The 242,365-nt window shown below is 39.1% G+C and overlaps 12 protein-coding genes across 29 annotated transcripts; 4 read left to right on the top strand and 8 right to left on the bottom strand.

Moving 5' to 3' along the window:
• Window positions 1-4,424: 4,424 nt before the first annotated feature.
• MFSD14A (major facilitator superfamily domain containing 14A) lies at window positions 4,425-18,578 on the top strand. The gene is made up of 12 exons (XM_036387629.1): window positions 4,425-4,626; window positions 9,949-10,044; window positions 11,061-11,123; window positions 11,675-11,802; window positions 12,853-12,967; window positions 14,076-14,294; window positions 14,587-14,700; window positions 15,098-15,169; window positions 15,632-15,744; window positions 15,899-15,996; window positions 16,515-16,678; window positions 17,254-18,578. Exons 1-12 carry the CDS (start codon window positions 4,540-4,542, stop codon window positions 17,458-17,460), a joined length of 1,476 nt encoding a protein of 491 aa, XP_036243522.1. The 5' UTR covers window positions 4,425-4,539; the 3' UTR covers window positions 17,461-18,578.
• A 542-nt stretch (window positions 18,579-19,120) lies between these two features.
• On the bottom strand, window positions 19,121-31,481 carry SASS6 (SAS-6 centriolar assembly protein). The gene is made up of 17 exons (XM_054515751.1): window positions 31,381-31,481; window positions 30,338-30,398; window positions 28,713-28,792; window positions 27,394-27,498; window positions 26,933-27,104; window positions 25,920-25,997; window positions 24,833-24,952; window positions 24,553-24,744; window positions 24,154-24,348; window positions 23,735-23,824; window positions 23,462-23,641; window positions 22,755-22,836; window positions 22,274-22,383; window positions 21,337-21,459; window positions 20,929-21,017; window positions 20,390-20,481; window positions 19,121-20,300 (listed from the first exon to the last, which is right to left on the bottom strand). The coding sequence occupies exons 1-17, from the start codon at window positions 31,446-31,448 to the stop codon at window positions 20,212-20,214; spliced, it is 1,926 nt and encodes a 641-aa protein (XP_054371726.1). The 5' UTR covers window positions 31,449-31,481; the 3' UTR covers window positions 19,121-20,211.
• A 116-nt stretch (window positions 31,482-31,597) lies between these two features.
• Window positions 31,598-37,309, top strand: TRMT13 (tRNA methyltransferase 13 homolog; the record flags this gene model as incomplete). Its single annotated transcript, XM_054515752.1, has 10 exons — window positions 31,598-31,635; window positions 32,083-32,149; window positions 32,975-33,037; window positions 33,160-33,229; window positions 33,656-33,762; window positions 34,060-34,227; window positions 34,502-34,574; window positions 35,244-35,318; window positions 36,201-36,606; window positions 36,900-37,309. Coding segments are annotated over 10 exons (1,263 nt in total), but the record flags the coding sequence as incomplete, so codon positions are not given.
• On the bottom strand, window positions 37,154-49,245 carry LRRC39 (leucine rich repeat containing 39). Its single transcript, XM_036387631.2, has 9 exons — window positions 47,071-49,245; window positions 44,761-44,953; window positions 43,810-43,915; window positions 42,440-42,596; window positions 41,757-41,893; window positions 40,176-40,321; window positions 39,652-39,804; window positions 38,447-38,586; window positions 37,154-37,431 (listed from the first exon to the last, which is right to left on the bottom strand). The coding sequence occupies exons 2-9, from the start codon at window positions 44,883-44,885 to the stop codon at window positions 37,376-37,378; spliced, it is 1,020 nt and encodes a 339-aa protein (XP_036243524.1). The 5' UTR covers window positions 44,886-44,953; window positions 47,071-49,245; the 3' UTR covers window positions 37,154-37,375.
• A 125-nt stretch (window positions 49,246-49,370) lies between these two features.
• Window positions 49,371-60,488, bottom strand: DBT (dihydrolipoamide branched chain transacylase E2). 2 transcript variants are annotated; one of them, XM_036387628.2, is made up of 11 exons: window positions 60,429-60,488; window positions 56,289-56,412; window positions 56,041-56,116; window positions 54,980-55,161; window positions 54,519-54,646; window positions 53,916-54,159; window positions 52,980-53,146; window positions 52,288-52,365; window positions 51,083-51,274; window positions 50,864-50,935; window positions 49,371-50,009 (listed from the first exon to the last, which is right to left on the bottom strand). In XM_036387628.2, the coding sequence occupies exons 1-11, from the start codon at window positions 60,477-60,479 to the stop codon at window positions 49,842-49,844; spliced, it is 1,482 nt and encodes a 493-aa protein (XP_036243521.1). In that variant the 5' UTR covers window positions 60,480-60,488; the 3' UTR covers window positions 49,371-49,841. The 2 variants fall into 2 exon arrangements, with proteins under 2 accessions (XP_036243521.1, XP_036243520.1); XM_036387627.1 differs by lacking the exon at window positions 60,429-60,488 and adding an exon at window positions 57,359-59,480.
• Window positions 60,489-61,418: 930 nt separating this feature from the next.
• On the top strand, window positions 61,419-69,205 carry RTCA (RNA 3'-terminal phosphate cyclase). The gene is made up of 11 exons (XM_036388213.2): window positions 61,419-61,598; window positions 61,705-61,805; window positions 62,683-62,826; window positions 63,603-63,726; window positions 64,212-64,270; window positions 64,784-64,925; window positions 66,100-66,224; window positions 66,359-66,417; window positions 66,997-67,091; window positions 68,172-68,276; window positions 68,637-69,205. The coding sequence occupies exons 1-11, from the start codon at window positions 61,554-61,556 to the stop codon at window positions 68,739-68,741; spliced, it is 1,104 nt and encodes a 367-aa protein (XP_036244106.1). The 5' UTR covers window positions 61,419-61,553; the 3' UTR covers window positions 68,742-69,205.
• A 19,646-nt stretch (window positions 69,206-88,851) lies between these two features.
• VCAM1 (vascular cell adhesion molecule 1) lies at window positions 88,852-130,226 on the bottom strand. Of its 12 annotated transcripts, none has more exons than XM_054515694.1 (10): window positions 125,762-130,225; window positions 101,606-103,379; window positions 100,603-100,723; window positions 96,425-96,734; window positions 95,427-95,705; window positions 94,416-94,733; window positions 93,919-94,191; window positions 93,026-93,289; window positions 92,346-92,609; window positions 88,852-89,828 (listed from the first exon to the last, which is right to left on the bottom strand). In XM_054515694.1, exons 4-10 carry the CDS (start codon window positions 96,486-96,488, stop codon window positions 89,668-89,670), a joined length of 1,623 nt encoding a protein of 540 aa, XP_054371669.1. In that variant the 5' UTR covers window positions 96,489-96,734; window positions 100,603-100,723; window positions 101,606-103,379; window positions 125,762-130,225; the 3' UTR covers window positions 88,852-89,667. The 12 variants fall into 12 exon arrangements, with proteins under 12 accessions (XP_054371669.1, XP_036243342.1, XP_036243345.1 ...); XM_036387449.2 differs by lacking the exon at window positions 100,603-100,723 and having other exon boundaries at window positions 101,606-101,696; window positions 103,299-103,379; XM_036387452.2 differs by lacking the exon at window positions 100,603-100,723 and having other exon boundaries at window positions 125,762-125,834; window positions 127,101-130,225.
• Window positions 130,227-130,285: 59 nt separating this feature from the next.
• GPR88 (G protein-coupled receptor 88) lies at window positions 130,286-131,753 on the bottom strand. The gene has a single exon (XM_036387896.1). It carries the CDS (start codon window positions 131,354-131,356, stop codon window positions 130,286-130,288), a length of 1,071 nt encoding a protein of 356 aa, XP_036243789.1. The 5' UTR covers window positions 131,357-131,753.
• A 2,702-nt stretch (window positions 131,754-134,455) lies between these two features.
• Window positions 134,456-184,375, bottom strand: CDC14A (cell division cycle 14A). Of its 3 annotated transcripts, XM_036387917.2 has the most exons (16): window positions 183,964-184,375; window positions 183,432-183,522; window positions 174,415-174,490; window positions 167,427-167,519; window positions 165,381-165,460; window positions 159,192-159,258; window positions 157,034-157,096; window positions 153,936-154,023; window positions 152,095-152,325; window positions 149,813-149,951; window positions 148,416-148,575; window positions 147,704-147,816; window positions 147,075-147,122; window positions 145,928-146,056; window positions 144,665-144,983; window positions 134,456-136,255 (listed from the first exon to the last, which is right to left on the bottom strand). In XM_036387917.2, the coding sequence occupies exons 1-16, from the start codon at window positions 184,067-184,069 to the stop codon at window positions 136,226-136,228; spliced, it is 1,833 nt and encodes a 610-aa protein (XP_036243810.1). In that variant the 5' UTR covers window positions 184,070-184,375; the 3' UTR covers window positions 134,456-136,225. The 3 variants fall into 3 exon arrangements, with proteins under 3 accessions (XP_036243810.1, XP_036243812.1, XP_036243811.1); XM_036387919.2 differs by lacking the exon at window positions 144,665-144,983; XM_036387918.2 differs by lacking the exon at window positions 157,034-157,096.
• A 2,654-nt stretch (window positions 184,376-187,029) lies between these two features.
• On the bottom strand, window positions 187,030-195,578 carry EXTL2 (exostosin like glycosyltransferase 2). 3 transcript variants are annotated; one of them, XM_036387872.2, is made up of 5 exons: window positions 195,182-195,569; window positions 193,518-193,589; window positions 191,547-191,974; window positions 190,154-190,224; window positions 187,030-189,574 (listed from the first exon to the last, which is right to left on the bottom strand). In XM_036387872.2, the coding sequence occupies exons 2-5, from the start codon at window positions 193,520-193,522 to the stop codon at window positions 189,083-189,085; spliced, it is 996 nt and encodes a 331-aa protein (XP_036243765.1). In that variant the 5' UTR covers window positions 193,523-193,589; window positions 195,182-195,569; the 3' UTR covers window positions 187,030-189,082. The 3 variants fall into 3 exon arrangements, with proteins under 3 accessions (XP_036243765.1, XP_036243766.1, XP_036243767.1); XM_036387873.2 differs by having other exon boundaries at window positions 193,518-193,586; XM_036387874.2 differs by lacking the exon at window positions 187,030-189,574 and adding an exon at window positions 190,905-191,005 and having other exon boundaries at window positions 190,168-190,224; window positions 195,182-195,578.
• A 129-nt stretch (window positions 195,579-195,707) lies between these two features.
• Window positions 195,708-221,261, top strand: SLC30A7 (solute carrier family 30 member 7). 2 transcript variants are annotated; one of them, XM_036387791.2, is made up of 11 exons: window positions 195,708-195,895; window positions 196,063-196,164; window positions 200,264-200,377; window positions 201,814-201,901; window positions 202,728-202,854; window positions 203,803-203,952; window positions 205,461-205,511; window positions 207,364-207,499; window positions 214,272-214,362; window positions 215,321-215,470; window positions 216,262-221,261. In XM_036387791.2, exons 1-11 carry the CDS (start codon window positions 195,816-195,818, stop codon window positions 216,307-216,309), a joined length of 1,137 nt encoding a protein of 378 aa, XP_036243684.1. In that variant the 5' UTR covers window positions 195,708-195,815; the 3' UTR covers window positions 216,310-221,261. The 2 variants fall into 2 exon arrangements, with proteins under 2 accessions (XP_036243684.1, XP_036243685.1); XM_036387792.1 differs by having other exon boundaries at window positions 195,752-195,895; window positions 200,269-200,377.
• Window positions 221,262-221,999: 738 nt separating this feature from the next.
• DPH5 (diphthamide biosynthesis 5) lies at window positions 222,000-241,670 on the bottom strand. Its single transcript, XM_036387795.2, is given in 9 exon segments — window positions 222,000-222,249; window positions 223,121-223,224; window positions 224,297-224,336; window positions 225,247-225,367; window positions 234,899-235,007; window positions 237,930-238,054; window positions 241,187-241,365; window positions 241,368-241,444; window positions 241,446-241,670. Coding segments are annotated over 9 exon segments (1,191 nt in total). The 5' UTR covers window positions 241,658-241,670; the 3' UTR covers window positions 222,000-222,025.
• Window positions 241,671-242,365: the final 695 nt, after the last annotated feature.

Raw genomic sequence — 242,365 nt, 5'->3', positions numbered from 1 at the left:
TAAAAGCAAATGGTGTAAGAGTCTAACTTCCCAAAAATAAACTTGTCTTTCTGAACTATTTTCTGACTTTTAGACAATGGTTTTGTTAGTTTAGTTGTATATTTAGGAGGCTAACTTATACTTAGCAGAATTTTGTTTAAATATTTATAAGTTATAGAAGTTATAGCTAGCTATTTATTTGCAATAACTTGAATTATGTGATTTTTCTTTCTGGACATATATTGGGTGTACTAGTATTTATTGAATACTTGGATATTTGGTAGTTTTATTTGAGAATCTCTGGGATATATGGTAAATGGTCAAATAACTATAAACTTAGGACTATCTTCAAAGCAAAAGATATCAGTTCAGTGGTGAAAAAATTTGAGTGTAATAAAGTAAGATAAACTTTTCTTTCAACATTGTATTTCTAAGCAATCCATAAGTGCCCAAAAATGTATTCTCAAATAATTCAGATAATTCTCAAAGAGTTCAGGTAATTGTATAGTTTTATTCATTTCATTGTTTTAGACAAACTTTAAAACCTCCCTTTCTATTTGTTTCAGTAAAGGGTAGATTAATGTTCTAGATTAAACTTCTATAGTGTAACACCTTTGGTTTTTTCCTACAATGTTTTAGTAACTATTGTGTTATTTTTCCTCAAAAAGACAAAACAGTCTCATTTTGCTTGTGTTTCATGTGCATACAGGCCTCTCACAGGCTCTTAGTGGTACATAATTCTTTTGTATGTGTTTCTAACTTATTTTTGTGGCTGTAATTCAAAATACAGTAACAGATTTTGTTCATTTTTTTTAATTGATAAATGAAACATTGCACTTTTTCTGGTTTTTTTTGTCAGTAACTTTCATATTTGAATGCATTTCCTGATCAGCCCTGCATGTTCTGTTGTATTTCAGCAATTGTCATTTTCCAAATTTGAATTTGTTGCTCGTTTCCTCCTGGTGACAATGTTTCTTGCTGGATATTGTGTTGAGGAGGATTATGCATTCCTTTCATATCTGAAATCTATGTTTGTGAGAATGAGTTATTAAAAACCAGGAAAAGGGGTTTTTTTTGTGTATTAGAAAGGTAACAGTTATGTATAACATGGTATTATACCATATATGTGTAATGTGTCATTACCTAAGATGGTGCATTACTGTTAGGAAGTCCAAATATTGTTTCCTTGCCTTTGTTTTAATTGTTCTCTTCATTTTTAATGCGGATTAATTTCCAGAGGAAGAGAGTCCTGTTCTTTCCAGGTAAGCTCATTGGATGTTTTAGGTATCTAGAATTAAGACATTTTATAAAGAAAAATTTGGGGCAAAATGCAACAAAATATGTGGAATTGATTAGATCATATCTTCTGCTTCAGTTACTGTCCAAAGTTCTGTTCAGTTGAATTCTTAGCTTTTTATATGTATTTCTCAGCTGAATTTCTAACTCTTTCTAGAAGAAAAAATAGTGTCCTGACTTGCCATTCAGTGCTTGTTCTTGCTCTTGAATGTCTGCTGCACATTTGCATCCAAGAGTAGACATGGCACATGAACTTGTCTGCAATCTCCCATCATCATTCTGACTGTAATTAGAAATATTAATTTCATTAGTGATTTATAGCTCAGTAAGAATTGCTTATATGCTAAGCATATGTTTGTATTTGCTGCCATGATTTTTTTAGATTTTTTTTTATTTTGTCCTTGTTGTCAATATATGAGTCCAAATATATTATTCAAACATTGTAGCAAAATTTTAAAGTTAGTCTTAGTTTTTTATATGTTGATATTTGTGTGTGATTACACCAAATACAGTTCTAATATATGGTGTTTCCAGGCAATTTGGAAAAGGTTATTTTTTTTGGTCTAACACTGCTGAACACTGGAATGCATCTTATGTGACCTAACACAGTCCTTCTTTTAATCCATGTTGAGGTAAAATACTGTATTTTTTTTCTTCTATCTGAGTAGATAATGCCACTATAGTAATAAAGTGGTTGAAATTAAGCATTGGCTTTATTAAGAATATGATTAAAACTTGTTTGAGAGCTTTGTTAAAAGGAGAGGCTTGCCTTATGCACGTGCTTCTTTTTGACCATTGTGTCATGACTTCTTGCAGTGTTCTTGTGATGCTCTTCTGGTCTGAAACCCCAGATATGCCCTGAACCAGGGGTGGTAGGAAGCACCTGAGTATCAGTACCCAGTTATAGTGTGGGGTGTGGCTGTAAAACATGGTAACGCTGTAAGAGCCATGAATAGCTGTAATTTACAATACATCAAAGACCTGAACAGAGTTCACAAGCAGTTTCTATAGATGATGGATAACATGTTTCTCTGCCCATTTTGCAGATTCATATAATAAAACTGGGTCATTTCACCAGCAGCTTTCAGGACACCTCATTTCTATCAGTTTCTTTTGTCAATTTTGCCCTGCTCTGAATGTTAACATGCAACACGATTTAAACTGAAAGTTTTATGCTATTAGGTAACAAATTAATGATTCCTTATCTAGGGACATTGTTCTTCAAGCTTGGTATAAAGGCACTCCCTGAGGAATCTTACCTGAAACTAGTGAAACCATCATCTGCCTGTGCCTTGGAATACCCCTAGCGAGATAAGTACTCTGTCCTTTTTCATCCCTCTCCCAAAATGATGGTAATGACTTCTACAGCTAGCAGGTAGTAGTATTTACTTAGTAGAGAGGGTTGAACACTGTGGGTGTTTAGATGTTACAGACAATTCTTGTTTCTCTTCCTCAGGAGTCCGTGTTAAATAACGTTAAATATGAAGGTTAGTGTTATGTTAATATATAAATTAAATAATGTTAGAGCAGATTATGTTGTGACTTGTGTAGGTGACTGGAGCTTAATATTTGAAAATATGTAGCTGGCTGAATTTCATGACAGCAACAGCAAATTTATTCTACATTCTCATTATTTGAGTTTATTCTACATTCTCATTATTTGAATCATCTGCTCTGTCTACATGAGCAGACTTGATACTTAAATGCATTTGAGATAATGACATCAATAACAGGTGTTGGTCTAATATGAAGGTGTGGATAGAAAACAATATTGTCGGCCTAGTTACCAAATGCCTTTGCTGACATTGTAGTTGTGTTGACTTTTTACATGAATCCCTTACACGTCACCTACATGTCTGTGTGTGACTTTCCCACCAAAATCTAACAGCCCTCTGAGGAATAGACTTGAAACTATGCCAGCATCTTCAGACCCTTCTCCTTTTCAAGTAGAAGTGGGACAGAATTGTCAAATACTTCATGTGACACCCTGGTACTTGTAACAAATGACTGATAATAGCAAACATCCCCGACCTGCTAGATGCACTCTTGGTTTCGTGAGCTGGAGTTGGCTTGTCTTTGTTTAGATCCATTGGTCTGAGTAGGGCTGTGCATCGGCAAGTTCTAAATTCCTTAAAAGGTGCATTATGATGAGATAAGAGGTGCTTGGTCTTAAGGCTAAGAGTTTAAGCTAAGCCCGCACGATCTAAAGTGGTGAGTGATTGACACCCGTTTGGTAACGCGGTGGGAGCTGCGGTGCCGCTCTGTACCTCAGGGATAAGTTCCACTGTTGGTAGGGACAAAAAGCTGTTCCTGTGCAGCTGAGGTTTTGGGGGAAACGGGGATGTCACAGGAGCTGGGCAGATGGAGATAAGCAGCAAGAGAACTGAAAGATGGAGGAGTAAGAACATAGAGAACAGACTGATACATAGATACAGCCATGGAGACTTGTGTCTGTATCATGAATGTAATGGTATAGCATGGACAGTTGTTGCTCCTTAGTGATGCCAGCGGATGAATTTATAAGCCACAGAAAACCCAATAATGCCAGCAACATGTTTCTAAAATATTTTCTCCGTTAATGGGTGTGCTGCTATGGGGAAGCTGATCCCTTTTATCTTGTTACTTGCAGGCGCTGTGGTGAAGCAGAACCTGGGATGACCTGCCCCTTTGAAGGTGTTAGAGCTTTCATAAGCTAAGTTTAAAGCTTGATAGTAAGAAAGAAGAATATCTGTCTCCAAGCTCGATCACTAGAGTGGATTATCTCTGTTTGTGTACTCTGGTTCTAGAAATGTCAGGTATATCCTGTACTAACTGCCTTCCTTTGGTCCTTTTTCTCGGGCGCCTCAGCAGCTCCAGGAGGGAGGAAGCGGGGCCAGGTGTTTCCATTCGGGAGGGACGGGTGGTGCTTGGGGGGACCGGATGAGAACCTGAGGCTCCCGCGGGGCCGCGCTCTCTGCTTTAGCCCGTGGCTTTGCCAGGCTGGGGGTGCCGAGTGGCGGAGGCTGTGGGGGCCGCCCAGCGGCGCCGCTGTCCCGGCTCGGCCCGCACTTCCCAGGGCGGGGGGGGCGCTCCGCACACGTGACCGGCGCGCGGCCAATGGCGCGATCGCGTGATGCGCAGCGCCGGCTGCGCGCGGTGGGGCTGCGCAAGATGGCGGCGGGCGCGTGAGGGGTGGCGGCGGCCGCGCCGGAGGGACGGAGGGAGCCGAGGCCCGAAGGGAGCCGGGAGGGGCCGCTGGTGCCGCCCCCGGGGTGCGATGGTAAAATGACCCAGGCGGGGAAGAAGAAGAAGCGCGCCGTGAACCGCAGCATCATGCTGGCCAAGAAGATCATCATTAAGGACGGCGGGACGGTAAGGCCGGGGGCGCGGGGCGGCCCGGGGGACAGCTGGCGGCGGCGGGCCCCGAGCTGCGTGGCGGTGCGGGGGCCGGCCCCGGACGGGAAGGGCCCGGTCCGGCGGGGGTCGGTGGGCCCGCGGCCCTCGGGCGGCCGCGCCTGTGTCGATCGCGGTGCCCTCACGGCCGCCGCAGCCCCGATGGCCGCGCTCGGCAGCCCGGGCCGGTGTCCGCGGGGCGGCTGCCCCAGAACACCTGTGAGCGCGTCGGGCTGCTTTGCCCCGCCCGTGAGCGCAGTTCGTTCCTCGTATGGCTCGCGTTTTGGGTCGCGGGAGCGAGTGCGGCCTCAGGCGCCGGGCCCGGGGCACGGCGGGTCGTTAGGGCCGGCCGAGGTGAGCGGGGCATGTCCGAGCCCACCCTCGCCGAGCGCGGCTCCTGTGAGCGGCGGCTGCGGGGGCGGATGCGGGGCTGCCGGCGGGGCAGGGAGCGCTGTGCCCGCGGTGCCCGTGGTCAGACAGAACCGGCCCGAGAGGGGGGCAGACACCAGCGCCTGAGCAGTTCCGCAAAGGGCGCCTGAGAGAAAGGATTTGTGGTTCTTCCCACTGTTTTGCTTCCTCGTAAATACATAAATTCGAAAAAGAAAGGAAGTTGTTACGTGTTTTGGCTGCTGGAGCTTGGAGTTGGTTTGGGTGTGTTTTCTGCTAGTTTTGTTTTGTGGGTTTTTTTTTATTGATGGGTGCCATTACTTCCAATGTATCATTGCCCCTGGATTTTTTCCACTTTGTAACACTATGTAGCTTCGATGTGCCCTGTTCTAAATACAGTGGCTTTATTTCAAGTAAAGAGACGTCTTGACAGACTAAATTGCTGATGCCCCTTCAGTTTGTCTTTCTGGAACAATAATGGAGAAGAGACAGGTGTGAGAGTCACTATACTTGTTCATCGAAGTGGCCAACTAGCTGGATTACTGAAGTGTTAGGAAGCAAAATTAATTCTGGTATTGGTTGTTGGTGTTTTCCTGGATGTGTTTCTGCTGTTTTTAAAGATAGAAATGTATGAGATTACCTTGTACAGATGTTAAATGCAAATATTTTAGATCGAGTAGTACAAGCAGAGTAAATGTCACTCAGTGGACATGGTGCTTCATAATTTCTCTGGGAGTATCATTGATTAAGATACACTGTGTTTCCAAGCGTCCCTAACCGCTCAACTTTAACTTCTTTTTGCCAAGAGAGGAGAAAGTATGTTACAATTAACTGCATTCTGTGATACTTTTAGTACATCATTCAGTGCCACCAGTTTCAAAAACTGAGTGCCAACTCCCATGAGTTCTGTATTAATCTAGTTTTTGGAAATCACGTAAAAATGAGCCATAAACATTACATGAAGGTATGTAGATTGTTGTTAAGCAACAAAAACTTCCACTTGTGTTACTTTCTGCCTTCAAATAAATGTTTGGGAAAATATTTGTCTTAAATACATATTTCTAAGTTATGAAGTTTGATATAAGAGTGTTTTTATAGCAACAGCAGAAACTTAGTGCATGGAATTTTTTAATATTTGCTGGGATGTTAAGTTGGCCTTCAGTGTCCTCAGCTGCTTCATTCGTTCCCCAGTGTGGTGTGTGACATTGTGGGAAACAGGTACCTGAATATGGCCCCCGTGTCTTCAATGTTTCCCACTGGCAAACCAGTAATTAATCAAGCATCTTTGTGCAAACTTTCCAGCCTGATTGGTTTATTTTGGAACTGTTTGACATCAGACCAAATTGTGTGAGCCAGAATGGGTAATGTACAGATGGTTAATGAGGCAGTGGCACAGGCAGAAAGAGTTTCTGATTGAAAACCAAGAAAACCCCACAAACAAGCAAAAAGGAAAACCCACCCATTGTTTCTGCAAAGCCTCTCTTCCCACTGCAGTTTCTGCTGGGTCTCCTTGACAAGGCAGTGGGTGGTGCAGGAGCTTGGGTTGGTGCTTGGTGATATTTTTGTGTTTTTCTATTTGCAGCTTTAGTAGCTGTATCACAGAAAGAATGTGTAATGGTGTGTTGTACTCAAGTGTGTGTTGTCAGATTTCACCAAAGGAGAGGCAGTAACACCAGTGATGTGGTTTCATTGACTCACAAATAGTTTGGGTTGGAAGAGACTTTAAAGATCATCCATTTCCAACCCCCTGCCATGGGCAAGGACACCTCCCATAGACCAGATTGCTCAAAATCCCATCTGGCCTGCCACTGAGCACTTCCAGGGGTGGGGCAGCCACAACTTCCGTTTCAACACTTTTCCCCCCCCCCCCAACAATTTTAATTTTTCCTTCTTTTATGTATTCATCTTTTGTACGATGATGCATTTTTGAAGCAGTCATGGAATGAACTAGAGATGAGAACTTTGTTTGGTACTTTTTTCCTTTCCAGCAGAGGAGCAGCAGCTGTGGTCTTACACACGATACCTTTGTTGCTTTTATGGTTATTCTGTTGTTGTCAGCTATGTGTTCTTAGGCTTGCCTGGCATGTACACTTTTTATCACTGGCATGACTGACAGTACAAAGTGTTTGATTAAAGGCATCTTCTCTCTAACCATAGGAAAAGGCATTCTTGGAGCCCTGTTTGTGCAGTGGGTTTAGCCAAGCACAAATACACTCTGCTCTGGCTGCTGGTGCCAGAGGAGGGTTGCTGTTACTGTGATTGGAACATCTCAGTTCCAGCTTGTTCTCACAAGGGCTCTGCATCTTTTCTTTCCAGGTCTGGGGCCTTCTGCTTCAGTTGCACTTGTGCCATTGCACTGGACTGTGTTAGCCCATGAGGAAAGCACAGGGGGCAGGTGGGTGGGGTACAGCAGGGCTGGACACCCAGCGCCTGCACTGCACCTGTGGGCTCTGAGTGCCTCTGGCTGGCACTGAAACCTTGGGGACTGAATGCTTGTAATGTGTCTGAATACACTGCACTGTAACTGCTTATCCTCCCCTTGCTCTCTCACCTCAGAAGCACCCCTGCTGGTTGGTAGTTGCCACCACCTTTAAAAATTACTATGGAGGTGAGGATCTAAATGTGACTGAATTACTTCTTTTTTAATAGATAAGAACAAATAACAGTACCTGTGATAAGTGAGCACTAGCAGCAGGAAAGAAGGGAAGTTGCACCAAGGTGATCTAAGTGTCACTTCTGCTTGTTCTCATCAGCGTGTTGGAAAGCTCCGTGGGTGTTGCTGACAGCTGGTGGCATGGCAGGGGGCAGCAGTGACCCACCTGAGCTGTAAAGGCAGCAGCAGTTCCCCTGTGCAGAGCAGCCACTGCTCTCGTGCTGCCGATTGGCTTTGTGCCGGTGCTCAGGGAGCTGCCCGGAGCGGGACAAAGGTGGCACAGGCACAGATGGAGTCACTCGTGCTTGCTGGGAATGGGGGTGCTCTGACCCCCACGCTGGGAGGGCTGGGATGGGTTGGGACACCTCCCTCACTGTCTGTCAGGCCTGGGGGTCACGGGCCAGCAACATGACAGGAATCTGGGGGCTGTCAGAGTGAACCTGATTTCATGAGACTGAGTCAAACAGCTAACACTGATATTGCAGTTTGTGCAGAGCTGGATAAATTTTTAACCCAAAGCTAAAATAAGGATTGTGGGTGGAAAGGGAAAGGAATTGTGGGAAGAGAGGATAATTATAGCCACTCTCTGTACCTACAAAGACTGTTAATTTACATCCTTGGGAGAGTGGGCAGAAAAAACAGCAGAAATATCGGTATGGTATGTCTGTATTTACTGAAGAGGGCTTGGGAAAGAAAAATAGCACAGTGCTGAGGTGCTTTGTATTTCACCTTTTACAGACTGTTATGGTTACTTTTGAAAATTATCTTTTTGATTAATTAAAAATTATCTTATGATCTTATTTAGCAATAGGAGTAATTAGGCAGTGAGGTTTTCTGTATTTATTTCCTACATTTGTTCAGTAAGATTTTTTTTCCTATGTTGGAAATATTGGAATCTAGATAGAAAAGCTAGGTGTGGCTGCATAAATCTAATAAAAGAATGACTCCAGTATTACCTAACTGCAACTTAAAATTGTGTAGTATTTGAGGCTGGAAGGCACCTCCAACATCACCAATCCAACTGCCCCAGTCTCTTACCCCAGACAGGTCAGCTGGAGCAGTTTGCTCAGGGCTGTGTCTAGTGGGGTTTGGAGGCTGGCAACTCCACACTTCACTGAGCAGCCTTTTTCAGGAGGGGTTGCTTTTCTGAGGTTCAAGTATAATTTCTTGTATTTCAGTCTGTGCCTGCAGTCCTGTCACTGACACTTCTGAGAAGAGTCTGGCTCTTGTATTTACTCCTCCATCAGCTACTTACACACACTGATAAAATCCCAGTGAGCCTTCTTGGGAAGCAGCTGTGGTCCTTAGCCTGTGTGTGTGCTCAGTGTAAACGCCAGGTCTGATCACATCAGGGCCACTCTGTTAGTAACTCACCTTTGCACAAAAGCAGCACAGCAGATGTTAAGGCAGCGCTTCTAAGTTGAAAGAACACGTATGAAATTTCTGAGGAGTTATTCATGCTGCTTTCATATGAGAATAATTAGTGAACCCTATCCTTAATTTGCAAATGTTGAATTGTGGCATGTTGTTTGACAGCATTTACAGAGTCTACAAGATGAGCAGGTTCTCCCACCCATTGTCTTTTTGTTCTCTTCAAAAGCTGCTTCTGATTTGACCAAATCACTGAGAATTTCAAGTTTCTTTTGTCAAATCTTTTATCTGCATCTCTTCCTGCATTTGAAGCACACTGTAACTGATAGGCCTGCACTCAGTATTTGGGAAGTGATCAGTGCTGTTCCTCAGATTTGCTTCTGGTGTTTATGATTTTAGTTTCTTTCCTGGTTTAGAGCTATGTTTAGTATGGAGCAGTGGTGCCTTTTAGTAACAGAAGAGCTGTTGATAGGCTGGGTAGTGAGACTTGGGATAGCTGAGTGTGAGCACTGCATGGAAACTTGATTCCATGTGGCTTTGTGTCCATGTGTACACTTCAGCACTTTTCTCAAGGAAAACTAACTAATTGTCTGAAGAAGAGTCTCTTTTCCCTGTAACATCCTTGTTTCCTGGACTGGCAGTGTAAGTGGTTTATATTTTTGAGATGGCAGTGAAGGATTCTGCAGAGTAAGAGTAGGACACTTCAGGACATTAGCATCAAAGGGTTAAAAAAAGGAGGCTCATTCCATACCAGTTAGTTGGGTAACTATTCCCAAGTTTTGAGTCCTGTTTCATTATTAATTGTTCTGTTTCTAGTGTTCAGGTGCATTTCTCGTGAGTCTTACTAGATGATCAGATGTTTTAATCACCTGTCTTTTCTCCTATTTCAGCCTCAAGGAATAGGTTCACCCAGTGTCTACCATGCTGTTATCGTGATCTTCTTGGAGTTTTTTGCTTGGGGACTCCTGACAGCTCCCACTTTAGTGGTAGGTGATCCTTAGGAGCTTTTTCTCACTGTATGGGAGGTGGGACAATTACTGCAAAGGCACTGAGCATCTTCTAAATTGCATGAAATGAAAATTATATATCACTGAGCTGCTCTGTTGTGCAAGTGAAAAGTTCTATATTTTTAGATAGTATCAGAAATTTCATTTATTTCACTATAGCAGTGTAATGGTGTGGCACAGCTGTTTACATGCAAGTCTGCTAACACTCAAGCTTACATGTAAATAGTTTCTGATTGAAACCAGTAAGGTGGTAATTAAATTATCTTTCCTTTCAAGATACCATAAAATATTGGCATATTACAAATGTAAGGACAAAAATAGACTTGAAATGTGGTAACAGTTACACCAGTCTGTTACACCAGTCAAAGCATCCCCATGATTAGTGAAACAGCCATACCAATGTGTTTGTATCAAGGTACTTTCTCATGTAGTTGGTTGCTTTTAATTTGAATTTAATTTGTGAGTGATACATGATGACAAATTGAAAGGAGTGAAGGCTTAAAAATCTCCCGAGGCAGCTCCACTTTAAAAGCAGTCTTGGTGCTGCTCTGAAAGCTGATGTTACCCATCAGCAGTGTCTGGGGCATGAACTGCACATCATCACTGAATGGAATCCCTCTCATCTAAACACAAATCAGACTGAGACAGCTGCATTTCTGGATTCTGCTCACCAAACTGAGAGCCACTCCAGGATGGTGGCATCTCTCCTCTGTCTCTCCTCAGTCCCCAAACAGATGACACAGTAGCATTTGGACAACCTGGTCAGAGATAATTTTCTAGGTATATTTATGTTTCAGGCACTGAAATCTCAAAATGCCTTCCATGCAAATTAAAGACTTGTCACATTATTTGTGGTTTGCCCTTTTTTCTTTTATTTTTTCCTCTGTATTCTATGAAAAATAAAAAAACTGCTGTGCATCCTAAAGTTGGATGTATCATGAGCAATATTTGTAGTTCATATTGTGTAAATGACTGTATTCATATTTCCTCTCCAGGTTTTGCATGAAACCTTCCCAAAACATACATTTCTAATGAATGGTCTAATTCAAGGAGTAAAGGTAAGTTGACAGAAGTTAATCACAAGCACAATTTAAAGTGAATGGTGGGAGGAATGTAGAAATAACTGCCAACTGAGAGAAACAGTCAAGAGTTTTTTCAACATGGCTTTCACAGCATGAATAAAATGGGAATAAATTACTGCTGAAAGTGCAAATGTGCCTCTTTTTACTTTTAGTAAGGTATTGCTTGGTCTGTATCTACTGTCTGGGTTCAGCAAATAAAAAGGTAGTTCCTTAATCCCAAATGATGCATGTGGTGCTGAAAGGGGATAATTTTTCACTTGGAGTTTGTTGCTCCAGTAGACTATAAAGCACAGTTCATGAAACTGCTTGTATGACTGGATCATCTGCATTTTGAATTTTGTGTAGCTCTGAGATGACAGATCTCAAGTTTTATGGAGTCAGACGTGGGATAGAAGATCAGTGAGGCCACAGTGCCTTTGGTGCATTGCAGGGTAGCCATTGGCTTGAATGGGAGCAGAGCCCAGGCTGCTCTCAGCTCCCCCGAGTCTGACCTCTCCGTTCTGACTTCACATGTTTTGTTTCACTAGGGCTTACTGTCGTTCCTCAGTGCCCCACTCATAGGTGCCCTGTCTGATGTGTGGGGACGAAAGTCCTTCTTGCTGCTAACAGTATTTTTCACCTGTGCACCAATACCACTAATGAAGATCAGCCCATGGTTAGTAAATTGTTTCATGCCAGATTGGCTGTTGTTTTTCAAGGTTGCAATCAATGCTTGTGTGTGTAGCATTGTGATAAAATGTTCTTTTGTGCTTCATGGAAGGTGGAGGCTTTTGTATTATTTCTGTGCAAAGCTGGGGATACAGTCAACCTGTAGCAGCTGCCATAGGCCAAAGGCCTTGGTCAGAATTTCAGTAGCTGCTGATTTTGATCTGTGTGCTGTAAGCCCTACATCCAGCACATCTGCCAGAGCTGGAGAACACTGTCCAGTGAACTGTGTAGGTCTGGATGGTGGCCACAGTTCTCACCCAGCTGCCAGCCAGCGACACTGCAGTCAAAACCTTACCTAATGTGGGTGCATGAGGTAACCATTTGTAAGGTACAGTGTTGCAGCACTTTTACACTTTTGTTTCTCAGATTCTAAAATCGACCAGCTTTCATGCTGTGTGCACTCTGCTGACCTGGTAACTGGCTGGAACACTGCCCAGGTAGGGCAGGAGTCAGAGCCCTGGGCTTGCTCCTGAGCCATGCTGTTGCTGAGGGTGGAGCAGCAGTGGCACAGCCTGCACTGACACAGCCCAGTGCCAGCAGCCCAGGCACCTCCGTCAGCCTTTCCTGTTTCCTCTCCGATCACACAGGCTGCTCATCTCTCTTCAGAAGAAGCTTGTTTTCTAAGTGTACATTAAGGTTTCCAATGCCAAGTGCTAGTGTCTGTAGCATCAGATATGGCTAATGTGGAGGCCTTTCAATGACCAAGTTCTCAAAATACTGAGGTTCCTAATTTGCTTTGGGTCATAGACCAGTTAAGTTTAGTAGTCATTAATCACAGCAGCTTTTTGTAGATGTTACAAAATCGTGCTGCTTGTACTTAGTGCACATCTGTGTTACACAATTCTATCAAGACACAGTGACATTGGCTTTATCCAAGATTAACTCAATAAATTGTCAAGATAGGTTGGACAAGGTGATTTACTGTTTAACTGCACTTGGATTGAATAGACTGTTTGTTTCTGTTTAGTTGTTCTAATTTTTTTTATCATGTTCTTAGGTGGTACTTCGCTGTAATTTCCGTGTCTGGAGTTTTTGCAGTGACATTTTCTGTAGTTTTTGCATATGTAGCAGACATAACCCAAGAACATGAGAGGAGCATGGCCTATGGTTTGGTATGTATTGTTTGGGCTCTTTTCCTGTGCTATTCAGTACTAAGGCCTTCCGTTTGTAATGCTTATCAAAGCTGTGGCTTTGTTTCTTCTGTGGCAAGTTAATTTTAGTTTGGAGTCAGTTTTTTCTGTTTAATTGTTCCTGTCATCCAGTATCTATCTCTTGAAAATTCTGCTTCTAAATGAAACAAAACATGGCCTTGTCAAAAACGGTCATGCCTGTCTTAAGGGCTGTTATCAGCCTTAATAGTGTAATTTGAGGAGGTTTAGTTATTTGTGTATTGTTGCCCTCTCTGGTACTACTCTGTCATTGTTTCACAAGTCTCACCTTTTGTTCTGGAACTGCCATTGTGTGATACTGGGTTACCCCTGCCTGTGTCTCCTCTTCTGAGCTGCAGTTCAGAACAAACATAGCTGACTTACTTGTCTGCTTGAAGTTGTTACAACTCACCTCTGTTTCTCTGTTATCTCCTGACAACCTGCTGGGTCTCAGGAGCCTTGACAGCCTCATGTTATTTTGGATTAGCAAAATCATTTGTTGTGTTTAAGTTACAGAATCCATTACCATTCAGCAGGAAAAGCTGAAAGCAATGGATATAGAACGAAATAGTTCCTTGGTGCCTGTACACATCAGGATTGAGATATATTGAGAAAGTTGTTTCAGTTTTTAAGTTAGTATCTTTCACAAGGCCAGCTGATTAACTGACAACTACTGAGTTGGATTAACCAGCATATTACATTTAATATACCCTTTATACATGTGCTTTTTTTTCTAATAGACGTTGCCTATTTCACTAATACGAAGATTAAATACAGCTCATTGCTTCCCAGAGGCATCAGCAGAATCTACAGTTAATTAAACCTAATGATGTCAGTACATGCAAGAGTGCTGTGAGCCTCACATTGCTGTCCAATTATCAGAAAAAGAAAATCTTTCTTAAAAAATTGTGATTGTCTAAAATGCACAGCTGCTCCCAAATAGGCATAGGGAAAAGGTTACTTTTAATCACTGTGTGATTATAATGGTTAGGCTTCTGAAAAGGAGGAAATGTGCATAATAACACTACTGACTTGTCGCACTGCAAATCTTACCAGCTGTTATTTATTTCAGGTTTCAGCAACTTTTGCAGCAAGTTTGGTCACCAGCCCTGCTATTGGTGCCTACCTTGGCCGAGCGTACGGCGACAGCCTGGTGGTGGTGCTGGCTACAGCAATCGCCTTGCTGGACATTTGCTTTATCCTTGTTGCTGTGCCGGAATCGCTGCCAGAGAAGATGAGGCCAGCGTCCTGGGGAGCGCCCATTTCATGGGAACAGGCTGACCCCTTTGCAGTAAGCTACTTAAATTGGGAAGATTTTGTTATTTGTAGATACTGAGCTTTGGACACAGGCAAGAGACTGAATTTACAATAGTTCAGGCTTGCAAAAGAAAGCCTTCAATTCCTTCAAGCTTGACCTTGCTTCACTGGTGATCCTTTTGCTGACAATCTTGCTAAACATACAGAGAGTTCTTTGGTGGTGCTGCATAACAACTTCATTAATTGTCAGGCTTTTCAGGGCCCAGCTAGGGATGCTTTTTGGAAATAAAGGTGGAATGTTTTTTAATTCTTTTTTCTTGCCGTAGTCCCTGAAGAAAGTCGGCCAGGACTCCATTGTGCTGCTAATCTGCATAACAGTCTTTCTTTCCTACCTCCCAGAGGCAGGCCAATATTCCAGCTTCTTCCTATACCTCAGACAGGTAATGTAACGTTTTGGTATGAATTTGAACAAAAGTAAATTTACAGGACTTAAGAAAGTTTTCAGTATTACTGAACTAATATGGAAAATACAGATAACTGATGTAAGTTCCATTGTTGTTCAGTTTTTCTCTTTTAGATAGGCAAAAAGAGAGTAAAGTGATGAATGAGTTATAAAACAATTTCTTGTATTTTGCAATTATTTGCATTATTCTTGGACTATGAGGTTCAATATGTTAAAATGGTGTTATTTTTTGAGGGAGCAATTTAATTGTTTTTTATTTATGCCCCTTTATTTTTATTTATTTGCTTGATGTAATGGAAAACACAAGGAACTGAATTGTGACATCATGATACATGGTTTATGGTTAATAATCAAATTGCTTTTTTTTAATATAGATAATGGGATTTTCATCTGAAAGTGTTGCAGCATTTATAGCAGTTCTTGGGATTCTTTCCATTATTGCACAGGTGAGTTATTGCTCTGTGTGTCATTGATTTGGCAAGCTGAAAAGAAGGAAGCACTGTGGAGAATGGAGAACACTGTGGTTCCTTCCATAAATGTAACTCACCTTTTCTGTGTCAGTTTTTTTCTAGATCTCTAGAAATTAGTTAAGACTCTAACTTAGATGAAAACACTTGACAACAAGTGTTTGGTTCATTAAGGGAAAACTAAATCCTTTGTGCATCAAAGAAGGGATGATGGTTTAATCATGTAACTTGCTAAATGCTGCCTTTTTTTTTTTTTTGGTAGAGGCAAATACTGCTTTTGAAGAACACTCCTTTAAAATAATATTTCTGCATGTATTTGACTTTAAGAATAAAATGTTTTCAGGTGTTGTTTTTTTTTAATTCATTAACTCATCAGCTTACTTGTGTTAAACCTTTAAGAATGTTATTTTTCTGACATTTTACTTTTGCCCTCTCTGTTAGACAATAGTGTTGAGTTTACTGATGCGCTCCATTGGAAATAAGAACACCATCCTGCTGGGCCTGGGGTTCCAAATACTGCAGCTGGCCTGGTACGGCTTTGGGTCAGAGCCATGGTACGCACATTTCCCTTTGCTTTGACTGATGCAGGGTTGGTGTGCACTGCAGCCCTTCTCCAAGGGTGCGAGTGCAGGAGAGCCAGCCCAGCATCCCTGCACTGCCAGGGCAGAGCTCCAGCCCAGAGCACTGACTGCAGGCTGTGTTTTGCAGGATGATGTGGGCAGCGGGCGCCGTGGCTGCCATGTCCAGCATCACTTTCCCAGCGGTCAGCGCCCTGGTCTCACGAACTGCTGATGCCGACCAGCAGGGTAGGTTTGCTCCTGCTTCTTGGAATTCTAGTTGAGGAATACTGTGCAGACAGACATAATGGGGGCTGGGCTTAGTGCCCGTCAGCCAGGCTGAGTCTTGGCAGGGCAGCCCAGATACCTGAGCTTAGGGCACCACATTAAATCCAGCCTGCTTGCAGGTGCACTGTGTGTGTACCATGTACTTCTGCTGCAGAGGGAAAACTCAACAAAGCCTTACAGTTACAAAACATTCAGCAAACTCAATGCACCGTTCCTCGCTGTAGCACGCAGTGCTCTGTCTCCTGTGTGAGACAGGGTGCATATCCCAGCCTCTGAACTAGCTTAGCATGGCAGGCACTGCCACTCGAATATATGATAATGACAGGCTCTTTGTGACCCTTGTTTACTGCTACCCATAGTGCAACACCATTTAGAGCTTTCCTGCTTGCATTAGTTTCAAGTCAATTAAGGCATTAGAAATAGTTAATTATGTATGTATAACTACAGATAGAGAAGAACATGTATTTTACTTTTCCCAGGTGTTGTTCAAGGGATGATTACAGGAATCCGAGGTCTGTGTAATGGTTTGGGACCAGCGCTTTATGGTTTTATATTCTATATCTTTCACGTTGAATTGAATGAACTGCCCATGCCCGAATCATCGTCAGGAGGTAGTGTGGTTGCACAATACCATTTACAACAGGTATGTTTCTTTTGTACTTACTGCTTCCAAAAGAAGTTAGGAAGGGCTCCTGGGCTCATCAGTTCTCCAGTTCTCTGATGCTGTGGTACATTTTCTTAGGCTGACTGTAAATGGAGGGTGTAGAAAGAGGTTCCTAAGTCCTTCTACGGGAGGGCTGCTTAGCTGATCTGTTTAATTGCATGCACCAGTAGAGTGTAATTTTCAAATAGCTACAGCTGACAGTCAGAGACAACTGTGACCTTTGTGAGGAAAATACGTGGAGGGAAGGATGGACAGATAGCAGTGGTGAATGTTTCTGTTTTGTTGTCCTTCTGCCGAGTTTTTTTTTAAATTGAGTTTTTGGGGAAACTCAGCAGGAAGAACTTGCACTAGAAAAGGAAGCTGGCAAGCATTAATAAGAATCATGTGCTCCCTTGTTCTAAATCTTAGGATGTAATGTTCTTTCACATTCCTTCTCAAAGCCTGTGCTGTATTCACTGCTGTGTCAGGCAACAATGCTTGAAAGTGGGTAATTAGCAATTGTAGGCAGTTAAGGTGTGTTGAAAGGCTCCTTAACACTTTGTTGTTGTTTTCAGAACTCTATAATTCCTGGACCTCCATTCTTATTTGGAGCGTGCTCTGTGCTGTTGGCACTACTTGTTGCCTTGTTTATTCCTGAACATACCAACCTAAATGTAAGATCCAGCAACTGGAAGAAACACTGTGGCAGCCACGGCCATCCCCACAGCCCACAGGCTCCTGGTGAAGCTAAAGAACCATTACTGCAAGATACAAATGTATGACAAAAATCCAGGAAGACCGTTTGGACTCTTCTTTCATCAGCAGTCTGGGATACACATTCCAACTCCATCAAAATGTAATTTCTTAAGGTAATCTTAAGAAGCATCTCTCTGCATGAAATCTGTAGGAATTGAAACAGGAGCTTTCTCCAAAGATGTTGCCATGAACTAAAAACTTACTTGCTTTTATAAACAAACTGTTACATACTTGTCTCTTGCCATGAAATACTGTTACTGCTAAACTTTACATTCTTAGTTCAGAGACAAACAATAGAGTCAAGGCATGAGCATGTGTCCTTCTGTTTCCTTACGGTGGTGAGCTTTAATTCTAGTCATGCTACGTCTCAATGAGACAGACTGGCATCCATGTGGACCCATTCGTTTTAATGTTGTAAAATCTTGGGTCAGCTGATTCAAAGCCTTAATGTAAATGTACTTCAGTAGGGAGGTGAATTGGTATCATTTCTTTTAAAAGTCACATGGCAGGTTTTTTTTAAGTTTGTACTAATATAAAAATCACACGAGCACGCTTGCTGAACAGTAAAAGTTATTTTTATGTAAGTGCATTTACTCTTTCTATTTTTAAGAAACGGTCGTATCAAACACTTGTTGAAATACAAAGTGGGTGTTTTGGGCCTACAGATTTTAATACTGGCTCCAAACCTCTGCTTTCCTCTGTACCGTTTATTGAACCACTCTATTTCTGATGTTTGCGTAATCATCAAGGACCTCAAAACTTGAATACACAGACTGAACTCTATAAGCTGATAGCCTTGAATCTGTCGTGTGCTATATAGTGGCCTTTGAGGACTGTCACAAGAACCCTTTTGCATTACAGAGCTAAAGTTTTAGTCCTAAATTTTCAGGATCCTTAGTACAGAAGAGAGCTTTATACAATTACTGATGTGAATTTCTCTAAAAGTGTATATTTTTGTGTCCAGTTGTATTATTTAAGTGTTCCTTTGTATAAATTTGTGTATAAAGTATTGTATAGGTTTAAAATGTTTTCATCTTGTGGTTATTGCTTAATGCTTTTTTACCTTTGAACATTCACCATGGTTGACCAAGAGCAGGAAAAAAAATGTAAATATACTGTTAATAAAGTTGAATATTTTAATGAATTTTTAAATAATGTGAATGTCTCTTCAAACCTTACGTGAAGTTCAGTAGTTGCATGTGTGTTATACTTCAGCAGGTGGAAAAAGTCACCTGGAGTAGTGATCCAGCCTGGAGCTTTATGTATTAGCTAAAGCAGCCCTGAGCACAGTGGAAGGGTCCCTGCTGAATAACAGCACAGCTGCCTGCAGCTGCTCCTTGTGTCCTGGGGACCCAGTGGAACAGGACCACCACAGATCCAAGGACCCAGTCAGTGACTCAGAGCCAGCCTGGCCAGGGCTCCCTTTGGATTGCAGTGGCCTGGAGGGGCTGCCACTCTCCTGTGCCAGCAGCTGCTGTGCACGGCAGGATGGACACAGGCTCAGGCACCTGAGGACCGCAGGAGAGAGGAGCTCTGCGGGGCTGGGCCTGGGGAGCAATGAGCACACGGAAAACTGCAGGAAAAGGTAAACAAAACAGAGCTGTTCTGGTGCTTACCTCAGCCAGGAATTCCAGTACTGTGGAGATGTTGGTTAGTACTACTCCTGAAACAGTTACTAATCAGAGCTTTTGATAAAAACCATTTAATATTTCCATTAAAATGTACACATGACAAAACCAGACACTATACAATAACACGGTGCTAATTTATAAACAAATGTACACATTTCACACAGCAAAACAAACCACTGAAATGTACAATCCTCTGGGTGCACCTGAGTTAACCAAGGTAAAAGGAATGAAGTATCTTTACCAAAAGTAAGGAATGGTCAGTGTAAGGGTACTTTGCCTGGCATAAGTCCACGCATGCTTGTTCTGCAGGGGACACCAAGTCCCAAGGGTTATCCCAACATTTGAACCCAGACAGTAGAACAAGCTACAGCGATGTAAGAGTATCTAAAATTTCTGTATAGTCTTACAAGTTGTAAAGTATGATTTATAAAAATTAGGTAACTTTAAGATGTTGATACTTGTCAACAGTTAACTATTCAGCTACTTCACCTTTTAATGTTTTATGCATGGTGGCCTGTGGAATGTAATACTGAGAGATTAACAGAAAAGTTAGGGGAACCAAGACTGAGAATTTTTAATTTTTTTACCTTCAGTGAAATAATTTAGCATTTTTAGTATGAGATTATTTGTAAGTCTGTATGCAATTCAAATAAGCTGGTTCCAAAATTAAGCAAGTTTTTAAAACTAAACTGTAAGGGAAGATTAGTGAGGCAGTCGTGCCCCCCCATATGAACTGAAATGGACAGCATAGCACAGTTCTCCTGTGCTCCATTCTCTGAAAGGAGTCAAGAAATAGAAATTCAGGTAATTGTTCTCACTCAGGGAATGTACATTTCACCTGTTTTTTATAAAAAAGAGAACTTTGGTGAGTTTTTAGGATTTACAGGGTCAACAATATACTACAAAAATTCTGCACAGGCTGGTGCTGTCAGGGTTCTTCCCACTAAGGCTCCTTAAGGCTTTATCTTCTTCTCCTCATGCTTAAGCACCCTGAAGCATCATCCAAGTCGGTCAAGATCCCTTCCTCAAAGAAAACTGGCTCATAAAATTATGTCAGTTCACGCTGATACTTTACTAACACACTATTGCAGGACATTTAAAAATCCCCCAATGGTTAAAAGAGGACTCTTACTGTAAGAACCCTGTCTATGATCCAGGAAAATAGGCTGAGGCAGGTGTCGCAGCAGTTTTTGGCGATGGCTGTGCTTTGGCTGGCAAGTAGGGCCTCAGGTACTCTGCAGAACAGCACAGGACACTGCATTGAACCATGGCTCTCACTGCCCTTCAGGTACATTTCAAACAACACCTTCTGTTTCCTACTTACCCGAGTTAAGTGTGTTTTGACTAAGCCCTCGTAAAGGAATGCTGTCATCTTTTTTCTTGAAATACTTTGATTCCAGCCCCAGCTGATCACCACTAGAAATAGAAAGGCAAAGTAAAAATTAAAGCAAATGCAGTTTGTCATCAGTGCATTATAACAAGGGCAGCTGCAGACTTGGTCAGGAAAATCTCCACTAGAAGTGCAACTACTGCATTTCATGACCTTTACCATGTAAAGTTAAACCATCACTGAGTAGCTTAAGAACAGCCTAGAACTAATTTTTTTCAGTGACCCAGCACCTGATGGCTTAGATCTGTCAGCAGGAGCAACACTGAACTGCTGTTCCTTGGGGCCCACTCCTGCAAGCACAGCTCTTCCTTTGGTTTCAACAAACCAACACAAAACTGGTGAGCATGGTATTGAAGAAAGGCAGATCACAGAACCAGGCTAGAACCTTTAGTAAGCTCCAAACACACCAAGCTGACAAAGGGCTTTATAAACTGAAATAACAAAAATACTGAAGAGCAGTAGCTGACACTCACTTCTCCTTGTTTGCTGCATGGCCAGCTGCAGGCACTGTGTGAGCATCCGAACACCGAGTGGGTTTCAAAAGCTGTGAGTTCAACTGAACCTGCAGAGACAAAGAGCTGCAGGTTAAGAGTTACTCCAGATCTGAGTTCCCTCCCCCAAGGGCATTCACAGAGCCAAATTCCCAGAGATTCCTGTTTCTACACCTCACTGGCTCTGCTGTGCAGCAAAGCCTGTGAGAAACAGCCTGAAGACAAGCATTAGCTATGAAAAACAGGCATAATGCTCAAGGCAGAGAGCCTAAGAGTAAATACAGTAAATAGCACTTTGAGAAATAGTCAAGATGTTGTGCTTTGATATTTTATACAATTGAAATAAAATTTTATACATTCTTAAGCAAACAAAAAAGTCACAGTGCCTGCCTTTGATACTGGACATTGGGAATTTCCATTTTTGCTGTGTATCGGTTCCAGAAAGTTCTGGAAGGCATAGAGAGGCGAAATGGGATGACTGAGTCCTGAGCTATGAAAGGATGGTCGGTCAGGCTGTAAAACAAATAGAAACTCATCCATAAATGAGAAACATAATTTTACAAGTAACTAGAGATTAAAAATTCCAAATTTGACAACTAACTGCCATTACAAAGCCAAAACTTATGTGAGTCTTCCTGATGGGAAGAAAACATCATTTTTTCAAGATTCACACACTTAAGGAAAACATAACTTTAAAAAAGTTAGATGAGATGAGCACTCTCAGCTAGTAAAAGGCTACACACCCTGTCATTGATTAAAGCAATTAATGTATCCAGCTACAAATCCAGAGTCCTCTCTGTATGAACAAGCAGCTCATCAATTCCTGTTGTCACTGTGACAGCAGAGCAGAGTACAACACAGGGTGAGAAGCAGCAAGTCACACTATTCAACAATGACTGCAGGCTGCATTCCTTAGCCCCTGACTGTGCTGTTTCTAAAAATCATTAGTTAAGAGTACTGAATTAGTACTCTTTGGGTTTTAACCTTTACAAAGAGAATTAGTAAGTTAACCTCTCAACACAAAAAAGCCTTCTTTTTTTTGCCTTCGCTCTGCACTTCATCTTTTCCAAACTAATTCTGTTATTGCCTTGTGTATTTTATGTAAACAAGAGCTTAGAAGATTCTCACCTACAAGGCCCAGGGCATCAAGAAGCACCCAACAGAGTTTTATATTATTGAAAAACAAACAAACACACAAAGCCAAACCTCACCCACCCAAAACTCTAAGGCCAGAAGATGAAGGCACTTCATTTTTCCTCTTTGAAGGGCCTGCATTTTAGCAACTGATGCCCACCTCACCAGCCTGTTATTTACAGCTCTGCCTTACCATGCTGAGAGGTGAAACAGCAGCCCTCCCACCAGCATGGGCACTGGCAGGGCTGTCCAGCTTCTTTGCCATCTGAACTTCACTCAGCTGTCTGTTCAGCCACGTGATAACTGCAAAGAGGCAGAAAAAGCTCAAGTCCATTTGCTGCCTCTTACAAGCTGCTTGAAGGCCACTAGGCCTTCCTCACACACAGTGACAGCTCCCTGGGTGTTTTTCCTCCCTAGTACCAAGCAAAGCCATTCGTTGAAGGTCCCTCTCCCCTCCAGGCCTCAGAGCACGCACCCCACAGCCCCAGGCACAAGCCCCAAAGGAATCCCTACCTGCAGCTCTTGGCTATTGCACAGCCAGAGGCTTGTTTTCTACACATGACAATAATGGCAGCTCTTCACAAAAACCCCAAAAACTGCTCCTATCAATTTCAGTACCAGTGAGATCACTGGGTCATTTTTACAGAGGGAGAAATCAAGCTTTACAAACCTACCATTTTCATTGGTTTTCAGCAACTGCTTACTTTCTTCGAGTTTTTGTATTGTATTTTCTAGCTGCTCTTGTAGCTTGCAAACCTGTAATTCCCATAATAATTGTAACACTATCAGGAGTGTTATAGTACTAGTGTTATACTACTAGCTACAAACAACAACAAAAAAAGCATTTATGAAGTTATTCTAAAATTAAAGAAGTTTGAACTCAGTTTGTTGCTTTTGTACCATGTCACAAAAGCAACATGGTAATTCTTTTAAAGGAAGCCCTACTTTCAGCTAGGATTTTGACAAGGTGGCAGCCAGAATCCTTTCTGACTTTTATTTTTCTATGAATAAATAGTGCAAGGACTCTAAACAGGGGAATGTCCTGTTTAATGGAAGAAAAAGGTTCACTCTGTCCTTGTTCTTATTCCCTTCACCAACTTACCCATGAATGTGCCTTCTAAAGGGTGCTGATTCATCCATTACATTGCTTTGTTCTCTTCAAACCCTTTTGGTTGCCTTCCATATAAATGGATGGCTTTTACAAATCAGGTTAACATTAAAAATTCTGAAAGTTGCTGACACATTTAAATAAATATGTTAATAAGCAAAAGAGTACATTCTATTGCATGGAAAGATTTAAGATCTTATTTCTGTAACTAAGTCAAACCCCACAAAGTCCATACAATAGCATTTCCAGCACACAAGGTTAACCCAGCAGTACCTCCTGCTCTTTCATGCGAAGGGATTGTCCCATCTCCTGCGATTCCCTCTGCTCTTTCTGAAGTTTCTCTTCTTTTTCTGCCAATAGTTTTTCCTGCTGAATTGTTACTGTATTCTTCAATTTTAATTTACTCATTAGAGTTTTCAAATCTCCTTGTAATTTCTTGATAATTTCATTAGCCTATTAAAAAAAAACCCAAGCCATGTATTACAAAAATAAACACCTAAGAATAAGGGAGATGTTGCACAAGGGAAGTGCCATGTTCAAACAAACCTTAAGGAGCTCAGCTGACAGTGATTTAATTGTTGTCTCGAGTTTTTCAATATGCCTTTGTTTTTCCTCTGTACTCTCTTCCAGTATCACCTTGAAAAGAATGTTACAAAATATAATAAGGCTGTGATCCACATTGTTTATGATTTCAAGTAGATTTAATTGTTCATAATTCTTTGAGTACTGTCCTTACAAGGAACCAGCCAGTGCTTTTCAGTCAAATTTTATAGGATCTGGATTACCCAAAATCCCATAAACTATTACTCTAGTACCACAGGATTAAATTTGAACCCAGTATACTTTTGATGCCATAATTTAGAATCTGAACTACATTTGAAAGCTGACAGGCTGTATTCATAAAAACTGGTCAGCAACTATTCTATGGAAAGCACAATTAGGAAGGTTAAAATTAATGAAGAAACCTTTTGCTCCTGTGTCGCATCTAAGACTTCTTTTGTTCTGGTGACAAGCTGATCTTTGTCTTTGATCTCTTGTTCCAAGACAGCAACTCGTGTCTGCAGCTGATTAATGAGTTTCTCTTTTTCATGACACTCAGCATCCAGAGTTGTGTTCTCCCGGCGCAGGGACAGCACCTCCTGCTTTGCTCTTTGACATTCCTAAATGTAGGGAAGGAAGTGAATTTTATTCTTCAAGAAAACCTGTAACAGTAATTTAAACAGACATATTGAAATAGTAAGCATAATAAGGAATAAAGAGGAAATAAATGAGCTTAATATGCTGTATTTCCTGTGACGTGCCAGGCAGGCACTGTTAATGCTGTAGCAGCAGTAAGTTTAATTTTGGATATTGGGAAGCCGTACATCTTCTAATCCAGAAAGCTTTGCTTTCAGTTCTCTGACTGTGGAGTCTCCTTTGTATCTCCTCTCTGTTAGGTCTTTATTGATGACCTCGAGTTCTGAGAGCCTGTTCTGCAACTGCTGAACACTTTTCTGATGCAAATTTTCCAATTCCTTTTTCTGTTGTTCATGCTGCTGTTGGTACTGTGTTTGTGCCTGTGAGAAGCAAAGAAAAGAAGCAGTTATTCGATGACTCTGACTATTCCCACACAAGAATCTTGTTCATTCCTTCCAACCATTGTACCTGGAGAGCTCTTTCCTTCTCACTTGTCAGCTCCTGGGAGTGTTTGTTGCTCAGAGCTGTAGTGTAGGATGTCCATTCATTTTTCAGTTTCTCAAGTTCCCGGCTCTTCTCTGACAAGCTCTGTTTAAGTTTGACAAAGCACATAAAGTTTAAAAATGTAAGCATTTCAGCCAATACTGACTCTTTACTGTTACTTACTAAAAGGACATGGAATTATTAAAAAAAAAAGTCTAAATTTCAGCACCAGATGCTGAAATATGTTAATTTTGTAACCAGGAAAAGTAAGGCACTGAGAAGCTGAAGAGCACTGTTCTAATGCTGTGGATAAAATAATCTTAATTTCCAATTGCATTTTTTTCCAGCCACTATTCAAGAGTGAAAAAACAGCCTGCTGATGCTCTCTACCCTTGTAACACAGAGCAGTCAGGGGTAAAAACAACTAAGTTCTTCAGTGGCATCTTTTCCTTTTTTTTATTTGTAAATTTGCATTCCAATTTAGCAAATACATTCCAGTAACTCAAACTGAAGTTGCAGACATGAGGCAAACAAATATTCCATTCCAAAAATAATTCTTAACAGTTTTAATGGAATTGTTCTGTTTCATTGTGGTCCAAAAAGTCACCTTGATAATTGCAGAATCTGATGCAAATCATTCTCTTGAAATACAGAATTACTATGCTGACTGCAAAAACCAAAATGGAGTAATTAAAGTCCAAGACTTCCAACTTATTTACTGCAGTTTCATAACTTTCCAAATAAAACAATTTCCAATGACTCATGGAATATATGAAATATATTTATCATTTATCTTCACATGGCCATATATTTAGTATTCAATTTGTGTGTGCACACACAGACCTCTGCACAAAATAAAGTAAAATTCTGCTTGAGCACTGCAAGAGCTCAATTTAATTCTTCAGCTCCTGGCTTTACTCACTCTGCAGAAAAGCTACAGCAGACTATTCTCTTCAGTCAGTCTCAAGTCAATTATCTTGGCTAGGTAGTGGCTAAGCAACCATCTACAAAAAGGGACATTTTCCATAAATCAAAAAAGCTGCAACACACAAAAGTTAAAAATTTATGTTACCTGTTGAGTGTAGCTCAGTTGCCTGGTAAGATCCTCTTCAGTTCTCTTAAGCTTTTCTTCCAACATCAATTTATCCTCCTATGTACAAATTGACATCAAGTCAAATCCTTAGCTCCCAAAGCTGAAGTAGCATTTAGCTCCCATTCAATCAGCACAGCCTGCCTAAGCACCCAGATACTCACTGTATTTGTGAAAAGAGCACCTTGTTAATTAAGTGCCATACTGAATAAGATATCATTAGTAAATTCAAAAGAAAAGGTATTAGCCCACAATGTAAAAACCCCAAATTAAATTCTTAGCAAATTTCTACCAGGAAATAGTATCTTATTTACAAGATATGCTTACAAAGGAGTTACTTAAACAAGAGATCAACTGAAATACTGTCAATCTATGTTATTAAATTGGCTTATTAGGTGTCTGGAAACATGACAGCACAACAGGAGAGACAAATCCCAGGCTTTGAAACTGAAACAGACAACAGTCAAACTTTAGTTTCTCACAAAATCAAACCTAGCATGCTACCAAACTGCATCAACATTCCAATTTTAATTGGCTTTTTATAGCTGTTAGTCCTTTGAAGCCCACCAAGCCTCACAATTACCAGCAGCCTGTGCTCTCCTCCAGCCAAGTGCAGAACAGACTGAAGGTTCCAGTAGGTGCTGCAGCTGCTCTGGCCACCAGCAGCACAGGCTGTGAGCAGGGCAGTGCAGCAGCCAGGGCACTCAGCAGCTGCACAGCACATGCACTGTGTGGAAAACACCTCCCTCCTGCTGCTTCAAATGGCACTGCCTGCCTGGAAATGCATTCTCACTGCAGGGGGATGGCAGTGAAACAATTCAGATTTTACAGCATGCACCCAAGTAGCTGCATGCAATTACATATTTGGGCTAAAAGGAAAAAGAAACCCGAGCATACAGCTTGGTACATACTTCTGAATGACTCAGAATGAAAAAAATGCTTAAGTACATACAGCATTGAGGCTTAGTTGCAGTTACAATAGACTTTCATTTTACCTTAAGGCATTTCAAACAGTTGGCTAAAAACTTCTTTATCTCTGCATCAGTTCCCGGCAGGAATTTTAGAGAGAGATGGGTAAGGTGTTTGAAAGGGTTGGTCTCCACTACATTTAAAGAGACAGGTGTGTGATCTAGAGCAGGTGCTGAAGAAACTAACTGCAGCAAAAACCTAGGGAAAAACCAAGATAATCAAATGTTTAGCATTTTTTTTCCCTGAAACTACCTGTAGATCCTAATCTATTTCCCAATAAAATATATTTGGTATGTGCAGTAAAAGGCTGTCCAGTTTTTGCTCAAGAAAGAATTCTCCTCCAAAGACTAAGGTTTTGCCACATCCACCAACACATTCAGGTCAGATTGTCCTTTTCTACTGACTCTTCTCAGTCTGAGTGACTGAGAGGCATTTTAAGAACTGAACAGGTACACACAGAGTAACGTGGCACACGCTTGTGACCTACCTTGGGATATCTTTGTTCTGCTCCTGAATGCATTGCTGAAGCAGATCTATAAATTTTTGTGGGAAAGCAGAGAAGTCCACCAAGAGACCTTGCTGGGATTTCAAACTATATGAACAGACAGGAAAAAAAATGGTAACGATACAGAGAACTGCAATTTATTTCCTATAACATATTTTGTTTACAACATTATAAAGAACCAGTTCGGGTCATTAAAGTTTACTAGCATGTCTTTTTCAACCAAAAGTGTGTCCACATATCACAAAATCACAGAAGTGCTCAGGCTGGAAGAGACCACAGTGGGTCAGCTGGTCCAAGCTCCCTGCTTGAGCAGGGGCATCCTGGAGCACTTCTTGGATAATAATCCCCAGAGGACACTTCTGATCACAGGAGCTCTTGCAAGGGGGCTGCACTAATTAAAAACCAGAAGTTGCTGTGGTGAACAAACTTGTTCCTTTGAGTAGGCATCACCCTCAGAGCACAGCGTGGAGCAGGGATGGGAAAGGCACAGGACACAAGCACGTGACAAGGAGGGAGCCTCAGCCATTCCCTCAATCCCCCCTCGCCCATCTCTGCCCCCCCCTTCTGCACAGACACAGCAAACCCAGACCAACACCCCACAGTGCACACACAAAGCTGTGCCCCCGAGCAACAAAACACTCCTGCACATCCCTCCTGCAAACACTGCCTTGCTTTTGCCCTTTGATCCTCACGCTGGTCACACCTCCCTCTCTGAAAACAACACCAAAGCCACTCCCCCCGCCACCCCTGCCAAAACCCCTAACAAACAAAAAGAACCACACCAAAAAAACCACAACAAAACAAAGCAAAAATAAAACAAATAAATACCCAAAGAAAGCAGAAAACTGTACTGATCATCTGTTCATGCCTGGAATCCAAATTTGATGATTTGCTCAAATTCTGAGCAAGTAAATGAGACCTATCAGTACAATTATGCAAGAAGCTCCTAAGATACAGGCCCAGGTCTGTAAAACCATGTCCATGCAAACAGACTTTCTTCTCGTAATCATTTCCTGAACTAGTTCACACACATACACACACAGTAGTCTGTACGAAGCAGGTGGGATAAACAGAAGACACCAGCAGAATTCCTCTGTGTAACCCGAGCTGGTCACCCTCCTGAACCTGGCTGTTTGACCCACTGGTCAGAGAACAATATTGGCAAAACACTGACAAAACTCCACAAGTGAAAACTGCCAAAACCTGAACTCTAAATGGACCACTCTAGGCTAAAAACGTTCCCTTTTTCTTTTTTGCCATTTGGAAATATTTCACAAAGAAAACACTGTGATTTCACTTACCTTTGAAAATCTTCCTCTGATATGACAAGGTTATAAAGGAAAAAGGGATCATTATCATCAGTCAATCGAACAGCTAAGTCCTGAAAAGATGTACATTTAAATAAGATTAAGATACTATAAATATTTTAAACCAGCATTGCAAACAGTATTGAATGCTTTCATTGTTTAGTCAAAAATACAAGAGAATTGTGGCAACAGATTCAGAACATGTAAAACATTACCCTTTAACACAACTTCAAATGTTACAGCAGGAAAACAAGGAAAACTCTTTCATAAAACCAAACCAAGTCAAAACCATAAACTTTGAGCAGCTAAGGTTTTGAAATTCAGCGTGTATCCATAATTTTTCAGAGAAAAAGCTATTTGCTCTTTTTTCCCCTCACGAAATAAGTGTAGCACTAACAGTCCACTGTCATGCTTTACTAATACATCCCTCCCATAACTGGAAGCCTTTCAGAGCACACTACTCTGAAGTTTATGAAACCACCAGCTGCTTTTATACTCTGGAATACAGAGCTCTGCAGATTGGATACAGCTGAATCCAGGAATCCCATATGGCAATGCAGGATTATGCTGCTTAGCTTTGATACAGACCCTCTGGAAAACCTGCCCTCTCCATAAGCATTAAGCCTGGAATTCCAGGGATGGGGTTATTCAGTCATTAGGCTCAGGCAGCTGCTCCCTGGAACAAGGCTCACCCCTGTGGCAGGGATATTCCTGAGCAGAGGTACAAAAGTAAAGCAGAAAGGTGTCAGCTGCTCCAACATAATACAATGTGACACAGCACTGTACATACACAGAGCTGAAACTTCTTTCAGTAATTCAGGCGCCAGTAACACCAACAAAACTCTCAACTGGAGATGCATAAACAAACTCAGGGATTTACACACACAGACAGCTAAAATCAACGCCAAGCTGGGGTGCATTGATGGCTGGGATAAAATGCCTGCTTGGGCTGATATCCCATTAGCTGATTAGGCATTGGAAGTTCCCCTTTAGACTGCTCACTCCCTGATGGACTCCACTGCATTTCCAGTTTCCAGGCTCCTCCTGACACAGGCAGCAGCTCAGCACACACCTCTAACTGAACTGCTTCTGCTCAGAGGGAAGCACCACCACCACTGCCACCAGCAGCAGAATCTGACCAAAAACTGCTGTACTCCTATACAAACAAATCTCTACCCAACAACAGCATAACCAATCTTAGCATCATGCTGGGGGGATAACAAAGAAAAGATGACAAAGTCTGCAGCAGTAAGAACTCATTGTGATTTTCCCTGAGAAAGATTACTTTTTACTCCCAATTTAGAACCTTGAACTAAAGGTACTCCTAAGCTCTAACTCATGTTCCCCTGAGCATCTCCAAATACTCTACATATGCAAACTTGCTAAGACTCATCAACAGCCAAACTAAAATAGAGGGCTAAAAAAGGCTGGGGGAATGGGGGGAAAGAATGGAAAACCACAATACCAAACCAACTAAGCTACTCAAAAATTGTATAAAAAATAAACTAAGGTCAAACGGCAAACCCTAAAATCCCACTTTGATTTTCCTTTTTCTACTTCCATAAAATGAAATTCAGATAATACTTAATTAATTACAGAAATATGATTAATTTACAAACCTTTTTATGAACAGGATTAGAAATTGACAGTAGTTCAATATTCACTCGAACATTTAATCTCCTGTGTACAAAAAGATGAAACTCAGTAATAAATCAAGAAAACATTCTCCAAATAAGATGTGTTCATAGCCACATTAAAGGAATCAATGACATCTCAAAAATAAAAATTTAGGCAGAAACATTAAGAAAGTTTCCACTGATGACTACACTTAAAATATAAGAGTTTCAGTCACTGCAGCTCCTCAGTCAGAGCTGGATTTTTGCTGCTTTCTTGTTATCCACCAGACTTTAAATGGCAAGGCAGAAATTTTGAAACTGTCCAGAAACTAGAACTTTTGTAAAAGCCTGTTGAAATTTATTAACGATTACTCAAACTCCTGATAATCATTTATCCAGTACTACCTTGTCTTAAGTGATTTCTTATCCGGTACTAAGTCACTTATATTACCACGCACACCACAGACATCAGTCTTTCCGTGCCTTCTTACACTGCCTAACCCCGACAGGACCCACAGTGCCGAAATTCATCTATTTTGAAGGGACGCTTCACAAACGGAATATCTGGGCTTTCCCAGGCACCACCGCCTCGCACAGGGGGCTCAACCCGCGGTTCCCCGGGCCGCGGGGCGCTGAGGAGGAGCCGCGCCTCAGGAGGCCGCGGAGCGGCGGGTACGGCGGGGGAGAGGCGGGAGCGCCCGCGGGCAGCGCCGAGGCCCGGGAGACGCCAACGGCCCCGGCCCTCGGGTCGCCTCAGCCCCGGGCACAGCGGCGCTTCCGCCGAGCCACGGCGAGCTCGCTCCGCTGCCGGCGCCCCGCCGGCTTCGCTCCCTTGGCGAGGCACCCACGGCGACCGCCCGGCCCTCACCGGCTGCCTCAGGCCTCACCAGACAGGACCCTCCCTCACCGCGCGGGTGCCCGCAGCAACCCCGAGGCGCAGCACCGCAGAGCGCTGCCCAGCGGCGCTGAGAGCAGGCAGGAGGAAAGCGCCTATGGCTCGCAGCCCCTCTGAGGAGCACAAAGAAGCACAGCCGGACCGCACTCACCGCTCCTCGCAGCCACAGCCCCGCACCCGCACCGACACCGCCCGGTCGAAGATCCGCTCCGCCGCCATCTTGCTCCCGCCCGCGGGGAGGGGCCTCAAGATGGCGGCGCGGGGGCCGCCGGGAGCGGCGATGGCGATGGCGGCGCCGCAGCCGCAGCCCGGGCGTTGCGCTCACTTCGTGCTGAGGAAGAAGCGCTTCTGCAGGATGATCCCCGCGCCCGGCAGGCGCTTCTGCGGCGAGCACGGGCACGAGGAGGTGCAGGGACCCCTCGGGCTGGGAGGGCGGGCGGGCTCGGGGTGGCTCCGCTCTCGTGGCACGGCTGGAGAGGCAGCGCCTGTGCTTCCCTTGAGCCTCGGTGTGCCGGGCACTCGCCCCAGCCCAGCAGTAGCCCTCACCTTGCATTAAAAGTTTATTCGTTTAGGATCCAGTCAAGTATTAAGTTCTCGTCTCCGTTTCTCCGTTCCGGTTAACTCACTTATTCTGAATAGATGTTTTATGAAGCTGATGCCCCTCAAGCTTCTTTAAAACACAAAACTGAATGCATGCTGAAGTGTTTTCTAAAACTTTTCTAACTAGGAACAAAATGACAGAAAAAGAATTCCGTGCCCTCTTGATCCAAAACAGTGAGTATATGTAAATGCTTTTCCCGTTCTTTGTCAGTATTCACATGATACTTACTTTTCTCTCCATTTGGCTTTTTAGCACTGTATATGAAGACCAACTACAAAAGCACTTAAAAAAATGTAACTCAAGAGAGAAGCCAAAGCCTGTAAGTGCAGTGCAATTTCAGCACTTCCTCTCGGATTTAAGACCTTAAACATTCCAGCCCTGCAGAGAATTTTCTGTGCTGGCAGCAGCTGTGAGCTGCAGGGCAGCAGGTCTAGCAAAGCCCTGCTGTGAGGCAGGATGGAAGCTCTAGAAGTACTTGCTGAAATGCAACTCACATTCCAGTCCCCTCATATTCTCTGCCCCTTCTCACTGTAATTTGGTACAGTTTTTCAGTTCTTGGTTACAAATAAAAATGTTGAATTCGTTTTTCTCAGAAATATACAGAGGGAAGAGGCTCTCCCAGTGCCATTCATTTCAGAGGCTGGGGCAGAGGCTGTCCTGGGAGAGCAGAACCTGCAGAGAAGCTCTGGGTATCCCAGCCAGCTGCCCACACCAGCCAGGCTGGCAGGGAGCCACGCAGAGCTTGGCTGACAGCTGCTGAGGGAAGCCGCAGCACATGTGTTTAAAATGCTCTTTCAAGAAAGCAGAGGATGGCTTCTTTATTGCCTGCCTTGCTGCCTTTTTAGAATTGCACCTTTAGTATTCCCTGGGAAACCTGAAAATGGTCTCTGGAATCTGTCTAGTAAGCCCTGATTGCTTAACTCTTATGAGCATGTTCAGTCTTGTAAAACTGTGTCAGAATAGTCATTTCTGGCTGGGTGTCAGGATCAGACTATAGGAAGGAAAATTACTTGGAAAATCTTACTTTGCAGTGGATTCCTATTACTACATACCTTACCATAAGAACACTGAAGAATTTAGCCATTTGTTTCCTGGTAATTAACTGAATCAAATTTATTTTCTTCTCTTTTTATATTTTTTTAAGGTCTACTTTGTTCAAGATATTAATGCTGGTTTAAAAGATGTAGCAGAAATACCAGAAAAACAAGTGAGTACATTATTTGGTTTTAGGTTCAGTCCTTACATTACATGTTGCAATTTATGACTACAAAGATACAGAAAATTTCCTAGGTCTGATATTTATTGGTGTCACTTTTTCTCCCTAAAAAGGTTCCTCTATCTTCTCTATCTATCGAAGAGCTGCAGAATTTAATTACCAGGTTGAAAAAAGCAAGTAATGGTGAGTTTAATACTAAATACTAAATATAAGATGTTTTAAATTTAATTGATTAAATATTTCATTGTTATTTTTGTTGTTAGATACCTGTAAAAATATGAGATAGGTGCCATAAAACACATCTGAAATTATTATCAGGCAGACCTCTAATAGCTAAATTTTACTGCAAAAAGTAAACTAGATTAAAAGAATGATAAAACTCTAATCCTGTGTTCCGTTCCTTTTGTTTTTCTTTTTTTTGTCACTCACATACCCCTACAGATAACAATACAGCTCTGTTATGAACATATGATAATAGCTTTACACTCCCAGCAGACTGTTTTGTTAGTGCTACAAACTGAGCTCATGTCACAATTGTAATGGGTGTTACAAACTGGGAACCCTTGGAAACTCAAAAGCTATACCTAAAAGTTTTGCATTTGCCTCCAGGCCTGGAACTCCATCTTGAGGAACAAATACTGTCCCACCAGGCTTTACAAGAAGCCTTAAGTGACCCAAAGAATGGGGAATCTGCTTTCAAACACCTGAAACAACAGGTTTGGTCTGATTTACTAATAACTATAGAGGAGTTTGGACATGGAGTTGTGCTGCTGTAAATTTGAGTGACTGGGTGCATAATTCCAGTTGCTTCCCACAGAGGAAATGCGATACAGTAAAACAGAAGATATAATCCCTTTCCTCTGTACACACATCATCTTTTCCCTAATCCCTCACTGAAAGCAAGGCTTAAAAAGTCTTCTCCAGTTTGGTGAAGGAATAATTTTTCTATAAGGCAGTACAAAACACAGGGTATATATTTTCTTGTTTCACAAATAATCTTTTGATGTTTGTAGGCTTCTATTTTAGGTAACATGGAAAGATTGCATTTACTTGGTCCAGGAAGGTGTTTTGTTGAGTTTGGAGCTGGGAGAGGAAAGCTGTCTCATTGGGTTGATATTGCCTTAGAGAAAGTTGAAAGTGTTCAGTTTTTGCTTGTGGAAAGGGCAACCACAAGATTCAAGGTAAGAGGATATTGTTACATTAATAAAGTATAATTTTTAAACCATTGCCATTGAAGCTGTTAGTATTCATTTTTTTATCCTCAGTACATTTGAATTTTACAAGTTATACATTCCATACTTCACAAATAGCAAATTTATTAGAAAAAAATCCTGATGTTTAGCGTTGGAAATTCAAATGTTGACTTGACAAAAAAAAAGTCTGACATTAATACCTGGAGCAAAATTATAGTTATTAGTGGCCAGCCCTATGCAATCTCTTGTTCTCTTTAAACAGGTGGATGGAAAACACAAAAGGAGAGATTCTATATTTGAGAGGCTTCAAGTAGACATTCAGCACTTATGTTTAAGTGAGTTCCTTCTTGGCCTGTGTCATTCTGAAGTAGAGGCTTATTTTTAAATTTTCAATTGGGGTTCCAGTCAGTTTGTGTGTAACATGCTTAAATATTGGTTTTGAAGATTATTCTCAGTGGTTGCTTGGACATGTTGATGCTGTATCTATGTATACACATATATACACACAGGCATGTGTGAATGAATATACATAAATACACATAGATATATATTTTAAATGGAGTTTAAAAGTTTTCTACTTTTTATACACTCGTAGGACATCATTATAGGTGAGAAAGTACCAAAACAAATACATTTTGAAGGTTTTTTAGCACTTGCAGAATTCAACACGTTTGCCTTGTTTGTTTTATGTGTAGAATTAAGCAAGTGATGCACTATCAATGCTACAGAATTTGTGGGAGCACCTGTCAGCAGGAGATGCATTAAAGTCATATTTACCTTTCATAGGCAGTAGAGAAAGGCTGAAATGGTTAAATGTGCTTCCCAGCCACTGCATCCTACTCTTTTAATTTGTCTTAACAAAATGTGCCAATCAATGTAGTTTAGTACTGGCAAACATTGAGTTCTAAGTGTGCTGAAATTATACTATTCAGAAAAAAGAGAGGTGCTGGGGTAGTTGTGGATTGGATGGGGGTTTGTTGGTTGTTTTTTTTTTTCCCCTCCAGATAAGGTACCTATTTTGGAGAAGAAAAAACTACCAGTGGTAGGAATTGGGAAGCATTTGTGTGGTGCTGCAACAGGTATGAATTACAGATGTGTGAACTGCAGAAAGTCCGGATATAAACCTTACACTCTGACTACACTGATCTTCCAAATTGTCCTTTTAAGCTGTTCTTGCCCTCTAAACCTTTTCTGGTGAACACAGTAATTATTTTCTAAATATCTCTTGACTCCAGCGGAATAGTAAAAGGACAATAGATGTAAGGATACTTTAGGCAGAAGTGCAGTCCTTCTTGCCTTTAATAGATTAGAACAGAGAACAGTGTGTGGTGGCATGGGTCATGTGTTTGAGAGTACTTTTTTTAGCACAGTTGTCTCTTCTTTGAGACAATTTTCTTTCTAAAATTTTATTGGCTGTCTGAATATGTATCCCAAACACAAATGAGATTGTGTTTCTCTCGTGACTACTTTAACCTAATACAGTTTTTCTAATGTTATATGGCTACTGTGTAGAGAAAGACATCTCAAATATGACACCTTTATGGGTAGTGTGACAAAGATGACACAGTTAAGCATTTAAGAAGTACATGTGCATATTTAATAGACTGTGTTCTAGATATCAAACTTTTAGAGCAAATACTCATGTGTTTTACAGGGAGGAGATTCTCCTACAATATGCCAATTTTTTAACCAAACTATTTTAAATTCACTTTTGCAGAACAAATATTTCAGAGGATAAGTTCTTAGAAGCTCCAGAGAAACCACATTTAGGGTTTTCATGTTTTCAAAGCATGTTTGTAATTTTTAGTTATCATTTAACTTGCTTTTTGGCTTAGTTTGTGATGTGTAATTTTATTTTTCTTTGTGGGAAGCACATTCCCAACCATGATACAGCCTGTATAACTAATGGCATGGTAGTTATGGATATTTTTGTTGGGGGGGATGTATTTGTTCATTCCCAGATCTTGCTTTGAGATGCTTGGTTGAAAGTTACACCACTTGCTGTGATGGGAAAGATGAAGAGCCTGCACCAAAACGCTGCAGGGCTGCTCAGACAGAGGTGGCTCCTCACAAATCAGCTGGTAATGAAAGCACCACAGAAGACCATAAGCCTGTAGCTGGAATTGTTATTGCTCTGTGTTGCCATCACAAGTGTGACTGGACACATTATGTAGGCAGAGAGTTCTTTAAATCAGTAGGACTGGGACCAGTAGAATTCCATTATTTTCAGAGAATGAGTAGTTGGGCCACTTGTGGCATGCAAGAAACCACAGGCAAAGCTTCTACAAGTGAAGACCAAACTAATGACACAGAAGAACATGAGCACACACTCAGCACGACAGCAAGTGGTTCTGACACTTTACAAGGGTATGTATGTTTTTTTCCTAGCAAATGGACTCCAGCAGAAAAGCTATGTATAGTGGCACATTAAATTGTTTTGTGTCCTCAAAAGGACTAATTTTGCAGAAACATTTGATTATTAAACTAATAGACATATTTTACTTAAAAAATATTATTTTCATGGACATACATTTCAAAATATTTCAACAGTTACGCTTACCTGACTGAAATGAACTTACAATGATTTCAGTAGTTTTTCTAAGCTTAACTACAAATGCTAATTACCAAAACTCTTTCCTTCCCTCCTTTATGTGGAACAGGATACTGAGTGTTGAGGAGAGGAAGGAGCTGGGCTGCCTCTGCAAACGGCTGATTGATCACGGGCGGATTGAGTATTTACAACAGCAAGGATACAAGGCTGCACTGCAGTATTACACAGAGTCTGCTGTGTCCTTGGAGAATGTCCTGTTGACAGCTGTCCCAAATCCTTCTGTGATACCAGAGCCAACTAAATAACAGGAGATAGATTTGGAATTGGTGGGGAAAAAAACAAACCCTATAAAACTCATCTGGGTTTTTATAAAAACTACTTCATTTCTTACAAAAAAAAACTTTATCATTTTTCCTGTACCCAAGAAAAGGTCTTATATTCTCCAGTTTCACTGGGAATTACAAATATGCAAACCAATTCTCATCAATGGAAAAATAAAATCCCTAAGAATATTTGAAACCTGTTGTAGCCTCTTTGCTGTGAAGAAGTGTATTTGATATTTTCTTCCATTCACAGTTACATTCTTTATTCATTAGGATTCATGACAGGAGGAGAACCAGAAGTAAAACTTTCCACATTTCCTGAAAGACAACAGAATAAAATAAGTTGACATACTTTATTCTCACTTTGAAGTTCCGAATAGCTTTGTATTTCCTCTTAAAATATTTAAGTAGGCCTAAGTACTTTGATCAGCCTGTGCTGCTAGAGAATCTATTCAGAAAGAAAATTTATGTCTAAAGTGTCATCTTGGGATATTTTTGCTAATTTGATAATTTGTTCATGAAATATTGATAAGAAAAAAACTGGCTTAGTGTTCTAAAACAAGAGCATTACATTCATTTTTTTAAGCCTTCACAAAACACAGAATGAAGATCAGAGAGATCATTTTATATCTGCAGTGAAGTGCTTGCTGCAAGTAACAGCTGCCAACTGAGTATCTGTTCCAAAGTGCTTATTTGGGTCTCTTACTGCAGCATTAAAGCTGTTACCCCAGAGACAATGAACAGCAAATTTCTGTCATGTTTTAGAAATGGGATGAAACTGGGGCTGTTTGTTTAAGTGACTGTATTTTGTGTCAGGGAAAGCAAGTTGTGAGAAACGTGTGTTCATCAGGTGTTGATAGTTCATTGCTAAAAGATGTACCTTGGGAACATAGACACTTCTTATCTTCCTCTAGAAGTACCATCTGGACAACATCCAAAACCAGGAAAAGTTGAGCTTCATGAATTAAAGGATGCTAGAAGACCTTCACTATGTAAACTGATTAAATTGCAAATATGAAAGACAGTCATCAGCTTCTCTTTATCCATGGTGCAGGTAACTCAGGCACGTTTATTACAGTGCTCCATGGTTCCAGCACGTTCCTACCAGAATCTGTGCTGTTTGTTGGAGACCTACAGTGCCAACTCCTGTTAAAAGTGCCCCTGTCCTCAGTAAAAGCCTGTTTACAGATTTTTTTTTTGGAAAACATTACTCATTTATTAAGAAGGTTATTCATGTTTCATTTTTATACGTATCCTAGATTTTATTTATCCAGTTTATCCCTCTCTTCCTCACTGTGCTGTGGAGAGATCAGAATTAATAAAAAAGCCATACCTGTATTCTTGAGTGATTCCTGGATATACATGTGCATGAAGTCAATGCCAAACATTTCCTGTTGTTCCTCCTCGTCTGTGTTCTCACACGGAGGGAGTGTTATCTGTAGCTCCAGTGGGTTGTCTCTGAAGTTGACAAATCTAGGAATTCACCAGAAAAGGTTAATCTTGCAGTAAGTTTTGTCCAGAGAAAATAATTCTTTTGAAATTGAATTAAGATTTCTCAAAACACTATTTTAAGCAAAAGGAAATTAAGTTCTTGTTATACTAAACTCACCACTCTATCAGTAGTATTAAGTAAGCTAAGAAGATGCTTCATAACAGTAACTGATTGTGGGAACAGTAACTGATTGTGTGGGAAAAAACACTGTGTTCCTCATCATTTTGTCTTCAGTTTCTGACCCCACTGTCAGATGTATTGAGCTTTCACAAACAGGTGAGTGAATGAGAACAGTGCAAGTGGCTCCTCCCAGCTTTGCAAGGCAGGAGCCAGTCCTGTCTCTCTTTATTCTTGTTCATCTTTGGGTCTATGCTTGTATATTTTTAGTTAAGGATGTTCTTCCAAAAGAGCTGAGGACAGGAATTGTCTTCCTGAGTTAGGCATGATTTATGCAGACCAGCATTCTTTCTCTAAAACAGCCAGCATCCAATAATCCAAATGAAAATGTTAACAACAGGGAGGTTTCTGTCACAGTACACTAAGGAGTAGTTCAAATTCCACCAATTAAGAATTTACATTATTTTTTATGTTTCATATCAAGTACATGACAGTTTCATCCATGTCTTAAACCTAATAAATTTTGTTTAATTCTGAATGCTTGAATTCTCAATGGCAAAATTCTACTTTTTGTCATTTTAATGCCTGCCACATTTTTCTGCAAATTCTTGCTTTTAGAGAGTGGTATCAAAGGGCAGTTATAGTGGGAGGGCTATGAAATGAGAAAATGTTTTATAGTCTACCTTCCATGTGAGACTGTAAGTATCATAATTTACATCTTTAACTAAGTTTCACTACACAAAACTTACTTCACCAGATCCTTAATTGTTATGAATCTGTGTAATTATGCTGATTTATTGTATCCATCTGTACAATTGTAAAATGCCTTTTCCTCTCCCTTAGTATCACTCTGTGATCTACAACTCAAGGAGGACTTTAAAAAGTATTTTCTAGTTATTTTCATGTATATTACTGGTGCTTTTTCTTACCTCAGATTTGTCATGTCCTTCATACAAGCTGGAATATCCTTAAGTTTGTTGTTGCTAAGAACAAGAGTACTAAGGTTTTTCATATTAGCAATGGTTTCTGGCAAAGAGTTTATTTCATTCCTTTGGAGCCATAAGGTGTGGAGGTTTTCCATTCTGAAAAATAGGTATTTGTGCAATAAATCAAGATTCATAGAATTATTCCTCTCAGTCATTACTATAAAATTAATTTTTCAGCCACATAAAGGACTCATAGTGCAACAAGTCTCAAAGGAAACCCCATATCCAAGACAATCACCTCTGTTCAAAAATGTAGTTGACAATACATATTTAACGTTATAGTTGATACTGAATTTATTGTTAATTGAATGGATTATTCCAGCTTATCCAAACATCACATTAGGGCTGATAAAATCTTGACTTTGGAGTGAGGTTAACAAAAAAATTCTCTTTAGAAGTAGTGTTTATTAATTAGAATTTCAATGCAGTGGAATTGAGAACTAAGATGAGCTTTGAGCGGTATTTACCTGTCAATCGCAGCAGGAAGCTCCTGGAGTTTGTTTCCCCCCATATCTAACCATTCCAGATTTGGCATGTTGAGGAGAGCTGAAGGGATGGCAGTAAACTGATTCATGCACAAATCTATGTGTGACAGCTTCTTTAAATCACTGAGCTGAAAAGAAGGGGAGATTTAATGCAGCTTTGGGTAGCTGCTGCAGCAGTACAGCAGTAATCTAAGAAACATTACAAAACATTTTGGAGCCAGTAAACACATAATGGTTTTGAGTTCCAATAGCTGATAATACCTGACAATAACAGTTTTACCTGGAAGGTAGATAGGTTGGGAACTGATAAGGCAGCAGAACTTTATCTCCCACCCAGTAGTGAGTGCCATAACTGCTGACTACAATGTAGATATGCCCCAAGCCTCAAGAAAAAGAATGTTAAAGACAGAACTGTCCTTAGAATTTCATACTCTGTGCAATATGCCATTTTTCATTAGTCAAATATTTAGATTTTTATGTATCAAATTGCATGGACTATATTGTAGAGTGAACTATGACACCTTCCATGCTGTGAAGTCCACTACTCTGGCAAGACATTCTAAAAATGCAACATAGTATCACAGCACCCAAGTCCTTTGGTGAATGACGCCTTCAGGTGCTTTTGCAATGTTCAAGTGGTACAAAGATGTTTTCGAGCAGATCTGCTGCAATTGCCTCAACACTGAATGCCACTCAAGTGTACATAACCAAAGCTTCCCAGTGTTCACATCACTGCAGTCTCCATCAGACAGAACTACGGATTTTCTACATTACACCCTGCAACCTGTATCCACATAGATTTTGTAAATTCTGGATTTTGGTTAATAGTAGATATTTCCATTTGAAGATTCTGTGCTATTGCTATTTGGAGTCACTCAATATTGCAAGGCACTGATTGCTGTCAACTATTGCCATGACTGGTTTTTTTAGATAAATTAAAACAAGTAAATATGATTACATACTTGTCATCTCTATCTAAGAGACTAATAGTTACAGATGCAGGTCTCACATTTTGGTCTGTTCATATTAAAGTTCAATAGTAGGTGAGTAGTTGTTTTCATTCTCTCATACTTGTTTTCAACATTTGAGAACAATTGTTCACCTCTGCACAGGCAGTTGTATAAATCACACAACCCCTTTTCAGATCTAGCTGTTCTGGCAAAAATGCTTACAGCTGTCTCCTGGCATGAGCTATGAATTTGTAGTCTAAACCATAAAAGAGAACTTCTCTGTGCTAAGGCATCAGATTCTTAGTGGGGTGAATAAGTGACAATATCCAGCCTAAACAAATTGATATGGAGTGTGTCACTGCCCTCAGGGCACTGCCAAGTCATTTATCTGGCCAAAATAAAGACTGGCTCCTTCAGCTCCTCAGGTGTGTGTATGTGCTTCTCATGTGGCTTCACTTTGACCAGTCATGGAAATATTGTTCACATCAGTGTGGAGTACTGTGAAATCACAGCTTCACAGCAAGTCTGAAAACAGAAATGCAACATGTAATGATAATTGGCTTTGGATAAATCAAAAATATGCGTGAAACAAAACTAAACAGTCTGTCAAAACCTGAGGAGGAAGATCACAGATACTTCTGTTGACAGCCAGTTCCAATCTTTCCAGACTGATGCAGTTACTTATTTCCTTAGGAACAGATTTTATTCTGTTGTAGCTGAGAAGCAGCTCTTGGAGGCTGGTCAGCTGGCCTGCAGAGAGCACAAATGAGAAATGTTAATCTTTATTCTATTTGCAGCACTATGATTTGTTTTGCCTTATCCTTTTACTGTTATAAAAATTCTCTGTGTTCTCACGAAACCAAACAAAAAAAAATCACCAAACTGCAAATAGCAGCACCTCAGGACTCTTTAGTACAAGACTGCAATGTAGTGGAGTGCTTCAAGGAAAAACCCAAAACCAAAAAATTGTGACTAGGCTACTCCTGCCATGGACTCAGACCATGCAGTCTGTTTTTCAGCATCACTTTGCTGCATTCTGATGTCTAGTCCCTGCTCTGCAAACAGGTCCTTTTTTTTGCCATGGGGAGCTTTCATAGTGATATGTCTCTTCCATCCAGCCCCATTTTTAGTTTATAGGGAATTTATGGTTTGGAGATGTCTATCTCACTGAGATTTAAATAATCTGTTTTCGTACTACCCAATAGGATTATTAGACAAGCAAAGGGCACAAAAATGGTACATTTGTGTGAGACCAATTTTCTTGGAAAAGCAGCTGAAAATAAAAGCACAGCTCACCAATTTCTTTAGGTACACTTTCAATTGAGTTCCGGGATAGATCCAGAACAACAAGGCTGTGAAATCTTCCAATAAACTGAGGAATTTTCTGCAAACTAGTTCTGTGAAGCTGCCATTCCTGGAGATGGATTAGTTTCAATAAGCATGAAGGTAATGTCTACAACAAGAAATACAAACCAGAAGAAATTCAGCTTAGAATACAAGCTTGAGGCAGAAGTTTTATTTGAAACACTAAAAGCCTGTACTTTTTTTTAAGCTATACTGTAATATGTAGGTTACAAAATGAATGGTGAGAACTAAAATATGCTAGAAATAGCAAGCATAACTGATACGAGTTTACTAACATACATATTAGGATAAGGTTTACATTTTATAAAGGTTTACATCAATATATTAGGAAAGGGTTCTTCCTCCAGGGGGTGGTTGGGCACTGGAACAGGCTCTCCAGGGCAGTGGGCACAGCACCAAGCCTGACAGAGTTCAAGAAGGGTTTGGACAATGCTCTCAGGCACAGGGTGTAACTCTTGGAGATGGTGCTGTGCACAGCCAGGAGTTCGACTCCGTGGACTCAGCATATCCCATGATCCCATGCTCCTCAAGTGAACACCAGTGTGGGTTGTCTTCTGATCACAGATGCAACCTGCCCTCTCTTGGCTCCCAGGATTTACATACCTGCACTTCATGGACAAGTTTCAGGCTTGTTTTTGTTTGTTTCTTTTTCTTTTTTAAAATTTTTTTAATTCAATATAACTGAAGATGAAACTGCCCTAAATAGATTTTTGCACAGAGGGCTGGGTCTGGCTGTCATGTTCTCACTGGTCTCAACACAAACTAATTCTCATGACTTTCTGGGAGCTGGTCAGTGCATTTCTGCATGGCTCACAGCACAGATGGCCTTCACTCTGCCAGCATTAACAGCAGATTAGCTCTGCACATGAGAAATACCAGTTATAGTGTTCTGGGAATCTACTGGCTCATTTTCACTCTTAGAAAGAGAAAACAAACAGTGAGAAATATCTTCATGCAGCCAAACACAGTGGGCTTTCATCTTGATACATTTCAGTAGTTCTGGTGTGTGAATGTTAAATGAGAATTTACATAATGAAAATCATACTCTGCAGTGAAAATAATTTCTAATACAGAAAAATCTTTTGGGCTTTGTTTTTGCAGAGTAATGCTTAACATTCAGGACTAAGAACCCCCAGCTTGCTTTTACACTCACAACAGTGAGTCCCAATTCACTGTTAGCAAAGCACAGTGAGCAGTTAATAGAACACAAATAGTACCACTGTAAGTGTAAAGTTGTAAATAGTAGTCTTCTAATGCATGAGTCATTCAACACAAGCAGCATTCATTCCTATCAACCCTACCTTCCATTCTTCCTCCTCTATCCTTAAAATTGCTCTTCCACCTTCATTAATAACTTTTTCTTTGAGCTTTGCTAAAGCAGCTCTCTCCTCCCAGACAAGCAGTAGCCTACAAGGGAAAAAAGATCTGCCAGTGGTGCCACAATGAATACAGCCAATAATTCCTATCCTATCTATTTTCTGGAAAAAAGATACAAGCACCTTATTGTCAAATAGCATTAATTTTATCTGGATGTTAATATACTATCAGTTGGAGGGAAAAAAAGCCCTAAATGTTTGGCTAAGGTAATTTATAGGAAATCTATTTTACAGTTCTTTAAATTTACATTCAGAAGGAGGACATAATTCACTTTCAACACGTTGCAGCAGGGTCACAGAATATAAAGTCATGTGGAATTAAGTTCTAAAGCACATTTTGAAGCAGACTCCTAAATGAAAGCCTTCCAGTCCATCACATATAAGTGCAAGAAAATAGGTCAATCAGTTTCTTTTAGCTTGATTTCCAAAGCGTACCTACACAAGAGTTATGATAAGGTCATTCTCTGTCTTTCTGCTTGTATTCTCCCTGAATAACTTTTGAATTTGTTGTTCCACTTCAAACACATCTGATAAATTAGGAGTACCAAAAATAGTACCCTAAATCTCATAGAATTGCTGGCCAAACAGAAGACCAAGCAACCCTGTTAATACCTCAATGGAGAAGAAAGCATAACAAATCTTCACTGGCTAGAATATTTACAGAGCAGAGGATTTTAGCATCTGAGTTCAGGGGATTTAATCTGTATATTAATATTTTTATCACAGACACTAGATAAATTCTAATCACTGGGAATCCTGCTGGAGTAACAACGAAGGAATTAGAGTCTGCATGAGTTCGAAGAAAGCAATTACAGTCATTGAAATGTAACATAAGGTCTGGCTTTTCACATACTAGAAGAGTTACAATTTACCTACCTTCCCGCAGACCTCTGCCTGAACTCCTTTTCTCTCTGTAATTCTTCATTTATCTTGTGTATTCTCACTTCCCAGAGCGTCTTCACAGCAGAGAATGTTCCCAGGCAAACTGCAGTTTCAGCCATGATCCTTTACATGTTCAAATTTGCTTGCAGGAATCTGACTGAATTTCAGGCTCAATGCACCACTTCAGCTATGGGTTACCAGATGGGGACAGTGACATGAAAACTAAAATACTGCAATACCCACTTCATTATGTTATCAAATGAGTTAATATAAAGAACTGGCAGGATTTTATCAACTGCTTTCTCTGTGTAAAAATAGATAATTGCACCAATTACATTTTATTATAATAAGAAATGGTATTTTTTGCAATCTCTGCATTCTTATTCAGTGAACACTGCTTCTCTCATTCCTTCAATGGAAGGCTAAGTGTTGACCATAATTATTAAATGCAGATTTGAGCATTCATTCCCATGCCAGGAAGACATTAAACTGTTACCTGCAATCTAAGGCAGTTCAATTCTGATAGCTGGATTCTGACATCTACCTGATATAGATACTTGTCACTGAAGGAGTTTTGCTCTTTACAGAAACTGAACTGTTCCTGGAAATTAATTAGTATACTTTATTTCCATTCATTTTCTTCATAGCTTAACTCAGTACAATGCATTTTATAGTTAGTAATGCATCACCTTTAGAAAAATGCATTTAAATCCTTCTGATTTCTCTTTGAATGTTTGTGTATCCCTAAGTGTCAGAATTCCCATTTAAAATGAAACTCAGTCTAAAGTATTGAAATTATGTATCCTTTGTGAGATAATTAATGCATATTGTCCTGAAGAGCAGCAAAATAGGATTCTCACTCATTCTAATCACTGCATCCCTCTAAAAACCATTCTTATTGTCATTACTGGAGCCAAGATACTGATATTCAGATAAGCTTGCAGGGCTAAACTTCATACCAGCAGCAGTGTACTCTGAACACTGATGATCTGAATGCTCCCTTTCTAACTTTTTACTGATACTTGTAGTGGCAAGTAAGAGAAATGTCCTATATATGCTTTAAATTTAAAAAGTAAGGATAAGTTTCTTCCAAACAACCAGGTAGGTAACAACAAAAGAGGAATTTCATGTCTTTTCATACATATATTTCCCTATAATAGCTGCAGGTCTGTCTTTTAGGACCAATCTTTTCTTTCCTATCTATTTCTGTTATAATTTTGTGTAGCCTGGATAAACCACAATTGCTTGGTGACCATTTTTGTGCTCAAACTGGCAATCATTCTATTTTATGTTTACATGTCCTTTGCTAACATACTTATTTGTAAAGTCCAAAATTAAGTTAAAATGTGTAGGCAAATAAAATGTAAAATGTCAGGATTGCTTCCTCTTGTAAAGACAGCACAAAATCAAATTATAAAGCTTGCATAAAGAAGAATCTGGTCTAATACACTAATATTTATGATTCTTATGTGTTCTTTGCTTGTTAAGGAAAAATGGCAGGATTTGACAAGTGACACAAATGGCAACCCCAGTGTGGCAGTGCAGTCTGGCCTTTGGGTTCCTACAGAGGGATTGGATTTTTTCCTGTAAAGAGAGGACTGTATATTTATTCCCTCCCCCATATAAAGGTGATCACATTTACTAGTTTGAAGGATCAGCTTCTCTTTCAGTGGTCAGAGTAACTACCCTTCCCAGTTCCCATCCCAACATGCACAGAAAGGCTATGTATGCATGAGGTTTTTGCTCCAGTCAGTGGTTACAATTCATATTGCCAGATTTTTTTCAAGATTAAATTTCTATTGAGATCAAGTGATTAACTAATCTATCATTTCTTGTTGTTAAGAGATATTTTTTGAACTACAAGCCCTCTTAGGTAGAAAACTAGAAATCTTTTTATATAAATTGTGCAGAAAAGAGACATTTGTTAATAGTTGTACTACCAAACCCAGTATCATACTATACAGTCAAACCAATACTTATTTCTAGTAAAGCTTACCCTGGGCAACTCTCTTTTGCATATCATTCAACAAATACTACCTTAGAACCATGAAATATCAAAGGACCTAAGTATATGACTATTTTCAGGATGATTTCATCGTGTAACTGGATTCCATCAAAAAGATCTTGTTCTTAGATATTATTCATCAAGAAAATAATAACCACAATAATCTTGCCATCACAGCCAACAATTCAGAAGTGAATTCCCAAGAGTGGCTGTAAAACAACTGCAAATTCACTCCCAAGTAATCAGATCTCCCAACAACTTCACCTCCAAGCATCAGAAAGAGTTTAAAAACAACTCACCTTAATTATTTGGTGTTTTCAAGGATTTTCTGAGACTCATTGCTTTCTGGACAAGAGCAGAGACAAATTATGAATCTTGTCTGCATTACCAAAGCCATTTAAAACTCTCACTCAGACTCCAATGCAATGTCAGTCTAGTTCTAATTTTAACCTATGCTGAGAATAGAAGGCATCACATGAGGCATTTTGCAACCCCCCCAAGCATTTACCACTGTTGAAGCCTTCCCAGTTTGTTGAGTGTGACTGGGCTTCCCTAAATTGGACTCCCATTAACAGAAATTGTGAACAAAGAAGAACAAAGGAATATTGTTATGCTACACAATAAGTTGGTTTTGAATTAAAAATTACAATCATAAACAAAAAAGGCTAGTATTGAATTAAAAATGACTGTTTTCTTCAGTAATGTTTCTCTGCAAGGTAACTGAGCTTCAAAGTGCTATTAAACATCCACATTGACTAAACAGACAAGAAAAGGTATTACATCACTAAGTATTTTACTCATTACTTTTGCCAGTGCTGAAGAATTCTCTTGCTGAAGAATTTTACTGCAAATTTTAAAAGTCCAGACAGAAAAGTAATCTTTACCAGGATGTGCAGAGGGGTTATTACTCATCCCTTTTAGGGTTCCAATCATGAAAAATATTTAACATTCTATTTCTTCAAATAGCCCTTGGAGAAGATAAAAGGAGAACAAGTCTGTCATAATCTTTTACTTCAATCAAATGGGAGGAGAGACAATAATAACTACAAGGTCACTATTTGAGGCAGAAGCCATATAACTGGATAGTTCAAACCAATTGAGCTAGAGTATAAAATGTGAAGATGAAATTTTAAAAGTATCATTAATTTGGTTATAACTCTATTACACAGAACTTTATAATAAAAAACCTCAACCCTCTCCAGTCCACAAACAACTAAATACATGAATACCATTACCTACTTAAAAAAACACTAAGTGCTTTAGCTTTCAATCTTCTCCTTGTGTAGGTAAAATTATTCTGTCTTAAGTATTTCAAAGTAATTTTATTGCTTTCTTTCATACATTTCTATCTTCTCAATTTATTTTCTCAGTGATCATCAGATTAAAAAATATCCTAAGCCTTCAGACTAAGTCCTTACCACAACAATATACTTGTAGAAAAGTAGACATTAGGCTGTGTTCTTCTGGTAGCCTTGAGTATAATATGTTCTTTAAGGCAAGAAGAAAGAGTTTGAGTCACCCATACAGGACTGCCTGCATAAAATTCACAAATAAAAACAATATTTTGTGGCTTTACATTTTTTATTAGGAATAAATAAATCTGATAAAAATGAAATGGGTGATAAACATGATATAACAGTCAAACTTTGCAAGAAATTACCTTTATATAAAAGACCCTTATAGCACAATAGAAATATTAATAGCACCTTACATGGATGCGCCACACTCCATACATTACCAGCTTTTCTCTTATTCAGTCTCAGCATCATGGATAGCAGGGATTCTACCTCTGGTAGCCTGTCTCACATCTTCACAGCTAAATGCAATAGATAACTTTGGTCTATAATTTTGAAGAATGCTCCTGTTTTTGATATCTAAAAAAAGGAGAAAACGTCTGTTTTGTGCATTACAAATTCATTTTTAAGGCTACGTAACTATCTTTTCTCGTCTCTGTGTGAAATGTATCTGTTTAGAAGGTATTTATATCCAACAGTTTTCTTCGTATCTCCCATTAAATCAGCAGTGCAATCATCATGATCTGTTTCTTTTACCTTAAAGCCACATAAGTTTTCTGTTCCAAAGTCATTAATTTGAACCTATTCATTATGTGCCTCGTGTCTGAGTTTAAGAAGAAGTCCTTATCTCATAGTATTTTTTAATATCCATTCTTTGTTGAATCTGATTAATCTATCAGATTCTAGTATCTGAATATCAATAACAGAATGCAAGATCATGATCAATTTACTGTCAGGCTTACCTAATGACAGAATAATAAAACAAGATCCTTCTTTTTTTATTTTGTTTTCTCTTTCTTTCTCATTTCATTTTAACAGACAGATATTTTCTATAAGAATCAAAAATAACTGGAAAGCATTAAGGGCTGAAACTACTTTCAGCCTTTAAAAATATAGGACATTCTAGAGAGTATTAAGGCCTTGATAGTTATCAATCAGTGTTGTCAGTAAGCATTTGAATAAATATGGCCTCTTCATTTATAGTTTGATAAAGAGTACCTGTGCAAGTAACTGCCAGGAAAAGTGGACTAGCAAAACACTTAAAAGGTTAACTCAGTTAAACAACAAAAAGCTCTCTGGACATCTTACAGCAGAAGCATTAAAGGCATTTTATTTGTATATGATTTTTGCATAATCCCTTTTAGGAGTTCAGATATTATTTGTTAAAATAAATTTATGTGTCCAAAATAGAAGAACTATGAGTACTCCCCTCCAAAATTTCCCTTCAGATTATAAATGCTGCAGGTGTAGAGCAGTGGCACTCAGTCACACCAGCCTGACAATCATTATTATAAAGGCAAAATAAAGACATTCCACCACCATATTCAGAAGCTGTGACCTACTCAGTTTGACAGTCTGCTGTAGATGAAATTACAGCAATACAAAATGAAAGAAGCAACAACTAATTGAGACTGATATCAGCTGTTGAGAACTTTCAACCACATAACATTATTATATAATGCACGTAGTAAAGGGCACATGTTAGCAGAGACAGCTTGTGTAACTATTCAGTCTAATCCACAGAGTTTAAAGGCATTTTCTAGCCATGGTTTCCTTTATTTAAGGTCCAGCAGCATTGAAGCAGGGTTCTCCAAGTAAGATTTCCACAAGTTAGAAAACCGGGCCATGGTAGCTCCATCAATGATGCGGTGATCAGCTGACCAACTCACATTCATTATTTGTGCTTTGACTACTTCACCTTTGCTATTAAACCGAGGAAGAACCTAAAAATCAGAGGAAGGACAAAACCAGAATTATTAAATTAAATACTTTCATTAGCAAATCTGCTTTTTCTTGTTTTTGCTAATTTGTTGAACTAAATTACAATTAATTTTGCTGAATTAGACAGACAGCAGTAGCACCATGCTAAAAACCAAGACCTTTCCATTACTATTTGTGTTGTGGATTAGAATATATTGCAAGCTTGCATAATGAACAGTCAGAGCCTTTTTCCACCTTCATGGAAATACTGAAGTAGTAAAAGCTTTTCCTGACTCCAAAGTTTTCTTCCTGAATAGTTTATTGCACTGTTAGTTCTCAAAGTGGCAGTTTCCTTAAAGCACCTCGAAAAAAAATGCTCAGAGGAAGAACATAGAGGTAATTTCAGTTAATACTCATTTCATTTCCAGCACTGAGCTCCAATGTCTGTATTTAAGAATTAAACCCTGAGATTCAAAAAATATAAAACTGCCTTCACATCCAAAATTCTGTATGGATTCAGCTACCTGGCTTATGAAATTGAACTGCATTTTCAGAATACTTCTCAAGTTTTCTCCCTCCTGATAGCAAAATTGCTATTGCCATGTTGCAAAACTTGAAAAACTGTATTTATATTTTTTCTTACTGACCCGAAGACTAAACATAGATTTGATAAACAGGATTCTGGAAAATAAATACAAACCTTTGGTGTAAGAAACTTCTAATTAAACATCTGGTATGTGTATAGTCATTTGAAAACACCACAAACTTTTCAGTCATGAGCTATGCATTTTCTCTGCAACAAAGACAGGCTCCATGTTCCATTTTCGTTGAGATGACCTTAGCTAACACTCTCATCACTGAGATAAAGTGAATATACCTGTATCTTTCCAAGTGCTCCAATAGCTACTTCAGGAGGTAGTATCACTGGTTTGGCATAAGTGCCACCAATCTAGAAAAGAAAAAAATGAGGTTATTATTTAAGAACTTTTTTTAAGCAGATTGCCTCTTGAATTAATTGCTACAGATTTTGTTCTTGGCATATGAAACTTCAGTAAAACTACATTTCAGAAGCAGCTCTCATTTTCCCTGTACTTACTGTGCCAATATTTGAAAGGGTGAATGTGCCCCCAGTGAGGTCACTTGTTCCCAGCTGGCCTGCAGAGCCCAAGGACTGGAGGCGATTTAATTCCACAGCAATGTCAAACACACTGCAGACTTGAACATTTTTCACGTTTGGAACAATTAAACCTTGCTCTGTGTCCATTGCAACTCCAATGTTGTGTGAAGCCTGCAGCAAATGCCATTAACCAGACATTAATATAAGCTGTCAACATAAAATGTATTTTAGGTAAAAAGCCACTTCAGTCACATTTTCCTTATTTATCTTTTTAACCTGGAAAGTGCTGTATTTAGTAAGCAACTCCTGCATAGAACTTTGAGGGGAGAAAAGGATATAATTTTTTTAAATTAGCCTCACATCTGCAAACTGTAAATTGATGTTGACAATGCCACCTTCAGAGAATACAAAGTCCTGGAATCAATTTCACACTGAAAACATTGCACTTTAGGATGACCATATGTGTAACAAAACATAAATAACATATTTTAAAGAGAACACTAAAATTAAAAAGAAGAAAAAAAAAAAGAAATTTGGTGTGTTATAGTCATCTAAAAACACCATAAACTTTTCAATCATGAAAAGTGCAGCTTTTCTGCAACAAAGGGAGACTCCATGTTCCATTTCCACTACAGATGACTTTGCTAACTCTCTTTTTATGTTTTGGAAGGAATATTAGGATGCTTAAAGATATTTATAAAACAGCACAAAAAAAGTTTGTACTGCAAGGTGCAATTACGTATCATTTAAGAAAATAGATACTTGCTTCCCAGAAGTATCAATCCAGCAGCTTGTATAAAACTATGTAACTTTGATCAAGACTGTAGGGTTGAGTGTTGGAACAGTTGAACTATCGTGCACAAAATCCCCAAAAATTGTTGTATTATATTTGAAATGTCCTCATTTTAAAAGCTTGGCCCATATTCAGGTGAAAAATAGAAAATTAATATATTAATATGCATTTTTGAGGCAAGTCTGAATAACAAAGCTACTTTTACCTAACAAACGAATGCAATAGGGCCAACAATAAATCAAATCTAGATCTCAGACACTGAATGCACAAATTATTTTCCTGCACAGCACCAAAATTTTGGTTCTTATAATTAGCTCAGACATTCTGAAAGGCCCCTGTTAGACATTACTTTTCACTTTCTGCTCACAACATTTATCCATAGTTTACAAACCTTATATGTGACATTTTGACAGTTCTCATCCAAAGAAGCATTAAGAATGGGATACTGCAGCAATCCCAGAGAGGCTGCCTGTTAAATATAACAAAAGAAAACAAAATAGATTTTTATAGTTTATAAGCAGAGAGCTTCATGGAAAAGAAGTAATGATAGGAGAAAATTTAGATTAAGAACAATATGGAATGAGTGTTTAGGCAGCACTCTGAGTGCTATAGCATAACCAGACTGATCTGTACATTCACTGCACATGAGCAGAACTGCCTGCTTTTCTGAAAAACAGAAGGAACAACAGTCAGACCTAAGGGATTCATTAGCAATACAAAGATTACAATAATAACACCAACAAGAACAATGATGCCTTTCACATGAGGTTAAAAAATACTGACAATTTCAAAAACTTGTTTTGTGTGATTCAAACACCTGGTGATGCTTACCTCCATATTAAATTATGCTGAAGGCACTCTATCCTTCCCCATTACTATTTCAAAAACTTCAATGACACTATATAACTCTAGCAGCAATTCCAACTGTAAATTGGTAAGTGGCTCAATAGACAAAAAAAAAACCAGTTTTCCTGTGATCTGCCATAACTCAGATGATAGAGATACATCTACAACAATCATTGAACAGATTTTGGCAAAACCTGTGTATAAGTACTCCAAAGAGGGCTCTGCTGCAGGCCTCACCTTTATGAAGAAAGGCATAAAGGAAAGCTTAACTCCACGCATTTCAGCTAGAGGTTTCAGCTCTTCTCGCAGCTGAACAAGCTGAGTCAAATCAATCTCATCAGAATAACCAAAGTGGGGGATCTTCAGGGCTGCACTCATAGTCTTTACCATGGCCTTCTGAAAACCTGGAAAATATTCATTGTCTTCTTAAACCAGCAAAATGAGCTTCTGTGAAGTTATGGTGAAATTTCATCTGTTTCCATTAACCAAATTACACAACTTACAAAAACCAAACCAAAACCAAAGCATAACCAAAGAAGAACAGCATAAAGAGCACTTACTGAGTTGTTGAGTTCATAGAACTCAATTGTGATGACTGTAATACTCCCAATTATATTACTGCATCTCTCTCCTATGTATGTATAAATTTGAAATCATAGTATGATAATCTGCATTATGCTTTCCAGCCTCTCCAAATAAACACTGCTTGAAAGGCAAGGAAAAAATTTTAATCGTCCCCTTTTAAAGTGATTTTTTGGTTACCTTAGTGTCTTTTATGGCACTGTTCTCCAGAACAGGTGTGAATGCCACTCACATAATAGTGCAGTATGCTTTTACTAAACACTGATAATAACTTAAATTCACTGCACTTCACCACTAATTGCATAATGACTCCTACCATGACAAATCCATGTTTAGAATTCCTACCTGTTTCAACATACTCTTGAAGAATGAGCAAGTACAATTTGCAACCCAACTCCATCCAACCAAAACATGAACAAATATTTAATAAAATAATTTCAGCAGAAATGCTTCTTACAGAGAATGTTTTCCTAAATGCTCACTTGCATAACAACCACATGAAACACACTCCCATCAAAAGGAATCAGCTACTCACAGAGCAACAGGTACTGGTAGTCTACCATGACCTCAAGACTATTTTTCGTGATTTACCTGTTACAGGTTCAGTTTTATCTTTTCCTGCAAATGCAATGGGTCTGGGAACAGGTACGGGGATTTTGCGTGCTTTGTCCTTTGGAGCAGCTGGCACAGCCTCTGCCCTCCGCTGAGGTGGGACAATTTCAGCCTTCGGGGATGGAGGCAAAATAGCTCCTGTTTGTTTGGCCAAGTAGTTGAGTATATCTTCTTTAAGGATTCTGTTATCCTTTCCTGTCCCAACAACTTCACTCAATTTAATCTGAAAAGTACATAACAAGCAGTGATACTTTAGTTTTACAGCAACATAAAAATATCTTCTATTGTGAGCTATGGTTAAAAATCATTCCCATTTCTGATCCAACATATTTGCAGTTTTCTGTTCCTTTCTGTAGTTTATTAGGTATTCAACATAGTGCAAATCATCCAAAAGTCCCACTAGTCCCACTAGGTATTTGACTGCATACTTCAAGCACAATCCTCTTCATTTCTACAACAATTTTCACACTGTAAAATGTATTTGAAAACAAGTGTTTCCTCTAGATCAGTGCTCTTCTAGTCAGTCAAAATGCCATGTAAAAGCTGGGTAAAATGCAGCAGGACCTTATTCAGCAAACCTACATTGTTCTCCATGGCCAGGCGACGAACTGCAGGGGTTGCTAATGTTTTGTGACCTTTTATCTCTTGGTGAGTGTGCTCTTCATGAGACATAGGAGGTGTTTCAACAACATCTTCTTCTGAGGCAACACCTGCAAACAAAAAGAAAAAAATTAACTTTACTACATCGTAAGCATTTGTTAAATTCCAAACTCAACCATTCTGTGACAGCTGAGTTTTTTACGATTTACTTTGAGTTAATGTGGATGGGAACACAGCTTGCTAAAGCTAAATATTCAAGAGGAAATGGCTAGGAGATTTAAACTTTGATAAATATCACAACTTTCTCTACTCAAATTTCCTGACTTTATAAAGGGAAAAAAATCTTTGAAGATTTTCAGGAGGAAAAAGCAAGCTTCTCTGCCACTGATTGTTTTATGACAACAAACATAAAATATTCATGAGAAAAAAATGGCTTACAATACCTTTTGAAGCATCAATTTCAATGTCCACTAGTGGTTTTCCAACAAAAGCAATATCATCTATGCTGTAATGGAGTTTTCTGATGATGCCATCATAGCGACTGGTGATAGTAACAGAGGCTTTGTCACTCTGCACCTCACAGATGCTGTCAAACTGAGACACACTGTCACCTTCCTTTATGTACCTGGGAGGAAAGACAGGCTACTGGGAAACACAGTCAGTGTAAAAACCTGTTCTGTGTATTCCTTTGGTAAGTTCAATAATATACATCCTACAACATGGAAGTGCATTCCAGATGAGAAAACAAATTCTACATACTTGATATGTTTGCTACATGCATTTTGTCACAGAACTCTTTGCTGGGTGAAATGACAAAATTATTATGAATATCACTACACACATATTACATTTACCTTAGTAGAGTTTTCCTGTCAGATTATAAAGCATCGAAAAAAAGAATGTTTAAGTTTAATCTGAATGCAAGGAAGTTGTTAGTTCCAACTTGTCAATATACAATCAGTTTCAGAAAGGAAATGGATAGTAGAGAGCACTGTCTTCATGCAAAGAGAGGTGTTTGTACAAAGAGCAAGGCCTTTCAACACTGCCTTCCTTCACTGTACACTTTGATTTTGTTTAATCCATTCATCACTGGCTTTTTACAAACAATTCAGAAGTTCAAATCTTTTACTAAAAGCAATAGAGGAGGGGTACAGGATAAAATTATGTTCATTCTTTAGACTAGCTATTTGTTTCTAAAGCTAAGTTTAAGTAAACATAACAAAAGACAGGCCACCTGAACACAAAAAACATCAATCACTAAAGGAAAAGCCTATATACAGTTGCATCCCTTTCCTCCCAATTTTTCCACTCACAAATACACGAGACTGGAAACAAACAAAATAAAAAGCTCTGTATGTATAAGGTTCCAAAATGTGCAAAATGAAACCTGAAAAACTTGACTAGTAACCCAAAAAATATTCTCAGATAATTCATTGATCACACAGCTAAAGCTACTAAACTACCTGCTGATTTCTTAGTGTATTTCCAGGAAAGCAGAGCTTACCATTCTTTTACAGTCACCTCTGTAATTCCTTCACCAATGTCAGAAAGCTTAAACTGGACAATTTGGCCACATGAAACTTGAAACATAGAATAAGAAAATACAGCATCTTTAATATTAAATACAAGTTACCAGACAGAAAAATCTGAATGCATCAGAAATAATCTATATATGAGCCATATGCAAACCTCTAACATAACACTCATAAAATAGCAAAATAAAAGAAATTATTTTATTATGAAAAAGATTACCAGCAGATGTTCTGAATAATCGCTGTTGATGACTAAACTTGAGGGTGGATTTGTCAAACACGCACACATATTTTGATTTTGTAAAGCGAATGCTGCTGCACGATCTAACGCGATGAATGCAAACCTGGGGAGAAAATCTCAAGGGTTAATACACTGCAGGTAGAGCCCATTTAATATCCCCCAACAGTCAGACTAAAATAGTTTCATTCTTGTCTATGTAAGAGAAGTTCTTATGGAACACAATTACACTGAATGCATTCTTGAACATACAGTAACCTTTACATTAGCAAAAGCTTCGCCGGGTTTTAGCTTCTTTCACTAACACAACACATGGGGAGATCAAAGCCACGGGGACATAACCAATTAACAAAAATCATGACAGCATTTGGTGAGTGATTCATTGCTATTGTGTCTCTCAGGAATTAGCTTAATCAGGACAGGCACACAAAAAGCACACACACTATCAACCACATCAGGTATCTGAAATACTCCTATCCAGGATGAATGCTGGAAGGTTTCCCTAGACTGCACAGAAAACCAGCATATTTGTCCCATCAGAGGTTGATCAGAAGTACTAATGAAAGGAAATTCACACCACAGGGCCCAGAGAGTTGCCCTTTCATTTTTGTTCCTATAGAGGAGGCAATCATCTTCAAGTAAACATCACCTTAAATCAGCTTCAATGATATTTTGTAATAACTAGCCATGAGATGGTTTTCTTTTATGGTTATAATTATATTTATCCAGAAATCAATTTTAAAGAGTCTAAAGAATTTTCTGAAAGATTCTTCAGACAAAACTTTATGTTTTAAAGTCTCTTCTAATCAGTCATGATTGTGATCATAAGCAAAGTTGGTAGTGCTTGCATTGACATAAACAGGTATTTTATTAAGCTCAACACAAGTTAGTTCAGACGCGTTCTTATCCAGTAAAAATTATTAAATTTAACGTAATTTTGGTGTTATGTTGTCTTAAAAGTGCTGTATAATTTATAAAAATAACAATTTATCTGTAGATACTATCTCTAACTAATTTAGAGATATGAAAAAAATTCAGGTGCTACAATGTACCTCAAGTAGCTCAAAACTGTAAAATTTAGAAATTATCTTCTTAGAGGAGCCAGAAAACAGCATACCTGCATGGGAAAGTTCATTTTAACTTCTTGTTTAAAAAATCCTTTCAGTAATTACAGAGCATATGAAACTTCTTGTTTCCCTCCCCACACCCCAAACTGTTTAACTATTTGCTATCACTTTTCAGTGTTTAAAAAGTACATTATTCAGCAGGCCATACAATTCTGAACTGACAATGTACTCATTCTCTCTATTATTTAACCCGGCACTGCAAGTTATATTTAATATCCCCTTTCTTTAAAGAACAAACATTTATACAACACAGTCTATCATGATGGACACAACAAAGTTATATCATTTGAGTTACCTTTCAGTTGCCTGCCACTAAGATGGTACCTACTGATCTAGAATGAGTATTTTTCTAATTCCTATAACAAGCAAATAGAAAATATTTTCATTAATCCTCCAAACAACTTTCTATACTCAACAATCAGGTAACATGGCAATTTCAAGCTATGAAAAATCATACTCTAGGAATACATTTAAAGTTCACATTAAATTACAAAATGGGTATACAATGTACATCTTCACAATCCCGTTTTTCTGCTATCTTTAATTCTGGGTTTCTTCCCACTTGAATATTACATGTTTACATAAAAATGTCACCAAAAAAATTTTTCAACTAGATCTTTTTGTCACAAACTTGCAAAAACTCTCTTTTCTCTTTACATGACCCTAAATGAAAAACATTCAGTATTTACCTGTGAAGATGATCACAAGGAGCACATCAAATCTCTGAACTATTTCTAAATGTGAAGTTTCACAATGATTTCCATGTGATTTTTAACCTTTGGTTACCAATGCAGGTAGTGAATTAGTAATGTCACTGCCAAAAAAAGAGACTGGTGTTGTTATTGAAGAGTTACCATGCTGTTTCATACTATATCTGTAGGAAAAATTCAAAACTACAGCATTTTTAAAACTGAAATCTTTCTGGTTTTAAGTTTTGCAGATTCCCTACCAAAAAGTTGCTGTGCTAGTATGTTAAAGTAATAACACAGCACACAATCTCTTCATAAAGCAGTGTTCCTTACAAATAAGGAAAAAATTAAAATCCATAAAACAAAGAGACTGTGTTTGCAATTTCAGCATTTAATCACCATAATACTGGTGTAATGCCAAGCAAGGAAATAAAAATGGCACATAAAAGACAAAATTAGCTCTAATATCCATAGCATACCCATCTATATAGTTTGATGTCTGGAAAAATCTATCAGTTAACTCCAAAGATAACTGGTAGTACTAAGCTTGTTAACGTGGCTACTGTTACACTAAACAGCAACTTAAAGGCAACACTGCCACAGCACGGTAACACCTTCCCTGTGCAAGCCTGGGATGTGCAGTGACTCTGGCAAAAAGGAGCTGAGGGCCACTGGGTCCCTCACTGGGACTGAGGCCGCAGCAGCCAGGCTGACAGAGCACGGTCTGACCCCAGCCAAGCGGGCAGCTGAGGGCACTCCGGGGAGCTGCTTTGCCTCTCAGGTTCAGCTTTGCTTGTTTCCTTAAAAACAAGCCAACTCCAGCTGTCTAAGTTACCACTGATCCTGAAAATGTATGCTGGCCTCAGACCAAAGTAGTTTTAAGCAGCCTGGAGAGAACTGATTACCTGATGGAGTAACACTAAATTTCCAAGTCAAATTGAACAGTTCATGCTCACAGGCAATGACTCTGCATTAAAGGATATCGCTATGCTGAACTTTCTTGACTTCTGTCTCACTGAGTTATTTTAGAACATTTCCTCACACTGGCTGTGTTTTGCATACATATTCTATATTTCCGAGTATATAGTTACCTATATACTAAAGCAACATCCCTGGTCATGTGTTTTAATCAGATATCATCCCTCATCCAAATACCTGGCACGTGTCCCAGCGTCCAGGTAATTGCCATTTCCCTGCCACTTCACACAAAGGCTCCCTGGCTCAGATTCAAAATGTACTTGCAGGAAACACACACTATTAAACCAGCCAGTTCTATAGTTCAGCATGCACATAGATAAGATGAGCGTTTTCATCTTATCAGAAGAAAGATAAGATTAAGAGTAGAAGGTTAGAAATACAACTTAAAAGAAAGTGCTATTTTTAATGCTCTTAATTAGTAAAATTATTTATGAATACTTATAAGTTACTGGCTGAAAACTGGACTACAAAAGTATCATTTAAAAATTCCTCATCATTATGCTTTAAAATTACAATATGAATTATTAAGAGAAAAAACATACTAGAAACTGGAATGGATCCTTAATTTTGTTTCTAAATTTCAAAAATTATTTATTCTCTGACATCCCATAAAATAGGGATGACATAATAGGAAACCAAAGGTCTTCACAATAGCAAAAAGACTATGATACAGGAAGACAGGAGAAAGCATGAACTAAGTCTATGTTCACGAAATTTTAAGTATCTCAAAAAGGCAACCAAGTAGATTCACTTCTTATGGTAAGGTATCTCAACTACTTTTCAAGTATCAAGGCTCCTGGGATTCAAAGAAATACGTTTCCCTTTTTTGCACGTGTATCCACACCGTCTCCGTGCAGATGCTGTATGCAAAGGGAGCTGATGCGTGGGCGGAGAAGCGGTGATGGCAGAGCAAGGCATAGGCAAAGCAATAATGGGATGACTTAGAAATGACAGAAGAGGAGGATGTCACTGTCTTATTACAGAAAGGCAAACGTTTCTTTCCCAGGGAGCATGGGCAAGGGCAGCGCGGGGGGAGAGGGTGCGGTTCTGGGGGTCCCCGTGCAGCGCGGGGGGCGGTCCCAGGCACTGCCAGGGTTCCGTCACCTGCGCGGAGCAGGGGGAGCGCACAGCGGGGAGGGAGCTGAGGCGCTGCCCGGCCCCGGACACCGCCGAGGCGGCAGCTCCGCGAGCGCGTCGTGTTTGCAGAGGCGCGGTGCGCGCTGTGCGCCCGCCGGACGGCAGGAACAGCGCTCGGGGATGCGGCGAGTTATCTCTCCCCCCCGGCCGGCCGGGAGCGCCGCCGCCCGCGGGGTTCCCGCTCCCCTTACCAGGCGCCCCGCGGCTCGGCAGCTGCTCCTCAGCGCGGTCACGGCCGCCATCTTACCCCGGGCAGAACGGCCCCGCACACACCCCCGGCACAGCCAACCGGCGGCGGCCGCGCCGCCACAGCCAACCAGCAGCGGCGGGGGCCGCGGGCCGGGCTGGGCCCGCACACGCCCACGGGAGGGACCGCGAGAGGGTTCCCGTGCGGGCCAGAGCCGCGAGTGGCCGTGCACGGCGCGCGGCTTCCCCGGGCCGCAGTAGCGGAAAGGGCAGCGCGAAAAGCCCGGCCATTCCATTCCCCATACACGGGTAATAAAGTCCCGAGCGCGCCTGCCAGAGCAGCACGCCCGTGTCTGTGGCTCTGCGTGCAGGTGATTGTAACCAGGTGGGGATCGACCTCTTCTCCCAGGTGACGAGCGACAGGGCATACTCTTAAGATGCGCCAGGGGAGGTTTACGTTGAACATTAGGAAAAATCTCTTCACAGAAACGGTGATTGGACATTGGAACGGGCTGCCCAGGAAGGTGGTGGAGATACCAACCCTAGAGGTGTTTAAGGAAAGGACTGGACGTGGTACTTAGTGCCATGGTCTGTTTGACATCGTGGTATTCGTTTATAGGCTGGACTTGATAATCTCAGAGGTCTTTTACAACCTAGTTCATTCTGTGATTCTGAGGAAAAGTACCTGGTAACGAGGAGGGCAGCAGTCCGGCCGCTCTCCTCCGGCGGCAGCGCTGTACCCATGGCTCTGATCTCCCAGGAGCCGCGGTTGTTACCGCTCCGGCCCTCAGGACAGGGGAAAGGCATTGCCTCCAGCGGGACGCGGTCAGTACGGCGGGGATAATGGAGCTACTCCCGGCCCCCGCCTGAGTGCCGGGCCCGCCGGCTGCTCCTCCCCGCGGCGGAGCCGCCCCGACCAACCCGCGGCGGGCGGGCAGGGAGGCGCCTCCGCTCTGCGCCTGCCCGGCACCGCCGCCCGCCCTCAGCGCTGGTACCGCAGCATCCCGAGCGCGCCGCCGCCGTCAAGCACTCCTAGCCCGGGGCTGCTTCGCCGAGGGCTCGCCGTGTTTAGGGCCCCGCTGGGATCCCATCGGCGCGGCCTCTGCGAGAGACACCGCTCATCGCCAGCCATGGACGGGGACAGGGTGGATATAGACGGCGGGATCATGGAGGGGGTGAGCGCCGGCGGGCCGCGGCTTACCTGGCCCCGGGCAGCGGTACGGGCCGGCCGGGTGTGCGGGAAGCGCCGTAGCGTCTGACGAGCGCCATTTCTCCGTGCAGGGCGGGCAGATCCTGCGGGTGTCCACGGCGCTGAGCTGCCTGCTGGGGCTGCCGCTGCGGGTGCGCCGGATCCGCGCCGGGCGGAGCCAGCCCGGCCTCAGGTGAGACCCTCCCGGGCGGTCCCGGGGCGCTCAGCCCGTCACTTACGGCGTGTGGGGCCCTCCCGGGCTGGGGCACGGCCACGCAAGGCCTCGGCTGCTCTCGTCTGAAACGTTTGCGTTTCCTTTGCTTTAAAAGAGCCTTTTTGCTAGAAAATCCCGTCTGTGGCTCTCAAGGAGTGAGGGGGAACGCTGCGGCATGAAGCGCGCTCGGTTCTCTTGCCGGTGCCCTCAGCGCGGGTCCCGCCCGGGCCGCAGGCGGGGCAGGTGAGGGCGCGGCCCGGGGAAATGGTTCCACGGGTGCTGAGCGGAACACGCTTTGAAACGGGGAACACACTGATGTAGTGCCTGAGCAAAACACAGCTTACTGAGCCTACAGTGCTAAGAACAGATAGGGCATATCCTAGTGTTGCTACAGTTAGCGTATTTCCAGTGTTAAGAACAGTTGGTGTATTTCCTATTTAGATTACCCTAACAAATGGAAACAAGCACAAGGCAAGTACATAGCAAACCTGTTAACACTCTTGTAGCCCTGCAACTGGTTCTGGCTCAGCCAGTATTGCCATCATTATCCCACTGCATTTCTGTCCAAGCATTTATCACATTAGGACAAGTGGCTGCTCTTGCATCTCATCTATCTGTCTTGGGCCCACTCTCGTGGAAAAGATACCAGAATCCTGCATATCCCAATATGGCCTGAATGCTACTCCTTTGGCTCCTGTGAACTCAGAAGTACTGCAGCAACCAGAGTGAATTTCTGATCCTTGTCTGATCCAAAATTTGCAGTTGTAGTTTTTTAGTGTGTTTAGTGGTTGTTTTAATGTAACATAAGCATGTGGTCTACTTGTATGTGTCTTTAACTGTGTATTGTCACTCTAAGACCTCAGCATCTCTCTGGATTGGAGATGATTAGAGATTTGTGTGATGGGAAGCTGAATGGTGGAGAAATTGGCTCAACAGAAATAACCTTCACTCCTGGGAAGATCAAAGGTGGAACCCACATAGCAGATACAAAAACAGCAGGGTATGTCTTTGTACACTAGCTTCTGATAACTTTAAAATTATCACAATAGATGGGGTGAGGGAAAAAAAGAACATTTATGCTTTGTTAATGAGCCCCAGGATATGTGCTGCCTGAGCCAGATTTATGCGACCAAAGAACCTGTAGCATTGGTAGGATATGCTGGAAGTACATGTGAAGTTTAAAAGTATGATTGATATAAAAGCTGAATGCTTGGTTCATGTCATGAAAAAAGCAGCTGCCCGTGTCTTTAAAACTTCAAGTGTAATGTCCTCACACTAGTGTGTTACATACCAGACCAAATGCATTAAATTAGATGAGTATCTCACATCCATGAGGTCTGAAATAATCACCATATAATAAGGTAAATTTTGACATTTTACTTATGCTCATAGTAGCACAGTATGTCATATTGCTCTTTTGGAAATGGGACATATTCCATCCATGTATTACAATGTTACTGCTGCCTAAGCCTTTTCTGCTACCTAAACCCACAGTTTTCATGATCACATCACTATACTAAGGAAGATACATAACTTTATTTCAAATAGAACTGTTAAAGATGCAATTAACGTGAAATGAAAACTTTCATATTTAGGCTTGGTAAGGACATGAAGTTTTAAGGTAGTATCTTTTAAGACTAATAAGTTTATAGATAATTTTAAAAATAAAAAGCAAAAGTAAATGTTCTAGTAAAATGTTCCTTGATGTATAATAATTCTATGGAATTGTATGGATTATGAGGGTGTAACATCTGAGTATGTTTTAATTGCTTTTAGGAGTGTGTGCCTACTGATGCAGGTAGCAATGCCCTGTGTGCTGTTTGCTGCTTCCCCATCAGAGCTTCATTTAAAAGGTGGGACTAATGCGGAGATGGCTCCTCAGATAGACTACACAGTCATGGTAGGGAGAAATTCCTTTGCCTTGCTGCATCTTCCCTGAATATGTATGCAATGTGACTGCTGTGCCTCTGTTGCTCTTACTGCAAGTCTATTTGTGATTATGGAATTAGGCATGGAACATAACACTATTAGTGTACTGGCTGTAAAGAGCAACCAGTGTTTCATGGAATTTCCTGAAATGGCAAATAGTCTCTTTGGTTTCAATTACTACAGAAAATTTCACTTAAAATGTTTTTTTCTTTTTTCTGGAAGTGCTGCGAATTACTCTTCTTTTTTCCATAAGAAAATCCTTTTACACAAAGTGACATTGAGAATGAAGTATGAGGAATGTCAAATAAGCTATATGGATGAGACTAGCTTTTTTTTTTTGATAATGCAACTGAAATTTTTGTGTTGAGCTTTTTTTTTTCTTTTAAGATTGTATAACATAGTGGGAAATTATCAATGCAAAATAAATTCACTGTGTTTTATGTGGGTGTTTTTCAGGTCTTCAAGCCAATAATCGAAAAGTTCAATTTCACATTTAATTGTGACATAAAGAGGAGGTGAGTTGTGCAGCAGTGCAGCAGAGCTGGGCCTTACTGAACCCATGTGTGAGCAGAGGCACACAAGAGGCTCTCAATCAAACTGAGGAGTGAATTTATAATACATGAACTAATCCACATTAGCTGCCCCTGTGTGTACTGTCACCACATGATGAATGGGATAGGGTTCTTGGCTGTCTTTTCTTTTCATTGCTGAGTCTACAGCTGCTGTGTAATGTTTCCTGTTGGCTCCCCTGAGGGGAGCACATGCTGAACAGGCAGTGCATTACTGAGCTTTTTCCAAGGAGCAGTTAGGTGTTAGGAAGTTAATAAGATGTTCATTACAGAGGATTACTGTTAGAGAGCCTAATTCCATTATAAGGGTTTCTAAGGCGACACATCAAGAAAATTTGTATGTACAGTAACAGGGAACATAAAAATGTATAGTGAAATGTACGAATAGCCTCCTGGCCCTTTTCTTGGTTTCCTTGTAATCATTGCATTTAATTATGTCCAATTACTGTTTCTAAATAGGGGCTACTATCCTCAAGGAGGTGGTGAAGTTGTAGTCCAGATGTCTCCAGTCAAAGAGCTGAGCCCAATAAACTTAACAGAACGTGGCACAGTGACAAAGATTTATGGAAGGGCATTTGTTGCTGGAGCACTGCCTATCAAAGTAAGTGCTTATCATGGCTCTGGTAGCATCTAACTTTATATAGCTGTATAAAATTGCATGCAATCTGCTCAACATTCCTCTACTCTCCTGTCTTTTGCAGTCTTACACAAGCTAAGCAACCTTATTAAATGGTTGCTTTATAATATTCTGCTTTTCAGGCTGCAGAATATTATATTGGACATACCTAAAATTCATTCATTGCACAGCAGTGTAAAGCTAAAAGAGGAAATGAGAGCAGTATCCTCATCCTTCATAGGACTATTTACAAGTCTTTGACATATATTGAGGGATGTCTTGTATCTGATTTATGTATTCTTCATATTCATGTGCATTATTTTAAATCTGAAATTAGGGCCCTTGTTCATAAATTTATGAGCACAGTAATAGGTGGAGGCCAGTCTACAACAAGTTTTTCAACCATTGCTAAGGGTATTAGAACAAGTTATGGGTAGGTTTAGCCAAAAATAAAAAGAGATAAATTTGCCTCTTTATATCTCCTCTCTTCTATTCTTCCTGTCCTCAGTGCTGGGATCTCCTTGAGGTTCCTTCTCACATACAGGCTAGGAATTAATAGAGGAAGGAAGAGAAGCTAAGCTACTTTTTGAAAAGCTATGGACTGCTGGTTTTGGTCTTAAAATCTCCCAACCTGTGAATACAGCTGTGATTAGATCACAGGAATGGGTTAAGCTTCGTATGTCCCCATTTGCTTGCAATGTAAAATTGTTATTTTGTGTATTCTCTCATACAGAGTATATTCTGTACAATTGTGGGGTGGGGTTTTTGCACTTGTTTTTGGGGTGAGTTATTTTTAGAATCAAAAGTTTTGTGGGAAGACTAAAATAAAATGTTTTTTCTCTATGAATGAAGAAAAGTTCTTGAATTTCTATTGATATTGATTTCTACATATATTTCTATAACTGTCATTTTTGTAGGATCTAATATTCGAATATGGTAGAAAAATATGGTAGGATCTAATATTCGAATATGGTAGAAAAACTTTCAGAAAAAAATCATGTTCAGTTCTTGCTTATGGGGGTGTATAACAATCCTTTGTTTTTCTAGTTAATAAAGTAGCCCCTTTATACAGGGATTAACTGTAATAGTTGAATTTATGAGGAAAAAGCATTGCTATATTACATAATTTAATTACTGGATTTATATCTTGTCTTGTTAGCTGGCAAAAGACATGTCAGCAGCAGCAGTGAGATGCATCAGAAGAGAAATCAGAGACCTTTACATTAACATTCAGCCTGTCAGAGAACCTGATGATCAAGCTGTTGGGACTGGAAGTGGAATAATGTAAGATGAGTCCAAGCTGTCTATTGTTAACCTCTAATCTTGTTGGTTAATTAGCTAGGACCTGATTACATATCTGATAAACAAACTGTAACATGAGTGATTTTGATTTGAATTATTTTTGGTTTTCTGCTTAGTATTGTTGCAGAGACCTCAACGGGTTGTTTGTTAGCTGGGTCATCACTTGGCAAGAGAGGTAAGAATTCTGTCTATTCTTTGAGACTCAATATATCAGTAACAAATAGGAATCTGAAGTATCACCTGTTTAAAGATCTGATGCTCTGAATGTTTCATTATTAAATACATGCTTTTAGAAATAAAGGACAACAGAAATTAGCAGATTTAAAACACAGTAAATGGAAATTTACAAAAATTACAGAACTGTTAAATTTACCTTGTATCAGAATGGAGAATCACTGGAAATATTTCTGAACTTTAGGAGCATAGACTTTAACATTTGAAGTTTTTGCTCAAGAGTGAATCTAGATTAAAATTAATGGAAGTGATCTTGGTTTTATATTATTTGAATCAAATGTTTTTATGACTAAATGACACTACTTTCTTTCCACTGCTTAGAAAATATAAACTATATATGAGCATAAGATGGGAAGGTTTGTTTTATTTAAAGCAGACACTTGAGGCAAGAGCATTAGGTTTAAAGAAAATAACCTCGAAAAAGTTGACAATTTCTTGGGTTGTTTTCTGGGTGGTTTTTTTTTTTTTGTATTTTTAAAACTTTAAATAGTAATTTTCAGCTTTCTGATTTCTCTCTTAGGAAAGAATGCTGACAAAGTTGGCATTGAAGCAGCAGAGATGCTGCTTCAGAATCTGAAACATGGGGGAACTGTGGATGATTCTCTGCAAGACCAAGTAAGGTTCCTACATGTGTTTATATGAAGTTGAAGTAGCAAGAACATGCATGCACTACTTGTAAACAATATAGATCTGAATAGGGAAGGACCAAGATGTAAGCAGTCTCAGAGATGTGTAGTCACAACATCACTAGGATTAGCAAATTACATACAGTTTTTAGGAACCACAAATGCTTTTAACATTGTACAAACACCCTTAAATTTTGCCTTTCTGTAACCCTCAGTAAGTATGGAACAAAGAGACAGGAATTTGCTTCAGTTTAGCATTCCATGTGGTGCAGTGGTGATAGCTCCCTCCTTTCATATGTAGAATGAGACTAAGGGAAGGAACTAGAGAATATCTAGGACATGCTCCCAGTTATCTTGCTCCCCTGATTTAATTTGAGAATGAAGGCCCTCCACTGCCTCATCTCAGCCTGATAAGAATCTTGGGCTGGTTTAGCTAGGATGATGCTAGCTCTTAGCTGTAAACACCTGGACACACTACATATTATGTAGTATAGTAAGTATTTGGGTCTTGGACTCAGCCTAGTTTTTTCAAAGCATGCAAGTACCATAGATGGGAACAAGCCACAGCCAGAGTCACTGTGTATGGGAACTGCACAGAGTTGCAGTGTTCTTGTCATGGTGATGGTTTTAAGTCAAATCAAAGGGTTTTGGGTGTCTGTCTGGTGAATTTGTGAGCAGGAAGTGTTAGAATTAAAGTACCTTTTCTTGAGGTTCTCTCCATGTAGGTAAACTACTAATCTGGAGTCTGACATGACTTTGGAGAATTTTGGGACAATACAGTGGGGGAGAGCAAAGTTAAATGTAGTAACAGGAATTCAATAACAGGAATATAGGGGCAAACTCCACTGTGGAAAAGTAGCCCTTCTGTAATAGGCATTACAGTAGCAATCTCCAAACTTCTGGAGCCATGGATCACTCTTCAAACTCAGCTTCATTAACTTTTATGAAACTTGGAAGACAACGTTTTTATATTTACAGACATTTTGCATGTTCTGGTTGGGTTTTTTTTAATCAATAAATTCCTAGAATCTGAAGAATGTCTTAATAATTAACTTTCCCTCCCTTTCAGCTGATCATTTTTATGGCATTGGCAAAGGGAGTATCTAGAGTGAAAAGTGGACCAATTACACTGCATACTCAAACAGCTATACACTTTGCAGAGCAGCTAACAAAGGTGAGTCCAAACATTCAGGAAGTTTTACCTTTCAGTTTTCTTCCAGTAACTTGGCCATGTACAGTTCATCAGGCAGTGTGAGCTGGACTTAAGTCATGGAGGAGAAGCATTGATAAAACAATTGCTATAGTATTTACCTGGGATTTTTCCTGTAGAAAGTGAGCCTACTCTAGAGTTAAAGGCTTTTAGAATGGTTAGATACTTTTACCACATTTATTTAAATGGTTTTTTGAATTAAATCTGTCAAAGCTGTAATATACATAAACATGTGGCAGTACAGTTATTGGACTTCAGCTACTCAATATTTAAACCACTGCATGTGATAACTTAATTAGTGATGTATTTCTAATCCTCCTCTAGGCCAAATTTACTGTGACAAAGTCAGAAGAGGAAGACCCTGGTAATGATACCTACATCATTGAGTGCCAAGGAATGGGGATGATAAACTCAAACTTAAAGTGTTAAAAAAAAAAAAAGGCAGCAAGCTGCCAAAAGCAACACTCAACATACCTCAGTGATGTATTGCACTACACTTCATTGGATGTATGATCTGCCTGAAGAGGAGGAGCCCTCTGTCATATCTGAGTGATTTAACTTGAAGGCTGATGTCAAGTTTTTTCTTGGTATGATGAAAATCTGTCATGTGAAAATGAAAACTTTACTTTGTTTTTTTTTTACTATTAGCAGCAAAATAAGTAGCAACAGGACAGCAAATAGCATACTGTATGTATGCAAGAGCTTCAACTGGAGGCTTTGACCTTTACCTGAGTAGAAAATAACTATTTTAGTTCAGTATTTCTTTCACTTTTAAGTTCTGTTCTCTGGAAACTTTTATGTTATGAGGTACATGGAATGAAATGCACCTTTAAATCTGCATTGCTGTTCTTCCTTAATCATTTGCTAAATAATAAAGCAGTATCACCCTATAATAGGCTGGTAGTTATGTTTGCTGGTGTCTCAACAAATTGTGCTTGGGAAAGGTGGATACAAAATAACTTTTCAGCAGCATAGTTTCTTTTTCTCACTGCAGAAAGAAGACTTGATGCATAAAACAATCTTTTAAATCTTCTTTTTCCATCTCTTTTATGATAGATGCTCAGGCAAGCTAAATCAATGTACCACATTACAGCCCAGACACCAAGTATTGACTCCATGATATGATTTTATTGTCTAGCTACAGCTGTCCTTGTCACTTAGCATACTAACTGAGGCTGCATTTTCACTGAGGTGGTGTTCTTTTTGAAGGGAGTCCTTAATTTCAGCTGAGATTAGGGTGCTGTTGAACACATATATAGACATAGTACTTCTGTGTGTGGACATGGAGCACTGTAAATACACACAATTTGTGTAGGCAGATAAAATCCAGGTGTGTTATCCCCTATCTGGGCATTAAGTAAAGAAGAGCTTCTACCAGGCTGGTGTTGATCATGCTACAAAAACTTTCTCTGAAGTAGAAGGAAGGTGAAAGGAGAAATTGGGCACAATAGGTTTTGCATATGAAGACCCCAATCACAGAGTTGCAATCACTTAACCAAAACTGTATAAATGCACTCTGGAAGCTTGAACTGATGTTCAAGTTTCCCAGCCCATCCTGCAACCATTGTTCTAAGATTTTTTTCCTCAGTTGTGACTATTGAATCTAACTGCTGAAGATGCAACTTGAGGTATTGTTTTCTGTACTAATTAAGATAATTGCTTAATGCATTATTGTACATTTCTAATACCAGGAAAAACCTTTGCTAACATCCAAAAAAGTTCACCAACTCTCTACTTAACAGTATCTTTCTTCTTAGGGTTTTTCCCATAGTGCAAAGGAATGCTATTAATTTCCAACTAATTATTTTTCTCTAGTACTGGGAGTAGTCTGAAGGGGGCAATAGTCACTCGCTGAAGTAGTTTTGGGACACAGACTCGACATCCTTTGAAGAGCACCTCTCTGAGTTACTCAGCCATGCTGCTAATGATTATCTGTGTTCCCTTTTTTGAAGAATTCTGAATGTATTTTAAAAAAAACTTGAAAGAAAATCCCAAAGAAGTTGCTGTCTGTGCTTAAGAAAACAAGCTCTTAAGACCACTTTTGAATGGATCTTTACCCATTTTCAGTATTCAAAATATTAATATACTTAACTTGGTTTTTGAATGCACAGACTTTGTTACCAATGAAAGTTTTAAAAATATTTTTAAAAATCACTAAATAAACCAAAATTCAGTTGAACAAAAAAATCCCATTGAAAAATTGAAGTGCAATTTTGGTTTTCCAGACATAGAAAAACATGTAAATGCTCAGCCAGCACATTTAACAAACCCAGGTTACCAGTGATACTTTGAGAGGATACCTAGAACAGAGGCTAGACAGAGCTAAAGGAATAAAGTAGGTGTTTTTTAAAAAGGCCTTCAAAGGATACACCTCGGGCAGTACAAGAGCCTGGCCGTGGCTCCACCCAAGATGGACTCTGGGTCATGAGTTTTTACACTTTTCTAAGTTTTGGTCCATTTACATATTGGGGTTAATTGTCCAATTACAGCTCCAGGTTACGAAGTCCCATCCTCCCAGACTGCTTTCCTCAATTCACCATGGTTTGCTCTTTTTGGGCCTGAAGCTCCAACGCTGTCCTTGGCTGTCAGGCTGGAGCAGGATTGTTTTGTCTAACTGAACTGTGAAGAGAACTTGCTGACACTTTATATGAAGTTTAGAGCTATATACTAATGCAGTACAGAATCTGGAGAATATGAAAGCTAAAGATGAAAGTGTGTTCCACAGAGCAGCTGTCATTCCTAACTGGCAGCCCTTGCTCCTTGTGCCCCAACCTCGGGGCTAGCAGTGGGCAGGGGAGAGGCTGCAGAGCTGCCCCTTTCCTTGCCTTGTCATTGTGAGGGCTGTCCCCTAATGCCATCCCTGCTGGGCTTCCTGCTCTGGAGGGAGCTGGAGCTGATTTGATAAGGATTTACACGCAACCTTTTTCTCCTTGGGATTGGAAGAGCTTTAGATGGGAGTCATCCACAACAGGTTTTACTCCTCAATGGGATTAAATTCCCCAAATAATTGTTGCCCCCTGCTACACACACACACACACACACACATATAGAATTCTGTTACCCAGGCCCAATTCACATCCTGTCACTTCATGGTAACCTCTTACCAGGAAATGTTTATTGTAATTCCTCTTCTATTTCTACATATAATAATTACTCTTCATTACATATATACTTGAACAAATTTTAACTGATGATAAAAACCATAAAATGAATTTGGGATTACTGCTGTCATTCATATTCTACCAGCTTCCTACCTTCCCTTTTCAATGGGGTTCTGCACCATAAAACTTAAATCCTCCGGGCTTACATTTACTTTCAATTCACTTGATTTTAAATCTACAAGTCAAAACACAAGCTGCAGACCTTGTTACTTCACACTCCTACATTACAGATGCTGTATGTATTTGAGCCTAAATTTTACAGCATAAATAATTCTTTAAATTAATGCAGTGTGTGCAAATTAGTTGTTGGTAGTTAGTGGTGTAACTTTTTTCTTTTTTTTTAAACACCCTGTCCTCTTTGAATATTAACTGATATTTACAGGGCATTACTGGAAGCCTTTTAACTTCGATTTTTATCCATTTGCAATCACAAATCTTTTAACTATAAGGTTGGATTAAGTCACTGGTGAGAATGTATTAACCTTTTGTTCAGGAAGAGATGAGACATTGCTTGCACCTGCTCTACAAATATGCACTGGGTTTTCTTATGTTAATCAGGCACATTTGAATCTTATATAAAAACTTCAGTGTGGGTGTACAGATACAACTAAGATGCTTACATTTAGTACTGCTCAAACAAGTAGTGGCAATGACTCAGAAGTTCTATGTACCAAGGAAATGGGATAAATCCTCTCCAACTGTGTGTCTCTGGTGCACTTGCATGAAAGAGAATTGTGTTTGGATGAATGCAGTGATCAGAGGCACTGCGCTCAGGTATGTGGGGACTGGAGTTGCAAGACAAATAAAATGGGCATTATATGCAGTCAGTTACAAAACTTTCTCCAGGAAATACTGCACTCTGGTTCTGTCTGAACTCTGTTCCTCTCAAAAAGGATATTTTTGAACCTTTTCTCCTTTCATGCCCCTAGATTGTCTGGTGACTGTTCCTCTTCTGAGCTCGGCTGTTTCGTTCTGGTCACTGAAATGTTAGTTACACATTCACTATTTTCTAGCCCATGCTGGGACCACTGCATCCAGTTTTGGGCCCCTCCATCCAAGGAGAACACCAGTGGTGAAGCTGGTCTGGGGCTGGAGCTCTGTGAGGAGGAGCTGAGGAAGGGGACTTGCTCAGCCTGGGGAGAGAATGGGCTCAGAGCTACCAGCAAATGGCCAGTGCCTGCACAGAGTGAGGGAGGAGATGGAGTCAGGCCCATGGAGCATGGCAGAGGGTAAGACCAGAAATGAGAGATGCTCAGGCTGGCCAGAGCCCTGACTGACCCAGCTTGAGCTCAGGGCTCACCCTGCACTGTGCAGCAGTTTTGACCAGAGCCCACCTGTGATCCCTTCCCACCTCATCCTATGATCCTGAAATCCCTGTCCAGCAAGTAATGGTTATCCAAACATAGCATGGAAGAATTCTCTAAAATATTCCAGCACAGGTTATCTAGAAGTGACAATGCTGTAATCAACCAGAGGTTAAATAAAACGCTACTCTAAACAAAGGTGCATATAGGGAAAAATCATCAACACAAATTCTTTAGAATGGGAACAATGAAGAAATTTTAGAACTGGAGCTACATCTTTAATTCAAAAGACATCAAATCTGTTGGTGATTGGAGAGAATAGGAAGTAATATCAATATCTAATAATCAAGTAAAATAGGTCAGCTGAAAAGTGCTTCCCTAATATTTGACTGCAGAAAGGTCAGTAAAGGCAGGTAAAACAAGTGAGAACACAGTCCTGTGTAAACTTGGGCAGACCCAGATTTTTTCTTTTAATCCCAGATTTTCTATTGCCTTGAAGACCAAAGTTCAAGGCTTAGGAAGCCTACTGATAAGTGCACTTAAAAGCTAAAAGCCCTTGTGGAGTATGCATATGGAGAACGTCCTAGTGCAAGCTGTGTGACTTTGAATTTTTGTCCCACCCAACTCTCTCTCCTCTGCCCAGGAGGCTTTCTGTGCAATGCTTTCCAAATCCAGAGTATTTGGGATCCCATAATGATAGGAAATCTGCTACACAAGGAACTCTTATTTGAAAATCACACTTTCAAATAATAACTGAATCTTTTTCTTCACATAAAACTTTTTCTAGGATTAAATTTTAGACATTTTATGTCACACCATACCATTACAAGAACAAATATTAGTTCAGAAAACATCTAATGTTATTTTTCTTTCTCTCCTTCCAGAGATATTTTTCTAGCTACTGTAGACTTTCATTATCAGATAAATGATTCCTATATAAAAAGACAATTTGTGACAGAGTTTAATGATTTTTTTCCATATGGAAACCACTCTATAAACAGAATTTTACATGCGTTGCACTTTTCTAGTTTATAAAACGCCAACTGACTTGAAGTTTTTCCAACTCTTGTAATCCAGAAGTGCTCTAGTAGATCATATGCTTTCTCAGCTATTAATGTTTGTAGCATCAGAACAAAGTCAGGCTTCTGTTACTTCTTTCTTATGCTGCTATTAGTATAGCATTCCATTAAAAATTATGAATAAAGCATTCACTTTTTAACAGAATGGGTCTTACAGAAAATGTCTGTGCAGACTAAGACAAATTCCAGTATACTGTATTTTAGAAACAGCAGTCACGGCTTCTTTGTAATATAATAGCAAACATTTGCTTTTAAATGATGAAACCATGCCTGGGAATTTACATTTTTTAAACTGAAGATGGAACTTGGGCTATAGACATAAATTAAAATGGTTAATAGATTATATCATTTGGAAAGAAAGGAAGGGAGAGTAAGTAACTATGATTTTGAATTCTGCTTTGCTGAAATGGCTTGCTAAGAAATACTTTACAGCAAACGTTTTATGCTCACTCAATATATCTTTCAGCCATGAAAATTTACCAATTATAGTGCATTTTACAAAAGTTAGTCCTTTCTTCCCCTGCTCCTTTTCTCAAGTTTCCTTAGATTTTTCTTTTCTCCCCGATCAAAGATAAGTTAAAAGTTAGGTTCTCTATCAGCACCTCTCTATTCTAAGCTGCAAGCACAAAGAAAGAGTCTCAATTCACAGAGTATCCAAGTAAGTCAAAGTTGTTGCTCTGAAGTAGCACTGGGAAGCACTGACCCTGACTGAACAGGGAGTATCAACAAGTGCTGACATCTTAGATAGCTACAGAGGACTCGTCATCAGAAATGAGGACAAGCACATGGCCCCCTTATGTTAAAGAGATTTGGTGGTGTTGTATAAATAACTCTTATCAGAACAGGATTGCTAGCATTCTCTGCTATGTGGGAAGAGTTCATTTTCATAATCAAATTATCAGATGTAAAACTATAAAGAAAGATTCTGTAAACTAAGCTGAACTGTATGAACTCAAAATAGGACTTAAAAATTAATTACATTTCGTAAAGACTGGCAAATCTTGGGCCTTCTATCTATTGAAACCTTTCATCTTTTTATCCCTACATATTCCCCACATCATAGCTCTGGGCTTTGAACTTCAGGCTCCTCAGTTTTACCAGTGATCTTGCTACATGCTGTTGAGTTCTCAGCTGAAACATTCTTAATATTACTTTTGCTGGGTTTTTTTTCCTCTTTCCATTGCATAATATAGAAGTCTCTGCTCTCAAAAGCATTTGAAAATACTTCTTAATTCTGGTTTGTTTTCTTTATCTCTTTTTCAGTTCAAAAATGGAATTATTTCATAAAACAACTACCAAAAATCCATCTAAGCTGCTCATTTTGTTGAAGGGAAAGGAAAATATCTATGCAGTCATCTCATGGAAACATTTCAATGTAGTGATTTCTTTCACCTTATTAAGTACAACTGGAAAAATATTTTCAAACTTGATGGACTTCTGGAGGAAAACAGTTAACTGGTTTGGAAATTTATTTCTTTCAATAGGACTGAGCCTGCTGCCAGGTAAAGTTGAGAATATTTACACACCTGTATGAAGTCTTGATTCCAGAAGTGGCTCTTTGTATTCCCACTGAAGTTTACAATTGTTGCAGTGTGCTCAGCTCCTCTGAAATTGAGGATATATTTAAAATTTCTTGTCTTTTTTTTTATCAGTTGTAAAACCTGCATAGATAAAGACAGCTTTAATTAGTAAAAATGAAATAGACTATTTAGAGTGGGTTAGATAGTACAAATGCCATATACTAAACTAAAATACTTTCTATATTAACCCTTAGTACTTGCAGTGAGAAATTAATGTAATAGAATCAGTGATAGCCACCTTCACAGAGGAAAAGGTCAATGTGATGGTGAACTAACTTCCTTTTAACATAGTTTGGCCAGTCAGCAAAAAAAAAGTTTTTAAACTCTGCTTTTAGATAGATTTGTTTGCTTCCGTCTCATAGGATGGTGACCTCCAGGACAAGATTTATGTCCTCTGACTGCAAGCCAGATTCCTGTATCCTGTTTATTATTTAATATGTGCTCTGTAAAATAAGCACAATTCAAATGCTTTGCTATTCAGTCAAGAGTCAAGCCCAAGCCCATATTTAGACAGAAAGTGGGTGTTTTATCCAATGATTATTTAATGATCCTGAAACAGAACCATTGGAACTTTCTCCCATATGAACACTGCAGTCATCCTGGTTATCCTGCAGGAGAAAAGGAGAGGCTCTGTCCTACAGCAAAATGGACAGCAGTGATTGTTACAGTTTGGAGGGAAAGGTAGTTAAATCCATTCTGGCAGAGGAAGAAGTTAACACATGAGTATTTTACTTCCTGAGAGATGCTTTAATGCACATATTGTGAAAGAAGGAAACCCTACCACCTCTTGTTCTGACTGTTAATTGACTACTGTGGCATTCTGCTCAAAAGGCTGCTGGTCCCTCACAGTACAAGATGACAAATGAAAGGAATTACATTCCTGCAGGGTAAACCAAGGCTTGAGCTTGCCCATATAATACTTAGTATCCACCAAGGGTTTGGATGGTTCCCTGCTCCACTACTCAGGGGCTGCACAAACCAAGGCTCCCACTGTCCAGGAATTTGTTTTAGAGCCAGCCACCACAATCTAACATTTTTTACTTAAAGCTTCTTCTCCCACTTGTGAATGTATGAAATTCAAGTTTCCAGTAAATCATAAGCAAGCTATTTCCAAGATCCACTACTTCCCTAGATGTGTAGTATGGGTAAGAGAAATAAGGACAAAATTCAGCAGAGGAAAACAAGAAAACCTCAGCAAAAAGTGCACAAGTTTCCATAGGATCTCATGACATATTACAAAATTTCTGACACCTAGCAGGTTTAAATTACCCTATTTATCTAAGCTTCTCTTTCTTTCTTTCATTCATCTGTTGTAGCATGCGAGCCTGTGAAGAAGTGAGCAATGCCCATTTCCTGCACTGCAGGCTATCAGTGTCTCCATCTTGCAGACTCAGTTGCAGCTGAGCCAAGTACTTATGACAAATAGAATCACAATTTTTTAATTGTCCTTTTTGCTGCTTCTTTTTTTTTTAATTTCCCTTTCTGCTTCTATTTTTATTTTCCATGTTCTGCTTTCAACTTCATTTCTTTCCTGTTTTATGTGCATTTCTCACCTTCTCTCCAGCTTTCCAGTTCCCTCATTTCCCTTTTCCCCCTTCCTCTCACATTCACATCTACTTAAAGAAGCATTACAATATTAAAATATTGTTAAACTACAGAATTAGAATCACAGTCTGGCTCCAGCTAACCTTGGTCTTTGTGAAACCACTTTACTTCCTGAGAACCTTTGCACCACAATTGGAGGTGCAAAAAATATTCAAGGACATGTCTGTGGAAGTCCCCTCCTACAGTGTAAATGAGCAGAGGCTCAGTTCCCGTAAAGGCAGCTCCAGCCTCTGCCTGCAGAGACAGCTGCAGAAATGGCAGTTCATGACATCTTACGAAATAGAAGGAATGCTGGATTATGGGATTCACGTTTTTTCAGCATAAATAGAAGAGAGACACATCCTCCTACAGAGCTGGGTTGGGGTTTTCTGCATCTGACAATTTGTTATTTAAACCACATGAAACTGAGGCAAATTAAGCTCGTGCATATAGTGCTGTAGCTGAGCCTATGTTTATGGTCAAGTTCCTGGAGCCAGCTGCACCCACAGAGCCTAGAGGGATAGACTTTCATGGGAACCAGGCTATCCCCACGGCTGAGTCACTCCTCCTGGCAAGTTCTTGGCTCACCCAGCTTAGACAAAGTGAGATTTAATGTGTAGGCAGCATGAATTATCTGGGAGTTCTGGCCCAAGGAAGCTAAAAAGTAAAGTCAGTCAAATACCGTTCTAGCAAAAATGGATCCCCATTGTATACATGGACATTTTTGAGGGCTTGCAATTACCTTTCAATCCTTAGTAAAATAAGTTACTGGCCCATAGACAACAGACATTTTTGAAAGAAGGGTGCTTGTCTTTTAGTACTCCTTGTTTAAGTGGCAGAATATTCTTCAGAGTATGACTAAGACTGCATCTAAACTGCTGGGAAGCTGGGATGGAAATTTCACAAAATTACTTGCATGAGATTCCTGAGGTTTCCCAGCTTCATCCAGGAAAAGAACAAGACTGATTTTTCTCACATAAATGCAAGACTGACCTTCAGTTAAACCAAGATACACAACAGCCACAAAAAACCCAGAAATAAGAGATTAAAGAAAATGTGTTCAAATTTCAGAATAGTCTCTTTCCCAGCATTTTATTTCTATCTGTGCCTTATCTAGCCTTCACTAAAATCACCGCCATATGAGGAAGAGCACTCTTCTTCCTCAGCATAAGTAATAAACAGAGCAAAACCTAGTCTGGCACAGCTTTACAACTGCATGCAGACAGAGACATTATTTCCCCCTTTAAACTTAGAAGCAAATAGTAGTAGTGTTTGTGGTGGTGACAAACTCCCAAATTTAGGTCAGGGGATGAAATAGCTGCAAGGATGGCTGGTAGATCACACTGTAGTTATGCTCCTCTATAAAGGCACTGCTGCTGGTTGCCATGAATGTTACACACACACACACATATATATATATATATCTATCTATATATATATATATGTTACAGATATATATATATATATATATATATATATATATATGTTACACATATATGTGTGTAAAGCAGCTGACTCTATGCTATCATGCAAAGTTATTTCCTAAGCAATTTCTTTATGACAAGAGAGTAGGAATACAAACAGCAACTATTTGCAGATTTATGTGCTCAACTCATGGATTTTGACATAAAGTTTTGGGGGTTTTGGCATTTTTCCTTGTTGAGCAAGAGAGTGATAATACAAGACAAAAGGAACAAAATGTGCTCTTAACCAACTTGCTGTTTCAAAACAATGCTGGGAAGATGCTGACATACCAATATGTATCACTTGTACAGCAGAACTGCTGAGACCAATTCAGAGCACCCATTCACCTACAGCACTGTATGTGCTCCCTGGGTTCCTTAGCAAGAGGTCCTGGTTCCAGACTGCAGCTTTCCCCAGGGGCAGTGGACACTGAACCCCCATGATGGATGGTTCACAAGCCCTGGGTTCGTGCTGGTGTCCTCTTGTTTCACCCAGCTGGGCTCTTGGTTAATAGAGTTAATGTGGTGGAAGCCACTGAAGAGGTGTTACACCAAAAACACAGGGAAGCACTGGAGTTCATGGCATGTGACTGAAATGGTCACACAACTTCAATCCAGAGCAGATGCACAAGTGAGAATTTTCAAACAGGAAAGGAGCAGAAGAGGTGTTTTCTCTAACTAATACTGAACAAGAAGTGAAAATTTCTCTTTTACTCAATGCTTATTTATTGAAACCAGAATATTTTACCTTGCCTTACAGCAAAGCTTCTTAGAACTTTCCATGATGAGCAAATCTAGGTTTTCATAGGCTTTTGATGATATTGGTGATTTATGGATGGCTGATCCTAAATTGCCATTTGCAACAAGCTGGAAAAGGATATGGCTGCAAAGCACTGCAGGGCAATTGTAGGAGAGATATAGTCCATCATCATATCTTCCTTTGTAGGGGCTGAATTCTACATCCTGTGTGATCTGATGGTCTCATTAACCTTTAGTACAGGTCTTTGCACTTAAAAGAATGTTAAGGCAATCTTAAACTCTTTCTGGGGATACAGATTTACTTGCATATGCTTTTCAATCAAGGATACTCTAAGGGAAGTCCTAAATGTGGTTGTCAAATACACTGAAATTCCTCTGGGAAATGGAAAACATTTTTCAGTCAACTTACTTGGAAAATCCAGGTCAGGCTTTATAAATACCAAAGACTTCCAGAGACCAGCCAACTGCTTTCCACTTCCTTTGGACAGGAAATTTTTGCTGACATGTTGAACAATGACCATTTAGATGAAGTTATTAATAAGTAGGCAATTAAAAATCACTGTTCTAGGTGCAGTAAAAGTCTCTGCTGAGTGTGCTTCTATGGTTAAAAAAGTCAGCTAGCAGGAGTGATTGGTTACAGACACTTTCAACTGATGCAAGAGCAGAAGAGATGGCTCTGTCTTCATCCTGATAGTCACCACCTCTGCCTTGGCTGCACCAGCCTAACTAAACACAAGGTGATATAGCAATTTCAATTCAGGATCTGATCCAATCAAAACTGACCCAAAAGAAAAGAAAAAAGGGAGGGCTGGATGAGAAATTAGTTTTCTGTAAGGAGTAGATCCTCTTTTTGGCTTACTGTGGGTGATTGGGAGTGGAAACTATGGATATCAGCCAGACCATGTCAGCTTAAGACAACAATATCCCAAAAAAATTGCAATGAGAGGAATGAGATGCAGAATAATCCAAGAAACACTATAGCTCCTTTAAGGTAAGTAAATGATGAAGCTTCCTTTGGAATAGAAAGCATCACACTGACATGTGTTTATGAAAGGTGACACTGCACTAGAGGTTTTAGAGAGCATGACAAATTATACACAAACAAGAGGACAAAAAGGAGAAGCATTTTAAACCCATCAAAGGAAATACCCTTCACAAAGTGTCTTATTAAACTATGCAACTCTTTTCCACAGGAAGTAATTGGGAGAGCACTTAAAAAGGAGTCACAAAATGACTGCACTTTTAGACTTATGACTACGCCATGATTTGGAAGACAGACTGAGTCCTATGCCTGCATTTAGGTAATATGTATCAGGTGAAAAAAAAACCCCACCTTAATACTATAGAAGCAGCTGGTCCTAAATCTGTCTTCAGGGATTTTTCTTACATCCTCCTGTGAAACGTTGGTTGCTGCTTATTGCTATTCTGTTTGAATAGCTTTCATCTGATCTCGTATGGGAATTACATTGCTCCTTATCAAAAAAACCAAGTTATCTCATGGAAGCCTCTGTCATGCATAGTTTCAGAAAAATTTAGGCAGGGATGATCACAGGAGATCATCAAGTCCAGTGTTTCACTGAAAGCAGGGCAAACTTTACAGTTAGATTAGACCAATCATGGTCTTTTCTGCCTGAATTGTGAAAACCCCCAAGGGCAGAGGTCCTACAGGTGCTGAGGTCCTGCTTTGGCTGCTGAACCACCCTCAGCATGCATTTGTTGCTCACATAAAACTGGAACTTCCCTTGTCACATGTTTTGGCCACATCCCCTTGTCTTTTTACCGTTCACCTCTGAGAAGGGACTGGCTCTGTGTTCTCCCTAATCTCTGATGACTGGAGGGATATTGAAAGGCTTCTATCAGGCCAGAAAAACACACTTCTCCCTTCTAAGATGCATTTTTTTACCTAGCATCAGTACTTAGCCATACCCGCGTCTTAAAAACTTCAAATTGCAAAACAGATTAAATGGCACAGAAAAGTAGGACTGCATTTGCCACAAAGTTTCTCATACTTTGTCTTTTAAACCTGTCATGAGTGTATTTTTTGAAAAAGTCTTGCTTTAACTCAGTCTATTTGTGACCTCTTGAATGTTTGGAAATCAAATTATCAAGAATTAGGTTGGTCAAACACATAAAATAAAATTTAAGATGCTTCTTTGTACAATTTGTGTTTGGGCCATAATCTCAGGGGACTTAGGAGGTGCACTGCACTACATTCCTTTAGACTGCAGACTTCTGTCTCTTTCCATCCCCAGGATGGCTCTTTTAAGACACTCAAAAAACAGGCTTTCAAGATGTCTGTTCTTGACAGTTCAACTCAGGAAAGATAACTGAAAAGAGGTATTCATCTTTTAAGTACAGGCAAGGATGTTAATCTGGTGGTTCAGAACTGACAGTTTTTCTTTTCAAGTGTCATAGACTTGAGCTCTGATTACACACTCTTCAGAGGCTCCAACAAAAGAATCTCTTGTTTCATCTGTGCTTCATGCTATTGGCCTATTGTTTCACATATCCATTTTGATAAATCGTACAAAATGCTACCTTGAAATTAAATTTTTGTCATTAACAGTGGAAACAATAACTATGTAAACAATCTTTTACAAAATTCTAGAAGTTTTTAAAAATGTTCTACCAATTCAGTAAGATTGCAAATATTTCTCTCTTACCTGTTTTATAGTCTTTACCATGTTTTATTACTACTCTTATTTAAATAAGAGTAGGACATTTAACAATGCATCAGCAATTCATTAATACTCTCTGGTCCAGATTTCTACATACCAAAAACATTAGTCTCTCCTATAATCTCAGTAACCCACCTCAAAATTTTTCTCAGAGTTTTTGTGGAAAGGATTGGAAAGGCTTTCATTTTGTTTGCAAAGAGCAAGAGCAGGTGTGGTGGCTGGTCTTGCTCCTGCTAGTCCTGAACATAACTGTCACAGCCATCCCCTGCTCCATTGTATTTGAATATTAAATATCTAAGTGAGAGTTCTTCAAATATGAAATTAATTGATTACTCACCTGTACCATGTTAAATACAGTAATTGGCAATATAAATTGTGTGCAGAATTACCTCTTAATAGGTCTTGAACACTCAGCTCTCCAGCTAGGTTGTGGGATCACTGCCAAATCCCTCTCTCCTGCTGTTGACAGCTTGTGGCAATGCTGTGCAGAGTTCTTCACACTACATTCTCTGGTGTCCCAGACATTATCTAGAAATCTAGATAGCTCAGTGCTGAAAGATGGCTCAAACCTTCTCCCACTTTCTTCCATTTTGAAAAGAACACAAACTAAAACAGTGTAAGGCAGAAATTTCAAAAGCTCCCAAACATACCATCATAAGATCTCAAACTCAGCAAAGCAGTGCTTCTTCTCTTGAAAACAAGGATGTTGTGCATGCTATGGATTTACATAATTTCAAGTGACAAAAAACAACCCCCGTGCAAGTTACTAAGTGCAGTGAAGAAAACTCTGACTCAGGAGACTCCTGAGCGTCAAAGGAGCTGGAGGCTGAGAGTGCATTTAGAGAGCATATTACCGTGCTTGTTGATTTTACAGCATTTTTAGGCATTCAGTTTTACCTGCTGCTGGTTAAAAACCTTAGCTTGACATACTGTGGTCATTCTCATGCTCTATATCATAATGAACATCATTTCCCTTTCACTGAGTCTTTCTACAATTTTCTTGTTACCTTCTTAATTTGGGCTCATTCAAAAATTATGCACATGCTTCCATAAAAGACTGCAGAAACCTTGTGGGTGATTCAGCAGTAATCTCACACAGAATTTATCTGCTCTTCCCTATTAAATCAAGCCCAAGGCTGAACAGGTGCCTTGATCATAACTCACATCTACTCACCTGTCTCTCATTTTTGCAGCAAGAGGACTCTGCTAATTAAAAAGCACAACAACTTTTATAAAGTAGATTTTCATGTTTGAAGAAGAGAATATTGGAGGTTTATAGCTTCTCATTTTATTGAATTAACAGTGAGCTAGAGACAGGGAGGAAAACAGGAATAATCACACATTTAGTCTACTGGTAAAGTGTGATCTTCAACTGCTTGCTACCACAGACAGTATTAAACAGAAAACAAGAGAGGGAAGAATTAAGTTCTGATGAAAAGTTTATACATACAAAAAAATAAATGGGATATTTCAGTACATTTGTGTTTTGAACACAGAATTTTAGCCTAGGAAATTACCTTTAGATGTGGAAATACATTCTCCTGCATTCTTTTAATATCTTTATCTGCTTCCACAGATATACCACTCTTTTAGCTGTCAGACAAAGCAAGCAGAGCCTGATTCTGCCATGTTCTTGTTTTTTACTTCCCTTCAGGCAACTTGGGAAAAGCGACTTATGCCAACATTGTCACAATTTCCCAAAAGAAGTGATCTTTAATCAATACAAACAAAATCTTGCTATCTGTTCCATCCCTGCTCTGTTATCAGCACCAAGACCGTTGTCATTATGAACTAGAACAAAAGCCTCAACAACAATGGGGTGCTGGAACTTCATTTTCTTTGTAAGGAGGAAATTTTCTTTCCTTTTTCCCAGAGCTTATCTACAAAATCTAAAGTAGCTCACTAAAATATTTATTTCTTCATGGTTTTGAGATATGAGTGCCTAAATGATTATTCAACAGTGAAGAATCATGCTTTCTTATCTCACTCAACTGTTTTGATGCTTGGATATAAATGAAGGGACAGAATATCCAATTTTAGTTGAATAGGAAATCAACAGAAAAAATGGTAGATATATTTTCAATGTAATTTTAAAAACTGAATGCAATTGTGGTTTTTTTAACTCTATTTGATATGTGTTCCTGATATTGAAACAAGCAAGTGAATGCACCATTTGTGGTAATATTTCGTTGTTTGAGCACATTAGTCAAAAGTCAAGTAAATATCACAGCCCCATGCTCTGAAGTTCTCTATTCAGCTGCATGTTAGCAGTGGTGCCAAAGGGTCAAGTGCTCTTTTCTGCCCTGTACACCAAGTGCCTGGGAATGTAAAAATCTAGTTTAATCCACCAGGTTTGACTAGCAAAGAGGCTCTGTGGCTCAACTGGTAACAGTGTCTCAAAGTTACACCACTGTAAAACTGATAGTCTCCATCACTGGAAATCTCCAATAAATACGAAAGAACAACATGAAATATAACAGTTGGAAATATGTGGGAGTGTTCAAGACATGACATCTGTGTTGGAACATCATATGCCACCATTTCTTTCAGCTGCTGAGAGCAGATGTCCCATATCTGCCTCTCATTCAAAAGGAAAGGAAAAATATTTAAGAGAAAAAACCAGCAGCATTAGGACAGAACATTTTAGTTTTTACAAGCACACACAGCAAAGAGGATTACAGTAAAATGATCTTACTTTCTGACTTTCTTCATATGCTCCTGTCTCTTTTAACACATGGTTATAGCATTTATTACTGCAATTAAAAAAAAAGTAATTGTTGTCCTCCTTCAAGTCACAAAAGCAGTGAGTCCCAGACCCCCCTATCACATCTATTTATAAAATATATTTTTTTTATTTTGAAAAAATAAATCTTCAGATTTAAATGCCCCAATTTCTTTGCATTGCAAAAAGTAATAGGTGCCCACAAAGGGTAAATTTTCAACCTGTCAAAAAACTATTTCTATTGTTTCATTTGCAATGAACCTTAGACATAGCAGAACCACTGAGAGGAACCAAGGACCTCATAAACAAGGGGAACTTCCCAGCCCTGTATCTCACAGTCACATGTTTGGCCATTCTGTGCACTTCAGCAGCACCAGAAGGACTCCTCAGGTGAGAAGGGCAGAGGGAAGGCAGGAGATCCCCTGCTTTTGTACCAGGCAGGTACCCAGGTACTTGGAACAAAACACTGCTAAGATGCCGGGCAGCTAACAGCAAAGCACATTACTCTTTTCACAAGAATTTCCTTATTTCTGGTAACATAACTTGCACCATTTTGGTGGCAGGATATGTAGCATGTGGATCCCAAAAGATTGTGAGGCTTAGAGACTGTTGAGCTTCACAACAGACAATGGAACAGGAGAGTGATTTTCCCTGATATAACCACTCCTCTCACTTCTTTCTTAAATGTGAAGTGGCCTTCAAACTGAGTATAATGTCAAAAATTCTGTCAGGTTTTGATTGCTAAGCTGCATGGTGTAGGTAAAATTCAGACTGGTTGGTTTGACAAAGTTTTTTTTGCCTCATGTTAAAAGGTATTTGTAGTGCTAGTGGGGATTTAGAAGAAACTACAAGGATTATTTACTGCTGTAGAAAAGACCTGATAAATGTAGGCTTCCAACAGTCCTATGTCTTTATTTTATCAAAGAAATAAGAGATGAATTGATTACAGCATGCAATTATCATTTGGGTAGAATTGTGCAAAAGGACAGAAAAAGTGCATTAGGAAGTAGGCCATGTATATATCACAGGCAGGACACCACTGATAACCAAGGACAATTGCAAACTCTCTGTGAGGAATTTCCAGATCAGGTCCCATACAGGGGAACACATCTCCTTCAAGAAGTTATGTGGTCCAGCACAGCAGCAAGTCCATGGAGCTGAGTGGCCTGCCCTGTTCAGAGATACCAGATCATCATTTGGCCTTAAATATCCTGATCAGGCCCTGCTAGTCCCCTCTGTACAGTTGCAATAAGACTTCAGGTTTTACAAACTGATACTTAATTGAACATATTTATAACACAAAATATACACTATTTACAAACCTAGTTCTTCATGGAACTCCTTGTTCAGAATGCTTCAACACAGAAATGATTTACCAATTTCTAGGTCAGGATTCTATGTCTTCCTTTAATTTGAATACCAAAACACTTATCAGAATGGGAGGAGCCTGCCCCTTCAAATACAAGCCACCAGTGTTATGTCCAGCAAATAACAGCACCTCTCTCCTGGGATATATTAACTGTCCCCTTCAGTATACTTTAAAAATTATTTGAAAGCATTCTTGGAGACATTTAAAATATGTATCTTTTCCTGTTTGAGCTTTTCATGAAAGAATATATCCTGAACTGACTTCAGGGAGTGAGAATTTGCAATCACCCTTTAAAATCTAGACTCATTTTTGGGCCTAACTCCTGAAGAGGAAAAGACAAAGCTATGCTTGAGCAAAGATCAGACAGGCGAAAATGCAAATCTATAACTTGTGAAGTGACTTTATAGAGAAAACCTGAGAGGACCTGTCAGCTCTTTGCTTTACAGACCACTTTCTTGATCATAAAGGAAGGCTCTGTGACAGGGATCCTTACCTAGACCTCCAGGCAGCTCTGAAACCGCTTGCTGGGCTGGAGCTGCTGCTCATGACTTTTTGCCAGGGCAGAGGCTCTGCAAGTTGCTTGATGAGAAACTGTGTAAGGAGAAGCAATATTCCTTCTGTCGTTTTAAATAAAAAGAGAAGTTATTTGACTGTGAACCTTAAACCTTCATAAGACAAGCTTGTACTGATATTGTTCAGTTCCCTGGAAAACACCGAGACAGTAGGGCAGGAAATTCCCTGGCAAGACCCTTCGTTGTGACTTCACTGCTAGGAACTCACTGCCAACACAAGAGCAACCTCTCCTAAAATGGACACTAGAAATTCTTTCTAGTCACTTAACATTTCTGGGGGGAAAGCTGGCCCTGTTGAAATCCAGGGGCAATTTCTATTGACTTAAGTCACTTAGTACCTTAATGAAGGTCCTGAGAGGGCAGACAAGCCACGAGGACATATCTGTATCAGAAATGCTGACAAAACCAACAGCTGAAAGAATACTGGAAACTAGTGGAGGAATTTCCAGTAAAGACTACTCAAGCACTAAAGCAGTGTTGCAAGATGGCTCCTATTTCTCTCCCACCCATCTTTCATCTTTTCAGTCCACAGGAGGGGGAAAAACAGCACAGGAACTTTTATGCCCCTTCTGCAAGGTCTGGCCCAAGGCTGCTCAGAGGAGGAGTAAGAAGGCAAGGCATACCTTGGTGGGTCTCACCAGTAACCCACCAACCCCAGGATCTCTACAGCAGTGAAAGACACTATTTCAGGATGTCTTACACTGGCCCCTTTCTCTGGAATGTATCCTGAGGATTGCTCAGCATCAATGGCCATTGAATAAGGGATGTTGTACAGTACACTTCTGTCTACTCCCTTTTGGGTTTTTTATGGACCTTTAGCCCATTATTTTTTCCATTCTGCTTTTGAACAAATTGATACTGTTATCCCCCTGACCCTTCTGCAGCAGCTTCCAGTAGATTGACATTCATCCTGGGAAAAAGTACTGTTCTATTATTTTTGTTAAAACACTTTCTCCTTAGTTTGCATATCCTGTAGTTCCAGAACTGCATGATTTAGCAAACAGTTTTGCATCTGTTGTTTGCTATCAACTGCTTTCACAATTTGGAAAACATCAATCAGAACCCCTCCTCCTTCAGCGTTCTCTCTCCAAACTGGAAAGTCCCAGGCATTTTCATTTGCCCTGTTTTCCAGTCCTCCTTCTCTGTCTCTTTCCTAGCTATCCTTCTTGGAATACAGACACCAAAACCTCACTGATCAGGCAAAATGTGTATGCACCAAAGTTTTGCACAGAGGAAAAAATCATGCTTTCTGGTTTATTCACAAGACAGCACTGAGACAGGCCTGACATTATTCTGAATAAATATGCCTGGCACCACCTCCAAGAAATTTATGTCATGGGCCTGTCAAAGCTCTCCTCCTCCTCTGTCTTCAATCTTTTCTTCACCCTCCTACTGCATGCTCACATTCCTCCAAGCCAAGTCCACACTGCTCTCCCATTTTTCTGCTACACCCCCACTTTCCAAGCCTCTCTTTCCAATCTAGATAGACATGCTGCATGAACTGATTTACTGTGCACAAAACACTGCTGAACACACTATGAAAAAATATGGGAGATGTGCACCACTGCCTCATCCCAGAGCTAGCACCCACATTTGCATTGCTGTTGGCAGCAGTTGTCACCATGTGTATAATGTAAAGACATATTCTTTTCACATATCTCTGCTTGAGCTTCTTGTGTGCAAGTTTGGAGGGGCCAGGCCCCCAAACCTTCCTTGCCTAGCACAGTGGATCAGGCCACAGTGCATCAGGATGCATTTCAGTATCTCAGCCACAGAGCCTGCACCTCCCACAGCTTTGCCTTCGGTGCTGAACATCAGCACCCAGATCAGTCAAAGCACCACTGCTAGTCAGGAGAAGGGAGGTAGGGAGGAGTGCTATCTAATTCCACCTCTCCTTCCCTCCATCTTTGCTTCTGCACTGGAAGTTCACTATTTTCACAGCCATTTTGCCAGCTCTGGAAAGTGTATGGTGAAAGAGGCGCCAACCAGAGCGAAGCATGTAGACAATTCTCTGCTAAAAGGGAAATTGTGAAGCATGTGGTTTAGATTTTCACAGTGGGGAGATTGGGAAGGGCATTTCTTCAGGCAACAACTCATCCACAATTGCTGTGGTGCACAGATTTTGCCTGTGCTCCCTGCCTATGCCTCGAGGCTGCTGGCCTTGTTTGTGTCTTTCCCATGGCACCCACAACTGCTGCTGCCAGGGACAATTTCCTTCCACAGTAATGTGTGTACTGGCATAATCTTAAACAAGCATCAGTAGGGGGATTTAGTCAAAGAAATCTACTGGTAGTTTTATTTTGCAGTGGAAATCTGTAAAGCATATTTACAATGCCCTTATATTTTACAAGAAAGGTCTGATTCAGCTCATCATAAAATAACGGAATTCTGACATTGATCTGAGAATGATTGAAGCCAGCAAGAATACCGTAGCAGTGCTAGAATTACAGACTTATAACCCCAGACATTTTTTGAATAATATTTAAAATAAAATGTTTTGCAAATGAACCTCAAAGGCTTAAATTAGTTTAAATTTGTTAGAAATGCATAGCCCAGTGATTGTGTAACTTCATTGAAGGTATAGAGTTTATGGCAATATCAGTGAAAAGAGAATATTTTCCAAACATTACCACAACCAGACAAATTATATTAAAAAACATTCATGCTGCAGAGTAATACAAAATAAAAATCACCTGATCAGCTCAAGCAATATTGATTTTTATCTTTGAATTAACAAAATTTCTCTGTACAGTTGCAATAAGACTTCAGTTTTACAAACTGATATTTAATTGAACACATTTATAACACAAATTATACACTATGTACAAACCTAGTTCTTCACAGAACTCTTTGTTCAGAATGCTTCAACACAGAAATGATTTACCAATTTCTAGGTCAGGATTCTAGGTCTTCCTTTCATTTAAATACCAAAACACTTATCAGAACATGAAAATAAGCCCATTTGCTACCACATGGTGCTGTTCTTAAGTCACTTGTTTGTTACCATATGTTACAGAAGAGTAGAACCAGTCACAGCAATAAATAAAAGTGCTTATTATCAACTAAACACTTATATTCACATGATCAAACTTTCAACCTTAGTGCTTTTACAAGACTGTAGGATCCATTGATCTTTGCTTGTCTTGACACATAGATCAAAATTGCAACTGCAGGTACTGCTACTGCTGCTACAGATGAGAATGCAATAATGAATGGGATCATCTGATCTGGTTCTTCCAATCTTGCTGAAAATGGAGACAAAAGGAGAAAAAAACTTTAAGTACTCTTTGAAACAGATAGATGTGCGTCACTGTAAAAGCAGTGTTATTAATGACCTTCATTTGGAACATATCTCTGTTTTCATGCACAAAGCATACTTTTTGAGTTTTCCTTAAATTTTTTTCTTTAGAACTTCATATTACATACTTTAATTCCTAGCCACTATCTTTGTCTTGAATTTGCTATGCAAGTTCAAACCTATCTCTGATATCATCTATAATGAAGAATACCATGAAATTCACAAAGAACACAAGAGGAATATCACATATTATACCCAGGAAACATTTGGGTACATTTCAACCTCCTGAAATTCATCCTTCAAGGAGAAGACCATGTTTTAAAAGTTCAATATTTAGATTTTCTGTGAAACACAACCTTCTCTGGATTAGTCTCATTGTCCAAGCATGTGGACAGAAATGCAGCCAGGAATCACCTTTTTGTGGCCCTATCCTTAAAGCTACCACACCAACTCAAACAAGCAAGACAATGACAGCCACACTGAAAGGAGGTTAAAATACAGCTTGGTCTGACCAGGCTGTTTGGTTTGATTTTGGGTGAGGGGTTTTTTCATGTTAACCACAGTACTGCCATGCAAGGATCAGCTATGAACTAGTTGTGCCCACCTTGATACAAATTTCACTAAAACATACAAAAAAAATAGGTTTAAGGCAATAAATAGACCCAGCTACCTACAACAGCTATCTCAATCTCTGTAATGTTGTTCCAACCTTACTGAAAATATGGAGGACGTATATGCTTGTGTAATTTTGGTGACACTGCAGAGTATAAAGTTTCCATTCACTGATGGCAGAATAGTTTCTCCTGATGGGCTTTTTTTCAGGACCGTCTCTGAGGGTGTTTGTGCTACATGTAACAGTGACATTTCCTACTTCTTTAACATTTTCTGATGGATATACTAACACATTAATATTTTGGAGAGGAACTGAAAGAAATTCAAGGTAGGATTTAGCAACAAACAGAAGCAGAATTCATGAGGCATCAGCAGCTTTTACATGCAAAATACAAATCCAGTTAATGGGCCCACTGTAGTAGTTGAGCCCATAGCTTTAGCCACTGCTCTGTCACCAGCTATCCTTCCCCACTGAAGCCAACAGCAGCTGGCAAAAAGAACATTTTATCAACTGATAGAGTATGTTGCATAACTTTTACATTATATGGAGCCTCTTCTTCTTTTCTTATTTCAAATTCACAGTTTATTTGTTTGAGTTCATGAAAGGGCACAGACCAACAAACCCAGAGGCTGATGCCCTCTTTCAACAGAAGAGAAATAGAAAAGGCAAAGGAAGGAGTCCTAGAACTGGTTTTTTCTGTGGTTTTTTTTTTTTTTTTCACAAGGTTCTGCAATTTTATATCCTGTTTTCAAAAGATGAAGTGGAAATACAAAAAAATTTGAAGCAGCAATTATTTTATGCATCTGCTATTTTGGACAGAAGTTTTCATTAGCATTAAGACCCTATCACTTATGACAAGAACCTGTGCAACTCATGTCAGATTTTTTAAAGACAATTCATTCTTAATGAAACTGAAGATGTCACTCAGTTTAAAACAAATCCTAGTATGAACTCTGCACAGCAGTTATATTAGCTAACCTTTGACATACTATGTGCTGAGACTGCTCCCCCAGTTCATTAACAGTATGCATGTGCATTTTCCTGCATCCCTTAGCTGAGCCTTGTCTGTAGTATATTTGCTATCTACTGTTTCAGGGCTTGTGAACCCATCACCAACTTTCTTTTACAGACTAGTCCTAAGAGATGTAACATCTGCAGATATGCAAGGAATAGTAACACTTTGTCCTTGTTTCGCTTTGCTTGAAGGAGAAATCAAAAGTGTATTTTTTGGTGCAGCTATAAAAATAGTAAAGAACAGGGAAGAGAGCTGAATTGGTGGCAGAAGTGATCCCTAAGCAAGACACTGTTGCTATGCAATAGGCAGAAGCAGCAGAGCTAAAGCAGAGAAGTCTGATTATTATTGAAAATGAAACTTCGCTATCATTCCAACTAAGTTGAGGAATCAGCATTTCTTGTAGCTTAAATGCAGCCTGTAAGAGCAGCAAACAGAGCTGAAGCTTAGGGAAGAAGCAAAGAGCTGTAATAGAGTGCTTCCATAGAGCAGCTTCAGCATGTACTGTCTCCTTGAATCTTTCCTATGCAAATATCCACTGATAGGCCTGCTTGGAAGGATATTTCCTTCCAGGCACTGCATATCCTCTTTACCTCATGCTTACACTTGGCAGTTGGAAGGAGTGATGGAAGCCCCACCGACTTAAGAACTTTTCATAATCTATCTGTATTAAGGCAGACTTCACACTTCATTGTTTAAAGCTTCCTAAATCACTTAGTGATATTAGGGCCACCTTTTAACTCCACTGACATCAAAGACACAATTACCTCATTCTTGAAGAAGATCTGGACCTAAAATACATAAACCAAAAAACTTGTTTTCCATCTTGTTCTACAAACCTTGAACATATAATTCCACAGCTTTTTCTTCCTTGCCAAATTGATTATAAGCTTCACATTCATAAAGCCCCAGATCTTGACTTTTCAAGTTCTGTATAGTTATAGTTGCATTTTTAGAAATTTTCTCAGACTCCCCAGTGGCCTTCTTTTTCTTCCAGGAGATCTCAGGAGCTGGATTACCAGAACTAGTACATTTCATTGTCACAGTTTCCCCTTCTTTAAGAGCAGCAGGGAAAACAGTGATCATTGTATTCTTTGGTCCATCTGAAAGAAGGAGTCCTATAGTTAATCATCACTGGATTTTTTAGAGATGGATCCAACATGTCCTATTGGATACTAGACTGTCACCCTCCCAAAGCCAATTTCTTTTCATCCAAAACAAAAGTAAAGCACATGGTATCAGAGTTTCTGTACAGACCCTCCATAGCCCAGACATTCTAACCAAATACTTCTAACCATGTAGATCAATTTCTCACTCATTCAGATCTCTACTAAAGACTGTCATCACATTAAAGATTTCATGACTTTGTTTTGTTCATCAGCACTGCTCCTTTCTTAGGGAAAAGCAGAGGACTGTGATGATTCTTTGTTCTCTCTTTATTTAATTTGGTGATTATATTTATCACTGAAGAACTAACTAATTATTTTTAAATGACTGGGAAAACTTTACACATACTTACATTTCACATTAAGTGTGATTTCACTTTTACTGTTCCCATACTTATTTTCTGCTACACATTCATAGTCTCCTCCATTTTGGAACGTCACAGATGGAAGAAGAATACTCCTGGCACTAGAAGTCCCTATGTCTGCATTGTCAGATTTTCTCCTTAAAATTATCTTGGGAGGAGGGTTGCTTTCAGCAGAACATTGTATGGAGACATTTTCTCCTTCCTGAACTGTTGTAGAAGGTTCAATGGAGAGTTTTGTAATGACTGGAGCACCTGCATGACAAAAGAAAAGGCTGTTAGAGTAATGCAAAGGTTCTAAAGATGGAGAAGGTTTTAAGAAAGCATGAATTGCTTGCTCAAGAATCTGTTTATTTTGGTTTTGACCCCAGACTCAATCTAAGACTTTTAGCTCTGTCAAAAGAGTAGCAGTCAATCAGTCAATCAATCAATCACAAAATATTATAACAATATTATTATGTCCAAAACAGTTTTACTATTAAATGCCTATTAAATTTAATGCTAATGACTAAAACAATTAGTTCAAAGAAGGAGACTGTGATGTCCTTTTGAAACTGGTATGCACATTACATTTCACAGAAATACCCGTGTGTGTGTGTGTCCCCACCACTGTCTCAGACTCTTTTGTGACTTTTAGTGTTGCATTGTGGGAAATGTACTGAACTGTGCATGCACAACAGCAGTACTGAGAGAATTAGCTGAAAATTAAATATAGAAAGAAAAACTACAGCACATGAGAACCAGCCTTAAACTGAAGCTGAGTCCTGAATATGTAAAAAGGAAAGCCCCGTATTTTCCTAATTTTCAGTGTTTCAGCATCCTCCAAGCTAACAGAGATCAGCCAGTTAGGTACTGGATAATACAAGTGAAACTCAGACTTGTACCTTGTATAATAATGTCCACAGTTGCTTCTTCTGTTTTATTAGTTACCAGATTGATTACTTCACAGCTGTACCGTCCTGAATCATTGAAATGGACACGGGGAATATAAAGAACATTGTTTTTTATCAGATGCTGAATGCTTTCTTCAGCCAAATGTTTACTCCAAACTATTTGTGCTGGTGGGTTACTCTGAGTCACACAAGTGAGGTTCAGAGAATCTCCTTCCATTGGGGAGTTGCCTGGAGATGCAGTAATGACAGTATTTTGTGGACCAACTGTAAGAAAACAAAAGGAAGACAAGATCAGTATGTAAACGAAGAATGATATGCACAGCTCTAACACTAGCTTTTCTAGAGGTACATGTCACAGAATACCAAGAAAAAAAAGAAAAATACGTATCCCAGTAGCACAGTGGGACCATTTTTCCAGAATTAGTAAGATATTTTACTTGCAACTTTGAAAGCTGAACTAGCCAAAGTCCTTGTACAAAAATACTTACAATTTACATTAAGTTTCTGAGAAGCTGTTCTTTCTTTGGGTTCAAAATCCATATCAGCAATTGGTAACCTGGCCACACAGGTAATCTCTTTCCCAGCATCTTCAGCCATGGGATGAAATGTATATGTCACAATTTTGGTCTCTGTATTTGTGCTGTCATCGTCTGAAAAATCTTCCTTATGAAGAACATGTTCATCTTTCTTTAGGAGAACTTCCAGGTGATGAGAAGGATACACATCAGGAATTCTACAGATGACAGGGGCTGGTTCTCCAGCAACTAAGGATTGGCTGATCTCAATGACAGGATCACTGGGGAAAGCTAAAAGAATAAAATCAATTTCTTTAGACTAGCAGAGAAGAACAGTAGGGTCAACATAAGAGCAAGATCCAGACACCAAATATCTTGATTTTAGAGGTGTTCAGAACATGACATTCTATCAACATTATTACAAGATCAACATTATTACAAGACATAACTTGATCTGAAGATCTACAGGTCCTTTATCAGCAGTACATATACTAACAGGAAGTTTATTTGTACAATTGTTGAAACATGATCACAAAAGATTAGTAAGATTCAGCATGGCACCTAGGCAGTGATACAGCTGCTTAACTATAGGCATTGAGAGCAATCCATGCACTAGTGCTATCCTGTTTTCTGTGCTGATAGGTTTAGATGTTAAGAATTATTCTCCTGCAAACTACAAGGGCTTTGACTTTTATTTCCCTGTCTCTAGGAATGCTTTCAGGCAGTGCACATTTTGGCTTTTAAGAATTACCAAAACAAGAATAAATAATACTAGTACATACAATCTTCAATGCAGAAAGCAGAAAAGGGCTAAGAAAGTGTCCTGAACAGGTATATAAAGGAATCTCAGAAGGAAGTATATGTTGAGCTATAACACTCCTTATCCTAGAATTAAAAGTTAACTGGTAACTGCAATATATAAAGCAATTATTGAGTTTTCTATCAACATGTACTATTTAAAGAGAATTTTACATTTTTACTTACAGTAAAGTTCAACTTTGACACTCTTCTCCTTTTTCCCTCTCTCACCACATATGACAGTACAAAGATAAGAATGAGAATTCACAATGCCAACTGGATTCATAGTCAATGTAGAATATGTCCTGTGGTTGCTGACTTTTCCTCCAAGGGGGCTGTCCATCTGGGTTCTCCAGGAAAAACGTGGTGATGCACAGCCAGTAGTATTGCATGTGAGTATGAGTGTGCCTCCAATCTGTGCCACAATTCTCTCAGCAGGTATAATTTCCATTTCAAAACCTTTAACTACAAAAGGGAAAACACACATCAATTCAGCAGCTTTTTCAACTTTTATTTTCCTGTTTCTTCTCATGTTCTACTGTGACATGAGGTGTTTAGGCTTCATTTCTTTACTTTATGGTTGTGTGGAAGTTAAACTCATAAAGCTCATACAGTGGTTTACATATTCAAAACACCCCATAAACATTGCTATTTTTGTCAAAGACAATACAGATTCAGATGACTGGTAGTTCTCACGTATAAAATGGCATCAACCAAATTTAAATAAATGCATTGCCACAATGTAACTTTTTTTGTCAGGTGGATCTGATTCTAAAACTTTGTAACATTTGAGGGGAGAGATAAAAGGTAGATAGCAAAGACATCAGCAGGAACACTTTCAACAGGACATTTAGTACCAAACTTGCTTGCTACTGTCAGGAATGACAGTAAAAAATCAACCATCCAGTGATATACTGCAGTTGTCTCCTAGACTATCTTTTAGCAAACTCAATAGGAAAACGACTGAGTCATTGCAGAGCACAGAAAAGCTCAAAGTAAATGTCAAAAAAAGCTTCCTGACATTTTGACAGGACTACTTAATTGACAGTTGTATTCACTGAAATGGAAAGGTAACTGGAGAAAAGAGAAATAAAGATCAAATAGTAAATTTTAGGTCAGTTTACACTTAACAAAGTTTAAAAAAATAAAACCAGCACCACCAACCCTCACCTTCCCCAACTTACCAGTCCTTAATACGCACAAAATTAATAGCACAGCCTGCCTTGCTCTTCCCATCTCCTTAAACATTTGTAATTGCTGTTACTGGATAAAGAAAGTAAATTCAAAAGTTTACTTTCTGTTTTCTGTGAAGAAGCACTGTGAGATCTTGCTGCTCTGCAACGGTTTGTTACAAGAGTTCCAGCTGGCTCTTTATAAAGGCTCTCCTTGGTGCAGAGTGGGAAATCCCTGGACGGGAAAATCCAGAGCAGGGGGGAAGAGACCCAAATCGGGCGGTGTCCGTTGGCTCAGCGCCCTCTGCTGCTTTTGTGACAGCTCAGGAAAATAAATAGTAAAGCTTGTAAATACAGTGCCTACTACATTTGGAGAATTCTGTTTCAGATCTGATCTTGCAAACGACTGATAAAATGAAAGAATGTGCATAAGTCCAAGTAATTGAATGCAACGATATCTCAGATAAAAAGTTATTCAAATTTGTTTTTAATGGAAATATTTTTGTGGGATTGAGTTTTCAGAACAGTTCTAACAATGCTCAGCTCTGTAAACAACATTACATGACTCAGTACTTCCTTGAAAACTGTGCTACCAGTTTCAGATGTGTTGTTACTCATGTTCCTAAGTATTTTTGATCTCTAAAAATGAAGAAATACATCAGCTAACAGAAGTCTGGAGATCTGACTTAATCAGCTTGAATCAGACTCATACTCTTCAAATTAATGGAATTAATTAATATACCCAATGCCACTCTGCAGTGGATACACAAATCCAGTTTGGAATGTTTCTGAGGACAACACTTACTGGCTAATATGGCAGCGATGTTAGGAAAAAAACGTAAAATAACACTTTCAATGTTTAATTTTCAGTTGGAAAATGCTGTGAATGCTAAGAATGTATAAAGGTTTCTAAATCTCAGTTTATTTATTCAACTACTTAAGTAATTCAGGTACTACAGAGGGATCTGGACAGACTGGATAAATTGGCTGAGGCCAGTTGGATGAGGTTCAATACAGCAAAGAGCCAGGTCCTGCTCTTAGCTCACAGCAACCCCATACAGCACTACAGGCTTGGGGAAGAGAGGCTGGAAAGCTGCCCAGGGCAGAAGGACCAGGGGATGCTGACTGACAGCTGCTGAACATGAGCCAGGTGTGCCCAGGTGGCCAAGAAGGCCAGGGGCATCCTGGCCTGTATCAGGAGCAGTGTGGCCAGCAGAAGCAGGGCAGTGATTGTGCCCCTGTACTGGGCACTGGTGAGGGCACAGCTGGAGAGCCGTGCCCAGCTGTGGGCCCATCACCTCAGGGGAGACACTGAGGGGCTGGAGCCAGCCTGGAGAGAGGCAGCAGAGCTGGGGAAGGAGCTGGAGCACAGGGCTGAGGAGGAGCAGCTGAGGGAGATGGGAATAATAATAATAATAATAACAATAACAACAAATTAAAAATCCACTCCAAGACAATCCAAGAATTACCCAGAAGGCAATAAAACAGGGAAATCTGAAGCATCTGGAAATGCCTAACCAAAAGTCACTAAAACTAAAATTCAATGAAATTGCTACAGTGGATTCTACCATAATATTTTATTTTTATTATCACCATCATATTTTTTTGTTAGAGGAGGATGAGGAGAAGGCAGAGAAGGAGGAGGAGGAGGTGGAGAAGGAGGAGGAAGAATAAAACACTCCTAAGTGTCACAAAATGCAAGCAGTGTACTGTTCTAGAAGTACTGCTATCAATTCCAAAAATCCAAGAGCTATCCAGGATAGGAAATAACACTTCTAGACAGTGTGATTTTACTGCAGAGAAAGGGGTCTTGTTGAAGGAGAGTGTACTCTCTCAGTTAAGTTGCAAAAAATTACTTTAAAATCATATTCAGAGAAAACAAGAAATGAAACTGTTCTGCTTGGACTGCTTAAATAATCATCAGAAGCTAAGCTGAAAGAGAAAGGGTGATATTTCCTTGTTTCTGGGAAATGAGTTTCTAGACGGAAAAAAAAATTAAACATAGGCGGACAGAGCTGCCTACTGGAAAGGCCTTAATCAAGTCCTTCATCAGATAACATGAAATAGGAAATAACTCTGATCCTGGTCTCAGTAAATTAAACTGTACAGCTGCCATGAACTTTACTGGAGCTGGATCCTTACCAGAGGGACTACTATTCTGAGTAATCAGACAAATTCAACTCAGAAAGTTCAGGTAAGAGCAGAGTTAGCCAAAAAATATTGCTAAAGGAAGTACAAATCTGCCAAAAATTTAAAAAGTTTTGAAAAACTTTCTCTTTACACAATTTCAAATGTAAACCTTCTATGTATTTAAAATAAAATATGTACATTACTGTTGCTCCTACTTCCCTCAGCATCAGCCTCAAATAGGAAGATGGGCACCAAGTAGAGTTATTTTCAGAACTCTCTGTTCTGGCTGTAAACAAAGAGAGATCAGCTGACAAGTTTTAGCACTTGACCTTGAGTGTTCAGATAATCTAGTTTTTTATTCAAACAGCACAGAGGAGGACGCTGGGGGTAAAATAGAGGATGCATCTACATCCACAGTGAGATAAGTATTATAGAACCAATTGGAAGAAATCTTGACACATGCAGAGTGTAATGAGGACTGGAATGAAACAAGTATTACAAGAATATTACTAAAGGCAAAAAAGATTAAAAGAATTAAGCCCTGGGATGTAACTACTAACACTGGAATGTTTTTCAATACATCTAGTAATCAAAGCAGACTTCTAGGGCTTTGATGGACAAACTAAGATAAACAATTATGTGTTGCAAAACAGAGTTTGGAAACACTGAACACAATTTTTGGCCTGGCATAAGAAAACACAAGCGTCCTTCAGGAAACTAAAATTTACATCAGATTTATCTGGAATTTAAGAAAATAAACCATTTCAGAACTGTGCTAATCATTTGCTTTAACTCCTACTTCTGCAATTCTATTAAATACCTATATGATGAATTTATTAGCTTCATCTAAGCAAAAGAGATAACAAGTTCTTGAAATCTTAATGAATTATTTGAACAAAATGCACGTTATCCAACATGTTAGTTATCCAATGTTTATACATCTTTTCCGGCATTTTTTCCTCCTGTCTTATGGAGACTATTAGGAGAAAACTGAAAAGCCAACCTTTTGCAGAATCTGGACTCTTAAAACCTTCAACAGTGGTTTTATGATTTATGGACAAGGACCTACGGTGAAGAGAGAGAGAAATTTCCTCTGTCCTTTTGACAGAGGAAATTTAAGAAAAAAGAAGGTAGAAGGAAACTCATCTGACCTGACATTGTGGTGAAAGGATGCAGCAAGGTCTGACTCAACAGTTCTTTAGCCCCATATCAAAGTGTTACAGCAAGTCCATACTTAGGTCCCCTGTTCAAACTGCAACCCTCACACATCTCAGAAAATATTCTTGGGATGTGCACTGGGGGTATGAGTAAAGAAAGCCTCAGAGTTTCAGATGCTTTACAGAAGCAGCTGGGATGAAAAGCTTCCACCCCACGCAAAGAGTGTCTGATACCTCTGCAGGATGATCGTGCCTGAAGAAAAAGAGCCAGAGGACTGTGCTGTAACTCAAATGAGAACTAACCTCGGAGAGAAAACTCACATCAGCAAAGGAGGAATGCCCTTCAGGCACCACATTCAAGGCAGTACCTTTAGTATGGTCATATCTTGATAAAGTAACTGAAAAAACATGAAACTGGAGGACATGTATGAAGACTGCTGATTACATGGCTAATACAGCAGGAAATGATCTGCCAGTCTCAATATTTACAGTTGTCAGTAACTTCAATAGCCTGCTCTATGGGTTATACACTGTCTCCTTCCTCAGAGCACCTGGACTTTTGGTTCCCAAAGCTGCCCCAAACTTTGCTTCTCCTGACTCTCTCCACCTGCTTTCTCACCAGCTGACAATAATACAATCTCTGTATAGCCCCAAGAGGGGGAGGAGAGCATCACTGACTCCCTATAATTTTCATCTCCGGATGGGAAGGATGAGATCTACATGCATATCTATTTAAAGGGTTGTGTCTGTTTCAGGAATTGTAACTTTGTACCTAACTACAAAAAGAACACCAACGCATTACCCTGTAACCCACATCACACCTCACAATTGTACTCCACATCTAACTTGTCATCTATTGCAAGAAGAAAAAGAAAAAGAAACATCTTAAGAAAGTTTTATTACCTGGTTCTTTCCCTTTTCTGGAATTTCTTAAATACCATATGTAAAAATAAATGCATCAACTTCCTCCATGATCTTTCTCAGGCACCAGCTTCTCAGTTAGGACACTTCCTGTCTGGTTAGTCTGAAGGCAACCAGAATCCACAAAGGTGCCAAATAAAATAGTACAGAAGAGTGATAAGATGCATAGACTACAGATTAGCTAATTTCTTATTTTCTTCTATTCAGAGGCATTGTCCACTTCACAGAAAGAACAAAAATTTTATCTAATAATAAATAAAAGCCACTAGAGAAAAAAGTCCCTATTTTTTATCCTAGTCTTCTGTTACTGGAAAAAATACATGCTTTGGAAATTCCAAACTTTATTTCTAAAAAAACTGAAAGTATGATTTTAGCGGTGTTGGATCTAAAAATGAAACTGTTGGATAGTGTTGAAATCCACATACTTTAAGTGCCAAATGCTGTAATCCAAGCCAAACCTCATTAGTTTGGATAGCTGTACTCCTGTTGTCTTCACAGTGACACAGTTAAAAATAAGTTTCCCTCCTGAAATATTACCTAGGCTATAACAAGAGTCAAATTCAAATGTGATCCTTGGAGTATTCAAAATCTCTTTGGGAATTCTGAAGTAAGACTTCAGATTCACTTTTATTTTGATCTGAATATATAGCAAGGCATATCAAAATAATTTGTTCTCACTGGAGAAAACAACAAAAAAAAACCCCCGGCAAAACTGATTCAAAATGGACAGAGTGAAAAAATAGAGTGGGCTTTGGGTCAACATGCAGATGATAGCTAGAACTTAGGACATGGCAAGGTAAAGTCAGATGAAAACATTTAAGAAGGAATATGAGCAAGTTACTTAATTCCCCCAACATTCCACAGGAAATTCTAATATCATTAAATCTTGTTGTGTACTTTATTAAGGCCAGTGTTTCATATGGTCAGAAGAAGTTTATCAAGACAGTGGCGGAGAACTTTTTGACCAAGCTTTTGTATTACTCACCAGCAGCAGCTCTGCAATACCCTTGTTCACTAGTCACTTCCCTGTTTGCCACATCCTTCCTGCTCTTCAGTCATGAGGTACATGGATGTCCCTATGAACCAAGACAGAAAAAGGGGAATGATGAAAGCAAGATCTATAACAGACCATCACACCTGCAAGAAATGCAGAACTTGGATTCTCCTACACTGGCCACTGAAAAGTGCACTGCTACTAATGGATTATCCTTCAACTTATCTTCCAGAATATATTCTTTTTTATTCTCTTACAATGGTTCATATTCTGAAGTACTGTGCTTGGCTGGGTATTTTTGCTGCCTTGTGTTTATAGAATGTTATCTTTATTGTCCCCCAGTGGACTGGCTCACTAACAGGTAGAAATATTACACAGATGTCAGAAAAGAATTAAATGACTTAACTTTGCAGAATTCAAGATTCATAATTTTTAAATCTTCCATATAGGTAAGAATTACAGAGATTGCTCAGTTTATTTTATTAATTTTTTTTAAGATACACACAAATTAAATCTCTTTTTTACCTAGATTTTGTTACACTCCCCTCTCTGGAAATGGACTGAAAGTCCTGAAGAAACTGACCTTCCAAATAGAAGCAACTGGGAATGAACCAATTTTTACTTCCATCAAGCCAAAATGACAAGTATTCAAGAGAAAGCATTTTGCAGTAGCAAAATATGTATGTTTGTGTGTCTGTACACATACTGGTAAATCAAATAATGCTTGAAACCAGTTGCAACTCTATTAAGGGACTGGCACCCTGCTTTTGTCTCTGGAATATGCTCTACCCTAAATAAAAAAACATACTGTTTTGTCACTTGGACTGTTTCTCTCTCTCCTTTCTTTCCCCCAGACAGTTAGGTATCATCTTAACTGCTTTGTTTGTTAACACTTCCACAAAAGGAATATAGCAAAGTAGGAGTGGCTAAGTGATAAAAACCATAAGCAGCTGAATTTTTCTCGACAGACAAGGGTAAGAAAGATGAGAGTTAATGGAATTTATTTCCCCTTCCCAGACAATTCCTTGGCTAGGCATCAAAGCCCCAGCCCTTGTAGTCTGATACAGACAACTGAGCAAGAATGGCTTTCATAGTTGTGTCACCTTTTATCACAGACCATGTTACACTCTAGTGATAAGAGAGGCAACTTGAGAAATGTGTCACATGTTTGAAATTGCTCTCAGGCAGGATGAAACTCTGTACTGAATTAGTATGAGAAATACCTGACTTCCAACATTCTGATACTTAGCCAAGGATCTCTCCAGAAATTTCCCAAGAACTGTATGTGAATATCAAATAATAAGTAACAGATGGTTTAATGACCCTCTTGGTTGAAAAAATTTTGCATTGTTTGACTTAATTTCTTACTATAGTTAGCTCCACACCATGAGGAATGGATATTGGCAGCCCTCTTTCAACAGCTCAGCTCCAAGCAAACCTACAAGGGTCACTTGCAGCTGAATGAAATAACCATTGACTAAGTGAGATGACCATGCACCTACTGCCAGGGCTTTCACTTAGAAACTGGGACATCCTAATGGGAAAGGGAACAATTCTGTGCAACCCACAGTTTTCAACAGATAAAGAAGACATAAATGTTTCATAAGCAGTGTTGAATCCTTTTGTGGATCAAGGATCAACCAGTTAAGTTCTCATAGGCTCATGAGCTCGAGATGAATCTTACCTCAGGAGTGCCTTTCAGTACCCAGGATATCAGCAGCATGGTGACTTGGATCTGCAAACCATCAGGCTCCAGGCACAGGAACTTCCCAAGATGTATGAGGGTGAATTCATTAAGATTTTGAGCAAATCATCCTACACTGAGTCTCCAAGATTATTTGAATGAATGTAATACAAACATCTCACACTAAAAAGAAATGCATTCTAGGAATTCTCTATTATTGATTTAAAGTGTTTTATATAAACCCATCAGCCTGTAAGTGATTTATCATTACATTCTATGATACTGATTCACTGATTCACCTGCTATGGCACTAAGATCCAGCTGCTGACTTTTGCTTTTCTTGCACTCTTGTGTGTCTTGTGCCATGACTATTGAATTTTTGTGGCATGAAGAGATTTTCATTCTACCTCTAAGGTCAGCATATGGATCCTACTGTAGCTCGTGGTTTCACAAAATGTGCTGTTACATAGCAAATATGGTCTATCAACAATTTAGGATCTCAGCCAATTTAAGAAAAAATGTTTCACTTTATCCCACATATTGTATTTATTAATGGGAATATTTATTTTAAATTTATTTTTCTAATTCATTAATTGGAAAATTAATAAATAAAAATTATATTTAAAGATTACGACAAGATTTTCACATTAAACTTAAAGGAGGACAAATTTTCAGGTCAATTGTATAGTACAGAATGATTACAAGAATGAAGAGAAATTTATCACAAGATTGAAAAGTAAGCAGTGTATATGTTCAAAACTCCATATCTACCCAGGAAGAAAGCAATTACTAAATTAATCTGCACTCTTTACTAGTTCCTACTAGCTCACCATATTCCTTTTTTAATAAAAGAAACAATTGCTTTCCAATTTTTTAAGGGATTATAGAGTTGATAAATGCTACTAATTTAGTCTAAAGCTGCAGATGGTTATAAAGATGAATAAATGAGAAGATGACAATCCTGCACAACATTCCTTGTGAAGTTAGTTTTGGCTTTGTGAATCATCTGTAAACTTCCCTTGATCTTTTATTTTCTTACTCTTTCTAACAAAATCTAATGTTTCAATTAATGCATTTCATATCATGGCACTAAGCCATTTTCATAAGGATTTCTATAATGTGCCATTTAAGATTCAGTTTATCCTTCCAAGGCTGTTTTAGACAGAAAATTAAAGCAAAAACTCAGACAACCACATTAGTGTTTTGACTGGCAAACACAATTACCTATGGGACTTGAGTACTAATAGCACTTTTCTGGCACATAGCTGTAAAGCAAACCATTGTGAATAACTGGAAATCCTCTCAGGATCTAATTAGAAGAAATAGGGCAAAAAAACAAGTGAGGAGTTGTCTGTGACTTCTTGGTAATCTCATGATTATGGAGTGACATCAGTTGCAACAATTTCATAGTAACTCCTTAAAGTCGCTGAGGGTTAAACACAGTGCAAGCCTAGCTTGATATGTGCTTGGAAGTTCAGTTTCTCCTTGCTGTAATTGCTGTGTCTCAAAGCAAGGCCTCTGCATTATTCAGAGAGCTCTCTGGAGCTCATGGAATGTCAAGAGCCTGCAGGGAAAGCGAGTGTGGCCTGGATTGTCACAACTGGGTTTACAACACACAGAGGTGTTCAGTAACAGTGAGAGCAGCTTGATGCTTCCCATATGAATATGCAGGAACTACCCAGGAGCCCAAGGCAGCTTTCAAATCTTGCTGTTAAAGAGAAATGAAATCTGCGATTCCTGCCAGTGTAACAGTGCTTTACACAGAGATAAATTTCACAGGTTCTTCTCTGAGAAACTTACTAGTCAAGGTATGAATGAATGCCAGACTCCGTCACAAATTCATTTGTAAAATTTCCAGGGCCCACAAATTAGGAGGCTATTTGAAAGATTGTTAAAACAATTTCTTTTAAATATCATAAGTTCTTTCTATGCTAAAACTTAAAATCTTTCTTGAAAAACCAGGAATCACTTACAATTGCTCCACAAAACACAATAAATAATGCAAATAGATAAAGGAACAAAACCTGGAAAAAATGGTAAACAGGAAGTAGGTATTGAGGAAAATTATGAAAACATTCTTGAATAGTCTTGCTTCAGTATCTCATGTATTTCAGGAAAATTTTTTTCTTATGAAGTAGTTCAAATGAAAGGACAAATGGTGCTAGCACATAGAGTTAAGATAAAAAATATTATAAACAATATTCCTATTCCCTTATTATTATTTCCTCATATTACAAAACACATTGCATGTTTTGCATTGGAGGCTTTACTTTCTAATTTCTTTTGCCAAAAGGAAACTTTTTCATAATTAAGTGCTGCTGCTGTTTCTCCCTCACATTTAGAACTATTTGTTTATTATCTTTTCCAGTGTATATTAAAAGAAACACAACTGTACACCAAAGCATTTGACACGTCTGCTTTTGCAGGAGAAAGACTGTTTTTCTATTTAACTCAATATTCCTCTAAACCTTGGTAAGAATAAAGGAAAGTAGTCCAGAAGCTGCCTAGTACCAGAGATCTAACTCCTATTCCCCCATTTCCAGTCTTTTGGGACTGAAATCCTGTTTGGATTTGCTCATGAGTGTAGTTGTTACAAGGAGATGGAGATGGACAGAATATACCTGGAGTGGATGAGTCAGAATTTTTTCAAGCCAGAATCCCATTCCTGACACAGGCCAAAAGCAGATTAAAAGATAAAATCTTGAGAATGGTAGAAGCACAAATGATACAGTGGCTTACTCATTGACTCAGAGAGAAATGGTCTGCATTGAGTCTGTGGTTTTGGGAACATAATTCAATATAAGAAAAATCCTATGAGCAAATGAAATTTGAGAAATGTCTAAGAGATTTGGAAATACAGCTTTACAGATGTATTTCTAAAGCTTGCAGTCTTTTAAAACTTACCCTAAACAGCATAGAAAAATAGAAATTAATAGTATTAACTGACAGTATTGCAATTAGAACAAGGAATCACCTGCTCTGTTCTGCCACTCTTAAACCAGCTCTGCTGCTTTATTTTCCTCTTGCACTACTGCAAAACCCTTTTCTCCTGCAACTTTAAAATAATCTGTCATTTCTGAATCTAGAATGCCACTGAACTTTATCAACTGAGCTCTTCTTAACATGCCAGCATTGCACAGAGCCTCTGTCAAAGTTTTGAGCTGTCCCACAGCTGTTGCAGCCTGCCAGTGCACTGCTCTGAGGCTATCTCAGTCCTGTTAGCACAGTTTGGCTGTGTCACCATCTGCTGACTTTGCACTACAAGTGTCACAGAGCTGCCTGCTGGCACCCACCTGTAAACATAAGATTTTCCCAAATTAACCACATCACTTCTTACTTAGGTTTGCATTCTGGCTTAGTCTAAAGCCCAAGGCACTCAAACAGAGATTCTTCAAGATACACTTTCAGGCTTTGCATTGTCCTCTTCAGCTGTGTAATGACTTACCAAAGGATTTTTTAACCCACATTTACTAACACTGCAAACTGGAATGACTGAAAGGCTAGAGAGCTGCTTTGCTTGCTTCTTTGCAAGCCCAGATTGGTATAACTGAAGTCATAAGGAACATGATAATTTAGAGAGCTCCTGCTATGCTGGGCTGCTCAGCCCAGGGCTCAAGGGCAAAGCATGGATGTAGTTCAAAAGGCTGTCTTTGCCACAGCACAAAAATTTGCAAATTTTATCACAAGAATATATATCTTTACTTGAAGAGTGGAAGTTAGCTTTGTACAACAGCTTGAAAATCATGTCAAAACTGATCTCAAAATTCAAAGTCGTTTCAAATGAAATATATTAAATAGTAAATCTCTAATACATATCATCAAAATCACTTTTCTTTCTGTGGTGTTTCTTCCTACTCTCCTCTTGGGAGGAAGTTGGCATTTTTCATTATAGAAGCATCTATTATCTCTCTTTAAACATTTCCCAATTTTAGCAGAGAAGACTCCACCTTCTCCCAATACACAATAAACAAAACCTTTCTAAGGCTTCAGCCCTTTTCAAAATCCCAAAGTTGCACATGGGATAAAGAAAGAAACAGGATGTTAAAGTAAATTACACAAAAATAGGAAGAAGGTTGTTTATGAAATGGCAACCAGAGTCCTGACATATACAGTATTCTCACTGTTTTTTCCTTTGCCATAAGTTTTCTGACCCTTCTGGTTTTTTGTTTTGCTTTGTTTTTTTCTGGCTGATTTATTCATCAGCTTTTTCTATCACTATGGCAAAGGCAAATATCCTCTGGAAGGAAGACATTTTCCCTCCTCCACGCTTCCTCTGGTACACTGAAGAAAGAACATCGATTTATTATCCTGCCAAAGTTGGCCACCTGGACAGACACCCATCATTCTCAGAACAGAAATGCAGGACTAGAGTGTGCTCTGGCAAAATCTGCCTGAGGAACAAATAATTTCCCACATTTGCCTTTACTGTAGGTCCAATGTCTAACTTACAGCAATAGTCAACAGCAGTGGCTTCAGTAGAAGATGGAGACTGCTCATAACTGGCAAAATTCACTGCACAGTTCTTTAAATAATGTCCTTATTTGCTGAGATCATGTCTCCTTAGTTGAAGTATGACTTCCTTCTTTAGCCTGTCTCACTTTACTGCAATTATTCCTTCAACAGCAAAAAACCACAAAATTGTTTTAAAAGTCAAAACCCATTCAGAATGAACAATGCATACAAACACTGGTAAATACTGGTGCATATAAATTTGCCTAATTTGAACATTTTATCTCTGAAGGCAGGAAGAAACTTCCCAAAAGTTTCCCACCTACAAATTATCATGTAATCAGATCATATCAGTTTCAGGAATCACATACTTAAATCAAGGAAATACAAAGCACTAACTGGAAATGAGAAGAATCCTCTCTTATTAAATCACAGTTGATGCTAATCTTCAGATTAAAAAAGTAATCTTCCTCATTTCATCCATGCTGTGATATTTATAACATTTGAACAGCCTATATTTAGTCTGTGACCTTTACATTTGACCTTTAATTGAAATAAGTTATAGAAAAGCATATTAAAAGACATTTTTTAAAAAAAGGAGTTTAAGGTTTATTTAGTGATTTATATATATACTGCACATTACTCATGAAAATGTCTTCTGTACTCTACCTTTATTAAAGGTACATAAACATGAATTTGTTTTCTGGCGCCACAAAAATGCTGTATCTGCATCTATTTTGTCAGGATTAAGACTCATTTTAACAATGAATTTATTAGTCCTATTCTCCACACAACAGGGAATTTATAGCTTAAATCATGTCAGATGTATTGAAATCTCAGTTAATTTTAAAATGTTTATCTCAGTTTGTGGGTGAATGCCAATATCACCAAGTTGTTTGCATGCATAAAAGCAGAGGCCAAGGACTACTCTTTCTGATGGAAACTGTCATTTGACTTGTTTAATAAGCTCAAAGGAAATGAAGAACACTATGAATGAACTACACAGGAAAGTTTAAGACTTATCTGTAGTAGCAAAAGGAGAGAAAATGCCTCTGTATTCCAAGTTCTATTGGAATCCTTCTAGGCAACTCAAATGTTGAACCAATGTATCTATATGCTGAATTACATCAATCTACAAAAGTACTGTATTCCCTAGAGGGCAGATAAATCCATATACAAGCAATTAGGGAAGTCATTCTCAATTTCAGTTCTCTCTCTTTAAAAAATGGTTGAAAAATATCTTTAATTGAAAACTAATAAATATTCACCCATCTCTTCTTTTGATTTTGATGTAACTGTCATGTGTGTTCTCCAGCAGAACACAGAATTCATCTCCCTGAGGCAGGCACTCAATTGCTTTCAGTATCCTGGCTGACTTCTCCTTGTGAAAATATTCTCTTTCTTATTATTATACTTGGGGTCTTTTAGTTTATATTCTAGTCATATTTTTATAAATGTCTATTACCATTGTCATGTAGTAAAGCATCAGAAATATTATTATTATTATTATTATTATTATTATTATTATTATTATGAAGAAGAAGAAGAAGAAGAAGAAGAAGAAGAAGAAGAAGAAGAAGAAGAAGAAGAAGAAGAAGAAGAAGAAGAAGGGGGAAAATCAAGGCAGTTGAGAGGCACTAAAATTTCTTATTTGCTTCTCTATGGAGAAATGTGTGACCAGAATGATTTGGTCATACAAACATCCATGAGTCTTCCCTAATGAGGGCCCTGTTAATTGTGCCACCAATCAGGTATTGAAAGTTCATAATTTGCAATAAATTCAGAAAATTATTGGCAAGGATTAGCACTAGCCATTGAATTTTGATTCTTTTGGGCCAATTCAATGAGCCTTTTCTTCCTTTGGAAGGACTTCAAAATTATGAATGACTGCCGAGAAAAGCAGCCTTTGCTAGGAAGAAGCAATACAATGCACTAGGTCAGTGGAAGTTCCCCTCTGAATTTATTTACACACAGCCTTTTAGGGAGCAAAGGGAGGGAGGGCCTTCATCTGAAATGATAAACCCCAACTGTGTTACAGAAACCTATGGTTACAGAAATACAGGCATTCACACAATTATGTTAAAGAACATTAGGTGCTTCTGCAGTCTCCACCCTGAAATGGTTTCCTGTTTTTTAAGACCTAGCTACTGATGCTAAATGCTAAAAAGATTTGCTTTAATGCAGCTCATCTCATTACTGCCCCTACATCCTGTTTGTAAATCTGTCACTGAAATTAAGCTTTCATCCAGCTGTGAAGCCTGTCCAAACTGACCACTGTTCCATGCCAAACCAGAACCTGGTGTCAACTTTCTTGAGATAAGAGCCTGTCTTCTCATTTTCACTGTGGGATACCTCATGTGTCTGAGATCCTATGGGAATAATTAAAAGCCTTAAAAGGGAAAACTGAACCACTGAACTAAACTCATCTTCTAGTTCTTGAGGAATTTGTTCGTACAGCTATAGGGTTAGTTATAGACTTCAAAAACACTCATTAAAACCATAAAGATACATTTACAGAAACACAGCTTCACAGGATAAAAGCAATTAGTCACGGATCAAATACTGTTAATAAAATGGAAGTGCTTTGTACTTCCAAACTTGTTCTAGTGAAGATGACTATTGATCAAAACACTTTCTTAGAAACTCCCACATCAATAGCTATATGTAGAAACAAAAAAAAATTACATAGTCAAATCTGTATTGACATCATTTGATTAAACAAAATCCTTCTCAGGGTCCCTTCCAAGGCATATCTCTGTTCTAGCCCATTTTCTCTCTTGGATAAAAAGAGACAGAATCAGGTTTCTAAGAAACCTGGAGAACAGATGTTTAGGAAGTACTGCCCTTCCAGGTCATGCCAAAGATCTTAGAAGACTTTCAAATTACCTCAGATATTTTTATCTTGTAAAATATGAATTCTCTAAATAAAGATGTGAAATAAGAATTTCTCAAGAATCTCTTAATTTGCTTAGCATATTGTTTTTCCTTGACATCTCAAGCAATAGTTTTCAAAGTCCAGGCTGCAACAGCATGAAATCCACTTAGACCTGCACTCCTGCATTACTGCACTGATCTGATTTTCAGAATTTCAGGAGACCTCCACATTCCTTAAAAAAAAAAAACAACAAAAAAAAACAAAAAACCCAGACAAACAAACAAACAAACAAAAAAATCCAGAAAATACAGAGCCTCACCAGTCCTCACTCATTATCCTTACAGTTCACAAGATAAAGCACATTGATGGGAATTACTGTATTTTTCCTAGAAAGGCTTTTTGACTTTGAGATAACTTCTGGAAATTTAGATTATTTTGAAATTGTCCACACTCTTAACTCCACTTGATGGTGTAAATTTTCTATACTACCAACATCCTTAAAAATCACTACAGAATCATGTCCTAGATAAAATCTGAAAATACTTGATGTCCCTTTTGATATTTTTAATTTTTTTTCAATCTGTTAAGCTTTGAATCATGGTCATTTACTACACACATGAATGCCTGTGTGTAGTAATCTTTTACAAATACAGCAGAAAATGTGTTTTACACTTCTTGCTCATTTAACCATATTAGAGTTTAAAACGATTTCACCAGTATTTTAGCAAATCTCATGAAAAACAGACTGGTCACAGCAAAGTCCCTGGTAGATGTCATGGTATAAATGCTACCCTTATAAAATATTTTTTAATATCTTGCATCCAAAAACATATAGTTGACATGCCTTATTTTAAGATGTTCCTTACAACACTCTCAACTCTGTGAATTTTTACTTTTAATTCTTTTTTTTTACCAAAAACTTCAGTTATTTCCAAATGGAATTATTATCCAAGTATGGTGCATATGCCATACACACCCCCCATGAATCCTTCAGATCAAATAAACCTCAGCCTCAGCTCTTGCTTGCCCGGGCCCAGGATAGTCTTAAATGCACCTGCATTGCAGCTCAGCAGCACAGCTGGGCTGCTGGAGCTGCATTCCCATGGTCTCTGGCAGTGTGACATGCTATGAAGGAATTTTTGCAATGAGATGCTTTATTTAAAATTGCTATTAAGGTTGTAAATCCACATGCTATAAAATGGGAAAGAAGATAATTGAAGTTTGTATGTTTATATGTTCCCACATATGTTTTTTCCCCCCAGGAAACCTTCTGTTTCTATACTGGAAGAGATTAATTGATTGTGGTAACAAGTGAGGGGTTGGACTACAAAGGAGACTCTTTGTTCCTGCACTTTGTCCCATTTAGCCACAATTAAAGTTACTGAACACTGTCATTTGCCTAATTAAACTAGTAAGGAATGCTCATTACTCTGAAAATTCAGGTGCTTAACTTAGGCAATCAAAGTTAATAGAGTTGAAGTGCTCCAGAGAAGTGGTAGAAAACATCAATAAATTAATCAGTGGCAGTTGTCTTTCATGTTTAGGTGATCTACATCAAGCATGTTGGCCTAGGTACAATATAAACACACACATTGATTTCACATCTATTATATTCTGAATAAGCTGCAAGGGAGGAGAAGGTTTTTAAATCCTGTTACTACTAGGAATTGCTGTAATATCATCATGACTGTGAGGAAATGCTTTGAGATTACAGACTAAAAAAAGAAGACATAATAACAGAGCTACAGAAAATGTAGCTGTACATGTCCTATACTGCTTTAGGACATATACAGCTCCTAAACTTTTTTTACATAAGAAGTAAGACTCATTTTGTCCCATTTCCTACATCCATAACCACTTCTACAAGGAAGACCTAGATCCTCACAGCAATTTCCCTTGACAGCAGTTCCCATGTTTTGCTATACTAAGTGAACCTAAATTCCAGACAGCTCAAGGGAAATGACACCCCTGAGCAGAGACTGTGACTGGATCAGCAGCTGGGGAGTCCTTTGGCTACACAAAGAAAGCACTTATTTTTTAGAAATGGACCTGATAAAGAACTCTTCTGTTACAGGCCATTTTATAAAACAATAAATCTGAGATTAATGAAGATTGGATGAGGAGGGACTCACAGAACACAGTCCAGCACCTGTGGAGAGCCCAGGTGCCTGAGCCCAAGCAGCCAGCAGTGCCTGCTGTGAGCCCCACCACAGCACAGGCTCCTCTGGGCTCCAACAATTGGACTATGGAGAGGAAAACCTTGTGCAGAATTTAGATTTAACAGTGACTCCTAGCTGTGGGGGATTTGGTGTGATATATCACTTGTAGTATGGAGTTACAACAGGGAAAAAGTACTGAAATTTGGCCTGTTTAATATTAGATAACTTGATATTCTTTACCATAAAAGGATTACCATAAATACACAAAAGTATATGCTCTGGAGGTTTCAAAAGCTTCAGAATATTCAAAGGTTAGATTTCATCTTGGAGATATTTTCCAACCTTAATGATTCTGTGACTACTCTTATCTCCAAGTTCAAACCCAGATGAACCTATGCTATGAGGCAAAACTTGACTCACATTAAACTATTCTGCTGCAGCTAGTTGTGGTACCAGTCATTGCCAGCTAGACATCCCATGAACAATAAGCTATGTTGTACAATGACAAAAATAAGAGCCTGCCTTCTAACATGTTTGCAACATACACAATTTTATGTACAATAATTTCCTTTTGTTCTTCTCCTTTTTGGATAATCAGATGTTGTGCAAATGCCTTCCAAGTATGGCAGTGGTCTCCACTGATGCAGTGGAGAATAGGAAGTCACAGTATAAATCTAATGAGCACAAACATGTAAAAAGCCTGTACCTTATGAGAAGATAGCTACAAAGAGAAAGGCACCCTTGGGAAGCTCCCTCACTGCCAAGAAGTTTTGCAGTACTGCAAATGCCCCAAATTACTTTGGTGAGGTCAAAACTGGAGAAGCCCAGCTGTGCAAGCACTGAAACAATTTACATGCTACTGTTTGAACAGTATCTGCACAATGCTCTAGGTCTCCAGACAGGCAAAATTTTTCTCAGACTCAAAGGAAGTTAAAATATTTCCTCCCTCACTATCACATGTCTATACTTCCTTCTTGGCTATTATGGGCCCAGCATCCTCTGGTTCTCTGCAACTGTTGGGCACTTTTGTCCATGCAAACAACAATAACCTAGAACGATGAAGACAGTGTGCTGAATAAGGTAACTTGTTCTGACATTCTGTCTTTACAAGTATGTAAAATATGAGACACTGATTATTCTCCCATGATAGAACAATTACAAGTGCTAGCATTTAAAGTCACAGCAGGTATGTAAAACTTCTGAACCTTTCTTGCAGTTTCATCTCTTAAGTATCTGCGCTCTCCTCTTTCAACTTCTATTCAGCTATCAGTAAATAAGGAGTTATTTTGAAATTCTTCTTTCTGGTAATTGGTTTTTCATCTTATTTTCAGTAGTTGGGTTTGACTATCTTTCTCCTTAATTATGAAATCATCTGCACCTTTATATACTAGTTTCAGCACTCTCACTTTTCCTTTGCATATTTATTTTGTCTTCCCAGTCAGTCAGAGGCTAACTTTAAAACTGCTTTTATTTTCTATAAAGACTCTCTTCTACACTGACAGGTCTCACATTTCCTATCACCATAATTGCTCTTGGGACTTCTTCCAGTCCTCTCAAAATCACATGATAAGTGTTCTCATTTCCTTTCCAATATGCCTTTCCAAAAGTCAGTTTCTTACACTTTGAATTACAGCCAATCTCCCATTCAGTATGCTGAACACCTCTCTTGTGCCTTTGCAAACATTTCCTCACCAGCACCTGGAAAAAGTTAGCAAGATCACCCAGGTGACTACATTTTCACAAGCCATTAATGCTTCCAGGCACTACTGAGTGTAGTCTGCAGTTGCCCTGATAATTAAAACTGGCAGAACTGTATGATATTTTATAGCAGGCATATTTGCAGGCATGTCCTATGACTTCCAATACTAGCTAAATTCTCAAACTCCTTGCTTCCAAATACTTCGTATTGTGTGCTCACACAATTGTTATTTCCCCACCTAGTTCCTGCTGCGTCACTCAGTTACTTGATTTGTACAAAATCAGTACAATTAATTAAGATTTCCTACTATTCTTTCTTTCAGTTATCTGTTGGAATGCCCCCACCTACTTAGTACTCAGAAAAAGTTTTCTGATATATCGAAACTGAAACCTATTCCAGGAGAATAAAGGGAAAAAAAATAAAAATGGACAGAACGTAGTATTTGTGAAATGAAACAAAACAAGATAGGATTTAATACTCTTGATACTAAGTTCAGTGCAGGCTCTCAGAACATCACACAATCTCAAAACTGAAAAAAAAATGAGATGTTACTTCACAGGTATGTATTTCTGATTTTTAGTTGTGCAAAATACTGAAATATATACATAACATCAGTAGAGGGTATTAGTTCCAGTTAACTATGTAATAGAAGCTTCATATATGCTTAAATGTTTTGCTAAAAGAATCCTTACTGTCATTAAATAAGAATGAAGGTATAAAAAATGCAAGAAACCGTCCTGGTAGTTGGCAGATCATTCAGCAATGAACCCAGAGGCTCACAGGTTTTGTGTAAAAAATCTCTAACAAACTTTTATTACAGCAATCACATCTGTTCAGCAATCACATCTGAACATGTTTTGTACATATGTACTAGAGCAGACACTGTTTCATGAGGGTTTGAAATCTGTGGAAATACCCTTGTGAAAAGGAGGGAATGGAAATCCCCTTCACATCCATTATTACTTCAAAATATTTTATATAAAATTAATATCATAGTCATGGATGGAGTTCAATGTTTATGAATATGGAAACATCTTCTTGCATTCTGGATATTTTGGGAGGATCTGTAGGGGCCTTATGGTTCCAGAATTTCTTGCTTATAACTATTCTTTCTCAGCAAAAACCTAATCTCTGTTAGATATTAGTCCTTTCTTTAACTTATGCTGGAATAACTCTTGTATTTCGCAAGACCAGACTTGAACTGAAGGAAAAAGAAAAGGAATGTATGTGGCCAAATTAACTCCTGCTTCAAGCAAACGCTGCAGCCAGGGCAGGCACAGGGAGGCGAGGCTCTTTCCTCTGGCTTGTTACACCACTTATGCACGTTCTCATCTTCTTCTTCTTTGTCCTCTCCTGTGCAGGAGTGTGGCTACATTTCTCTTCACTGAGAAAAGCAAGGCATGACTTCCCATGAATATTTCTGAGATTCACATTCTCTGAACCTCAGAGAAAGGAAAAACAATTCTTATCTCATTTGCTGTGCCTGTGTTGTGCCAAAGCAGAATGTAATATGGAGATTGTTTACCCAAAGTGATGGCGTTTTGTTTTCTTGGCTTATCTGGGCCAAGCATGTGTGTGTGTGTTGGGACTGTTGGCTGACAGTCACAAGATTCTGTGCAATTCAGTGCAGTTGAGTGCTTGGCAGATTCAGTTTAGATGTAATTTAATATAGTGTAATATAGTATAGAATAATATAGTATAATAAAGTAATTAAATAGCCTTCTGATAAGATGGAGTCCTCCTCATCATTCCTCTCCTTTGTTGGGAGCAAAAATATCTACTATACTGGAGCAAGTGGCTTTTAGACATTGCTGCTGATAACAAAAATACTGCAGCTTAGAACTTCAGTACTGGTCAAACCTTACACTCAGAGTAAACAGAGGGAAGAAAAGGAAAAAAAGGGTGAGGGGCAAGTGGGAATCTCTGTCCTTTCCCCACCCCCTGGGTCTCAGAAGGAAGGCTACAGCTCGTGGGTGAGGAACTTTGGGAAAGCTGCATTGAGTCCTTGGGCAGGCAGATGGGGTCACCCCACATAAACCATTACAGCAATATGAACAGTTGCAACAGGAGATGAAAAGGAGGATGGGTTTCTTTCCACAGGCTGACCCTCAACTGCAAATGCAGTGGCAGGTTTGGGTTGGAATCTCAAACTGAGGCAAGCAGAACAATGGTCTTTCAGGCTCAGCCCTTACTCTGTGCTCCAGCTGCCTTCCTCAGCAGGCAGCCTGGGAGACACCATGTACCTGAATCAGGACAACTGACTCTGGGTGTCTCTGGAACACTGAGTCAGCACAGGGAATATCTCATGTGATTTGCAATGGAATACAGCAGCATATACTTACAAATGATTGAAATAAACATAACTAACTTGGCACCTTCCAAGGATGTTAAATAAATTAATTTACCAGAAACTAATTTTTATAGCAGAAGACTGATTTCCAAGTGACTATTGCAGTATAAACTTATTCATAATAATCATCTGAAATTCTGATCTGCTCTTCAAATCAGTACACTGTACAATGCCATGTCAATGAAGAGCCTATACAACATCCCATTAGAGTGCTGTATATTTCTAATGCACTCCTGCTCTTTCCAAGAAATTATCTTTACTGTAATAAATAATTGTTGATTTATTCAGAGCAACTAACAACTTCAAGAAATGCTAATGCTTTCATGCACTGTCTGTCTTCTGCCAGAAGACTCACAAGGCTCTAGGCGTATTTCAAAAACCCTGCTTGGACTCTCTGTGAACAGTCACCAGCCAAAATTTAACTATCCTGGTACTTTTAGTATTTTATAAACTAATTTTATATGGCCCTTAAAATACACTGCTTTGATGAACCATCTTGTGAATAAATTTGTACAAGGATAGTGAAAATAAGCAGTTTCAATGTGTGATAAGCAGCTTAAAAATATTAATGTTTAGAACATCTTTTTAAACACATTCACAGATTCAAAGAACATTAAATTTATCAACTCATGCTATCTTCAGTTAACCTATGACACTAAATCCAAAACCAGTCATGCTGGATTTCTTGCTGAGTGTGCCTATTAAGTGGCTGTTGCTGCAATCCAAAATTAGAACTTTATTCAGTATCAGCACTTTCTTGAAAACAAATACAAAGTTGACAGTTATTTTTAAGAATGTGCTGTATCACACATTTAGAAAACACAAATAATGCCAGCAAACATCAAGAAGATGTACCTTATAGAGTGCCACAGGAAACAGAAATCTCACAGAACAACAAGATCTTCCTATCACCAATAGCTAGAATTTGGACCTACTGTTGTTTATTTAAAACATAGGGAAAACTCAGCTTCCTGTCACTATAGATGTATTTTGCTCCATATACAACATGACCCTTGACTTATAATAGACATCAGAGAACTCCTTGGCTTCCATTCAGTCTAGCCACTATAGACTGAACCTGCAGAAGGTTCAGCCAGCATCCACACTACTTTAAAAGGATTTGGCACATCATCAAAAAAAAACAAAATATGAGCTTCCTTCAATTCTAGTGGGAAAGCACTTGAATGGCAAAAAGAAAAAAAAGAAAAGGACAGAAACATTGCCAGGTCAGACAGTCCCGCTCCTTGTTGCTGAGGCAGCACAAAGCAGAACTCCCAGCTGTACAGGTACTGTATCAGCCTTCCTGTGTTTCTCAGGTTTTTTGAATGTTGAAATCTGCAGTCAGATGCAAACTGCATGGTACAGTCCCCACTAAGGAAAAAATGCGTGATTCCTAAAGACATTATAAATTAAGGCCAGTTTGAATGAAGCAGCAGAAATCTATGGTTAACCAAGGACAAGGCTCATGATCTGCCATGTCTGAATACAAGTTGGAGGAATGGTAGCACTCACTGGATGGTGTTCCCCTTCCTGGCTAATCTACAGGACCTCTGTTTTCAATGCAAATGGGCAGAGCAGCAAGAAGGTGTTGTCTCTAAAAGGTGTTAACAGAAATAAGAATTTTTCACATGTTGCTGATTGAAGGGAAAGACTTGGTTATAATTTCCTCTGAATTCTATTCCTAAATCCCACCTCTTCACCATTTTGTTGATGGAGGCCCTTAATGTTTCCCATCTCTTGGGAAGCATCATTTTCCCATTTAAACTTCAAATACATCCTTCCAGTATACTGGTACTAACTACAGGAGTTAAAAAGGACTCTGGAATCACCAAATACACAATAAAGCAGGAGCTGGCAAGTTCAGAGTATCTTGAAATGGGAGGAAGATGTAAAAAAAAATTGCTGTGAAATGAATTTCTTTTTTTTTTCCCTTATTTTTAAACAGATTGCCATGTTAGAAGTAACTGATTTTTGGCTATTTGCTAAGCTAAAGGACTTTTTTTTTGCCACTAGAGGTTGTTCTAATAGCCTTCTACTAGGTTCTTCAAATTTGCAGTCCTACTTCCCAAATTAATACGCACCTACCTCTCAGCACACTCTCTACAAACTTTTGAACTTCCTCCACTGTGCCTTCTGCCCACAGAGGATTCCTTCTCTTCTAGTCTCTCCTGAAGCTTCTTCAATAAACTTCCTATTTTCTTGACAGTGTTCACTATGTCCATTATCACATTTTCACTTCCAAGGAGGTGTCTTGTTCTCCCATTCTTTCCGATCCCATTTTCTCCTCTTTGTTCCAACTTCTTTGCTCTGTTTGTTTTCCGGCTTGTTCTTAACACTGTCCTTGTAGGCTTGCAGTTCTATGAATTTGCTTTCACATGCTGTCTTGCAAATTTGTGAGCATTAAAATTCTGGAATTATATTAAGCTTCTAAAGTCATCTTGCTCATGCTTTTTTTGCTGGATTTGCAGAAGTTCTGCAAGAGTTTTCCTAGCAACTACTAACCTTGAAGCTTTCCTAGCATTTCCAAATTATTTTCATGCTCATCTATACCTCTTCCTGTCACATTAATGATATACTGAACTCTGTAGGAACAATATGGTATTTTTTTGCTACCTTCTGCCATGATAAAATCCTACTAAATCAGTTATTTTTTGCATCTCTTCGTGACAGATGCACATTTGTGTAATTTGTACAGCACTACCTCACCTCAACTATTGAACTCCTCTAAAAAAAAGGACTATTACTGCATAAGCAAGATACAAATGAAAAGGCCTAGAGGCTGGCTTTACTACAAATGCAAAGTTGTTTCTCTGACAGGGTTGTATTTACTTTAAATGTTGAGATTTTAAAGTAATTACAAATTAAGACTTCCCCAGACTTCCAAAGCTCCCAGATGTTTTTGTTCATTTGTTTTGTGTTTTAACAACTTTGACATTCTCCTAAGCAATTCTTTAGCTTAAACTGTCTGCTTGTGCAGACTTCCAGAGCTTCCAGATGTTTTTGTTTATTTGTTTTGTGTTTTAATAACTTTGACATTTTTCTAAGGAGTTCTTAAGCTTAAACTGCGTATTTGTGCTCTTAAATAGTAATTACTAGTTAGGCAAAGGCTTTAGTTTGCCTTGCAGTTTTAATAAAAACTACATTAATATATTCTTGTCTGACTTCCATTTCAAATGGATGAATTACATATATTTGTTAGCTAAAAAATAGTAAAAAATAGAGATTATCGGAACTGACATATCATAGTGAAAATAAATGTATATAAAGACAACTTAATGAGTGTCTTACAATAGCTACCCCAGATATTTGCTTGAATTAAATGTATACTTTGGTAGTGTAGGCGCCTCTAAAGTCATTAAAGGAAGGTTTAATGAGTGCTTCAGGGCGGATTATTTTTCCCCTCTAGGTTGCTGGACCAAATCAGATGAGTGTGTTGATTTTCTGTAATTGCACACATGTGATGCATAGCGTATCTACTTCCAGAAACAATAATGTATATAAACAGAAATATCTGAGAATATGTTTAAAAATCACAAATATGTTTAAGTTATGTGAAGGCAATGATGCATAAACTATTTCTCACAGTTTTATCTGTGTAGGCAATCTTAAAGCCATGTTACATCTGCTTCCTTTTTCATGTTTATATGCTTAAGTCTGTTTGTGTTATAAAACACAAAAGGTAAGTAATTGTATGAGCCTGTTCTCTCTCTAATTCCACTCTAAAAATTCTGACCCTGTTTTTGCTGATATTTATTGAATTCTAGAGGCTTTCTAGACCAGCTAACTCACACAGTTTCACCCTGCTCACCAGCAGCACATGATCCCTTTGGACCATAGTGCCATCTAGCTTCTCTTTTCCTGACCTCAGTAATTCCATGTGTGGAACACAGTTGAGTGATGAAGCAAAAGAAGGGCCAGGGAGAAATCATTAATAGAATTGTCAAGTTAGTTGGTTGTTTATCTAGACATACAGCTGAATTATGGGAGCCTGACAACAAACCCCTCTTTGATAATCCAAAAATGAGACAAAAGCATGTATTTTCCTTTGGAATAGGTCTTATTGCTTCTCTTCAAAATGGGAAAATCAAGATCCTTACTGATGCTCTAGGCAGGCTACCAATGCCTTTGGAAAAGCTCTGGCACCATACCAGTACTAATACACACCTCACAGGACAGCAAAGACAACGTGGCTAAATCCTTGCACATTGCTGAAGGCATTTGTTTCTTACAGAAAAATCTCTGCTTTCAAAGGAGCAAAATTTGAAGAGACATAGAACATTCCTTGAGATGCCTAGAAAGGAAAAGGGCTGGGAAAAGTATCTTTGCCTTCACATGATGTGGTGAGAGGGTAATGACTTCCTTGCATACATATGGAATCTGAGATCCCCTCAAAGATGCCCGGGTTTCATCTGCCTTTACAATATATGCGGGACCTAACTCCATGTAAGCATAAAACAAATCCAGTCCCTCTAATGAGGCTATAACTTCAGAACAAGAGCTGCAGTGGTAGAACAGAAAAAGTCTCTTCCAGGTCTGGGTCTGACTCATATCCTTGGCAGTTTCTGCTGGACTACACAAGATCCAATCTAGTTTGCTGAATCTTTCTTTCTAATTCACTGCTGTGCTCGTTACTATGAGGAGGGATAGATATTTCCTGCTGTGTCCCATGAGCACGGTTTGCTCCTCCAGTGGCACCTTTACATGAACTTCTTACTATTGGAATGCCAACTGTTTAATGCCGTTAATACCTGAGAGGAAAACAACTGAATCTTCAAACATTAATTTCAGAATGAATGTCAAGATAAAGATTTTCCATTAAATCCTAGTAACCAACCAAACTTCTTAAATGATCAGGGTATATTAAGGCCTTAATCCCCAAATAATTAACAAATTAATTGAGATTCCATTGGTCTTATTCCTTTCTGCATAAACCACCCTAAGTCTGCGAAGGATGAGGATAAATGAGCTACTGAGTGCAAAGGTGGCATAAATGTGCAGTTCTTAGAGAGATGCAGGAGTTGGGGCCTTTTGCAATGGCCTTGTATGAGGGAGAACAACTCAGGCCGTTGGCTGGCCCCTGTAAAAGAGCAGCTGGAGGTCAGCTGCCTCCTTGTTCCTAAAGAGCTGACAGACACAGCTGCCTGCACTGTGACAGCTTCCACCAGCATCACACACCCTTGGTTAACAGCTACAGACAACCTTGGCACCACTGAATGTTTTTATGGACTTTCTTGCCAAAAGCCTGTCCATAGACTATCTGAATAAAACTATTTCTACAACATGTACCTATGCCAGCCCAAGAATGGCTGGTACAAAACCAGCTTTATACACTTCTGTTTGAAATCAAATTTTGATGTAAAAATATTACCAAATATTTATATGACAGCAGTTCACCAACTTAGTTCTCAAAATCAATTAATAGAAAACAGTATTTAAATATAGTACTGTGTAAGTGATGAAAATAGGAAATAAAAGAACACTTCATTATTTCTATAGGTATCTCATTTACAGACATAAACTTATATGGGCCATTCAACCCTGATTAAGCTGATCATAATTGATTTCAGGTTACAGATAAGAATAACATATGATCAGCTATTTTATTCATTAGGTTAACATAATATTTATAGTGTTAGAGGGCACTAAATGAGATAATGGCTACAATACTCTTAGTTTTACATGTAGTGGGCTTTTACTCTGAGTTATTTGCTCCACAAGTTGCATTCACACAGATTCCTCAATATGCTTTTCCTAAAACCTTTTTTACATTTGGGAAGAGATTGTTTATACATTTGTATACTTATGAGACATTACTTTTTCTTTATAATTAAATGAAAATTGTCTCTGAAATCTAAAAGAAAATAGGTGAACTAAATTAATAAAATTTGCATAAGCTACCAGATAATGACTTCATTTTTTTTTCCTCAGAGTTGTGCCCTACATTCTACAGAAATCAGACCTATTTTATCCTCTGGGAAGCCACACTCTTTCTGCCACCCCCAACCTTGTGGAGTCTTGTAAATATGTGTCTCTCAGGAGTCCTGATCTCCAGATCAGCTTCTGGGCATTAGGGCTCACCAGCTCCTGACATGACAGAGACCTTGGGAGGAGCAGCCAGAACACCTGGGGCACCACGTGCTCTACTGCAAAGGGGTACGGGCTCATCTACCACTCTGACACATGCTGTCAAACAAAGATTATTTCTCTGAGCAATAACTACATTTTTAAAATATTCCTAAATTCCCAAACTCAGTCAAAGGGATGTTCATCAAGGGATATGAAGTTCTGACAAGTTTTGTCTATCTCAAATTAAATAAAGCCATAGTTCAAAAGTCTATATATTTTGTGATTAAGTACACATGTATGTACATGTATGTACATAATTCTTGCATGTTAATAACTGAGTAACAAAATATCTTCCCCTCAACAGTCTGAAAATGTATTTGTGTTTGGGCTGATACCAAGCATGGGACACTATCATCTCAAGGATTTTTTTAGCATAGTATGACTACATTGCAGAAGGGACTATAATTATAATCTTGACATTACCATAACGACCGTGGTTGCTATCAGGTGACAGGTATTATATAGATAATCAGTAGACAGCAATATTTAATGATGCATGAGATAAAAGAAAATTAATTCATGCCTTTAATTCAGTTCAGAGCCATCATTTGTTAAATCTGCATGTGACTGTCCTAATCCTATTCATATGTACATAACAGTTACATTAAACAACAAAGAGCCAAGCAAGATATCTGCTGTGAAATTCAGAGAGCTTATATTTACTCTTTCTATACAATGAATATTTTTTTACATTTCTATTTATCTCTATTTTTAACACAATAGAGTTCTACTGCCTTGATTTAATTAGCACACCAAGAAAAAAAAAGCTAGTAGCCACTAGCTACCAGTGAAAGGTATAAAAATGCCTTTATTGAAATCAGATAGAAGCAGTAGTGAGGCTGGCTATTTTTTCCCCCTGTTGCAACCTACCAACTCTTTCATTTAATCTGTCCTAGAAAAATAATGCCACAAACTGAGAAAAACTAATCTAGAGTAAGGGGAGATGCTCTGTTGAATGAAAGAGGGACAATTATGCTCGCTGGAGGAGTGAATATGACTGAACATTTCAAATCCTGCAAGATTTTATCACTACCTTTATAAAACAGGATTAATTGAAAGAGATATTTTTGTGGAAAAGGACACTCCTGAAATGAAGCTATTCCAGTATGTGTAGATGGCCATGTATGAAATGCAACAGAAGACAAAGGAGGAATACTCAAACATAGATGAAGCAGCACTACTCACATATCTTCACAATATTTCTGGTTACTAACTCTGTTCAAACCTTGGTGCTCCTGTCTCCACAGCGACAACACTGCTACAGCCATCTCACTGAATCTTAGAATGGAAGATGCAAAGTTTATAGAGAATCACAGGAACAGTGTTTAATGAAATTACATCAAACTCAGTGTCAGAGGTTTCAGGCCGAGGAGAAACTGGATATCTCAGCACTGTGGTGCACAGAGGTAAGGGAGACAAAGGGGTCAGAAGCAAACATAGAGGATATGGAAGACACATGAAGCAAAGTTTGCACAATGTTTTATAAAACTGACTATTTTTCAATTCATCATCTTTGTCTCTCAAGCTCTCCCTTTCACAGTTTTTCTCTGTTGCTAATGCTCACTTTGTTGCTTTGTGACTAACATTACACCTCCATCACATCATCAGCTTCAGAACAGATCAGGAGGGATGCAGCTCTTGCCTGAAACATAGCTGGGTTTTTAATTCTGCCCTCAGACTGCCACACAGCAGGTGAAGACAGCCTGAACCCAAGGCATCTTTGGTCTTAAGTGAAGCTTTTTAATAACAGCAGCTCTGTTCTTGTTTTGTCTGCCCTGGCTCTTGAGCTACCAGAGCTCATTCTGTCCAGTAAGGATGAGATTTATTTTTCCTTCCTTTGTGTTTCTCTGGTAATTAATACTAATTATGCTTTTCATTGGCTTTCAATTCTAGAGGAGCAGGAAAACTTTGGAAGCAGGAGTGAATCTCACAGTACAGAAAAAAGAGACATTTAAAGGATGCTGAAAAATTTTGGCAGAGGCACATTTTTATTATTCATTATTTCAACCCATTGTCTTACAAGAGGAAAAGTTCAGCATGGTGAAGTCTAAGGTGCTACACAGCTCCCTTGATTGGCTTGAGCTCCCCTTCCAGCTGGCAGCTTGCTTTCCTTCTGAACAACTCAAAAGCTTGGCTCTACACTGATGACAAGCCTGATGTCTGGGGTTGCAGGTTAGACATCCTGCAGTTTTCCCTGAACTCCAAACAGCTAACCTTCCTGGAGTGGTTATTTTGCCTCTTCAGACACCCAAAGCTTCAGGCTAGAAAACAGCCACAAATGTTTTTTTTCTTGGGATTGTTTCCAGTTCTTTCTTTTCATGAATATCCATGCAGACTGGGTGTAGGGCAGACTGCACAGAGACCTTTCCCATATTGAACTCCTTGACAACAAACAGGCAAGGTGGCCCATGCTCTTCAAGCAGAGCTATTTCCCTCTAAGGTCGTGTTTTCCACACCAGAAGAGATCAATAGATCACCATGTATGGTAACAGATTGGTGTGAATACCTGCATAAATGTGTTTATTCTGTAATGATGTCGCTTTTAAGTTAATATGATTGAACTCTTCAGCCAAAAAGATTTTTTCTCCAGCCTTCAAACTATTTTTAAATTTTTCTTTCATATTATCCTTTTTTTACACAACCTTACTCAAATGCAAATATCTGTAAATATAGACAAAAAATTTGTCCACTGCTCTGCACAGTAAAAGCCTAACTTCAATACCTACTTACTCTAAATAGAAATTTAAGTATGTGGGATTTGTCCATCACTTTAGTTTTAGTTTACAACTGTCTCCCAAAACTTACCCAGCTCAAGGAGTTGTGCCCTGATCAGCAGAATCAAGAACTTTTCCCTTAGTGAAGAAAATTACAGAAGATACTGAAGAAAGGGGAAGAGAAGGAAAGAAAATAGACTATTACCCTGGTAAAATGATGACAGTGCATGGGAAGGATTGACATAAAGGAGCAAAAAAAAGTAGCTTTCTTAGAAGTTAAACAGTCACGAGAAAAGCTATTTTCGCTGCCATTTGAGAAAGGGACTTCTGAATTTAAAGAATATTGCAATAATCTAGTTATGTGATTTAAGATTAAATAGAAAGCTAAAGTATATGTTGTCACTTTTTTCTTTAATGAAATGCTACACTTAAATGTCTTCATTTGAAAATAATCTGTATGTGGGTTTTTTTAAAAATAGCATCAACTTGGTAGTTAGGAAAAAAAGGTTCACAATGTGCTTATGGCTGACTGAATCTGGAGGTTAGCTAAGATGTTATCTCTGCTTGTCAGTCCAGCACTGCTGTTGAATGCAGTCTCCACAAGACTGCTGATGCAACTCATACCTTTTTTGATTTCAGAGTTTAAAGAAAATTTTCTGGTGTATGGAATGCTTTGTTAAAGGAAGAAATTGAAAATACAAGTGCATGTTTTTATTTATTAAGAAAAGCATAGAAATGTATTTCCTCACATACAAAGAATCAAAGAATCTGAGATGGTTGCTTTTATCATAATCCCAGGCCTTTTCTGGCTTTCAGATTTTTTTCTGTGTTGTTTCTCAGGATCAAACTGTTAGTGCCCCTGTCCTGCCTTCTTCATCTCCCCTTGTCATAATTTCCCAGCTTCACATAGCTGCCTGTATACTTTTTACACACCTAATTTGGAGGCAATGATTGCCCAGTTTTGGTGGAGACTCATATTGCTGTAGGTACCTCATTCCACAAAGCAGCTCTATGGCTTTTTATAACTATTTTGAATTAAGGGTGACTTCAAAAGATTAAATCCAAACTCTAACTTCAGGAACACCCTCTGCAAGCAATTTTCACAAATAACCCATGCCTCAGGGCATTATTTTGAGGCATCACAATTTTACTTTCAAAAAGCAGGTCCCACATGTATTTCTGCATGGGCAATTCACAAACTGAGTGGCAGATCTATTTGGGCCATAATACACCCAATGGCACTTTTCAAGCACATCAGTGCAACTGACCACAATTCATGCAGGCTATTACTAACTCCTACCTGCTCTTGTTTCCAGAAGCCCTGAGAAAATAGCAAAGGAACAGGCAACTATTGCATGCGTACATCGTGGCTGATCTGCACTACTGTATCATTCCTGCATCATAAATTCAATGCTTTAATGAGCTCTCACCTCCCATCTAAAGCACATGAAGGCAGCTAATACATGTCAATGCCAGCCAGTCTAGGAAGGGCAGCTTCAGGCCATGCTCACACAACTTGCTTGGCACAACACCAGAGGAAAGGAGCAACTCAGTTCAAGCAAACCTCATTTGAATTGCTGACAGGATTTTCCATCATCTTCATTTACACTTCTTGAAAGAGTGTTTGGTTGAGACATTTTAAAGGACATATCCCTTGTGTCTGTAAATTGGCAACATATCCCTTGTGTCTGTAAATTAGTTGTTTGAGCATGACAGAAATTCACGTTGAAGAAAAGTCACCATTAAACTAGCAGAGGACATATAAATCTGTAAATTAAAGCATAGAATGACAGAAACTGAGAATGAAATCCATTTCCTTAACCAAGAAGCAGTGCCACAGAGCCAGGAGAACTTGAGCCAAGCTGAGATTCCATTGCAATTTACCATGGAGTATTTACAAGGTGGAAATACAAAGATTATGGCTGTAGAACAAGGCATACAGGACTTTTCAGAGCAGTAATTTCTCAGAGAAATTGATCTTGAGGCAAATAGTCTTTCTTAATTACTTTAAATTCATTTTTTTCTCCGTAATGTCATTTAGGTCACCTGAGTATATTAAAACAGTCAAATATTTACAGTCAGATGTAATTACATCAAAATTTCCAAGGGATTTCCAGGTATTTCTGGAATTGATGCATAGCATAAGGATAGCTGTTTAGAGTTTTGTACATCATAGCATTTTTATACATGTTTGCATTTTAAAGGTGGTCTATATAAAATACAGGCATTTCAGATTTAACTTGCATGCTATTTCACAAGGGAAGAAGCCCAGAAGTACCAGTTATCTGATGGTTTGGACATTGAATTTGGAAAAATTTTATTGCTTTCATTCCAGACTAACATGTTCCATAGCCAAAAACAGGGGAGAGGCATTGTCTAATTTTTTATTTTAGAGTTTGATTTTTTTTTTTTTTTTTTTTTTTTTTTTGCTTATGAGCCCAGTAATGAGCTTTACCAAGTGTCTTGAGGTTCTTTAGCCATGGTGGGAGATGCAATATGCATTCTTCTGTGAGTTCCAGCCCAAGGATTATTTTGTAGTTGAACAGGGTCTTACCCTCGGGTGGCCCTTGGTTGAACTTTATTTTGGGAGTGAACCAGTGTATTTTCCAGGATTGGGATAGATGAGGATGAAGCAGTTTCCCTCCTCCAGTTGCTCCACAAAAACAGCTAAAGCACAGCCACTGCGATTAGGATGAGATATTACAACAAGGATATAGGGGCTCCTTCACTCTCCAAGATATGTGCACAGTGTTAATAAAATCAATCTTGCATATCTTATATGTTCAATATTTCCTCGCTGGCTCTCTGCATCTTTCTGGTGCCATCACTCAGAGGAACACTGTCTCCAATATGAAAGAAGAAGCTTTCTGTAAAACTCAGACTCAAGGAAACTTATTTTACTTTCCCATAGGTACTTGAAAGTGGCTAAAGCTGTTTTCGAGATGTTCATACATTTTCTGGATGTCAATTAAAAAAAAAAAGAATCCTTTTGAGGTCTTCATTCTTTGTGTTTTTCAAATCCTGATCTTAACAAGTATCTCTTCTGTGATTATGGAGATTTTTTTATGCCAGGAAACAAAATATTGGTATGGGACTTTTAGATACATCATTGTATCACAGATACCTAACAGGTCTTAGTCTTGGGGAAAAAATTAAATTATTCCCTTCTCTTAAAGCATTTCCTGTGAATACTCAAACTCAGCAGGTAAAGCAAGCAAAGTGTGTGGGGCATTATAAAATATGGCCAAAGGGCCTTTTATATTATTACTTATCATGTGTGACTTTTCCTTGTTATTATCCCATCATTAAACTACCCTCATGAGAGCTCTAAGTTTGTGTCACCCAATTCAACAAACTCTTGTTGTGACAAAGTTTCCTACGTTCTCACGGGTCCATTCTTCTCGAGACAGCACAGCTTAGGTGATACTGCTTGTGGATGCCCACGGATTCAGAACACAACTACCTTCCTGCAGACGTTTGTGCCAGAAGGCAAAAACAGCACTAAGTATCATCACCATGAGAACAGCAGCAACTGCGTTGGAAAAGAGGAAGGAGGAAGTCAAGCAACACAGAAGGAAATAGAAAGATTTTAAGAGCATTCCTGGGAGGAATGGGCCTGCAGCACTCACCACCACAGTTTCGGTGTGAGGAGCTGTCTCCTTTCCAAATGCCACACAGAATCTGTTATTTTGTATCTGGCAGAGGCTGTGAAACCATACTTCTGCAATAATATATTTAAGAGAAATACAACAAACTGGTAACTGAACAGGTGACAAGGTTAGATGGGCAACACCAGCCTTCATATTGCATTGTATTTTATCGAGTGCCCATGGGGAGAGACCTTTGTTAAAACAGGCCTTAAAAAGCTTTCAAAACAAAATATCCAAACCAAATCACCACAAAGGTGCGTATGTTTTTGTTTTTAACAGTTTCCACAGACAGCATCATCCTGAAGTTTGCCAGAGAAAGCTGAAGGAGGGTCTTGCATGGAGCACAGAGATCAGGTATGCTGGGGGAAAGGAAGCAGCTCCCGGTGTCTGTGTGCCTGTGTGTGTAATGAGACACCTACCAGTCCTTCACAAACGAACCTTGTGTTCAGGGAGCTCACTTCAAAGAACTACTTTAAATGCTGAAAGAATTACATCGATTTTATAAAAACAAACTTGCATATGTCTCAGAAAGAGCTGTCTAGGTGCCTGTCTCATAGTGAAATCTTTAGAGCATAACAACAATTACGTGCGTTGCCATATTTACCGGTTATCCCAGATTCCTAAATCCAGTGCTTTGGCTGGAGTCCTGGCCGGCTCCTGGGGGCGGACAGCTCCGTGCCGGGAGCGGGGCTGAGGGGGCGGCCGGGAGATCCCGCCCCAGTGTCCGTCCCGGTGCCTCGGGAAGGCACCCGGCGCTGCCTGGCCGTGCGGTGGAAAGGGGAGCGGGCAAGAAGGGCGTGGGGTCACAAAGGAGCAACAGGAGGGGAAGAAGCGCTACCGGGGGCCGGGGCGGCTCGGCTGCCCGACGGGCGGTGGCCGCCGGCGGGGGTGGCGGAGCGGCCTGAGGGGCCGCGGCCCGTTCCCGCGCGCGCGGGGCCCCGGGGTCCCGGCGCTGCCCCGGGCCCTCAGCGCGGCGCGGCCGCGGCGCTGGCGCTGCTCCCCGTGCCCCGGCGCCGCGGCAGCTGCGGGCAGGGCGGGGCACCGGCGGGGCCCGCGGCGGCGGCCGAGGGGCGCGGGGCGGCGGCCGGGCCCTCGCCGCGGGGCAGGACGGAGCGGGCCGCCCGGCGGAACTCCTCGCTGCGCCACGTGTAGAGCAGCGGGTTGAGGGCCGAGAGCGAGCAGAGCAGCAGCCAGCTGGCGGCCTGCAGCGCCGGCGGCGCCGGGCGCAAGAAGAAGCCCAGGAGGCTCACCCAGACCAGGGGCTGGGTGCCCAGCAGGAACACGCAGCAGAGCAGCAGGACGGAGACGCTGCTGAGGCGGCGCTGGGCGCGGCGAGGCGGCGGCGGCGCGGCGGGGAAGGGCAGCTGGTGCAGCAGGTGGAAGTTGAGGACGCTGACCCGCTTGGCGCTGCCCCGCACCCGCCGCACGATGCCGAGGTAGCAGTGGAGCAGCAGCGCGGTCTGGCCCAGCACGGCCAGGGCGAGGAGCAGGGCGGTGTAGCGAGAGCTGCCGTCCGACTGGGCTGAGCCCAGGGTCCAGAGCCCGGGCAGCAGCGGGACCGGGAGCAGGGCGAGGGCCCAGGAGAGCCCGATCATGCAGCCCGTGTGTCTCCGCTGGTAGAGGGCCTGGTACACGCTGGGCAGCTTGGTGATGAGCACGTACCTGTTGAAAGCCACCAGCAGGTGCGAGGCCAGGGAGACGGTGAGGCCGAGGCCCAGGAGCCCCCCTCGGAGCAGCCGGTACTCCGCCGAGCGAAGGGAGGAGGAATTGGGGGGCAGCAGCCCCAGCACAGCCTCCTGGGGCATCCACAGGGCACACACGCTCAGGTCTGCCGCACAGCCGTTCACGATGAAGGCATTGCTGGTTGTCTGCAGCTTCTTGAAGGAGAAGACTAAATAGATGACCATCACATTGGATAAAGTCCCTGAGATAGCTAAGACTGCGTAGAGCAGCGATAGAAAGATGCGGGTCCCGGAGGAGTCCTCCCAGAGCAGCAGCAGAGGCGAGCTAGCACTCCAGGAAGAGGCGTTGGGCATCTCGCTGAATGCAGCTCAGTTTTGACTTCGCCCTGTAAATCCCATCCTTGTCTGGGTCAGAAGTTCTGCTGCAGGAGTCCTCACCAAGCGCACAGGAGGCTGTGCAGCTGAAGGACTCTAAGGCAGGTTTCAGTCATACAAGCTGTAAGGTCCAGAAAATGCTGTTTGCAGTAAGGATCCAAAAACTAGCAGTGTCCAAGGCAGGTAGGCAGCAAGAGAGTCCACAGATTGTAGCTGGTGAAGGTGGGTCCATAGGGAGGCAAATGGCTGTTGGCAGACCAGAGCACGGCTGAGGTTTCTGTAGCTGTGAAAACAGCAAAAGCAGCAGCACCTTGCAATCGGCAGCAGAAACGGCAGCAACTGATACAAAGCTTTGCAGTTTCTCCTGTGCCACAGTACGTACACTGTATATCATTCCAGGAAGATTCAGCCCTTCCACTCTTCATGAATTATTCAGCAGATTTTCAACTTGTTAAATCAAGAAGAAAAAAAAAAAAAAAGCCAAACCCTATCATGCTCCAGAAATACTCCAACTACACAGTCTGACTCTTTTCTCTCTGCCTTACCAGTCTTCTGGGTCTAACCCATTTACACAACTTTCATTTGAAGCAAGGTTTTAAACCAGTATCAGTCACTTCTGTCTGAAATACTGTCCATAAACTGTAGACATTTTTCTGCTCGATACTCACTTTTTAACAGATTTTTTTCTGATCTTTTTTTGGTTAAGAGTAAGATCAGTATGCTTCTGCAATTTTAGTTAATTTTAGAACTGGTGTATAATAACAATATGCTTTCCAAATGAAATCTTTCAAACACAATAAATAGACCAATCCTTGTAAGACAGTACTTATTTGAGGAAGTTGGTTCTCAATTTGAACATTTTACATCTCTTCATAAACCTCAGCCTGTCTCAACCCACAGGAAATCCTGCATTGCCACCCTGCCAGAGGTGAACTCTGGTGTTGGTGAGCACACAGATAACACAGGATCTGTGTAGTATTTGAAACAGGCTCGCTCCAAAATTAGCTCCTGGAGAGGTGAATAACAGCTCCTGAGGTGGACAAAAAACTGATTGAAGAGTAGGCATTAACAGTCCATTCCCAGATGCAGAATAATTAGTCATGGGATTCTCCCAGGAACTCTACCCTGCTGTACTCAAACAGGGACAGAATAGTAACTGTCCTTAACCTGGACAAAACTTGATAAGAAATTCAGTAAGAGAACTTCCGTTTACTTTGGAAAGCTTTCCAGATACAGAATGCTGGTTAATTTTGTGATGAGCTTAAGAAAAAACTGCTTTTGCAGGTAGGTTAGGTGTAGGCTAGAAAAGCAAGCAATCACAGCTTCTAAGGTATTATCTGTACCAGAGACCTTCATAAGGCATTTTTAGATATTGTTTAACTCCTCATGCTAATAGCAATACCAAAAGAATGTAATAGGAGGTAGTTATAGTTGCAATATACATTTTTTCAAGTTAAAAAAGTTAAATTGTGTGGGTTAATGGATGTTGCAATACAGCATATCTTTTATTTGATAAAAAGGCTCATGTTAACAATTGACAGAAATATTGATCCAAAGGTGGATTCGTTACAAACATGAATATCTATGTTCACTTTTAATTAATTAGATGGCTCATGTGCTTAAGGTTAAAGACATGCCTCAGTGATTTACTTGATCAGGCCCTTAATTACCATATTTTTTGCCTGCTGCACTTTACAGTGTAGATCTAATCAAGTGTCAAACCTTTTGAGGCCTTTCATTGTTTAGTTGTCAGTAAAGAACAGTTATTATAGAAACTAAAATCCTCCTCTTTCTGCAGTACTGTAATTGAAAAATAGTCTCTGAATTTGTAACAAGAAATACCTCCCTAACTGAAAAGCTTCATAAAGCATACTTTAAAAAGAGATTATGATGATTAACTGTTTCATAAGATGTTAGCCACAGAATATTATGCCCTGTAGAGACCTTCAGATTTATTTGATCCATCCATTCAGGTTTTGAGAGATCTTGTGCACTACAACTTGTTCTCCCGGAACAAGATATAGTCATATTTGAAGGAACAGAAATGGTGAAGTTCAAGAACAAGTGAACATAGGATATAAAATAAATTTCATGCTATTTCTTAAAAGCTACAAGGTTCTAAAAGGCCTTCCTGACCTTTTACTGTTCCAAATTTTTTTGTTGTTGTTAAGAAGTTGATTGTTGCAGAATACTGACTTATTTATGAAGAAAAAAATGTTGTACATAAGCTGGTATTTATGTATTTCATCTAATAAATCAATAAAAGTCTAGAAAAAGGCCAAAGGAGAGGTTGATTCCTATGTACTAGAAACCTTTTAATTAGCTGTTCTTCCTGTATATTTACTTTGCACATCCAAATCACCATCCATTATTCATCCACATGCAGTTGCAGAAGCCTTTTGTTGTTTTTTTAGATCAGACTGTCACCAGAATTTGGGCAACTTGGAAAGCAGCCACTCTATTCCCAGCTTTCCCATTCCTTTAGAGTGGCTGTGTAACAGTTACACACTGTCCACATCTATTGCAAGAGAGGCTGACAGGCTAATAAATAATAAATAATCATGCAATGCAACAAATTTGCTGAAAATCAGGAACAGGGTTAAACAAATGTTAGAACCATTTGTGATTAGTTTGAAATTGAAGGAAGGCCAAAAAGCTAAAGAAAGCTAAATTGTTTAGATTCTTATGGACAAAGAACCTGCTGTTGGTGGGACTAAGAGACTGTCGCATATGCAAAAAAGTCAAGATATATTACACGTGTAAAAAGGGGCCTCAGCCAGAAAGGACTCCTCAGTTCAGACACAGCTTTGAAATCACTGTATTTTGAAATATAATGCCATCATCATGATATCAACATGTTGATTCAATACCTGGCATTATACAAAGCATAAACATAACCAAGAAAGTTTAGAGAAATTGTTAAAAGAGGTATCTGTCTTGCTAATGGACTTTTGCAATGTTATCCTACTTTTAAGTACATTACATGGTTTACAGGAAAGAAGGTGATTTTGAAAAGTTATCTTCAATTAGAGATCAAATCATCAAAAGATCTAGGAAAAAACCAAGAAACGATGAAGCTGGCTTATACAGGCATTTTATTACCAATTAGCTGTATATATATATACATATATATATCTACATTTCAAAATTAACCAGTATTTTATTAACGAAAACTATTTATAACAAAGTAAATGAGAAAATTCTTTATGAGAGGTAGAATTACCTTATTAATCTATAATTCATATACAATATATTGTATATATACACACACGCTACTTTGTGTGTATATGTTACATATACACAGTTGCAAAAATGTACAGTATTGCATGTTAATTTTATTCATCAGTGATTTTGATTTTTATAGCTGCTCTTGGTATTGCTTTTGAACACTTTCAGTACAACTTTCCATAGCAATTTGTGATCTTATCTTTTAAAAACTGATGTAGCACTTAACTTCAGTTGTAAAACAAATGCAGGGTATTCACATGTCTGCAGGAACAAAGACTGACAGCAACTAAGTTTTATTTTTAAGTTTCTGCTGCTGTTGGAAAAACAAACAGGTAACAAATCTGTTTTGGTTTTGTCTCATACATGAGGGGCAAATAAATTCCTCACAGTTGCTTATATTCTTTTCCTTACCATGCACTTGTGAGTTCTGAAAATTTTACACATGATCTTTAGTACCTCCCTGTAACACCATTTCATCCTAAGCCTCATTCCTAATCACATCTGACTGACCTGTATGTTCCACAAAGTAAAGAACATCTTTACTATGACAAAAACCTTCCATGAAAGGAGGCTACCTGAGCCATATGCTTAACAACAGATGTACAGGTTTACAAAGCATCCAATTGCTAGATAAAAATTGAATATATGACCAACATATACTGTGTGCTGCTAAGGAAATTGTACACATACTGCCAAATGCAGATTAAAAACATGCAAGTATGCAGTGCTACCTAATTCATTGTACATTTTTACCAACTTCAGTTTGATCTGCCTTCATTTTTGCAGCATATATTGCATAGCAAAAGTTAACACTCCACATTGAAAACAAAACATAAATCCTTTAAGAAATTGAAAGAGCATTAATTGTACAATTGAGTAATCACATAAATTACTTCTGTGTTGCAGTAGAAGGTGTAATTACATCACATATCAACAAATATTTTCCCTTTATTTTTCTTTCATTGTGTTTCCTTAAGAAACGTTAGCAGCCAGAAGTGGAAAGCACATTATTATCAAGTGCTTTTACTTGATATTGTAATAACAAATCTCTCACTAGTTAGACTTCCATCAAATTACCAGAAGATCAATTAGTAAAAAAGTAAATTACATTAGGCTCTAAGAAATAATGATGGACCCATAAAACAAGAAAAATCTCTCATTCATAGAAAAAAATTATATCTTTGATAAACATGTACAAATTCTTTAAAATACACATTTTTGTAGCAAAGTAGACCCTAAATTAAAATATATTCTAGTTTTTACATTATTTTTATATATAGCTTACCAAAATATTCTCTTAATACATATTTTAACACTGTACACAAGTTAATAAATGTCTTAATGAAACTCATTAGAAATATATTCAAGCTGTCTCAACATAAAAAATTTAAATTTGTATATAACATGGGGTAGTAATTTCCATAAATTCAACTTCAGTGCATCTGCAGTAGTCATTAACAATAAATTTCTGCCCGTTAAGAAGTCTTCTCTTGGTGTTAAGGAATTAATACATCTTGTTTTGAAGGTTCCTCCTTTTAATGAGCAGCTTCTTCAGTTCTTCTCCATCATGAAGTACATTGATTTGAAGAGCTCAGCAAGTTTCACCAAAGCAGCAAGGCTTTAGTACTGAACATACCCAGACTGAAGGGACTGTGCAGAGAAGAAAAACTGATTAAAACTTACTGGAGAGGTTTTATTTATATATATAAAAGACATATTATTCACTTAAGGAGTAGAGGAAGGACAGAAAAGAGGAAAATAAATGAACAGAGTTGGGGGGGAGACCTGAATCTCTACATAGGTAAACATGAATAAAATAAACGTAATTAAAAGCTGAGTAAAGTCCATCAGCTTTGCTGTATCTACACTTACTTTTCCAAACCAGTTTCTTGAGAATCTTAACAAAAGTGTCACAAGTCCTTTAAAATATCACTGCTACTGCAATTGAATTGTTTCCATTTATCTGGAATGAGAATCCAACTGCTACTGTAAAAGTCAGCTTACTTTAGATGTTGATTCAGATAATGACACAGGAAACACATGATGTAGTTCATTAGTGAGGAAAAAAAGCTACATCAGTAATTACACAGATGCATAAGTTTATGTATGACTATCAAAACCAGATGAAAATGAAGCACTGCAAATGGTTCATCTGGATTAGTAAGAAGTCAGTATAATTAAGAGAAAATCATAACCTGCTCTAGTGTATTTATTTACATTTCTGTTTCTACTGAAGTCTAAAGTTTTATTAAAAATTTAATCAGCTTAGACAGTATCCAGTTATTTTATTAGCTCCTATACAGATGTGTTTTAAGAAGTCTTTCTGATGAATATAAGCCTTGTACAGTGATGAGCTGTCCCAGATTAGTATGGTTATAAATAAAGAGCAAGTAAAACCCCCAAATGTGTTTTAAAAGAGCATCAATTCTTCAGAATTAGAGAGAATTACTGGAGACCAACATGACTCCTAAGACAGACTAGACCCTCACAGTCTTCCCTTCCATTTTCCTACTATTCCTAACTAGTCATTACAGAAAATGCTCTTTGGCACCCATAATGAAACCCATTAGTACAAGTGCATAATACATTTCTATATAGCTTTATAGCTCTAACTAATATAATACAACTACTTTCCCCCTATATTCTAAGTCTCAGTGTATATTTTCAAAGTTGTCTTTTAAATGTATTTTCACATCTTGAAGATTTGAGACCATCTGGATATTCTTTCCTAGGTAGAAAAGTGCTGTCATCATATAGATTTGAATATCACTGACTTAAGGTCTGGTTTTAGTAAGAGCAAGGCAGAAGGAATAGCCCTTCATTAATGAGCACTTGCAACTTCTCCTCTCTTAATGATCCTCGAAGGCTTCTCATTTTCAGAAGTGCATTTTAACAACTGGAAAGATAGTTACACTTAATTAGTGCAGTATTTTAAATGGATCCATCAAAATAGAATCCCAAGTAAATCTGATCAACAAACATTTTTAAAAGGCATGAAGTGTGGTTATATACTCTGATATGTTGTACAGTAATGATTACTTTAAGCTTGGACAGATGAAAGATGACCAGAAAGCACTTTACACTCTTCAAACCAGCAAGTGTCAGTTCCAATGAACTGAGAGCACCAGCCCTTCTCTCAGCAGACAGCAGTAACCAGGAATTCTACATCATCATTTCAATGAAAGAAGCAAACCATAAATTAAAGATGCTGAAGTTTAAACTGCAATTCTTAAAATTGTTAGCCATCCAAGTTACAAAAAAAAAAAAAAAAAGGGGGAAAAACCATCAAGAAAACACATTTAAAACCCCCAAATATCCAGCAGCACATATTGTTTGGAAAGAGGATAGCATGTTTTGGTAATTTTTGTTATAGATGGGTAGGCACAGTTTATTTACTTTCAAATGGAGATATATGTTTTTCAGTGTGTTCCCACCCTCATAATAACTCTACTTCACATCCCTATGATTTCTTCCTAATGTCTCAAAATCTTTTCTGAATACAGGAAAATAATTAAACAGCATTTTTCTTCAGATTAATCTATGTGACTTCACATAAATTTCTATCACTAAAAACATGGTGATACCTGTAACAACTGAGCTATTGTAAAGTATACATACTCACTTTTTCAAACTCATTTGAGTTTGAAAAATTTAAAAATAGCAGGAGAGGCTTGTTGTTTTGATTTTTTTTGCATTTTCAGAAAAGTCATTTGTGTTCAAATCTCTTCACATGTCTAAAGAGATTGACTGTAAAGCTTCAAAGCCTGTAATTGTGGTTTTTTTCTTGTTTTTCTTTTAAATCTTTTGAGGAGTTTTCTATTTTAAAATTTACATTTGCAATGACTCAAAGTATTGCCTATGCTTCTGAAAGTTTCATTAAAAACAAAAAAAAAACCCCAGTCCATTTTTACAAGTAATTTGCTGGATTTAATAAAATCTTATTTAAAATTGAGTTAAAAATAGAAGAAAAAAAACCCCAAAGCAAATTGACTGCTGAATTGCCATGATGAGAGTATAAAATCAGTTGATGGAGAAGAAATCTCCATGTGTATTCCTATAGTGGTCCCATGCCATGTCAAGCTTGCCATTTTACACCCAAGTAACAGACATTTAAACAAAGAACCATGAATTAAATGGTTTCACTACAGTTCAGCATATCTAATGAAGTTGATGCTGAATTAACTGGTTAGATTACTTTCATTTTTCTTCAAAAGAAGGCATGGAAAGCCTCCTGGGAGAGAAAATCAGCACCAAATCCACTGAGGCACTAGAACTGTATTTGCTAATAGAGGACTGTAGGACCAAGCCAGCCTGAATTTGAACTCTGTTTCAGGACAGAATAATGCCACAGCATTTAGGCCTATTTGTTAGCACTGCAACATGCCCTCTCCCCAGATAATTGCAAAAATGTAACTAAAGGTTTTGGAATTGTGCATCAACTCTCCCAAAACACTGCTGCAAGAGGAGTGTGGCTGCAGGCAAGAACCCCTGTGAATACACAACAGCCACTAAACCAACTCAGGGTGCATTAGGGAAAATGTACACACGCATGTGAAATCTGTGGGTCTGCTCAATTTACACATCAGCAAGGTGCACTAGAGCTTGGTTTTTGCAAAGCCTGTCCTATCTACATTAATGCTAAGGTCTTATTAAGAAAAACCATGTTACAGGTAAAAATGATGTATATGAATTTTAAAACACTGCCAACACATCTCAATTTTTTGGCAATGTTTCCATCTTGCCAGTTTCCATGACAGCTATAGAAGCAAAAGGTGACTCATCTTAAGACTACCCAGTTACATATTCTCCAATAAAAATACATTTTAAAGAGCAATATTTGGATGTAGAATTATTGTAAGAACAAAGCAAAAATCTTATAGCAGTACCTTAAGCGTGATTATAGTTGAAGAGAGTAATTCTGCAAATGTTATTGTGAGACCTTCTGTTTAATCAAAACACACACTTTGTACAATAAAATATTTATTCTATTTACTGGAACATCAAGTTTTCTCTTCTTTTTTCCTTTGAAAAATCAAGCTTTTCTCTAGTTCATCAGCATAAACACAATAAAGTGGATTATAAGCTTGCACTATGAAGGACAAATACCATTAGAGAAAAATACATGTCAGACAACAATAGTTACAGTCATGCTTATTTTTTATTCTTTCTTTTTGTTAAGTAGAATGTGGAACAGCGGTATTAATGCTGTTTCATTGCAAAAAAAGATAGTGAATAACCTTCTCTCCATACTGCAGGAAAAACCCACTAAGGAGTTAAGTGAACATGAACTAGAACTGGAAAATTGCTGTGCTAGCCACCTCAAAATACTCCTGAACCACTCATGTTAACAAAGATAGATAAGTAAGAGTGATAAGGTGATTTTCTAAAATGAAAGCACTGCATGATTACAGCTGGTTAGCTTGGTATCTAACTCAGGGAAGGGAGATTTTGGCAATTAAGAGAAAGGGAATTAATCAGCATCATTCAAGAGTCCTTTGATGCGCTAAATGAATAAACAAAGCACCAGGACATGTAACAGACTTCTGTCAGGTACATCACCTGATGTGCTCCAATTAGAAAGAACACAAACACTGCAACAAGGCCAGGCTGGGCTGTCACGACTTCAAGTAATTTCAGCATCTAAAGCAGTGAAGTGGAAATGATGAAACAGAATTCTGTTTTTAAAAGTATTCTGCCAGAACTGGTAGCTTGATACTGCTCCATATTTTGCTGATGAGCTTCAGACCACTGCTAAGTGCCAACAAAAGCAAAAGAGCTGAATGTCAGGGGCTGAAGTGGTAAGGAAAAACCAGTCTTCCTTGATGGGTTAATTGGTCCCAGAGAGGAGGGGAGGGGAAGGAGGAAAAAAAACCACAACCAACTAAAAAGAAAAAAAGATGACAAAAGATGATGCTTTTCCACAGAGTTTCACTTGAAAAAAAAAAAAATCCCAAATCAAGCCAAAAATCCCTCCAGAAATGCAGGACATGGGACTCAAAATAAACAGAAATCACTACCATCAATGGTAACAACTCTTTTTCTTTCCCCCCTCCCCCTCAGCTCCCAGTGCATTACAGTCAGAGAAAATAAAAGAAGTTATGTAGTTATAAGAAGGAGAGCACTGCATGGCAGCTGTCTGGACCAGAATTATTTGAAAAAACTAAAGAATTTGAACGCTTTCCAAAAGGATTTTTGAGCTAACTTAGCTTATCAAAAGAAAATCAAGTTGAGATGAGTAGCATGAGATAACCCCACAACAAGAAAATAAGACAACAAAGGGCTATAAACACTGACATAATAAAGAGATACAGAAAGTTCCAGGTTAAAAGTGAAATAGTTTTAAGCATGACTCTGTTCAATCAGTGACTAATCTTTCAGAAAAATTATGTTGCCCTCAAAATAAACAATCTGTATATTTACCAGTGAGCTGCTCACTACCAGACAGAAAGCATTCAGAAATTAAATGATTGAAAAACCTACTCTTGTCTTAAACCTCAGGATGTCACAGTGACTGCACTCAGTCAATTGTGCATAAAATGGGGAACAATTTAGTGCACTCCTCTGTGACAGAGGGATGCACAGGGCTACAGGGTACATTTAGAAGCAAATGCATTAATCAGAAAATATGTTTTCATATCTGAAACATATTCCTAACAGTAAAATTTTTTAGCCATCATTATATTGAAAGAATATTACTTCGCAGGTAAATCAGAAACTTGCACTTTGCTATGTAGACTCTGCATGGCATGACTGTTTCTAGGAAATGCTGTTTTTCACATCACAGCATATAATATATAAAATAGAGTATTTTTAGCTCACCTCACTCTTCAGAGAAGACTGGAGATAGAATCTTGTTTAAAGATCTTGCTGCATTTGACTGTGTATAACCTCTACTCCTCAAGAGCAATATCAAGCCAAGAATTATTCACAGGTTATATTCTTTATATCCCTTATAGCCTTCCATGCATTATTAAGTCATTAAGATAGGCAGGAAGAAAATTAAAGAAGTTCTTATAACAGGGGAGTAGTGCATTTTAGAAAGGTTTTTTTTTCTTTAAAAATGCTTTCCATTCAACCTAAAACTTTACACTATGCCTAAGATATTTCATTTAAATTAATGGTTTAAGTCAATTAACAGTTCTACTGCAAAGAGACAACAATTAATTTCCTTCTTCCCTGCAATGCACAGAGCTGTAAGCACCTCTCTGCTGTCAACATGGCTATTTCACCTGTTCATGAATCGCTCCTTTCTTCTTCCTTAAACTACACAGTAACCAACTTTCCTTGTTTTCCTCCCTTTTCCTAAGTCATCCTTGTCTAATAAAGAAGGCATGCTACAATTCTGGAAGTTACATCGTAAACCACCCCCTCTCCCCACATAGATTTGGGGAATTTTTGTGTCAAAGCCAACTATGTTGCACCTCGAGGGTTTGAGAGATGAAGGAGAACCACAGCACTATCCTACAATTTTGTAACTATCTAGATACCTGAAGTGTCACCAAAACCTAATTTCCTTTTCTATGCTTATGGAACAAACCCACTAACGTGACTTTCACTGTAAAAAATTATTTGTAGCATTAAGTTACAGCAACTACCTCTCCAAAGGAGGTGACAGTTCTTAGCTTTTAAGATGTTATATTTACATTCAACCTTTCAAGCTGCCTGAGGAAAACAGGCTTGTGTTTTTGTAATGCTTTACATTGTCATTTGGTACCCTTGTAAATTCTGGCCTGTTGTGAATGATGTCAGCTTATTTTCATGACTAAGTCATATTACAGTTACAAGGAGTTTCTTCCCCTAAGGATGCTGCATGTAAGTTTACATGCATATGCCTAATGCATAATATGTAGTTGTAAGTAAAATATCAAAAAAGCCCTCTAAAAATGCTGCTGGCAGCATAAAATTCACAAAATGAACAACTGAAAAGAATGGGAATGGGCTGACTCTCCAAAGAATTATTGTTCAACACATTAAATATGAGACAGTATTAAAAGTGAGACATTAAAAAAATAAAATCAGCCAATTTACTACTTATTATTCAGATGAGTGATTGCTCTCACCCACTGGTGGTATACTGACTTTTAGTTACAGCATACTCAACAGGAGCAGAGGACTGAACTCCTGAGGACTGAATTTTTGTAAGCATATTGGATTGAAGACTGGGAACATCTGAAAAGGATGAGTTTGCAGAGCAAACAGAATGCATGAACAAATGAAAGACTCATCAATGTATCTCAAACAAAGATTCCTTCCTGGCTTGGTATACAGCTTTTCACCTCTCTCTTCATCTCTGTGCCTGAAGAAATTAAACCAAATTAGTTAAACAAGAACAGTCCTCTTGTTCTAGAACTTGTTTCAGCATAGAAAAACTGCTACAGTTTCTATATCTCACTTGAAAAATCTCAATTATATATAGTTTATTACAGTCCCACGTAGCAGGGAAAAAGAGAGTCAAATTAAAGAGGTGAAGATGTGGCAACATTCAAGAACTCCCTTGCAAAAAGTTACTGCTGCTGTTAGTTAAACTCAATTTTAAACTCACTGCAGAACAATGATTCTAAGATCATGGAACATCAGCATTTATTTCCATATAAACTGTAGTGGATAAGAAGCTAAAGTTTTTTTAAACAAGGAGTCTGAAAGCATCAAGTATTCTGAAGAGCTGCTTTAGTCAAGCAGATTCTACCACAGTAAGAAGAAGTCACTGAGTTAGAGAATACAGAATCACGTTCCCTCAACTAACTTCAGTGTTCTGTTTATAGAGATTACATTTCAGTCACACATGCAATTTAATTCCACAATGGAATAATGAGATTTTATTTCCTACTGTCATCTATCCTCAGAAATAGCAATTCATACTCCCAAGCTACAGAGATGTGGCTTCTGAACTGCGAGTGGTGCCACAACCGAGCTGCTAACAAGAGGGTAGGTCCTCCACTTCTGCAGGAAGAAAAGAACACAGCCCATGAATGACCTTTGGCAGGACATCCTAGGTACATGCAATGAATGTTATTAGCTGTTTTCAGACAGACTCACCACACCCAAAACCACTAGCAGCTCTAACACCAGAACTTTCTTTATATGAAACAATTTATCAGTGCTAAGGAAACAGAAGAGCGATGCGCAATACTCTGAAGCTAATTTTACACAAAGCCAGTTTTATTTCCACATAGTAAAAAAAATAAAAATCCTAAGTGTCAGAACTAGTCAAGAGAGGCTGACAGGCTCCCTTAATCATAGACAAAATGTATTAAAAACAGTGCACTATTTTTTATAATTAGTAGGCTATCAAATCCTTGGAAATCCGGTATTTTAAATTGGTTTTAAATTTATAGTACTAGATATGATTATTTTTTCCCTAGAATAGATGAAGCTGTTTCTGATTTCATAACTGAAGCTTCTCTAGTCTCTCTTCTCTACATTTTGTATAGAAACACTTTCAAGTTGCATTAGTTTATCTGTACATCCTCTTTATACAGACTCTTTTACACAGAAAAAGAGCACAAAATAAGCCCAATGCAGCGAAATTGTTGAGGAATGAAAGCTTCAATGTGAGACCATCAGAAATATCTTGCTTATAATACTTTCCATATTTGGTGCTAGAAAAGGAGTAGGTTTCAAGTCAAGAGCACTAATTGCTCAAATAAGCCCTGTCTTTAATGATATTCTACCTTCTGTTTACTAAGATACATATAAAGGCTTCTTAAAATCTGTTACTGCACAAAGACGAAGACACATAATTAACTTATAGACTTTGCTATGGATAATTTGAAATAAAATCTAAAGGGTAAGAAGGTCCATAAAAAAAGTTATCAGAAAAGATGTAAAGTTCAGGCACAATATATGTTCATGAAGCTTCCATGTAACAGATGCTTAGAAAAGATGGGGAAAAAAGCAGCTGAAATGATAGATAACAGAAAAAGGTGCTGTTCAGAAACATTAGAGGAAGCTGGAGAATTATGCTGAGTTAAGATTTTTTTTGCAACAGTTTTGCTCACAGAAGCAAGGAAGAAAAGCATCAGTGAGCTGCCTGCAAGTGCTGTTGTGACTGTGACTTACAGGAATGGCCTCTGGTATGGTGCTGGAGGAGCTGTAAGACCCATAAAGGAAGGCTGGTGCATACTCATCTGTCACGGCGCTGTGCAAACTGCTTGTGCTGCTCAGTTTGTTGCCACTACTGCTGTTTCTGTTGTATAAGTTGTTGTTCAGTTCATGGTTTTTTCTGTGTGGCAGCTGCAAGCTGCCATTCAGGTGACTGGAGATATGGCTTACTGTAAAACCTGTCCTAGAGGACGATGATGTCTCATTGCTCTCATCACCATCTGAAGCAGCATACAGGTTCCCTAGAGAACTGGCTAGTCTGGAGTTTATGGAAACGCTGAATGGGAAACACATGCAGGGAAAAAATATTCACAAGGTATGTAGAGACAAATACAAAAATGTAACAGACAATTCAGAAGACATTAGGTGAATAACACACACCATTCTGAAATAATCTGTGTTTGCACACAGGTTCATTTCTAGCTCCTAAGTAACAAAAAGCAGAATTCTTTGTAAGGGCTTTCCAAGTTTTGCTTATTCAAGCACTACACCATGGCCAGCTTTCACCTCTGTCAAAGCACACATGCATGCAGGAGATGGTCTTAAAAGGTGTCAGCAGTGTCTGATTTACACTGAAGTAGCTTGTATATATGGAACAGTTTAAGAACTCCTCCTCTGTTTCTTGCTATCAGTTTTGTGATACAAGCCTTCAAGTAACCAAGGAGTAATATGACAAAATTTGAGACTAGAAATAGGGTGTCCTGAAATACCTCAAGCTGGTTACTCTGTTCAGGCAAATATTTGTGCACATATTTATTAAAAATGCATCAATCATTCTGAGTGTCATTTAATACATATAATTATTTAGGACAATAGTTATAATTGAGTTAAATAGTAATAAATCAAGGGTTCATAAAAAATTAATTACCACTCCATATTCTGAGAGTAATAGTATATAGACTAGTGGGAATATCTACAAAACATCTGTAAACTGAGATAAGTGAAAGAAACCTTGACAACCCATTTGAACAAGAGGGTACTGTTTCTGATGGCACAATCTGTATAAAACTCAGATCAGTAGGACAGATTTTGGGTTTTACTTGTTTTTTAAATCTTTACGCAACTAAAGTTTGGCTAGTGGAACAGCAAATCACTGTAAGTAAGTTTAATATAGTTCTTATAGCCAAGAAGAGCAAGCACTTCATGGGCTGCAGATGTGCTGACAACCACTGCAGGATACTGCAAGCATTTGTACCAAAATGAGAAGAAGAAAAAAAAAACCTTTTAAGGGTAGAGCCTGAGGACGTGGAAATTCTGCTTATTCTTTCTGCAGATGGTGAAGTGACTGCCATCACTCTGGAGGCCTTCAGAGGAGACATGGATCCTTCTGTGCCACCTGAAGTACTCAGTCTAAAAAGAGTGCAGAGTTCCAGTGAGAAGCTAGATTTTATAATTAAAATATACATCTCCAACACATATAATCTATCAGTACATAGATTGGTATTTTAAAAAGTGTGAATTCTCAAGTCTCAGAACTCAACAGCAAAAACTTAAGTTTTCCTGCTTAAACATATTTTTTAAAAAAACTTTCCAGATATCCACTCCAAGTACTTCTTCCCTGCTGCACCTTATTAAAAAGTTACAAGCTACTTTTCACCTTGATAATTTATGAAGGCCAAGTGTCCATTTTTTATAGATTTATTGTAAGTTTTATCATAAATTTTAGAACTCTAAATGTAAACTTCATTATGAGTACTTTTTGAGCTTATAGAGCAAGTATGAGTAGAAAAACCCAAAACTGTAGCTTTCATGAGGTCAGCATAATTTCCAAATGAAAATTTTCACAGAACATGCAGCTCTTTCTAGGTGGAATTCTTAATGACAAAATGCCTCATGTGTTGATAATGAGCCATATGTATGTTATACTGGACCACTCAAATTGTTACTATTATGGCTGTCTACATTAACTAATTTTAACAATTAATTTTCTCTAACCCTAGATCAGGGAATACAACAATCAGACCTTAAAGGATGAAAAAACTTGGGTACAGATCTCCAACTACAAGTACCGAAGGAAAATGACATTGAGCAGCTTTAATTACACACCAACAAAGGGTAAAACATTAATTTCCAATGCTAGCCATCTGGAAAAATCCAACTCAAAAATTCAGATCACAAAACTGAAAATAATGTGCTCTTTTCAGTATTAATGCTTGATAATGATAGAAATTTTGTCTTACATATTGTACTTTAGATTCACTGGGGTAAAACATCCAGTTTATAGGTGTTTAAAAAGGTTTGTTACCTGCCTATGCTCAGAAGTTTGAAATAGTGATCACATCAATTGATTAGCAATGATCCAAACCACTGAAAATTAAGACCCTAGTCAAGTGGTATAAGTTTAGAACTACAATTTTAAAGTCAGTACCTGAAGGGTTGTGATATTGACCAGGTGTTCAGTTTCATGTCTTGCAGCCTAGAGAAATAAAAGCAGCAATCTTTATCTGAGGATTAAAAACCTTTCCCCTCTGCCAAATCATATCTGTATGTCTCAGGTTGGCTTAAAATATAAAAATAAAACTTAGACTTATCGACAATCAGTGTTTTAATTTACAGTAAAAGAACAGAAAGTTACTCCAGGTTTAATTTCAAAGTTCACATTTTTATTGGTTCTGAAAAATTCTAAATTTCTATAAGAAGTACAGAAAAGTAATTAAAGAAAGACGACCAAGTTTGATTAAGAATATTTTGTTCAAGTCATAAGTTCTAAAATACTAGATATAAATTTTAAAGTTCTGAAGTATTTTTTACATTATCTTTTACTGCTACACAGTAAGAAGGCATCCCTAAACAGGAAGGCAGAGGGCAAAAAAGGAGAGAAGAAAAAGATTAATAATCCAAATTTGCAACTAATAGATACATACCTGGAGAAGTTTCCACCTCAGAAGGTGGTACAGGTAGTACCACTGCCTTAAACAAGATCATGTACTTGCCACAGAGATCTGATAGCATGGACAGAATTTAAAACTGCAAATGACCTCAGACTGGTATAATTACCTGAGAGCTCCAGTTGTAGCAGAACAAGGCTGTCTACGACTTTTTAAGGCATTCAGCTTATCTCCCTGTGTCATCCCATTCTGAGCTTCCACATCCTTGTCTTCAGAATCGTTCTGTGAAAGGAAAGCATGCAAGCAAGGGAATCTATCAAATCCCAGGAGCAGTGTAGTTTGAAAGCAGTGAGTGTCTCCCCTCACAAAGATCAGAACCCAGAAGGCTGCTCCATGTGTCTCCTGCACACATGGCACTACTCTTTGCATAGTGCTGGTACATGAAATGTGCTGCTGTACAAACACAAAACACTTCTGCAGAACCTGACCTTCTGCAGAACCTGACCTCAAAGTTCACGATGCTCAAGCCTAATGCCAGTGTTTATTTACTTCAAGAAGTCTGTTGGACATTTATACACTTCTGCATTATTATTAGTTAAAAATTTGGAATAAGCAGATTTTTGGTTTCCAGGAGCAAAGCTGACTTTTTGTTTTCCTTCATGCTCAAGAAAACAACTGAAAATCCTGAGACAATGACTTGAAATAATGGAAACTTTTGGAAGCTTGAAAAATTACCTGTAACAGTTTTAAATATTACTTGATCTTTTTTATTAAGTGGAGATTTGTTCTAATTATGTCCTAAAAATATTTAGAAATTATCTATAGCTAGTTGTTAAAAGCTCAACTTCAATCTATTTGAAATTTTTCCTAAGGACACTTACCTCCTTGAATTGATCCAAGTCTGGTGCTTTGTTCAGGTTATCACTGATGGAAATGTCATTTAACCCACAAAGAACTCTGTTAATATTTCCATCGACGACTCCTCCCTGTTTCTGCTTTGATCGGATGAGCTCTCCCTCCCTCCATAACATTGCTTGCTTCCTTCAGGACACAAAACCAAAGCCATTTGCATCAGCATGTTTGCAAACATAGAAAAAAACATATGAAAACATGCCACCCTTACAGACTGCCAACATTTGAATCTTCTGCACATCATCATCTGGAAACAAATTTACATGCCCAGCACAAAAAATTTTAAAACCTCAAAACTTAAAAAAAGAAAACCCCTCCAGAATCACCATATTAATCTGTAGTCATAACAGTACTAAAACTTCATTTTCTCAAATCCTTCTGGGGAAAGAGGTTAACTAAACAGGAATTTGCAGTCATATTTTAAAGCTCTTAAAACACAACTTAAAAATAATATAAACCAGTGTTTTAATATACATCATGTGTGGCATAACTGATGATACAGAACTTTGCAACTTATTAGTGTGAGTTTTCTGGATACAGATATTGTGCAGTGAAACTACAGCTGACCTGTGCACTGCAAGTGGATGTAGTCATGTAAAGTTCACTCTAATATCAATTTTTAGAAACTGAAAGAATATATACTTCACACAGGTGATAAAAATAATAGCACTTTCTTTGCTACAATGTGCATGGTCAGAGCAGATTTTTGATGAGGTTGCATTATTCTTCAATAAGGAAGTTTGCTGGGTAGGTACCAGTCCTGCTAGTTCCATCCAAGAACTGAGACCCTATCGCATACTATTGAAACAATATTAAATTCCTACACTGAACAAAGAGGAAAATAGTGAGGAATTACATCAGAATACACTTCCACTGGAAACCTTTGTTGGAAAACAAAATATTATAGCAAACCTTCAGAGCTAATGGTTCTGAGCCAACTGCCTAAACTTGCCCAATAATAAATGCAAAATGTAAGCACTTCAGACGGTATATAAAGTATTTAAAGACTGTTCTTTCAATGATAATATTTAATAAATCCTATTTGTCAATTTCAACTTTTGTCCACATCTGTCCACTTCCAACACATTTGACTAACTCCTAAATTCCCCAGAACAGAAACATTCAGTCTTGAGGCCCTGCGTCCCTCTAAGGGGACAAAATGCACAGAACTCCACAGAAGCTGACTGCTTCTGAGTAATTCAGATTTCAATCCCCTATTAACTAACCTTAAATCTTTTGAACAGGCAATAACTTAAAGTGTCAGTAGACAAATTAGATCCTATAAACAGTGCAAGATGGACAGGGATGGAGAGGAGCAAAGAAGGTACATATATATATATATATATATATATACACACACACATACTCTTCCAAGAAGTTTTGCTGGGGTCCTATAATAGAGCCTGGGCGACATATTCTTATCCAAGCAATGGCTTCACCATGTGTGAACTTGTAGTGCTTCATGATGTAACAGGCAATCAGTGTTCCTGTTCTCCCCAGGCCAGCTGCAGAAACACAAGAATCAACAGCCACATATGAAGGGATGAGCATTCCCGAATTATCAAATAAAAGTATGGGATGTAAGAAAACTTCTAATGTTATTCACCATATCAGTATTTCAAGAAATAATTTCTGAGTCAGTGTCCCATTTATCACATAATTCAAATTCAATGCTCTGTAGATACAGAGCAAAAATCTTTGATACTTTGGAAAAGTTAAGGTTTAAAAGAACACTTGTAACAGCAATCACTCGTGGCACTTGAAAAATTCTACTCCAAACCTTTGTTTAAAAAAAGGCCAATATTTTTTAAAAAGCTGTGATCAAGCTGGATACCAATTTCATATTTATGATACCAGTAAAAAACCATAATCAAAGCACCTTTGAGAGGCCAGCACAAGTACCTAAAACCCACGGTGCAAATATGTCACATCTCAGAGAGCAACTCAGTGGGTTTTTCTTTTTGCATCAGTTTTGTTGTGAAACCAGCACATAAAACTGTTCACTGCTATCTATATAAAGAGCAATGACTGTTGACCAGTGTATAATTTTAGATATCAATAGCTTAAAAAAATTTTACCCACTGCCAAACAATCCCACACTAATCCTGTTTTTAAGGGGACAACAAGAGACACAGAGAAATTAGCTTTTACTATCAGTAAAATCATAAACTAAAGAGTGAGAATTAATCTCTTTCTAGCTCTGTGTCTCATGTACTAGTAAAGTGTTTCCCCATTTAAACCTTATTTCCCACAAACACAGTATTTGTAATTTAGTCTCACAATAGCCTGCTAGTCTTTATGCACCAACAACTGTCCAAATGAACTGTCCAACTGTTTTGGCTCCCCAGGCAGCCAAACATCTCTGCTGACAATTCCATACACCACTACAAGCTCTTTACATTTAACCACTAACTGACTTTTTTGAAAGTGAACATGATTAAGGTAGGATGAAGGTAGATGTTCACAGCTAGTGAGAGTCCATAATTGTAGCTTGGAGGACAAGCTCTGAAGACTGATTTAAAAGGCAAAGTATTGATTTCATTTCTTTCCTCCAACATTCTGCTAATGTACAAACTTCCCATTACAATCCTTTTCAATCAGCTGTTCTATCTCATCTGAGACAGTTTCTAGAGTAATAGCTGTGCTCAGAACATCTCTGCAATATAACTCTGCCTAAGTTAGGCCTGAGTTAACTGTTGATTTAACACTGTAGAGGATTATTTAGGGTGGTATAAAAACAAAAAAGATCAAGATTGTTGATTGGCTTACTAAATGGTCAGACAAAAGACCAAAAATACTTCAGTGTAGAAAGCACATCTCTAACTCACTACCAAGTATGTCATATTCCTTTAGCAGCTAAGCCTGGAGAATACCTTACGAACAACCTCCTGCTGCAAAAATCAATGGTTTATACTCTTATTTAGCCAATTAGGGGATTCCCAGCTTATCAATGCCAGAACTTCTGGGTTCTAGCAACAGTAACAACTTGTTGGAAAATAAACCTGTTTATCTTTGATATGCATATTTATTGTTCATGGGAAAATTATGAATAGTGCTATTCTTGCTTCTGATCAGGCAAGACATTTGTCTCCACAATGTTCTTATACAACTCTAAACACAAATCAAGCTGAACCCTTAAAAGCCTTTGTTAATCTCTCTTGACTAAGCATGTTTTGTGCATTTTCTGGCTGGTTTGCTGAATTAGGCTGGTTTGAAATGCTAGCATCACAATAACTCACATCAACTTGAAACATGGAATTCATACACCAGAGAAAAATGTAGAACAGTCAAAAAGCACAAAGAAAACCTTTAAGTGTTTTGCATTTCCTAGCCAATTATCATAATGCTGTGAAAGCGTAATGCAAAAAAGAAACCTGCATCAACTCAATCTCAAGTTTTCAAGTCATATTAAATAACCCCACAGAACAATGAACAACAGATTGTCAGTTCCTGCAAATAACAGTGTAGGATGTAAGGACCACATACACACAGGAAAATAACAAATATTTGGCATATATTTAGTCAAGCACCATAAAGCATTATTACTCTCACAATCTGAAAGTGTTCTTAAATGCTGTATTTCTGGCATACACTGTATGGATTTATACTTATTTTGAACTTCAGTCAGAAATGAACAGGTGCACATACCTTTACAATGAACAGCAATGGCACCATCAGCATTTTCACAGATGTTCAGGAACCTCTGGACTATACTGTCACTTGGTGTGCTGCCATCAATGAAGAACAGATCATAATGCTCAAAACCAGCATCAGTAAAGCGTTTTGCCTCATAAATCTTTTTGTTTAGTCTTATGATTGTTGTGATGTTATGCTTCTTGAAATAAGGAAAGTAGGCTTCAGGTGCATGAAGAGGATAACCTATAAAAAAAATAAAGCCACAATATTTTAATGTCCTATGTTCATGAAGTTCAAAATCCCACTAATCAAAATAGCCCCTGAAAACTTCTTGAATAATAAACACACTAATACTAAAAATGCTTTAATACTTTATTCAGAATAGACACGTTAAGTGATATAAAAAAATTGTCGAAAAATGCTCATTAAGACCACTTTTTAATAAAAACTATTAGGAGACAAAATGTTAAAACAGAGTCTATGTGAAACACTGTATTGTCTCACATTAAGCCCCCATTCTTCTCTGCAAGGGGATTTGTACATAAATCTGGGGACATGTATGAATTCAGCATTTCAGAACAGCTGTTTATCTAGAGTCAAGCTGCAGATCAAAGCATAAAAGCATGCTTGAAGAGGAAACACTGTTTTTATGGAAAACAGATTGCTCATCTACATTATGGACAAGAGTAACAGTCAAAGGATGAACTGCAGTACCAAAAATATTCCTGTCCAACTGTGAAGTAAGAGAGCTTTACTGCCTTGATTCTCAGTTGAGAGACAAAAGAATCCGCCAGATAAAGATGGGGGGACAGGGAGGGAGGTCAATGACCAACCACAAGACAGCTGCTCAGGACAAGTCATAAAAGCATTACTAAGTGCAGTTCAAATCACAAGATAATTAGGAAAATACAGCTTTGTAATGTGTACTTGCAATCACCTGGGAGAGGATTATTTCCAGTTTCATAACTGGATTTTAGGTGCATTAATTTAATAATTTTCAGTTATATATGTTAAAAATAAAACACAGGTTTTCCAAATTCCATGGAACAATTTAGGTAAATTTAGAAAAAAATTCTGCAAGAAAAGGCTGCAACAACGATAAGGGAAGAAACGCAAACCAACCAAAATATTTTCTTTCTGGATTTTGTTTAAATTTTCAGTGGTTGCTTTGTAACCAGCAGGATTTCAGTCATAAAAGAAACATGAGAGAGCAGAAGAAGGGGATGGGGAGGGCAGGTAGGTGTTCAGAAAATATGCTCACATAAACAACAGGACATGGCACAAATAATATAGTTAACTTAAATACTACCATCAGGTTTTTTTTTTTTAAGTGACTGATTTTCCTTTTAGCTGGACCAAATCTCTCCTTTTCCTGTCAGTCCAGTTTTTCTTGTTTTTTTTATTCCACTAGAATCACATTCCCCAGGTTCTTCACATTACCCCAAGTATCTTCAGTAGGAAAGGCAAGCTTCTTTTAACAGTCTTTCCTGGTCTGTGTCACAAAACACTTAACACAGCCTTCTGTGTTCAATGCAACTCACCTTTAGTTCTGCACACTTACTGTATCAGGTGTCAGGTTCCAGGAGGACAGTAAGTGACCCGAGTCTCTCAGGCACTTGGTCACAGGATGAAAAGCTACTGACTGTTAGAACAATTGAAATTCTTCTGGCAAAGAAGAATTCCAAAACTTTTTGAATTAAATTCTATGAGCATATATACAATGCTCACTGGATGATTACTTCTGAAGATAAAAACTGATCTATAATCCTATATTATCTTCTGCTTTTTTGCTATGATGGTTTTACATGCTGGAAAAATAAGATCATAGCACAGGATTAAAACATACGCCATACCATTTTCGAGTTTGCTTTTTGGGTGTGGTCCACTAAAAGCCAAAAATTTTCCTGGAATAATCCAGTTGAAGTCACCATTCTCCACTCGCTACAAAAATTTCAGAAGAGAAAAACATTTTAATATCTTTATATACAAGGTAAAAAAAAAATCACTCAAGATTTTATTTTACTCTTTACTGTGTTGTTGAGGCATTAAAATGAAACACTTGAAATGTAATTAGCTAGCTTAACTATATGGGACAAATTAAACACAAGCTGCTTCTCAGACCTTAATAAAATGAAATGTCGCTGACATTTTTTCATTAAAAATCTTTCCTTAAGATTTTTTCCTCCTGAGAAGCTGAGAGGCCTCAGGGACAGAATGTAAACAATGATTGTCTGCTGCTGTGGAATGCAACAGGTGGATCTGTGATTGGTCTCATGTGGATGTTTGGAATTGATGGCCAATCACAGCAGAGCTGGCTCAGACAGAGAGTCTGAGGCAGCTGCCTTGGTTATCATTCTATTCTTTTCTATTCTTAGCTTAGCTAGCCTTCTGAGATGAAACCTTTCCTTCTACTCTTTAGTATAGTTTTAATGTAATATATATCACAAAATAATAAATCAAGCCTTCTGAAACATGGAGTCAGATCTATGTCTCTTCCCTTATCCTAAGACCCCTGTGACCACCGTCACAATGAAATGTAAACAAAACTTGCTTAAGTTTTCCAATAAAAGCAGAAAGATCCCTTATGTAAGATATTTCCCCTTGAGAGGGTTCAGTGTTTCAGGACACCTATTAATAACACTGACAAACACCACCATTCTTCTATGTTTTAATAAAAAATTATGGAAAAGTGTTTCCTTGTGAGGCATTAGCTAAAAAAACCACTTCACAGAAAACAAATTAAAAACCAATTAGCCTTCAAAACAATTACCCTTTCCCTGTAGAAACTGAAATTTACATATTGGCATAAGCTCTGATGAGCCAGTAATCACAGAAGGAAAGTGTAAATTAAATAAAGAGAGTAGATTTTAATAAACTTACAAACTATGACATTTTGCATTTCTTGCTCACTTTTAAATGAAAACCTAAAAAGGCTCTTCAAATTCTGTCACTGCTGAAAATGAAAGCTTCTTTGGAAATACATAACATCAACTGCAGCTCCCAACTGCCTTTTCTTTCTTTAATTGAAGACTGCTCATTCCTCGTTTGGCAATGCAGTTATTCTCAGCATGACTTTTAAGGACATGGCACTCAGTTCAGCTGCATTATTAAGCTTGTGTTTTTAGCTCTCAGCTCATCAGAACATCCTAATGAGTGAAAGGTCTGATAATGGACATCACTGTAATCAATTCAGCAACTGTTTGCTTAGCTGAGCCCATTAGGCTTGCTCCCAATGTCCCCACACAATGGAAACTCCTGGAAATTACCCAGGTTGCATAAGGACTAGGGAACCAACCTCAGTGCCAAGGCAGCACCCCTGCCCCCACGGGTATCACAGGCTGACATCTCAGCACTGCAGCACCCCTACTCCCTTTAGAGAAGGAGTCCTGATCAGTAAGCTAAAAATATTTTTGCATTTGTATCACCAGTTTTATTTGTGGATTAAGTTCCTTATAGTTACAGGGGTCACGGCAAATAATTCCAATTTTTATCAATATGAACTACAGGTATCTCTGTATATGTGTGTATGTATATGCTTGACAATACATGCAAGCATCATTATTACTAAAAAACCCAATCATTAATTTACTTCCAAACCAACAAAAGGGGAATTAGCTGCCTTGATAAGATAGTAAGATGAAAGAACTATAAACATGAAACAAAATTTCCTTTTAGTCTGCTCCATTTAAGTTGTATGCAACTTTTGTCTACAAAACCACACATTTGAAGACCTAACATAGCAAAAGCCTGTAACATTTAAAGTTTTTGAAATAAAGCACTGGACATAAGTAAACATAAAGCTGACCATGATGTGTGAAAAAAAAAAAAGACATACCAAAAAATGGACAAAAAAATTAAAGATGATTCCAAATTTTTGCTTCTTAAACCCAGCAAACAACATACTATAAACATCATTCACATGTATGTACTTTGCACATGCTAAAATAATGTTAAGCCTTAAACAAGATAATGGGACAGCTTTAGTCAATTATTTTAAGACTCTTTTTCAAGCAGACTAACACCTACGATACATACAGAATTCCAAACTACCATTTGTTTTTAGAACAAGTTTTTCTTTTTGTACATGGAGTAAGCAAAAAAAAAAAGGCCATTTTATATTTTAAATTTTAGATCCTGTTAATTTAATTTTGGTAATTCTGCAAGGGTTATACCAATTTTTGAACCTAATCATTATGGAACATTGCAGGATACAGAAATCCTTCTACAAATGCTTTCAAGTTTAGTGAAATAGGCAGATTTGTGTTACAGACTGCCTACTGCAGACATCTACAGCATGGCATATTTTAAAGCTTCTCTAAAGCAATGTAGCTTGAGATAACTTTTTACTACCAGCAGATAAAGGTGTGCATGTTACAAAGTCCTAGAAGCATCTAGAGCCAATCAGAGTACCTATATCTAGGTTGTAGGAAAGTTGGCAGAACAGTAAAATACATCTGTTAGCTTTCTGGGACTTCATTAGGGAAATATTTTGGATGCATTTCCTTCACTAGAATTTCACAAAATGCATCCTTACCAAAAAAACCCTCAAAATCTGCTTCATCTATATGGCTATAAAAAATTGTCATATATTTGGGACTAATAGGAATGGAAGAAGGAGCTAACAAGTGCTGAAAGAAAGCATTCTGTGGGTCAGCTGAGAAACCTTGGATTGTAACCTGGGAGAAGGCTGGGAAAGCACGAGAGAGGTGCCAGAGGCCAGAAAGGCTACAAGAAACCAGTAGATTTATGATATGATGCACTGAAACTGCAAGGACAGTAATCCTGCATGTTCTTCAAAAAGAGCATCCAGGTTTCCATGTACATACCTTCATATGAACACTGGGTTTTACTCAAATTCAAATGTGTTTTCAGTATGTTTTAAGTTGGGGATACTGAATACTCCTATTTTAGGTAACTCAAACACATTCAATGCATTATTAAATGTACAAACCTCATAGTGTTCATATTCATCCACATCAAATGTCTTAAAGTCAAAAAATCCATGCTGCAAGGCCTAAAAGGCAACAAGGCATCAGTTTACACTGAAATACAATATATAATTTCATTTTACAATACTTATTAGAGCAAAACTAAATCCCTAAATGTTTGTGGTTGTGGCTTATTGAAGCTTTTACATTAAGACAATATGACATTTGGCACAGATTAACAACACAGACAACAGAACTCCAACAATGCCACTGAAACATGTCAGGCTCATTATTCCCCTCCCAAGACATGAGGATGGGACACAAGGCTGTTGCATATCACTTAAATTGTAACATTGATTCTACACACCCCACCTTGTGGGGATTTTTCTGTAAGGCAGATGACAAGTTAAAAAGCAATTCCCTTTTTGTCATACACTGATTTAATGATTCCTAAGCCAAATGTATCTTCATGCAATTGGACATAACAAAACATTGAACACTGAGAGTTTATTGATTTTCTGCACTTAGTATGATACTCTAGTTTTACCACTATAATACCTAGGCAAAATGGCATATACAGAATGCAGTGATATGTATAATATATATTTTATTATTTGTTTTAATACACATTTCACAGGCACAATAAAGTCCACTAGCCTACATTAGACAGTATTTATTACAGGACTGAAAGAAGTTTTGTATTTGGCTATTTTTATTATTATTAATTATGCCACTTTTCTTCTAAAGATTTGCATATTGAAAACAATTCTATGAATATGAAATGCATAACCAATATTTATTTCAAATTCATGGAAGACATTTCTGCAGCATATATTTATACAGAGCCAATTGCATTTTGAAAACAGATATTGCACAAAATTCTGGAATTAAGGTGTGATAAGAACACATCAGAGATCTGTCATTTAAAACCAATAATCAGACTGACACTGTTTCCTATGTAGAGACCATCTTTTTAGGACAAATGAAAAATAGCTTTGTTCTAGACAAGATAGGCTCAGTGACTGGACCTGTCATGAAACCCAAGATACTGAGAGGTTGTCTGAACAGTTGAAAAATGTATTTCATTGAAGCATGGCTGGCTGGCTGCACTCCACAACTTGCAGGCCCCCTGAATTACATGTATATGACATCCACACAAACAAACACCAAATTTATCCAGGTAAACTAAGACTACTTTCAATTAAGGCATATGTTTTCTGCCCAAAGTGTTTTTACCTCTGTAGGTGAACTAGACAAAAATTAAATAATAAATTTTATGAGAACAAAGGAGGAAAAAGTGATTCTCACCATCCTTTTGATGTATTAGCTGCAGATAAATTACAGTGATTGCACTGACTACTTCAGATCTTCAGATCTGTAGAATGCCTCACAAATTACAGTCTTGCTGGTAACTGACAGCTCCTTTCCCACCCCCACAGAACTAAAAATATTAAGCTTGATCTCTCTTTTCCAAATTTTTTAAAAACACTTGTTTTGCCACTTTTAAGACTCACAAGTGGTCTGTAAAATATCTGTACAGCCCTGTTCCTATAGCCTGCTCCCTTCACCAACAATGAGAAATGATCAACAAAACTTAAAGGTCCCCAATTAAGAAGTGATGTAAAATTTTTTAAGAGAACAATACTGGAGCTTAATAGCTCAGGACTACTTAAAGTGACAAATCAAACCACTGGTAAGACACATTAGTTTTCACTGGTTTTGAAAAATTTTGAAAAGATCAGTGTGAAACACTGAACCAAGTGCTTTGGGAAAAGCAGAGGCCAAGTACATGCAAAAACTGTTCTGATTAATCACAGATTTAAGATACTAGGTATCTGTTTCACTGACCTCATCAACCTGTCACCCCCTGTTATAAATGATCCAGCAGCAGACCCAGCACAGTGTCTTGCATGAAGAGCTGTCCCCAGCCAGGCCTGGTGCATTTTCATGTTCCACTTCATGAGGTGAAGTTCAAAAAGCTGTCAAAGGCCAGGCCAGGCAGTCAAAGTGCAACCTTACTCCACCATCAGTACTCAAACACACTCCTCAGTAACTTTGGTTTCATCACTACTAATTCACAAATGTACTCTGAAACCAGGTTTTATAATCTCTTTAAACAGAAATTTCTTCATGTTTTAAAAATTAATTTAAACCTGTTTTGCTAAGAAAAAGTGTTATTACCTTATTTACTCCCTGTAAACAGTCCAAGATGGTAAGATTGTATGTGCTGTTCCCAAATGAAGCATCCCTATAGATTTAATACAAATGAATTTAATATACACAGAATTATTTTAAGAACTAGGGCAAAGGCAGAACACAACAGAATATATTCAAGCTATTCAATACCCTTCAAGAACTCTAAATTAAAATCCAAAGACATCTTTTTAGGAGCTTGTTCAGGCTAAAGTACTCCCCTACCCAAGATGTAGCTCAGACTAAATGCAGTTAGATATTGCAAGCTACTTTAGGTGCATATTTTACATCAGGTAACTACATGCTCTTTATAAAATTATTTATGCTATCCTGGAACAGGAGGGTTTGCATCCCCTCTGAATTGTGTAAAGATAGTAGCAAATAAAGCACAGTTTTCTTAACCTAATATTCAAGTCTTAACTGAGTTACACTAACAGGGCAGGCAAATAAGATTAATAGCTTGGAACTAATTTACAGGCTTCCATTTTGATGCCCCATTACAGATGTGATTAAAAGTTATCCTGATATAATTAAAATTACTTAACCCCAGTATACCACATGAAAATTACAACTTGTCTGTAAAAGATGAAGTGAGACTCACCATCAAACATGCACCACCAAAAAAAAGCATTGTGGAAAAATGAAAATGTACTTTTCAAAGTGTGCTTCAGACCACTGTGATTTTAACAAAACTCTGCCTGAGCAGAGTATTTCCTTATCACTCATTAAGGGAATCTTTTACAGCTTTTCTCTTTGCTATCTTAGACAAAGTCCTAAGAACTGCAATTTATCAGAATAGTAAAATTTTAGGTTCAGACAGATACTGTATTTAATCTATAATTGATTCAAAATTTCAATCTTTCATTGAAAACTTTTCTTTTTTGATAAAACTTGCTATAAGTAGTATGAAGTTTTTGATATGCTCCTTCAATCTCAAGTACTTTAAGAGTAGAAAATTCTCTCCTATTCTTTAAGAGCAGAGTAAGTTTAGCAGTTTTGAGCAAGCAGTGTTCATAGAAAATGGTTTTAAGAAAATTAAAAGCTACTATTTTGGTAGTGTCATATTGCATGCAGGCCAATCTAAAAATGCTTTCCAATTATTAGATTATTAAAACACACTTAACCATAATGTTTTGGAATGGGAACTTTGAAGTGTGTATGCATCTTCCATATCCAAATCCAACAGAGAAGTTTTAAAAATTAGAGGCCATAGAGTATTTTCATTATATTGAATAAACAGAACTTATCAAAACTTAATATATGAATTTTACAGACAATACATTTTTGACAGATAATGGATTAACATTATTATTTTGCATATCACATGATTACAGATCATTGTAGCACAAAATTCTTTTAGCAAACAAAAAAGTCTTGTGAGCAAAAAAATTAAGGGCCCTAATGGGAACACATACATAGCAGAAAGGGTTTAAAAGCTGCACCAGTTTTCTGGAGGGGCTGACAGAAATAAAATCAACAAATGCAAACCACAAAATTAAATATTTAGAGAAACATGAATAGAAAATACGGTTGTAGCAGACAGGTTCTATTTTACATGCTGTTTTGTTGTAACAAGAATACAACTTTGTATGTATATAATTACTACTTTGACTGAGAAGGCATCTGATAGTGTTGTACATAACAACTATGCTGGGGGGAAAAAACCCACATAATCCCTAATCCATTAATAAGAAACACTACGAAAGAGGGAGGGAGGGAGGATGGTGAAGCTGACCTAGATGTACAATTCCAAGTGTACAGTATCCTGAGCTGCAGTGCCCACAGCAGCTGTTAGCAGGGAGCTGCACACAGAGGCTGGCAGCTACCATGGACTGCCTCCAGCACCCGTGTCTCAAATGCCTCATGGCTCCTGATGTGCACCATTAAAGTAGGTGCTGATCACATGCTTCATTACAGTATGCTGGGAATCTTTTAGGCCCAAATAAATAGCCACCTTACTTTTCAGACAGTGACAGAACTCTGTTCACTTTCAAAAGCAGAAACAATGTGAGTACTTCTAGGAGATGCAGGTTCAGTATGCATCTGAGCTGGCATTACAGAGCTGCGTATCCCACATCCGATTTCACAGCTGTAGCTGACCTCAATACTGCACAATGCTTTCCCTTTCACCAAACCTCTAAACACTGTCAATAACAAAACAATTCGTTTCCCCAGCACTTGCCAATAAAGAAACAAACCCCAGAAGCTATGAAATAAAATCCATCTCAGAAATTCATATCATTATTTAGAGACTGAACATAATAATATTAAAATATGGTTTTTTCATCAATACAAAGTAGTTTGGGGTAAAAATCTGAAACTCTGCTTCTCAGTAGGCAACTGGTATTCATGACAATTTTAAGTGGTGTTAGCACTGTTTTTTAAATGGAAGTGAGAAGATACAGTATAAGATCTTCAAGAGACTAGAGCGTCACCAAGTGACAGTGAATCAGCCAAAAATAAGACAAAAGTGTCTCAAAGACAGTAGTGCCTTATCCGGCCAAGTTATCTTTAGCTTTCCTATTATAAAAACAAAACAAATTTCCATGAATTTTGTAAGAAGAGCAATCTGATTTTTTCCACCCCTGCCCTGAACTGCATTTGCTGAGGCTGTCTTTAAATGAAATACCAGCTGAAGACCTAAGCCGATTAGGGCTTTTTGAGGTCACTCAGCTACATGAAAGTAGATCAGTTTCTCAGTGCTCCTTTCATGTAAACCTACCTCAGAACTCCACAAAGAATCTGACAATGCTGCAGCTTCTCCCTATTCAAAGTTGTCTATTTTTTTTTCCAAATAGAGGACACTTCAGGTATCAAATTAACAAACTTGTTAAATAGTCCAGTTGTAACACTTAACTGATCATTGCTTACTGACAAACTCTTAAACTATTCAAACAGACATGACCTATACCACAGAAGTTATATAACATCTGAGTTCCAGGCTGCAAGAATAAATTCAAGTCAGTAAATACTGAATAGCAATGATTAGTATCTCCAAATTACTTCCTTTATAGATCTTAGACCATGAGCAAAGAGGTAAGACATTTGGGTTATATTTTGAGCAAGAGCTATTTTAGTCCTTTTCAAGACACTAAAGGTGTGCAAAGAGTGCAAACTTCCTCATAGCACCACCTTGTTTCTGCCAAGCAGACACTGCCTAAGGCTACTGCTTCCAGCACAGGTTCAGTTGCTTGAGCCCCTGTACAGTGCCACAACTTGCAACAGAGATGCTCCAAATGCCTTGGAATGGGGGGCAGGGGGAAATGTCCCAAAGGCTTAGAAACACCAGGAAGGATGATTAAATTATTTCTTTCCCATTCTCAACTAATCTAGATTGTCCCACTGCAGACCCTCATCAGACCTACCTGCCCTTCTCCCAGCACCAGTAATTCTTGAGATCCTTGTATATACCAACCTCCACCTGTGAGCTCCATACACAAATAGCCCCTCCCTGTCAGACTTCCCATTTCCCATCTAGGTTCTTATCACAATCCTTCACTTTATTTCCTCCCTCCTCTTTGTCTCCCCTCCAGTACAGATTACACACCCATCTTCCCCAGCAGGACAAACTACACTGCAGGTAACAGAATCTGTTTAGGCTCTAATCCAGAGACAAGAGCTGACATAGCGCAAAGCAGATCCAAAAAAAACATAAGTACTTTCCAGCCCCACACCATGCAAGAAAGAATGCTCGAGAAATCAGGATGTTTAATCATTCTAGCAAAAGCTCCCAACACTATATTCCTTCTAGAGACAGCAAAGCTCAAGAAGAATGTATCCCTCTAATATTGCCAAAGCTTTGCCTTAAAAAACCCAAACAGAGCAACAAAAGCCCAAACACATACCAGATCCCACCCACACCAGACAAAACCCACCACAAAAACCCCACAACTGTCAAAAGCTTTAGCTTTAGACAATAATTTCTCTCACAGCAACCTAGGGCTTGAAACACTTGGAAAAAGACTGCAAAGAAGTTATGTTACAGAATATCCTACTCCATAAATTTATTTCTGTTTTTTTCCTGAAGCTGACAAATGGAATTAGACAATTAATCTTCTGTAATCATTTTGCCAACCCAGACAGCAAACCCTGAGTAGTCCCTTTGCTGGACTTTGCCTTCTTCAATGTTTTTGGACAGTATACTCTTCCCAGGGAAACACAAAAAGCTCTTTTGTATATAATATAAAATTATCTCCAGAAAATCTTGCTCTGTCTTCTGTTTTTTTGATCCCTCCTTTGATGATTATAGAGTAGCTAACTATTCTGTTTTGAAATAAAATTTCATTAATTTAAATTCACAAGGATTGCCTATGAATAATCAATTAACACTTAACAGGAAATTGTTTTGTGTCATTAAATTTGTTACTGTGGTTCCAATCAGCCTCACAAGAAATCAGAGACAATTAATTTCATTAGTCCTTACCAGTCAAGCAGAAACAGCATTTTCTTATCATTGCTGCTACCATCAGTATCAGTATTATAAGGAATTAGTTGCAAGGCAAGAATCTATAGCCTTTGATTGGAGCAAACAGGGTCCTGGGAGACTATTCTGCAAACACACTATTCCTCCCAAGTTTTCTGTTTTACCATTTTGGTACTGGACAAGGAAGTTTCTTCACTCTGTCAAAACCTCTCTTCTACACACCTGAATTTTCACCTTGGCAGGGGTGAGAAAAACCTAAAGACAAATCAATTTACTACAATTCCAAACAGTAAATTTCTTTAGTTGGTCAACAAGATACAGCTATTCAGCTACGGGGCCTGATGAGATGTATCCATCCTCAGGGTCCTGAGGGAACTGGCTGGTGTTGTAAAGCCACTCTCCGTGATATCTGAAAAGTCATGGCAGACAGGCCCAGTCCCCAGTGAGTGGAAAAAGGGAAACATCACTCCTATTTTTACAAGGGTACAAAGGGAGAGCCAGAGAACTGCAGGCTGGTGAGCACCACCTCTGCGCCTGGGAAGATCATGAAGCAGATCCTCATGGAAGCAATGCTAAGGCACATACAAGACATTGTTTAATGTAGATCATGACCCTGTATCTTACACAGAACTTGGAGATGTTAAAAAACACTGACATGTTTAAAATAGCTGATTTTTTTATGCATTGTACCAAGTATCTTTTATGATTAGCTGAAAAAAATATGGATACCAGTAGCTCAGTAAACTTCTTGGGTTCTGGAGAGCTATCAATGATCAGATCAGTGTATAAGTTCTCTGTCAATAAAAGCTATCACTGATTTAATACCTTTTCTTTAAATGTAGCTGATGGTTTAAGATTTCATAGTCAAACTGGTCTTGACATAAAAAAGAAAATCTACCACCCCAGCAGCTTATACTGCACCTGGCTTCTGTGCAAAGTCTGAGAAGAGACAATCTGATCTTCCTTTGCTGAGTGGCTGAAGAATCAGAGGAATTTGATATACACAAGATAGGTCTACATCTACAAATGCATTGGCTGACAGTGAACACTACTTACAAAATGCTGCTTCCCCTAAAAGAGAGGATATTGACTTCTTGCAGTTCTATTCTATTGCCAGTGTTTGCATAAGAATACCATGAGGTATTTTCATTCAAAGAGCATAAGGGTATTTCATAGTCCACACCATGAAATATATTTGGAATTCTCTCTATTAGATAGGCATGACAGCTAAAATAACTTAGATTCAAGCCTCAGTGTGACCTTAGCACAGAGTTTAAAGACAGATTGATAGAAACTATCTACGATTCACTGAAAACATTCTGTAACCTTAATATCAGTACCTGTTCTGTAAAATAGAGAAAATATAACAGCATAAAACCCCCTTCAAGCCTGTAAGTCTCACTAGCTAGGGACTAGGTAATTTCAAATATTTGAATGAATTCCAAGTAGTAAAACAATGCATTATGAAGAAAATGTTTAAGTGCTAAACCACAAAGATGCTAAGAACTATTTTCAAAACATGACAGTTTGCTAGACTGAGTCTTACTTAAGACTTGAATCAACCTAAATGATTTATTATTCCCACAAACAGCAAGTAATTACAAGAGATGTAAAAAACTTTTTTCTGGAGATGAGTAATTTTCATACAATCCCTGTATCAGACATGAAACACCTTTTTGGAAGGCAATCTAAACCCCATAATTTTTAGCAAATTTTAAAACAGAGAAGTAGCCCCATTTCTTGTGTTCACATACCTATATGGAAGATATGGTGGATTAGATCCAGATAAAAGCATCCTGTAAGCTTCTTCTGGTGTTTTCTTCAAGTATATAACCTAAAAGGGATGGAGGAAGAGGGGAAAAAAATAAATCAGCCCTGAGCCTAAAAAGTCTAACCTGACAGGAACTTCCTCCAGCACGCTAAACTCGTAAGAATGCCTGTTATCCTCCTTCATGACCAATTCCTGTGGCATATACAGATCAGAAAAGACATGCCTACACAAAGAACTACCAGCAGAAATCAACAAAACCTTGGTTTTGTGTCAATCCCATACTTTAAAGAAAGAAAATTGGAAATAAAGTCACATACTGCTGCAACTGAGAGACTTTAATGTGGTATGAGTTACTGTAAAATAGCTTACACTTAAAAGCCTTAAGTCTTGCTTGTAGACAAAAGATCCTTAGAGGGTAGTTCAGAGAACTTCAGGAAAAAAGTGAGTTTCATTTTATCAAGGAATTAGGAGCAAATTTGTACCACATGTTCTCCCAATACTGCAGGTTTTATTTGACAGAAGTTCTGGCCCTCCAAAGCTGTGTCTGCTCAAAGACATTCACACATGACACTTTGAACATAATATTGGTCATGTCTGTCCACACAGTTCATAAAGGCTCATAATAAAGAAACCAGGAGGAAGCAGAAAAAAGATATTAAGAACACAAAAGGAAAGAGGAGAGAAAAAGAAACACTGAACAAGCTCCTGAAAAAAATCAAAAGAATCTTGGATATCAAGAGCAATGCAATAGTTGAAGGAGGAAGGATAATGAAATGAAGAGGAAAACATTACAGTATGTCTTCAGCACCTAAAAAGTAATGAATTCCATTAAGAAAAATCAAGGAGACATTTTCTGACTCATCTGTATCAATGAAAAGTCAGCAACCAAAACTTAGCTTCATTTTTAATCTAATATAATGACTCTTCAGAGTGCTTTCCTTCTGTAACATGCACAAATAAAAAACAACCCTAACAACACAAAAAGCCCAGTATGAATAGTTTGGACAAGCTGAAGCTTTTTTTGATATGTAGAAAGTAATGTAAAAGCTTTAAAAAAATTACTTTATAGATATTAACTATTCTCTTAGGGCAGTTTTTTTTACAAGGGACAAGGTTTTCTTCCCTTTCCCCACTGTCACTACTGTAACTCACTATGTGGCACTACTACTTGTAAAACCCAGATTCAGTAAGTACTGAACTTTTTTTTTCTCTGAGATTTTCCTTTTTATGTTCTCAACCTTCTGAGTGATAATGTGGCTGAAATTCCCCACAGTTATGCCATTACACAGCACATGACATGTAGCAATACTGGCCCCATGTACCCGCTGCCAGGAAAACTCATGTCATATTTCCTAAAAAGCTCACAGAACAAAAAGGAAATCAGTATTTTCCAAGTCAACCTTAGCACTTATCCACAGTATTTCAAATGCAATTTGGATTTGTGTTTTTCCCACCTGCACCTGCCATTTACAAAATTGGAAGTATACAGAACAGATTCCCTCAAGAGCTGCTTAGATTACCAGCAAACCCTTCATGTTTCAGCTCGGCCTGAGATGTCTAAATTAAATTTTTTAATTAGGATAAAACACTCCTGCAAGGAAATAACTGGACATGCCATAGTAGTTTACTGTTACCTGTCTCTAGTTTAGTAACTTTAAGAAGGCTGTGGGAAAATCTTTTCTCCTTCCCAGTCTGAATCTCACTACTGACATGAGAAGCAATTCATCCTAACATGGTCAATTAGAGGTAAGCAGTTTGGATTTTCAACATTCAAGAAAATAGTATCCTATGGAAAAACATGCAGGGGATCTGCCAAAGCCATTCCCTATGTAATAAAATAAATGGAGTTAAGGGGTGGGTGATGACCAGGTTTCTCTAAAACTCATCCAGAGTTTTCAAAGACAGTTTAGAGACAAATGAAATGACCATCTGCCCACCTCCCTAAAGGAGCACCCCTTGAGAAGCCACTTTACACATAGAAGTCTCTCTTCAGGAAGGTTAAAGTATCCATGTGATCAAAAATACTTACAGCATATGAACCTATTAAAAACGCTGCATTCGCTCGCTTCCGCTGGTCAAAGCTGGTGTAGTACACAATCTTCTTCCTTGAGAGGCTGAAATACTGTTTAAAAGAAAATAAACAAAACAGCATATTTACTAAGAATATGCTTTAAGAATACTTTAGCAAAATCACTTTTCCAAAACTGCATAACATGTTAGAGAAAATTCTTATCGAGAGGTTCTTAAAATTGAAGGAGCAAAAATTACTGATACTCTGAAGAATCTTCTTATATCACAGATAAGTAAGAGTGCAGGGAAATAGCCACTGTTTCTGAGCAGATCTCTAAGTTAGCTGTACAAAAATATGTATAAAGTGGAGCTGAACCAAAATCTTCACTATAAAAATCTGGATCTTTTTTTCCCACCAAGTTTAAATATTTGAAACGCTCACTTATGAACACCGATTAAAGACATCGAAATTTTCAAACTAAAACATCATCCTGTATGTTAAACCTCTTTAGCACATAATTCTGTGGAGAAGACAGAAGAAAAAGTCAAGCAATCAACCTTACAGTCATTTTATAAGTTAAACACTTCCATCTATACTTTATAATGGGTGACGGACATATTTAGAAACCTCCAACAGCAAGAATTTACTTAAAAAGGTAAAACAAAAGAAAAAGATTGCATAAGAGAAAAGCCTGAAGAAAAGGCTAGGCAAAGACAAAACTAGTAACACTCACAATTCTATTTCTTTATGAAGAAAAGAAGCCTGTGTCAGAATCCTGTGGACAAACCTCCCATTGAAAACAAAATCAACAAGCACCAGAAAAGCACAATAATGACAAGCTGCAGCAAAACTGTTTAAAGCCAGAGAGAGACAATATTGTCACTTAAAATTGGCAAGTTGAACAATTTACTGCATTAGTAATTTGTAAAATTTCATGAATTGCCACACTTCATTATACTCTGCTACACCCCTGTATGTTTTTGCAGATCAATTTTTACAGCACTCCTACAGTTTTGAGGAAGTCATCAACAAATATACTAGATTCTGTTTCAAATTATTTGAAACAATTTTCTATTTTTAAAGGTTGCATGTTTATAAAATGCCCTAATACCAGTGCTGTTGTTACCCAACTTCAGGTTTTTAACTCTTGACACTGCTGACACGTGGGAAGGGGAGCTAAGGTAACTGCTGCAGAATAGGGTTTCATTTTTAGTGCCAACTGTATTTCACCTCCAGAAACTTGTCCGTGTTGAGTCTTCAAAACTTACCACAAAATCTCATCTCAAAAACTTATTGCAAATTTTAGAATAGTTTTAACCACAGAATCAAATTTTACAAAAAAACCCAAATATTTCATCAGCTCAGGAGAAAGCTGAAGCAGGCACCACAGCAAGTTTGTTACTCCCAACCCCACCGAAACTTGCAGATCTAACTGCACCTTCCAGTCTGCTCTTCCAAGGCACAACTTCCAGAGGTGGAAGGAGTGAGAGCTAATGCAAGTGAGTGTAAATAGGACTAACTGCTGAAATAGCTGCTTGCTGTTGATTGGAAGAGGTTGTGTCTTAAGGCCAACAGCAACATCTCTCAGTTTATATGCAAACATACGAAGCACAAGTCGTTACTTAATTAGTGAAGCATTCAATTTTTATTAAAACTTGACAAAATGAATCCCAGTACTTTAAGATTCCTCCTTTCTTCCCCCTCCTCAATTTTTTAATTTTAGTGTTCTCTAACTGCAATTCCACCCATGATGTGTAGGTGGGATAAGATTACAGTAGTTATGCAACAGTGACAGAACTTCAATTATAACTTATTGACTACTACTTATTTTAAAGCAAAGTTCTTTGCAGCAGTTTACAGTACACCTAAAACACTATTTAAACTGCAAAGCTAGCTAGTGAGAAGTAAGTTCCATGTAGTAAGACCATATTTCTTGTTTTATTTTATAGAATGGATTTTTTAATCATATGGGTATATCAAGTCGTTCCAATTTTGAGACACTTTTCTACCCAAAGTATCCATAATCTGAAGTTTCCAGAATATTTAGATGAAAACAATGGATCAGTTTTATTGCACAGTTTTCAATATGTAAGGGTTTAAATCCTTGTCATATGAAATATTTCGATGTGTTTTGAATCCTGACTAAAGCTTTAACACAAAATTGAAAACTGTTGCTAATGCCTTATAGCATAGCAAGCAGCACAGCAGCACAATTTAAGTATTCAGAAGCCTATAAAACAAATAACTTTATTTGCACACTAGTTACAGAAAAGTAAGTTTTACAGCAGGTGTTTGCTGAAGCATCGATGCAGTGCATCTGTTAACATTAACACGCAATTTGTCAAATCAGTGCACTTTCATCAACAAATCTAAGCTATATGAGCTATTAAAAAAATAAACAAAACCAAACCAACTGATTTTCTGATCATATTTAATAAGCTCCATCTACCCCTCTGGCCAGGTTCAATGATGAGCTTTCACAACAGCTCTGGGAGGTTATTGTTTTTACATCTCCAGAGCTCCACCTGAATGGATTAGGGCTTCAGTTCCCTTAGGCACTGCACAGCTCTGAAGAATCAGCAATGTTTCAACAAGGACTTCTTCAACACACGTCATCTAGGGAACAACTATAGTTGCAGATAACATAGTTGCCAATAATCTTTCCTTTTTTCCACAACAAAACTAAGGTGCACACACTATGAAGCACTAAAAATATTCTTTACCAGTGAGAAAATTTTATCAGTTTCACACAATATTCAAAGATAAATTTTAACAGTATAACGTAACAGTGTCTGTCAAGATACATCCCAGAGGAACAAACTGAAAGACAATCTTGCAAATTAAAGGCAGAGGTTACACAAAGTGTAGTGATTTCTGCTTTAGGTAACAAAACTAATGCATAAGGGTTACAGATTATTTACTTTCACTGCAGGATTATGTCTTTTTCTTTTTTAAAAGTTCCCTGTAGATTTCAAGAGAGATTTACTTGCCGAGAATTGATGACAGGATTAGAAAGTGTTGTGGTGGACAATTACCAGACAGCTGTGTAAAATCAACATATTATTTGACAGTATTTTATATAACAGATAATAAGGTTAACACAGTTGCACTGCTCAAGCAAGAAATTACTTCAATGTGTTTAATAAGCCTAGATCTATGCAAATTCTACTTTTATATATATACACAGGTGTACACATGTACTTGCAAATAGACATGAGTACAAGATTGGAAAATTTAATACAAAATAATTAATTTAAACATGTGCATGCAACCCTGCCTCAAAATCTAGGCTGTCCTAAATGAGATGCTTTGCAATTACTATAGCTCCCTGTGTATGCCCAGCAGTTTATTTATAGTAAAACAAAAAAAAAAGCCAAATCCCTCTATGATTCAGTAGCAATACAGCTACCATACAAAAAGTTAACCCCATAGTTTATAAGCCTGCCAGTACCTTTCCTCTCCTGCCTCTGATCTTCAATACTTGTATCATTTACATCAGCAACACTCCCTGATTACTTCTGCTCCTTAATTTATTGAGAATGTGTAAGGCTATGCACAGATAACACACAGTTTTTTAAAAGCAGTTTTCATGAAATCAGACTTACTTAAAAACAAGAAAAAAAATTCATTCATAAATGAAGCCCAGTTCCTTAGTCAAGTGTTTTCTGACCTGAACAGAATTCAAATATCAAGTAGGAAGACAGCACAGACAAGTTCTTCCTTGCTGCTGACTTCGATAGTGACAATCATCTTCACAGCAATCAACAGTTGAAAAATTACAAACACAAGGTCAAAAAGGTTTTCCTGTAAGGCACGGACAAGACTTTGCCTCGAATTTTCTCAGCAAATGGATATCTGAATAAATTCTTTACCTCTTCAGGTCAGAGGTATTTACTGTTTCAAAAAAAATCAGTCAGCATAAAGTTACAACAGTTTACTTTAAAATGTTGATCTGTCCTTAGCACATTTCAAACCAATATCCTTCTTCCTCAGCAGTCCCCCACAAAAGGAGAGGAGAAAGCAGAATACTGCCTCATGTCACACTTCTCTCCCAAAAGAGAAAGAGATATAGCTGAAAGATTTGAAAGGGAAGCTTGTGGGGCTTTCCAGCTTTAATGAGATCTTATACTTTCATTTCTCCTGTTCCTAACCATAGAAGTTTTAAAATTAAAGAGGCCTAAGTATTAAATTTGAGACACCATATCCATACCAAACCCTGCATGTTTGCGAGTAATTTCTTTTTGTGCCACACTTAAGGACTCTTTTCTTAAGAAAAGTACACTAAGTGCTTACCCAATCAAGCACACCAAATCATCTGGGCTTAAGCACTATGATTGTTTCAGGATCCCAAAAGTGTTGCAGTATGGTAATAGCAACCATCCCATGACAATCTGCAGACTCTTTCACTTCCTATGATCAAACACCTCCTGCAGCAGGTCACAGGGCACCCTTAAGGCAAGGGTGTGCCTTCCCAACAGGGCTCTCTCTCTGTCCTTAGTCCAATCTGCACTTCCCATCTCTGAAACACTCATCCCAGGCTGCTTACACATCACCTGGTGCCACATGACAATTACCATACTTTTGCTGCTGTAGGGCAGGTAAGTCACAGGTCACAAACTTGTTAACACTCTAGTTCAGGCCCCAGAACTCCTCTTGAGGACACGTGTGAAGGACAAACACAAGAAGATGAGGTGTACAGACAGTGATTAACTCTTGCCTGGAGAAGCTGAGCAGCAGCCACTGTAGCTAGGCCTACAGTCCCCAGGAGATGCACTCCTCTGAGCCATGGGAATACACATGCAGAGGCAGGCTTCAGCCCCGGCTCTGTCTTACAAGCCTACTTACCCACTGCAGATGGTATCTAAATTAGGAGAGTGTGGCACAAATTTTAACTGCTAGAAGAGCAAGGCTTACATTAGCAGCACTGGTCTGCCCCAGGGGTGGTGCCAATCAGCCAGACTGGAGTCCATTCATATGTAAGTTTTTAAACCACTCTGGCAGTACTCCAAGCTTTAGCTGTTCGATTCCAGGTATTACTTTCAAGTGGTTGCATTATCAGGTTACCGTTCTCTAGGCAGTAGGAGTTTAATTTAACCTATTTAGAATTAGCCTCTGGCAAGCCAGAAGCAACAAACTGCACTTCCTCCCAGTGGAGACCTCTCTTTTCTGGTCCTGGCCAGCTGTAACCTTCACCCTGCAGTGCAAGTACATTCACTCTTCTCAAAAACTAGAAAAGTTACATTAAAAATGACATTACAGTTTGCTAAACCAACCCTGCAAATATCAGGGTTAGTAGTTCCTATTAGAAGAGTTAATTTAAGCTCCTTTGTTTTTTTCCCATCATAATATCCAATCTCCATCACCATGCTTACAAGACACTTCTGATGATTCACTTGCCTCATTCAACGAGCAAGATGATGGTCTTAGAACAAGAATAAAGACTGCAGACACATTCCTGTTTAATACTCAACCATTAAAAAAAACCCTGAGATATTTATTAGTTGCTTACTTATTTTCTGGGTGAAACTCCTGTACCTAGGTTCAAGATTGAAGGCATACAGTAATACATGAGACTGTATAACAGTCCCAAACTGATCACAGTCACAATCTGAATCTGGAAAAGACAGAACTGATCTCTCTAGTTCCCAAGAGCACAGTGAAGTTAGAATAGTAAGTTGATTACTGGTTCTTCTCTGGAGTAACTGCTTCACAGAGCAAGCACACTCAGTTTTTAATAACACAAATATAAGGTCACAAACAGCAGAATTACAGTGAAAAAATAGATTCCTACTGAGTAAGAACCATTGGTCATGTGTTTGAATGGGGCAGTGGCACTGCAAAATGGGATGATAAGGTATTTATAAGGTGCTGGTGTTATCAAATGGCAAATCAAATGTTTCCCCAATATGAGCACAGGTATTCAAAATCACAAACAGTAGAGATTAATTTTTTATAAGTATCTTTTTAAAGTAAGAAGCAATGTAAATTTTCACTAGAAGCACTTATTTTTTCAAGAAATTTGCAGCAACTCTAAAAGCCCTTCAATTTGCAGAACCTCCACTTAAGAATTCATGGAATTCAGCATACCCCTGAAAGCAGCAGGTAGCATGAATCTACTTAACTAAAGGTTTCATTTGTGACCCTAGAAATAATGTCATTTTCAATAGAGGGACCCTCTTAACAGTGGCCAAAGCAATCACATCTGCTGTCCTATTTCCTTCTGTCAGTAACAGGTCTAATACTTTATATGATAAAAGATTTAATTCTGTAACATTTAGTGAAGGGTCTCCTCCTTATTTGCCCACAAGTTACATTAATCATCATTTTGGAATTAAAACATCTGTTTCATTTCTTGCAGTTGACAGATTTTCTATACATGCTGCAAATCACTTCATCACAGGTATTTGGAGAAAGTGAAGTCTGCAGCTGTACATATGCTCAGAGGGTCTAGCTGGGATGGAGCTGGGATTTAGGCACAGAGGCCAGTGTGATGCTGTGATTTAGATTTGTCACCAAAACTGTGTTGATAGCACACCCATGTTTTATCTGCTGCTCTCACAGTCCCAAGGCCTTCTTTTTCTCACTCTGCCTTGGCCCCTTTTCCACTGAGACTTACTTTAAACAGTGGGATTTCAAGACCCATGTTTTGTTCCTTGAGTACCTGTTTTTTCAGTTATTCAGGCCAGCACACACACTTCATTAGCTGCAAACCCTAATTTGTGGTGACACAATTAGGAGCTTTTGTTACTATTGTCTTAAAAGTGTTGAGGTTATGCAAAAAGATGAACACAGACTTCAGTCACCTGCCCCACCTCCTAAGCCAAAATGAGGGCATATTATTTTCTTTCACTCTTCAGAGGGGAAAAAAACTCAAAACAAAATATCCTTAAAGCTTAGCAATAACCACCTAGCTAGTGAGCACCTAAGAGCCACTTTCAAACTGGTTAGTTTTATTTCAATTTGAAAACACAAAAATATAGGAACATTGTTTTTAAACTAAACTTACCTTTAATTTCTTATTTAGTTTACAGCAGTATCTGTATAACATTGCCAAATTTAATGGTCCAAAGTCTCCATAGAAACTGGAAAAAAAACCACAAAACAGTATTATTTATACAAAAGAGCTAAGCAAATTTCAACATGCATGCTGTTGATAAATAAAGCTGAAAATCAAGGATACTGAGTAGCCAATCCACATGGAACAACAGATAAGTTTTTTATTGATTAATTTAAAAGGACAATAGTAACAATTAATTTAAACAAATTAGGTGTGCTTCATCTTTTTAGTGTTTATGACATCACTGATCTCCTCCTCCCCACATTCTCTCAAACAACAAAGCCAAGACCAGTGCAAAAAGAGACAATCATATTGGTTTGATCACTCTCTAGGACATGGAGCCTTCCTGCCACACCAATGCTATTGCAGTATCATCTACCTCACAATATCAAGTAACAACACAAGTGTTGGTTAAGGTTCAGTTCAGCACAAAACATTATGTTGTAATTACAGAAGATAATTAGCTGGGAAAAAGACCAAGCTTGCCAACTACTAGAACCTAATTTTTAGGTAGGACAGAAGTTAACTAAACCAAGAGAAAACTGCAGCCCCAGGAAAGCAGGGTTTAACTTCAGAATTCATCATCTTCTCTAAGATAAGTCTGCCAAATTTGGTCAATAGTTATTTTTAAAACAAAATCCTCCGTACAGCTTTTCATAGAGATGAAATAAAATGTTCTAAGGACAAACATGAGTTAAGACAAACAAGAAGTTAAAACAGGAGCTCCAACAACATTGGAGTGAATGTAGCTACCAGGAAAGTCATATAGAAGGCTTCCTAATGCCTCCTCCCATATAGCTGCACTAGCACATGAATCAAACTCTATCTTACTCCATCAAATTTAGAGCATTCTTTCACTTAAAAATAAGATGGAAGAGTAAAACTTATGATATTAAAATTATTTTTGAAAAATTCTTTTTAAGATATTGTGGAAAAATATGGAATGGGATAGTTACTATAATACAGAATGCTTAAAAAATTGAGAGCAAAGTATCTGAAAGTTATAACTGAATACACAATTCACCTAAAGAACTGAAGTACAGCCATGCTTTACGATAAGATGTATCACAATTCATTTGCTAGAAGTCAATCAATATGAAGTAATATATCCAGTTCTACTTTTCCACATGATTAAATTTGAACAGCAGTGTAGAAAAAGTACATGAAAATCAATTTAGAAATTTATCCACAAGACAAATTACTATTTTGGTGGGTATAAGGACAAAATACATTTGAATCTGTCCAGGAAGTAATTGTCTTTCTACAAAATGAAGCCATTCAGCATCCCTCAGCCCTGAAGTTAAAGATGTTACAATCTTGGACTAATTCTCCATCACTGATTACCATTAAGAATCCTGTGTTTCTCTTAACACAGTGGAGAAGGGGGTAGAAGCATCTATGTTTAAGACACTGGTACTACCCCTCTTTTTCTATGCTGCAGAAACAAAATATTTCTCAGAATACAAACACAATCAAAGGAAAGGCACTTTCAGTCCCTGCTGCATCAGCATTACCACCCATACACAAAACCACTGTCAATTCCCAAGTTATTTCCCTACTCCCATAGAAGCAGTATAAACCAGCTCTTGCCCTTGCTGATAAAACACTGAGGATGAAATGTGAGGCAGATAGTTAAAATAATGCATGTAACATAACCTTTCTCCATTTTATACCTCTAAATTGGAGTAAGTTAATTACCCTTTCTTTGATGGGGCTAAGTGAAACAAGTGCTTTACAAATCTTCAAATCAAGAGTTCTTTGGAAGATAATACAAGGCTCTGTACTGAAGTCAATGAAGTCTGATCTACAGAATCTTTCTTCAATTGACATCTCTAGGCCTAAATACAGTTTCTGACATGTTTAAGCAGAAGGATTTAATCCTATGCACCCTCATTACTTTTTCTACAAAAGACCATTTTTATACTTGAATTGGTGACACTTGATCCTGCTTCACCCAAAGGATTTTCATCTCAAGACCAGAATTTTAAGTAAATGTAAGTGGAACATGGGAAATGGGCAGGGTATAGAGAATGGGGATGAAATGACACACCAAGTCACCAGCTGAATAAAGAATTTCATTTGGCAAAAACTGAAGAACAACATAAGAAAAGGCAAATAGTCACTGATAACAATTCGTCCAATATTATTTTACTTCCATCTCTTTTACATCTAGATGTTTTAACAAAGCATTGAAAAACAAAGTAAGAAATTGGAATGCCTCTGAAGCTTAAGCTAGTTAAGAGAGATAGTTACTTACAACAGAGGTGGAAACCAGAGGAGCAGAAGGCAGGTATGGTATTAACTACATTTAATTATATTTTGTTTTCATCAAGTACCTAGATGATATCTTAAGTTATTCTCCCCCCTCATCCCATGGGGACTTGCTACCCTAATGCTTCTCAAACTAAGTAGCAAAACCCTAGAATATCCTAGCTGAACATTTAAATACTCCAAAAATACTATCATGATGTCACCTGGAAGCAATAGCATAAGTTTCTGGTATCTGTTTTCTCCTTAAACTCCTAGAACCATTTCTTCCTACCTGTAATTTGTGGCAGTATTATATCTGAGGCATTTGCTGTACTGTATCATAGGAATGGTCATCCCCCAAGAAAGGCCAGCCCATTGCTCTACTCTGTCATACAAACAGCTACTGTAAATTCTTCCAGGGAATTTAATGGTGAAGGAAATGCAGCCCACATCCCTTCAGTAAGAAGTCGTTTCCAACTGCAGTTCCATGGGATGCCACATGAAGGTGCCAGGTGTCAGTTCAAGCCTGAACCAGCACTTCTGAAAGCAAACACCACTTTTTGCTAAGCATTTGAATATCTCTGACCCTTGTGCTGGAGAAAAATGACAAACAGATTTCCCATCCTGAATGATTAGATGGTGCCATTCAATGAAGGAATATTACAGCCTAGGAGATTTTAACTGAATTGATAACCTCCATAGACTCACAGAGTATGCTGAGGTCCCTTTCTGTGGTGTTGCTCTCTGGCCTCCCATTCCCCAGTCTGCCCCTATATCCAGGGTTGTCCCATTCCAGGTGCAGAATCTGGCACCTGCCCTTGCTGAATTTCATACAGTTGGTGATTGTCCATCTCCCTAATTTGCTGAGGTCCATATTGACCTCCATCAATCTATAAGGCCAGGATATCATCTTTCAAAAATAAAATGTATTACTTATACTTTACTTCAGATGCCTGATACCTTTTCCCTACAGAGCAGTACTTTTATACTGCCACTCACTTCCAATCATGGCATGATGTTTCTTGTTTGCCACCTTATTCAGTCATTGGTTTAGTAACTTGAAAACAGAGGCACTATTTAATAACTGCAATCATTTTCTAGAGTACATATCCAGAACTGGAGCACAAAGTACAAGTATACTCGTTAAAGTATGAAGTTTGCCTTCTTGAAGACTTGCAATCATATAAAGCCACTTGCTTGCCAAAACAGGAGCCCCCCAAGCTTGCAATTACTTAAGTCAAAAGATAAAACCCAAGACCCTGGTAAAATAACAAAAACACAGCTTCCTAACTGCAAAACTTGGCTAATTTTTCAGCATTTTACAAACGTCCAGCTTTTATTAAAATTAAGAGACTATTTCTCTAATTGTGATTCAGTCTTGTCTTGCTCCTCCCTCCCTCTTTCCTGCAGGAACATTCAGGTTATGACCCTCCGAGGGCCCTACTGCATCTGCTGTGAGCCTGGCCATTCAACAGCACAGGCCCAGGTCCTGCAGAAGTGGTGACCTGACTATTCAGCTACTCCCTTCCAATCATAAACTGAACACTTCCCACATGCAACAAATGCTCTGCGTGAGAGGATCAGCCTGCACATTCATTACAACCTAACTGCTGCCTGGGAAATCTTACCTATTCAGGCTTTTTTCTCCAACTCCAGTTTCCTGAAGTGTGTTTCTCCTCCCCACTTCTCAAGCACGTGAAAAAAGGTGAGCACTGTTTTTGTCCTCTCATCCACTGGTTCCAGTAACACGTGGATTGTTAGGAGCTTCCTTAATTGGGCCAAGACAAAATTCCTAACGCTTAATGCTGCTTAGGGATTGTGTGCTTCTGAACAGACCAAGGGTGATACAGCAAAAATAACCCTGGAAATAGCTGAAGGCAGGAATAGTGCAGAGGCCCTGGATAATGCAAAAACCCCCAGGTATTAAGTCCTTTTCATCTTGGAAGTTCCAAATACTCCTCAAGATCCTGATTCTTCAAAATCCAACAACTCACAGATCTAAGTAATAGATAATTAAAATAATTATTCCAGATACATGATTTTTTAATCCAGTGCTCCTTGATATCAAAAACAAATTAACAACGAAGAGGTTCTTGCATAAAAAGTTGCCCTGTAGAACCTTCAGGTCATATGAGAAGCCTAGTCCCTTTGGAAAAAAAGTCATCTTGACAGAGGCCAAGATATGTACATAAGAGATTTCCTAGACAAGCTACATTCCCATCCAACATCAAACTGGAGCTTAGAAAGCTGCTGTTTTATTCTGGTACCCTTTTACTGCAAACAAAAGAAAAACCTCCTCGGTGCTACTGGCAAATGCTTTTATCTTGTACTTATGAAAAAGCAAAGACAGATATGGTAAAGTTATGTATAAAATTAAGCTGGGAAATTTCCTTGTTTTAGTTGTGGACTTAATCTTGCTAAGTTTTCTTGGTCATCCAATAGTCAAGGTTGAGTTTTCAAAATTACTGATGTGAATGGCTTTCTGCGTGAAGTGACAGCTCTGATTATTGTAACAAGGCTAAGTTTTTCTTTCTCCTTTCCAATGATTTAAGCCACAGAAACATGGAGAAGTTCAGGTTTCCTATGCAACTACTGTTACTGGAGAGCCACAGAAAAGCAGCATTTAACCAAAGACAAAGCAGATAGGCTAACCCTTACTCTTGTCACAGGAAACACAAACTGTTTCTTTGCATATACAGATGCAGTAGAAGAAACAGTACTCATTTAATATTGCTGTAGCTAAGCACTTGAGAGTCTTGCTCTATTGCTACATAACTGAAGTAGCTCTGATGAGGACTGCTGTGAAATGGGCAAGTAGCATCCCATACCCTGAAAGAATGTTTCAGTGTAAAGCATGATTTACAGGGACTATCATATTTACTACTTCTATTGCTGCTTATACCATGTCAGAGATTAGAGCTGCAAAAGCTGTTTATACAAGAGATCCAAAGGCAGAACAAATGACTGAATAAAACCATTATGATTTATGAAGGCCATTATAAACCATCAATATGAGATTCCTGTTTCACAGTATTTAAATTCTGACTTTGTTTGAGAAAACTATTCAGAAATAAAAAGGACATTAAATGTTGCTTTGATAAAACTATGTGAAAGCCAAGTTAACCAGTCAAGTGTAGTATTCTCAACCCAGATCTGTTTACTGGAAGGTGAAACGTGAAAGATGCTATTCTTAGAGAATAAAAAGCTTCTTACCAGTGCCTAACTCATTAACTGAGGTCTTGCCAAGGCAAGGTTTGTCTATTTGCCAAATGACAATCTTCATCAAGATGGATTGTTTCTCATTAACTCCATTTTTCTGAAGCAATAGTTACCTGTATTACACTATCCTGAAAGACTGTGCTCCCTTATAAGAAGTAGTGAAGACTTTATCAGGAAAAAGCTCAGAAAGTTTCAGAAAGACTGAGAAAATCTTAGAGAAACAAAACTGTCAAAGAAGAGATTTCAGAATTGTATCATTCCATTCAGGTTTCTTCTTAATTGAGGCATTTGTATATAATTTCTCTGGTATAATAGGTTCAAGGTTAAATTGCAGCACATTTAACTAAAACAGTGACAGTTCTAGTAGCAAGTTCCTAGTCTGCTAGCATTTAAGATAGGCTTAAATGGTTTTAAGAACATCTTTATTATCTTTTTAGTGTGAATGTTTAAGTTAGACAGTATTGTGAAGTCATTAGAACGGTTGAAAACTTCAAGTGAGAGCTGAAGTCTAAAGTGCTCAAGATTACATAACCCCACTTTGTGTATAATTTAGTGATAAATCATATGACAAGGTACAGGAGCAAGTCAACCCCAAACTTCTGAAACCATCAGATCTAGCACTACAGCTCTTTTGTTTAATAAATGGGGTATAGTACTAACATAAAAATTACTTCCTTATGTCTCTTCAAGAGTAGGGGGAAAAAAGAAAGCAAGATAGTGAGTTTTTAAGTACTATGTGATCCAGTAACAGGCTCTCTGTAATCAGGCAACTCAAACCCTACATATTCATGAGGTTTTCAGATCAGATACTGCTTCAGCAAAGCAAACTGACACCTCTGTAAAGTCAGCCAAATAAAATTCTGAAACAAGCTAACAGAATAGGAGCCCAAAGAAAAGCAATTTAAACAGAAAAAGAGCTGAAAGAAAAGCAGTTTACTTCCAAGTACCATGAAGTATCTTTATCTTGTCATTACAATGATGCATCTAAGCAAAGTTAAATCAATAAACAATTGTATTAATGTAATTACTTACACACCTCACAGGTGCTGAGGATTTCATGCCTGAGCAGACATCTCCTATCCCACTCCTGAGAACTTTCTGAACAAGTCATTTGATTGAAAAGGATAAGTGGCTGTGGAATTCTGACCACAAGAACCACCCAAGGAGGCCATTTCCATGAAGATTCTGCAAACCACTGTTCTGAGCTACAGCATTTCAAAACTCACTTCCAAATATTTACTTTGCTGTCATGCAACAAATACTTCTAATCACTTTCTCACAAAGAAGACTGCATTTTTGAGGAAGTGAGGAGACCATCTGATCTGTTGTATTAAAGTTACACTCCACTACTACTTGCAGACAAGCCCTGTCAGGCCCCCTTTGTGTGCAGCCTGGGAAACACAAGGGACTGATGTCAAGCTTGTTGATAACATGAGGGAAGCTATAGTAAAATTAGCACTTCCCCAAGAACTGAGCCTTGCAGTCTATTCCTCAACTTACCTCTAGCCTTCCAAATTCAGAAAGACATTAAAAACATACATAACATGGTAACCTACCAACACTTGCTTTTACTTCCCCAAGACCATATAAATCTCCTTAGATATGAGAGGGGAAAAAAAAAATAAGATCAGGCATTACCAAATATTGCAGACACTGATAGGTATGGGTGCTGCAATACAAATACCAGGGAAAAGTTTAGCAATGATATGTAAAAGGTTATTACACAATTCCTTGGTACCACCTGGTAACTGTCACTTATTTTCATATCACATTTCAGCATTTTATGAGCACAAAAGGGAAAATATCTTTATGGTATCAGATACAGGAGAACAACTTTAAAATGGGCCAAACAGATTAGGAACCATCAATTCAGAACATCCACCAGGAGTTGCGTATCAAGGTCTTTAGTTGTGCCCTAGTAGATAAAGGAAACTTTGCTTCCTTCCATTACCCAGTAATTATATCTGGTATCAGGTTACACCTTCACAGGTCGTTAACACGGGGTTAAGGAATATACCTACAGAATTTCCTTTACACGTTAAAGAAATTTACATTCTCCTCCACACCCTCTCAAATTTCTCAGTATTTTTTTTTAAATATGACACTGTCCTTCCACAAATGGCTCAGTTACAGGCCTTGGTTAGTACAGTCATCTGTAACTAACAGTACAGAACTAATCCCCCTTCTTACCCACAAGATCAAATGCCACCTAAGAGTCCTTCACACTTCCTAAAAGCACATTAAGAAATAAAACATAATAGTGAAGTCTGGAAGAGATACAAGTTTCCCTTCTTAATGCAAATGTAACACTTTCATATCACACAAATTGTTCAGGACCTTCCCCAATTGAGTTCTGCTTTCAATATTAGGTCAACCTTCCCTTGGGATACTCCAAAGGTCCCTTCCAATCAAAATTCCTTAATGATCATTAAAGAACTTACTCCGAACCCAAGCAGCCCATTACAAAAGTCGGTTTTCAGAATGAACCATTGGGAACTCCAGTAGAAGACACACAGTTTAAATATAAGAAAACATCTAGAAAAGACACCCTGGAATGAAAAGCTATGCAAAGAAAATAAGCTAAAAACCAAGGAATATTGGTTTACATCTTCACAGAAGCAGTGCTGGTCACTGGAGAAAGGAGGGAAGGGTTGATGTTCACAGTTGCTTCCAATCATTTGGAAAGCAAGTTATGCTTAAAATAGGAATACACTTTTTGTTTCACTTCTGCTGCAGCCAACTCCGTGTCAAGCAGATAGGGATATATCATCACACAGGAAACAGTTGGTCTTGAAACGCAGTCCAAAGCACCAACTTTTTAGCCACAGCACAGAGTGATTATTTGTTTGGTGTTTATGTCCTTAAGTAGTATTCAAAACTATAATCAGTTTTATTTTTTACCTTCTATATGAAGTCAGTGTCTTACAAACGTGAACCTTTTACTACACAGAAAATATTTTTTCTGCTGTTCTAAAGATACAAAAGCCATCAAGAAGTGCTATCTCAAAACCCTCAAATAAAACCAGAGTTATAAAAGAAGTTGCAGACGCTCCTCAAGAGCACATCTAAACATTGCATTCTTATGATTCTATAAACTTCATACTCTCTATACAGGAAACTACAGGAAATATAAAACAAACTTCTGTTTATCTATTCGTGCCAAATAAGTCTTCTACTTAAGACACCATTCAATAAAGTGTGATTAGTCCAAATAGACCTCCATGTTTTAAACAAATCTTACAAGGCTTAGATATCCTTCTTTGAGCTCAGCCACGACTTAAGCCATTTAACTGCCCTTGCAGCTGTTTTTATGGGTCTTTTTTAAGCATCACCTTGTTAAACTAGTTTCAGCTAATAAATAAATACATCTGGACTAACTTCATGCTCATATTCTATGCAAGTAACCCAACGGGGCAAAAATATTCTATAGAATACGTCAAAGTGTGTTGGGGAGACTCTCAGGTGATCACTTTGAATATGCGAACCACAACACTTACTTTTCATAGACCAGTTCCTCATCGGTACAGAAGTAGTGGGTATTTACGGTACTTTTCGGTTTAGTTCGTAAAGTAGCGAAGTACAGCCGATCTGAAAGACAGATTAGAGGCACAGCGTCGGTCAGCGAAGGCAGCCGGCCGCCGCCTCGGGGCACGCCTGTCACCGCGGGGCGGAAGAGCCTCCGCCGCTGCTTTTTCTGCTGCGTGAGCGGCGGCGGGAGCGCCCGGAGCGCTCCGCCCGCGGGCCCTGCCCTGCCGGGAGCCCCTCGGCAGCGGCTCCGGCCCGGCGAGCAGCGCGCAGCAACAGGTGCCGGCCCCGCGCCTCGCCCGGAGCGCGGGGAAAGCGGCGCCGGGGCGCCCGCGGCAGCCGGGGCGGGCAGCCCGCGAAACCCGCCGGGCAAAGGGGCCGGGGCCGAGCCGGGCAGGCTGCAAAGCCGGGGGAGGGCGGTAGAGAAGCCAGCGAGTTTCCTCGCTGGGGGAGGCTCCGGGACCCCGCGGGCAGGGGATGGAACGGCTCCCGCCCCGCTCTCACCTTTCACGAACTCCGAGGCTCCCAACAGGACTTCGGAGGCGGCCGCCGCCGGCTCCATCTTAAAGAGGGCCCGGAATAGCGAGGCGCGGGGCGGCTCCGAGCTCATGGCGTTCCGGAGCAGCGCCGGCGGGGCCGGGGCGCGCTCGCAGGGACGCGACCCACCGGCCAGAGGGGCCGCCCGCCAGGGCCCAGGGTGCTGCGAGCGCAGCGGCCGCAGCCCGCATAGGAGCGGGAGCGGAGCCGAGAAGAGCCCCGGGACACGACGGGCAAGCGCCCGCAGAGACTCCAGCTCCACCCCGCCCCCAGCCAAGAGACGCCCCCGGATAAAGCGGCAGCGGGCGGTTACCAGGCGACCGGCGGCGCTCTGGCAACCGCGTTACGGAGCCTTTGTGTCGCCCAGCCCAGGGCTGACGCTGCGAGTGACCGGCCCACCGCGCTCCCCCCGCTCCTCGGCCCGGCAGCGCCCCTGCTCCGGCAGGCAGCGGCCCTGAGCCCGGCACCGCCCCGCCCTCAGCCCCGCCTGCCCGGGCAGCGCCGCCGCGCCCCGCTGCGCTGGGGCTGCTTTTCCCCGCCCGGGGGCGGCCCGTGGCAGAGCGCTCCACGGGCCGGACCTGGGCGGGTGTCGCGTACAGCTCGGAGCGGGGCTGAGCCGGAGCGCTGCCTCAGCAGCGCGGGCGGGCTCCGGACGGGGGCAGGCGGAGCGGCGGAGCCTCAGGCGCGGGGGAACCGGCGGAGCGCCCATTGCGCTACCTGGGACACCCTTTGTCGTGACAGACAGGTCGGTTGATCAATCAGAGGCCGCCCTGCTACTCCTGCAGCCAATGAGCTGGCGGCGCCCCGGGGAGCGCCCCGCCCCAGGCCCCCCGCGGCCGCCGCTTCCCGCCCGGGCGGTGCCGGGAGCCGCTTGCGGACAGCGGGAGAAGCCGCGGGCGCCTGAGGCGCGGAGCTCTCCTGACGCGCTGGTTCGAGCGCTGGGCGCGTTCTTCCGCCTCTCCCCTCTAGAAGGAATGGCTAAGTGCCAAACAGGGCAGACTGTCCGTCTCAGTTTTACAACTAAAGCAAAGGTTGCAACGGAGAGGTTCCTTGAGGAGATAAAAAAAGGGGGTTAAAAAAGTCACTCTTCCCCCGAACAAGCAAAAAAAATCCACTCTTGAAACACCGTTAAAAGATGTTGTAATATAAAGCCATATGCAGCCCTGAGGTTCACATTTGTATCACCAGCTTTCCCTAACACTATAAATAACCTACTGTAACCACCAGTGCATAGAGTTAATCCTGGTGTGTCTGCTAATGAGGCTAAACATGAGTGTGAAACCCTTCTGACTCCTTAGTTTTTAATCTGGTGTCATAAGCACTGGATAATCTTTAAAACTTTACAAATAAGGTGAAGGACTACCGAAGACACTGCAGCTGTTTTGTACTTGCTTAATTTTTGTGTTGATTCTAATGCTTTGTACCTGTGTTCTTACACTGCTTTTTTTCGACTTTTTTGGAAAAGCTCCAAAACTAATGTGCTAAATATGACCCTGTTTGTGCCTGATTCTGAAACCTGAGAAAAGCTCATTTTCAGTTGTAAGTACTATTTCATACAAGATGTTCACAAGAAAGAGACTGCAGTCTTATGTAGCAGCAAATTAAATAAAGGTTGTTCCTTTTCATGGAAACCAGTGTTTTTCTTTAGCCTGTTTTTCTACAACTTTCACTTGTGTGTAACTCTTAACAAAATCAAGTATTTCACTAGTGGTTTTTTATTTACAAGCAATTTTCTGAGGGCTACTGTATCCTGTGTAAGAGACAAGGTATTAAGGTATATTGTCCAGAACTGCAATTTTTTAATGCCCTTTTTTACTCTGACTTTCACTACAGTTCAATGTAACACATTTCCAAGTCAGTGCTGCACTCTGCTTAAGGGGAGTTTGAATGAGCACACTTGAAATAACTTTAGCAACACTCTTGGGCAACAGAAGGAAAGATGCAGCAGTCTACAGCCTACTATCCAGTATCTAGAATATGTAGAAACAGAATTTGTGTTAAAGCCTAAGATATGTAAACCCATCCAGCTAGACTGGTGAATCTAGGAGGTAAATATTACTAGATGCTGAAGCCCAGCTGTCACATTCTTGTATACTGCTTATATGTCTTCTGCAAAGTTGAAATTTCATTTTTCATTGTAGAAAAGTTCTCATTTGTGGCAATTAGCTGCAGCCTTTGTAAGCATCAGAAATAAACATTTCTTGTCTTCCCCGTAAAAATATGTGCAAAATAACCTCTGTGGTTTTTCAATTCCAGTAGTGTGTCATAGCTATTAGTATGATTATTTCATGAATTTCACTTTGCAAAATGCTAGCTTTAAGAATATTTTAAACTAGTACAACTTAGTTATTCTAATTAATACTATGTACTCGTTTTAACATTTGAGATCAAATATCAAGGCTGCAGTGACATCTTGTGGCATTTTTTTGTAAAGAAGCATTTTCTTGTGCATTTTAGCACTATATCCTTTTTTATCACAGATTTTTAAAATATATATTTTAGATACCATGTTCAAAATCCTGTGTTGCATTAACCATAATTTCAACAGAACATTCAGAGGTGGTGATGATTCTGTTTAGACTCCAAAATATTACCAAATGACATAGATAATCTCTCAGAGAAATAATCATATACATATGATTTTGTTTAAGATATAACTTTTTGGTAATGTATTTTCAGTAAAGAATCCTAAGACATTTTTAAAACTACCAAGGGATAAAAAACCCCACTTTTAAAAAATAAGCAAATAACCCCTTTTGGTTCCAAAGTACAGTGAATTATGGCTGGAGCTTAAGTCTTATCTTTGTATTTTCTTTGCTGAGACTAAATGATTAAGGCTGTTGGTTATATGCCTTTTCTTCCTTCATAAGTAGGCCTTACCTAAATTAAATGAATGTATGTGCCAACAAGTACACATTTTTTTAAAAAAAAGAAATCTTGGTGCTTCTCATGAGTATGCAAACTGTGAGCTTACTTTAGACATCTTAACACTTAAAATTTTGGTCAATAATCTGAGAATAAACACATCACAAGTCTGCTTTCTGTATTTTATTTTACAATGGTGCAAATTAAATGGAATGGTATCATTAAAAGCTTGTTCTATTAATTCTTTCACTGATACAGAAGAAATCAAAACAACTCCTTCGCTCCAACAAAGAGCTCAATACTAAGGTTTGGCTGAGTTGACAGTTCATTTCACATTTCAAAAATAAGGTTAACAACGACTGTGAGTCTTCACAACTCTAGCTGATACTGCACAGAACAGAAATAATGGAAATTTGCATTTCTGGAAAGATCATAGACCTGTTTGTATACTACTTAGCACTACAGCACAATAATTAAAAACTACTTTGCACTATTACAACAAAATTAAGCAGACTTTACATTGCCATGTTAAGATTCTGCCCTTTAAATCTTACAAAAGTACTAGGAAGACTTCACTGAACAGAAATCAAATCCTTTAATACTGATAGAACACGGCAAAAGATTCCTTCATTCCCCCAAAGACTCACACCCTGCTGTAAAGAACTTGTCATATTTTCACTCTTCTTTCAGCTAACTTATTACAAATCATTATAGACTTATATACCATTTGTGCAGATCCTATTTGTGTACCAGGTATTAGCTGTGACTGGTTGCCCACAGCTACCTTTGAACTGATTCTAAGAATCAATTAAAAGCTGATGCAGATGAAACTAAATCTGCTTTGGATGCCAAATCTGATTCTGTGACCCAGGAAAATATTTGTCTTTTATTCTTTCCTCCATACACACACAAAAAAAAAGCCCAATCCTTCTGCAACTTCATTGGAAAAGTTTTGCCCTGTCTATGTCAATAGAAGGTTTCCAGAATTACAGAGTCCCAATCCAACAAAAGCCATTAACAGCAGCTCTGTTTCTTGCTATAAATAATGTCAGGGAATTCAGAGACTGATAATAGTCCATCCCTGTCAAATATCACTGTACCTTAAAATACTTTTTTTCATAATGCTTTACCCATTTATTGTACATTTTAACTCTGTTGTCATAGCCACCAAAAACAGAGGAAAGAAGCAACTAAAAAGTAAATACTCATTGAAAGAGTAGCTAAAAAACCAGTAGACCTGTAAAATTACAAAATGTGCACTGTAATAAATGTTGAACACCCTGTTCTTACTAGGAACTGTAAATAAGAAATCTTTAACTAATTGAGGATTTTCCTGGGTGCATGTTTGTAACAACGTATATGCAAAATATCAAAATAAAACTACGTACTAAAGAGATATTAATAACTAACATTCCATCCCCTTTTCTGGCTGCTTATATAAGTTTCATATTTCATGTATTCATGTTTCTTATATTTCCAACCTCTAGAATTTACCTTTCAGCTGCTTGCAATGTTTCAGCAACTCCAGGCAAATCAATAATAGAAAAAAAAGCCACAGTAGAGATCATTTTCCATTAACTGAGCAGGAGTAGATATTGTAGGCAATGGTTTAAGGACTATCTGAGATTAAGGTGAGGTACTCTTCTGGCTTTCATAGCAGCTTCAAGAACATCTCAGAACACCAAGTAGCTTATATACAAACTTCAGGAGGGTTTGTACAGGAGGCCAGAAGCCTGGCCAGCAGTTCACTGTAGCTCTTCTACAGCTTCACTGGAAACTGGGTAGGAGCAGGTGAGGAGTGGGAAGGCAAGGAAGCATCTCAAAATATAACTGTCACAAATATGCCTAGACCTCATTTCACTGGATAGGTATATTTAAGGGAAAAAAATTCCAAATGTTAAGATCTGAAGAATAGGAGTGCATTTTTGTCTGCATGTTTCTGAAGAACTGACCTAATTCATTGGAGTAGCTTTTCAGGTTTTAAGAAAAGAGGATGATTTTATCACAGCTAAGCATGACTACATATTCTTTAATTTTTCTCCAAACTTATCTTTGTGAATTAGTTAGAAAGGAAAGAAAATACATAAAAAGCTTACTGGAGACAAAATCAGAGGCTACAAAGAGGGATGGCCAAGATGCAGTAATTACACCTTCTTCTCTCCTTGAACTCAGTACAGTTCACTGAGTATTGTTTAACATTTAACACCTTAAATTCATTGGCTTACATTTTATTTTTGTGATTGGCATAATTAGGAAAACCAAACTGAGAAATCATGATATTAGAATATTTTAAGGGCATGCCATCATAAATATTAACGAGTTTATTTACACAGTAGGATCTCTGTAACAAATGCTCTGCTCGGTGCCACATTCCAGAATAGCCACTGTTAGTGTCTTTTTCTAAATTTCTTATGTCAACAGGCTTCACAAACACTCCTGAAGGCTTTCCAGTATGCTTGGCTACCAGAAAATTCATGGCAATATCATCACAGTTTTGAGTTTCATCTATTAAGGCGTAAACTGCTTCTGGCTGCTGTTGAAAGTCTTCTAAATAGCCACTGTGAAAAAATGCTGCACCGATGAGCACCATGGAATACTGATCTCCATTGCCAAACCCAGGGTTCTGCAGCTCAAAGCTGCCATAACTGTAGACGCCTGAAGGAGTAGAAATGTGCTTTCTAGGAACAAATCCCACTATATGCTCTGGAAATTGCTGAAAGAAAAAAAGAAATTCAACACATATTCCACAGTGTGGGGTTCACTTAAGTGTGTTCATAAGAGAGATTTATGTATTTTTTAAATGAAAGGAGGACAACATTATTGCCAGGAAAGAATTAAATTGTTGGCATATGGTCCCTTTGATCTGCATAAATGTTGCAATTAAGTACAGTTCCACAAAACTGATAGTCTGTCTCATTCCACATCACATAGGGCCAACAAAACATTTACCCACAATTGGCAGCTGTGTATTTGGCATGGAAAATAACTTTACAGACAATTTCTCGTGTTTTGCAAAACAAAACACACAGAGTACTATGCATTTAAATAAAGTCAGCAGTTAGCAACTTCATGGTTTTGTAAAGTAAGAGTTAAAATTTTAAAGTTACAGACACTACTAAAAAACAAATTTTAGAAACTTTGCAATTTCTATTCAACACTTCAAACTTCCTAAAATCTAACTTTAAAGCTAGAAAACTAATGGTAAAACAGCGTGATACAGTATTGCTCTAACTAAAACTATTAATCTCAAGTGCAGCTCACAAATACTGCCTGCCAAGATGCAAAACATTACCTGCCAAACGGAAAAGGCAAAAGCAAGGTCATGAGCACTGACTAGTGTGTCATCATCCATCATTAAAACAGCTGAAGGGAGGAAAATGAGAGAAAAACATTGAATTGATTAAATACAAAAGATTAAATACATCACCACAGTATGCAGCACAATATTTGACAAATGAAATATAAAATTTCGACAACTATTAAGCTGAATTGCAATTCCTTGAAAGTAGATTGGTGAAACATAATTAGATTTCAAAGCTAAAGCAAGGTTACAGCTTTGTGGTAACTGGAAGCAAACCTAAGTTCTAGATTATTTGCCAGGCTGTTACAAAACTCAGCAACCTTTGATCATCTGTAGTACAGCTGGAGAAATACGTGTTAGAAAACCTTTGGGAGTGTTTGGCAAAGCAACTTAAAATTCTACTAATCTTGTTAAAGATACAAGTAGAATAGAGTTAGATACTTTTCTTGAGCATTTACACTACGTAAGCAAGTTAAATTGCCCAGGCAACATTCAGTATTTTCAAGTACAGAAGGAAGACTCTTTGCCTTACGTTTTAGACAAAAGACTACCAGGAAGTGGAAAAGGAAGGATATTCTTAGATCTGAACTGCAGATGCATTAAAACTTTTAAAGTTGTCAGTTAGCATAGATCTTACTACAGTAAGTAAAACACTTGGGAAGTTGAAGTTTCCAGTGTCTTTCTAGAAATCATGTGTTTGGACTAGCAGGCATGATAGGAAGGGGGCAATAAATACAATTACCTTTACTAATCATGAGTAAGGTCAGGTCTGTAATGCAACATATTGGGGGTTTTTCCACTTGAAACAAACAGGATTTATTGTTGTACACGTCCTAGAAAGAGCTTAGGAAGAATATTTAGATGAATACCCAGGAGACTGGAGAAGGTACTCTTAAATAAAAGGGTGTGTCATTTGAGATAGAAAGCCAGACAGCTGGGGAGGGAAGTTTCTCAGAAGAGCAGAACATGCTTGAGAATTTAGTCTTAAGAGGAATGGACTAAATCAAGTCTTTATCAGATGACTTAAGTCCAGATTAGTGCAGACACTCAACAAATAACATGCATTTTGAATTTCAGTTTATGGTACAGAAGGAAGAGCAGCTGAACTACCTACGTCTGCCTCACAAAGGAAATGGAGAACTGTTGCAAAAGACCTTGAAATGCATTTGATATTCCTCTTTTCTTTCCTTTACTCTTCACTGGGGGCCTGTGGTGGTGTGCACCTGATGTGATAACACAGGGTTCCTCTATACTACCCACAATCTATGAAGTGGTCCACAAGATCCATTGATTTATTACACACTATAACTCAACCATCTCTCTCTTAATTCAGATTTCAAGCATGAAAATAATATTAGTAATAGTGATATGAACTGCTGATTACCTTTTGTTTCCAGGTCAGGGAAATTCTGCAGTCTGTTTCTCATACGATTTACAGTTTGAACTTTAAAGACAACAGGGACAGGATGAGGCCCCAAGGAATTCCACATTTCCTCTGGTGTCTTCTCACCAATGTTGTTCCACACCACAATTACTTTATGTAGGTGGGGGATTGCTTGATAATGATTTAAAAGCTTTAGCAGTAAGTCAGTTCTATTGTATGTCTGCATAATAAGAGTGAATGAATCCAGGGCAGACTGAGTCTGGGTTTTTGGTTCCCTTCTCGAGTTGGGCAATTTGTCATCTTTGATAGTGGGAAGCAAAGCTGTTAAAGCACCTGCCACAAGAAGCAAGACGATGATCACCACAGAGGTGAAGCGCAGTAGGCGGATTCCCATAACTCTTCCTGGAAGCTTACAGAAGTGAAAACACCTTGAAAACAAGTAACAGGAAAGGAAGTCATTAAACCCATGTACAGTGTCCTATCTTGATCAAAACTCTCAAAATATTAAGTACATTTTCACTTAAGTAAATAAGGAGAACTTCAGCAATTTGGCAAATTACTTTCAGCTGTCAAGACAGGTGTTTCTGGTACCCAGTTTGTGTGTTTACTTGCTTTTCACTCTTCTTGGTTAAGCTTGGATTTCATTGTTTTGTGAAATAATTCTAGAGTAGTTCTTTAGTGTTCATTATTTCCTATTTTCTCAGTACTAAATTTTGGATTGAACATTTACATACCTCACCAAGTCTATCCAGCTGTAAGTAGAAAGCTAACTGTGAGTGTAGATTTAGTTTAAGGCAGAGGTTTCTGGATCCTTGTGATCTTGGAACTAAACAGAAGCTCTTGAAAAGCAGCTTCTAGAAAGATAGCCCCTCAAATGTTCTTCACACAGTGATAGGATATCCTGAGTTGGAAAGGACTCATGAGGATCATTGAAGTCTAGCTCCTGGCTCTGCACAGGAAAGGCCCCAAAATTCCACCATGTGCCTGAGGGCATTGTCCAAACACATCAGGCTTGGTGCTGTGACAGTTTCCCTGGGGAGCCTGTTCCAGTGCCCAACCACCCTCTGGCTAAGATAGCTAGATATTTCCTACTTCCCAGCCTAAACCCCCTGCCACAGCTTCATGCCATTCCCTTGATTCCTGTCACTGGTCACCAGAGCCATGAGATCCGTGCTTTGCCCCTCCACTTCCCCTAGCTAGGAAGCTGTAGGCAGCTGGGAGGCCTCACAGACCCTTCTCCAGGCTGAACAGAGCAAGTGACCTCAGCCACTCCTCAGACAGTTTCCCCTCAAGGCCCTTCACTATCTTCATAGCTCTTCTTTGGACACTCTCTAAGAGCTTTATATCCTTCTTATACTGTATTCTTAAAAAACTGCACAGAACAACCATGAGGTGAGGCTGCATCAGCACACAGCGGGACAACCCCTCCCTTGCCCGGCTGCCTGTGCTGTCCCTGGTGCCCCCAGGACAGGGCTGTCCCTCCTGGCTGCCAGGGCACTCCTGGCTCGTGTCCAACTTGCCACTGACCAGGACCCCCAGGGCCCTTTCCACAGTGCTGCTCTCCAGCCTCTTAGTTGCCCAGTCTGTCTGTCTAGGTGCAGAGTTTGGCACTTGTCTTTGTTGCACTTCATACAGTTTTCCTTTTCTCCTTCTTTACTTGCAAGATTAGTGCATAGAAACTGAATAGAAGATGAACATTCTAAGCTTGCTACTAACTCATCTATACATATTATTTTAATACCATTACTCATATATGCATATTATTCATGTTACTTTGTGAGTAATTTCTAGGTTTTCAACTCTAGGGAATTCTGATCAAATTCAGTGATCCAGGACAGCCAAACAAGTACAATTTTTGAGAGAGTATCTGTGTGGGTTTTCTTCGCAGAATTTTGAATAATTTCTTTCCAAACTGCAAATAACTTGCTTGAAAATATGAAAGTAATAAGTCTAAAATGTCTCACAGCTTACCTCATTGTTGCCACATAGGATTGTTTTCCCAGCTTGTTTTTACAGGGCAGTTGTTTGTGATCTTTGAATCTGCTGGAAATTAAAGGGATTCTGTAACTGGAGATCAACAGTTATCCACATGCTACCCAGCATGCTTTTACAAGTAAAAGGTCCTCCAATTATTGACTGATATATGCATTCATGGCAATTATCCCATTCCTTTTCCTGATGCTCAGTTGAATAGTTATCTCTGACTTTCAATGAACACTCCTGAAAGAAGTCATTACACCAGATGGTTAAAAAGAAAAGAACAGTCTGTTTCTCTGCTTGTAAAATTGCTGCTTTGTGCCAGTGCAATGTCTGTGTGTTCCACCCCTAAGTTCAGCTATGGAGACACAAGTAGGTCTTCAGAACCTGACAGGTGTTTCTGTGCTCACCAGGCACCACTAAAATATATATTTGGCTACCACAGTCAGGCAAACACAATTTTATCCCAATAATATTTTATTTTCTGGGTCATCCCCTTCACATTCTCACTAAGATTATCAGTTGGATCAGAGGTTTAAGACACAGCATTTTGGTCTCCCATGAGGTTTGGCAGCTTGGAAAATATGAGTGCAAGCACATAAAAGAAGGATATACAGGACTCAGGACAGCAATATAGGAAAGCTGTGGTCCTAGGTTGTTGGAGAGATTTTTGTTCCTTTAAAACTTGCCAAACAACCAAAGAGTTGTTAATTTTGATTTGAGAATGGTACTATGAAAGCTTAGAGCAATTAGAATTTGTTGAATAATTGGACCTCTGTGAAATTCCATAAGAGTAATTTGTTTAGGCTATATAAATTTGCTTCTTAAAATTACAGATTTGTTATTGTCTATATACCAATCTGAATATGTCCACATATACAGGTCTCCCTAAATCTGATTGTCCACATATACAAATCTCCCCAAATTACTATTACTTTGTGACAAGAGGTCACTGAAACTATTTCCAGAAGCTAACTGCTTGTTCTGGTTGCTTCATTTCATAGGGAACAAACAATCATGCCTGACTTCTAAAAATTATTAGCAGCAGTGGCAACACAGCATTTATGAGATCCACTATATTCCCATCAAATATGCTTTTGAAGAAGTGAACCTCAGATCCTCTTTCAGCAGTTTGCAACCTAGTTGCAACACTTACCAATGCTATCGTAACGATTAATTCAACTTTAAAAGCATACTTAAAACGAGAATATAAATACTGCTTGCTGTTTATGAGACTTTGCTTGCCATACCTTCTAGTGCTTACAATAGGTGTAGTGATAGGCAATTATGACATTACTATATATTCTCAAAATAAACGTCTGTTGAGGTGTTTTAAAATTAGCATCATTGCACTTTCCAACAAGCAAATGCAGATAAGATGCCAATTAAGTTATGAAATTTCAATGCCAGATTGACGTCTTTTTAAAAATCATACAATACTACCTGCAGAGAACACAAAATTGACGAAAATAAAATCCCTACATCAACGACCACTATTTTAATCCTCGTTTCAAGAAAAAGAGTTCTCGAACGGGGTCCCCTCCCTTGGCGGGCAACACCTCTTGACAGCACCCCGCAGTAGTTGGGTGCAGCCAGGCAGCAGCACCGCCCGGCACCGCACGCCCCGCTCGTCGCCCCTCGCCCACAGCTTCGCTCACGTTCCGCAGGCGCCGCTATCGCCGCTTCTCCCGGCCGGGCTGTGCTTCCCAGGGGTCACCGGCAGCACGGCAGGGCAAGGGCGGAGGAGGCACCGGCCCAGCCCCGCCGCTCAGCCCCGCACAAGCCGCTCCGGTGACTCAGGGGCGGCCGTGCGGGACCACGGCAGCGCTACGGCGGCGCCGCCGTGCCCGCTTCCTGCGGTGCGTCCCTGCGCTTCCTCCCGGCAGGCTCCGGATTGTAGTCCTGGGTCCTGAGCGGGCGGAGCGCTCCGGCGGCTCTGGCTGTCACACGCCGAGAGCGCTGCCCCGCCGCCCCCGCCCCGTGCCGAGCGCTGCCACAACAGCTGCACCGGGAGCAGCCGGCATCGCAAGCGCGACGCGAGCGGGCGGCTTGCAAGGGACGGAGGAGAGTTCACGTTTGGGGCGTGCTGTGTTTCACTAGCGGGCGGCGCAGCCCCGAGCCCGGGCAGCCCCCGCAGCCCCGGCCCGGCCCCCGGCGCGCCCCCTCAGCCCCGGTGCCCGGCGGCGCAGGCGCGGTGGCGGCCGGAAGCGGCGTGTGGGCCGGCCGGGCAGCGCTCCTGCCCTGCCTGCCCGTCCTGCCGGCCCGGCGCGCCGCGGCCCCGCCGCCGGAAAGATGCTGCCCCTCTCCATCAAAGACGATGAGTACAAGCCGCCCAGGCTCAACCTGCTCAGGAAGGTGTCGGGCTGGTTCAGGTGAGTAGCCCAGGGCCGGCCAGGCCGGGTGCTGCCGGCGCCGCGGCCGAGTCCCCGTGGAGGGGCTCTGCTGGCTGGCGCCGAGGCGCCCGGGCCGCCCGGCGAGCGGCTCCGGCCTCCTGGCGCTGTACGGGCGGCCGGTGACCCGCCGTGTGCTCCGTGCGCAGGTCTATCCTGGCGGACAAGACTTCCCGCAACCTCTTCTCCTTCCTCTGCCTCAACCTCTCCTTCGCCTTCGTGGAGCTGCTCTACGGCATCTGGAGTAACAGGTAACCGGGGCGGGGGCGCGGCGGGGCGAGCGTGGCTGCAGCGCGCAGGAAGCGGCGCGTCCCGCCCGGCCACTGCCACGTCTGCTCTCGGCGGGGCCGGGCCTCCTGGCCCGCCGTCCGGAGGGGCCGCTCGACAGAGCCTCGGGGGCCGCTGGAGAGCTTCCCCCGACCGGGACCGCTCCCGTGGGCAGCGACCGGCGCCGCCGTCCCCTCTGCCGGGTCCCGGCGACGCGGCGGAGGCGCTCCGGCGGAGGGGGCGCGGTGCGGAGGAATGCTGTTTGGAGTTGCTGTTATGCTCGGTGCTTCGCTCAGGAGGAAACTTGGCCTTGGCCCGATTTACGGGACTCGGGGGCTGTAGCTGCTGTTGTCACAGAGATCCTCTTTGGGGAATGTGGCTTCATCTGTAGGTGGATACCTGGATATCGCTGCTTCAAACATCTTTGTGTCGAGGGAGAAGCAGGATTTGACACATCCTTGTATAGCTCAGTGGTACTTTACACAGCACAAAAATTCACAAGAGTGAAAAAAATGGAAGAGACTTGATTAAACTGCTACTGAAAAATCTGTAGCGAAATACAAGAAATGCAGAATAACTTCAGTACTGGTGTGCCGTACAAAGGTAGAGAACAGGCAATGGTGGTAGTATTGCTGTCATGCTTCATTGGTGATAGAGTAGTTGGTTTGTGATGATATTTCAGTCTCTGTTAATAGTTCAGTTCAGAATGGACTGGCATGGAAATATCATTTAAGTCCAGCAGTGTCCTCCTTACCAAAAGCTGTAATATGAATGTAAATTACCAGAACTCTTATAAGTCCCGAGCAAATGCAGTGGTGTGGATTTGGAAATGGTTGCATCCTAATATTTGCAATGTCGTTCTGAATCTCTCAAATGACACTCTAAAATCCTTAACTTTGATTACAGTAATTGCTACTGTGGCACCAGAGAGCGTGCAGCGCTGTCATGGGCACAGTCTATCCTTGGCAGCACTCAGACCATTTTGAATGTGTTTGGTTTTGGCTTTGATGTTGATTCACTTTGCAGTTGTTTGAGGATTATTGAATGCATAGTCTGTCCATTTGAGTATGGATTTTTTTTCTAATAACTCAGCAGATGTAAATATTTTTCTTAGCTGTTCTGATATAAAGAGCTTTGTGTTCATGTGACTTTGTTCTGATGTCTGTCTTTTAAACATAACATTTTGTTTTGGTAGTGTGACCTTAGAAAGTCCTGTATATGAGGTAACTAAACTGAGACACTTTAATGACACTCACAGAACTTTGTCACTAAAGAATATGGTGTATTGGAATTCAGAAGACACTTATTTTTGTTCATACTTGAGATGAAAAATTAGGATTTACTGCATAGCCATTAAATGATTCTTTTGTTTTAATTTCAAGTCACTAGTTTTGGGTATCTCTAAGTCCAGATTTTGGCCTAGAGCAAAACAGGGACTTAGCAAGTACTTCTTTAGTAGAGAGGGGTAGCAGAGAATATGATGAGGTATGTCTTCAGTCAAAGCAGACAGGTCATGCCTTGAGGAAGTGAACACGTAACAAGTAGCCCTATAAGGAGAACCATTTTGTCATTTTTGAAGACACAGTGCCGTTGCTCCTCACATGAGAAATTCTCCTGAGCTTCTTTTTGCTAAATAGGTTGTTTTCTGAACTCAGAAAAGAGTGTTGTCCAAATGCTTCTTGATCTCTGTCAGGCTTGGTGATGTGACTACTTCCCTGGGGAGCCTGTTCCAGTGCTCAGCCCCCCTCTGGGTGAAACACCTTTTCCTAGTGTCTAATCTAAACCTCCCCGAGTCAGCTCCGTGCTGTTTCCTGGAGTTCTGTCGCTGGTCAGTCACGAGTTTGCTGGCTGAGAGCTTGTTTGCTTGTTTAAGGTTGAAATTTGCTACACGAGCACATTTGTTTAATTTGATGTTAAACTAAATCAGCTGTGGAAGTGACTTTATTTAGACACAGTGTGTTTGAGTACAGGGTTTCTACTAGTTTATATTCTGGATGGTGTGTGCGGTTCTACAGGAGTTCTTGCATGCATCCTGTGTTGCTGGTGCTTCACTGTATTGGTGGTCATTGACTGAATCGCTTGATCACTTTAGTAATCACTTTGCACCCGTTTTTTCTAAGGTCTTGTTGCTTTACAGGTCACTTTTAAAAAGCCTCAGATGAAATGAGATTGGTCTCTTACCAGGCTTCCTGCCATTTGTGCAGCTCAATGACTTGTAGCTGTACCTATGCTACAGAGTGTGGTTATACTGTGAGGTGAATGGCATTGCAGATGCAGTCTGCTGACCCCTGCTGATAAATCCACGTGCCTCTGGCCACCTGGAATTGTTAGCTTAGGTCTTGAAAGCAGCACAGCTCTATTGGTGTTGCACTTAAGGTAAGTCTTGCCTTAGTGAGATTTGCAGGTGTGAGCACAGTGCCATGGCAACTTGCTGCATTATTTCTGGTTTCAGAACTTGTATGGGATTCTGTTAGAATAGCAGTCCTTATACAATTCTCTTTCCCAGAAGGTTCTATAAAACCAAAAAAAAACAAATAACCCACCCAAACCCAATCACCTCAGAAAACAGCTCTCTCTGCTTAGTAATGCTTATTCCTTCCATTTCACAATCAGTAAGTACAACTTAGGGTTACTGTCACTAATTATCTTCTACCTGAATATTTGATGTACTTTGTGGTGGGTTTTTTTCCTCACTGGATCTTCTTAACTGCTCAGAACCAAACCTAAAATGAGATGTTTCCATAAAGATGTTGCCTGATTTTGGGGAGGAGGAAGATATCACCAAAACTGTTCAAGAATTCGATGGCGAATTCCATTTTGCTGCTTCATAGGCATCCAGCCTCTATGGGTCTTGTTTTAAAGTTTGTTCAGAACAGCTTCATCTCTCCTGCTTTGGTGGCTACAGCACCTGAGGACAATATACCATGCCATCATCCCTCTGCCTTAAATGTTAAGCTTTGTGTACGTATAGCTCTGTATGTGTCCATAAGGTATATATATAAATATATAGAGCAAGACACTTGGTCTTTCCTCTCCTTCAAATCCACTTGTTGAGTGTTTCATCTGAAACACTGAATTTTAGTCTTGTAATTGTTTTCAGTAAGGCTGAAATAGTTTGGCTTTGTAATGTGAAGTGGTTGGAACTTTGGCTAATGAAACTTTGTATTTCACTTCAATGTGAGTATGTGTCTATCCTCTAGAACTTGTTAAACCAGTAATTGCTTCTTGGGCTTCAGTTTCCAAGAACTGAGTTGTATATGTAATTATTCTTAGATAATGAGAATGGGGAAAGAACTGGGAAAGTGGAACTTTTGGGATTGTTGATTAACAATTGCTTAACAGTACCTCTCTATCAAATGTCCTTTAAAATATGAAGTATTGTTTTTTGGTTTCAGTGCACGCAGTTCCCTGCAGACTTACAGAACCTGTTCATGAGTAATTTGATAAACTTTGGCAGTGCTTGTGTGTAGTGTTAACCCCAGTTTACCTATAGCCTACAACCTGATAAAAGTTCTACTGACTGGCTAACTCATGAACTAATTTAAGTAGCTTTGAACCTCTTAGCATGCTGGTTCACTTTAACTGTGTTTCTCAATCAAGATTGACAAACAGTTGTGCATTGGTCTTTGAAATAAGCCATTTAAGATGTGGTCTCTCACCCTCTGATTCCTTCAGCCTCTAGATCTAAGAGGTGTGTATGTCCTAGTCAGTGCCTTGCCACTGCTAAGGCAAAGATTTAAAGTTGAATTATGTTGATGGGAGATGTGGCTGTGGGTACATCTACTCCAGGGATTTTGGTTTGTGTCTATGGAAACCACCTTTCACTATCACCAAAATCATAGCTAGGAGGATTTTTTTGCCAAGCAGTTTTCCAAAGTGCCTTCTGTAAAGCTGACAGAAGCAGTTTTGGCATCATATTTGTGTGATAAAGCATGGATTTCTCCTCTGTGCCAGCAAAACCATGCCTGAAGCTTAGAAGCACAGCATATTCTGCTAGTGTGTAAAAGATTAATGTCTGTGGGGTTTTTTCATACTCAATATGTAGCATATGGAACATAACCCTTTTTTCCTGTTCTCTTTCAGTTTAGGTCTGATATCAGATTCTTTTCATATGTTTTTTGACTGTACTGCTCTCTTGGCTGGATTAGCAGCTTCAGTTATTTCAAAATGGAGGTCAAACGATGCTTTCTCATATGGGTAAGAAACTTCAGGTGTTACCTTAATGTATTACAGTAAATGCTTAGGCAGTTGTTTTTCACTTACAAACAAAAGCTTTTTGCTGAACATGGAAAAACTATGTTGAAAGTGAGGGTTTTTTTAAGGTGAGCTATGTAAACATCTAAGTTAATAGAAATAATAAAAATATGAAGGCATTGCTTTTGGGAAGGTTTACCACTTCCAAGATCTCTCTGATCATACTAGTGGAAACAAGTTAGAGAGCAGAAAGTTGCCCTGCATTGCCATGTATTAATGAGACCAGTGAAGAACAAGCAGCCACATCCTGGGTTTGTCCTCACAGTGCAGTGAGGAGCATTACAGGGATTCCCACACTGCTGGTGTCCCACTTCTCCTTTGGAACAGAAAGTTACAACTGAAAGGATCCAAATCTCAGTGGTGCTGCATTGCAGATTATAAACCATGACTCTTGGAAGCAGCAGGATTAGGGAGCTGTGACTGCCATTTACACAGATCCTCAAAGCTGAGGTGTGTCATCCCATCCTGCCCTTGGTGGATTTATCTGCTGCAGCTGGCCTTTGGCAGGCACTTGGTTCCAGTGAACATGGCAGCTGTGCCCTATAAAACAATACTGGTGGTACCATATCATTAACTGGTAATACTGATTAACAGCAAATTACTTGTAACATGGGCATTCCCTATAGCATTATTGGCCTGTCAGCATTTAGCTTCAGCTGCCTTGCTTAAGTGTGGCTCATATAGTTTGAAACTTAAAGCACAGTTTAATTTAGGTGGAAGCTCCAGTGTGCATAGAAATCAATTTAGAGAGAATCGTACCATGAACTAATTGCAGTGAAAGCACGTTCTGTATTAATCACTGCTGAGCATTTAAACAGCTGGTGTTCCCTTTATCAGAGAACAGCCACACTTTATTAAGCCTCATGTTTGCTACATTGAAATTACTTATTATTCTAATCTGGCAGTTTGTTATTGTCAAAATTTGATGTTTGAAATAATTAATTTCTACTTAAAACTTTTACTGAAAATCCACCTTCTAGAGGGGAAGCAAATTAATACATGTCTGTTTGATATTGAATATAACACCAGAAAACTTTGATTAGGTTTCATGTGCTTATCTTAGTTTGTGGCTTCTAAATTACGTTTATATCATAACTTTGAGTAGACATAATCTTAAATGAAAAAATTTTGACATACTGAAAGATTTCTTTCATCTAGATCAGAGAATGGCTGATCTGGATCAGGCAGTTTCTGTCAAAGTACAGCATGGTCAGTTTTATATACTAATCTGTAATTTATATGCCATCTTCTATTTAGCAAATTTGTGTAATCTAACTGTTTGAGAACTAGAAGATTGCACTCCAATCTCTTAAGTTCTAATTTTCAGCATTTAGATGAAAGTGGTAATATCTGCTATTGCTTTTTTTTGTCTCTTGCAGTTATGTTCGAGCAGAAGTACTTGCTGGTTTTGTAAATGGCTTATTCCTCATCTTTACAGCATTCTTCATTTTCTCTGAAGGTGTTGAGGTATGGGATGAAATCAATTACACTATTACATTCTATATTTAATTTGGATAACCATTTCTGGTTTTATTAGGAATAAATTATTGAAATTAATAAATTGAAAATTTAAATTATGTTCATAATTGGTTAGAAATCTGATTTGAACAGAGAATAGGGCCATCTGAAATTACTGTTTAATGACAGAGAAACTCAGCTTTTTCAGTTTCTGTACTAGCTTCTTAAATAGTTTGTTTTGTTTATGTGTAAAGATTCTGTGAGGTAGAGCCTGTCCTTTTTTTATATTAGGTCTATAATGTCTCATTGAGAAAAATATTCCAGAGGAAGTAGGGTAAAAAAGAATTGAAAAAAATCAATCTAGATTTGAGAATTTCTATAAAAGTCATAATTTGTTCTGAATCTTCATTTCATTCCCCTTGTTGCCTCACCTCTCTAAGGAGAAAGGAAGAAATGGCATTCTAGACTCTTAGAAGTCTTATAGGTGACTTAAGCAATCTACATACTGCAACAAACCTGAATATTTTCAGATGGTGTTGAGCCACATCCCACAGAATAACCAAATCTTATGATAAAACTGAGCTAGACTCTCAGAATATTCTACTGTACTTTCACAGCTTTAATAATAGAACTTTATTTTCAGACACTGAGAGTTGGTCTGTGTATCATCCCAAAAACTGGAAGTCCTGAGTAATTTTAAATTATGTCTATATATATGTTATGTATGAGAATGCTCCTGTATCTAAGTAGTTTTGTGGTGCCTTTTAATAATGTAAAGGGACTGTAAAACTCTACATTTGCTTTTTGGTTTTTTTCTTTTTTTTTTTTTTTTTAGAGAGCCCTTGAGCCTCCCGATGTGCATCATGAGAGACTTCTTCCTGTTTCTATACTAGGATTCATTGTAAATCTGATAGGAATATTTGTTTTTCAGCATGGAGGTCATGGGCATTCACACAGCTCTGGTAGGATGTAACTTCAGTACTGTTTCCTTTCTTGGCAGCCTCTGTTCCAGGGCTTTATTATGCCTCAGTGAGAGCCCCAATATCACATTTGATGTTTCTTAGTGGCAATCCTAGCCAATTGTGTATGTGACCTATTGCTATGTTGACTCTGGTGTTTTATTACCAGCCCTGGTATGCCACTGTTGTAGTTCTCATGTTAATACCCATTAACTGGAACACCTAGGAGTCCAGAAACTGCTTTCTGGAGTTCATGCATTCTCCTGCACCTTATTGAAAGAGATTTGCAAAGCATCTTTTTGGACAAACTTAAGCTGGGCTTGAGCAAGGTGCTGGCTGGAAAATTTAAAAACAGTATTTGAACCAAATTTGAAGCATGAGATGATTCTGCTTCCGATGTTTCTCAACTTAGTGTCTTTTGAATTGAAATGCAGAATTTATTTGCCCAAATACACATGGTAAACACTCTGGGTTTTTTTCTGCAAAGCCTGTGGGCCTCTCTTTGGGCTTAACATTTAAACTTAGATAGACTGGTGGAAGACCATAGTCTTTAGTCTTTAAGCAGTAATCTAAACTTGAATTTTTAATCTGCACATGACAATAAATTTCTGCTTTCTTAAAGCAACTGTTTTTAAAGTGCTTGTATCTAATGAAGTGTACATTTTTCAAATTGTACTAGAAGTCTAGCACAACAAGTCTCAGAAGTGGGAATGTGTAAAAGCACTTGACTTCTCAAACCTGGTATATTTCATGTATCTTTATATATAATATGTCTGCACAGCAGAGCCATAGATGACAAACACCTTGTGTTAAGTTTCTTATTTAAAGCCATATCTTAAGATGATCTAAAAGATGAGTAGGTTTTGAGTAGCTGAGAAATAAATATAGGAGTACTTTTACTCATCATTTATGTATTCATAAATGCACTCTGATGGTGATATTTGTTTACAGGGCATGAGCACAGCCATTCTCTGTTTAATGGTGGTCTCAGCCATGGGCACAGTCACAGAGATCATGGACACAGCCATGAACATAAACATTCCCATGGACACACTCATGGTCATGGCCATGGACACTCTCATGGTCAGGATTATTGTCATGGTAAGTACTGGGTCATCCTGACTCAATCTAAATCTACAATTAATAACTTACTGAAAAATAAAAAGAGCATGTTGTCAGCTTGTTGTGATCATACATGGAAGTAGCTTCATTAAATGTCTTCATTAAATGCTCTGCCACCATCATGTTTTGTGACTCATTTTGTGTTTCACTTGCAGTAATTTCAACGTTAGTTTTTAAAGATTTTGCTTTACCTCTGGTTTTTGAGTGTGTGCTGCAATGTTGTGTGTTGGCAAAAGATGAAACAGTGGTATGCTATTGTAATAGAGTGAAATTAGTTATCAGGTACCCTGTTTCAGTTTTTTCATTAAAATCAATTGACAAAGTTGAGCTGTTTTGCTACTGTTCTCCATTTGTTTAATTTTACAGCTCAAGGTATTAGGAAAAATCAACCAGTGAACTTCGGTACTTATGGATTATTAGTTGTACTTGGTTTGTGATCTCAAATAAGACTTTCCCCTTTTTGTGTAGTTGTTATCTGTTTTCAGATGGTTATGGAAAAGATACTTGTTATGTTAGCTGTGCTGAAATCTTTTCTATGAAGGCAGACAATCTGAGAAGAGACATTCATGTTAAATATGGTCAGTAGCCTTCACTATGGGAGAAGAGCTTGTGTAGGTAGCACCTATTTGAAACAATGCAAATGAAAGCCTTGTGGTAGTGCAGGGTTGCCAGTCCTTCCTGCCTAAGCAATAAAATTAGATATGACATGACTGAAAATGTGCACATTCAGAGCAGGGAATAGTGTGGGAACTGGCAGACAGGAGGTGACAAAGAGTATAAAAACATTTACTTGTCCCTTCCTTGCTATTCTTAGAAAATTGGCGTTTGTCTTCCAGTAGTTCTCCTGGAATTTGGTTGGAAAGCAGGAGCTCCCTGCTTCTGCCTCTTCCTTGCTTTCCACGTGGCCCCCACCCTTGCAGAGCAGTGAATGTAGCTATCTGTCTTGTGCAGTTTGATATTCAAACCAGCTGTTGTGTAAATTGTTGTATATCTTCACTAGAAGCCTTTTACTATCCTCTAACAAGTTTTTCTTAAAATATCTTTCAGATTAATGCTACAGAGGCATTAATCTGCTTGGATGAGAAGATTTTTTACTTACTTGTTCCTTCTCCAAGTCTTATCCTTGTTTTTTTACATTAGGTATAAATGCTTGCTTAAGTGAAGTATTTCTGATTAGCAAATTTATTTGAAGCTACTCTTCTACCTTCTGTTCTTGAGGGGTTTGTGGGTGTGTTTTAAATAAGACCAAATGTAGATATTTTATTTTCACATATACCTATGTAGAAATCTATTGTGTAAAGAGATGTTGTATTTTTAAAAATGCATTTTAAGACTTAATTGCTGCATTAAAAAACAATAGCTTGAGTAAAAGCTGGTCATTGGGAGCAGCCTGTCTGTCCAAGACATTTCTGAAAGGGAGAGTGTAACAGAAGGGCCACTAGAGAGAGCCTTTGTCGTGGTTAATGTGTCAATAATTGCCTCCACAGATGACCATTCCCTTGAAGTAATGGCTGGATCCAGCAAACAGATTTTACAAGGTATGATGAGGATAAGTATGATGTTTTATTGGTTTTAGCACAGTCTGCCTGCCTGGGTCTGTCACACCTCTGTGTGACAGAGTTCCTCTGGAGAAATGCCATGTGTTTCTTAAAGCAGCTATTTAATGAAGTTCCATTTCCCCTGTAAACAGCTCTGCTGTATGCTGTGCATGAACAGGTGTCGAGACATTCACAGAAGTCTAAATGTGATGCACTGTCAACACAGTTCAAAAGAGACATCCCAAAAGCTGGGATTCAGCTTCTGTTATTGATGCTGAAAAATCAATGAAAAACTAGGAAAGAGTGCTTAAAAGCAGAAACCTAAGGAGCCTAATTGCAGTATATATTCTGTAACATGAAGATGCAGATTGATGTAATTGTTAAAGAGTACCTGAGCTTAAAACTTGGCATTTCATCAAGCTCTTAAGAGTTGGTTTAGAGCAGATGGTAATGCATCTAAATTTCTTGAAGTAGTATTGGAGTCCCTGATCTCCTGAACATTAGTTATAGATAATTTAGATGTTGGTTTTGAGCTTTGGTTGGCTGTTTGTTGGTTTTATTTAGCTTTTTTTTTAATGTCCAGAAGTTAAAGGGAGACAATTATTAGATGTAGGAGGTAGTAATTATTTGGCATATCCAAATGTGTATAGGGTTTTCTCTTATTGGATGATCTTCTGGCTTGTTTGTAGTCCTTGAGAAGGAGCATTTACAAGTTCTCCCAGAATTTACAGTACACTGTATTATGTATATTCAGTATTTCAGTTGAAGATATTTCAAAGTCAGTCTTTTCGTGAAACACTCATTTTAATTGAAGCACATTAAAAAGACCTGATTTTATTTTAATTTTTCAGTATTGAGGGAAAAACCCCACCAAGTGATGCAAAGACAGTCACTATCAAGACAGTCACTCACAAGCAATCACATCCCACCAGCAGATCAGTGCCTAGGGAGGTCTGAGCAGCAGAAAGACAACACTAGTGTCATTGGGGAGTGTGGTGTTGGATGGTATGAAATGTCCCTCTGGTCCATTTGGATCAGCTGGCCTGGCTGTGTGTCCCCCAGCATCTTGCCCACCCCAACCTTCCTGATGTGGGATCATGAGAAACAGAAGGCCCTGATGCAGGCTGCTGTGGAAAACCCAGCTCTGCTCCAGCCAGAGTCAGTACAAATGCAGAAATCCCCAAAGAGCTGGTTTATAGTGGTGTGTTGACCTGTCTGGAGAATTGCTTTCAAAAAGCTGTTTCTGAATGATTTCCAGTCACTGCCAGCAGAGAGCTCCAAAGGCTTAAACTTTGACTAGCTGCAAAGTATGTGTTTCTTTGTACTTGAAGGAAGTGTTACTCTTCAGAATAAGAGTAAGGCTTCTCATGTCTGCAGTATTGTTTAATTTTCAAAACTATTTGTCTTGGATTTCTTTGCCAAATAACTTCTAGAAGGTGTTGTCAATTAAACGTTAGCACATGTCAAAGCTTTGCAAAACTGTTTCTGTTAACAGTCTGTCCATCTTATACAGACCTCACTACTGTAGGCATCAGGGAACAGGAGTTTCTGTACTATAATAAGGGTGAGTGAAGAAAGTCTAGCTGCAGCTGTTAATCACTGTTCAAGTTAATAGCCTTGCTATGAAATGCCCAATACTGCGAAGTGCATAACAGAATGTAAATTCTTCAAAGGGCCTATATTCTACAAATACATTAAAATCTTGGTGAGTTTGACCCAAAACTGACCACAAATATAACAAGTATAGATTGTATTATCTAGTTCTTGAAACTTCTTTTTGTAAAACATCTCTGAAATGCTCCATTAGCTTTAAGAACAGCAAGTTGTAATGGTATCACTTGCTCTCTTACAGGTGTATTTCTGCACATTGTGGCAGACACGCTGGGAAGTATTGGTGTAATCATATCTGCTATACTGATGCAGAACTATGGGCTAATGATAGCAGATCCTATTTGTTCAATGCTGATAGCACTACTTATAGGTGTAAGGTAAGTGTTGCTATCACTAGTATTTGGTAGGATTTTGATGGTAGTTACAGCAGAAATTGCAGCTCAGAAGGAAAGGGTGTTTTGTTATGCTAATGGCTTACAACATTTGCTTTTCTTCCAAGAGTGGTGTGTTACCTCTGTTCTGTACAGCCATTCTGCTGAGCTCTTACATGAGCTATCTTTCTTCTCCTTTTTCTACAGCTACAACTTTCCCTCTAAAATCTGCATATTTTGTCCTTCTTTGCATAATACTACAAAAATGTCTTTCAGGTTCAAACTGTAGAAACCTTCATCTCTGTATTTAGTACATGCTTATATAAACCAATGTACTCCAGTAAATGGAGCAGAATGGTTTCAGGGCAGCAGAGTTGAGACTGCTGGCACAGGATGTGCCCTTGTCCTTCACAAATAAAGGCTACTAGGTTTTAGTTTACTTTTCTTATATCAACAAGAACTGTCTTTTATTTTGCATTTGCACTCTGAGATATCCTTATTTCTTTTAAGATCTGATGGAAATGCTTCACGGACTTCTGGATTTCACAGTTGTTTCTTACCAAGATCACTGTGACTGTGAAGCTGTTTGGATTAGACTGGTCAAGCAAATATTTCATTGAGTGATGTTATGAGGCTTTTTTGGCAGCAGTTTCAATGGTGCCATAGGGCAGTGTGCCACAACTCCACTTACAACCTAATAGCTCACCATTGTCTGTTCAGCAGTGGTGAGTGTCATCTGATGAAGTGCAGCTACTTCTGCTCTTACCATGTATGACATGTTTATGGCTTGTGCATGGCAGCATTCACAGGATTATTGATGTGAATCTCCCTGCTAGTCAAAGTAGGGCAGACACAACGCCCACAGAAATGTTTCTGCTAGAAATCACTATTTAATCATCACTTTAATTTGAACTTCAGAGATTTTGACTTCAACATTCTGTAATTTCATAAATGACAAATTATTACAAGCTACTTCTAGTACTGAAATCTCAAGAAAATGGGAAAGAAAATGTGCAAGTTTCCAAGGTAGAGGTAATAGCTGAGTAAAATGTTTCCATACACTTTGTATTTTAAGGGTTCAGCTTTGTGTACAGCAGAAAATACCACATGAATGACAATTCAATTTTTTTCTTCCATTCATACAGTAGTTAAAATTATCCTGAATTCCATAATAGAGGTGTCACAATAATGCTGTTTATGGGTTTTCTAGCACAGATAGAAGGAACTTTTGAGACCCATGTTCTATGGTGAAAATGCTGGAAAAGTTCACTCTTTGATGTGTCTTTTGATCTTAGGCCACACTTCAGCCTGTAACATTATTTTGTTGGTCCACAGTGTTATAAATGATCAGTGGAATAATCCTGCTATCAGTGCAGTGAGCTGTAGCATAGTTGATAGAAGCAAGCCTGCATTTCTTGCCATCTGACACATGCTGGCACATCAGTGGAGCAAACGCCAATTGCAGGGTTGGCTGGTTTTATGTTGGTATTTTATTTGTTTTCTAAGCAGTCCAGCAGACTGAACTATTGATGGTTTTGCTTGAAATGCACTTTAGGATCATAAATAAGATTACTGGCAGTTTCAGATGGCTGTTGAGAACCTGAGTCCCTTTTTGTGGTGTTTGATTTTAGTAATCTTCATTGACAGTTCTGGACATAAAACCACTGTTAATTTTGCCTTATTCTTCACTATGCTGTGTTTGAAGTGTCCTTTAAGAATTAGTGCAGAAGGGTTTTCAGATTTTCCCATAAGATGGTCTTCTGTAACAGTAATATGGGAGCCCAGGTCATGCTTGCTAGGATGTATAACAGTTTTGTACTTTATCTTTTCAAGTCACCTAAATCTAAATTGGTTTTATATTGAGTGTTTGCTTGCTTCAGTGTTGGGCAGCTCTCTCTGGTTTATTGGAGCCTTGCCTGCTGCTATTAGTGGATTTTCTCTGTTCAGGTTTCTGAAATAATGGCCACACTTGCCAAAGAAATCACAAAATACCTGCATAAGATGACTAAAAATGTCACGGGTGCAGCATAAAGCTGTACAGACTCCCCTTTATAACCTGTTCTGCCTTGTGCATGTGCAGAAGGGTTAAGCAATGCTTCTTCAGAGAAGTCAGGCAGTGCTTTTAAATCAAATGTTTGAACCTTCTTGTAGACAACATCTCTAATTAGTGCAAATTGTCAGCTGCTGCCACAGTTGCTCTGTTGCTCCTGTGATCCCTTGCTAAGGGTGCTCTAGGGTGCCATTCTCTGCCTAACTCCTCATGAGTTAGCTCAGAACATTCTGACTGCACATTGAAAATCCCATGTGGGATCTGAATTTTCCTGGATGCAACCACTAATATCTGATGATTCTTTCTTCAATTACTCTGTACTATCTCATGCAAGTAAAGCATAAATGGGACATGCTCAAAATAGATGAGTCTGTTTTACCAGCATTTTAATATTTTTTTAACAAAAGCTTGACTATTTCATTGTAGTTTAGGCTGACACTGTTCAAGTTTTTTCCAAAGTGTTGTCCACATAATTATAAATGCCTTGAATCAATAAACAATTTCCCAAGTCTCTGAACTGCTTTTAGTATTTAAAACTAAATACTCATTTAGTTTTAACATTAGTATTCTAAGTCTTATTCTGAAATGTTGAAGCAATTTTGGTATTTCAGTCAGCTACGTGCAACTAGCCATGCAAAAGCCACAACTCTGGTATAAATCAAGTTTGTCCTAAACCACTATTAGACCCACATGTTTCTAGAAAGGCACAGTAGACTAAATCTGATACTAGATTGGACAGAGCATGCAGACTGCATATTAAGTGGTCAAAGAAATGAGGCAATTTACTTCAGTCATTTAGTGAAGTTGTTTCCATGGGTTACATAATTTTTTGCATAAAATCTTGAGCTGTTTGAACATGATATAATATGAAAGAGCTTTGGGGGAGGGTGTGCCAGTAACATTTAAGTCCTTTCATGTTTGGGGCATAGCAGTATTAAAAAAATTACTTTTTTTTAATGAAGTGCTGCATTCCTTAAGATTCAGAAGGAATTTTCTATAGCAAAACTCCTCCAAACTAGTATGTCTGTTGTTGGAGTTATTTTAAGCCATTATTGCTAAATGTAAAGCACTACCTTTATTTACAGGGTAATGGTATTACCTGCCAGCCTTGCTTGAGAATCAAGGTACTACATTGTTATGGGAACAAAGAATTCAAAATCTGTAAAGCATGTGTTAAACCTGTGGTGCTTGTCTTGAGCAAAGTTTGCAGTCTGATTAGAATTGCCATTGCCTAATAAAAAAATATTCATTCAAGTTCTGAAACAGCCCAACAATCTTCACACTGTAGATATAGATGGTGGCTGGGAAAAAACCCCAGAATTTGGAAAAGTGGCTGTAGATTTTGAGCTGCAGTATTTGAAGAACCCTAGCTGGTCTTGATCCTTAGCTTTGTGTACCTTCCACAAAACCTGTCACAAATACACAAAGCCCCTATTTTCTGTAGTGCTGAGAGCACTGACTGGATTTCCTGCTGTGCTCTGAGTGCAGTGTCTGTCTGAGGGGTTCTTTACCTGGAGTTGTTTTCAGCTTTGCAGTCCAAGGTCACGCCAATGCTGGGGTCTTGCTGGCTGTGCCTACAGAAACAGTGGCATAAACAGGATGGCACAGAATGGGCATGAGTGTTATCTGAATGTGATGCAGGTTAAATGAGAGTCTGATGCTTTCACTCTTAATTTTTAATCGATCCATGTGTAGTGGTAGCAGGCTGTATTTCTCAGATTCATGTCAATAGTTAGTTCATTTTGATTTATTTGAACACCTTTCACTTCTCTAACAGTGTATGTGCAAATGTCACATGCTGTAACAATAGCTGCCTTTGCTTTTCTGGCTTTTGTAGAGGATATGTTTTTATTCCAAATTCTTGCTATGGGTTAGTTCCTCTTTCAAATTTTATTGTCTTGTAAAAAGAGTGTGATATTTTACATTTAAGGCTTGGTAATCAGAAAGCCATGGAATTGTGTCTGCTTTAATAGCAAAGCTTAATGACTGCTAATGCATGAGAATTCCTTCCACTTGGTGAGAATTCAGCATTGCTTGTTTTCCTCAATAGTCTTGCAGATTAAAACAAACATGGGGGGAAGTAGCAGTGTAATAGCTGCTGTGGAGGCAGCCACTTTTTTTTTTCCACTAATGACTAAGCCAAAGAAAAGAGAAAGCTTGGTCAAAATCTCTAACTGTATTTTCAGCCAGCTTGCTTTTGTCATCTTCCCTTATGTTTTCTTCAGTCACATGAAGTGGAGCTGATATTTCTAGGGCCTCCTAGTGATTAAGTAATACTGGTTTTAGTTAATGTTTGAGAAAAGAGCATAGTCTGTGGAGTTTTGGTTTTTAAATTAAAGGTTTTTACTTCAGTAGTATGCATGAAACAATGGAAAACATCAGGCATCATAAAATTTGATTCTGTTGTTTGTTGTGTTAGTTGGGCTTACAGTAAGATACCATGTGAGCTAGCACCCCTTTGGATGCAGAGGGGCACCCACAGGCCGCCTGTGCTCTGAACAGCATTTGTGAGGGCCTGTCACATCACTGCAGCTGTTTTTTGGCTTTTCAGCTTTGCAAAAGATCAACTTTGTATCTGAACACTGGCTCTAAGATACAGGAAAAAGGTGTGACCTGGGATATGCCTCAACTTTCACCAACAGTATCAAGCCATCCTGATTTACTCCATTCTTTGGACTTTTAAGATGTTCTTGTTTCATAGCCTCTTCAGATCTACTTTACAATTAATTTCTTTTCCATCAGATAATGTACATCAGTTTTATTAGTGTAAATAATTTGTACATATTAGACATATTTGTTAGCTTTCTTTCATGGCTATTCTCACACTTAGTGGTATGTTTCAATTAAAAGGTAGACTACTACATTCTCTATTCCGTTAGTTGTTTCCTTGTGAAAAAATATTCAGCCTGTATGTGTGTGGTTTTTGAAACCTTTGGATGCATATGCTAGACGGGCCTTGTTAAATTTATGGGAATGGAATAGTGTTCACTTGCATTCACTTTGCATCCTGAACATGTGTATTGGTCTTTCAAGGTTTTATTGAGAAACAAACCTGCATTTTAAATAGGGAGTTAAACTGAAATCAATTCACCACTGGAGTGTGTTGGCAGCTCCAGCTCCCTTTGATGTAATGCTTGTGACATGGACATTATTTAGTGAGATGGGTCCATTAATAAGAGAACCCTTTTTCCCTAAACTTCTGTAATCCACTGTAGAATGTGACACTCCAATTAAGCTTCCTTTAGACAGATTGACAGTTATTGCATTGCTAAATGTTTGTCTTGGTGACAGGTCTAGTTTAGGCAACTCCCACTTGCCCCTAATTGCTTCTTCCTATTTCTGAAGCGATGCCTTGGTGGCAGTGCAAACGTGGGAGGCCATGTACTGGAGAGCACCAGGCAGTGAATTTGGCTGGAACAACCTTTGTGTCTGCAAGAAAGTTTCATTTTAGGGTGCAGTTTTTCCAGGGGTTCATTAGACAAGAGTCACACAGCCTCGCGCTCCCTCCCACCCTGGCCAAGGTTTAGCCAGGGAGGGAGCTGAGCAGTCCATGAGCCAGCACTGCCTCATGTTCAAATGGAAACACTTAAAAAAAATGATTGGGTCATCTGTTCACATCTGCAAATACACAGCTGGTCTGTGCCATGCACTCCACGTCACTTCATGAGATTTTAAGCAAAGGTTCTGCAGTGTCCTTTAACAACTGCTCCAGTTAATCTCTTACAAATGTTTCAGGTGTGCCTTTAATCCCATAACTCCATGTACTGCAGCTGTGATGGCAGTGCTGAACTCTGAAATGAAGCTTACAGTTTCTGCAATATATAATCACTTTCAGTCCAGAATGTTAGGTGACTTGCATGCTCTTGAAATTAAATTGCTCTTTAAACTTTACTGTTGGGCTATAGATATTTGTCATCCACTTGAAAATTTTAGAATGCTCTACTGAACCAGACATGATGCACTACTCCTAAACAAAAAAATCACCATGCTGAATACTTAGTAAGAGTATAAGCTCTTAGTGGTAGCTTCAGGGCATAGGTTTACTTCTCTCCTGGTTTTATTAAAAAACAAAAAGTAATAATAATAAAAAAGGGTATTAAATGTCTTCTTAGTTTGCTGATTAAAGACCATTTGGCCAGGAGGGAACCTCTAATTGCTTCCAAATGTTTAACCCTTGAGCTTGGATGAGACCCTACACTTAGCTCACTTCAAGAACACGCCAAGTTGTCTGTTTCTGACAAAATAACTCTGTTGTAGCTGGACTGTTCCACACTAATTTTGTTTTATGATTACCCCATTATTATCTTAGTTCATAAGAAAAATATGCCTTAAACCAAACACAAAAGCAAACCCAATTTCAGTTGAGTATTTTTATGGTTGCTTGTGAATGATTTGCCATTGAAGTTGGTTTTGAGCTATACAGCTGCTTTGTTGTATAACTTCCAAGACACCAGGAGATATCATCTCAAATCCCGTGCTTAAACCATTAATCTTTTGTGACTGACCGCCAGTTGACTCTGGAAACCGTGGGGAGAAATAATCTTGCCTTTGATAGGACACCATAGCAATTTTGTCAATCCTTTTATTTTCTGTACTGGGTTTTCATGGCAACTTCCTCAGCTTCTGATGGAAGAGCTAGAGAAAAATTTCTCAGCATTAAGGAATCTTAGGCTTCTCCTTGCACCTTTTGAAAATGTAATAATAGCTAATTTCCTTTTTTCTTTCTAGTATTGTTCCACTTTTAAAAGAGTCCATTGGGATTTTGATGCAGCGAACTCCTCCTTCCCTGGAAAATGCCCTGCCTCAGTGCTACCAGAGGGTGAGCTCTTAAGCTGGTCTTGTTCTGACTGATCAAGCTGCTGACTGACTGAGCCTCAGCTGTGTGTATGAGGATATTTTATGATGTTTTTCCAGTAAAAGGAATGATTTTATGATGTTTTGCCAGTCAAAGGTACCCTAGAATACACAAATGGAGGTAGCAGTTTAATTAATAGTTTCCCAGAGTTCTGAATTGCCTGTAGCTTCACCTCAGTTTGTGTTTTAAAAATTCCCCATGTTAGGTCAGTAAAACAGATCCTGAAGCTATTCTTCCCAAAGTACTTTGTGCTTATACATAACATTGGAAGTGTATTTCTAAGAATACAAAGATTACTCTGGATTTGACCTGTTCTCCTACTTAACTTTTCTATTAGTATGCCCTGAAGTGCCTTTGCAAAGTTAGTACAAAGCACTTGAAGGAGTGCTGCCTTTCCTCAGGAGTTACAGGCTGTAATCATCACATGGAGGGTTTGCTGAAAGTGGAAAGAGGAAAAAACAAAGGGATTGGCAGGACACATCTGAGCCCTCACAAAATTGTAAATTATATATGAATATATTTCTGTTAGAATTAGAATCTCACAAATCGTTTCATGGCAAAATTTGCATATTTGAAAAAGGGCAGTTTTAACTGGATTCCATCTCAAATCCAGTAACTTACTTTTTTCTCATGAGCACCTCTATTTTCAGAAATGGTTTCATTATGTATACATGTAGAATGTAAATGCAACAGGGTACAAAATCACAACACGTACAGAAAATCACGACACACACAAATCCATATGTTTCAACTTCCTTACAGTAACTGAGATAGTAAAAAAAAATTTTGGTAAAACATGACAAAATGCACAGTGAACTTGAAGTAAAAGAATGCATTGCCTTTTATAATACTTCCTGTAAAAAACCATAGTACTGGAAATATTTTCTGAAATACACTTTCTAAAATTTGCCTCTTGTTTTAGGTGCAGCAGTTGCAAGGAGTCTACAGTTTACATGATCCACATTTCTGGACCCTCTGTACTGATGTTTACATAGGGACTTTGAAGTTACTAGTAGCTCCTGATGCTGATGGGAGGTGGATTCTAAGCCAGACTCACAATATTTTTACTCAGGTATGTCTTATCAGTGGAAGTCACATCTCCAAGTGTAAATAGCTTGATGTGACATTGTAATTCTTATCAAGAAAGGTTAAATATTTCTGAGTTTGATATCTGTTTTGAAAAGCCTCCCTGCTCCAGCTGTATAGAAAAATTTCAAAATACTCAGCTGTGTAGATGGAACTAGTGTATCTCTCTGCATTAGTTTTTCATGCCACTTTATGAAAATAACAGATATAATTGTCTCAGGTGTATCAAATAGGGTTGATCTATATTGACCTTTAAGGAACTAAGAAAACAGATGAGGCTTCTCTTAGGATAGAGTTTCTCACCACAGACTACTCAGGCTTTCACTGCATTGGCAGCTTGCACATGTGATGGCTTTCTGGATAGGTTCATAATGTAAACTGGTTTGAACAACAAGTCCAATGTTATGCTCTTGTGCTTAGCTCCATTTTAAACTGACAGTTCTTCAGCCAGCTTGCTTTTCAGGAAGTTAAACTGGCACAAAAGAAAGTAAGAATTGCTTTTGTGCAGCTTCACATGTGGCAGTTATTTAGATGAATCAGAAGAGGTAATGCAGCAAAGCTAATGTTAATACATCATTATGTGTGTGCATTTGACTGTTGGAAGAACTCCTTACTCATCTGGTGTTCTCTGACTGATGTGCTAAATGTGGAGATGAATTACACAAAAATAAGTTGTTTAGGTTTTTTGCCAGGTCACTTACTGATGTGGACTGATGTTCAGGACAGGAAACTGCTTTGGCTTTACAGTGTTTTTAACCCTCCTTCCCTTTTCCACAGGCAGGAGTAAGGCAGCTTTACATACAGATTGATGTTGCAGCCATGTAGTCAGTTTCTGGAATGGTGCTGTTGGACCAAAGTTTTCAGTACTGTACTGGTGTAGCAACACTTCTTGAAACAGAGCCTGCCTCCACCACGTCTGGAATTGACTGAATAGATTTCTTCCCTTGGGCTACGGAGGAAGTTCACTTCTAAGGAGTAAATATTGAATGAATGTTATGGACTTTGGGTCTTGGTTTTTTTTGGGGCCCCTAAACTTGAAAGGTTTTGAGGGTTTTTTTACTTAATAAGATTGTGGTACTGGAAACCCTGTCATGTCTTCAGTAAAGCTGCTGAAACCACTGCTCATTCCCATCAAACCAGTGTTATTGGCAATTGGAAACTTGTTTTGTAGACAATGTCACAATGGCTGACATGCTTCAATATAATTGTATGTTTGTACAATTGTTTGTACTTTGCAAACTTAATGAACCAAACCATATTGGGTTTTCAAAGTGCCTTTTATATCAGGAGAGCTATTTGCCAGCATAAATATGGAGCATCAAAGGGTTTTACTACTTTTACAAATAATCTTGTATGCAGTCTGATTATTTACTAGTGATGTATGCGGGGGGGTTGTGTACTTACATAACTGTAGATGTTAGACTTCCATTATATTTGCATCTTACCAGACAGAAAAATTCTAAATGTAAAAGACAAAGCTGTTGTGAAGAGACTTGCTTCTGAGACAAGCTGGCTATTTTGTTGCACGTCTTGTGAAAATTATTTTAGGCCAAATATTAGATTTAACTCCAATTCTTAGTCTCTTCATACTGTTGAGAGTAATGAGACATTACACGATGTTGCTCATGTTCAGTCACTTAAACAATGGGCAGTTGAGAGAAGATGCTGGTGATGGAAGCAATGCTTGAAGTTTTTTATTTTCCAAATCATGTGGTGGAAAAAAGCTAAATCCTGAAATTGTGGAAGCTTAAGTCTCCTTGATTTTAATAGGTTGTTATAATTTTATTAAAGTGATGAAGTTCAAATTTTGCCTTTTCAAATACTGAAAATAGTTGTTTCTGGCAGTTATACCTGCAATGGAAATAAGGACCACTTTCATGCTGTTTTAGCTTATGCTTTTCCCAGGCTGAAAAATCTTATATCTTTGACTATTTTACTGCAGCCTTGTATGTTTTCATAGGGGAGAAAATTCTCAGTGTAGTAAGGGTTGTTAGATTGGGTTTTTCTTTCCAAGAAACATTCTTCCATCATATATTTTCTAGCATTTGTAATCATTTTACTCAGATATGAGCGTCACTTTCAAAAGTGATCTGCTATGTTTGGTATTACAGATGATAGTTCCACTGTGCTGTAGTAGTTCACTTAGTAATAGAAGACTTTTTAAGAGGACATTTTACACACAGAACGTGGTGAAGTAAAAAGCAATCCAGGCATTTTTCTGAGAAATCATAGCTGCCACTGATTGGTATGGATTTTGTTTATTTTGGTACCTGTCAAAGGTAATACTAAAATCAAGGCCCTGAGAAGCTTACAATGTCTGTGTAGTAAGTGCTAGGCACTATGTAATTATTGAAGATGGATTTGCAGAAATGGTTTGTTTGCCACTGATCCTGTTGAATCCATCACAGATATGAAGAGTTTCTTGCATTCATTCTGTTATTCCTATATAGCACCTGATTTCTTTTTATGTGAAAACACACTTGCCAAATTTGATGGTGGTTCCTGAGTTTTCCAGTTGAGATATTGATACATGAATGTTGATTTCGTCCAGATATTGGGGCTGTACTCTTGTGGTTAGAACTGGAAGCTGGGTGTAAAAAAATGGCAGTACAAAGCCACCTATAAATATTGGTTTTAATCTTTGCTGTCTCTTCCAGTCTTCAGATCCCTCCATTGCCATTTCTGATCCCGTTTGCTCTCCCTGGGGACGCAGGCACAGAGTGCCCTCCCAGCAGGCTGCATGTTCACAGCTCTTCCCTGGCCTAACCCTAACCCTGGCACTCTATCAGGCTCTCTCCCTGTCCCACCTGGCAGTGCCAAGCCCAGAGTTCCTGCCTGGGAGATGGAAGTTACACAGCACAGGGTGGGGTGCAGGAATCTATTGAGCAGATTGGAGTGCTGCAGTTTAAGATCCTCTGTGCATGTATGTTCACAGAGAAGGTGAAAATCCAGCTGTGATTATAGGGTGGAGGTACTGTTTTGTAGTGGGGTGCATACAGACTGCTGCTTGCTGGCTGCCAGCAGGACTTCCTCATTTTTTAAGAGTTACTATTACTGCTATTTGAGGCTAGAGAAGATCAACTGATATCACTTTAAAGGCAAGTACCAGACAGATTCATTGCAACTGTGTCATGATCCAAGAGCAGGCTTTGGTTTAAGTCACCTTTACACCAGCATGTTTCAGGACTGACTGTTCCTGGACTTGTTGAAATGCTGCAGTGCTGCCCAAGTTGCTGAGCTTGGCCACTATCTTAGCTTCTTAATGAAAAGACAACTGCTAGAATTTGTTGCCAAGTGAGAACCTGGCAGAGTGGCTGTTTGTTTGATGGTGGTGATGGTGTTCTCTTAAATATACATCTACCAAAATTTTAATATGGGAAATGGAGTGAAAAATCCTATAAGCCTGTTACAATTACACAATGATTTTAATAACTTTTGATAACTGTTTCTGCTTATTATGATTTAGCTGATTGTTGGAAGCATATGTTCAAGTCTATGAGACTTCTAGCCAAGCAAGATAGCACTTCATTATGTTTAAACATTTATAACAAGAAATATATCATTTGTTTGTCAAATGTAATTGGGGATGGTGTAGGGAAGTCAGATTCAAAACAAACTTTAGCCGTTTTAGGCTTTCTGAAAAAGGATAAGCATCACAAAATTCTACAAATTTTGTATGACGTGTTCAGTCAGTAACTGCAGTCACATGTAGTATGTCAGTAAACAAGGGACATCAGATATTTTTTCCACCTAAGGGGATACTTGCTCAGGTTTTAGAAGAGTACAAACAATGCAGTTAAAAGCAAAAGTACAGCTTTCCTTACCCTGAGAGCCAAAGCACCATTATTTGTGTTTTGCTAATTATTTACCACTGGCTGCTTATGTAACACTTTGCTATTGACACTTTATTGGAGATGCAAGGCAGGATTTAAACAAAGACTTGTGTAAATGACTGACACCCAGAGATGGGTGAATGGCTGCAGATCATGTGTTAAAACTCAGCTTCCTGGTATCCACTTCTGAATTTTGAATCAAGTTTTCAAAGTGTGGTTTTCTCATGTTTTCATGTAGCTGATATTTACTGTGGGGTTACTGGTCTGTCTTTGTGGGTTATTTTTTTCTGTGACTAAAACCAGTAACTTAAAACCCTATTGTTCCAAAGACCAAGCCTGCAAACTGCATGATTTTTACCACATCTACAGCAAAATAAGAAGATAAAACAAATGTTACAGAGTGTCTGTATTAAAATGCCTCAGTGTTTTTTGAGTGGAAGAAAACTTCTCTTATGAATATGCACACTAAGGACTGGTCCTTTACAGGCTAATCTGGTAAGTATACAGCTCTGGACAGACTGGCTCCTTTCATCAGGAGGGCTCCTACAGAGAGCTGGGTTACTTGTGTGATTTGCTAAGCTAGGATGGAAAGTAAATAAATGACTTTGCTTTTTATCTAATAATTCCTACTAAAGCAAAAGTTCAGTTGCATCATTAGTAAAAACTGCTGACACTATTTTTACACAAAAATTGAAGCTGCTACTACAAATAAAATAGACCTTAGTGACTTACCATTCTTAATTTACTTTTCTTCAAAGATGTAAAGCTGGGTTTAAAGGTGAAGGAAAATTAATGGTTTCTCTTCAACTGTTGTAAGTGAACCTGTTCTGGGAATGCAAACAAGTTACAAGAGGAGAGAATCTGCTGCTGAACTGCAGTTTTCCATCTTCTGCATGTAGTGTGCAAACAAATTGTGAAGTCCATGGCTTTTCTTTCACAGGGCAGATTGCACTTGCACAGTGCAGATTTTTAGTTGTGTGCTTTTATAAAATGCAAACTCTTATCTTTCTTCATGACACAAAGTCTTTAAATACCAATTCAGAGCAAGAATTTTAGTTAATAATTATACCCTGTCCTGTTTTCTCCAGCAGCCATTAGATCGCTATGATTCTTGATTATCCCACTCCTTTAAGCAGGATTTTTTTTTAATAATCTCTCTGATCCGCAATACTGACTCAGTAGTTAATTCCTCCTTTACACTTCTGTGAAAATCCTTATCTGCAGGTTGCTGAGGCTCCCTTTTGGATTTGTCCCCTGTTCAGGCTTTGTTGCAATGCCCATCCCTGTGGGCACTTCCTTGGCCAGACACTGCTATAATGTGAAGCAATGCCAGCCATGCTGGGCCTGGCATGCAAAGACTGAGTCTTGCTGTGTGCAAATACTGCTCAACCTACTTGTCTGTTTCAGTGAGCCACAAAAGGTTCCTGCCTATGTGGTAATTTGGCTGAAATGATGTGTAAAAAGAGCTGGGTCTTTCACTTCCCATGTGCATTGGAGCCTCTCACATGTATGCTGGGATTTTGTACAAGAGTTAAGTGAATCACTACAGTATCTTGGCTGAAGTGTGAAATAATGTGAATGAAGCAATTGCCAAAATCATTCCTGGCAGCATACAGCATATTGTTTGCCTTTACCTTTAAATTACAGGAATTACTCTTAGCAGTGAGCTTCAGTTCAATAGCAAAGTGTGTCAAAGTACCTGTGAAGAAATCTGGCAGGTAACACAAGGCAGCTCACTAAAATTCTGAAGACTATGTCTGATTTTGTTCTGGAATGCTAATGTTAGTAGCTTAGCCACGGCTTGTCCCAAGTGCAATATTAAGAAATTTTTAATGTAATCTTTTCTACTTGAATACAGTCTATATAAAATGTTAAATATCCTATATTGCTGAAAAGATATGGGATCAAATTTCTTTCCAATAAATCTTCAGTTTAAAAAAAGTATGCATACAGGTCTGCTTTGTTTTCATCATATTGTGAAGAATAGTTGAAATAGCAACCACCATCATCTACAAGCTGATTTTAAAGAGAACTCTTGCAGTCTGTTTGCTGAGACTTGGCTTGAGGTTAATTGTGGTTGCTGCAGTTGAGTCTAGCCCTTCATAAATGCTAGCATTAACATATGAAGAAATCCAGTACTATTTTTAGTTGCAGCTTCTGAACCATGAAATTCTGTGCAGCTTCTCCCCCTCTTTCACCAGCTGTCCACAGGGAAAGTTCTTGGTTTTCTTTGGTTTAGAGCATTCTCACCTGCCTGTATTCACTCTCCCAAGGCAAAGATGAACACAGGCCTAACAGGTTTTGCACGCTAATGTTTTCTATTGGTAAGAGAACTCCTAAGTGTCTGCGAAGTTGAAAGGCAAAATTTAACATCTAATGCACTTTAAACAATGTATGCAGTACGTTTGGTTAATGCACTACAACAAGTGATGCCACAGAGATACCTGGTACTCTTCTTATCCTAGTCAGCAGCCCAAGACTGGAGTGGATGTCAGTGATCTGAAGCAAAGGTTTCTGGAGGTGTCTGCAGGGTAGGAGCTGATACCAGCAGGTGCAGTTTGCAGCCTCAGGTAAAAGCAGGTCCATGTTCCTGCAGCATTGCCCTCTGAGCCTAACTACAGTTAGACAAGTCTTAAATAGTCACAGCAATATCTTTATGCTGTTATGCAATTAAAGATGGAATGAAAATGTAAATGCCTCGTTTTTATTTAAGCAGTCCTTTGACATGCATTATTTTCAAAACTGGAACTATCTACAGAGAATAGTTTAAGCATTTCCAATTCCAGAGGATGCATAGTGCCTGTAACAATTAAGGAATGTAGTGGAGCACCCAATTCCACAGTGGACATCTGCTGTAGAGTGCCTGAAGCAATCTTCTCATCTAGAGCACCAACGCGAGCAAGGCCAACACAAATTGTGTTTTCAGTAATTTCTGTAAGAAAGAAGATGAAATGTTTAATTTATTGACTAATGGTCCTATCATAAGGGAAAAAATACTCAAAATGCTTAAACCTTTACACTGCTTTCTTAAACCTATTAAAATATTGGAGTGGCCTAGAAAGAAACTTGCTATTCAAAGAAAATAAAACTTAAGGATGTTGATAAGGAAGAATTCATTCAGGAATTGTGTTCACTTTGAGGGACTTGCTGCTTCTGATTCATTCTATGTAAAGGATAAAATTAAGGGATTTTCATTTTAACAGTACTGAAGGAATAAACTTCTTAAATGAGTAGACCTAGATGAATTTGTAAGAAAAAAATTCTGTGACACAATTGCATCATCTTTATGAGCTGCTGTGCTTTTACCCTTGCTCTCAATAAACATTTCACAGTTTGCTCCTGACCAGTGTTAAGAATTCAAGGTGAAAATCACAGTTCTGCATCTTTGGGTTAACCTAGATTCCTGCTGGTGTTCACACAGAGCAGAGTGTGACCAGTCTAAGTAAAACAGAGCTGAGATTTTTTTAAAGCTTGACTGATCTAAAATGCTCCGAATCCTTTTGCCTCCTGCAACTCTAATGGCTCAAAGAGCTCACAGTTCCACATGGATAGAAACAGTGCAGGGTTTCCAGACTGAGGCTTTGACTGTAGCTCCAGGAGCCACCAGTGCAGCTTCACTGCTGCTCACTGAACTGTGCTGGGCTCAAGCTTGACTAAATCCATCTCGTGACTGGGATTTGGGGCAGCCCAAATCCACTGCAGAGCAGAATTCTGGGAGTCAGGGGAGGGGAGTGGAGTTCAGAGGCTCATCAAGAGGTGTGACTGGAGAGGGGTGGTAGCAGACAGAAGCAGTCCAATGATACCTGGTTTTTCTCCTTGGAGCCTCCTGTTTTGAATAATGGCAAGAAGCTGTTCTGCAGCTTGATTCACACTCATGTAACGTGGTGGCTCATAAATCTTTCTTCCTCTGCAGGGAAGGAAAAGCAGAGAAATTTTACATATAGCCCATTTTGTTATCCCCAGCAATCTTACAGCTTATTTCAAAAGACCTCTAGACCAGCAGATTGAACTTAAACAGGCCCAGGCTCTCAGGCCGGGTCTTATAGACAAGAGCAGAATTTTTAAAGAATACAGAAATCTGTTGTGCTCTCACCACACCTGTGAAACAGCTGGGCTCCAGCTGCCAGATCATTTAGATCCTAAAAACAAATTCAACTGCTAGAAGCAAGATGCAGGTTTTGCAGCTACTCTTGAAGGATGCATTAGACCTAAATCCAAGGGCATACAACTATTTTTCTGTTAAATGCCCTGTAGACAGATGATTACAGACTAGAAATATATCCTTAAATGAAATGCTGCTTTCTTTGCCAACTGTGGATTCAGTCAAACAGATTTTATTTTGAAACTCCAGAATAAACAAACCTCAATGATACTGTGAGACTCCACAATTGTTAATTTAGAGCAGTTACAGCATGTGTATAGAGGAGCCATTTATATTCACCCCTGTGAAAACATACAGATTGCAGAGATGAGTAAGATGTGGCAAAAGCTTTTTGACTACAGTTAAATGAGCATAAGAGCATTTTCTGTATATTGCTTATTTAACTCTTTAAGAAGGGTGTTATGTATTCTGCACTTTGCACTGTTCCAGCCAGTGTACCAAGAATAAAATTAGAACACTGTTTCAGATGTTAATCTGTTTCAGGAGGTGGCAGAACAGTAGAGAAATAACACTTCATTCACCAAGAGGAAAGCCTATCCCTTTCTGACTTAGTCCTTCTCACAGGAACAGTTACAAAAAAGATCATGTTCTGCTGCAACTCCATTCACTTACTGTAAATAAAGCCAGGCCCTATTGCAAGGAACAAAAGAGTTTCACTCCTTGGAAGAAACAAAAGACAGTGGCCACCAAGAAGCACGAGAGAAGAAGGCAGGTAAGTTCAGTATTAGATTATGGGCAAAGAACCTGTGTTCCTTGTACAAAAAAACCTTTGTAGGGGCACTGTGTGTTTCTATGTATTTTCAAAATGGTTACTCACTTCATGAGATTCTCCAGAGACTGCTCCTTCACTTTAATATCTGTAGAAAAAAACACATTAAAACACAGCTTTCCTACAAGCTTCCCACTTAGTTTTCTATGTAGGTGAAGCTTTAATAACATTTTAGCTATTATTAATATTATAATATTATTATATTTTGCTATTAGAATATGGATCACACTGTACTGTTTCATCTGTTAGTTAATCTCAAATCCTGTGACTTTATGCATGTGATTTTACCCAACAATAGGGCAAATTTCACAGATTTCAGAGCAGCACAGCCAAATAAAAATCCTGGTAAATATACAAATAGGCATATTTACCATAAGATAGTTAAATACTAGCACATTTGAGCACACACCAGTTCATTGGGACTAAATTATGAGCACTTTATGTCACAGAATGTAAAGCAGTCTGACTGCTCGACAGTGGTTACATCACTGCCATGCAGGAACCTGACTTTCATTAGCACTTCCTTCCTGTCCCAATCACAATTTAGAACAAGCTTCTCTTATGGGAAAAGAAATGGATTTGGGCAAAATTGAAATAGAGAAGGGGTCAGGTAGGTAAGACTCTGCACAGCTGCCAATTTTATGAAACAAATTGACCATAATCTTTCCAAGAGGAATCCAAATGTTACCTGTACTCAAACACCCTTGTCCCCCCACCATACAGAAAGCTGGACACATTTTTAACCTCAAATAAGTATTCCTTGTTATATAATCAACTTCTAAACCAAAGTGACCCAGATGAAAGGGATTAAAATGCAAAACTGCAAGATTGTAAATGCCCAGTTTACCAAATTGCTTCTACATCCATGAAGTCACTTTCAGATCAAAAGTTTATCAGCACTAACCTTTTTAATGCCACATTTGCTTATCTGGTGATCTAGTCAGTTGGGTAAACACTCAATACATAAACTAAAAGGCAGGAGAGTGGCTGCTGCTCACCAAGTAGGCACAGGGTATGCATTCCATTCTGCCTGTTCTTCTCAATCTTGTCAAAGAAGCTCTCTGGCTTCCATGTGTCTGTCCAGAATACAATGGAAACGGTTTCTCCAAAATTGTACAACTGTAAAACAGAGCAAATGCAGCAACACACATGAGCAATAAGAAACAATAAGAGCATTCAGTAATGTTAAAGGCCAAGTAATGAACTACCTGTAAAGTTTTTACTGCTTTCACCTTTCCAATGCATAATTAGTAACTTTCAATTTCTACTTTCTATTGTTACTCAACTCTGAAGTCCTTTTAAAGGCAAAAACTTTGTAAGATTAGCACCAAAATTATTATTTGTTACTTCTTACTTTGGCTAAAGGTTTTTTATTTCTTACTTTGGTTAAGATTAGACAGCTTGGAATAATGCTGTAATTTAATGTTTTGATTCTACTGATTTGGATGGCATTTTGCTGCAGATGGAAGCTTTAACAGGCAAAAGAAGTTAGAGTCTAAGGAGATAGTGGATATGAAGATCTGAATACAGATTGTGCAGGAAGCAGAGAGGTACAACATTGTTTATGCACATATGGAAAGAATATTGCTAGCAGATTCTATGTCAAGCATACTGTCATGGTTTGACACTGGCACAATGCCAGTGCCCCCATGAAGATACCTTCTCCCTGGTTTCTGCTGTGAGATGTGACCAGGAATAAGCAAAGCAGGCTCCTACTTAGGGAAAAAAGAACCAGAACTTTATTAACTACTCTACAACTACAGATAAAAAGGAACACACACACAGGGAAAATGAAAACCTCACAAATGCATTTCCTCCTCCCCCCACCAAATTTCCAACACATACTCACTGATTCTATTCTCAGCCTTAACACATTTATTACTGTAAGTCCCTCATCTTGCTGAAGACATTTGAAGCCATAGTCTTGCCAATTATCTCTGGTGATAATTTTGGTGATGCAAAAGGGAAAGTCATATGTAACTTAAGGCAGTACCTCACTTGGAAGTAGTTTTTGTCCTGAAATAGGGGAATACCAAGCATCAGTTTTGGTCTATTTAGCTCTGGACTGGGGCCACCCCAGATGGATTTTACAGCTTGCCAATATTCTGTCTGCTCAAGCCCACCAGAGAAACAACAGCTACAAGAACTACCCTTCTCATTTTCTCTGTACTCCTGGAAGGAAAAGCTGCTTTTCCAAGCCCATGAAAGGAGACAAAGGCACTGTGTGTGCTTTGGCAGAGGACCCTGTATAGAAGCAGCTCTGGCAGCTCTGTGCCATGTGGGGATTCCCCTATACATACTTCTGTTGCTGTGGCATTAGCCTGTGGCTTTAACTCCTTGATGCTGGTAGAGCAGAACTTGAATCACAGCAGAAACATGTTTATTTTCAAAAGCTCAAATTTTACCCATTCATGTTGATAAAATTTATTCAAAGATTCCTGGAAGATAACTGAAAACACTTCCTCTTTTAAGTATTTCATTCTAGCACAAGGACAAGAACATACTGGGTACATTTCACAACCTAAAGGTTCTTCCAGTAAAGTAAATACAGGTTGAACCAAATAAGTTGCTCCTGATGTAACTTTTCTGATGCTAGCTATTTCAAGGCTGTGTTCTAGAAAATGAAAAGAAAAATCAAACTATGCTTTGCCTATTTTTCATGTGGCTGCCTAGAACTCATTCCCATTTTGTACCAAATCTGTAGAAAAACTATTAGAACAAGAAGTTTCTCCTTCTCCATGTCACTGTTAGAGCATCTGGGAGCAAGATACCTTTAATCTCCCTGGTAGCATTCCTGCAAACTTCCAGAAGTGCTGCAATGTCTGATACCAACCTAAGAGCTCCCCATCAGCACCTGAAACCACTGCAGCCACTTCCCCAAAGCAGCAGTCCTTGTTCAGGACAGAAAGGGGCCTCAATTAACCTTAAATCTTTCTTACCTTGGCCCTTTGGCATTTTGATAAATCAAGGAAAAAAACTTCCACCTCTGCGCTTTAGGAAAGGAAAGGAAAGGATATGCAAAAATGGGAAAAATGTTAATATCTGTGAGGTATTTTGTTGGGAATCAGAACTCCTAAACCACTCTGCCACATGTTAAGAATGAGTTGGACATTCAAATTTATACCATACATTGCTGATTCTGATTGTTATCATTCTCTTTTCCATTACTCATTACAAAGATTCTCCATCCTCTTTGCCAACAAGAAGTTAAGCAAGTTATCCTTTCCCCTGCCAATCATTCACTAATCTGTCCTTTGTTTACAGGGTTTTGCACTAATACTGAAGCCTGGTTGTCAAAAAAGAGAAACATTTTTGTCAGAAATTGCCTGTCTATTCTGTAGAAATACCTTCAGAACACCGTCATGAACAATTGATACTACAGAAAACTGTACTTAGTCTCAAAAAATACACCTGTTTTCTCAGCACCTGGAAAGCACAGAAGTAGTTTCTACACCAATAAGATAGAGTAGGACATATTTTATTAACCTCCTGGAGATGCTTTTGCAGTTTATACCCCTCTACTAACTAAACTTGTGAAGAACATATATCCTAGGATTAATGTGCACATATTCTTACTTGAAATTAGAGGGAAGAACACTACTTTGGAAAGTCCCTGGTACACCATCAATCTGAATGCTGAAGAACTGAAGTAGTAAGTGGGATACCTCTATTGTGTTTGAATACTTATAACCAATTACCTTACAAACAGTTCTACAGACACAAACCAGTATTTCTTTCTCATCCAGTATTTGATCTCTGCAGATGTGTGATATTTAAGCAAACATAGGAACTGCTCTTCACCAGGGCAAGCCTGCATTAAGAAGGACATAACTGTATCAGGACATACACTTTAAACGTTCTCCCTGTACCTCATGCAGAATTCAATTTGTTCCTAATTTAATTTCCTCTACTGTGCTCTAATTTCCACCTTTTGAACTTGTGAATGAAGTATCTGACTTTCAAGAAAAGCCTTGCAGCAGAGAAACCAGTAAAAGCCAAAAATTGCACTACCATCCTAAGGATTCAGGAGTTACAGAAGACAGCAGGTCCACTAAAGACAAAACCCACTGAAATTAAAATCCATTCTTTCTACAACCAAAAAGGCTGCAGAGGGTCCCAAAATTCCAGGAATCATCCTTCTCACTGAAATAGAGCTGCCTGACATGTTTGTTAACCAAAGAGTGTTACCACACAACTAAGGATTACGGCCATGCTTTGAGACTGTTCAGGAGTTCAGTAAGATGATGAGCCGTGTGTATTTGCAGAGATCAGGGATTGGCTGCACAGTGGCTGGCACAGCTCTTAAGAGAGGCAGCAGCAAATGAAATTTCACAGCCAACTTGTGTGTGCTGCACTCTACATGAAGCATGAGGGGTTTAGGAGTGGGCAATGTGTGCTCTGTAAAAGCCCCAACATCTCAGGCACCACACTTGCACTGTGAGCAGATTTGTTAATGTGCCTACATTCTGCTCAGGCACAAAAGTGCCAGAATTTCAAAGGGGCACAGTGAAATGGTTGGACAGATATTTCATGTTTTCAGCTTGGAAACCAAACTTCTTACCTTCTCCTCAATGCTCAAAAACATCACAGAAAAGTTTCAAAAGGTCCTTTTGAAAGACCTCAGTCTTTGGAAATACCCCTTTCTCCGCACCCTCTCAAGTAGTGACTGGCTTAAGCAAAACTGTGCACTCAAATTTTGCAATGCAATAGCTCAGGTCAGCAAAGGAAGTCAGCACTCCACTCTGAGGCAATGCCCTGCTGCTAGAGTTTTCTGCCTCACAAAATATGGCAGAAAGCTGTTCTTCAACTCACAGTTACATCACCTCAGAACAAGGTATAACTTCCTATTTTATTTACACACATGATATGAAAGAATGATTGACAACTTTTGGTGCTTGTTTTCTGTTAGTATTTTAACCTTTCTATTAATGCTATTTCTTATTTTACTTCTTGTTTATACAAGCAGAATTGATTGCAAATTGAGAGGCCAGAATGAACTGTGAGAGAAAGTACCACAATCTCACCTTGGGAAGTCTTCATGCAAGTGGAATTTCAATGAAACTGCTGAGCCACTTTGTTAAAGACCAGTCTGATATCAGATACCGGAAACTGTCCTGATCAATTGTCCTCACTTGAAATCATGGTGTGGTCAATCACCACAAAAATTTAGGGCATAAAAGACGGAACAAGCTGAGACTAAATAGGGAAATTAAAAAAGGAAGATCCACCATCCCCTCTAGACAGTACTAAAGCAAGCAGGAGAGAAGATGCAAAATAATATTAAAGGTCAGTTGGCCAACAGCTGCAGAGAAACCAAGAAGTAAACATTTCAAAACACAGACATCTATTTTTACAGCATCTTTCCCAGAATTATTGCTGTATCAGCTTCAATGGTGACACAGCAATTTTTCACTTATAACCTATCTCCTTTCCTAACATTTCAAATAGCTTCAGAACTAGTCAGGTCTGGTTCTTCCCAAAAAAAGGAGTTACTACATTCTTCATACCTGCCATCATACACAACCAAATACCTGAGACCTCATAGGTCTGAAATGCTACAAAGCCATGTTCTGGTCCCAGGTCACACTGCAGATAGTTCTCACAGCACAGGAATTATGTGAATTATGGAAATTCAGACTCTTCTCAGCCTAATCGCAACCCGCTTGTAGGAACTAAGAGGCCTTTTCTCCTAAGACTATTTCTCTTGGAATAGTGCATTTAGAGACTGCAGAGCACCTTGCATTATCCCAGGTTACTTCCTGATAGATCCAAATGAGCATACCCAGAAAAGCAAAGAGATATTTTCTTTGTCTTTGTCATAAGGATTCTGATGTGATGCTATGCAATGTTCATCCTCAAAGATAAGGAACCTGAGTCAGGTTTTTCCCTTTATTCTCCCTAACCTGTTAACAACCCTCCAGATCACAAACATCAAATTATAGGGCTCCTGCTGCTCTTTGTATTTTATATTGTTGCTTGATAGCAGCTTAAGAAGTTGTGTGATTGTCAACAAAGTGGTAGCAGAATCACTCAATCTTTGTTTTTGCTTGGAATTGGTCATATGAAACAACCACAAGCCTAGCTCTAGTCCTTTACACTACCTTATTTAGTATCACAGACCTTTAGCAACTTCAAATGCCTCTCATGAGAACTTTCACATGAAACTGAAAAGTTTTACCATTCACCTAGATGTGGCTTTGACTCCTTTTTGTACTGCAAGCTGAGGGATCGCCCTAGCTGTCCCAAAAACCTCCAGTGCCCTTAGTACATGCCAGAGAGAAAGGAACGGGGAAGAAAACACATTTGGCTGAGGGAAACCCACTCCATATAATTGCAGTCTTCAGAAGGCAGCTGAGACAAATCACATAAAATCAGTTGAAGGGACAAGCACATTTTGCTTTGGCTGCCTCTTGGATCTGCTTAGGAAATAGCCACTCCACAAGCAGAACAAAATTCAACTATCAAAATACTCAGAAAGCAAACTTGCATAGGAGAGGATTTGCCCTCCAAGGTAATGCCATCTTATTTTTAAAAACCTTCTAAGATTCTTTCTGTCACTATCAAGCAATGTTTCCTTCCTGCCCTGAAGGTGACTTGGGTTACTAATATGAAATAAAGATATCTAAAAGAAAAAAACCCCAAACCTGATTAAATAGATGTTTCTGGGTCATGTTTGCTGGTGACAAATAGCACTAAGTTGGACAGCAATTGTAAGTAATGAAATAATGTGACTAGCACTGATTTAACCTTTAATTGGCTTGAGAAACAAATGCCAACTTCTTAAAGGCTCAGAAACTGTTAGTAACTGAAAAAACAGTGATAGAAAACAGTTTAACAGTCAGTAATTTTGTGTACAGTCCCTCCTATTAGAGCAGAGTGGTTTTGAAGATCAGGGCACACAGAGAGGGTGGGACTCAGAGGCTCCACTCCTGCAGCTACCACAGGGTTTCTATTTGACTATGAGCACAGTAATTAGAGATAGCATCCTTCAGCTTCTTCATCTTTAAGTACTTGACACTGGAAATGTACTCACCTGTTCAGCAAAACCTCAAAAATAACACAGTAAGCATTGCTTTTGCATTTAAGAGACCAGCTGCTAGCAAAAAGGCTATTTTCTATTTTATAACTGTAATTTTCTTACAAGAATTAAGTGGACTGCAAACATAAAACCCAAGATGCGTCACTGAAAGAAACAAGGGCACATGCAGATGTTTGTTCTGAAGGTATTCAGCTGGAAAGTGGGTACATCTCAAAAGAAAGGCAGCTCTTTGCTGTTACGTGTTTTTTCCCTAGCTACCCAATCAAATGCTTTCAAAACGAGCAACACCATTCAGAAACGAGCGTCTCATTTTAGCCTTTTCTCTCATCCTGTGACTTGCCTCCAGCTTTGCGCTTCACTTCTCAGTCCTCTTTCTTTATGTTAGTGCCATGATCTCAAGCCATTTCAAGTTGCATCATTCCTTCACATGCACCACAGGTCAGCATGATGCAGAATCTTCCAGATGTGTTTGACCAGCAGCAGTTCTACCTCAAGGACACATTACCAGCAGTGGGTCAGAGAGAATTCTGTTCTGAGAACACCACTCTGGCCAGTGACCTTCCCAAACCAACCCAGATGTCATGCATATTAGAAATGAAGGAGAAATATGCAAATTAGAGATCCTCATTTTCCTGCCTCTTTATTCTAGGGCTAAAAGCCTTAGCAATCAGCCCTATTCTGAAAAACTGAGAGTGGGCACAGGTGCTGTGCTGCCCTGGCAGTGTCTGCAGATACCAAAGTGCCTGACTGTTCTCACTGGCGCTTGCTCCCCACTACAAGAGGAGTCAGAGTGACAAACACACCCATGTGGCAGACTCCAGACAAGGGAGGTGAACCTGCAGAGAACATGCTAAGAGGCACTGACATAGGAGCACGTTTCTTGGCTTCTCTCCCATAACTGTATTCTTTTGTTTTTAAGGGAAAACAGCTTCTACAGCCTTGGAAAGAAAAAAATCTGTTACAGTGAAGCACAGCAAAAACAGTGGAAAAGAGAGAGGCACTGCAAATCACAGAGCCTTATGCACAGTCAGACTACCACTTTGCTAAGTTATACTATCCCAGCACAGTTTATCAGACTGTCAGAGCTTCCAAGAAGTTTAATTTTCAAAATTAAAACCCCACTCCTTTTTTCAGTATTCCAAAACAGTTTCACTAATTCTGTTAAATGATGAGATAGAAAAAAAGTATTTGAAAATAGATATGCACCCCTCTTTATTATTTGGCAAGAACTACAACTATGGAATGAAGGTAACAAACCATCACTGATGCTGTACCAACTTCACTAAATCACTGTACAGGAAAATTGCACAGTACCAGAATGTTGTTGGCTGCACAGAAACATTGCTCTGATGACCAAAGATGTTCTTTTGTGACCAGACTGTGCTGTGGCTGCATTTCACTGACCGCCTAATCAGCAGTTACAGCTCGCTACGCACATGGCTCTCTGAACGGCGTATAAAGGTGTTTCCTGTTTTTCTCTACTGAGAAAGAGAGAGGGTTTGTATCACAATCAGATTAAAACAAGACAAAAAGCAAAGCCTTTTCTGTGGTGAAGCAAAAGAGGAATCCCTCCCACTGACAGGAACTTTACAATTGGAGACACAATAACTACAAAATTAAATTGATGGCAGGAGACAGCCATGGAATGTAAAGGCTTTGAAAGAAATTATAAATTTTCAACACAACTCTAGTTAATCAAAGGCTGCTTTTTTGTAAGATACACCTCACTTGCTGTTTATGCCAGTAAGGAGCAATCAAGACTTAAATGTACAACTGGTTATATTCAGCCGGGTAATGCAATCAATATTTCCTAAAATGCCTTATACGACAACAGGAATGTGGACTTAGGAGAAGGCAGCCCCTCCCAAGCCAGAATGGAAAAGGGGACTAATGCCAGAGTGAATAACATCACATTTCCTTTATGGTCTGCTCCCTTCAGCAAGGGATAAGGAAATAGCAATCTAATCACCAAAACTCTGCATATGTGAATAACCTTATGGACTGTTTATAGTCTACTCACATTAGGTTTCTGGCTTTTTTTCAATTAACCTAAAAGCTTCATACTGCTCCTTCCTATGCCTGAACTGTGGGGGAAGCAAACTTTCAGAAAACTTAAAAATCTCTTTGGGCCTTGCATCTTCCTTCCTAATGAATGTAAGAGAACAGTAAAAAAGAGAGCAAGTAGTAGAAACTAGTTGTCAACAACCTGACAGCAGAAGCAAACTTTGCATGACCATCAAGCCAAAAGGGGAAGGGTGAGCCCCAGCCACAACTCTTGTTTTACCCACCCTGATAAGTGCAGTCATGCGACTGCTGCTATTTGTCTGCTGGGTTTCAGACACCAAGAAGCCTATTTCCTTTCTAAAAGATAATTTTGCCCAAGTCTTGCAGCAATAGGCAGGTATTAATAAGAATGTGCTCACAAGAGAATTATAAAGAGTGTGAATGCTGTGCAGCATTCCCTTTAGCATTAGCTAATGGGACAGGTGTCACTGCATTGGTTTTGAGACAGGTCAGACAGGGTGCTCAGATTTCTAATGAAAACCACAGATTATACCCAAACTCATTGCAACAGATTTTCTGCTGTTGGCCAGCATTATATAGAATGGAGTTTGGAGTATTGGAGTAATTTGAATGTACCAAGTGTTTGCTGAAATTAAAATAAATTGTGTTCTTTTGTGTACTGCTAGGAAGGAATTCCTCCTTCAGTGTTGGAAAGTTATTGTTCAAACCCCCAACTTGTCTGTATTACACTTACACTCCTATGCTTGCTTTTGGCTTTTATAAAGTGGGAACTTGGTTTCAGGGTCCCCTACACAGGGAACCATTCTGAACCTTGAGAGGGCAGGTTCTATGTTAAAGTGATGAATGAAAACAAGAGGAGGAAGCTTCATCTAATGTATATGTGATTAGTTATGATTTATACACTGCCACAATATCTTTAATGAAGTAAAAGTAATAATGGACCAATACATGTGTAAAAGGAAGTATTTTCTTGGGGAACACTAGACCTTTTCTACTTTAGCCATTCAAGATCCACAAAAACTGTCATTTGTTTTACTAGTCCTTGGCTAAGCAATCCCTCCTCCCTCATCAGATTGGCAGAAAGTGGAGACAGATCAAATTTTTAAAAGAATGAGTGGATCATATTCAAGACTTTGGAATTTTGATCTGAGTTGGACATATATGCAGGTTTGTGCACATGTTTCTTATATGACAAGATCAGCATAGTTGTCTACAGTATAACAACCTTATTTAAGAATAAACTTATCAGGTATTACCTGATTTTACCATCAGTAGTAGAAGGAAGCCAACATGAGCAAAGCTTCATCTGTAAAATAACTTTAAATACCAAAGGCTCCTGGGGCAGAAGGAAGTTAGAAAGCAGAAAAGAAGTGTTACTATCCATTTTCATATGAGTTCATTAAAGGGGCTTTTGCTGACATGTGGCATGCTAAAAGGAAGTGTTAAAAATTCTAAGATTATGTGTACAGTTATTACAGATCCTGAAATTTGGGATTGCAACATGCACTGCCACAGCAGTAGAAGAGCTCACCAGTTTTAAGCTTAGCAGTTGTGAAACAACATATATGCATACACAAAAATATTACCTGTAAACCACAGCAGCCCACTGCATTCATTATTGAAGCATTGTGAATGACCTTGTAAGGAATCCCCAATTTTACTGCACGTAGCACTAAATCACTGTGTGTTGTGGCCCTGTGGTAAGAAAAGGAAAGAATTAAACATTGCAAACATGGTGTTACCAAGTGTTACTATGAGTATACTTTGTTTTGGAATAAAATTAAATCCTTCACAACAAGGACAATGCAGAGGTGGAAAAATGGCAACAATATCCTAGTGGTTACAGGAAAATAAAAACTCCAGTAAGGCTTCCATGTCATCTTCCCCAGCTGACAAGCCAGGCATCCTCAGTATGGTACAGCCCTTTGCAGCTTTCTGGCATCGTTAGAACTGTAACACTGTTACAGTGTTACTTTATAAAGTAGCCTTGGCAAGTACTTGAAAAGGGAAGTTCCATGTATCCTTTGTCTTCTGCAGGTGTCTGTTGAACATGCATTGAACTGTAAAGGTCAACTCTGTTTGGCACAAACTTCCACAAAACTCCAGGATTTCATTACTGGCTGCACAGCAGGCCCTCTCCCATCTGCACCCGTGTGTGCCAGGAAAGCCCCACGCTCAGACATGAACTCTTAACAGACAGAGGTGAACTGCATGTTTACTTAGAAAAAACATCCTTAGAGTGAATCAATTTTTCTCTTAGTTAATCCAGATTACTCAAATTAACAATGCCTAAATCTGAGTGATAAAGTTTATTCTGAAAGAATATTTTAGTTTCAAACAGAGTTAAGTTCAGCTCCAGGTCTAAGGCTCAATAAACACATTGCAGTGATTGACTGCTGCAAGAATTACTGAGTTTGCAGTTAAGCAGTTGAGATTAGAGCCTTTCTAAAATGGTCAGTACATACAGATTAAGCAAATCTTTGAACTGCAACAATGTTTACATATGTATTTTGCTTGTATGTATGCTTCTATGTATATGAAATATGAAAATGCACCTACCCCTTGCCTAAATTTATCAGACCTGATCAATGACCTTTGACATCTCATTCCCAAGATGAGACCACACACTTCTGTGTAGCCATTCCAAAGAAGGAAGGAAAGAAATAACATATGGCCATCAGAACAATGAACTAGGAAAATTGCTTTCACCCTGGCCTTGTTCAGTTACCCTAACAGAATTCCCCTGGTTCTAGCCTGATAACTTCAGTGCTGTGTGTCTGACCAGCACCCCGTCAGCAAATCAAGTGCTTCAGACTGGAACACAAATGTGGCAGCAGCTGGCAAAGCTGTCAAGATCAATATTTTTAAAAAGAAAACAATTTCAGCAGAAGAAAAAAAGATGAGGAATGTCAATTTGGGAAATCTGACACCCTTATACAAACAGGCTCCCAGACCTAGGAGAAGGCAGTAAAGTGATCTGAACCAATACTTTAGTTACTATACAAACACTCCTCACTTCCAGAAGCAAAGGGGATTTAAGAATGTCTGCTCTAAGAGAAGAGGAGACTGGTTTCACAGCCTTGTGTTATTCCCTGCACATACAAAGGACAAGGAGCACTGGAGGATTTTGTGGTTATGCTAATACCGACCGAGGCATCAGCTGGCTTTATTCACTGAAATTTGCTCCAGACAGTATTTTTTTTCTCCCAGTTATAATGACTGTAGCTAAAGGCAGAAGTGCCCTTATGGGCACTCAGCTAATACCAGGAAAACTTTCATGGAGCCCTCCCTCTACAACCAAAACTACAGCAGTATTTTCTGTCACTGACACAGAGGTTAAGTTTTATGGGTAGTAATAATACGGATGTTAACACCAGCCTAGAGTGGTGGACTTTCCATTGTACTACTAAGAGCTAAGAACATAAACATTTAAAGAGAGAAGCAACTCATTCAAAAAAAAGGGTAGTTTTTAACAATAATGTAGTATGGTAACCAGAACTGAAGTATTTTGACATTGAAACTTATGATAACTGAGGCAGATCATAATACTGCTTACAAGTAGCAGCTACATTTCAATCCATGTAGCTTGTTTTTTTCATCTTGTGTATTTGTACCAGTCACTGGCTCAGAGCACAAGGGTACAGGTAACATGGCTCTACACTCTGCACGAATCCTAGTTTGAATGTAAGCATGGACTGCAAGTGTAATCAATATTTCTGAAATACAGAGTCATCTGCCCATAATTAGTTTAATATAACATTCTCTTGCCAATTGCCTTCAACCTATATTTACATAAATTATCAGCTTTTGACAAATGTGCACATTGCTCCTTTTTTCATAAACTCCATTTTTTCCCTCACAAATAAGGTTCTCAGATTTCATTTTTCTTGTGCCCCTTAACATTGTGGTAAAAATCTTGCATCACCAGCTGGAGATGAAAAGCTCTTCTGCATGGCTTGACATTACAGATTGATGATGCCTGACCAAAGAGACAGAAGGAGATCCTTCTGGTCATAGAAAAAAGCCTATACTTTCCAGCAGGAATAAAAGTGGAAACAAAAGACCTAATAAACCAACAGGACAAGACATTTATAATGACATAAGTGATTTTAAAAACTAGCATATATTGAAGCAGATTATACAATCAATAATCTATATTGATTCTAAAATAACTGACTATAAAAGCTGCAGTTTATAAGTGCAAACAGCAACTAAAAGAATACTCCTCCAAAACAGCACATTTCTTATTTATGTGATAACACAGAATTTCTTCTGTTAGCAGACAAATCATGAGACAAAGCATTTGTTATAAAAGGTAGCACAGAAAATAAAATTATAACAAATGAAATTATAAGTATCTGCTGAAGGAAAGATTCATACATCCTGGAGGGTCCACATTCCTATCTATAATGGACACCTGGGCAAGGAAACTCCAAAGCAAGACAAAGTGTAAACAACTATATGTATATTTTTAATACAGTAAGGAATATACAGACATAAAAAGTGTTTCTGGTCTGAAAATCAGTTCCCTCAAAAATAACTACAGTTACAGAGTTGGCTTCTTCCTATTGAAAAATAGAGTGATGAAGCTATAATTAAAATGTTGCACTGTCTTACCCAAAAGGATCACCAACCACAAGAAATGCGACATCACAAACATCAGCTTCTTTTAAAAGGCTATCTGCTTCTTGTTCCACCATTTCTCGGTCAGCCAAAATCAATTCTTTTCCATAAAACTTTTCCTAGAAATTGAAATTAATAATGAACATCAAAATAAGACACTTGGGAACGTTTCTGTATGTCTCTGGGTGCTCACTCAGGCACACAGCCAATGGACACTGGAATAAGTAACTTCGTTATTCTCCCCAGCAGCCTGCCCCATGTCTTGGAGAACCTCACCTCTGCTTGCAAGAACACCTGAGCTTTCCACAGAGCAGCTTCTGAGCTGACAAAAATTAGTGAATGTGAACTTTATCCTGATACTGACTTGGTGTTCCATGCTTTCTGTGTCACTGGAGCAGCTGCACCTCAAGCAGCCCAGTCCCACCTGCACTGAGGGTACCTGGGTGCACTCCAGGCAGAGTTCATTTAACTTGTGCTGTAAGGCACCCCCCCTCCCAGGCTGAGCCTAGCTCCTGGGCTACTTACAACACTGGCACCAAACCAGGCACAAATACCACACTAGCTACACCACAACCTGTTCTCTCAGATTCTTCCTTAGTACGTTTTAGCTAACCACATCTAAGGACTGACTTCATATTAGTCCTTCATCTTGAGTTCTCTTTCAGAAATACTTTACCAAGTATACAGGTAAACATCTATTTGATCCTGTCCTTAATTTTTCTTCAGCAGCTCAGTAATCACGGTGTTTCTTTGTACATTTTAAATGCCTTTATTTCCAGAATCAACTTCACACATGTAAATGAAACTTCAGTTAGTTCTAGAACATGTTTTCTGGTCACACTGAAAACATCTGCCATGTTGTGTCACCATGCATTTTACATGCTCTTTACATGAATAAAGTTTTTTTCCATGACAAAGACCAAAAAAGGTGGTTTTGTTCACAGTAGTAGTCAGCAAATTTGTGTGGTATTACAAATAATAATAAATTGATAAAACCATTGAAGTCAGTTATCATCCAGAAAGGTTTTCCTCTGACTTCCGTGACTTCTTTGCCCACACAGAACAGTGAATTGATGAGAGAACTGTAATACCTGTACAGAAGCAGAGTGGTGCTTCCATAAAAAAATCCATCCCATAGTGACAGTAAAACGTATGGGACCTCTGTTACCAGGCTACATGCCCTTCCCCAAATATAAGTTCCTGTTCATTTTTGAGTAGGTTTTCCTAACTGTATAAAATCAGGATATTATTTTCCTTGTGAAACAGACTGCAACCTGCACAGATTCAACAGAGAGGGGACCAAATCAATGTGTAAGCAAATCTTGCATCTGTGATTCTGAACCACTGACAGTCACCCTGGAGTAATGCAGAGATCTGCACTGAACCAACTGTAGGAAATTTTGACACCCCACTGGTTTTCATCAGCCCAGATGCACATCAGGACAAGGGGAGCTGGGCTGTAAGGCAGAGCACTCCATTAACACCACAGATCCCTTCCATGGGCTGCCACTGCACCAGCCTGGCTTGGGCCCAACACTGTGAGCAAATGCAGACTCCAGAACAGATTGGGTGCAGCCCCAGGAACACACCTTTCAGTTTGGCTTCATCCAAGGGAATCTATTTGCATGCTTTGAGACTGCTCCACAATGCTAATCAAAGCATGCTAAGTAGAGAATATGTAAACAGTAAAATGTAGACTCACTGGGAGGTCACTGATCCCAACAGTTCTTTCACCAAACTCAGGGCCAATTTGGATGGTCAACATCAAATAACTTAATATACGTTTTAGGCCATCCCAATAAACAAGCAAGTCTTGTCATTTGAATTTTATGACCTGATTTTAATGCCATCAACAGAGAAGGATTTCTGGGAAATGTCTGCAGGTAAAGATCTGCTCTTTACTTCTTGAGAATTTTCCTCTAACTTTTCATGCTGCTTAGGAGAGAATGACCACCAGATTAGTAAATAAACTATTCAGCTTTGTCACTTGTATGTAAACCAGGCTGCACTATAAACACTTGGTTATTAACTCCTATATTCCCTCTTAGATGTTTTAGGTAAAACAACATTTTTACTTTGTTTTTATTGATCTTTTCATCTCATCTTTGGCATTTCAAGGTTTGCAAAATAATTAAAATAGTAAGAAATATATGACAATAAAACCCAAAATAACCACATCAAAAACTGTCAGCATTTTCCTATTATTCAGTGTTTTATTTTCAGAGGATAGGAATCCATTAATTTTTCTACTGATAGCAAATGCTCATTTTGAAAAGTAAAAATCTCCAAGTAATCCTTTCCATTTAGCAGTTTTCCAACTATCAAACAACCACAAAGAACATTTTGTTTTGAATGGACTGACTACAATTTAGCGTACAGAAAATGAACATAAACCACAGAGCATACCTTCATACAGCAGATAAACCAGAGATGCTCCAAATATTCTAGCCTACCTGGTACATGGAAACCATGTAATGCTCATTACAAGCTATAGGTATCACATGCTCTATGTATCTGCAGCTCTGCATACAGGTACATTATGGCCATACAGCACCAAGGCCCAGACAGCATCAGCTTATTCAGAGGCAAGATCTCTGGTCTGTGGGCAGCTATGCCATTTTTTGGTATTATTTCTGCATTAAACTTCATCTTTCTGTGACCATCTGTGACCTCCTCAGAGTTAAGATTTGCACATTTTTACTACCCTTGTCTTCCACGAGGTGTGTTTACTAACAAAAGCTTTATCTCCACGTTGTCCAACAGCCCAGCTCTGACTGAACTGTGCCTCTTCTGGGAATCCCAGCACGGTGAGGCAGCCTGGCCCCCGTGGAAATGTGACATAATGAAATTGCTATTCCCAGCAGGTATGCCATGACACCTCCGGCTGATACAGAGGTGCAGGGCTTCAAAACATGTACTTTTCTGGTATGACTTTTGGGTGGGGGGTTTTTTGTTGTTGTTTTTAAACAGATTGGACACTTTCTAACCAAGTCCTCCAGTATCTCAGGGTTTACAGATACTGGTAGGCTTTGAGATGAAAACTAGTGCCAACAGTTGTAGGAACATTTTATTTTTGCTGTAGTCTTCTTGCAAATTAGCGAAACAATTTCTCCTAGAAAACACGGTATGTGAAGGTCACGTACATGAATCTCCCGAGAGCGGGCACCGCTCATTTCTCCCACGGACCCACCAGCCCCAGCACGCCCCGGCCCGGTGGCACCAGAGGCCTCGGGCCCTGTGGCCGGACCTACCAGCGCTTCCTTGCCCACGGTGAGCACGGACGTGTAGGCCTCCAGGTACACCCTGCGGCAGCGCCGCACGGCCTCCAGCCCCTTCACCGTGATGTCCTCGGCATCGCCCAGGCCCAGCCCCACCAGGTACAGCATGCTCGGGGAGCGCCCGGCCAACACCTGCCTCACGAGGGAAACCAAGCGGCCTCAGCCGGGGCGCCGCACGCCCCACCCCTCGCCGGGACCCGGGCCCAGGTCTGGGGACAGCCCGGCTCTCGGCTGCTCGTTTCCCGGCTCCCTGCCGCTCGTTTCCTGGCTCCTAACTCTCCGTTTCCCGGCTCCTCTCGCCCGGCTCCCGGCTGCCCGCGGCGCCGGTGGGGCGCAGGGGCCGCCGGGAGTTGTAGTCCCGGGCCGCAGCTGGGTTATGGCAGCGGCGGGCAAGCCCGGTCCGGGCGGTGTCCCCACAGTGCCGGTCGCCAGCGGCCACAGCATCCCGGTGCTGGGGCTCGGTAAGTGGCGGCGGGCCCGCCCAGAGCCCGCCTCCCTGCCAGAGGCGTTGTGAGAAGGCGGGGGTCACCCCGGGGCCCGGCCTGGCCGGCTCGGCAGGTTCGGCGCTGCCCTTGGCCCGCAGCCGGACTCGCCTCAGGGCAACCCGGACCGGAGCCTCCTGCCGAGCTACCGCGCTGAGCCGGGCGGGCCCGGTGCCCCTCCGAGAGTCCCGGTGCCCCTCCGAGAGAGAGCCCTTGTGCAGTCGGGTGAAGCTTCGTGCCCTGCCACATGCCAGCAGCTCGGCCTGCTGGGCAGCGCTGTGCTCGCAGCAGCGCTTCCCTCCCAGCTACCCCGCGGCCATGTGCCGTGTTGGGTGGCTCGGGTGTGTCTTCTTCGGAAGCTTGGGAGCAGATTTCTGTTTAGAGCAGATTCTCATGGTAGAATGAACCTTACCGCACCTGTTGAACTGAGATCCTGTGTAGGAATCTCAGCATCTGTGAGGCAGAAGGGAATGATGGTTGATGATAATGATGAATATTTGATGCAGCTGTCTATTAAACAGTCACTGCATAGAGAGCAAAATGGCTTATGTTGATCAAAAATTACTGGGTTGTGTTTGGTTGGGGGTTTTTTTGCTGTTTTTTGGTTCATTATTTTAACCTGTGACACTTACTGCCAATTTACTTTTCTTGGAGATGATTTTATAAAATT

Source organism: Molothrus ater, chromosome 9, assembly GCF_012460135.2.
Source record: "Molothrus ater isolate BHLD 08-10-18 breed brown headed cowbird chromosome 9, BPBGC_Mater_1.1, whole genome shotgun sequence".
NCBI classification, from domain to species: domain Eukaryota; kingdom Metazoa; phylum Chordata; class Aves; order Passeriformes; family Icteridae; genus Molothrus; species Molothrus ater.
This window is presented reverse-complemented; position numbering and strand designations above follow the sequence as displayed.

Bases quoted from the DNA above. Each gene is read 5' to 3' on its own strand.
- MFSD14A (XM_036387629.1), top strand. From the start codon at position 4,540: ATGACCCAGGCGGGGAAGAAGAAGAAGCGCGCCGTGAACCGCAGCATC. The intron at 12,968-14,075 runs GTATGTATTGTT...TATTTATTTCAG, and splicing joins GGAGCATGGCCTATGGTTTG to GTTTCAGCAACTTTTGCAGC. The intron at 16,679-17,253 runs GTATGTTTCTTT...TGTTGTTTTCAG, and splicing joins CACAATACCATTTACAACAG to AACTCTATAATTCCTGGACC.
- SASS6 (XM_054515751.1), bottom strand. From the start codon at position 31,448: ATGGCGGCGGAGCGGATCTTCGACCGGGCGGTGTCGGTGCGGGTGCGG. The intron at 25,998-26,932 runs GTAAAATGAAAG...ATTTGTACATAG, and splicing joins ACTGTTTGAAATGCCTTAAG to GAGGATAAATTGATGTTGGA. The intron at 23,825-24,153 runs GTTTCTTCATTA...ATTCTTTTCAAG, and splicing joins ATGCGACACAGGAGCAAAAG to GTGATACTGGAAGAGAGTAC.
- LRRC39 (XM_036387631.2), bottom strand. From the start codon at position 44,885: ATGGCTGAAACTGCAGTTTGCCTGGGAACATTCTCTGCTGTGAAGACG. The intron at 40,322-41,756 runs GTTTTGACAGAC...CCTTCTTTTCAG, and splicing joins TCTGTGATCTTCCTCCTCAG to CTCAGTGATTTAAAGAAGCT. The intron at 38,587-39,651 runs GTAAGAAAAAGC...GTGAATTCCTAG, and splicing joins AAGGACATGACAAATCTGAG to ATTTGTCAACTTCAGAGACA.
- DBT (XM_036387627.1), bottom strand. From the start codon at position 57,421: ATGCTGTTTTCTGGCTCCTCTAAGAAGATAATTTCTAAATTTTACAGT. The intron at 56,413-57,358 runs GTACATTGTAGC...TTTTCTCCCCAG, and splicing joins ACAGTTTTGAGCTACTTGAG to GTTTGCATTCATCGCGTTAG. The intron at 50,010-50,863 runs GTATATTCACTT...TCTGATTTTTAG, and splicing joins GAGCACTTGGAAAGATACAG to GTTCTTCCTCGGTTTAATAG.
- RTCA (XM_036388213.2), top strand. From the start codon at position 61,554: ATGGACGGGGACAGGGTGGATATAGACGGCGGGATCATGGAGGGG. The intron at 61,599-61,704 runs GTGAGCGCCGGC...TTCTCCGTGCAG, and splicing joins ACGGCGGGATCATGGAGGGG to GGCGGGCAGATCCTGCGGGT. The intron at 62,827-63,602 runs GTATGTCTTTGT...AATTGCTTTTAG, and splicing joins GCAGATACAAAAACAGCAGG to GAGTGTGTGCCTACTGATGC.
- VCAM1 (XM_054515693.1), bottom strand. From the start codon at position 95,772: ATGAGAAGAAACAGGAAAATAAAAGTTGAAAAAGCTGCTGAATTGATG. The intron at 94,192-94,415 runs GTAAGTATTTTT...GTTTTCTTACAG, and splicing joins TCAGAAACTTAATGTAAATT to TTGGTCCACAAAATACTGTC. The intron at 89,829-92,345 runs GTTTGTAGAACA...CTCCATTTTCAG, and splicing joins TGTGGAATTATATGTTCAAG to CAAGATTGGAAGAACCAGAT.
- GPR88 (XM_036387896.1), bottom strand. From the start codon at position 131,356: ATGCCCAACGCCTCTTCCTGGAGTGCTAGCTCGCCTCTGCTGCTGCTC.
- CDC14A (XM_036387917.2), bottom strand. From the start codon at position 184,069: ATGAGCTCGGAGCCGCCCCGCGCCTCGCTATTCCGGGCCCTCTTTAAG. The intron at 148,576-149,812 runs GTATGTGTGTGT...TGTGTCCTGAAG, and splicing joins CAGCAAAACTTCTTGGAAGA to GAAGCAAGCAATGTTATGGA. The intron at 147,817-148,415 runs GTAAGTGTCCTT...TTCCTTTCACAG, and splicing joins ACTTGGATCAATTCAAGGAG to AACGATTCTGAAGACAAGGA.
- EXTL2 (XM_036387872.2), bottom strand. The intron at 190,225-191,546 runs GTAATCAGCAGT...TCCTCCCTTCAG, and splicing joins CCCTGACCTGGAAACAAAAG to CTGTTTTAATGATGGATGAT. The intron at 189,575-190,153 runs GTAATGTTTTGC...TTTTTCTTTCAG, and splicing joins TTGCCTTTTCCGTTTGGCAG to CAATTTCCAGAGCATATAGT.
- SLC30A7 (XM_036387791.2), top strand. From the start codon at position 195,816: ATGCTGCCCCTCTCCATCAAAGACGATGAGTACAAGCCGCCCAGGCTC. The intron at 205,512-207,363 runs GTATGATGAGGA...GCTCTCTTACAG, and splicing joins CAGCAAACAGATTTTACAAG to GTGTATTTCTGCACATTGTG. The intron at 215,471-216,261 runs GTATGTCTTATC...CCTTTTCCACAG, and splicing joins CTCACAATATTTTTACTCAG to GCAGGAGTAAGGCAGCTTTA.